The 216,999-nt window shown below is 35.9% G+C and overlaps 4 protein-coding genes and 1 long non-coding RNA gene across 9 annotated transcripts; 1 reads left to right on the top strand and 4 right to left on the bottom strand.

Annotated features, from left to right (window-relative positions):
• Positions 1–15,840: 15,840 nt before the first annotated feature.
• LOC145673200 (E3 ubiquitin-protein ligase TRAIP-like) lies at positions 15,841–55,367 on the bottom strand. Of its 2 annotated transcripts, XM_081742671.1 has the most exons (6): positions 55,235–55,367; positions 40,342–40,461; positions 37,140–37,349; positions 33,376–33,741; positions 23,696–23,792; positions 15,841–18,061 (listed from the first exon to the last, which is right to left on the bottom strand). In XM_081742671.1, exons 2-6 carry the CDS (start codon positions 40,452–40,454, stop codon positions 17,990–17,992), a joined length of 858 nt encoding a protein of 285 aa, XP_081598797.1. In that variant the 5' UTR covers positions 40,455–40,461; positions 55,235–55,367; the 3' UTR covers positions 15,841–17,989. The 2 variants fall into 2 exon arrangements, with proteins under 2 accessions (XP_081598797.1, XP_081598798.1); XM_081742672.1 differs by lacking the exon at positions 23,696–23,792.
• Positions 55,368–70,971: 15,604 nt separating this feature from the next.
• On the bottom strand, positions 70,972–72,285 carry LOC145672522 (uncharacterized protein F54H12.2-like). Its single transcript, XM_081741684.1, has one exon. The coding sequence runs from the start codon at positions 72,283–72,285 to the stop codon at positions 70,972–70,974; it is 1,314 nt and encodes a 437-aa protein (XP_081597810.1).
• Positions 72,286–83,228: 10,943 nt separating this feature from the next.
• Positions 83,229–84,354, bottom strand: LOC145672776 (uncharacterized). Its single transcript, XR_014128649.1, has 3 exons — positions 84,205–84,354; positions 83,676–83,831; positions 83,229–83,303 (listed from the first exon to the last, which is right to left on the bottom strand). It is a non-coding gene; the product is annotated as an uncharacterized LOC145672776 (long non-coding RNA).
• Positions 84,355–90,758: 6,404 nt separating this feature from the next.
• LOC145673201 (kinetochore protein NDC80 homolog) lies at positions 90,759–129,953 on the top strand. The gene is made up of 2 exons (XM_081742673.1): positions 90,759–90,909; positions 125,932–129,953. Exon 2 carries the CDS (start codon positions 125,950–125,952, stop codon positions 127,840–127,842), a length of 1,893 nt encoding a protein of 630 aa, XP_081598799.1. The 5' UTR covers positions 90,759–90,909; positions 125,932–125,949; the 3' UTR covers positions 127,843–129,953.
• Positions 129,954–137,546: 7,593 nt separating this feature from the next.
• On the bottom strand, positions 137,547–216,309 carry LOC145673202 (E3 ubiquitin-protein ligase TRAIP-like). Of its 4 annotated transcripts, none has more exons than XM_081742677.1 (7): positions 216,174–216,309; positions 201,125–201,261; positions 182,775–182,990; positions 165,472–165,630; positions 161,419–161,532; positions 151,306–151,651; positions 137,547–142,666 (listed from the first exon to the last, which is right to left on the bottom strand). In XM_081742677.1, exons 2-7 carry the CDS (start codon positions 201,235–201,237, stop codon positions 142,310–142,312), a joined length of 1,305 nt encoding a protein of 434 aa, XP_081598803.1. In that variant the 5' UTR covers positions 201,238–201,261; positions 216,174–216,309; the 3' UTR covers positions 137,547–142,309. The 4 variants fall into 4 exon arrangements, with proteins under 4 accessions (XP_081598803.1, XP_081598802.1, XP_081598801.1 ...); XM_081742676.1 differs by lacking the exon at positions 216,174–216,309 and adding an exon at positions 210,698–210,855; XM_081742675.1 differs by lacking the exon at positions 216,174–216,309 and adding an exon at positions 210,567–210,853.
• Positions 216,310–216,999: the final 690 nt, after the last annotated feature.

A 216,999-nucleotide genomic window follows, 5' to 3' on the forward strand; every position in this document is an offset into this window, starting at 1 on the left:
AGCAGATACAAGCCTTTCGGAGATTAACAAAAAGTGTTATCAGTCATGTTGGTATACACCAATAGCATGCCAATTGCATAATCATTTGTTACAATCTGTTGTTGTTCCGGAAGATAAAGCCAGGCTTCTTGCTGCCTCGTCTCCCGAAGCGGGTGCATGGTTGATGGCGATACCTTCTCCGCCTTTAGGCCTTCATTTGTCAAATGAAAGCTTTCGAATTGCTGCAGCCTTACGTTTAGGCTTAGCAGTTTGTGAGCCTCATCGCTGTCCAGCTTGTGGGGATGAGGTTAACCAACGTGGCCTGCATGGCCTTTCATGCATGAAGAGCGCTGGTAGATTCGCCCGACATTCCTCTGTAATCGATATAATACTACGAGCCCTCAACACAGCTGGATTTCCTTCAATACGGGAACCTTCTGGTTGCTGTCGTTCGGATGGAAAGCGGCCGGATGGGATGACACTGGTTCCATGGATGTGAGGTAAATGTTTATTGTGGGACTTCACATGCACTGATACATACGCTCATTCAAGTCTCCCTCTGTCAGTATTAAATGCTGGAGCTGTTGCTAATCGCAGAGAAGCTGAAAAGCGAAGAAAATACAACAACCTTCTCGAAAAGTTTGTTTTCACTCCAATCGCTATTGAAACAAGTGGTGCTTGGGGTGCAAGAAGTCTTGAATTCATTAGGGAGGTAGGAAGACGCATTTCTTATGTTTCCGGCGAAGTTCGCTCCACATCTTATCTGATACAGCGCATATCCGTTTCTATCCAACGTGGTAACGTCTCGTCGGCCCTGGGCACTTTACCACCTGGCAAGGAACTGGATGAAGTGTTTATACTCTGAGGGACTATAGTTTTTCTTTTGACGTTATAATTACATAATTATTTCTGATTTAATACATATTCATTATATTACATCTAAAAACGCATTTGAACTAAAATATTGTTGAAATTTGTATTTCACTGTCAAATAATACTAATTAAATAATAGATTATCTAAGTTATTAAACCAAGCAAATTATATATTAAGCTATAAACTGATATACCGATGGATCGATAGCAAGATTTTGACCAAAATTCATTTCTCTGATGCACTGTGATCAGTATTTCATAAATCAAGCAGTAAAGCGAATATAGCCTGTGTAAATATAATTATCTTCTAAATTAAATAAATACTAGTTACTTTTTTGTCAGTCCGGAACGTTTTCCATTTTTAATTTTATGTAGTTTGCCTGTATGTTCGTGAATTTAAAAAAAATAATATTTTCGGGCTTTGTGAAACAGCCTTTCAAATGAGCCATAGGACTTTACTGATCTCCTCCTATAACCGAGTAATCTGTCCCGGACTGACCAAGTATATGTTCCGGACTGACAGATGTTTCATTTTCCTGTCTGGACTTGTTTTTGCTCTCCAATCTCATCAGAAATTTTGCCGGGTAAGCATCTAGCTTGTACTTCAGAGGAGCTTATTTATATTTTGACAATTTACAATTACACAAGCATTTTAGACCTGCTGGATGAACTGACTTGTGATGTTTCTATTTTTTTAAGCCATACTTTCACAAAACGTCAACAAGCAACATATTTTGCTAACAGTAAAGCAGGCATTTCTCGTGGAACCATAGTTTTACAGATGGATTTTGCTGAAAATTTCACCTGTAAAGAGCAGAATGAAGTCCAGTCAGCTCTCTAGGTTAACAAACATGTGTCAGTCTTTACAGTTGTGTCGTGGTTCTTGGATAATGATGGTCAGCGACAGCAAATTAATTTTGCTTTTGTTTCGGATTCTTCCAAACACGAAAAATATGCAATGCATGCTTACCTAAAAACAATTGTGCTCTTGAGAATCAGTGTGTATTCCGTGAAGGAGTAGCATCAATTTGGAAATATTCTCTTACGGCGAATCTAGCCAGTTTAAGCACAAGTTCATGTTGGCAGATATAACAAGAATGGCTGAAACATTTGATGGTGTGGAATGGAAGTTTTTTCCAACCTCCAACGGAAAAGGAACTGTATATGATATATAAGGTAATGTAAAGGGGATTGCAAAACGGACCATTTTAAGTGGAAACTCTATTAGAAATTCTCATGATTTCGTCAAACAAGTTGAAAACAAAGTTAAGCATACCAATGTTTCTGAAGCGCCAGTGGATAAAATTGAAGCTGAGAAAAAAGATTCTGATGGATTTTGGAAAGATGTGGTGGTCATCCTAGGACTACGTGAGAATTCTTTAAGGTAATACCTACGTCAGTATCATGCATCAGAAAAGTGGATGAGGCACAAGTTTTTAAGCCACGTGCTGCCACGAGACACTTCAGCAAGATCTGGGGAAGTATTCCTTCAAGATCATCTTTATTACGCCGTGTTTTACGATCAGAAGTTCTACATCGACAGAGCTCTCCATTGCAGCATAGATGACTGTTGTTACAATTAAATTCTTGGAAAAGATAGGACAGAGTTTTTGTCGGCCAAAAAAGTTGAAAATGTAGCTCGGCAGTTTGTGTTTTATGGCCCATTACAATTAACTGATGTTGACCTATTTAAAGTGGAAGAATTACAATATTATATATTTGTAGTCAATATCGTCCCACAGTGAAAGTTTCTTTAAGTTTTTGTGGGCAATTTTGCAGGCTTAAGTGCTTATTAGCTTATACACATATGTTTTAAGTGCTGATATATATCACTTTGTGCACAATACTATAGCTCATTTCACTCGTATTCCAAATATCCCAGTTTTATTTCATAGGAGTAAGTTCGGAACATGGAAACGTCAGTCCGGAATGTGGCTTAAAATTTAATATCTGTTATTATAAATTACCTTCATACAAAAAAAAAGTGTAATACTGCACTTATTTACTGTAATTTGTGATATAGAACATGATTTGATTATGACTACTTTCAGAGAATTAAAATGATGAATTGTTTCAGATTGAAACTAACGTTGCAAAACTGTCAGTCCGGAACAGTCCGGAATTTCAATAATTAATTTCTATTTAAGTATTGTCATTGTAGAAATTGTATCCTAGTCAAATGAAAGTCTTGAAATGCCTGATAGCTAAACAAAATTACAGCATCCTGGAGCTTTTATTTCAGCGAAGATAGTTGGAATTGCAACATGTGTTCCGAACTGTCAGTCCGGAACACCTGGAAATGCCCTATGTATTTATGTTATTAATTATTTCACTTAATAGTATATTTTTATTTTCGCATTTTTATTATTTGTGTTATTATAGACTTAGCTTTACATTTCAAAAATCACAAGATCCTACCAAGTATTTTCGAAATTTATCCTGAATTTCGTTGTTAGATTATATTGGAAAATAAAGACAATGCTAGTATTGCTAATATTACAAACGCCTTATTACACAACATATCGAGCCTTATGCACAGTCGTTCTGTCAAGTGATTAGTGCCATACTAAAGAGTTCGACTAACGTATGTTTCCTGCAGTAATCAGACCTTTAGTATGTTGCTAATCATACGTCAAAACGACTCTGCATAAGGCGGATCGAGTTTTCTAGTAAATGAAGATTTTAAAGAGTTCCTGAGGCTACTGGAGATTCCAGGGGCGTATATTAAAGGGCCCGTTGACTAGCAATGAGGGGTTCACAGCAAAGAGGCGTTTAAATTTTTAAGACTAACTTTACGATCTTAAAATTAACTTTTCAGGTTTCATAATTTTTCATATTTCCCTTAATATTGTTATATAGCAGTAACGATGCAAGGTTTAATTTCTTGTGGGTAAAGCGAAGGATCAGAGACATCTTTGGGATAGTTTTTTTTTTTTTTTTTGCATGCCTAATATAAAAGTTTTATATTACTTTACCTGGATTATATCATGTCTGGGAGGCAATATCAAAGGAGGACGATGTCAACGAGCTCTCGCCTCTTTCTCCCCTCACGAGTCGTCCCTGTAGCTTTATAACATTTATATCTCCGCGAATATGGTGTAACTGCCAATTCATAAAACAAAATTATGGAAGAAACGGATTAAGGCTTTACGTTATGTATTTTCAGATGGTAATATGCCCATTCATGAGGAAAGGATCACGGTTATAAAGTATTTGCCACGACCTGAAAATCGAAGAACACTTGATAAATTATTAGGTTTCCTCGGGTATTAGATTTGTTGAAGACTATGGAGAATTATTGGGCCTTTGTATCAGTTGAAAAGTACTAAAACTCCATTTGTTTGGGGAAAAGAAGAGGATAAAATTCTTGAACAAACCAAATAAACTATTGTAAGCCTCGTCTTAAAGATACCGGATTTTCCAGTCCTTTTGTATTACATGTTCATTCCAGTTCGCATTGCTATAGTGCGATTCTTCCTTAGTATGATTTCTTTTGGCTTCTTGAGACCAGTTAAATTAATCCTGGCCTCTAATTTAACGAAGAATTTACTTTGGAGATGACTAACTTGGCTCTTGCGTTTGAAAATTCGACAAGTAATTACAAAATAAATTCACCGTATATTGTAACAATGCGAGCTTAACATGGGTTCTTAGAAATCATAAAATACAGAAAAGCATGGCACCTTAATTGAGATCAGCAGGTGAAATTTTAATATAATTTTCTTATGGTCGAAGGAGCACCTTGCAGATTATCTTAGCCTTATGTATAGTTATGTAGATTTTAGTCCTGATGAGATTCATGAAGTCGAGAAAATTGAAGATCAAAATGTACATGTTACATTTGTTAATTTTTGGAATCTTAATCGATCTCTAGGTGATCTGCAGAGGTAGAATCTTCAACTGAGAGAGATCATTAATTCTTTAGAGCAGAAGCTTGTAGAACAGTACCTTACGAAAGATAATTCAATGTTGAAGCATACTTACGTAAAAGTATATGGTGGACGCCGTCCAGTTTTCCCTGAAGAATTAAAATATTCTGTTATAAAATATTTTCATGACGAACTTGCCGGGGGTGGACATGGTGGGCGATCGAAGACGAACGCTAAATTATCTTCACGCTTCACATGGGACAATATGTTCCACATGAAATGAAATCTTTGAGTTTTACGTTCCATGATTATGCCGACTAGGCTAAAGGAGACGGTGATGATTAGAAATGAACGAAATGGTGGAATGTAGAGTAGGGGAAACAAGAGGAAACCCACGCATACGGTGTTTATCCAAATTTTACTTGGCGTGAGCTGGGTTTGAACCAGAGACCGTATGGACCAGAGGTGAACGCTCTACCACTGACTCACCACTGCCCTTTAGTATGTTCCAAGAAATAACTGATTATATACGCCACTGTCATCTTTAAATAAGACAGAAACCACCCTTTATATGGCACATATTATTCGGAAAGGAATCTTATCCTAACAATTGCTTACACATTGATACAACTGGGACTTCGTTATCCAGTAAAAGGTTTAAATATTTACTCATAGTAACGGACGTCTATAGTTCGCCTATAGAACCATTAAGAAGTGTCATTCTAAAATAATTTGTAACAAGCTCGATAATATTTTTGTATGTATAGCTGTTTCCATAAAATACTACAAGATAATTCGAAGTACAAAGGGTCTTCAAAAAGTTTTGCACAGTGGTCTCTAATTTTTTATTTGTTGCAGGAAGAGAATGAATTTTTGTGAACATACTTGGAACATTTAGCTATAAGTTGGTATATAAAAGTATTTTCTTTTATTTACATAATGAACCGTGAAGTAGATGTCAGGTTGCGACAACGGTCGGTGAGAGAGTTCCTCTTCAAGACCGGCGATGACTCTGCCACATCGATTCACAGGAAGTTGCTCCCTGTTTATGGGGAGGACACATTAGATCGCAGCAGTATTCAGCAGTGGTTGCAGAGGTTTAAAGAAGGTGATTTCTCCATACTGGACAATCCACGTTGCGGTAGACCATCGACGGTAGTGAGTGATGTGAATGGGATCAGTTTGGTGTCACTTTCATTGACTCTTTGGAACATGGCTCCACAATTAACAAGGACTTTACTGTTTGTCATTGGACAAGCTGCGACGTGCCATCAAGACCCACAGCTTCAGGGTAAGTTCATCAGACTACACCATTACAATGCCAAACCCCATACAGTCCTTGTGATGCAGGAGAAAATCATTAAAATGGGTTGGAAAATTGTTCATCCTCCCTACAGTCCGGACTTGGCTCCCTCTGATTTTTTCCTCTTTGGCCGTCTGAAGACCCACTTGCGCGATAAAACATTTGATAGTGAGAAAGATCTTATTTCGTGTGTCAAATGATGGTGTAAAAATCAATCCCCAGAATTTTACCGAAATGCATTTACATAATGGAAAGAACGTTGGACCAGATGCGTCACAGTTGATGGAGGCTAGAGATGCAAGGGCTCGGAAAAAAACCGGCTTTTTTGGAAAAAACTCGGTTTTTTCTGCTTTGCTTTTTTGCTTCGGAAATATTGGGCTTTTTTCAAAATACTGCTTTAAATTGATAAAACAGACTTTGTATCGCTTCTCTATAACACAAAAAATCATTTAATTAGTGGTTGATGCTGATAATAATATAAAACATCGAAAATAAACTATGAATTTCGAAAAAAATATTTCAAACATTTTTTCTTCAACATATTTACATTATGAATTCCAGAGGATTAACCAATGTATATAATAAGAATTTTTTAACCTCCTATATACAAATGTAAGCAGAGTTGGCAAGAACCGTGGTTGTTTTTGAAAATGTCAAAAACCCGTTTTTTGGGGGATGTTTAAACCAGGCTTTTTTGGTTTAAACCAGGCTTTTTTGACTTAGATTTTTTGCTTTATGTATTTATATTACATATTCACATAAATAGCCTAAGTTTGTTTCGCCTTGATGTTATTATGCAACAGCGGGGTTATGCCGGAAGAACTCCCATAAGCTTAAAGAAGTGCGGTCAGTAAATTTCTTAAGTTGAGAATCTCCCGCCCTAGCCATTGGGAAAATCCTGTCATTACTTGAAATGTAAGACAATAACGGGAAAATCCTGTTATTGCTTTGCATGTAAAATTTAAAGGTCAACGTACCATAATCAGTACGCTAAAACTGAGGTATTAAATTACAAATTTAGTACCGGTACGTAGATATCATTGAAAGTCCAATCCAAGCTAATGTTAGAAGCTACGTAGGCAATCGATAAATTTTGCCAATTTCTATCAATATATTTAAGCAATACTGGCTTCTTTATAAAACAACACGCATTTAGGCATGTAGAAATATACAATTTGGTTTGTTTCGTATATTTAGGCTTAACATCCTTACGAAATACCGAGGTTATCAAGGAGAAGACTTTCGCTTAAACTGACATCCGAACCGCTACTTGGGTTACGCATGAAAGAAGGATTGTGGTTTCTACCGAGAATTGAACATGGGACACCTTGATTAAAAGGTGAAAGGGAAATAAAACTATTGCAGGTAGTTTGATATCTGGAAACGTTACCATGAAGTTCACACGATTCGCATTTTTCATTCTTTTTATTTTTGTGGTTTAAACCAGTTATTAAAAAAAAAAGTTGGTGTAAATCAGCCAACCCTAAAAGTAAACACTTCTTTTTAAAGAATACACAAATAACTAGCAAAATAGTATGTAGTATTTTTACTTCAAAATATTCCATACCCTCTTTTTGAAACAAAATAAAATTAAAATAAAACATAAGAGAAATACTTAGATTTATATGATACACTTAAAGGCTGCACATCTAGAGCTTTTGGTTCTGTATATTCTTGAAATTCTACAGTTAAGTTTTATAGAACCACCATCACAGTTTACCCAATCCTCAAGTTTTCTGAATTTTTAACAAGAGGGATTCAACATTAATTGTTGAATTACTTTACATTAATGATCTCCCTAAAATTCTCACATATTGTAAATACCACATTTACGCTGATGATTTTCAGTTATATGCTTCTTTTCCCCAACAAGATATTAATAATGCGATTGAGAAAATAAATACCGAGTTAAACAAAATCAGTGACTGGTCTACGGCTCATGGGTTAAAATTAAATGCAACAAAATCGCAGTGCATCTTAATTGGCTCCCAAAGAATTCTTTCTTCTATTAATATCTATCAGCTCCCAAATATAAAATTGTCCAATACTGTTATTCCATTCTCTACAACTGTCAAAAATTTGGGAGTCATACTAAATCAACATCTCTCCTGGTCAGATCAAATAAATGGAGTTTGTAAGAGAGCATTTGGTGCCCTGCATACGTTAAATCGACTAAGAAATTTCTTACCAATATCTTTGAAGATCAAACTTGTCAAGGTACTGGTGTTCCCACATCTTGACTATTGCGACTCAGTCTATTCTGATCTAACAGAAAATCAATCAAAGCGCTTGCAAAGAGTCCAAAATGCCTGCATTAGATTTATTTTCAATATAACTTACAGGGAACATCTCACATCTTTTTATAAAAAACTGTCATGGCTGACGGTAGCTGGAAGAAGAAATTTACATAATCTTACCCTATTGTACAAAATACTGACTACGTCAGAACCATCGTATCTAGCCCGTAGATCTTTATATTTATCTGACTTTCATACTAGAAGCACAAGATCACAAGATAATTTCTTGCTCTCCATACCCAGTCACAATTCTGATTCATACTCAAAATCCTTCACAGTAAGTACTACACGCCTCTGGACAGTTTACCTCAATTAACACACAACGTTTCCACAGTTGCCAAATTTAAAAAATCTGTAAATTCCCTTCTCTTAAGTAAAGATAAGGATACTGGTAGCACATGAGGCATCTTCGTTTTACCAGACTATTAATAACCACATATGAACACACAGCCAATAGGTAACCTATGCTAATTTGTACAGCTTATATATTCATACTTCTTTTACCGCTATAGGCAATATGCAATTTAGGTTTTCTCCATGTTATTTTGTTTCCTCTATTGTATGTTATTTTCAATTTTTGTTTTTGAAGTGTTTAACCATTTTTTTATTTTAAGTAGTATATTCTCTTTTTATGTGGTTCAGTACTTTTCTTATTGTAATTGTTAATATTTTCTATATATTGGTGCTTTTTTAAAAAAAAAAATACATAATGTATGCACGTGGTTAAGTGCTCGGAGAAGGCTGCAGAGCCTTAACTTCGCCACGTAAAAGAAGTCATAAATAAATAAATAAATAAATAAATAAATAAACATATCATTACGGAACTCCCCCCCCCCCAAAAAAAAGACTACGGAATATATTTAAGTTAAGCTAAATACAACTGCACAACAAACATGACTGAGTGATTAGCTTTTGCGCTTCTATCGGGAAGTCCGGGATTCAACCAGCATTCGACCATTCTGACAAAGCTTTTCTTCATTCCATCTGTGAATGTAGAAATAGTGCGTGTACTGTGAGTTGGGCGACTTCCTTTTTTATTGTTTTTAAATCGTTATTATTACTAATTACCAGCAGTGACGGTTTTGCGAAGGTTAGGGGGGCGGTCTTTCGGACTGAAGCCCGTTCCCCAAAGTTACACGATGCGAAGTTTATGCCTTTACTCATAAACTTTAAGCTCCCGTCAAATAAAAATTACGAATGTTTAAAAAAACTAAACATTAGTAAGAAACCCTTCCCAAAATACTTTTCTAAATCCGCCACTGATTCTCAGTATAAAATGATTTTTAAAGTTGTATCCGGAAGATTATTGCTAAACATATAAACGAAACGAAATATTAGTTATGCCTGTACTCATAAACTTCAAGTACTTCCCAAATAAAATTAGGACTTTTTAGGAAAAGAAACAATCAGAAAAAACCCTCCTAAAGTATTTTTCTAAATCCGCTATTGATTATTTGTATAAATTGGTATTCAAGGTTGTGTCCGGAAAATTATTGCTAAATCACTTCACAGCTACAGTATAACAGAAATGTGGAAGTACGGTTTGACGGATATATTGAAAAACGTACGCTTTGACGGATAAATAGAAAAACGGGCAAGTTTAACTTTTGCGCTAGAAGCTAGAGTACTAAAAGCTCTTAGAAATGATGACAAACTAGAGAAGAAAAAAGATGTCGATAACTCAAAAGTTAAAATAAAGTTAAATAGCCTCTAAAATTACCCTCAAATACTACATTCTTCATGTTAGCTTTAATTCGTAAAACATGTGCTTCATCCATCTTGATGGTGAATTTCAGAGCGAAATATCACATTCAGGTCATGGAATTTTTATCTAACTATAGAATATACTATAAGAAAGCTATTTAGATAGAAAAATCATGAAGTTGAAAAAAGCCAAAATTTCCGAAATTCTCGTTTTTTTCCCAAAAAAGCCGGCTTTTTATGTGAAAAAAAAACCATCGATTCAAAAAAGCCGGCTTTTTTGCATCTCTAATGGAGGCCACATTGAGTAGGCTCAGTGTATACCTAAATGTTCCAAGTATGTTCACACACACACACACAAAATCATTCTCCTGCAACAAATAAAAAAATAGAGACCACTGTGCAAAACTTTTTGAACACACTTTGCACTTTGTAAGCGATTATTATAGGCATTACCCTTTTAGTTTGGGCATTTAGAATATTTGCACTATCCCGCACTCACCATCTTGTAAACGTACGGAGAGAGAAAATCGTAATATGAAATTACTTTTGAAAGTTTATGTGAGTAAAAACCAGACTAGATTAGCTGAACATATGTAGAAAGTACAATATACAATTCGAGCGAGAACGCTGAGAAGCAGAAGATTCACGACCGTATTAAGGGGGCTTATCCCCGGGCCTCCATTCTCATCAAAATCTCAACTGGTTGTTTAAAAAGAATCATGAAGATACAATCATGGGCGGAGGTAGGAATTGTCTGCTGGGGAGGCAGACCTTTTGATCGGTCTCGGAGGTCTTGGTATGTGGCCATCTTAAAGGTGGCATTTTTTTTCTCAAACCCCATAATTCCGCCTATGGATACAATCATCGCAAAATAAAATACGACCAAAGATATGAAACATATTCCCTTAACTTTCCTACTGTACTTTCACAAGGATGTATTAGGCGAAGTCAGTAGAGGCCACATATTTTTTTGTAGCAACGGTCTTCCAGATGCGTTAATCTAGCTCTGGGAAAACTTCAGCTGAAATTTACTTGGGTCAATTACTTAATTCTTTGAACGTCCACTCGATAATGGATCTTGGTGTTTTAGAGACGACACAAAAGCAATTTCCACGATTGTTAATAATATTGAAAAAGGCGCGGAAGCGCAAAGAAACAATGTATAACAAGAAATATGTTTCTATAGCCCTACTCATTGAAACAAATGTTAAAAGCCTCAATTGATAAGAAAATCATGCCTCGCATGTCTGAACAGTATATCGGTTCATTCCAAATACTTTATAGAACACCAAATACTATTTGTTTGAGGTCTTTAAACGATTATGAAAAAATTGAGACACATGTTCATTAAAAAATATTATCCAAGTAAACTCAAACATAAACACTTACATATATTCAAATTCTAAAATGTAAAATTTGAAATTGTGCTTCGCTAAAGTTTCTCATTATATTTCTTTGGATCAGAATTTATGCTCATGTAGCAATTCATGATTTCAGAGATCGATATTCAAGAGAATGGCATGTAAAACAATCATTTAACATTGAAATTCCATAAGGAAAAAAAAAAATCGCAGTTTGACCTTTGACCCTGTAACTCATAAGTCACTATCACACTTAAATCTATTTTAGTGTCAAACGAATCTTCTGACCTTTGACTAAAATTCTTAAGTTTCTTTATTCTAGCTTTTACCACTTCTGCGTACTTGGGAAATGAAATTTACACTCAAATTTTGAGGCAGTCTGTATACATATATACGAGGATAATTCAATAAGTATTCGCAATCTTATTTTTATTATTGATTACCAGAAGAGTACAATGTTTTTATTCTTATCACTTTTCATCATAGTCACCCCGCTTTTCAATGCACCTGATTCACTGTTGTATAAGCTTTCTGATGCCTTCAGCAAAAAAAGGTTTGTAGTTGTGCAGCACACAACGGGTCCACCGCTCCCCTTGGTTGATCGAAACTGAATCGACGTCCTCTGAGAGCAACTTTATGTGGACCAAACAGATCGTAATTTGACGGGGCGAGACGGGACTGTATGGTGCTCCAACACATCGAAACGCAGCGTCTGAAGTGTTCAAGCGGTACGTGGACGCGCATCGTCATGCAACAAAAGAACGCCTTCCAACAATCGATCTCTACGAACTGCAGGCTTCAACTTACCAGCATATCATTGTATCTTTTGCGGTTTATTGTTGACCTCTTTTCCAGGTAATGTTCCAGGCTTGGCCCTTGTCAGTCGCAAAACACTTCCTTGCAGAAGGGTGACTCTTGAATTCCTTTCTGATGGGAGATCCTGGATGCTTCCATTCCATGCTTTGACATTTGCTCTCTGGTTGAAAGCATGTATCCACGTTTTATTGCCAGTGATGATTCGTCTGAAAAACGCTTCGCCTTCGTTCTTATAACGGTCCAGTAGGTGCTGACAGATTCTCACACAGTTTCTTGTGCTTTTTTTTTTTTTTTTTTTTTTTCAACTTGTCTTGCAGACTGTGAAAGTTGAGCGTGTTATGCATGATGTGATATGCAGAACCATGACTAATTTGCATCAGGCCCGTAGCCAGCCCAAACATTTTGGGTGGCCGAGCCAACCACATTATAGTTCATCACCATATTATAGTTCACTTGTAAGCCTACCGTGAAAATATTGGGAAGGGCCAATAAAAATTTTGGGGGGCTTGGTCTCCCCTGGATACGGGCCTGATCTGCATATGTCTTGCCACTTCATCAAGTCTCACTCTCTCTCTCTCTCTTTCAGTAGTGTATATTTTGTCTCTTCAGCTTGAAAAAGTTTGTTGGCAACACATGATGCATTCAAGAACTGAATATTGCTGCCCTAAAGCCGTACAACTAAAACAATGAAGTTCAATTCAGCTTGTGATTTTTTTTTTTTTTTTCGGTTATCGAGATTTGGTTAAATGAGTCTGTAGTGTATTAGATCTGACAGAAGAGCAGATAAAACTTGTATGGAAAAATTAATTTGTATGGAAATTAACTTTAGAATGAGTTTTCTATTTGAAAGCTATAATTAAGTTATGGAGTGAGTTTTTCGAGAACCAACAGATGCATCAACCTGTTCAAATATAAAACAGTGTATCGCGTTACCAGTCAGTAATGTACATTTCGAGCAAGTGTTCAGCGTAATAAAAGTTTTCTGGTCAGATAGAAACAGAAACTTTTAATAGCTGAAATTTATGTTCAGATGAGAATGAACTGCCAACATTTCTACAAACGGCTCTGGAATTTTTTTCACTTAGCGAAGAGCTTCCACCCACCCACACACAAACTAGACAGGTGTCTATAATCGCAGCCGTCTTGTTGCATTACTTCATTTAGTTTGGTATAGAATACGTTTCGTTAGTAGTAATAGTGCTAGTAGATTATCCTAGGAATCAAGTCATTTTATTAAAAATAGTAAAAGATAATTCGAAGTGAAGGCTCCTCGAAGCTACAGTATTCTTTGTTAACTACTTTGGCTCAATGAAAACATACACCTGCCGCCAATAGTACAAAAATGTTGTTTGGTTAGCCAGTGTGGCCTGATACATACCTAATTTAATTCGGAGACATTGGAAATAAAATTACCTTTGATATTCTGGCTAGACAATAGTTTAGACTTAAATTTGTTGTGATCATCAAATGAAATGGTTCAAGGTAATTCCAAAGGGGGAAGGGGATCTGCTCGGACCCACTACTCCATATTTTGTTACTTATAAACTATTTTTTATATCACTATGACAAATTGTCTAAGTAACCGTGACTAACAAATACTAAGACGGCACAACTGGAGGGTAACATATTATTGGAATTTCTTAACAAAAAGTACCTTGTGGGTTTGATTCCCCTCTTGGGATTCCTAGGGTAAATAACAGTCTTAATAACCATTAGAAGTAACGGTGGTAATAACATGCACAACTCTTGTTTCAAATGTGTGTTCCAAATAACAGAAACGCTGCTTATGCCTGGGCTTACCTTCAGTTCAATCTGCCAACCGTAATCAAGACAGTCAAGAATTATGACGACGGGATTCGATGTGCCAGCCAATTATGGTAAATTTTAAAGTTGTGTCTTCTGCCATAACCCATTATAGGTTGTAACGCTAAGAGGTGCGATCATATATAGTTTCAGAAATGTATTTGTCATTATACAGTAAAATACCAGTATAATGAAATTCTGGGAACTCCGAAATTAATTTGTTATAGTGCAATTGTTAAGACTGAAATAAGTCATTCCTCAAGAATCCACCTATTGTTATGTCCACTACAGGATCTAAGTTACTTCAACATGAATTTAGACAAATATATATAACATATAATTAAACATTGAAAGCGTGTACCAGCATGGAATTTAGTCACGCAGCATCTATTCACCCATTCCTTATGCAACTGTTTTAAGTAAACGCAATGTTAGACAATTATTAAAGGAAATGTTACGTTAAATGACCATTTACATAATTAAAACAAATCCTTAACAATTGCAGTTATTTTCTAAAATTTTATAACGTAAAAGAACTATTTTGACTACGACTTAGTTCCATATTTCTTGTAATGGACGATGCACAAAGTTTATAGGGTATAATGTTAAAAACGCCCATTGGTTACTTTCAAATCGCTAATATCTCGACTAACCGCATATATGTATCAAAAATGGCTATTATATTACTTTAATAATAAAATAATATAATAAGAAAAATATTTATACGAGGTGTGTTTTTAAGTAAGTACCATTTTGAAATTCGGCCGCTGCAGTCGGCACCCCGCACATATGCGCTGTGTATCTGAGGCCTAGAGTCGCCATCTGTTGGCTAATCATAGAAGCCATTACGGAAACATTCGACCGTGTTTATGAGTAGTTAAAATGCCTCTGCCGACTGAGAATCACGTCGACTGTTATTCGTTTCCTCAGTGCTAAAGGTATGAAAGCGGCTGAAGTTCATCACTAGATTAGTGAAGTATATGGAAAAATCAATATGAGCGATGAAATGGTACTGAAATGAGTTAGAGCTTTTAAAGATGGCCGCACGAATGAACCGAGTGGGCGACTTTCTGTCATCACTGAAGACTTCGTGCAGAAAATTGACGAAGAGGTAAAAGAGAACAGATGTTTTTCGTCGTTATCTGATAAATTTCCTCAAGTTTCAAGAAGTGTTCTCTGCATTTAAGGAAGCATCTGGGTGGTCAGCGCCACGACAAAGATGATGTCAAAACGACCCTGCTGCAGTAGTTGTCAAATCAGATGTCAGACTTCTATGAGGATGGTATTCAAAAGTCCATTGTACGATACGGTATATACCGAAGAGGCTTAAAAGTAATTTTGCAATTCTGAACATCTCGTTATACTTGTGTTCGTTAGTGGCATTATATTGTAGTTTACATTGTCAAGTATAAATGTTTGTATTTTTTTTTCATCGGATGGTATAAATTTATTTCTGAATTTAATAATTTTATAGCTGGACTTTATTTAATTGAATGTATTCCATTATATGTTTAAATTTCACCTGTTTGTTGTAAGAAGAGTCCACAATTTTAGAAAAGTCCACAATTGAATATACTGCAAAAACTCGTTATTTCGAAAAACTTACAATAAAAAAATTTCATATCAACAATAATAAACAAATTATTTATTTATTTATTACTGAAATTGTAATAAATATAAAAATATACATACTAACGAAAACTTTTTTATATAAACACAATAGAATATTTAGGAAGGAGAAAAGAAACACAATGCATCATTTATAAAGATTTTTGTTCATAGAAAAGAATATTTACGAAGGAACAAAATTGTACAAAATATAAAAAGTATCTAGGTATATTTGTCCATGACTTTTTATTTAAAATAATAATAATAAAAAAAACTAAGGTAATAGCCGGAAGCCATCCATTAAAAAGAAAAGTACTTGCGAGTTAATATTATTTAGAGGAACTTAAATTTTCATTTCAGTCATAAAATGGACTTCCAGTTTCCGACTGGAGTATATAAGTACATATGATTTTTCCTTCTCCTTTCTGTATTAGGATAAGAAACTACTTTATTTCCAAATTGTACAAAAAGCAGGTAGACATTCTAATTAATTCGTTTTTTTCTTTTTTTTAGAAACTGCTAAGTGTGTGTGAAACAATGTTGGAAAAAAATACAAAAGATGCTTCGACGTCTAGCAGAAATCCGGATCTTCGCTACTTACTGAAATACCAGAGAATCTTCACTCTCGTAAGATGTAATGTACACAGAAATTATGGCCTCTCTGACACCTCAGAATTAGTGTATCCGCCTACCAGATAAACAGAAAAATCGCATTCGAATCCCCGGAAGTTCAGCGGTCAGTTTTTTTTCTGTTTTTATAATTATGATACTGTTGTCTGTTTTTATAATTATAATTATGATCCTGAATCTTTAATCAAGCCTTGTGGCACTCTGCAATTTCAATTAATTGGAAACCAGCAAATTTAGTATGCTTTTAATACATCATGATAATACTGCTGTTACATATCAACAAATTCAAGACTCTCGTACCACGTAAAACAGCACCAACAATCGTCACATATCACAAACAAAATCTTACAACTCGCTACACAAACACGCCAGAAATATATACATTAATATATACAGATGGTGATCAGAAAAATGGAAACACATGTAGTTGGCAACACGTCAGATGTATGGGTTGGTAGTGGTGTCGTGGCGCCCGCAGCGCCGGACCGCTGGTGGTGGTGTGTTAGGTCGGTCTCCATACTACGTCAGGCGCAGTGGAACAGCAGTGTCCAGTGGCTGCAGCAGACGGAGGTAGTGTGAAATGGGAGACCTCTCAGATTTTCAAAGAGGGCAAATTGTTAGTGCGCGGTTATGTGGAGTGAGTGTAACGACAGTGGTTACTGTGTTAGGTGTGTCGCGTGGGACAGTGTCGAAGGTGATGACGGCCTACACAACACACGGGAAAACCACATCGGGGAAGCGGAACAGTGGGCGGAAGAAAATCATGAGTGACAGATCACGCCGGGTATTAAAGCGCATTGTCACGCAGAACCGTCGTGCCACTGCGGAATAAATGACGGAGGAACTCAATCAGCACCTCCCCCACCCTGTTTCGACAATCACAGTCCGCCGCGAATTACATGACATGAACTTACGGGGTGGTGTTGCACGGGCCAAACCGTTCAGCAGGTACCATAACGCTTTCGCACGCCGCAAATGGTGCCGCGACCATGCAACTTGGACCGTTGAGGACTGGAAACGTGTGATATGGTCGGATGAGTCATCCTTCACCCTATTCCCAACCACGGGCCGTGTTTATGTGTGGAGAACGCCCAAAGAAGCTTATGATCTGCAGTGTCTCCGCCCAACTGTGAAACATGCCGGCGGCTCGGTGATGCTGTGGGCCGCCATATCATGGTTTTCATTGGGTCCTATGGTCACAGTTAGCAGACGAATCACTGCCAACGATTATGTCGCAATTTTAGGAGACCACTTGCATCCTATGGTCCGGATGTTGTTCCCGGACAATGACACCATCTTCCAGGATGATAATGCACCCATTCACACAGCTAGTGTTGTTGCAGCGTGGTTTGAGGAACATCGGGATGAAGTTCAACACCTCCCCTGGCCCGCCCAATCCCCAGATCTCAACATAATTGAACATCTGTGGTCCGTCTTGGAAACACGACTCCGACGACGATTTCCACCTCCATCCTCTCTCACAGAACTGGCCGATGTCCTACACGAGGAATGGTGTAAAATTCCACTTGCTACCATTCACGACCTCTATTCCTCCATCCCACGTGGCATCAAGGCTGTTCTGAAGGCGAAAGGTGGCCCGACACCATATTAATCTGGTAAGTTGCAATTTCGTTCAGGTGTTTCCATTTTTCTGATCACCATCTGTGTATATATATACTTTACGGAATGTGGAACATTTTTGGTTTTCTCTCTTTCCACTAACGACATAATTACAATGATATTTGTTTACTGTGCTCTCTTCGTAGAACATGCCGTTGATCTGCCGGTCACTGCCCAACTTGTACTTGCGCTAGGACTCTGCAACGAAAAGAAAATTTTGTGCTAACATCTGATTATTATTCAACATGAAAAATCAAGCTGTATTACAAACATGCAGATTTTAAATTTTTATAGCTTCTAGGAGGGACAGTTCTTCATGGTATACATATTTTACAAGATACAAAACCTTCAATTAGTTAAACTAAATTCTAAACAGAAACGCATCTTTCTCAACGGACTTTTATCTCTTAGTTAACCAAGCGAAATTCTCATTCTTTTTTAACTGTTACGAGGGTCACTACGAAAGTTTTGAGATGTGAAATAATTTAAATACTTAAAATCAATTTAACACTTACATTTTCTCAAAGTATTCACAATTACACTGTATACACTTTTGCATCCTCGAAAACCACTTTTGGAAGCAGTGTTGCCAGTCTTTTTCTTCAAGTGTTGAAAGTTCATTCTCGTTAGCAACTACAGCTTCTTCAGGGCTGCAAAATCTCTTTCCACGCATGCTATTTTGATCCTGCGGAACAGAAAAAAAATCACACGGGGCCAGGTCAGGGCTATACGGCGGATGGGTCATAAGTTCGACCTCCGTAGATTCTAAAAACTGAATTGTGATGTTGGCCGTGTGTGCGGACGCGTTGTCATGATGAAGCGGGATCCCACGCAATCCAGTTCTTGAACGCCGTTCCCGAAGCTTCTGGAACACTTTTGTTAGGCAAACAGTAGTGTACCACTGAGCAGTAACAATCCTTTGTTCTTCAAGTGGAACAGTTGCAACATGGCCAGATTTGGAGAAGAAAGTTGCGACCATCTTCTTCCCCACATTTCGCGGTCGCTTCACTTTCGTGGGTGGATTTTCGTCTGGAAAGATCAAACTGTAGACTGGCGTTTATTTTCAGGGTCAAATTGATAGATCCAATTAACATCATCAGTAATAATGTCAGAGACGCGTCGAGAATTGCCTCCATCAAATTTTGCAAGCATTTCTTCACACCGTTCCACACGCATGCGCTTCTGCTATTCAGTCAAAGTGTGAGGAACCCAACGAGATGAAACCTTCCTGAGAAGATGATGATCATGAAGAATTTTTGTTACTGCTGGCGATCCAGTGTTCACTGTAGATTCAATGTCCTTGAAAGCTGTTCGAGGATTTTCTCGAATCACTTGTTCCACAGCGGCAATGTTTTCGTCTGACATAGTTGTTACCGGACGCCCAGCTCTCTCTTCATCTTTAAGCAATGTCCGGCCTCTTCTGAATTCACCAAACCACCGGAAAATTGTAGCACGGGAAGGAGCAAGGTCCCCAAAATGCCCCCTGCAAACGGTCAAGGCTTTGTGTCTCATTCAAACCACTTTTGAAATCGTAAAGAATCATTGCCCGAAAATGTTCTCTTTCGAACTCCATTCTAGACAGCCGAATACTGTTCACATCAAAAATCAAACGAAGGCGATACGGCCACGCCGATAATCGAGGCGAGTTGAAACTTGCTTCGTTTCTTCGCTCTGGATACCACTACCGAACGCAATTGTTGGAATTCTAATATTGTGCCAAAACAATGGTTATCCCAAAACTTTCGTAGTGACCCTCGTATTTTGCCAAGTTTATATATACCGGTTATATACAGTGTGACCCATTTTAATCTTTCCACGGAAATATCTCGAAAACGGTTTGACATAAATAAACCGAACACACATCGAATAGTGTTGTCACGGTCGCCCTTCATGGGGCTCAGAGCCCAACTTTAGAATTTTAAATGGAAACATGAGTCGAGTGATACCTCGTTCAATAGATCTTTAAAAACTAAAAAGTGTTATGGTAAAAGATTTTTTCATATCGGTCACCGTATTCAGAATGGCTGCTAAGATAATAATGCAATTCTGATATCAGATAAAACGCTCAGTACCACTAATATGAAAACGGTTGGAGATAAATGAACAGAACGAAAAGTGAAACGGCATGGGGCACGTCGAATGATGATTTTGCGGTGCCCCTCGAGCCGTCCTTCATGGTGGCCTAGGGCCCAACTTAGAAATTTTAAATGGAAACATTAGTCGAGTGATACCTCGTTCGATACATCTTGAAACACTAAACAGGGTTGCGGCAAAATATTTTTTTATATGGTCACCGTGTTCAAAAGGCAGCCAAGATATGGTGCCTGTATCAGATGAAACGTCCAGTACCACTAGTATGAAAACGGTTGGAGATAAATGAACAGAATAAAACTCGTATAGGAAATCACAGAAGGTATTTATCATTTCACGGCTCGAGCATGATGCAACAGAGAAAAAGATGATTAAAGTAACGCTAATATAGAGCAAGTGGCATAATGCTTAATTCTTATTTAATTCTTAGAAAATTATGTTTCTAACCTCTCTCCGTCAGTGTGTGAAGCGGGAATGAATGGTAAAATCTCAAATGAGAAACCCACTTTTACTTGCAATAGGTATGGTTTGTCTGAAACATCTGTGTGTACAAGTGGCGTGTAGTGTAGTGAATAAAAATAAGGAGAATTCGGTTTGAAGCGTAAAATGAACTAGTATTGCAAAATGTGATTTGATGATGATGATGATGAAAAAAAAAAAAAAAAAAAAAAAAAAAAAAAAAAAACAGCAACTGAAATGCGAAGCAAATGTTCTAACCTTTAAACACCCATTGACGCGTTTAAACGCCCTTTAAAGCGCAAATGCTGTGTCAAGGCTTTAAAATTCAATAGTCTGGATTTAAACCCTTAAGCTACGAAGATAATTTTGGTATCAATGTGTTTTTGAAGGAGTTGAGTTGAGTTGATTTTGAGTTTAACGTCCCGTTAACTTAGGCGCGTTAACGTTAATTTAGGCGCGCAAAAAGATTTAACTAATTTTCAGCATCCCGCTGAGTTACTCTTCGCCTCTTCATGACTACGCTACAAAATTAGCCGTGCTGGAACTTAAATGCGCTGCACGATTTAGTAATCTTTTTAATCAGCAGTCTTCTTTAGTGTATTTTCGAAACTATTCAGTGTCAATACTATCAACATACAGTACAAATGAAAAAGCTTGGATTTCAATAAAAAAGTGTATATATATATATATATATATATATATATATATATATCAAAGTACCTCTTTAATACACACTATCCCTTCTGAGAAAATGCTTTTAAAGAAGATATCGTAAATCTGTTTTAATTAGTATTAACAACAACATAGTTTAATTACAAAGAAAAGTTTTAATAACAGGCAGGTAGTATAGTTACGAGATCATCTTTATTATACTATTACAGTTTGGACACAAGGAAGGGTGGAATTAACTGAATTGTATGATCATCTAAACAGAACAATGGGTTGAAAATGAAGAAAAGATACCATTTCTGGATATATTAACTTTGAGGGAAAACTTGGGGTGATTAGGTCAAAGTGTATATAGAAAATAAACTCATACAGATCTTTACTAAAAAGCTGATTCTTTTATTACAGCCGTCCCGTAAGAATGCTATACTACAGAAATTATTTCACAGTGTAATAATCATATTGTACATTATTTGAACATTACTTTTATTCCTGGTGAATTGGAATTTCTTTTCTTTTATATATTACAATAGCGCATTGTTCTTGATTATCTCAAAATCATACGAGAGGTTTGATAGCAACTATCCCAGGAAGTAGACCGAAAGTGCTAAGACTGTAATAGCTAATGAGAGCTCTTTTCCAGACAACTCGAAATGTATAAATCTGATAACCTACAACATTTGAGGGTGTTGAAGAGTATGGTTTCCACTGTAAAATGCCCTGGGTTCGAGACTGAGCGCCACACGGTGGCAGGCGCGAAAGAACTGAAAGTCACTGTGCAGCCAGAGCCCAGAGAAAACACATCACATACTGGAAGCTTCCCTTTTGCTTCCACAGCGACCGTTTGTATAATTTATTTGTGCCATGTAATTTCTTATTTAGTGCTTCTGTGTTTAATTTACACGATTCCTACCCAGTTGTAAGTATCTAGAAATCTAGGTTAGTCAAATTAAGTAGATTTGTGTTAAATGTAAATTGTCGAATTTTGACTAACACCGACATTTTCTACTGTCAATGATAAATGTGAACAAGAAATTTCCACGTTCTTCTTCTTTCTAATTGGTGCACGAAACTGATGTTTGTCCATGGAAAACCTGTTCATATCAGAATCACTATAACATGGCAAAAGATGAAGTCAGAAAATAATCACCAAGAAGGAGAAATAAGTTTATTAACTAACACTCATTTATAATGTACCGTGAGAAATATAAGTAAGTGTTAGTTAATCTTAACAAAACGTGCCAAATTGTATTTGTGTGAAAATTTCTAAATCCTATTCATCTACAAAATGGTTACAATAAAAGAAATCAATAAGGCAATAACGGAAAGGCAAAAATGTAACAAGGAGCAGAATTCTGGAAGAAGTTCGAAGGAGAAATATAGATTAGCATTCATACTATACCTAATAAAATAAGTTGTTTATTCAATACATATTGAATAAGGACAATCCACGTACAACTTTTAAAGATCAGACAAATGCTATGCTCTGTAAAAGATGAAACACAGTTAGACAATACAGATATTTATTCTATCCCATGTGAATGTGGCCTAACACACATTGGACAAACCGAGCGTGCAATTACTTACGACCAGATATGAAGAACATGTAAGATATGTGCTAGTACGATTGTCAATCAAAAAATCACCATCGGCAACACATGCACTACAAGAAAATCATACAATTTTGACAGGAAACACGTCAGTTATTAGCAAAACCATGGAAGGATACAAAAGGTTAGTAAGAAAATACATATAAATACAATTAACAGATAACATCTTGAATAACGAAGATTTGAAAATAAGTGAGGTTTGGAACATTTTATAATAATAATAATAATAATAATAATAATAATAATAATAATAATAATAATAATAATAATAACGTGAAGACAGAAAAGTTTAAGCTGGAAGTTAATGATATTTGATGTTACATACTGAAAAATAAAATCATAACAATGTGACAAAATTGCACCAGAAACTATTACGCAACAGTTCTCTAAATTCGTCCACTCTGATGTGACTTTCAAACGTAAGTTCTAATAAAACAAAACACGGACGCAATACCAAAATTATTCTTTATTAAATTCCAAACATCTCCGTGAAAATTATGCGGATGCACCACAGAAACAAAAGCTATTACATGAAAAGATGCGAGCTGCACATACGTATAGCAAGATGCCGATACAATACAATACATTCAGTTCCACTGAATGAACAGAACTAAATGCTTACCTGAATCATTGCGATCATCATTATCACAAGTAAAATAACCAGAAAATTAGGTTAAAAGAGGTTAAAATTAGGGTTACATGAAGAAGCAGTAACGAAGGTACAATCAATAACACTGAATTTCAACACAGCACTACCAAAACACTAGTACATGCTTTATGGTGGAAGTAATGTTATATACATTTGTAGTACTACGGATTTTTTTTCTTGGAAAAGGGGTGGGGAAAGGAGGGAGTGATCGATAGATATTTTTATTGAACATATCGCATTCATAATACATTCTTTGTCTATAATGTGTCTACAATTTCATTCTGGGATGCTAGTTTGGCACGATTTCGTTTATAGAGAATTTTCGACTTGCGTCTACATTTAAGCATTCCTACTTACCGAAACATCCTTAACAGTGGTACGACGACGTTTATTTGAAAGGTTCTCTTGTTTTTGATCACCGGCTGCCCTCCTCGCTGCAGTGGATCGGAGATCCCTGCAAAGTATACGCGATTCAAAAATCATAAAATAAAAATGGAACCAGAACATATTTATCTCCAAGATTAGGAACAAAACAAAATTTTATTTGAATGAGCTAACAATTTATTCATTTCAAATGTGTTTCCTAAATTGTTCACACTAATATCACGGTTAATATTAATCCTCACTTTCACTATAATCATCCGTATGTACATATACAAAGAACAGAAGACAACAACTCAAGTAGGACAGAGAATAGAAGCAATAATTTCGGAAAGAGTCACGCAAGGATATTCACTGTCACCAACTTTATTTAATCTCTACATTGATAAAGTAGTTAAAAGAACCAGGAAATTTACAACTTAGGAACATCCGTGCTTAAATCAGCGGATGAAATCAGACAGTGAGAAAAATTTAGAAATAGATCTACACGAAATGCAAGAAGTACTTTGCAGTAAATTCAACATGAAGATCAACAAGAGGAAAACAAAAGGTATAAGATCAAATTTTTACATTTACGTCCCACATTTATGACCTTGGCTAAAGGAGATGGATGATTAATTAAAAGTGAAGGATTATAAAACAAATTATGGAATGAGAGAAAACAAACAAAACTCACGAGATTGACCATCACAAGGTTGCGTCAACGGCGATTCACCGAGAGCCGCTGACACCAGGGACCCACTGAGCCACCATATCCCCTAAGAAAAAGCTATCGAGAAGCGCAAGAAAAGAAACAAGAAAAATGATTAAATATATATATATATGTAAAATCTAGGATAGCTCAGGCAAACAAAATTTTCTGACCAGAAATATCGGCAAAGAACTGAAGAGAAGATTGGTGAAAGCATATGAAAAAAACAAATGAATCTTCTTAGTTTAACGTCCCACGATTATGCCTTTTAGCTAAAGAAGATCGAGTATATGTATGGACTTTGGTGTCACATGAATATGAGGTACGAACCTCACATTTTATAAGAAAAATATAGAACGAAAGCCTTCAAAATGTGGTGCTGAAAGGTGATGCTGAAAATTAGATGGGGAATTTCATCTCTCTTTCCTTGGATAAGGTATCAAATAAGACAGCGATGGAAATGGAAAAGAGTATACTGAAGAATAGTTTGAAAAGAAGACAGGTGATTGGACGCATAGAAGAATCAAGCTATTGGCTATGAGGTAATGGCAGAAGAAATAGTATTCACAGGAAGGCAACGAATAAGATACGAGGTATAATCAAAAAATACGGTGAATAATTTTATTAGAAACAAGCTTACACGAAATTTGATTCAATCTCCTTCAAAACGCTGTCCTTGGCTAGCAATGTACTTATTCCTAAGTTGAATCCATGACTGGAAGCATTTTTGGAAGGGCGTTCAGCTGCTTTGTCGTGGCCCTCTGAATGTCAGGAATAGTGTCGAAACGTTTTCCTTTAGAAAAACGGTTTTAACGTTGGGAAAGAGTCAGAAGTTGCATGATGCTATATCCGAAGAATACCGTGGATGTGCCCACTTCTCATTTGCAAATCGGTGGTTAAAATGTTTTGTACGGATTCTTACAAAATGCTAAATTCTTCGGTAAGCTCTCCAATAGTTATTAGCCTGTTTAAACGAACAATTTTTGTCACTTTTTGCACGTTTCCTTCTGTTTTTGAGGTTAATGGATATTTCGAACGTCGCGCGTCTTCTAAAGATTAATTTCCGCTTTTAAATCGCCCATACGTTGTAAAGAGTCTTCAGAGTCAGAGCATTATCAACACAGAGTCACAGTCAACAGACAGGAAAGTTCACGTCTTAAATACATTAGCATTTTACTTGTCAATATGAAGCTGTTCATTCCAAATTAACTCCTGCTTAACTTAATACGTCTCTTAATTTCTTCTTTAATGTTGGCATCTCTATCCTAGCTAGACGTAAGTATTCAGTTCTTGATGTGAATACTCAATCTCACCTAGCTAGATGTGAATATTCAACTTCAGAACATTCCTTGTATCAAACATCTTAGGAAAATATACTGCAACTAACACTGTTTCTGGAGATTATTATATTCTGAATTTGGAGAACCAAAATTTTAGTTCAATGGTTCTGAATCGATGTATCGCCACACACTACAGAGTGGTCCGGAATGGGCCTACCCCCCTCCCCTTTAGTTTCAACAGTACAGTGTGGTCCGGAAGTCCCGATCTGAGACACCAGACAATACTCTCTGGTGTTTCATAAAGGAAAAAAGTAAGAAACACTTGATATCATACAACGCACGAATTACGAGCAACTATGGAATACGCCTTCACCTTCGTGACTCCGGAATATCTCCGCAAAACATCTGCGAGAACTTGGCGCAGAATTCAGCTGTGTTACGCCATGGATGGTAATCATACCGATGTTTATGATTCTTAAGATTTCAAGGTAACTCTGTACAGATATCCTACCATAACTAACACTATACTGTTGAAACTAAAGGGGCGTGCCCCCAGTTCCAGACCACCCTGTCGCGCAGTTCTGTAAAATCTGTTCGAAAATTGCAGAACTCAAAGATCAAGAAGCATTTAATAAATAATTAAAATCAATTTTGACACAGAGTGTACCAGTCAACGTCTTCAGCGCTAGCAACAATGTTCGGTACTACAGAGTCATTACCTTATAGAAACTTACACTATTGTACCCACGTACGTAGTCAGTAATATTTAATAACATATTTTATTGTTATTAATAAAATATGTAGCATGTGTCGCGATAACGTGGGTGTTTTGAAAAGTGTGTCGTTAATCAAAAAACGTTGGGAACCAATGCTTTAGTAAATAAATCATTTATTACAATACAATAGGTTAACATCGAAGTTTCTAATCAGAATCACTCCAAATTCTGCCGTTCATGTTAAGTTGATAATGCCATCAGTATTATGCTTATAATTTGAGAGTTTTACAGAAGGTTGCCTACGATAAAAACAGCCGACTTTGAACCACTTCTCTAGTTCTCCTTCTCAACTAGCGGTTACGTTTCACGTGACGGCCACGGGCCTGAACGGTCAACCGACAGCGTAGTTTCCACTGTAGCAAACTCGTGCATAGGATGGGAAACGGAATGTCTCGACATGCCGCTTTGCAAGGTTGGCTGGTTTAAATCAGGTGCTAAAAAAATTGATTTTAACCAAAAAGATGTTTAAAAGTAAAAATGTTACAAATCGTGAGAACTTTATGGTGAAATTTCCCCATATCTCAAACCATCTAGAAGATCTTTTCTCACATTAAAAACCCAGGAAGCACGAAGTAAGTGATTTATTGAAATCAAACGTATTTTCTCCATTATATATATATTAATGGTTCACAGTCAGAGTAAACTCAAATGATTCGTATCTTCTTTTGTTTTGCTCAGCAAATTAATTTGCTGTATTTCTGACTCAGTGAACTAACTTGTACTAAATTAGATCCCCTGTAATCATTTGAAACTATTTTAACAATGTGTATAAGCATAATTCTAAGCAGTGACTTCATTTGTGCAGTTGTGTATTTTGACGTGACTCTCAAAATATTAATAAGTAAGTAAGATCAATACAATATAATTTCTATCTATTAGGTGTCCACCATGAGTAAGTCGGTAGACTCGTCTTGTAATCAAGAAGTCTTGAGTTCGAGTTCAGATGAAAAATTATTTCTCTCAGATGCAAACCGAGTAGTAATTCGAATCCTACTTTAAGCTTACGGTGTTGCCAGATTTTTACAGAGAAAAAGGAAGTTCTTACTATTTTTAGAGAAAAAAACTAGGAAGATTTGTGATACTGAGAATTTACGTTAACAAAGCTATATGGTTTCACATAGTAACGCAAAATAATTAAGGTTTAAAACGGGGCAGTTTCATTAAAAATAATCGCAACACACAGAACACAAAAAAGTATATTAAGATTCTCGATGGGAGATCACGTGGCTCGCATTCCACGTTAAGCCGCATTTTCTCGTCTCATTAACCCCGCCAAGTGGACTTGGTGGTGGACAAACACCGTGTGCGTGGGTTTTCTCGGCGTTCTCCAGTTTCCTCCCACTTTCTTCATTCCACCATTTCATTCATTACTCATAATCACCTAGCCTGCATAAGCGTGGGACGTAAAACTCAAAGATTTCATTTCATTTTTTCTCGTCTCATTAACCCTCGGGGCTGAAAAAGATCCTATACTCGATTTCATATAACTAATACATTACACAAATCTTTGATGCATTTTAACTGTCTTTTCATGAAGACTACACTTCTTAACAGTCTCATTTTTTTAAATACGTTCAAAAATACTTTCATAACATATCGAAATTCACAAGTATTTGCAGTTCTCAGGGCCGGCTCGTCTATATAGACAACCTAGGCGGCTGCCTAGGGCGGAAACAGGGGCGGAATGGCAGGCTTTTTTTTTACGTGAGGTTTATCAACATTTGCCAAAATGTACGTGCGCCAGCGGGATCACCCAAGATTACCTATACGGAGCAGTGGAACATTTATCTGGCCATAGTACGTCACCGTGTTCCCACTGTTCATTCTATACATTATCTGAATATCCAGTTTTCGAATGCTCGCAGAAATGTCACTGAAATAAAGTTTCTACATAAGTTAGTCAATAGAAACTTAAGATCCCAACATCACGAACTTTATTTTATTTCTTACACTGGTGCAAACGAACTGATTTTTCTGTGATATTTGTTGAATGTAGATAAAGTTACTACAAAAATTATATGTAAGTACAAACTTTCTATTACTAGTTTAGACTAATTATTAAAGTATAAAGTGTTCAAAAAGCACAAAGCTGTTTATAGCATACCTCTTAACTTTTGATTTCCTTAAACAGGCAAAAATTAAATTTTTGGACACATTGCAGTCACTAATCACGTTTTCTATGGAATCTTTTTAGAAAGAATTACAACCATCTTCTGTTTTATATTTACGATGGACATCGATATGGCTTACATTACAATAAAATTTTAATTTCCTGTTGCCCTGTGGTTATATTAGTAAAATTTCATTCTAAATGCCACAGCAATAAAAATGTTCTTAAATAACTGGCTTATAGATTACTTACTAATACCAAAGATAGAGGCATTGGAAGTAAGTTTTATTTTATTTAATGCTCATAGAAATGGTAACAATGTGATGATGTGGTGAAAATGTCAGGGGTGACAATACTTCACTTTAGTTTTGGTTTAAGGAGGCGCAGACATGTTTTTCGCCTAAGGTATAAAATATTCTAGAGCCACCCCTGGCAGTTCTTTCTTTACTAGTTCATAGTAGCTTCTGTTTCTGACACCAATATATTACGATCGATCGCAACTGCGATATGATTGAAACAAAGTTGGTAGATGAAGGCTAAGACGCTAAAATCAAATTATCCTTAAACATAAGGTTGGGATGCCGGATAGATAGGGATAAAAACGCAACTACTTTATTTTCTCTGAGTACTAGGTCACATCTTTGGGTTGCGTTGTTAACAATGTGTGTGAGACATCAGTTCCTTCAATTTAAAAAAAAAAAAATGCACTATCAAAATTGTATAAAAACATTTTGAGCAACGTAAAACTTGTGGGAAAAATGTGATATTTGGTAACCCCATTTACATTTTAGGTCCTGTCCTTCATAATCCTGTTGTTGCACAAGGACGTTAAGGTCAAATTTATTTTTATCCATATTTAATCTAAACAAATAACGCAAATCAATTTAATATAAAAAATGGTGTAAACTAAGAAAGACCTTTTAAAAAAATTGTTTTCTTTTTGCCAAATCTGCAAACCTGCCACTTTGGCAACTTTCTGAAGACCCTGCAAGCTATGGGGATGACGCTCAACAAGCACCTGTTTAAGGAGTCCAAATCTATAGCGGTCCATTGGCGAGGCGTTCGGGGTTTCATATGGATGGATGAAAATGAGATCATTCGATTTTTCTTTTTCTCGAAGAACGTCTGTGATAATCGTGCGGTATGACTGGAGGTCTTGTTCACGTGAATACATAAATTTGTGGTCTCGTCACCGTACATCGACAGGGATGTGTGTGTCAGACAGAGTGTCCATGTCGTTTTTCTGCAAATAAGCTGCGCTGACTTTGGTTTTAGAAGGTACTTCGGCGAGTGGCAGCGTTCCCCGACTGCAATATCCCTCAACTATCAGACATATCTTGAAAAACTTTTCCTTTCACTAAAGCATAAATTCAGAAGCTCTTGTGGTCAAGTTTGATGGTAGAAAATGGATGGAATTCCGTTGTTCCATATAGGCAGAGTCACTCCCCGTTCACCCATTTCTACCCGTCCCCTGCGAGGTATGCTGCATACACTTCTCTAGCGACTGTCAACCTCTTCTGGTTGTACCGTTATGAGGCGGTGTCTATGTGCTTTGTCAAGTTTCCAATATAAGGTTCTTTCGGATGACGTTGAAAATCGTGCCTTTTGGGGAATTGTCTTATGTTATTGTTCTCCTAATGGTGTGCACTGTATTGGGAGTTCAGAGGGATGGATTGTTTCCTCCATTCCCGACCGACCAAGTATCGCAGAGCACATCGTCGGATGATGAGGCCCACACCAGCTTTGCTTACGATCAAATCTTTTCCTTCTCAATGTTTCACTATTGCTGAATGGCTATAATTGGGCGATGGAACGGTCACAAATGAACCTTTTTAAGAAAGCTGTCACTTTTCCCTTCATCGTTCCACGAACCGTGTTGAACTAACACTGGTATCAAGCAGAGGCCCCAGTGTAGCTAGCAATATATCGGGTCATAACAGCGGTTAAATATGTCGTTCGGAAGGGACAATGAGTTTCATTATTTTAATTTTGGGCAATCTTCTGTATATGGTATGCATATGTATGTGTCCATTTCAATCACCATTCCCGTATAAAAATGTACATAATGTACACCTATTTCTTGCATTTGGCAAGAAGTGGGATTTACGATCTATAAAGTTATCGAGGCTAAATTCCTATCCTGGTCAAAATAAAAGATTATTATCATCATCATCACCATGAAAATAAACTTCTACGCAATAATATACGTATAGTATATAGAGGATATTCGGAAACAACACCAAAATTCTGAGGGAAATGTAATATCACACGAGAACGAGGGAAGCATTGGTTCTCTGCACCCATCCCATTATTGCAATTAACGGGACAATGGGCAGATCCTACCAAAATTGAAACACCAGTCCAGTGAATGGCGCCACCCGGCGTCCTCACGATAGAAAACGGTCAAACAAGAGCAAGCAAACGTTAAGATCATGATGATAAGTCCTATGACCACAAAGGCATTATCCTCTCATATCATGTGCAACCAAAGGTTGTAAATAGTGCATACTATACCGCGTACCTGAGTTACCATTTGTGGTCAACTTTGCAACGCAAACGACCACATCTCCTGCGGTGGATAAATTCTGCTTCACGACAACGCTACAATGGGACGTTAAACTAAAAACCTCAATGATCATTTTATTGGCTTAACTGAATTTCCTCAAGGAAACATGTACTGATGATTATTAGAATTTTTTTTATATACATTTAACAATTTCACTCGAGAAGACCCACGCACACGATGTTTGTCCACCATAAAGTTCAATTGGTTTGAGCGGGGATCAAACTAGGGACCCCACGCACCAGAGGTGAACGTTCTACCACTGAGCCACTGCGGCACTGGTTCCGTTTCGACAATGAATATTAAATTACCAATAACTTCTACTAATGACACAAAGTATGTTGACTGGTCTAGATGATGTATTCTATTGTTACTTTGAATGAGAATAAGGGACTCTGGACTGTCGGCATCAATGGCCATTTAGCCCGTCACGTATATGAGGGATGATGTTCCTCGGCGAGCACACTATCCGATGAAAGGAAAGGAAGAATGGATTGAGGAAGTAAGGAAGCGGCTTGGGACCTGTATGTTAGGTCCATCCCGGCATTTGCCTGGTGTGAAGGAGGGAAACCTTACTCAAGATGGCTGGCCCAAAAAAGCTCTTACACGTTCTCTACCGAGTGTCCCCACCAGAAATCGAACCCGGGACAGCTCGCACCAAAGACAAGAGTGTTAGCAACTACGCCATGCGAGGCCACTACTTTGAATGAAGAATTCCAATAAAAGGAACAACTTTTGTTTATAATTATACAAATTTTGAAAAAATATAGTTTAACGTCAAACAAAAAAAAAAAAAAAAAAGTTAGATTAGCATTTTAAAAGCACATAAGGCTCTATTACTAATATATACCGTACTTACCCGTCATTCGAAAAATAAGGGGTTGTGTTACAGTCGCACATTAAGCTTTCAGAGTTGACGTCGATGTTTTTACGTTGTGTAATACCTTATACTGAATATCACAATATATCCGTATCGTTGTTTTGATTTTAAATACGGTAAAAAAGAAAAGGCTGTGAAGGTAAAAATGTGTGTACTGCAAACTACCGTATTTGTTATTTATGGTATTGTATTTTATCAGTATTTGTTCCGTTCGTTCGATTCCCGGCGAGAGCTCATGTGGCTGGGATTCCACGTTAATCAGTAGGTCCACATCTCATATAGCCTCGCTGTTGAACGGTATGTTAAACTCAAAATCAAATCAAATCAAATGTTTCTTTATTGCATTTAGGCAACCAATAATTGACGTAAATTTACAATAGATAATGTTAGCTTTTTTGGTATATCTTAAGATTTTTGTTAATTTTGTAATTTTGATTATTCAGAATTTGTTAAAAATAAGAAAATTCTCACGAAGGCTCTTAATAAAATCGATGTCTTAAAGTCGGCTAAGTACGGTAGCTACCAGTATCGGAGAGACAAAGTCTTTTAACAACTGTGACATAGTTATAACTATATTGTCCATACATTATATCCGTAGGCGCAACTAATGGGGGGATCAACCAGCATAACACACCGTTGGCCCCCTAGAATAAAGCTGGAGAACATATAAGGTGTTTCAACTGTCAGCAGTAAGGAAACATGCCTCCTCCGAAAGCGAAATATTCTAGTTACGCCAATGATTATTCTATATTGTTATTACATGACGGATAAAAAGTCACAGCTCTCTCAACTGTTGAAGATTGAAAGTAATATACATCAGTCTACAGCAGGGATTCTCAATCTTTTTAAAGTGATAACACATTTAATATCCTATTAAATGGGAGAGGTCGGGTTTTAATGCCTGTTTTAATAATGACGTAAAATTGTCTTCAATCGCACATTGGTAACAGACAACCGATTCATACACAAATCGCAAGAAATACCAGAAAGATAAACAAGGGACAAACTATGCTGCATCTATAACACCCCACTTCTATTACATTTCTTAAAAGCAATTTTTGAGTCACAAAAAAAACTTACAATATTCAATATTTTTGCTGGTGTTATCTTAATTTTTCTTCAATAATTCACTTGGTACAAACGACGTCATTTTATGAGCTCTGACAAGATAAATGGTTAACTATTTCAAAAGATTAAATTTTATACAACACCAACAAAACATCACAAGTCATGAATTTCAGTGGTTGTTTACTTATACTTTTAACTCCACTATCAAATTTACCACGCCTTTACATTAATTCAGCATTAAAAAAAAAAAAAAAAAAAAAAAAAAGAGAGAGAGTAAAGAAAACTTACCATTTAACCTTATGAATTTGTTTTAATTTTTGAGCTTCACTAAGATAATGACGCGCCTCCTTCCTTGCAACTTCAACTTCTTCCCAAGCTTGCTGAGCATGTGAGCGAGCTGCATCTGCCTCCAGTCGTGCTTTCTCGGCTTCCAGACGAGCCTTCTTCGCTTCCACTTGAGCCTGCTCTAATTCAACCTGAACAAGGGCATCCTTCATTTGGTTCATTTCGGCTTCAGTCAAAACAAGTACGGCTTTGGCTCTGGCTATTTCAGCCTGAAGCCTGCCCATTTCAGATCTCTGGTTTTCGAATTTCAGAACATTTATTTTGTCTTCATACTCAGTAATAGTGCTCTTTAGTGTTGTAATTTCGCCCCTGAAAATGAAATTGAAGAACACTTAAATCTAATATCAAGATTCTGAATACTTGAAAATTTTAATGTTTACCTAACCAAATATAAAATTAAAACAAAGGACCCACTTGGACATGTTATGAAAAGCGGAAGACAAGGCAAACTGGCATTCTAAAGCTAGCAAAGCAAGTTTATGAACAAATGTTAGTATTGTGAATAGGCAGGAGAGAGAACATGAGAAATATATATATATATATATATATATAAAAAGAGAGAGAGAGAGAGAAAAGAACATTTATACACATTTCTCGGCATTATCAGCATCTATGGCCTTAAGTCCCTCAAGTGTTGTCCCTTAGCGAACACATTATCTGGGAAAAGGAAGGAAGAGGCCTGGGATCTTTATCTTAGGTACTATCCCGGTATTACCTGTTGTGAATGAAAAAACTCAGGTGTTACACCTTTTCGATCGAGTGACCCAACAGGGAATCAAACCCGGGACCACTCGCACCAAGGGTAAGAAAGTTAGCGACTACACTATGCGCTGCCGAACGAGAAAGAAGAGAAAGAAGGGACTGAATGATATAGAAAGAAAAAGAAGAAAGTAAAAAATAAAAACACGTCTTAAAAACCACACTCAAAATATAATTTACCAGTTTATTAAAAAAGCGAACACTAACACACTAGTTAAAGCTAAAAGAGTCACTTGCACATAAATCTGGTGGCCATTAAATGTTCAATGTTAGACCTGCATTCCTCTTAACCTGTTTCGCAATAATTCTCCAGTATTATTTGTGTTTAACGGAGAAATAAAATTGTTCAGTAACCGATAACATGTTTGATAGTCAAATACAATCATTGCTACAGCTTCCCCTCATTGCACTGACACATTTGAATCATCTGAATTCACGCCGAATGCAGTACTATTTTTCATGTCACCTTCCACGAATCGAGAAAACGTTTAAGAACAAAAGATTGGTACTATTTATCTAGATTTATTCTGAAATGACACATGGGAGCTCCAAGTTGAAGGAATCTTATTGTAGTGATCCGCTACAGCTGACACTACAATTAAAATTGCCTACACTACACTTTTTATTATTAGTTATGTTAACACGTCCATTTTATTTCAATCTGTGTCTGTTATTATTTTGATAGTTGTTTGTTCATTATTATTTTTTTTTTTTAAAAAAAAATATCTGTTGTGTTTAAAATTGCTCTTTTTACGAATGGAAAATCAAATGGCGCTAATGGAATAAATTTGCATCTGAAAAAGAAGAGGAAGTTGTAATATAAAATAAACAAACGAATGTATAGATGTACCAAAACTAACGTATGGAAAAAGAATCTGCATATTTTAATTAGTGTGAAATCTGTAAAAAATCGTCGATTGCAAACACAATTCTTTAATATTAGGAAAAGAATCAACTTAAGGTATTATTACTTTCCTATATATATATATATATTTCAATTTAGATTTTGAAAAGAAGATTGGTTAAAATGCAAAATCACTAGAAGAGCAGGTTCGGAGGGTGGAAACCTTTTCCCCTCATAATACATTAGCCACTCAAAATGAAAGATCTATAATTAAGCAGTTACCTATCAACAAAATTCTCAGTATAAGTTCAATTTGGCATTTTCTGTTACAATCAACGTTTTGGTAATTGATTCATATACAAAGAAATTAGTATCATAACGAACTGAAGTAGTTTATGGCATACTTTATTGAAGTACGTATTATAATCTATGTGGCATCATGTGTGTATATAATGGGTAAAATAGCAGCAATTATAGTATGCAATATTTGTGGTTTCATCTGTAGACGCACTACATGTGATTTCCTCTGTTTTGTCATCTTAGGGTCCCTGGCTAATTCTATCTGGTAATTTGCAAAATATATATTCAGTATATAATCAGTAATCTCGTGCTGCAACGATGTAAGCATGCGTAAGCGTTATGTAAAACAGAGAAAAAAAATATATAAATATGTCGAAAGTTATAAAGTATAAAAATAAGTAGTAATGATGAATATGGTAAATGAATTATTAATTGAAAGAATAAGGAAAAGAAACTACGTAAATAATAATAATAATGATAATATTAATATGTAATAGTAATGCATATGTATAAATAATCGCACGATTGATCGAATCTATCGCCAGGAACTAAATGAAGAAACGAGTGAATAAAATGCGTTCGTAGAGTAAATAAGAATTACAAATAGCAATATGTACTATGAATTCTCAATATTGTTATTATAACCCATAAACATCTCCATTTTCTTATCAGGCTATTAATGTGATTGTTCACTATTATGTATGCCACTGTGACGTTATCATCTAATGTTGCAAGTACTACAAACATTGATGAATGTTGTGATGCTATTGTCAAATGCTATTTACTTACCAAAATTTATTAAAAGACGTTATGTCTTAACCTATTGATTTCCTTTGTTCCATGTTAGATGTACAATTTTGTGATATGATTTCATATGGCGACCTAACAACTGGGCTACTTATTTCAGTTTCTCCCCGGAAATCCAGACAATGGAAGGACAGGACTGACTGAACAGAATACAACAAATTCAATGTTGCGCGAACAACACAAAATAGTTTTAGTACATTATTGAAAGTTGCTTTTACTGATTACAACGCATCTATCACGAATCGATATATATATATATGTTTTGAATAGAATTGATTTACTTTTCCCCCGTAGAATTCTAATTTTAAAAAATGGGGGTCCCGATTTAATTTCAGAGTTTTCCAAGTCTCAACTTACCCCACACCCCAGGGAGGCGAGGCGAGGGCTAATATTATCACAGGTGAATTCCCCCCTTCAAAATAATAACCTTTTATTTCAAACATTTGTTTTTGTCCGATGATTATTTCTCCAAATATTTTGCAGTCACAAGTTATAAAGCTCACACTCTGTACACATTCCAGTGAATATTTTACTTTATGTGACATAAGAACGTTATGCGACTTTCGGAAAAACTATTTATCAATAATTTCTATATCACTATAAAATATTTCTTATCTAAAAAATGAAATGAAATCTTCAAGTTTTACGTCCCACGCGTATGCCGGTTAGGCTAAAGGAGCCGATGATGAGAAATGAAAGAAATGGTGGAATGAAGAAAGTGGGAGGAAACGAAAGAACTCCGAGAAAACCCACGAGCACGGCGTTTGTCCACCAAAAAGTCCACACGGCGCGAGAAAGTTTCTTCTGTTCTTTCTTCTTATTTTACTTCGAAATGATTACAAAACGAAACATATCTATTGTATGTTAATATACCATCTAGTTTTCTAATTTCAAATTAAACCTACAATTTATAGCGTATGTTAATGAATGTCCTTAAAGTTAAACAAAAGAAACAGAATTCTGCTTTTCTTTTTTAAAACAAAAAGTTAATACGAACCTCAATTCTTCATTAAGTGACGTTAACTTTCCATTGACAGATTCTACTCGCTTTATATCAGTCTCCAGTATCTGAACCTGAATCTTCAAATTTTCCAGCACGTCCTCCAGACAGCTTTCTTTTTCACTTGCAGTTCCAAGGCATTGCAAGTAGATTCTGTGAATTGTGTCCATGGTAACTGAGCACCTACATTGCGGACATGATTTTGACCTGTAAGAACATCATACATACGTAAAAATTTTTCAATTTCGTTTGGTTTAAACTAGCAAATGTCTCCACTTGTTATCGAGAATAATTCCTGCATCCGTCTCCTCTGCAACCTTGATATTAAATTCGTGCAAATGAATCATATTCACGTTCTCTGAATCAAAATTGTCCAATATACAAGTGCTTTTTTTTTTTTTTTTTTTTTTTTTTTTTTTTTTTTTTTTAAAGCAAAACCAGTTCGTGAATATCGTTTCAAATTTGGCGTATCCTTGAAAATGAGTGCGCGCGCAGGCTCCCGACATCTCTCACATCATACAATCGGACACAATTTGTATTCACGGCATGTCTGTACGCTGCTTGTTTAGTACAGCTTTCACTCGGTTGTATCTACGTCCACACCAGTAGTGAGGATATATAGGACAAGTAATAGTTACGAAAACTGCCCTCCCCGCTAAGCTAGAGCGTGAACCTTAGGCGCACATCATCCAGGTTTGAATTCCACCTGAAAACCTAGATTCACGTCTCATATAGCCTTGGTGCTGGAAAGAGAGACGCTAAACTTCAACAAAGGAACAAATTAATGAAAATTAAACACACACTCAAGCATCAGAGCTCCAATTTGCAACGCAGCCTTCCAAATCCTTGCAAGATCGCTCTAGTGTGCAACTAGAGCCACTCTATCCCACCTGTGCCCTCGGAAAATATATGAACTAAACTTCGGTCCCACCTCCGCCAGGCTCTGGCGGACGAAACCCTCTCTTTGCTTAGAGAAAAGAAGTGAATGACCTCAGCTGTGTTGTCAGTTTGTCATTCAGTCGTTTGGTCTAGACGAGTGAAGATCGTAGGCTACTTAAAGTGACTAACATGACGAAGCACAGCGAAGTCCATGAAATAATTCGTTGTGGCAACGCTTCCGCATCCAACAATTGAAAAATCTCAACCGCAGCAATCTGTCCCTCCTCGTTCGAGGGAGGTACGGGAAATCACATATCGATAGCAGCGCCAGCAAGGGCACAGTTGAACTAGACAGACTGTAATTGGTGAACTTACATCTGAACTCACTGTTTAGAAATTGGGCGTTTAGGTATCAGCTAATTTTTATTAGTATTGTTTGATATGCATACTGTTGTTTCATTAAATAGGATAAGACCTACAGTTCATTTCATTCGACGCTCTCTCACCGTGAATTGAAACCGAAACCTCGTGCTTTAAATCTTCAGTACTAGCCATAGACCAACAAGGAAGACAACATCCACTAGAACTGAGTGAACTGAACTTTAACATCACCTCTTGCTATACGAAATGTGGGCCTATAACTCAACATAACATAAGAGCCACATAAGCTCCAACTGGGAATCGAACTCGGCTCTCCCGCGCCCAAGGTTTATAAGGTAACCACATAGCCATGAGGGAGTTGAGCAGGAGATAATGAGTTCGAGTTCCAACCAGTTCAGAGCTCAGATTGTTCTGCCTTGTACAAATATCCCTCCATATCTCTATATTAAGGGGAACTAAATTATTACAAATGATTAGTGGAAACACTAATTCTATTGATTGCTCTAAAACTTTTATTGGACAGTTTCGGCCATTTAAGCTGTGACCTTACTCACCAGGAAAGTTATTCACATTTAAGATTGAATCACTTCATAAGTACATTTTGCACTTCTAGGACAAGGGTTTTTAATTGAAAAAGAGATGTTTTGTTAAAATGGTTGTTTTATGTATAAATTGTTGTTACGGGGATTTCTTTGTGAAAGGAGTGACAATCTAACACTAACATCGTAAAAGACTTGTAGACACTAACAAAACGTAAGAATATTTCTTTCCTTCGTATGACTAATTCATTTCATATTCACTTTAAATAATTTCATTAAAAATCCGTCAGTTTCAGTCCTAATAAATAGAATTAATATATTTATAGAAGTTCCAAGTTCCTTAACTGGTCAATATATTTTGGTATGAGCTTCTTTAGTTACCCTGCAGATATCAAGACAATGTTCAAGGTCTTGGCAAAGACTACGAAAAATAATTATGTAAGATACTCAGTGTCAGTGGTCTACTGGCTTAATAAAGAGACAAAGAACTGTGAACATCTCGTAAATTCATATTCATATGGTGGGTTTTTTTCCTACTTGCTTATGAAGCGTGAATCAGGTATTTTATATGACATTTCCTTTTATACATAAAACGTAATCACAAAACACATAACTTAGTGCTTTGTAATTACGGAAATAGTTTTGATTGATTTCAAATATGGATGTACAGATATATCGGTATCGGTGATATCAGCCACTTTTGGGAGTATCGGTATCGGTAAATGAGACTTGCCCTTCTCCTTCGGGCGCCCATGGTCAGGATGGCAGATCCGTAATTTGAATCCCAAACGAGACAGAGGTTTCGACTCAGAAGAAAATGCTATGGAAGAGAGCCACAAGACGCTCACTTTGTCATTATTTTCTCCTACTTACTGGTTAAAAACAATTAGTTCTACAGTTAAATAGTTTTATCGTTTTCGATTTCGCTTAATAACCCTCTTACTTTTTTTTATGGTATGCACAGCAACACTTGGTTCAGCACGCATAATTTTGTACATAAGAATTGGTAACGTAGTATTCGTTTGCATTATATGTATGTAATAGAGACTACTAAATACAATGTAACTATCAAAGTACTAACTTTCAATCACTGACTTTTAGAATTAAGTTTACACTATATAAGTATTTGCTGCTTTTTAGTTCATTTGATGTGAGCTGGATTAAATTTAGAGGTTTTTTTTTAAACTAATATGAAATTTTGCCTTTTGTCTTTGTATGTCGAATTTTGGCCTTATATCTAATATAAGGTTGATCATTTCATTATTCTGAAAATTCCTGACAATATATAAGAAATGTATCCAAAAGTATCGGGTATCGGTACATCCCTAATTTCAAAATTGTCGTGGCATTTAGAAGCATAATTACAATTACTGTGACTAAATTACTAATTTATACTTCACCTTTCAATCCACTCCCTTATGCATGAATAGTGAAAGACATGTCCGCAAGTTGTTGCAGACATATTCTCAGAATCCACGAAGAGGTCGCTACAAATAACACAACGCACTCGCATTTTGGCACTGCAAAGAAAAATGTAATGTTCACCATGTGTATATACAATCTTAACAAGTAGTAATCAAACGCTACATACAATTTATTTGCATGTACATGAAACGAAGTTTTTCCGAACCGCAATCTATATTTCCATATTCAAAAGATAATATCCTAGTTTTGGCACGTACGCCTGACGTAGATGAAAAATTTTGATATACACTCTTAAATGCTCTGCAGAAATAAAATTTTCGTTGCGAATATACGTATATATATTATATCGCAAATATGCATAAAGTCAACCCTGGGTCATTCCACGTCACGAGAATTAGTGGTCCCAACTCGATAATGGTCACAAAGAACAAGTGTGATGTGATATCAAACCCACTCAGCCCGATCTCATGAATTAATATTTTATAGATTAGAAGCGGAAAGAAGTAATTTGGATTGAGTAAATATATAACTCTTTTTAACCAGTTCATGTGAGTAATTGTGTACGAATTTTCTACGTTAAGGCGTAGGTTTCTCAAGGTAAGGAAGGTATATACCATACAAATACATTCAGTAATAAATACCATGGCGCTGAGTAACAATTAATATACTGACCTGCTTTCCACACACAAAAATATTTTTCCTATAGCTTTTAACACATGCGCACAACTTTTTCTGTTCTTCAGTCAAACATGTCTGCCTTGTCTTCTTGTGCGTGTTGCCAATGTGGACGACCATGCTATCTGTTGAGAGCAACGACAATTTTTTCTCATGCCATGGAGTTGAGACAAAATAGAGGTGACAGAAACGAAGCATAGTCAAGCTTTCGAAAATAATCGTTATAAAGGTTTACTTTCCATAAAATCGAAACATTGAAGTGTTCTCTTCCATTTAATTACCATTAAATGATGTTTGATTTGCGACTTCAGTTGTAATTTATTGATTAAAATCAGTCAACTGTACTCTGTGACAGCCCACGGTGTTGAGAAATCTGGGTAATAATTATTTTATATATATATATTATAAATAAATATATATTATAAATAAATATATATAAATAAATATTTATAATATATATATTTATTTATTTATTTATTTAACTTCCAAGTCTCAATATGTTCATAATATAACGGAACACAGTGGGAGTATATTCGACGGTACTTTGCAACTACCTCGTACCTTAAAAACAAAACACAACTTTAACAGAAGAACAAAAAGTTTGGAAAAGTTGCAGATTAGTTGAAAGTCAGCGACTTTTAACTAATTTCCAACTTTTTCAAACTGTTTCTTCTCCTAGCGTAAAGTTGTGTTTTTTAGGAGATACGAGGTAGCTGCATAGTACCGTCAATATCTCAAATTTTGGGTGTTTGAGGAATGTTGGTGAAATTCAGATTAGTGTGGCGTTAAAGTCAAAGCTTAAGTAAAGCAGAATTCAAGCACTAGAGTAGTAAAAAACATAATTCAAGCAATACCGGATTTAGTGAAAAGTACTAAATTTAAGTCACACATTAAAAAGAAAAATGATAAACATGAAACTGAAAAGCAACGTTCTTCTTCTTATTATTATTATCATTATTATTATTGGAGACCACGAATTCTGATGCTCAGTTAAGTGAAAATGAAGACAGAAGACAAATCAGGTTCTTTCTCAAGTAATAATGGACAGAATTGCTCTAATGTTATAAGGTGAAAAACAAACTATGTTATGTGTTAATTCTATTAATTAAGTTGAATGAACTATTACCAACTAACAATAAGACGAAAACATTTGCTGAAGTGATAAACAGCTCAACACCTCCTGTTCAGAACAATGTACAGGGCGATTCTAATGTGCCCCTTAGTACATTAAAGCAAGAGACAAGTGGCAGTGAGTGGAAGTTAGTAACCAACGCCCAAGGGAGTACAGACAGGAGTGAAAAAAATGAATGAATCAGGCTGTTTTTAGAAACCGTAATACATTTATGCAAGAGAAGAACGGGACGGACAAATTAAAAGTAAACAAAAACATCCCTTTACTGTTTTGTACTTAGCGGACTGGGAGGATTAACTCAGATTTGATCCGGGGTCAATGCCTGCCAACTTCTGTAGAAACTTGGTGATAAGAAACAATCTCTGAGAAGGGAAAGAGAAGGAAGTAGAAAAAGAAAGTAAGAGAAAGTATCACAATAAAACTTCCCAAGTATGCATTGTGAACTTATTTCCACAAGCAAAAGAAGACTAATAAACTTTAGGGCATAGTAGCTGATTATTGATTTAATCCGTTTCATCGAAACTCCAGGAGCTAGTGTGAAACCATGACAAGTGATAATGAACTCGTACCACTCCGAAAACAGACGTGTTTTCTACCCTGACTTATGTATATACTCATCGTCGCTGACGCACGGGTAAATTCATATTAACTGGTCCAGGAAAGGATTTTTTTTTTTTTTTTTTTTTTTTTTAATCTGATATTTGATGTGCAGTTTAGCTTAAAATGTTGTTAGTTCAAAATAGTCATTATTTTAAGTTTAGTGAATTTTGGTTTCGAGTGGCAGCCATACTTGTTTTCGAAGATGCTCCATTCTGGTGGTGTTGTAAGGGATTACCGAATCTGAAGTATCTTAGACCCTAGTTGTTCTATCGGTGCGAAACAAAAACCAAAATGGTCAACAAATTGTAAGCTACAAGACTGTGTATTAGCCATTATTGTCCATGAAGTCATGGTGAAAAGAAGGTTTGGAAAACAGCTAGGTCAATGGCACTAAAAGTTCCGAGTTGAACAGATGAATTTTGTAAGCAGGCAAATGATCAAGAAGGTGAGCTTTTCTGGATAAGGAGGTCCTATCATAAATATGTATATCTCAGTGACGCAAAAGTTAGATGCTTTTGCACTTCAATTTCTACTGACTTTTAGGAAGTAGCTGTGAGAAAAACATCCCTGCAATGTCTCCAAACAGATGACACAGTTGCATGTATTTACAACGAAAACTTGTATATTGGAATTGAAGATATCACCATCGAACATGACGACGTAAAAGTTCATTTCTGAGAATCACCAGGACCATGAACTTCATTCAGACTTTCAAGAAATGACAAGACATGGGTGTGCCTTTCAAGAACATCTTAAGGAAGCTTACACCTAATGAGCTTACAACAGCGACTGTTCGGTGTCATACTGTAACTCCTCACCACTCTGTGAGTTATTCATCCTCTGGCTACTGATTTATGTCTATAAGTAAACTCCCGGTTATCTGTATTTTTGCTTATGCTAATATGTAGGTATAACCTTGTGTTAACAATAAAGGTACTTTTGATATCTGAAACCCCTAGTTTTTGGTTGGATAATATCATACAGACCTGTTATGGGGAGGAATTGTATATTTTTATCAGGTCCCTCACTAGAGATACATCAGACCTCATCTATTCTAAAATTTACCTTTAGATCGGAACAAAGCGGAAGTGAGGGGAAGCGAAGTGCAGCGTTGCCGCTGCTTAACGCGAGCGAATGGTGTCATCTGCTTCAGACCAAGGAGTTCCAATGTCGCGCACTGAACAGGCAGCAAAGAAAGAAGGAAAAGAAGAAAATAGTTTCATTGTTTTGTTTTCAGATACTAAATTTTTTTTAAAAAAAATATAAGGTCAAATAATATTAATTATGTTCACACTGTAACATTAGTTTCGTAGTAAGTTATCTAACGTGAACTATGAATTTCATAATTTAATTGCATATTGTGAGAAAGTAAAGCAAATTCATGGAAATGAAATGAGAGAAATAAATTCGTCGAAAAACTTACCATGTAAGGTCAATCTTGTAGAATACAAACTCCGAGGTCCTCTTCGTCTTCCATCCCTTCGTCAACTGCATTATCAATTGCTCCCTCCCAAATATCACAATCCTCCTCCTCTTCAGAACTAGTTGACGTGTCTCTCTCAAGATTTATTAATATCTTGTGTATTATGTCTGCTTCCCACATTTTTTAGTGTTTTACGTAATTTCTGCAGTCTTCAGCTGTAATCCTTTCCATGCTCTCCCTAAGTAATGTCTCTATAACACTTAGTATGATTTTGATTTTCCCCTGCTACGTATCCTTTAATTTTGCTCCAAACCATCTCTATGGCGGAAAGTTCGCAATGATAAGGGGGCAGCCGTAGCACTTCGTGACCAGTTTCCTTTGCTAAAATGTCAATTTTATACGGTACCTCTATGTTTTGCAATGTCTTACACATTTTTTTAATTACTTCAAATTTGTTCCAGATCAGATCACACGCAATTCCTCTACTTTCTAACCACTGGACGATTACTTTTTTTGAACATGATTTTGTAGGAACTTTTTTTCAACTTTTACGGAATGCGTTGGTGCATTATAAATTACAATAACAGAATTGGGGGGCAAATTAGGCAATAAGGTTTCTTTGAAGTACTTTTCGTACGCAGCAGCATCCAATTCGCCGTGGTAGTGACATGATTTTTTGCCGTGGAAATATTTGGCAGCGCCAGAAATTAGGCCATTTTTGGACATTGCATGCATTATGATGACCCTTCCTTCCTTCCCCGACGTCGGTTTGAGACCTGGAGTTAGCTCCTCCTTCCACGCTTGTTCTGCCGTTTTAATTGATGTGTCTTTCCAAGCTTTTGATTTGGTTATTCCGGCATTTGCCCACGATTCATCTGTATAAACAATGGTTCTGCCGTCAGCTCTATAATTTCTTATTTGTCTCAGATACCTATGCCTCCATGCTATTATGTCTTCTCTTATCAATCAACAACGATTTGCGGCCACGTTTTATAAATTTGAACCCCATATCAATGATGAATTTTCGAAGAGTAGAAATAGAAAACTTCGATAGGTCGCTATCTGCATTTATAACGCGCTGAATTTTCGCTAAAGTAGGGAGTTCGTTTTTTCTATACATGTTATGAATTTTGCGCCGTATTGCTGCTTGTGTAAAGCTATCATATTTTTGTAGCCGAGTCACTTTCCTACAGGGTGGATTGATTTAAATCACTTGATTTTTAAATAAAAATCGTTGATTTAAATAGAATTCCGAAATAAATTAATTTAAAGTGAAAATAAGTAAAATCCAGTTTCTGTTCAGTTATTTCGATTATGGAAGTTAATAATCATAATACAACGAGACTCAAATGTACAGTAATGTATGAAAACAAGTGTCATGCAGAGGATGATTAGGGAAAATCCCGTTTTGAACAGGTAACGGAGCAATTCTGCTTTCTTCTTTTCGTAACATTGGGTTTGGGTTTTAAAATCGTTAACTATTCCGTCGACATTTAAGACGAAAATTCTTTTTGTGCGTGTCTGTTTGTTTGTTTCCAGATAATAGGGTGTATTTAGAGGGGTCCTATCCCCTCTCCATTTTTTTTTTTTTTTTTTAATTTTATAACTTTAGGCGAAATTTATGTATTTCATGCCGCAAGCTAGTTCTGAGTTTTTAAAAATAGGCCCCTGCCAAATATCAGTAACTTTTGTGAAAAAAAGTGTTATTTTGATAAACATTGCTGTACTTTTTCCTTAATGCTTGACCTTTTAAATTATATCACATATTTTTAGGTAATAGGGTAGTATCTTCATTATTCGATTAAAAAAGTACCAATAAGGCTTTTTACATCATTTTCTTCAAGACAGGAGGCATTTTAAAACACGTTACATATGCTTTCACGCCTTTCTGCGTTGAGGCATAGTGTGTGATGAAGTCATAAATTTAACAAGGTATTTTTTTGTTATCGGGTTACATTTTGCATTCAGAAGACAAATTTTGCACACTCGTTCAGTGCACCCCTTAATAATTTTCAGATGTTTTCATATCTCGGCGTGGGAACAGCGGGGTCCAGAGGGGCAAAAATGTTTTAAAAAAGGATATTTTTAACAGAAATAGCTTTTTTCGTGATTTTCCCGCCTCGGTACCGTTTGAAAGGTTGTTCTATTCTGAAGAAAATGATGTACGTACTATGCTCCTAGGATAAATAGAGATGTCTCAGGAAACTGTTACCTGAGATCCTGTTTTATACGGAAATCTAGGGTATTTGGGGAATATTATTTTTTGCGGACTTACTTTTGCACCTACAGGATTGAAATTTTGCACATTTACTCAGTGTACTCCTCAATATTTTTCAGATCTCTGCCTTAAAAGAGGGGGGGGGGGGTCACTGAGTAAAAATTTAAAAAAAGATATTTTTTAACAAAAAATTCCTTTTTTCGTGATTAACCCGCCCCAGATACATGCCGGAGACATTTGAAGGGTACCGTTTGAAAATTTGTTTTATTGTGAAGAGAATAATGTACAAATCATGATCCTAGGCAAGGTTGGCTGGTTTAAACCAAGGTAGTTTAGATCCTGGTTTAAACCAAAAAACGAAAAATATTCGTAAAAGCTTGATGAACATACATTTGTGTTTTATCACGTTTCACTCCCGTTTATTATTCGTATTATACTCAGACCTAAATTCCCCATTCATTACTGAGAAATTATACTACAAAAGCAACTTTTTTTTTTAATATAGAAGTTTATGAATGTTTTTTTTTTGTAATTTTTTATAGTTTATTATTATTGTTATGAAATTGCACTCAAAAAAATTCTAAGTATTGTTTCGTTTTAATAATGTTTACTATTGATAAAATACATTGAAATGCCGTACTTGGGGGGGGTATAGAAACCCCACAAGAGGCATTTATTGAAATCAGAAGCAACTTTTGTAACTATTTATGTATAAATGGGTCAGAGCCAAAGTGGACTCAAATAATTCGTGTCTTTATTCACTAATTAAGTCGTTGTATTTCATTAATTTGGACTAATAAAAGTCGTAGTGAACTAACTTGGACTAAATTAGTTCTTCTGTACTCTGCAGTACTTTGAAATTGTCCATATGTAATTCTGTATAATAGTTTCACTTGTGCAACTGAGTATCTTTTTTCCTTCTGAAATGACTCTTGACAATTATATTAACAAGTATGTAAAGATTAGTACAACAACGTATTTTTTATCAGGAGTCCTTCGCGAGTGAGTCGGCAGACGTATCGCATTTCAGGCCAATTAGTCCCGGTTCCGAGTTCAAACGGAGGATAATTTCTCTTGGATGTAAGCCGAGAAGCAGTTTGGATTCCACTTTGGGCTTATGTGACCCCTTCTAGCATAACCCGGTTGTTGCATAATAATGAAAAGGCGAAAAAAAAAACTTGTTTCTGGCCATATGTGGTATAAGTACGTAGAGCAAATTATTTAAACCAAAAAAACTGGGTTTAAACAAAAAAAAAAAAACGTTTTTTTTTTTTTTTGAAAAAAAAAATCATGGTTTCTGCCAACCCTAATCCTAGGATAAATAGGGATGTCTGAGGAAATTGTTATATTACATCCGGATCATCTGAGGCATTGTGGGAATGTTCTTAGCTCATTGTTAAATAGTTCCCTCACCCTTACTACTCAAGATAGAAGCTTCAAATTTTGACACACATTTAGTACACCCCTTAGTATTTCCCAGTTGATTTTGAGATCTGTGCGTTAACACAGAAGAATCCAAAATTTAAAAACAAAAAAAAGTTTTAAAAAATGCCTATTACTCTCAAAATTTCCCGCTTCAGGGATATGATAGGGAAATGTGAATGTTACCGTTTCAAAAGCTGTTCTACTCTAGTGATGTATGTATCATGATCCTAGGATAAATAGGGATGATGTTGTAGCTGCTTGACTGAAAGTCTATAATTTACCTTTAAAGAGAGCCATAATTTAAAAGGGTTAAGAAACATTTTTTGGGATTGATATAGGTTAACTATTCGGGATAATTCAAAATTCAACCCCAATACTTTAACTTAAATTGCATAATTAGCATTTAATACTAATTCCTAATGCTTTTTCTTCAGTTCGCGACTCGTATTATACGAGCAGAAAAGTTTGATTTAAATAAAAAAAATCGATTTAAATCAAAAAAATCAACAAAAATGATTTTTTTTTTAAAAAATCATGATTTTTTTCCACCCTGCTTTCCTATCATTCGGTCTTTTCTTCCTAGGAGTAGACACTTGACTATTATTACTCAAAAATTCCCGCTTCACGTTCATAATAGTGGAGGGAGAAATGAGAGTTGCTTCAGATGTTTTTCTCAAAGTCTCTCTAACAGTTTCCATGCCCCCCTTTTCCCCCTGATTACGAATGTATACACATTTAACAACATTCTTTTCTATCCTGTAGTGAGAGGTTTACCTTGTTTCCGCTTCTGTTTGTAGCACAGGAGAATTTGAAGCCATTGCGATTTATTCGCAAATTGAAAATCAAGAATAACAACTAAACACAACACAACAAAACTACAAAACAAAATGTTAAACACCACCGCAAACTAATGTAAAAACAATGTAGATAAAAACACTTGGCACACCACCGCTCGATAACTACAAAGACACCAAAATGTCAAAGTGAATGCATTAAGGTTAATGTTCAAAAGCCTACCGGGCCTACCCCACGGTCAATGAACGGTTGTCAGTACATGACCATCCTTCCTAGAATTTGGCAAAAGGGTGCTCTAGAATTCATCAGAGATTGCCTTAGTAGGACAGTGGGGTAATTACGGTTTTGTTTCAGGGAGCTTTGCTAACTTTATTCCTTGAAATGTGAAAATTGTAAACCTCATATTCATGCACTAATATTTTTCGAGAACTTGTACTTAGCGTAGTACTGGGGGAGGAGGGTGCTTTCTCTTTCGTTTGTGAAATATATACCAGAAAAAAGACATATGCATTTGTATGTTATTTAAGAGCTAAAACACTAAACATTTCTTTTTTATTCCACATATTTCTCAAAATGAAATGCAAATTCAAGACAGCCCTGCTCCTCTGATCCTCCGCAACATTGTTTTTCAACTTTATAAATATCTTAACCACCACTTTTTTTAAAATTTGATTATGCGAACGCCCTTGCCCGTCCCACCAATGTTGAAAAACATATCTGCGTCATAGTACCATATAAAGTCCATTACAGCGGAAACGTTCCCATATTATTTACTATATATTTGCCAGAAGTATTTGTGCCGCACGATCTTAACTGCCCAGCAACCAATGCTACAGAAGCTCTATAATAATAATAATAATAATAATAATAATAATAATAATAATAATAATAATAATAATAATAATATCCATAAGGTTGAAACTCTCACGTTTTTTTTTTTTTTTTTTTTTTTTGTGTGTGTGTGTGTGTGTTGCAGTTGCAGTTCACACTTCAGGTTGATATATTTGGGAAGAAGGAAACTTTTCTTTATCTGCCATCTCAGGGCTCAGGAATTCGGTTGTAATTCAAACCGATTCCATTTAAATGAAATTAAATCTTTGTTCCACGGTTATGTCGGTTAGGCTAAAGGAGACGGTGATTATGAGAAATGAGTGAAATGAAGAAAGTGGGAGGAAACGGGAGAACCCCGAGGAAATCCACGAGCACGCTGTTTGCCCACCACAAGGTTCACACGGCGCGAGCTGGGATCGAACCAGGAACCGGAAGTGAACGCTCTACCACTGAGCCCCCCTTCCCCGATTCCATTTAATCTGGGACAAAATGAAAGGTCGAGTGCAAATCACATCACCAGTCCTTCTGTGTGATAGTTATTTTTCAGTTACATCTTGAAGAATCCCTTTCAACGTAATAATTCGTATATTGTCTAAGAATTGCATGTCAAAGTGGTGCAGAGATTATCTCTGTTTCTATAGTAGATGTATGTGAATCAAGTTCCACCGGAGTCACACAGCATTTTGGCAAATGTCATGACATAGAGTTGAGAAAACTGCAGATCCGCTTCTACGTAAATTAAATATAAGGAATAATCTTAAATAAGTTGTAGATATGTCAACAAAGCATAATCCCAGATATAAAATAATGTTTATTTCTTATAATCACTGATATCGTTCAAAGCATAAAGTGACACTGCTTCGTTAATACTTGGTACAAAGAAAACTACCGTTGCAGTTGTTTTGTTTATTCTTCTTTCAAATATTTACGCATAATTTGACACATCTAAAGATCATTATGACGAAATTGAAAAAGAAAAACTAAGTGGATGTTCTGTGGAACTAATGTAAAATCATGCTAGTGTGCAGAATATATATATATATATATATATATGGGTGATTCCACGAAAAAGGGAAATTTTCTGTCACGGGCATTTCTTCAAACTACTACTAGAAAGAATCACCTCATTTTTATTTTGTTCTGTAGTAACCGTCACAAAGTAGGTATGCCATGTATAACAGTTTGCAAATATAACACGGAACATACGTAAAAAATTAATTATTACCCAATTTCTCAACACCGTGGGCTGTCACAGAGTACAGTTGACTGATTTTAATCAATAAATTACAACTGAAGTCGCAAATCAAACATCATTTAATGGTAATTAAATGGAAGAGAACACTTCAATGTTTCGGTTTTGTGGAAAGTAAACCTTTATAACGATTATTTTCGAAAGCTTGACTATGCTTCGTTTCTGTCACCTATATTTCGTCTCAACTCCATGGCAATAGAAAAAATTATCATTGCTCTCAACAGATAGCATGGTCGTCCACATTGGCAACACCCACAAGAAGACAAGGCAGACATGTTTGATTGAAGAACAGAAAAAGTTGTGTGCATGTGTTAAAAGCTATAGGAAAAATATTTTTGTGTGTGGAAAGCAGGTGCGTATATTAATTGATACTCAACACCATGGTATTTATTACTGAATGTATTTGTATGGTATATACCCTCTTTCCCTTGAGGAACCTACGCCTTAACGTAGAAAATTCGTACACAATTACTCACATGTACTGGTTAAAAAGTGGGCCGGTAAAGATAAATTATGTTCGATTTTCTCAACTCCATGGTTCTCAACTCCGTGTCCATCTGAAAACTAAGGAATCCACGGTGTTGAGACAAGTTCACGGAGTTGATAATCCTATAGTGTTTGTTATGCTCATGCTCTTCCAAATATTTGTTCTTTCAATATATTGATAGAAATAAAGCTCGTTTATGGTCTAGTGACTAGTATGCTCGCCTTTCGTGCGTAGTTTTGGATTTGTTTCCCGGTGGAAGCTCAAAAATTAATGGTGTTTACTTCGCACAGTGAGGCTATTGAAAAACTCATTTGAGTAGAGATGTACTGAAACCTGATCGCGCAGACCATCGCAACGGTCGTAGAAGCCGACACGCTGACCACGTGTCATTCACACTCAAATGCCGGCTGGAGTGTTTCGCGGAAGTTCAGATTTGGGGCTGTAAGGTAGCCGGAGGTAAAACTTCAGTCAAGTCAAGATGGATGGTATCTGTTTTTAACTAATTGACGTCTCAGTCTTGTGATCAGCTAATTGTTTTCTTTTCAGGGATTGTCGAAGAGTTTGAGGGCAAAGTACGGACAGTCAATTTTATGACGCGGATCGGGAGGAATTTCTCCTGGCCTACTAAACCTGACGTTTAAAAAGCGTTGGCAGTTGTCATTCTGTGTAGACTAGAACAGCCCTTCCCTGTTTCCTCAAGACATTTCCTTCATTGGAGTGGAAAATGAGGGCTATTTAACAAAGAACATCGAATTATCTAAAGAAAACAGAAATGATGAGTGCCTTACAATGACATTTAGTGTGCATTATACAGGGCGTTTCAAAACAATACCGACAACTTTTGGGAGGTGATTTCTAACACCATTGGTATTGCACTTTCGACGTGTTGACTTGATCACACAGAGAAGACAGACGGTTTACATGAGCTCAGAAAACAAATGAAGTAGACAATAGACAGGTTTAGTGACTACTTCATCTGTTTCGTAAGGTTATGTGAAAAGTTTGTCCTCTCCATATGATAGTCAACATATTGAAAGCGCAATAATTTTTCAATATTCGATAAGTGTATGTGTATTTCTTTTTTTCTTATTTACGTCACACACACACACACACACACACACACATATATATATATATATATATATATATATATATATATATATATATATATATATATATATATACTCAATTTTGGAAAATTCATTAGATATATTTTCATATGTTTGCAGTATTTTCTGGAGTATTTTTGTATAACAAATTACGTGTCATCTAGTTTGTTAGAATTTTATTCAACATAAGGAGAATAATTCTAACTTACAAAAACTATTGGAAAATTATTTCAATTTTTATGTAAATTATAAGCTTAATCATTTATAAACCAAAACTTATCATCCAGATGTATCACGTTTCTCAACTCCACAGCAATTTTCAACTCCGTGTTAACTAATCTCAACTCCGTGGGTGCTGAAAAGTTTATTATTTTTTATTTACTACACCAATAACGATTCAGCTCTGCTGAACACCTAATTAACATGTACTTAGTAGTAGTAAGTGCATGTGATATTTTTATGGAAATAGGCGACCATCAACGGAACAAAAATTTTCCAAGTTAAAATTTCCCTTTTTCGTGGAATCACCCATATATATATATATATATATATATATATATATATATATATATATATATATATATATATATATATATATATTATATATATATATATATGAAATATTTGCCATTCGTCACATTTCATTTCTGCATACGCCTAGCTTGTTCTTCCTGCTCTAAAGGTTTGAACACGTTCCCACACACTAGAATAAACATTTTCTACCTGACGTACTGGCAAACCTGCTAACAATCGTCACTTCTGTTCTGATCATAACCTGAATTTTTGTATAGAAAAGCTCACCTTCCTGATCATTTGCCTTCTTGCAAAACTCGTCTCCTCAACTCGGAACTTTTAACGTCAATGGCCTATTTCTTCAAACCTACTTTTCATCCTGCTATATTTCATTGACGATAATGGCTAATACATATGCTTGTAGCTTACAATCTGCTGACCATTTCGGTTTTCGTTCCACATCGATAGAACAACTAGGGGCTAAGATACTACAGATTAGGTAACACCTGACAACAGCATCAAATGGAGAATCTTCGAAAACAAATACGGCTGTCATTCGAAATCTAAAGTCACTAAAATTATAAATAATGGTTGTTTCGAACTAACGACATTGTAAGGTAATTGACATCAAAAATCAGAGTTAAAAAAAAAAAAAAAAAAAAAAAACTGTCGAGCAACATGCATTCGATTTACCCGTGCCTGCTCCCTTCGGATGCACCTACGTGCGGGCTCAACAACTTGGTCCTGCCCTAACTTGTTTAGATAACATCCATGCTTTTAGTGGCCACCCAGCACGTAAGAGAATTGAAAATTTTGAACAATTACTTCTCATGTCCCCTTAAATTTTATCTATGCAAAGTAGGTAAAGCCATGTTCTCAGCGCAAACTTTTTGAAGGACAAGATGGAAATTGGTGAAAGAATTATAATTTTTCAACAATATTTTGAGTGGTATGTCTAAACTATGAGTGTGGCCATGTTGGAGTGTGAACACAACATGATCTGGGTTTGTTTGTCTTCTATTACCACTTGTAAATGATACAGAATCATTTCTGTAGGTAGTACAAGAGTAAGAAGTATCCACGTGCACGGGAGATGAGAAGTAGCTGTTGTAAACAATTACCCCCATTCTAACCTAACCTAGGCGAAACTGTCATTTTTTAGAAAATTATGTTAGACCCTCACATAACATAATGTAACGTAAACTAATCAAACCTAAACTAACCTAATGTAAACAGAAATTACCTAAACTGTAACTTTTAGAAACAATTCCTGGACCCCTTCTGCTAAACATTCGCCCTTACTTCACAAAATATAGCTGAGCGGGAAAGGAGATTCGAAGTCCCACAGGACTTGTCTTTTTCTACCTTAGACACAGTTTAGACAAAAACAAGGTACACGGTTCTGGAGTCATTAAACAAGTTGGGGGGAGATTCTAAATGCCATCCAAAAATATTTTTCGTGCAGTTTTACTGCACGGACCCATGGTAGTAGAAGTAGTAGTAAGAACGGTTTATAAGCCCCGCACAGGTTTGTTAGCTTCTATTTTCGGCATAAAATTGTCACATTGAAGTCTTCTTTTTAATTTTTTCGTACATTTTACAAGCTGTTCGTTTCAGTCTTAATTGCAATGCATATTTTGTTAGAACGGAGAACAATTGGATTTATCTCAAATTGTGACATTATTTCGTTGTCTTGTTCTAATGGCACAATTTAGAATTATATATGGATAATATGCAGAATATAGATACAGTGTTCGGATTGAGTATAGCCCGCTCCCCCCAGTGATTTTTAACGAATCATAGTGATTCTAACGATTCATACTAGTTCATAATGAATCGGAATCGCATGTTATAAAGATTTAAGATGTAAATCTTGTGGTAAGGAAGTTTTAGTATAAGTAGTAGTAGTAGTAGTAGTAGTAGTAGTAGTAGTAGTAGTAGTAGTAGTAGTAGTAGTAGTAGTAGTAGTAGTAGTAGTAGTAGTAGTAGCGGTAGTAGTAGTAGCAGTATCAGTAGTAGTAGTAGTTAGTAGCAATAGTAGTAGTAGTAGTGGTAGTTAGTAGCAATATAAGTAGTAGTAGTAGGAACGGGTTAGAAGCCCCGCAGGGGTTGGTTGGGTTCTGTTCTCGATATAAGTAGTAGTAGTGACTCTTCCAGTTCCGGTGACAAAGAACTGGGGGGAGCGGGCTATACACAAGCCCAGTGTTCACCCAACTTCAACTAAGATATTCATTATCTTACTAAAACGCCAAAATCCCTTAACATTCTCTTAATAAATTTGACAGTTCAGTGCTTCATCCGGTGTAGACAAACATTATATGCAGCAACTGTGCAGTTACATAAACGAGTAGAAAGTAATATATTGTACGTATCAAGGAAAAACATAAAATACATTGGGAGAAAATTACCTGGAATTATTTTTTACTTGCACAACCGTTTTACCACATAAATTAATAACATTAGAACTATCTACGACAGAATCATAATGAACTTGTCGTAGACAATTACCGGTCAAGTGGGTAGGTGCACCAGCTCGCTAGTCATGTGTGCTACGAATGCAAAATTTCCTGTTTGCAAATTGAAATGAAACAAACCTTGAGTTACATTACAAATTTTTCATCCGATTGATGTAAATCGCTACTAAAAGCAAATTTGTATCTCCGTGCAAAATTACGAAACACAATCAAGTAAAAAATTAATTCTTGTGTTCTAAATCTTTCTTTAAGACAATTTGCATCCTTATTTCTTTAGTGCTTCTCCAATATTATTCCGTACAGTTTGATAATAGGCGTGCAAATTAATGCGAACCCTTGTTATAATCACCTGTCCAAATACCATAAAAATTTTCTGCAAGAAAAATAACCTGTCCAGGAAATATTAATCAAGAATTGCTAGGTTGTCACTAAACGATCGAAGGCTATTTATCTGAGTCAGGATTGATAGTATTGCAATGGACAGGGAGTGTAGGACAAAATCCAAACTAAATTCTGGCAAGGCGGACAAAATCCAAGCAGGTAAAATAAAGGAACAGTGTCATGTGCGTAGCTGTGGTACGTGCCTGTGAACACCCTAATTAAATTGCATGTTTGTTTCTTTCTTCAATTGTCATGCTTTCAATTGGCAGCCAAGTCTTAAAAAGAGTACACTTAATTCTATTGCATTCATGGGCGGCGATTAGGGGGGGCAAAGGGGGGCAGTTGCCCCCCCACTTTTCTGAAATGGCCTATTAATGTATATAGTTTCAACCAGGGAAATTCGTATATTAACATTGATATACAAATATTCAGATCATGTCTTGCCCCCCCACTTTTAACGTCCAATCGCCGCCACTGATTGCATTCATAGAGAATTAAAGTAAAAATAAGATTAAAAAGATAATTTAGATAAAAGTAAATTTACTTCTCTACACTCAAAGTATTTACGCTAGTTATACTTGTCAAAATAATCAATAACATACACATTTTCATTTAGTTTGTCTAGACACATTTTTACATTTCGATTTTCTAGATAACACTTTTACATTATTTCACACACATTATTAAAAACACACTTCAATACCATTTAAACATAATAAATGGTGGATGGCAACGGTTAAAAAAACAATCAGCATTCAACCTTTACCATATTCACATTTTGATCTTGATAGGTACATCTATATTTTACTTATTTAGAATATATATACGCGAAGCACGAGAACTACAAAAAAACTCAGCATTCTACAACTACCGTACATATTTCATATTTTGATCATTTCTTACGAAAATTTGATCAGTATATCAGAATTATTTTTTAAAAAAATATTAATGAAACACTACCAACAAATAAATCGACTTCTGTTTGCCATCTCATAAGAATGAAATTAAGATACTACAATGAATGATTTTACAATATGCTGATTGTCTTAAATGTACTATATATAATAAAATTGAGATGAAAATACGTACTTCTGTAAATATTACATATAAATAATGTATTTGTACATACATACATATCTTTACACACTTTCATATGGGGGTGATAAGTAATTAAAGCTCATCTCCACACTCACTGTGTTCATCTTACATGCTTTATTGGATTGTCAGTTCTTTTAAAGTAACTGAAATGTTATTACAATAAATTGAAGAATTACAGATAAAACTTTGGAATACATAACAATTGAAGGTAGAAACAAGCATACAATTTAATTAGGGTGTTCACACGCACATGATACTGTTCCTTGGATTTTATCCGCTTGGATTTTGTCCGCCTTGCCAGAATTTAGCTTGGAGTTTGTCAGCGCCCCATGAACAGGCGCCTATAGTGACCACGACTACTAGTCCTACTTTCTCTCACGTGTCATAAATCGGAAGAACTCGATAGATTATTGGAGCTGTCTTTCGGACACACACTTGAGAAAAAGTTTAAAAGAATAAGTGCACCAACAACATTGCCAAACTTAGGGGATATGGTAAACGAGCGAAAAGGAGATCAGCACTTAAGGAACTTTAACACGAACATTAACAATTATTCGCATTAAACGGCAACAATAATAATAGCAAAAATATAAAATAACGACAAGAATAACAACAAAACGAAACTTACTGGCAATCCGTCAACACTGCACCCTTAGGAGATCTACGTATTCCACGATAGGCGACACTGGCAAAATGTCATGGGCGCAGTTGACGAGCGGGACACATGCTCTCTTTCTACTGGATGGTGAAATTGGTAAATCTAGGTCAAGCTTCATGACTCGTAGCGACCACTATAGCACGTGGATGTTGCTGTAGAAAGGCAACATGTGAACTATGAAGGGTGTACGCACAGAGGATATGGAAACAATTTACTTCGCATAAAAAGAGTGCACTTGTATTGAATAGAGTTATTATTATGGTTTCACATTAGTAACTCCATATTCATAAACATAACATTCATATTCCCTACTTTGTGCACAAACACTTCACCGGTAGAAGTTAATGTTACGCATCTATCTTTCAATGGTACTCATTCATTTTAACCGTAGTATAATAAATGTAAGGGTTTGAGACGTCCACACGTAGAGTTGTAAACGTGAAATACGTACTTGTTTATTATATTGTGTACAAGTAGAAATTAAATTCTCTGGCAATCCTATTCTATTTGCACTCATAAATTTAACCGTAAAAATTTTGTGATGGTGCATCACAAATCTATACGGTCTATACCGTATAGTCCATCTAGTTATCGACCAATTTCTCTGGTACCAGTCTTTTCAAAAATTCTTGAAACTATGATATATATGCAGTTATGTGATTATCTTTATAAGCATACCGTAATTAGTGATTCATAGTTTGGTTTTGTAAAGGGTAGATCTCCTGTTGGAGCGATCGTTTCGTTAGTAAAGAAGGTTAATAGAGGCTTTGAAAACAATGATTTTTTTCAAGCAACATTTTGTGATTTAAGCAAAGCCTTTGATTGTGTTGAATACACAATTCTCCTTTAAAAATTAGCGTACTACGGTATCAAGGGTTTAAGTTTTAGATTATTCAAGTCTTACTTAGAAAACCGTAAACAAATTGTTTTTGTAAATAACAATAAATCCGGTATTGCATCAGTTAAGCACGGAGTACCCCAAGGTTCAGTACTCGAGCCACTTTTAGTTTTACTAATGATAAATGATCTACCTTACTTTTTATATGCTGATGATACGACCCCCCTAAATATTAGTCCTGATCTTAGTACACTTAATGCTATAACTAAAAATACATGGGATCAGATTGTGATTTGGTTTAATAGCTAATGGTTTCTCACTTAACAAGGACAAAACTCAACATATGACTTTTAATCTAAAACAAGTGCCTCTTGAGAATAACTCAACATGTGTTAAGTTTCTAGGTATTTATATTGACATGTTATCGTGGGAACAGCATATTAATTGTATTTCTGGGAGACTCTCAAAAGTAATATATCTGCTAAAACAACTAAAAAATCATGTTCCTGATAACTATGACAGATCAGCTTACTTTGCTTTTTTTTTCAGAGTATAATCCTGGGGGGTAACAATTATCATGTAAATAGCATTCCTTTAATACAGAAACATGCCATCAGAGTTGTTTCAAACGCAGATAAATTAGCTCATCGCAGGCCTTTGATTATCAATCTTAAAATTATGACAATAATCAATCTATACATTTACACAGTACTCCTCTATATAAAAGTAATCAACAAAATTTACAACTCAGGCAAGACATCCATTCGTATAATACTGGAAGCAGTAAATTCATAAATGTCCCATATCAACGGCTGTCCAAATCGTTAAACAGTTGAGACACTTGGAATAAAACTTTATAACAAGTTGCCTGCAAAAGTAAAAGATGAACATATAGATAGATTTAAAAGCAAGTTATACAATTGGTTAGTTGCAACGCCCTTTTATTCTTTACAGGAGTATATTAATTGTTTAATAGAAGTGTAATGTACTTTTTAATCTCGTCTTGAGATAGTATTTAAAATACATATTTTTAATGTCATTTATTTTGTAATGTCATTTCATCATTAATTTTAGTTATAGATCATTATTTACTTATACTTACGTATCAATATTGTATCAGATTTTGACGTTGTCTATTGCTATGTATAGCTTAACGACAATAAAATTCTTTATTATTATTATTATTGTCATTATTATTATTATTATTATTATTATTATTATTATTATTATTATTATTATTATTATTATTATTATTATTATTACCTAGCTCTACTGAATGGAAGATTACGGTGGTGGCGCTATGAGGTAACTATGATTATTGTAGAACGCCACGTACGCGAGATTTCTCGCTCTTTCGCCCTGTCATTTGGGTATTTAGTTATCTTTTAATATCTGCACTTCTCTTCCAATTTTGACGTTTTCTTATCCTGATTGTGACCTTTTCAGTTTTATTTCAAAAATTCTTTTTATGAGGTATACTAAAGACAATAAAGATAATTGTGATCAATTATACGGAATGAGTCAATTCGGTTCGTCCGTGCTATTTTCTCTTACTTTCGTAGTTTAACTGCACATTTTTAATTAATTACTTTTTTCACAATCAATTATTACATAAAACAATTTCAGTGAAGTTTTCTACATAGCTCCAAAGCTGCCATTTTAGTTAGTATTATATCATTTCCAATGGATTAAGAAAGAAGAAAGAACTTTTACTCCTATATGTTTAAAAAATGTCCAACTCTGTTTCGTTCAACCCCTTTTTTTAAAAAAAAAAAAAAAAAATATGGGAACTATAGTTCCCATGGAGCAGTGTCTTCTTTTTGAACTTAAAAATGAGCCAATAAAGCTTTCTACTTCGGGTTTTTTGTGTTTTCTCAAGCATATAAGCATTGTAGAACATGCTTTGTGAGGGTTTTTGCATCTCGGGGTAATGACGTCATAACTGAGATGCATAAGGGGAAATATATATATATATATATATATATATATATATATATATATATATATATATATATATATATATTGTTACACCTAAGTTCACTATTTTTTGGCGGGCTTACTTTTGCAGCTAGAAGATTGAAATTTTGTACAGCATTCAGTGTACATCCTAGTATTTACCATATTTTTTCAGCTCTGTACCTTAACATGGGCGGAGTCCAGGGGGGCGACAATGGGCGGGAATGCGATTTTTCAGGGAAATTTCCATATTCTCTCAAATACCCCGCCTCTGATACATGATGGGGAAATTTTTAAAAAAATATGATGTGAAAGAGTGTTCCATTCTGAAGAGAACGAGCTATGAACCATGGTCCTAGGTTAATTAGGGACGTCTCAGGAAATTTCTATCTAAGACCTTGCATAAGCAGACGTGCAATATTCTGGGAATATGCGTAGGACATTGGTAAATATTTTCCCCCGCCATTATTTCTCAAGATAGGAGCCTGGAATTTTGTACACGCAGTCAGCATACCAGTTGCTATTTTCTGATTTTTTATGATGTGTGTGTTAACACAGAGGCGGCTCCAGATGGAGAAAACGGGAGGGGAAAGGGATTTTTCCTGTTAAAAATTTCGTTTTTCCCGATTTACTCGCTTTATATACAAGATGGAGAGATGCGAGTAGTACCGTCTTAAAGGTTGTTATATTCTGAAAAGAAGGAGCTATGAATCATGATCCTAGGTTAATTAGGAACGTCTCCTCTTAATCTTCCTTCATACGTGCCAACGGAGGATTCTTTTCAGTGTTGCCAATTTGGGGAAATGTTTCCGATTAGCGACAGCTTTGGTGATTTTTCAATGACAATTTGGCGACTTACTCACAAATCTAGCGACTTTTGTGCTGTGAATAACTTGTTCTATAATCAAGTACTATTAGCTCGAATCAGTTCAGATACACGTTTGCTTTCCTCTCGGCTATTTGAATCAGCGCAAGTGTTGACAAGCTAAGAAAGTACATAGCATTTATCTTCATATTCTCGCTTTGATTGCTGATATATTCTGTTCAGGGGCCAACTCCAACCTTTAATGTCCTTTAGTGTGCAGAGCTTCCGCTTAGAGGCATAAATAATATATTAGCAATAGTAAGCCGATTATCTGTAGAAGTGTAAGTAGAAGTGAAGTAAGCTTTTTGTAGACTTTTACTTTTATTCATTCTTCTAAACTCATTTTTAGTTTCATTGAAGTGAAATTGATCATGAAGTTGAAATATATATATATATATATATATATATATATATATATATATATATATATATATATATATATATATATATATGTACACTCATGTCCAAAATGATTGTCGCATATCTATAACTGTCTTCTTCTAAGAATATACTTTGATAATGATTTTGCAGGGTACTTTTAATACTGGTACTATGTGTATAATAGGGAAATATATATTTGTAGTAAATTTCATAGGAGAAGAATTATAAATACGAAAATTAGAATGAGTTAAACAAAATGTTGCCATGTTTTACCATCCTCCGTTATCGGCGAAATGAATGCGCCATTAGTACTTAAAAGAGTATTCCTATACCTCAACTTCTTTTTTACAGTTCGTTTCGCCGATAACATGAATATTTAGATAGAGCGCATACTAGTTCCTTTGAAATTCCTTAAACCGCTTGTGATAGATCCTATAGTTTCTAGGGCAGGGCGTTTCGAAACATAATTTTTCGAATTTTCGGCGGTTCATAACTCTGAAAGGAGACGTTTTTCGACCTATGTTTATCCGAACTTTTTTCTTTCATTTCATATAAGGAATCACCTCCCAAAGTTTGTCGCTGGAGTTACCTACCACCCTATATATATATATATATATATATATATATATATATATATATATATATATATATACAAAAATCGTGTCTATTCCGTCCGTAGTTCCCGGGCCGAATCAAGAGCAACGAGCCCTGATGAACTGATTACTAAGTCAAGAACCAGAGATTGAATATAATTTTACTCTGTGAAATAGGAAAATCCCTATTTTAGTCTCTAACCTGAATTATTGGGTTTGATGGAAAAGTCGGGGAAACTCCTATTTCTTTCACTGTAAGCTGAATTATTATTTTGCCAAAAAATCCGAAGGTTCCCGATCCGAACGGTCATCTTTTGAATTAGTAAGCTTTTGAATTGGGATCCGGATATTCTAGAATTCTGATGCAAGTCGGGCGGTAGGTAGATGGAAGGGGTGAAATCATTTCTTTCCTTTCTTAACTCTTATCCTGTGAACAGTTCTCATGTTGTCCGCAATAAAATGTTTAATCACGTGAATGAAGGCTTCTCGATAGATCTCTAATGCACAAACGAAGAAAAAGAATCAGTGTTGCCAACAAGTTGATAGAAAAATTTGCTAAAGAGCACATGAAATGACTCCAATTTTGGGTGAAAAGTCGCTAAAAAAATCATTCATGGAATTTCGTCTCTCTCTCTCTCCCTCTCTCTCACACACACATGTATATAGTTTGGCCCTCCACTGTACAACACGTGTTGCGGTTGCCGATCATTTATTGTTTTCAATGTGTCATGTGGACCTTCCTCTTCCGTCAGCAGTAACCAGTTCACCTGTGAGTGTCGTGGTGTGAAAGTGGTACGGTAAAATGAGCGACCTGACACAATTCCAGAGAAGCATGATCGTTGTTGCCCGTCTGGTTGGAGCTTCAGTGGCAACAGTGGCGAACATTGTATGGGTATCGAAAGGCATTGTGTCCAATGTCACGAGGGCATACACAATTCATAGGCAAACGAAATCTGCAAAGCACAACAGTGGTCGAAAGACAATTCTGTCAGATAGGGACCGGAGGGCATTAAAACGGATTGCAGCAGCTAAAAAGAAAACCACTGCAATGAAAATTACGTCTCAACGCAATTCCGGCCTACAAAACTCGGTTTCATCGAAAACAGTGCGACAGGAACATCATAAAATGAAAATTCATGGCAGGGAGGCAATCGGCAAACCCCTGGTCACAGCAGTAAATGCGAAGAGGCGTATCCAGCGGTGCAAGGACCACAAGGTGTGGACTCATGAGCAGTGGAAACACGTAATGTGTTCCGATGAATCGACCCTCACCTTGTTTCCAAGAACCGGTCGTGTTTTCGTATGGACAACTGCTGTCTGCTCCCAACTGTAAAGCATGCAGGTGGTTCGGTTACAGTATGGGCAGTGATATCGTGGTTTTCTGGAGGTCCCATCATAGCCCTGCATAGAATAATGAATGCTAAGGCGTATGAGGCCATTTTGGGGGACCAGGTTCTATCCATGGCCCAAATATTGTTCCCTGATAGTGATGACATCTACCAAGATGATTTGGTACCCTGTCATGCATAAAAAACAGTGAATTCATGGTTTGAGAAGCATGACCAGGAGCTATCAAACCTCCCCTGGGTCCCACAATCACCAGATCTGAACATGATTGAGCCATTGTGGTCTGAGTTAGAAAGGCCGAAAATTCGAAAAGTCATGTTTCGAAACGCCCTGCCTTAGAAACTATAGGACCTATCCCAAGCGGTTTAAGGAATTACACAGGAACTAGTATACGATCTATCTAAATATCCACGTTTTACCATCCTCCGTTATCGGCGAAATGAACGCGCCATTAGTACTTAAAGGAGTATACCTATACCTCAACTTCATTTTTAGTTCGTTTCACCGATAACGGACTACGGTAGAACATAGATATTTAGATAGAGCGCATACTACTTCCTTTGTAATTCCTTAAACCGCTTGGGACCGGTCCTGTAGTTTCTAAGGCAGGGCGTTTCGAAACGTGAATTTTCGGCAGCTCATAACTCTAAAAGGAGACGTTTTTCCTCCCATGTTTATTAGAACTTTTTTCTTTCATTTCATATAAGGAATCACCTCCCAAAGTTGATCGGTGGAGTTACCTACCACCCTATATATATATATATATATATATATATATATATATATATATATATATATATATATATATATATATATATATATAATGTGTGTGTGTGAGAGAGAAAAATAGAAATCACTATTTTTTCCATTGGAATTCAAGGATGTTCTGTCTTTCTACGCGTAAATTTAGACATTAATGTGCAGTGTTATGTTGTTTATGTTGTTAGTTTTTATGTTGTGTTGCTTAATATGAGTGGTGGTTCATCAAGAAAGAAAGGGAATTATTTCCAATATTACGTATCGGAATGGGAAAGAGATGAACAATTCAGGTGGCTAAGTAAGAGCAGTAAGGGGGATACGTATGCCTATCGGAATGTGTGATTTTCATATAGAATCAACTGGCACTGGCGCAAATCCCGGGGGGACGAGGGGGACATGTCCCCCAATAATCTGACTTGAAAAGTGCTTTATGGGATAAGTGTGATGATTTGTGTCCCACTGCCACAAAGGAATATGAGATGAAATTGATTTCCCTTGGCTTTTCCATTTCTTTAAAAAGAACCGTATTCTGTAGTATTTCAAACTGAACTTCGTGCTGTAGTGCGTTTAGTAGTCTCATCAATATGTATTAATTCCACTTCCGCTACTTAGGCACAAATTGCAATAAATGCCAGAGGAGGATATACCCCTCTTCTCATGCTGGAAAGTTGTCTCAGCTGTAGATACGTGCACAAATTCGGGGAAAAGGGGAGACATGTCCCCCCCAACATTGGAACTGGAGGCTCTCCCAATAATCCGATTTGAAAAGTGCTTTTTGCAGATAAGTGTGATGATTTGTGCCCGACTGCCACAAAGGAAAGTGAGATGAAATTGGTTTCTCTTGGTTTTTACATTTTTAATGAAAATGAAGGTGTGCGACTGTGTGTGACGTAACCTGATGTGAAATCTTATCTCTCCTCTCCCCTAGGCCCTAGAACACAAAGAGTATATAGACTACCCGATGTCAGTAGAACCCATCTTTTCAGTAAATGCACATTTCATCTGTTTATATTATCAGCCTAGGCATCTACTCATGCTTCGTAAGCTAACTAACTCTGTGGAACCAGGAGGTTCAATGCCGCGTTCACAAAAGCTCTCCACTGACTTCTATCCTTAGCGAAGTGGATCCAGTTTCTACTTTGTATTCCAATCTCTGCGAGAGATCCATCTTAATATTGCCCTCCCATCTGCGCTTACGTTTTCCTAATGGTTGTTTTCCGATTGCTCTTACCGCTAACAGTTTGAAAGCGTTTCTACTTTCTTCCATCCTGGCTATATGTCCTGCCCACCTAGACTCCTAGACTTGATGACCCTAACAATGTTTGTTAAGCCGTATAATTTATGTAGTTCCTCGTTATGGAGTTTTAGTCAATCCCGTTCCTCTTGGATCCGAATATTCGTCTGAGGATTTTGATCTTAAATACTTTCAGTCTTTCTTCCCTCAGAGTAAGCTACCATGTTTCGAAACCATACAGAACAACAGGCATGCTTATCGTTTTATATATTTTAAGCTTCAAATTCCTCGACAGAATTCGCGACAACAAGAGATTTTGAACTGAATAACACAATTCCCTGTTTCTAGTCGATATTTAATTTCTTCGTAAATATGATTTTCGTCTGTTAATATTGAACCTAGATTTTTGAAAGTATCCACTTTATCAAAATTATTATTATTTAATATTTTAACGCATTCATAATTTGCCGTGTTAGGGTCCCGACGCACTTCCATGTATTTAGTTTTCTCTGCTTTCTTTCTATTGTTCTCATATCATCCCCTATTAAATTTACATCATCAGCGTACGCATAACCTGGTGAACACCATTCAACTCTAGGCCCTGGATGCTATCTTTGATTTTCCTTATAGCGTATTCCAGGGCAAAGTTGAATAATAATGTCAACAACGCATCTTCTTGTTTCAGGCCATTTTCGACGTGAAAGCCCGTGGCCAAAAATTTTCCTACCCAGACTTAACTTTGGGATTCATTTAAACATGCCTTAATTAATCTAATTAGCTTTTTCGGTATTCCAAATTCTGTAAGAACGCTGTACAATGTCTATCTCCTAACTGAGCCGTAAGCCTTTCTAAAATCAATAAATAGTTGATGTACCGGGCTACTGTATTCCTACCTCTTTTCGAGTATTTGGCGAATGGTAAATATTTGGTCAATAGTTGATCGATTTCGTCTAAATCCGCACTGATAATCTCCAATAATTTTATCTGCGTATGGGGCCAATCTTGTTAATAGATTGTTTGAAAGGATTTTATAGGATGTTGACAGAAGAGAAATGCCTCGATAATTATTACAGTCAATTTTGTCGCATTTCTTGTGAATTGGAACAATGATTGATTCTTTCCACTCTTGTGGCTATTCTTCCTTGTTGTAGATAAGGACAATGAGTTTGTGTATCTTGTTCCAGAATTTTACGCCTCCAGGTAAAACTAATTCAGCCAGATTTGTGTTTCTTTAATTTCTTTATAGCGATTTCTACTTCTATTCGGTTGGGTTCTGGAATATACGGTTCTGCGATGTGTATCTCCCTTTCTCCACGCACATTCGTTTTTGGCTGCGTGTTAAGCAAATCGTCAAAGAAATCTTTCCGTCTATTTAAAATGCTATCTGTATCAGTGAGAACTGTTCCATCAGCTTTCTTTAATATAAACACGAGGTTGATAGCCTTTCTTAAATTCGTTGATCCCTTTATACATGTCCCGAATGTTTCTATTTTTACTATTATCTTCAAGTTCCTTAATTTTAGCTTTCAAAAAATCGCATTTCTTTGCTCTAGAAGTTTTGGAAGTTTCCCGCCTGATGCGTATGAAATTTTGTGTAGTTATTTCATTCGGATTTTGTAGCAAACGTAGTTTTGCCTGTTTTCTCTTCTCTGCTAGTTCGAACCATGGTTTGTTCCTACGTATTTCCGCGTGTTCCAATTTTTCTTTTGAGAGAAGATGCTTCGTAAGTAAAGAAAAGAATTCAATTGCTGGAGTATTTTTCTTCGTAATCTTAAGGTTACATCTGTTAACTAAACAATATATGACATGCGTCAGATTTCTATGAACGATTCCTGTAACGCTATTGAGATTATCATCATTTTGCTCAAATACGAGTATTGTTTCGTCATACATAATTGATATTCTACCTTCATAGTTTTGAGGAAGTCATTATTTATATTATTATAAAACAATTTTAACGTGAATCTTTGTGGATGCCTAATTAGAAACATACCATTGTTGAAGACAACCAATGGCGTATTTAGGATTTTGTTTCGAGGGGCTATGTCCAACACAAGGAAAGAAGTGGGCAATTGCCCACCTGAGTTTGAGAATTAAATATATTTTAATTTATGTATAAATTGAAGTTATCATGGCAAAAATTGCAGACCGATAAATCCTATATGATATGATACAAAATTTAGAAGTGAATCTAAACCTTTATTCTATTCATACAAGAAAAAGGAAGCATCCTCTTGGCCTACCTAATTTCCCAGGCTAATTATTCCCCCGTTTTGATTTTCTTTAATTCAAAAATTTCCTTCTTTTAAAAATAACTAACCAATATAATTTTTCCTTTCTTATAACACCCAAAGTCCTGTCATGTTGATATCCGCGCAAGTTGGTGTGGAACACCATTTTCGCTTGTCAACTCTGCTTAGTTTTGGTGTTAGGCCAGTTTTAGACGAAAGCATTTCTCGTAGCAGATGTGCTGCCAAAAATCTCGTATAATATTCTATGGCATGAAAAGTATATTGTGCTTTTACATGGTAGCATTTTGTCGTGACGTAGCAAACAAATCACTGGAGAAGAGCGCAATTATGGCTCCAAAACTAAAAACAGATATTTCAGTCACTATTTCTTCTAAAGCCCGTTTTCGCATATGGTTATTATGATACAAAGGACTTTTAACGGTGCAGTTATACTATACAGATCCATAGATTTTAAAATTTACAGAAGACATTTCTAATGTTTTAATAGAGTAGTGTATAAGTAATGAAAATATGGTGTGCACTTACATCTGAGATGCGTATTTATGTGGAAATATAGAAATTAAAGTCGAGTAGATAGTATGCAGCAGTGCCAGTCCAAAGGTCATGTTGTGGGGGAGGGGGTCAAAGGTCACTTTCATAGTAGATGATGGTAGATGTATGCATGACGTCACGTGAGGTCAAAGGTCATGTTCATAGTACAGTTGACGTCAGGATGTTAGATGATAATGTATTATATATATAGTTAGTTGAAGTTGTAGTCGTCCATTGAGCGTTAGAGTACATCACTGGTCATTAGGAGTAAACGTTAAAGAGAGAGGCAGAAAGTCAACGCATAAGAGTACACACAGTCATAGTTAGTGTACAATCATTGTAAGAAGATGAAGCCAATCAAACGTAAGAGTGAGCAGCATCAGCAGCAGAATGGAAAACTCTTGAAGAAAAAGTTCAAGATGGATATGCAGGAGAAGGTGAGAAAGCAGACTGAGGAGAAGAAGAAGGAGGAGGAGGAGGCGTCCAAGGAGGAGGAGCTGATAAATGAACCGGACTCGCAAGAGAATAGTGTTGAGAAAAAGCATCAGCATATTCGTGAGACTACGTATATGTTATGTAAATCAGCTTTTAAGCATATGGTTGTAGGACTTGATCCAGAGCGAAACTTTGAAGCCATAGTAAGACTTATGAAGGTTAGTGAAAATGGTGTTTTTGGTGTTAGTTTGTCAAAAGATGATTGGGAAGTGTTTATGGCCCATGAAGATCGTATTACTGCTTATTTGACATGTGTGGAAAAAGATGATGTTTACGAGGAGGAGCCAACAGCAATAAGACTAAGTGAGTATGCTGTTCAGTTTGGAAAGTCATTTGGGAAAAGGTCAATTTACTTTAGTCCAAGAGACAGTTTTGATAAGTTTTTGTTGGTGTTAACTGATTGGACATGGGGATCAATTCTAAGAATGAGAAAGTGTGTGGATACAGTGCTGAATTACGCTGAGCGATATAGTGTAATTGCTAGAGAACATTTTGAGAAAGTTGTTGAGAAAAGTGTTGTAAAGGCAAAAAAGGACGAAAAAATCGGACTAATGAAAAAAGATGAAAAAAGACTGAAATCTGTGCTAAGAAAGGTTGTATCTAGTGTAGGCAATGAAGAAACAAAAGACGATGATGACGATGATTGTGATCCTTATACGAATATGATTAAGTGGGAGATCAATTGTATTTGTGTGGAAAGCATTATTGAAAGAATAATGTCAGAATTGTAAATGAAAATCCTAACATTTGTAGATGTATTTACGAGTATAATATGCAAGTATAATGGCATTTGTAAAAGTATGTATTGAATTTATTTCACGAATAAAAAATAAAAAAAAATATTTCGTTGATATTTTATTTCTTAATAAAAGAAATATATATACACCCTCATTACCTAAAAATAAAATGATCTCTTAAAAAAGATTTTTTTTTATTATTATTTAAGAGAGAGATCATTTTATTTGTTAATATATATATGTGGTAGAAATGAGAAATAATAAGAAAGAGTTTGTTACAATTTACAGAAAAAATACATTTATTGGTAAAAAAAAATATATATGAATTTACAGAAATCAGTACATATATATAATATGATATTTACATCTTTGAAGTTAATGACAAATTTTGAAAGTGGTATAATTTTGGTAAAGGTAACAAATTTAAAAATGTTATTATACGTAACAAAGTTTGATCATTCTTTTCCAAGTGTACATTTGAAAACAGGTTTAGAAATAAAGAAAATGAAAAACGTCTTGACATATAAAAAAGAAATAAAATACAAAATAAACCACATAATGCAGATCTTGAGTGTTGAATGGCACAAAAGTTTCTAGTCCATGATATACAGTTTTTATTCATAAAATATTTTACATTTTCACTGGGTTGATTTCCAAGAGAATCAAAATAGATACCAAAACCACATTCATTAATGTGTATAGCAGTCCAATGATAACCAGGTCCATCACTATTGTCTTTGTTAACTATTATACCAGCAGGAAAATGAACAAACGTAGGAAGTTTATCATTGGGGAAACTTCCAACATATTCCGAAGCCATTAACTTATCTCGTAGAATACAATGCAGTAACTCAAAATTATCCATTGCTTGTCTGTGAATAGTATTTATTTACAAAACATTTAGTAAAATACTGAGGCACATCACTAGTATCACTATCAGCAGCAGCAGCAGTAGCGGCAGTAGAAGCACGATCACATTCATCAGTAGATTCCGTGGGTGAACAGATAGAAAATGGTAGAGATATATAGTCGAGATGCTTTATAAATCTTGAAAATGCATGTACATTACGAACAGCACAACTTATTTTTGCCAAGTTATGATAACTATGCATGCAAGATGTAATAGGAAGATGAGCAAGTACAGATGGTTTAGGGCACCCGTAATCTTGCAAATTAATAACTTCCCGACTTAATAAGGAAGAAAGAAATTTTGACTTTTCGGGGCCATAGGAAAACACAATGGATGCAATATTTGTATACTTTTTTACAATAGAAGTGAGTAATTTATAGTCCACATCCCCTTCATCCCATGAGAGACCGTGGATATTACGTGTGTACCACATATTTTCATCTTGAACATAGGGATCTAGTTCACTCCAAGCATATGGTGCATTAAATATCCAAGATTGAACACAAGTACAATCAGGGTTTAGAACAGCTAGTTCTTTGGGCATAAGAATCCCATCACTATCACGAAAAGGAAGAAAATCAATAATTAGACGTATCATATTGCTTGTGAAGCCGTTGACAGTAACTGAAATACTGATTAATGTGTGTAATCAGTAAATACATCTCTATTACCGTTAATTTGTATTAGCGAATCAAATTCCGCGTAGATAATGCACGTGATAGATGACGTTAAAGCAGAAGAAAATCCAATTTTAAGAGTAAGTGATGACTCATGAACCAAGTCCCAACTTCCATTATTTTGGTTAATGTTAGGGGAAAGGTTAAATGCATATAAGGTATAACCATTTTTATAGTCTTCTCGTGATATATTATTTCCTGTATTTTGATAGAATGTTCCTGTTCCAGAAAATAGTGAATAATAGCATTTAATGTACAAATTATTTTGAAAATCGGGGGTTAATGGTGTTATTGGAATACTTTTTGATCCTGCAAGTAGCTGAAGTTTATTAACATTAAACGTTTGAAAATAAAATGGATTAAGTTCAAGTTTTCCATTATAAGCATCATTGGAGACAAATGCAAAGACCACTCTTTTGGGAAGTTTACCTATAAAAATATTGTCAAGATTATACGAAGTCACATTTTGAGGTATAGTATGAGTTTTCGTTTCAACTCGAGTGATGGGATACTTTAATGTAGATGATTGTAGCACTCGGTTATGATAAAGACCAACTGACGCAGTAATAGTAACATGTCGGACAAATAATGTCACATCAAGTAAATGTACTTTGCACGACATTGTAGCAGGTGCCATTAAGCAAAATGAATCCTTACTTCTATGTAATTTGACTCTGATTCCAACCTTGTTTATCAAAAGCCTTGATTGGGACATAATATCTGAGTGGAGCTTTCCATACATGTCAAATGTAGCACTTCCTGCAGCGAAAGAAAGTCGTTTCGTAAACCCTTTGTTTTCATCATCACAATTATTAAATTTACCAGGAGTATCTTCATACCATAAAGCACTACTTAGGTGTGTTGACTTAGCTTCTTTAGTATAATTTAAGAGAGTTTCTATATATGCACGATAAGGATAAAATCCTCCTGCAGCAGCAGTCACAAGAGTATTATTTAAGGATACATCGACTTGTTGAAACATGGAATGTAGAAAATTATTTAATGGAGCCACAGTGTCAGTTGTTTGGGTAAGTTTAGTATTATCCGGTTTTGTAATTTCACACAAAACATATAAGTAAATGTGAGCAGGATCGATGTAATTTCCACCATCACCAGGGATAAAAAATTCAATGGGGCCATCATCTCTAAGTGTTGACACAGGTCGGTACTCAACGATTGTAGAATCTTCTATACTTGTTTCAGTAGGAGGTACACTTTCAAGATCTAATGCAGAATCACAACAAGCATGACTATTAGGATGTAGAAAAGCCATATTTTTTACACTTGAAAAATATCACTGATCTTCCTCTTTTTTTTCTTGTTCGTAGTCTTTTTTTTCTTGTTCGTCGTCTTCTTGGTAAGCTTCCGCTTCTTCAACTGAGGAGGAGTTAGTGGAGGTCCGAAATTTATAGATATTTTACGCTTTCTAGTTTTCTTTTGTTGATTACGTGAACGAACTCTTTTCCCGCGCCCACTAATAAGTTGTTGAATTTTATTTTCTGCTTTAGTTTGCAAATTTTCTCCTGCTTCACGTAATCGAGAACGAAGAGATTCTTGTAAAGGTGTTTGATTCATGACATCTCCAACTACTTGCATGCCAGTTTGTAAAGCTTGTTTACCAAGAGTTTTTGCACCTTGTTTAAGTAAAGGAACGACTGAACGAAAAAGCCCACTAAAAAAGCTGCCGAGACCATGTCCGCGTTGGTAAATAGGTCCCCGAAAGTAGGGTAGTTCTCCCATACCATAAAATTGAAGACGTTGCTTTCTTGCCATTATTATTATTATTATTATTATACTTTCAGGAAATGTAGTTTCACCGTCACTGTCCCGTACTGAAATGGTAATTTTTGACCTGCGTGATCCCTTAAAATGATTTCAATTGTATTAAAATTGAATTTTGCTAATTGAAGATAATGCAGCGGATTAAATGTAATAGTTTGATTTCGACCATACTGTAAATTAGTAATACCGGCAATTCGTAATAATGGAGCTTTCGTATCACCAACGATTTGATGTTCTATAATATTAGTATAAATAGAAATTTGTTGTGGGTAACCAATGTCAAGATGTGGATACTTTGTACCATATGTTTGTTTGACTGCATTTTTATTAGGTTCCAGTCCTAATTGTAAACTTAAAATGGGTGAAAATTTTATTTCCTTTAATGAAGAATTATAAGTGATATGAATGGAATTTTTTGTAGCATCCAATTGAATATTAAATAAATTGGTGAGACTGTTAATTTTTTCTATTAAACTTTGTATCGTAGGATAGTAGCCCGGTGCAATTCTAATTTTCTTACTCGTAATTTTACTCTCAGGTTCTGATACTGATATTTGAATTATATTTTGTCCCTTCAGTACGTTATAACACGTGTTTGGAAAATGAATTTCGGCTAAAGCAACAACCCAGCGTTCATTTGAAACGGTAGATTTTGATAAATTAAGTTCAGTTTCTAATTTGTTTATAAAATGAGAAGGAGAATTATCTGGGAAAACATTTAAAGAAGCATTTGATGACAGTGTAACGTAAAAGCTATTATCATTTCCTTCAATAATCATTGTGATAAAAATTTTCGAAAATGAAGTGTAAGACTTGAAACTCCAAATTCAAATGGTAAAATTTTGCCCTGTTCATCCTTTAAATCTACGTGTATAGTATCAAAATACCGTTTCTCAACTTTGATATATTGTCGTGGGTAAAATATAAATGATTTCATACGGCCATATTCATAATCAACAACACTTACTTTTCTTAATAACCCACCGAATGGGGACTGGTGTTTTACAATATCTATGCATACATTAATTTCACGAGGAATATGAAAGTCTAAATTACACGGATATGGTGCTTGTAATTTAGTAATTCTGTGGTGTGTCGAAGAAGACGAGTCATTATTGTTCCCCGGATTTAGGTGTATGGATGTATAACTTTCTGGAATGTCTTTAGTATAGCCAAATACAGGAGCTAAATTAGGTGCTAATGATATTTTTATATTTTGATCAGGACCGATCATTCCTTGAACGTAAAGGGAATTATTAGATCTGTTAACTTGAAATAAATTTGGTAGAGATTCTATATTAGCAAGTACATGAAAAATACTAGAATAATATCCGAACGGAACCGTATATTCGCGCTTGTTGCTTTCACTTGTACGTTTATTGTAAATATTTGTTATAATCCTATTATCACCGGGAATGATGTTATAAAAGCTCCAAACAATATGTAATTCTGTTAAACATACTTCCCATGCACCTTCTAATTGAAGAGCTTCGTTTAATTTCGTTGTGTAACTGGCAACGGTATTATTCTGAAATATATTCATGCTTGAATTAGAAGGAAGTGTGATATAAAACTCTGGATGAGTATCCATATTGTAAGACGGCTAAACTTATACTATGCTTTGAATTGAATATCTGATTCTTTTATCCAGGAATTAAAAGAGGAGGGATAACCTAACCATTTCACATATAACATTGAACCCCTTTTATTAAGAATTTTTTCAATGAGAAAGGTTCGATTGGATGACGAAACTACTTTTTGAAGCTCTTCTTTATAGAAAATACCCTCGATATCTTCCCCGTTTAAATCACGAAGACGAAATGTAACAGGATTAGACGGAATTCGTTTCGTAATTACAAATATTTCATACGACCATTTAGGAAGATATCCTTTTTCAAGTTTGTGTTTATATTTACTAATACGGACCCAGTCGCCTACTTGTAAAGATGTTTTTACTTTATCTTTTTTATTTGCATTATGTTCATACAATGTCCTCCAAACTTGAAGGAGTGTGTCTTCATTTACATCTACAGGTCGTAAACGAATACTGCGGTGATACGTATGATTATATGCATGGACAATGTCTGGTAAAACGTTAATGTATTTATAAGTTTGATTCGCGGTAAAGTGTTTATAAATTTTTTCTTTCAACGTCCTCAAGAATCGTTCGCATATAGCAGCTTTCAATTCGGAATGTACACTATAGTGTTTTACCTGAAAACGTTTGAATATATCACGTACGTGAGAGTTATAAAATTCTTTTCCTTTATCAGTTTGGCAATAAACAGGTGGGTATTTGTATACAGACGATTTAAATATTTGTGTTATTGCTTTACTCACGGTTTCACCTGATTTATTTTTTATGGGAATACAATGAGCATATCGACTGAAAATATCAATAGCACAAAGAATGTATCTGAAACTGTTATTAAATTTTGCCACTGCTTGCATGTCTGCAAGATCCATTTGCCAAGTTTCATTGTAAGTAGTAGCAAAGTACTGTTTTCGGGGATACGTTTTACGTGCAGGCCGATGCAAAGTATACACATCTTGACTTTGTAACCATTTCTTAACATCATATCGTGAATACTTTTTATTACTAGCTTTATAGAGCTTTTCTATGCCCGATAGTCCTGCTGGATGTTTTGGGGAATAATAAATTTCACGTAATTTCTTTTTTCCTACACGTTTTCCCATTTTGTAATAAAACTAGATATTGGTGATTTCTGTCTTTTCTGTTTCCTCGACTTTGAGTGTGGTACAAATGAATGACCGAGATATTCCTGAGGAATGTTGATTTCATGAAGAATATTCATAAACTGAGACATACCAACCGGATTGCGCTTTCTTTTACGCGGACGAACTACATCATTAATCAAGTCAACAATATTTGATTTTTCAATGGGTTTACCATCAATACTAACAATTCCGTGTTTATTCCAAGAAATTTTAGAAAATTCCAAAAGTTTTCGTAACAGAAGTTCAGCGCGCTTTTGAAAAGTTTTTGGCACGGATTCGATTATTTCATCGATGCTACTATTTGCAAGTGTTTGATTTTCTTCTTCTTCTTTTTCTTTCGTTTCTTTATCATTATTGTTGGATATAATCGGAAGATAAACGGGATCGCTAGTATGAGAAATAAATTGGAGATATGCATGTAAAGCCTGTTGATATAACTTCCATTTTTCTTTATCATCTATATCGGAACGCTGAAGGATGTGTCTCATTTCTTCGTCCAGTTTTGATTGTTGTTTTTCAGATTTTTCAACTGATGCATGCATTTGAGAAGCTAATCCTTCAGGGACAAGAATCATTTTTTGCAGCTTACTCATCGTGAGAAAATAGTTCCCGCTAGACCACTAATAATCGGAGCAAGAAGTAACGGCAGTAGTCCCTTTCCTGTTTGTACCAAAAGTTTTCGTTTTCTCCGAAGTGATACGCGCTTGGCGGCTAATTTACGCAAAATACTTTTATGCCTTTTGAGTCTGGCTTTTTGTAATGGTGAAATAGGAACATTACCTCGTAATGTGTTCGCGGCACATTGTGCAATAGCTCGTATAGCGCCAAGTGGAGCAGAATTTAAAATATCTTTGCATCGTTTCCCACGTGACTTACTAAGAGCACGTAACGTTGTTACATGTTTCTTCAAGCAATTCATTTTGTGAACTAACGCAACTCGAACGATTTCATGCATTCTTTACTGGGAGCATAAACGATCATATTTTCCCCTGGAAAGATGTTTGTGCGCAGACGCAAAGCATCTGGTGTAGATTGTGTCATATCAAAAAGTAAATACGAATGAGGGTCTCTTGTTGCGTCTTCAAAAGACTTTACAACATCACTTGCACATTTGGGCATAATTTGACGAGCGAAATATTGAATTTGAAGTTTATCGCGTGGGTTTTTGAAACAAATAATATAATGGCTATTTAATGATATATCCCTCATATATCGACCTTTATGAAAAAGATTTTGTACAATGTAAATAACAGTAAGATTTTTATGATGCGAATATTTTGTAAATAAATCTACAACAACTTGTCCGTTTTCAGTCATTAAATCATCTACAATTATGAGGCCTGGTGAAGGTGGATGAAAAACTTGCATGTCTGGTAATCCTTCCATAAACTGAATAATTGATGTGTTCGATTTTAACTGTGGTAATACAGATCCATAACACCAAGTAATACTTCGAAAGTTTGTGGAAAATAAGTCATTTTTATGTTTTAAAAGTCGATCCACAAATACTGTCTTTCCAGCTCGTGTTGGTCCAGAGACCAAAATTGTTGCTGGATGAATAAATCTCAAACTCATACTAATATTTTTTAGAAATATTATTCACCTTTAAATGCTTGTGTGATACTAAAAATTTATAAGCGTGATATACGTTTATGTATTAGTTGGTGAAGACATATCCGAAGGGGAGAGAATTAAATTGATTATCATCATCATCATCATCAATTCGTCTTCGCTTATTAAACACCAATTGATGACGTGTATCCTGAGGAGCAGACACTATCTTATAACCCCGTTTTCTCATGATTTTCCTTGGGTTGTGTAATACTCGTTTATCTATCTGCCCTAAGACCATGGTTTTAAAGTGTTCATAATTTATAATTTGTTTATTACGAAAATTCAACGTAATTCCCCTAATTTTAGCAATAACTTTAGTTTCCCCACTTGAAACATTTCTCTGTCGATAGCAATAATTCTTAGAGCCAAGACAAATAAACGAGTCGATTACCCAACCTTCAGGAATTTCATTAGTCAAGTCCCCGAGGTACGCACCTGTAGATAAACAGGGAGTTTCACCATTTTTACACACAAAATGAACACTATCTGTATCACAATAAAGTAAACGGCCTTCTCCAACTTGTTCCATGGCCTTGTACAAGTCAATTCTCGCATGTGCCGTAATGAACGCTGCCAGGACAACATTTGACGTGCGATTTGGTTTATCGTAATTTTCCAAATTACGATAAGTTATGCACATAATGTCTCCTAGAGGAAGAAGAGAATGAATTTCATACTGCGGCCCGAACATGTATTTATTATACTCTTCAACCTTTTGCACAAAGACAGTTTCTAGCATATCTGTTCTTTGAGCAAACTTGCCATACAGACTGTTAAGGAGCAGTTTACATATAAACCTTAAACCCGGATTATATTCTATCTTGTTCGCATCTAATTCGATATTTTCATGCTCCTTATAAGCAGCTCTATATCTTTCTTTATCAATGTCAGTGACACAGTCTGAGGGGTACCCGCTGCTTTCTTGTTTTATTTTTAAGAAGCTGTTCACATAGTTTTCAAATACACCATGTGACTCATTAGGCACATACTTGGCCATTTGAAAATCCCACACTTCATATATTTTTTCTATAAGATACCCCTTTTCCAACGCTAACTTAAGCTCTTCACTCACCCATGTTCCATGCAGGAGTCTTTCGTCTTTTGTGTGGGAACACTCTTCTTGACTTTGTTCCTCCATGCATGTACGACACAAACCAAACATGAGTTTTTCGTTAGCGCTACAAGGCAAGACCGGCAGGTATAATCGACGCGGCGGCAGCACGGAACATTTGATAAGACCGTTTATTTTATCAATGGGTGGAAAATCTCTTAGGTATATCTTTGGATGTCCGATAGGTAGCGGTTTGCTTTTCATCTGGTGGGGATACAATGATGTAAAATCGTAATAACGTACGTGTGTATCCTCGTTTCCATTAGTATTCACATCGTAGAATAGACGAAATCCTTCTACACGTCCACCTCGATATGCATCCCTAGGAATAAGAGGATCCACTAAACTCGAACATTCATTGCGAATGAACGCAGCCAATGACGAGTTTCTTCGTACATCATTACGAAATTCACATTCCCATTTCTCCACAACAGTATAACCTAAACTTTGTAAACGTCTTGTTACTCCTATCGTGCGCTCATATCTTTGCGCTAATGTTTCCCCTGTGTCTTTATTTAAAACTGCATTTTTTTCTTTATTAACACAACTGACGTGACCATGCCAGTAACAGCCATGAAAGGAAAACACTGTTTTTGTGGAAGGCTGAAAACCATCCACTTTAATACCAGCAATTTTTCTTTCATTTCCGTTACCAGCATGTTGTATTTGCTTTCCAGTGGTTTTTTCTAACCAAAGCAACCACTGAAGAGCAACTACACTTTGTTTATCTTGATGACGAAAACCATAGGGTGGAATAATTCCCAACTGGTTTTCATGCAAATATTCGCTTCGAAATATTTTACTCGCTAACGATGCAAGCGTAGGACATGAGAGAAATGGCTGCACATTGCTTACGTTTTCAATTAGTTCCGAAAATTTTTCAATGGCCGAAATAAGAATTAAGACATCATTTTTACAATATTCTAAAAGTTCTTTTTGAAAATCAAAAATTACTTCATCTTGTACGCACTGTGCATGCCATTTCAACAATTCTTCCCGATCCTTCTCCATTCTACTATCAGGGTCATAGAAATGTAAAGGAGGCATTTCCCCAACGTAATTTTGATGCTCACTGGTATTCATTAAATATGGGAAATCACCCTTCCGTAATAATTCTGTATTCAAGCCCAAAGATTTCGGCAAATCTGCCAATTTGAGGGGCATGTAATTAAACGTGTCCCTGAAAATTTTCCTACCCCCGATGTTCATTTCAATGAGCTTATTACCTTGGAGAATTACCTTTGGTGTTATCTTACATTCTATGAGAAGATGACGTAAAACGAAGAGGTTATCATATCGTGCTCCGTTATGACTTAAAAAGATCTCCTTTGCGAACGCAGGGCGCGGCTTTAGCGCATATCTCACAAACTCTGTAATAGAGGGAAAAATGTGAGTTCGAACGCCACAGGTTTTACAATGCTCCAAATCCGCATTGCCTATGCATGCATGACACCGCTGCATGGCTATACAAAGGTTTACTTCATGTTCTTTAATGTTAGGGTCGTCTGTATCTTTTAACATGGTTTCAACATCATAGGCAATGTACAGATATTTCTTTACTTTAGCTGCTTTTTCTTTTTGAATGTAGCATTGGTGATTTTCCTCTACAAACTTATTACAGAGTGTGCAAAACTTTTCGGAGCACGTGTGAACAGATTTTCGACGTCTATAGTCAATTATTTTCAAGCAATGTTTACACTGCTTAACCTGTTCACAAATGGATTTGGAGCGAGAAGAACTTTGTTTGTGTCTATCAAAACAACCTTGACCCTGAAAATGCCTGTGACATTCATTACAAAATTTAAGCGCTACATCCTCATCCTTGTCTACAAGATGTGATTTCTCACAAGAAGAACACTGGACTTTACATGTGTGATTTTTAAAATAATTATATCCCATAACGCAATACCCACAAAAATAACTTTTTTGAAGAAACCCCTTAATATTACGAATCACGTCGTAGTGATGATCGTTGTAAAAGAGAAACAGTTTCTGAGGAGAATACTGATTTCCTTTATAAGCAACGTTCATCACTCCGTTCTTTTCTTCATCTTCTTCGTACACGACTATCTGATATGATGTGCCAAAATGCTCTTGAAATTTTTCAGCATCATCCAGTGTTCCTCCGTTCACTGACAAATCAACATCAGCGTCCTCACACAATTTTTCAGCTGCAGCTCGCTGATATTCTTCGTTTCGTATCATCTTTCTCTTCTCTTCACATGTACTTGCACTTACAATAGTTTGGGCCACAACTATTGCACGTGCAAGACACAGAGTATCCTTATTTCTAATCTTACAAACTAGTTTATTATTCTTACGATTAATGTCCCTTTCGTTCCCTTCTGCCAGTCGGTCAGTACGTGCGACACGTCTTCCAGTTCCCCTACGTGGACTAACTACATAAATTTTGAATGTAATGTTAGGGCCGAAAAAAAACTGCTCATTACTGTTCAACACATTTTGAATATGTTGAAAAACAACATCTGAATTAACATTTCGCTTCTGGCGAAAGGGAACGTAGATTGGGGTAGAATCAGGAAGATTGTTATAAACCATTATGCCTACCCTTGCATCAAGATCTACATTATTTAAAACATTATTCAATACATAATCTACAAGGTTTCGTACCATTCGTTCGGGGTCATCAACCTGAAATTCGGGGTTCAGTCTCAAGGTAGTGATATGCCCAGCAGTACGATATCGATGAAATCTTCTCTCCTCTTCGAATATTACTTCAAACGGATCTGCATTTCCTTGACCCTGCCCACCCTGACGATTGTGATGTCGTACGGGTTGCTCATGAAACGGAAGTGTTTCGTCAAGAAATGCAGCTAGCCTCCGTTGAAAATTTCTATCATTCCTAACTGCATCATCTTGACGAAACACTTCAGTAAACTTTTCATATGCTGCAAGTCGTGCATTGTCACTGTCGAAAAGCCCCAACTCAAAGTGCACTAAAAGATCCCCCACTCTTGTACAGCGATCTAAGATTTGTCTCCAATGATGTTTAACTTCATTTATAAATGCACCATATGGAAGCGTTGGTCGAACTCCCCCAAGAAATAGCTCCACAAATCTCTCATAAATTGTAATGAGTAACATGGGAATGTGATAAACACCCAACATAAAACCCTGTAATATTGCATCCAATGTGTTACCTGCCTCATGTTCACGCCTTTCGTCCTCGTTTTCTGCCTGACGTCCTTCTAAGTTATCCTCCACTTCTCTCGAAAAAAATACTTCCTCATCTCCATGTAACAAATTCCTACAAGAAAATTCATTATTTAGTAATAAGATAAACAACAACAATAAATATTATTATTAATAATAATAAAATACAAAAAGTATGACGTAAGAAGCAACTGTAAAACGCAAAAAATCAGACAAAGTATAAAAATGAAAATAAAAGTAACGCTAATGATAACTAATATGCTCAGCTATGGTCATCCTTCTAAGACCTATACTCATATACTTGTATACCCATCCTTCTAAGTACCTATACAGAAAAAGAGATACAATGCTTAACATGTAGTAAGGAATAAACTAAAATCCTTAATACTTTTTCAAAAACCTGAGATTAATTGTTTTGTATTACTTTAAAAGTAGATGCTTTTCAATTTTTCTTAGTTATTTTTCAAAAAATGATTACATTATGAGAAAAAAAACGTAAAGTTTATTTCCCCTTCCTCTGCATTAAAAGTCTTAAAGAAATAATACTTTACAATTCCTATAAAAATTTTATGCTTCAATATACTCATTTTACTTTCTAACAATATAGCTTATTACCCCCCCCCTCAATTTCTATGACGTTTACTTACAAGCTTTCTGCTTCCAAGAAATTTCCTCTTTCTTCATCATCATCATCAGTTTGAGTTTGTGATTCGTTCTCCTTCCCAAATGCCTGTGTTAACGAAAACTCCCATGAAGCAGACGTTGAAGCTTGTGGACCTTTCTTCAATGCTTCCTCAAAGGACCTATCAATAAATAAAAGAGATACAATGCTTAACATATAATAAGGGAAAATTTCTAGTTCTATTTCAGCATAATGTGACTATACTTTCTTAAATAAACTGAGTTTAAGTTTCATTATTACTGTTAAAAGTAAATGATTTTCAATTTTTCTTAGTTACTTTTCAAAATAAAGTGATGACATTACAACAGAAAACGTAAATTTATCTTCACCCCCCCCCCTTAAAATCTTAAAGAAAGATACAAAATTCCTGTAGGATTTTTTTTCTTCTTCAATGAACTCAGTTTTTACAAATATTTTAATATTTTTAGTTCCTTCTCAAAGAATATACTATTATCTTGAAAAACTAAAGTTTTACAATTTCTATGACGTTTACTTACAAGCTTTCTGCTTCCACGAAATTTCCTCTTTCTTCATCATCATCATCAGTTTGAGTTTGTGATTCGTTCTCCTTCCCAAATGCCTGTGTTAACGAAAACTCCCATGAAGCAGACGTTGAAGCTTGTGGACCTTTCTTCAATGCTTCCTCAAAGGACCTATCAATAGATAAAAGAGATACAATGCTTAACATATAATAAGGGAAAATTTCTAGTTCTATTTCACCATAATGTGACTATACTTTCTTAAATAAACTGAGTTTAAGTTTCATTATTACTGTTAAAAGTAAATGATTTTCAATTTTTCTTACAGTTACTTTTCAAAATAAAGTGATGACATTACAACAGAAAACGTAAATTTATCTTCACTTCCCCCCATAAAACTCTTAAAGAAAGAAAGATACAAAATTCCTGTAGAATTTTTTTTCAATGAACTCAGTTTTTACAAATATTTTAATATTTTTAGTTCCTTCTCAAAGAATACACTATATTCTGAAAAAACTAAAGTTTTACAATTTTCTGTGACGTTTACTTACAAGCTTTCTGCTTCCACGAAATTTCCTCTTTCTTCATCATCATCATCATCAGTTTGAGTTTGTGATTCGTTCTCCTTCCCAAATGCCTGTGTTAACGAAAACTCCCATGAAGCAGACGTTGAAGCTTGTGGACCTTTCTTCAATGCTTCCTCAAAGGACCTATCAATAGATAAAGGAGATACAATGCTTAACATATAATAAGGGAAAATTTCTAGTTCTATTTCAGCATAATGTGACTATACTTTCTTAAATAAACTGAGTTTAAGTTTCATTATTACTGTTAAAAGTAAATGATTTTCAATTTTTCTTAGTTACTTTTCAAAATAAAGTGATGACATTACAACAGAAAACGTAAATTTATCTTCACCCCCCCTTAAAATCTTAAAGAAAGATACAAAATTCCTGTAGGATTTTTTTCTTCTTCAATGAACTCAGTTTTTACAAATATTTTAATATTTTTAGTTCCTTCTCAAAGAATATACTATTATCTTGAAAAACTAAAGTTTTACAATTTCTATGACGTTTACTTACAAGCTTTCTGCTTCCACGAAATTTCCTCTTTCTTCATCATCATCATCAGTTTGAGTTTGTGATTCGTTCTCCTTCCCAAATGCCTGTGTTAACGAAAACTCCCATGAAGCAGACGTTGAAGCTTGTGGACCTTTCTTCAATGCTTCCTCAAAGGACCTATCAATAGATAAAAGAGATACAATGCTTAACATATAATAAGGGAAAATTTATAGTTCTATTTCACCATAATGTGACTATACTTTCTTAAATAAACTGAGTTTAAGTTTCATTATTACTGTTAAAAGTAAATGATTTTCAATTTTTCTTACAGTTACTTTTCAAAATAAAGTGATGACATTACAACAGAAAACGTAAATTTATCTTCACTCCCCCTCCCCCTTTAAAGAAAAATACAAAATTCCTGTAGGATTTTTTCTTCTTCAATGAACTCAGTTTTTACAAATATTTTAATATTTTTAATTCCTTCTCAAAGAATACACTATATTCTGAAAAAACTAAAGTTTTACAATTTTCTGTGACGTTTACTTACAAGCTTTCTGCTTCCACGAAATTTCCTCTTTCTTCATCATCATCATCAGTTTGAGTTTGTGATTCGTTCTCCTTCCCAAATGCCTGTGTTAACGAAAACTCCCATGAAGCAGACGTTGAAGCTTGTGGACCTTTCTTCAATGCTTCCTCAAAGGACCTATCAATAGATAAAAGAGATACAATGCTTAACATATAATAAGGGAAAATTTCTAGTTCTATTTCAGCATAATGTGACTATACTTTCTTAAATAAACTGAGTTTAAGTTTCATTATTACTGTTAAAAGTAAATGATTTTCAATTTTTCTTACAGTTACTTTTCAAAATAAAGTGATGACATTACAACAGAAAACGTAAATTTATCTTCACTTCCCCCCATAAAACTCTTAAAGAAAGAAAGATACAAAATTCCTGTAGAATTTTTTTTCAATGAACTCAGTTTTTACAAATATTTTAATATTTTTAGTTCCTTCTCAAAGAATATACTATTATCTTGAAAAACTAAAGTTTTACAATTTCTGTGACGTTTACTTACAAGCTTTCTGCTTCCAAGAAATTTGCTCTTTCTTCATCATCACCATCATCAGTTTGAGTTTGTGATTCGTTCTCCTTCCCAAATGCCTGTGTTAACGAAAACTCCCATGAAGCAGACGTTGAAGCTTGTGGACCTTTCTTCAATGCTTCCTCAAAGGACCTATCAATAGATAAAAGAGAGACAATGCTTAACATGTAGTAAGGGATAAGAGTCCTTTACATACTATTAACATGAAAATCAATTTCAACCTCTTTTTTTTCTTTCTTTCAAAATTAAAAATTTCCTTTCATAAATTTAATTCTCAACATATATATATATATATATATATATATATATATATATATATATATATATATATATATACATTTACTTTAAACACTTACATCTGAGTTCCATTCTCTTCATAATACTCGTTTTCTCGGCGTCCTTGTTCATTCTCATCCTCCTCCTCCTGAACGTCATCTAAAAGCTGATCTAGTTCGCTGTAATGAAATAAGTTTTGTTACGAATATCTATTCTTTAAAAAATTAAAACATAACCATGACAATAGTTAGTTCTATTTCTTAGTTAATGAGAATTGTTTTTTACATATGAAGAATTTAATAAGATTATTAAAAGAGTATTTAATTATTTTACAAACTATTTTACGTTGTATTTAAGTAAATAGGGTTCAATTATATACTTTCTTAATTCTTTTTTATGACAGTTTAATAAATTCTAGTAACTATATTAAAGCTTTCAAACTATATAAAAATATTCAAATTGGTTTACTAGTTATTATAACTTATATTCAAAAAGTAAAAGTTTACATATGGAAATTCATTATACTTACTTCAACTCATTTAATATCTTATTCCAGCCATCCATTCTACTGACGAATGCACACACAATTCTCTCTCTCTTGCTCCTCTCTTCTGGTGCTCGTGATTGCATTCAATAAAATGTAGAAAATCCTCTTCTGCCATCTTTTTATATCTACGTAGTACTTAGCAATAAACAAATACCATATTCTGTGTTCATTCATGAGGTCAACGTACATGTTTACCACCCCGTGATTAAGACTCACTGCAAAACACCCTACTCTGTACTTGTTTATGAGGTCAATGTACATGTTTGCCACCCCGTGATTAAGACTCACTACAAAATACCCTATTCTGTACTTGTTTATGTGGTCAACGTACATGTTTATCACCGCGTGATTAAGACTCACTATCGATAACACGTCATTATACAACAGTTGCAATATCAACTTATTCACCAAATTCAGACTTAAAGTATTTATTTAAACCTTTTGCCTTCTCATACAGTAGTCCATAAAATATATATATATCACGTAATAAATTATAAAATTACTTTCATTAAATACGAACAATATACTCAGTTAATATGTTTAGTTCACTATCTTACTAAATACACATTCTCACAGAAGTACCTAGTTTTTTTTTTTTTCAGGAAATACAACCCACATAATTATTTTAGTAATTTCTAGTTACTGCATCTATTGCCATTACCATTCTTTCAAATTTCTTCATTTATTCTTTCGTCTCTTAATTCTTCGTTCATTTCGCGATGTCTAACAACGCTGAACATTTTACATAAATAATCCAGTATATATTGGTTTATTTTCATGTAAGAGAACTAAGTTTGTGTATCCTCTGCGAGTACATAATCAAATTTTTCATCTTGCGTTTTTATTACAATCACGAAAAATCAAATCCGACACCACTTATATGTACATCTACACACCTTACACACTCCAACAACATAAAAGAAAACTTAAGAGTACACACGATTTTTGTTCTTTCTTTCCTTCACCATGCGAAACACTGCTTCAAACTTAAGGCATATTCCTCCAACTCAAGATTCAAATATCTACCAAGAATTCAACGTTCAAACACATAAACACACACATAAAGTACACGAGGTAAGGGTATTATTATGAAACCTATAATACATTTCGCAAAACCCATTATTTAACCCCCCCCCCAAAAAAAAAAAAAAAAAAACGGAAATCGAAGCCGAAAACACTCACACATGTTATTTTCTAATTTAACTTTTTTTAAGCACCAAGTCTTTCTGAGATCTGAATTGACAACTAAAATAAAATTTAAATTAAGTTTACATATTGCCCCCCCATTCAAAGTATACGCTAACATACGGATATACTTTTTTTATACCATATTTAAAATATCCTTTCTTTTCTGTTTGCAATTATGACAGTTCCACTAGACACACGCACTTCTACAAAAAAGCACTAAAATATATCTAATATTCTACCGTAATTTACTACTTTCGTTGCATTTTCAAGGGCACAATAATAATGTCTTTCATTTTTATTTCTATGAAAACAACAGGTAATGCCATACAAACAATTAATCTTCTTGAAGCTGGGAAAATTCATGTCTTCTAAGTCTATTACATTTCGTCCAAGTACCTTCTCTAAATATTTTGACTTTTCTTTTCCTTTCGTATACATGTTCCTACATGATTTACTGTATTCTATCAGTACATTTTTAACTTCATAAAAACTTATGTCCCCATCATTCCAACCAATTCCATGATAATTCCCTCTTAACCAAAAAACACAACGTTGCTCTTTCTTTCTCAGTTTACTTATACAATAAGGGGATCGTATTATCCATTGCCGAATAAAATACATATTTACTCCAACAACGCAAAGTTCTTTTATAATAAATTCATTTTTATTATTTTTATATCCCTGAAATTCAATGACTGCATCCATTTTATGCTCAAATAAAAAACCAATACTTAAAAAAATGTCTTATTGCAATCTCATACAAATATAGTTCAGTTTATCCACAGTAACTCGTACAATCAACTATTCAAATTTGATAACGTGTCATCTATTAACCTGTGATTCAAATTTATTTACATGTAAACATCATAAACAGTGCAATCACTTATATTTGTTCTCTTATAGCATGAAGTCATCCCTTCAAGATCAACTCATACAAACAATTAGTCAAATTTCATAACGTGACTTGTATCATCATATGATTCAAACTTATTTATGTCCAAGTATCGAAAACAATGACACACGCGTACAATCACTAAAGTTTGCTTGTTCTCTTGTATCGTAAAGTCATCCCCTAACAAATACATTTACTCTGGTCATTCATATCAACAAAGTTACATATGATAAGACGCTACATCCACCATGACGCATCGGATCTCATACAAACATATCAGCAACGTCACCTCAACAATACGTAGACAATGCACTCATCCAAGAACATGATCTTTCATCACAACAACTGGCAGTGCTGCATACATGATCTAACCCATGATCTCCTATGATATTGACCTTTGACCCCAATTGCACAAAGTGCATACGTCAACTAACTGCAACCTCAGACTATACCCATGATCTGCTATCATGTTGACCTTTGACCCCCTCCCCCACAACATGACCTTTGGACTGGCACTGCTGCATACTATCTACTAAGTCGAACTTGAAATGCACGTAATTTTCAATAAGCTGCCATAAAATTTTGGCGGGTCTGTAACTTCCCCATTTTGTATCGAAAACAGAACCCAACCATCCCCATCGGGCTTCTAACCCATTCCCACTACTTACTTCTCCTCCTCCTACTAGTACTACTATTACTATTATTCTCACTACTACTACTACTGCTTACTACTACTACTTACTCCTCCTCCTCCTCCTCTTACTACTACTACTACTACTTATACTATGGATCCGTATAGTAAAACTACATGTTACCATTTGTTAAAGTGAACCTGCACCGGAGAATGCAAGAGCACACCAATAAATGAAACGAGAAAGTTTTTTTAAATGAATTTCTGTATGTATCCGTATAGTGAAACTGCACGCTTTAACTTTGTACGAACAAGAATGTTCCTCATATTTTTTTAATCAACATAATAATAGTATCCCTACTCTTTTTTTCTATACTACAATTCAATTTCCCACACATCGCTTCCTTTTAACACACCACGGCGCTGCAATCGGAGCAGAAATGCTGGGGAAAATGCTACGAAATAGAGCAGGTTCTATCGACAAGAAATGCCATAGGATATGCCATGGCATGGGAAATGCTATAGCATTTGCTACTTTACACGGTAGGATATCGATGATACGATTTTTGCTACGAGAAATGCTACGATAAATGCTTCCGTCTAAAACTAGCCTTAGACGGAAGCATTTATCGTAGCATTTCTCGTAGCAAAAATCGTATCATCAATATCCTACCGTGTAAAGTAGCAAATGCTATAGCATTTCCCATGCCATGGCATATCGTATGGCATTTCTTGTCGATAGAACCTGCTCTATTTCGTAGCATTTTCCCCAGCATTTCTGCTCCGATTGCAGCGCCGTGGTGTGTTAAAAGGAAGCGATGTGTGGGAAATTGAATTGTAGTAAAGAAAAAAGTTAGAGTAGGGATACTATTATTATGTTGATTAAAAAAATATGAGGAACATTCTTGTTCGTACAAAGTTAAAGCGTGCAGTTTCACTATACGGATACATACAGAAATTCATTTAAAAAAACTTTCTCGTTTCATTTATTGGTGTGCTCTTGCATTCTCCGGTGCAGGTTCACTTTAACAAATGGTAACATGTAGTTTTACTATACGGATCCATAGTATAAGTAGTAGTAGTAGTAGTAAGAGGAGGAGGAGGAGGAGTAAGTAGTAGTAGTAAGCAGTAGTAGTAGTAGTGAGAATAATAGTAATAGTAGTACTAGTAGTAGGAGGAGAAGTAAGTAGTGGGAATGGGTTAGAAGCCCGATGGGGATGGTTGGGTTCTGTTTTCGATACAAAATGGGGAAGTTACAGACCCGCCAAAATTTTATGGCAGCTTATTGAAAATTACGTGCATTTCAAGTTCGACTTTAATTTCTATATTTCCACATAAATACGCATCTCAGATGTAAGTGCACACCATATTTTCATTACTTATACACTACTCTATTAAAACATTAGAAATGTCTTCTGTAAATTTTAAAATCTATGGATCTGTATAGTATAACTGCACCGTTAAAAGTCCTTTGTATCATAATAACCATATGCGAAAACGGGCTTTAGAAGAAATAGTGACTGAAATATCTGTTTTTAGTTTTGGAGCCATAATTGCGCTCTTCTCCAGTGATTTGTTTGCTACGTCACGACAAAATGCTTATCAAAATGCTACCATGTAAAAGCACAGTATACTTTTCATGCCATAGAATATTATACGAGATTTTTGGCAGCACATCTGCTACGAGAAATGTTTTCGTCTAAAACTGGCCTTACTGATGACGGCCGACTTGAATCACAACTGGCAACGGTCGATAAAATATGATACGCGAAATGAAAGAAAGTAACATCAAGAAAAAGAAACAGAAAAGTAGAAAGGATGAAAGAAATAACGGAAGGACGCAGTTGTTACATGGAATGAAATTTGACAAATACAGTAGGCATATTATTTCAAGAACAAAGAGCATAAGAAAATGGGAAGTCAATAACATTCTTAGAAATGGTAAGAAGGATTATTGTTGCGCATGGAATGCGAAAAGGTAACAAATTTATTTCGGGGGGAGCTTGAGCCCAGGCCGATAGAACCATAAATGCGCCACTGAAGACAATTCTGCTTCCCTGATCCTTCACAGCATTGTTTTTCAACTTCATAAATATTTTGAACATCGCTTATATATATATATATATATAATTATGGGAACGGCATTACCCGTCCCCCCCAATGTTGAAGACAAATTTGCGCCGACTTGCCGGACAAAAAAAAAAAAAAAAAAAAAAAAAAAAGACTGGAGCTCTAAAGATAAATACGTTGGTGCGAGAAGGGGAAATTTGACTTTCGGGTTTTGTAGCAGCACACAATTTGTCTTTTAATGTAATAGAACATTTGCCAGCGCTTATAAAATCCGTTTGTAGGGACTCAGAAATTTGCAATGAAAATAACTCAGCTGTTCTGTTTTTAGAACATAATTTCTCATTTTTTTTTTTTTTTTGTAAATTCAACCTGGCAACACTGGTCAAATGGACAATCTGAAATTACGAAAATTTGGCGGCATAATCGAAGAATAGGTCAGGTTATAAAAAGATGATCACTGCAGTGTTTGTCAGCTTATCTGAACGAATTCAGTTTTATTAAGATCTTTTCTTTTTGCAGATCCTCAGAACATTAGTATTTACGTAAGTGATATTACTTATGATCTTATTCATTGTTCTTTAGAGTTAGAAAATATACGTACTTTAGTTCACTACGGGCGGTTGTCACAAAATCGTACTTTTCAGAACGAAAAGAACGGAATCAAAGTGTGAACTCTATTAATTTTCCACTTCTATCAGATATACAAGGTTTTACACATGTTATATGAATGTACCTATTTGAGATATTGCAAGTAAATTTCGTTGATTTGCACGTGCAGGTTTACTTTTGGCGCACCACTCAAAATGTTGAAATTCTAATTCTTTCACTAATTTCCTTGTCTTCTAAAATTCGGTAATAGTATACAACAGTTCCTCATCGTGTTCCGTACTCGAGGATAGTTCTTACTCTTGCACCACATACAGAAATGGTGGTACCGTATGTAATGTACAAATGGTAATAGAACACATAAGAAACACAGATCATGTACTCACACTGGAATATGCAGTATGAGTACACCGTGATCTGCGTTTCTTATGTGTGCTATTACAACTTCTACATGAAATACCATCACGTTTCTACGTAATGGAATAGTAAGAACTATCCACGAGCACAAGACATGCAATATGCGTTCAAGTCCCCCTCCCCCCCACACACACAGTGAGATATAAAGTACAAGGGCACTACAGAGACGCACATAAAGTTCACCGTACTTAAGGATAGTAATAACTCTTGCACCACGTACAGAAATGGTGGTATGTCATGTACAAGTTTCAGTCGATAAGTAAATGAAAGTCACTTTGTTACCCCATTTTCAAGTTGCTAGATCCTCAATGAATAATCCGTAAAAGACTGAACTTCGTGAGTCCTCGGGAAATGATGAGGAACTATTGTATACTATATCCTATAATTCTTTTCCAATTTGCTTATAAATACGGCTTCCGAATGTGACATAACTACAGTGCAAAAACACAAACCAACCTGAGCAAGGGGGGCCCTAAAAAGCACTGATGCTATCTTACCGAGTAAGACACAGGGCGAAGCTGGTGGGCTCACACGGGGCCGCCCGCAGGGAGCAGGCCCATCAGCGATAGTGGGTATACGCGAAGCGAGGATACTGAAAAGAAATGGGTTTTGGCAAAGGTGCGAGTTTCAGTTGCACTTGTCACAGGGTTTGCCCGAGTGGACCCAGCCCGAAAAAACCCGGTGGGTTTTTTCGGGTTGGATCCGCCAGAAAAAGCCCACCTTGTTTTTGACCTATTTGTTAGTATATTATTGGTACAACTAGGGTGATCACATTGTAAGTGATTTTTATCAATTTTAGACTTTCCTTGGGCGAATTAGAGGCTTTCACGTTAAGGTATTCAACATGAGACCTTTATAAAGTTCTGAATGCACTAAATGAATTTAAAAAATAAAAGAAAGAAAAACTTACCTTAGCTTCAGATAGTTATAGAACAAATTAATGTATGGATTATGCTTATAGCCTATTTGAAGTAAAATAAGCAATTTTGTACTTTAGAAAATATTTTCCGGGAGTAGTGCCCTTGTCGACTTGGCGACACCGAGGGACATTATCACTCATACGTTTGACGGGTTTAAGGTCATAGGTGCCGGTACTAATAGTACATATGTAAATACATTAGTAAAACTATTAGTATTATTTCTTACCTTTGATGTAAAACAAGTTTCTTCAACTAAAGTTTGGTTTTCCAGCAATAACAGTTTAGTTCAGTCATTTGTTGCTATTCTTCAAATAAGCATTCTGTAGAATCAACACCAGCAATAGCGTAAAAATTCTTATCAAATTTAAGAAGCTTAATGCTCGGAGTTTCGAAGACTATGTAACGCTTACTATTTCAAGTGCTGAGTTCAAATTTCCGGAAGTTTTGATGTACACGCTGTGAAAGAAATGCTCGGGGAATTCCCGAATTAAACGCAGAAGGATCGGAAATGAATACTTCAACAATAAAACTATTTCTTTTACGCTTAAACCTGCCATACGTCCCGTAATAAACGGGACAGTCCCGTTTTTGGGCCCGAGTGTCCCGCGTCCCTGTAAATTCAGTCGGAACAGGGAAATGTCCCGTATTTTAACTCAGTTTCATTTCTGCTATCAATATCAGCTTATTCGAAAAGTAAAAAAAAAATCTCACATTGGCTGGGTATCCTGTAATTAGTGAATGAACAGTACGCTGTTGCATGTAACCGTTTCGAGGATGTTATTACACCACCCTGTTCGTCTTGATAGCGAGCGAAATTTGCAATGCTACTTTTTCGATTGCACTTGATGGAAACTCGGATATTCTCCGGGCACGAGTTATGCTAAATTTGCTGTATAGATTTTCTCGACGATCGAATGTAAAATTTCAAAATGACGGCCATTTTTTTCAAAACAGCCGTGAGTAGAAAATTGTTGCAAGTTGTGACAATGACAATCTTGAAATATAAATCACATTTTAACACTTTTACCCCAAAGACATTGAAATATTTCGAAAAAAACCCAATTAAATTCGAAAATACCCGAAAAACCCATATGGGCCCAGGTGGGTTGGGCTTTTTCAAAAAAGCCCGGGTTTTTTCAAACCCTGACTTGTCATGATTTCATACTAGTAACTCTCCATTTGTGAACATAAAATACAGCTTCTGTATACCGTGCAAAAATCCACCACCGGTGCAAAATAACATCGAATAGTCATCTTCCATATACACTTAGTTATGGGACATTCCATGTCAAATCAACAAGTCATCAAACTTGACGATCTCAGATTTTTGTGAAAATTGGTGCACAGCTTTATTACAGTGCGAGATGAAAAGATCCCAAATATTACTCCTCTCGTCTCCTGAAAGTGTCCCCATACAGAGTGTTCAAAAATTTCAAAAAGTCATTTTTTCCGTTACAGTGATTATCAAAAATTATCATAAAATGCTTAATATGTTCACTAAAGACATGGAGCAAACGGAACTGAAAAGCTTATAAATTGCTCTGCAGCTTGTACTATATTGAAAAATCATGTACATTAACAATACTTCAAAAAGTGCAAGTAAAATTTGAATTTTGCACGGAAATGTCCCTGTGAATTTGTTCAAAATTGTCCAGATTGTTGTCTTAAATGTGTACTAAAACGCCACAAAGTTGCATTTTGGGCACTTAATAGGATCCTGTTTAAAATTAAACATAAACCGAACATTGCAAGATATTGACTATGTGAATATCTGGGTTCAGATCAATAACCATTTGCCTGTAGCTATTTACCTCTAGCATCAAAGGAATTTAAGTTCAACTTCACTTGTTTCTTGAAATATTCAATTGAATTTAGACAATTATGCATCTTTAGAGTTATTTAGACAGGTATTACGTTTCCGAACAGTACTCAACACAGATCATTATTATTGTTAGTTAGTATGGATCAGGGTTTGAAAAAACCCAACCACATGGACCCATGGGTTTTATTGGGCTTTTTCGGGTTTAATTTTTTTTTCGAAATATTTCAATGTCTTTAGGGTAAAAGTGTTAACATGTGATTTATATTTCAAGATTATCATTGTCGCAACTTTCAACAATTTTCTGTTCACTACTGTTTTGAAAAAAATGACCGCCATTTTGAAATTTTATATTGAATCGCCGAGAAAATCTATACAGCTAATTTAGAATGTATCTTGCTTCTACCGTCAAAATTGCAGCTTAAAGTCCGAAAATTGCACCCTGTAGCGTGGATACACGCAAGTTGATAAAAGGCCGCCATTTTGAAATTTTACGTTGGTACGCTGCCAAAATACATATACAGCTAATTTGAGAGTATATCGTGCTTCTACCATAGGTGTTCAAACCAGAGATGTTCACCCTCGCGAGGGTGGCCCTCTCGAGGGCATCCTCACCCTCAAGTTCCCTCGCCCACAGTGACGCGAGGGCGAGAACAAGCTTCGATGGCGAGGGTGAGGGTGCGCGAGGGCGAGGAAAAGCTTCGACGAAGAGGGTGAGGGTGCGCGAGGGCGAGGACAAGTTTCAGCAGCGAGGGCAAGCTTCGATGGCGAGGGTGAGGGTGCGCGAGGACGAGGAAAAGCTTCGACGAAGAGGGTGAGGGTGCGCGAGGGCGAGGACAAGTTTCAGCAGCGAGGGCAAGCTTCGATGGCGAGGATGAGGGTGCGCAAGGGCGAGGAAAAGCTTCGACGAAGAGGGCGAGGGTGCGCGAGGGCGAGGACAAGTTTCGGCAGCGAGGGTGAGGATGCGCGAGGGCGAGGACAAGCTTTGATGGCGGGGGTGAGGGTGCGCGAGGGCGAGGAAAAGCTTCGACGAAGAGGGCGAGGGTGAACGAGGGTGAGGGCCAAGTGTTACTGCGGGAGCGAGGGTGCACGATGGCTAGAGACAACTTCCTTCAGGAGAACGATGGCACGCGAGTGAGGAGGACAAGCTTCCTTAAAAGCAACTGTTTTGGAGCTTGCTGTTTGACCTCTTTTGGAGAGAGGCAAAATTTAAAATATCATCTGCCATGTCCCCTAGATGAAAAGTTAGTGTCATACCAAGGTTATACATTAATCGTATTTTTCCTTTCCATTAATTGCAGTAGACAATTTCTCGTGTGTACGTACATAATTATTAAAAATATTAATGCAAATAAGAATAATATTTGATTTTTCCCATGAAAGTTTCCGGGTAGAAATAGCGCTACATTAAGAAGTAAGTGTGCCTCATTGTTGCCCTCCCTGTGCTGGAGACGTTTTAGATAAGAAGTGTCTACTACAATGTCATGTATAAAGAGTGTTGGTAGACAGACACACAGTCACTCACGTCATTTAGCAGTAAATGATAAGAGCGCTGATATCTGAACAAACACAATCAATGAGAGAACCATCAGAATGCAGTAGATCAGATGGAAAAAGACTTGATGGAATGACTTTGGTTCATAGATGGCCATTTTGCTCTGGACTCTCTCGGACTCGGGCTCATTTTTTTCAACTGGGCTCTCGTTCATTTATTCCTTTGGGAATCTTGCTCGGGCTCACTTCCCTCAGTTGGACTCGCGCTGACTTATTTCATTGGCGCTCGGGGTAGCGCTTAATTATTGAACCCGAGAACGGTCGAGCGCGAATGCCGAGCTAGCGAGCGTTGGGCTCGTGAGTTTGGATGCCCATGAAATGGGCTGATTAATAGCATACATCCTCCTCCAATGTCCACCACTGATGAAGTTGTTACAATTAATCGGAATTTTTAACTTTTCATAGTTTTGTGACAGCCCAAACTATTATCTGAATCGATATTTGTTAAAATAATGTCAGTCACTATTGTATCGATTTTCATTGTTTCTGCTTTTATAATCTACGTGGAAATGATATGTTTTTTCTTGTCCTTAAATAGAAATATCTGACACGTTAATACTGAAATTTTGTTAAAAGAGCTGCTTTAACAAAATAAAATTAATAAGTTCCACAAGACATAAGTTGTTTATGCAGCCGAAATTTGCAACTGTTGACTGATTGCCGTTTAGCGTCCTCTTTCGTCGGCGAGGCTATATGAGAAGTGGACCTATAGGTTTAACGCGGAATTCGATCCACTGTCGTTCAATGTTCTCCCAGTCGGAATTGTCCCCAGGACCCCATGCACCAAAGGTTCGCGTGCAAGCCAGTGAGATAGGGTTTGTATGTTGTGTTGTTCAATGATTTTTATTAGGAATAAAATACGTTACAGGATGATATACTGATTGTAAATATTATAGTGCAAGTATTGAACGATTGTGTGGTAAAAGGAGAAATATAAATTTGGACAAATTAAAAAAAAAAGGCCTGAAAAAAATGTAGGATATATGAAACATATAAAACTTAGGAAAAGCCACTTCAGCAAAACGGGCAGGATTTTGTTGTGGGTAAACAGTTTAATCATATTATTATTAATTTCGCACAAATGTGCCACACATCATAGCATGGGCGGCGATTAGGGGGGCAGTTGCACCCCACTCTTTTGAAATGACCCATTAATGTCGCTATATAGTTTCATTTGGAAATATAAAGTTTTGTATGTATTAAGGTTCATAGAATGAAAATGGTGCCATAAAATATTTGCCGTTCCGTGAGTACGTATTAGTTGTCTTCCCGTGCAGTTAAGAAAGCTACAGGAGTTGCGTTTTAATTGCCACGAAAAATGGCTCAAAAATTAACCTATCCGAGTGTACTTTCATATTCATTTCTTCTTACAAGGGCTCGATATGTTAGTCAGCCGCTTTGGAACTAATTGAGATAACATTTCGCAGAAAAAGAAGTCCTTCATAAGCAGTGTTTCTTTCAGAAACAATGTTCTGGGGGGGGGGGGGGGGGGGCACACTTAGTATCCCGGAGCGGCACTGCAGGTACTATTCTATTCATTATTATATTATAGACGTACTATTTTGGTCTCCTTCGGGGGAGGCTCTCAGAGCTTCGGGGGGCAGTACCCCCAAAAAAACGTGTCTGGAAGAAACACTCTTCACAACTTATTCTGTAATTGCACAAAAATCGACAGTTCCTGAAATGTCTTTTCTTCTTTCTAATAGTAAGGCATATTTGATTTGATTTTTTTAAATATCCCTTCAGCAGTGAGACTATATGAGACGTGAACCTACCGATTAACGTAGAATACGAACCACATGAGCTCCCGCCAGGAATCGAACCTGGGTCTCCCACGTCAAAGTTGCGGCATTGTTTTGCAGTGTAATATACGAGTTCAGGGGTGTACATATACAATTTTTTATATACAATTAAATTTAGTGAATTCAACATAATTCTAGGTTTTAGGATTATTTGGGATAACTGGAGTGTGGAGTGATTCTAAGTATTGTTGAAATGAAATGAAATGAAATCTTTAAGTTTAACGCCCCATGGTTATGCCGGTTAGGCTAAAGGAGACGGTGATAATAAGAAATTAGTGAAATGGTGGAATGAATAAAGTGGGAGGAAACGGGAGAACCTCGAGAAAACCCACGAGCACGGCGTTTGTCCACCACAAAGTCCACACGGCGCGAGTTGGGATCGAACCAGGGACCCCAAGCACCGGAGGTGAATTACTGAGCCACCGCGCCCCCTTAAATATTGTTGAGTTTTGATATATTCCAAGAAAGTGAAAACTGCACCTAATGGCAATAAACATGTTTCGGGAAGCTGCAAAAGTATTTCTTTAAATGTCGCAGTATATGCTTGTAGTATTTACTGTCTTTCTAAGAGTAATAACATATAATAGCATGCGTGGAACTAAAAAATATAAATTGTTCATTAATTCCCAGTTTCAATATAACTTTTGCAAAACAAGCCTCATTTTTCAATACTATTCGATTAATATTATTCTTTCTGTTTATTTCTTTTGCAAATTTGTTATTAAATAGGCCCCTAATCTGATCATACAAATTTCCAGACAGAATTATAAGATATTCATGAGCAAGGAATCAAACCTCTTGTTACACCTTCGTTGTTTAAGAGTACAAAGCGCTAGTATCTACTTTGCGTTGCTCTTGTAAATTTACTTAATAAAATATGAAACACGATATATGGTATTTTAACTGGAAAAGACAGTATCCTAATAGTTATACAACATTTCGTCAAGAAAAATGTTAGAAGCAACCAGGAAAACTAACATTGATTTACAAATAACATTATTACATAAAAACTAACATTGAGATCATGTCTTGCCCCCCTACTTTAACGTCCAACCGCCGGCACTGCATCATAGCCCAAATACTGACCATATTTACCTCTTCTGGGATGCTTGTCTATCAGCAGACAATTATCCTGGACATAACAGACGTCAAACATTACGCATAAATATCTCTTGTTTTTAACTTTATATATATATATATATATATATATATATATATATATATAGAAGACAGCTTTATATCATGAGATCGAACCTTTGGAGTTATAATTAGAAATTTAAGACTTTACAGGTATTCAACATTCATGAAATTACAGAACTTATTATCACAACTGCTAAACGTTTTTCCAAGGTGTTAAACGTTTGGTAAAGGAAGTAACAGGATCTGATATCAGTGATTACACGTGTTGGTTAAAACCATTTTATAAGAAAACAGCTATTTCTGCGGAAACTAAAAGCAAACCAAGAGGTAAAAAGGAACTTTCTCTAACCCCTTCGTATCGGTTTGAATGTAACAAAGAAATAATGTTACTTCAGAGGGTACTGCAATATCAATGCTCTCTTTCAAAATATACGTATTTCAGTTTATATAATCAACTTTGGTCTCCATCCGGCCCATCTAAAGGGAGAGTGCTAACCAAGGCACTCATAAGAGTGAACGCTTTTTGAGAAATTTTGACAGCACCTCCCGAGCACTTACCTTTTTACACGAAGAAATACTACAGTGGTCTGTTACTGCAGAAGAATGTGATTAAGAGAAGGAAACGTAGATTTTTTTTTACATTGTATTTTTAATTGGAGTCGGCTTGTGAAAGAAGTAGCACGTAAAAATTAAAAGATTTTTTGTTGCTTCAAACTATTGGAAAACTTTCCAAAGGTCGTAATATGACCCCGTACGATAATTGTAAACAATGATCAGGTCCGGAATTGGACCGGTTTCTCCCAATCTAGCCCCGCGATAGAGTGTTATCCAATCCATTCGACAGTGTCGTCTTAGCAGCCTAATGGACCCTGTAGAAACCAGTGTGGCCCCTACGACTAAATTTTGCAAATAATACATTATAATATGTTCTATAAGTAATATATTCTGCTTGCGGGGCCCTTGGCCAAGTGACCATCAGACTGTTAAGTGGCTCTGTTACTTTTGGGTTGTCAAGTACACACATCATGTTGCAATACAAGCACATCCATGGACGTAAATAAGGGAGCGTATGGTCTCTACCTAGAATTCAAATGAATGAATGAATGAATAGTTTGTATTGTTTCTGGAAACAAGCAATATGTTCTAAAGGTGATTTGAGCTGGAAAGTTTATTTCTTTACGTTTCCAGCTTCTGATGTAAAAGTATATATTATAAGTGATATGTGATATGATACCTCCATTAACATCCGGTTGGTATAACCTCAGTGCGATTTCTTTGTATGTTTTTTTCTCTTCTCCCACCCAAAACCAAGACTTATATGCTCTCTCTCTCTCTCTCTCTCTCTCTCTCTCTCTCTCTCTCTATATATATATATATATATATATATATATATATATATATATATATACAGGGTGAGTCAAAATAAGTGTTACAAGCCAATATCTCGCGAACTATACATCATATAAGAAAAATATTAAGAGACAATGTACAATACAGAGGGGCCTAAGAAATGAGTCAAACATTAGATTTCCCCCGCCCCCCATTTTGGGGGGAGGGGGGTGAACGTAAAATTTTCAAATGGGAACATAGGTCGAGTGATACCTCGTTCGAAAGAGCTTGAAAAATTGAACAATTTTTGTCGGAAACAATTTTTGATATGGGGCACCGTTTTGAAGATGGGCCCCAAAAATGGTCCTGTATCCGATAAAATTTCCAGTACTTATAAATAAGTGTTACAAGCCAATATCTCGCGAACTATACATCATATACGAAAAATATTAAGAGACAATGTACAATACAGAGGGGCCTAAGAAATGAGTCAAACACTGGGTTTCCCCCGCCCCCCAATTTGGGAGGAGGGGGCTGAACGTGAAATTTTCAAATGGGAACATAGGTCGAGTGATACCTCGTTCGAAAGAGCTTGAAAAATTGAACAATTTTTGTAGGAAACAATTTTTGAAAATGGGCACCGTTTTCAAGATAGACCCCAAAATTGGTCCTGTAAGAGATAAAATTTCCAGTACTTATAAATCGGAAACGGCTAAGTAGAAAAACATGAAACAAAAAATGAAAAAGGTAAACGCCATAGGCAACGTGGAATGGTGTTGTCGTGGTGCCCCAGGACCCCATCATGGGGCCCCGGGAACAATTTTAAAATTTCAAATCTGAATATAGGTCGAGTGATACCTTGTTTGATAGATTATGGAAAACCAAACAGCTTAGAAAAAAAATGTTTTGATTTCGGGCAAGCCTGTTACAAAATGGCCACCGGAAATGGTTCCACATTCAGATAGAAAGTGCAGTGTTCAAACTGAGTGTTACAAGCCAATATCACGCGAATTATTGCATCAAATAAAAAGTGTTAAGAGTCCATGTAGAATACAAACAGGCCTAAAAATATGTCGAACACGAGGTTCCATCATCATACTGTAAGTGAATAACAAGTAAAATTTTCGGAGGCAAAATCGACCTATACCGTAATAATAATAATAATAATAATAAGAAGAAGAAGAAGAAGAAGAAGAAGAATACGCAAAATAATAATAAAACTAGTAATAATAATAATAATATGAATGAAAATAATAAGACAATGAATAATACTAATACGTATGCGCAAAAAGACGTCGTTCCTCAATCACTACAATCCTATGAGAAAGGGATAGGAAGGTACCTATTAGGCCCTACTTGTAGGCAACATCTCAGCATGTGCCCAGTTAGAGTAAAGAAAGCCCGTCAATGTCATTGCCTGGGGAATGGAACCGATGGCCTTCGGAACATAGTACAACGATAACGTTGTATATTGCATTAACAATCTGTACCATCTTATAAAAAAAAAGGATCAGAGGCGAATTATTTGAGCCGTTTTATACAAAGAAAAGAAAGTTGCAAAGAAATATCTTTAGATTATTTTTGATCGTCAACTATTAATGTAATCGCTATGGAAACGTAATAAATGTAAGTGTAAGTGTGCAGACGTAGAAAGAACGGGATATAAACTTTGGTGATAAGTTTTCCGTATAAGTAAACGAACACTATCGTATTGATATTATTAGTTTGGGTAGCGTTTGAATAGAGCAATGGCGGTGTTTGATCATTGTGTAGATATGTTGCTGGTGTTGGGGGAATGTAGAAGAAACTATCGTAGCGCGGCACGAATGTATGCAATGCGCTATCCCCAACGCCAACAAACATCTCACATGGCATTTCTGCGATTGGAGAGACGTTTGCGGCAACATGGTAGTCTTGTCCGGGGACGAGGTAGGGGTCGTTACCGCTCTGCAACCAATGAAGAACGTGCAACAGGAATATTGGCAGCAGTGCACGTAGACCCACATGTTACCACGAGATATCTCGCTCAGGCCAGTGGAGTTAGCCAAAGATCTGTAGTGCGTATTTTGCACGAGTACATGTTTCATCCGTATCATATCATCTTACATCAGGAACTATCTGGCAATGATTTTCATGCCAGATTGCAATTTTGTCTATGGTTGGAAGGTATGGAAAACAGACAGCGCAACTTCATATCCACCATCTTGTTTAGCGATGAAGCTACATTTACAAACACAGGACACGTAAATCGACATAATATGCATTATTGGGCTAGGGAAAATCCACTGTGGCAGAGAGAAGTTGCTCATCAGCATCGGTGGTCTCTTAATGTATGGTGTGGCATCCTTGGTAACCATATCATTGGGCCATATTTTTTTGATGGACGTCTTACTGGTGATACCTATGCCGCATTTATCAGTGATGTACTATACCCGGAGTTGTTAGAGAATATTCCTTTCGCTGAACGTATAAGAATGTGGTATCAACATGATGGTGCTCCAGCACAGAACGCACGTCAGGTCAGAGCCTTATTGGACCACCGTATGGCGAATAAATGGATTGGGCGTCGAGGTCCTATTCACTGGCCTCCACGATCTCCTGACCTAACCCCACTTGATTTTTTCCTCTGGGGTTATGTTAAGGATCGGGAATGTCCAACGTACCAACAACTACTGATGATATGAAGGCCCGTATCCAAGGTGTGTGTGCATCTATCACTCCAGAGATGCTACATGATGTACGAACATCCCTATGCCGCCGCTTACGGAGGTGTGTGGAGCAGGATGGAGGACATATCGAGCATCATTTGTAACATGGTAAGTGTTGAAATTATTTGCTTTACAGTGATTGAAATTACAATTTTTAACATCGCACATACCCGTAGAATTACTAAACGTTATCCTACTACTTTACAGGATATTAGGTTGTGGTAATGCTGTTGTGACAGGCTTGTCTGAAATCAAAACAACTTTTGTAGTAAGCTGTTTGGTATTTCACGATCTATCAAAGAGGTATCACTCGCCCTATGTTGCGATTTGAAAATTCCATGTACACCCCTCCATACAAAAGCGGGACGAGGGAACTTCTTTAACACAAATTTCAGGCTTTCTGTATTGTACATTGACTCTTAACACTTTTCTTATTTGATGCGTAGTTCGTTGCGTTGATATTGGCGTATAATACTCAAATTGAACACTGCACTTTCTATCTGAATGTGAAACCATTTTTGGCGTCCATTTTGAAACAGGCTTGCCCAAAATGAAAACAAATTTCGTACGAAGCTGTTTGGCTTTCCACGATCTATCAAACAAGGTATCACTCAACCTACAGGTATATTCCCATTAATAATTTTGAAATTGGTCCCGGAGCCCCATTATTAGGGCCCTGCGGACACCACGACAACATCATTCCACATTGCCTATGATGTTTCCGTTTTCTATTTTTTGTTTAATCGTTTCCTACTCATACGTTTCCGATTTATAAGTACTGGAAATTTTATCGGATACAGGACCATTTTTGGGGCCCATCTTGAAAACGGTGCCCCATATCAAAAATTGTTTCCTACAAAAAATGTTCAATTTTTCAAGCTCTTTCGAACGAGGTATCACTCGACCTATGTTCTCATTTGAAAATTTCACGTTTACCTCCCTCCCCCCAAAATGGGGGGCGGGGGAAACCTAATGTTTGACTCATTTCTTAGGCCCCTCTGTATTGTACATTGTCTCTTAATATTTTTCTTATATGATGTATAGTTCGCGAGATATTGGCTTGTAACACTTATTTATAAGTACTGGAAATTTTATCGGATACAGGACCATTTTTTGGGCCCATCTTGAAAACGGTGCCCCATATCAAAAATTGTTTCCGACAAAAATTGTTCAATTTTTCAAGCTCTTTCGAACGAGGTATCACTCGACCTATGTTCTCATTTGAAAATTTCACGTTTACCTCCCTCCCCCCAAAATGGGGGGCGGGGGAAACCTAGTGTTTGACTCATTTCTTAGGCCCCTCTATATTGTACATTGTCTCTTAGTATTTTTCTTATATGATGTATAGTTCGCGAAATATTGGCTTGTAACACTTATTTATAAGTACTGGAAATTTTATCGGATACAGGACCATTTTTGGGGCCCATCTTGAAAACGGTGCCCCATATCAAAAATTGTTTCCTACAAAAATTGTTCAATTTTTCAAGCTCTTTCGAACGAGGTATCACTCGACCTATGTTCTCATTTGAAAATTTCACGTTCACCCCCCTCCCCCCAAAATGGGGGGCGGGGGAACCCTAGTGTTTGACTCATTTCTTAGGCCCCTCTATGTTGTACATTGTCTCTTAATATTTTTCTTATATGATGTATAGTTCGTGAGATATTGGCTTGTAACACTTATTTTGACTCACCCTGTATATATAATGTGTGTGTGTATATATGGCTTGGGGCAATGCTACTTAGAGCTACTTTTAAGAGCTCCAAACTCTGGGATGCGTTTTATTTGTATATATAAAATAAAGAAGTTTCCTCTTCTGGGGGGGAGCGATCGCCCCCCCCCCCCTGGATCCGCCACTGACGATAAGGAAATAATTCAACAAATAGGTTGAATAATTGATGCTCTGATCCTCACGAAGGAGGCCTTCTCGAGGCCTCCTCGCCCTCATATCATTGAGGGCGAGGAAAAGTTTTGAGCACGAAGGCGAGGGTGAGCGAGGATAATGGACAACTCCTATCGCGAGGGCGAGGAAAAGCTTCGACGAAAAGGGCGAGGGCGAGGAGAAGCTTCGACAGCGAGGATGAGGGTGCGCGAGGGCGAGGACAAGCTTCGATGGCGAGGGTGAGGGTGCGCGAGGGCGAGGACAAGCTTCGATGGCGAGGGTGAGGGCGCGCGAGGGCGATGAACAATTCCATTCGCGAGGACGAGGGTGAACGAGGGCGAGGGCCAACTGCTACTGCGAGGGTGAGGGTGAGTGAGGTCGAAGTAAAATGAACATCTATGGTTCAAACTCGCAAGCCCGATGCTCGTGAGCTTGGCACTCGCGCTCAACCGGGCTCGGGCTCAATAATTGAGCGCGAGCCCGAGTCCCAATGAAATAAGTGAGCGCGAGCCCACTTGAGATTAGTGAGCGCGAGCCCAGTTAAGAGAAATGAGCGCGAGTCCAGTTCAGAGAAGTGATCGCGAGCTCAAGTGAGCACGAGCCCAGTTGAGGGAAGTGATCGCGAGCCCGAGTGAGTGCAAGCTCAGTTGAGAGAAGTGAGCGTGAGCCCGAGCGAGCGCGAGTTAAATTGAATGCGAGCCCGCGCTCACTTAACACTCACGTGGACTCATTTGCTTTAGAGTGAAAAAAAAAAAAAAAAAAAAAGTAAAAAAGTAGGAGACTGATTCCATGTGCAGAATTGTAAAGGAAGAATGAAAAAAAAACTTTACAAAAAAAAGCACACTCTTGAGGTCTGAGCTGTCATTTTATTGTCCAGAGGACTTCAAACACCTTTCGATAGAGAACCGACTTTTTTATGGTTATGAGAGGATGGTATTTGTTTGAGGCAGGTATTTGTTTTTGTTGTTTTAATAATAACTTCCATCATGACCCAAGCTTTTTTTTTTTTTTTTTTTTTTTTTTTTTTTTTTTTGGTGAGATCATTGAGTAAGGAAATTACTTGACCTTGCGAAGTAAGAAATTTATTTACTAGCAAACTAATGAAGCTGTGCATTCATAGAAAAGTCGAGCGAAATAATTATGTATTATTTAATTGTAGCTTCTTTAAATCCCAATAAACAAGAGTAGCTCTTAAAAATGTTGATAACTTGCACAATAATGGTTATTCAGCCCTTTAATTTATGTGAGGAAACATTGTTTTAATTTTTTGAAATAAAAGAATTTTAGCCTGTTAATTTTACTGACTACTTCTTCTTGAGATCTTTAAATGTGTTCTAAGCGAAATTTAACTACGGTATTATGCAATTTTAATATATATAAATAAAAACTAAAACAATATTACATTGAATATTTTTAAAGCAAGGAACTCTTAAATAGGCCAGAAGAAGAAATTAGTAAAATTAAATGACTAAAATCTCGTCTATTTAAAAGAAAAATACTTCCTCATATAAGTCAATGGGCTATTAAAAAAAGAAAGGAATTCGACATCAAAAAAAAAAAAAAAAAAAAAAAAATAAGAGACACACACACACCTCCTTTCATTAAGGTCTTTTTTCGAAAGCTACCCTGAAACAATGGCGAGTCGTTTGTTACAACCAGTGTTCAAAGTGAGGGAAAACACGAGGGGCGTCATCCCCCACTTCCTAAAAAAATATAGTGGGCAAAGATAGGCACAGGGGACCAGGGGCGGACTGGCCCACCCTGCTACCCTGCAAATGCAGGGTGGGCCCCCCAAACAGGTGGGCCCCCTCTACCAATTTTTAAAAAATGTGCTCAATTAAACCTACCAGAATAAAAAAATATGACAAGGTAACTCCCGCAAACTTGTGTTTTGTATAAGAAAGACGTAAAATTAAACTTTCATGAGCAGACCTCATTCTCCTTCATGTTTATCGACTTGAAAAGGTTCCGTCTACGAGACAATCAGGCCCTAAAACATTGCGGGGTTTGTGATACATCAGCTGTTAAAAACGAGCACGTTAAACTACTACTTTTTTAAATATAAGAAACACAGTGGCGGCATTTGCTCACATATGCCTTTGTGGTTATATGCCGCTTCCGTTCCTATCTCCATTATGTGTCAGTGCACAGTTATAAAATATAGCATTTTGAATAGACCTTATTCAACTTGTTACAAGAGACAAAGAACATCCACTCTATCACTCATAGTGGCGGAGTTATGGGGGTCAAAAGTTCTTTTTCCCACGGCTTCGGTGCCTTATATCTCCGAAACTAGTGGGATTTGACCAAAGTTGAAGAGGACTTTTTTCTTGTTTTGATGTCCCTTAGACGGTGGTATCCTTTTTGTCCGCCATTTTTCGGACACCCTATATATATATATATATATATATATATATATATATATATATATATATATACTAAACACCTTTTACATGTGGAGATTCTATATGTAATATGTAATGTAACTTGTCGATATATAAAGCGCCATATATTAACAGCAGATGAAGCTGTCACTTCCTAATTAAATTCACGTCCATCACTGGTGTAATATTTTGCGAATGTGAATTTATATCTATGTACTGTGACAATGATTACATCTATTTACCTTAACATCTTCACTAGTGCATTCAATTGGGATCAGTAGGCCTATGGATACATTGGAATCAGCTGAAGTCGGAAATTGTGAAAAAGTGAACCAAGAATTACGTCCAAACGATTCAATACCTGATCAGTTTCAGTCAAAATTAGCAGAAGATCAGTTTGGAGATGAACTATTGGATAGTGATACTGAAGACGTGTTTCGTCAAGGAAAGTCGAATGAAACTGATAGCATGGGAGTTACATATTTGTCCAAGTTTGTACCACCTTCCAGACATTCTTCGGTTTTAGAGAAATTCAATTCCCTTAAGCAACATCCAATTCAACCCAAACCTGATGTGATTCTTCCATTCAAGCCTATGAAAACATATTATCGTACTACTTCAGATAACACTACTGAGAAGAGAATGTGGTTTTCCTATTGTATGGAAAGAAACTTGTGTTTCTGTTCTATTTGCATGGTTTTTGCAATTGACAGCGAAAACCATGTAACAGGCCAAAAAATCATTAAGAAACATTTCTATAAAAACCTTACAGTTCATGAAAATTCAAAAGTACATATCAATGCTTCCGCAGCTTATGTAATGGCCACTAGAAGTGCAGATATAAATACACTTGTAGATAAAGGTCTCATGGACAGAAGAAAAGCTCAAGTTGAACTGTGGAGAAACATTTTGAAACGTATATTGGACATAGTTGTTTTTCTTGGACGACAAGGACTAGTTTTTCAAAGGAAGCGCGAAGAAGCAGCCGCTCATTTCAACAACAAAAAGTTAATCATGGAAATTTCTTAGAATTGGTTTTATTGGTGTGCAAGTATGATGATATTTTAAAGAACCATGTTTCAGAGGCGATTATGAAGATTGCGCCAAGACAAGTGTGGTGAAGGAATTTCACAAGGAAGAGGCTCATTAGTAACTTTTTTGTCGAAGACATTTGTCAAGAAGTTAGTAACCTATCTTGTTCTTCAAACTAATAGTGTTAACGAAATAAAGCAGGCTGGTGCATTTAGTGTTGAAGTTGACTGTATCCAGGACATTACTGTTATTGAGCAGTTAGCATTGTGTGAAGTAAGAGTGAAACTTTTGAAACTAATTCCTGTCGAGAAAGCTACTGGACTGGGTCTTTACAAACAGATTGAGGATGAACTTAGTAAGCTGAAACTGTCAACGTCGCACATTGTAGGCTGTTCTTTTGATGGTGCAGCTTAATCCGAATGTTCAGTATGTGCATTGTCTCGCGCATGTTCTAAATTTGGTAATGATAAATGCAACAGAATGTTGCAAAGTCGCAAAAGACTTTCTCGGGTTACTTCAAATGACAGTTAGTTTCATCTGCGATTCATATAAAAGAATGCAAATGTTGATTAAGTACAATGATGAAAACTCAAGTGGTAGACAGCTACTTCGCCGATTACAAAAAATAAATCTGACAAGGTGGTGGAGTAAAGATCGAGCTCTAAAGAGTATCTTTGATGATTTTTCGACACCTTTGCAAGATGTGAAGAGGTTCATGACGCTGCTTCAATGTCTACTTACTATTGCAAGTATGAGTGATTTTCAAGCAGAAGTCACATTTAAAGCCAAGTGTTTGGTTCAGAACTGGTGTATATTTGAAAACATTCTTGCGGCTTTTGACTTCAGCCAACTTTTTCACCTATATACACCTACTTCGCAGTATTTGCAAAAATCTGGTTTGGATTATCTAACGGCTACAAAAATGATTTGTACGTTACAATCTGACTTAAAGCAAAAACGGAACGAGTTTTGTTCTATTGAAACTAAAGGTATGGGAGTTTGCAAAGGACTTGAAAAGACAATTGAAGGATACATGATACGATGTTGCAGTTGAAACTTCTCTCCTTGCAAGGATAATACCAGTAGCAACTCTTCAAGCAGACGAGCTTTCCCATGATGAGGCAAGAATTTTAGATTCTACATCAAAAGTGTTTCAGATAAAAGTTTTCAATGTTATTTTCAATACTGCAATTGAGCAATTACATTCTCGGTTTATCTGCAATGACAGTCTCATGAAGGACATTGCATGGCTGGATCCTACCCGTTTCCATGAGATAAGTACTTTAGAAGAACTACCTGATTCAGCTCTCAATACTCTACCACATTATTGCAAAGTGGAAAGAGAACAAATTCAAGAGGAACTGCTCCAATTTTCTCGCCTCCTATAATCCACCAATATGTAAAAAGCAGGATATTTTAAGAAATGAGCATGGCAGCGAGCAATATAGCATGGCAGCGAGTAGTGAAAAGGAGGAAAATGAAGTTAGATAACGAAACAGAGTGAGGAGGAAGATGAATGGAAATGCAAACCTGCAAGACAATGTAAAGTGTGTCTAGTTTGTGCACTGCACCTGCTTCACGAATTAAATCTTTATGTTCCATTATATCCATCGTTGTATAAAGCGTATAAGTATGTTCTAACTCTATCGTGTACCCAAGTATCATGTGAAAGAATTTTCTCGATTATGAAAGTGATCAAAAATCGGTTGCGTTAACCGCTTGGACAAGATTTGTTGGAAGATTTTATTCTTTTATACATAGAAAGATCTTATACGTTTGATTACGACAAAGTGATTGATGATCTTGTATCTAGCTCCAAAGAATTACGTAGATATTTGAAATTGTGAGTGTAACTGGTGCATAATGAAGATATTAATATTTGGATACATTTCTGGCATTCATATTAATATTATATTATATTAGGTTACAGTATGCAATTCAGTAGAAAATTTCAACCAATTTGATATTAGAACTGATTTGTGAGGAAAGAAACTTACATTATTTCTGTCAGTGCTTTAATTATTTAATGTTTCAAAGTTGACTTGAGATTAGTTTTTACTTATTGCACATGTATATATTTTGGGTTTTCTAGAAACATGACACTCATATGTTTAAATAAATGGTTTAAATTCATTACATAAAAAACAATAGCACTATATAAATAACTGAAAGCACCAATTCCGGTATTGTGTGTGTTTACAATAAAAAATGATAACGCCAATTGCACACTGTATGAGTTACAATTAAAATGTTCCTACTTCAGATTTTCTGTAATTAATGTTTTGCTTTTGTATGAATATATGGGATACTATTTATGGGTTCGAAGATGGACTTTTATATGTAATACATATGAAGAATGCCAAGTACATTTTTTACATTTTTATACAGTGGGCCCTCATTTCAGTTTAGCAGGGTGGGCCCTATGGTTGCCAGTCCGCCCCTGCAGGGGACAGCATAACGTCATGCGTTCCCCAACCTTTTCAGATCCATTTTAACCCTTGGTTACAATTCGATTTTGATGTTGATGACAATATTTTCATTGCGGATTTATCAAATCTTATTACCGTGAAGATTAGCACATACCTGACGAAATAGCTATGGGTTGCCAGGCACTTATTCATATTGATTCACTGTGAATAAGTGGTAAGTATTCTCATCTTCCAGACGAGCGAGATCTCATATAACCTCACTGATGAAAAAGAATATTAAGCCCCAAACAAACAAACACAAAACATTCAAATTTCACGATAGCTTCGTAAATTGACATAATTACATTTCATCTTTTAACGCAGTCCTTAATATTACCTCATTTTATATAGGTACTATTTTTTCGTTATGTTACGCCATTAAAGAACCGGCTTTTAATATACATAAGGAAATGTAAAGATTAGTTGAAAACTAGAATCACAATATGCTTACCATTTTCGAAACTATTACACATAACTTCTCGACTCAAACTGATGTTATGACGTAAATTTCATTCATAAACAGCTTTATTGAGCTTTCATTAACTTCTAATTTTCTTTGGTGTGTTTTAACAAAATACATGCTATAAACAACACATATTTTCAAATTTTCAGTTTTAATACTGTTAAACTTAGCTTAAATTAAGAAATATTCATATTTAATGTATTTTAGCAGGACAATATGCTTTCAAATACATAATTAAAAGTAGAGGTTGCTCCTGAGGGAAGTCACAAAGTTAAAAAATTAAGGTTTTCTTGCTTCAAAGTAAGGGCAAAAAGTAATCTAATGGACTTAGAGGATGCAGGCCCGAATGGGAACACTATTGTGGGGCTCCAGGTTTCAGAAAAAACATGTAAAGACATCGCATTAAGACTATATCATCCCGGTATTCATGGAGGTGTCATATCACTTAATAGGCCTATTTTTTCATCAGAAGTTGGAAACGTAAAAAAAATAAAGAATCTACTGCAGAATTAACTTTAGGAAATATTGCTTGTTTGTTAATACAAACTATTCACTCCTTCAAATTCTAGATAGAGGCCAACAGGCTATACGTTCCCTTGTTTGTGAATTTGTATATGAGATCCTGACCGCCCATATTGTTTTATACGGAAAGTACGTACACATGGAATACTTACAGAAAGTATTATAAAACATGCGTTTTCAGCTATACGTTTGCAGTCCAAAAACTACAGGATTTACAAATGTAACACGATTTTACATACGCCACGTACCCTTTTTTCTCAGTGTATGGTATTGAAGCATGGTCTCAGATACATAGCTATTATCTACAGAGCACGACAATGAATGAGCCTCGAGGCTTGGCAATACAATAAAACTTGAAGGTGAACGTCTGCTTTTAGCATATCTCGGATTTACTAATTTTGTTGTACTTACTAATTCATGCAGTTCCTGAGCACAAAATTATCATCGGCCAAGATCGATTTCCGCTTCAGTGACTCGGGGTTGGATAGTTGGTTTCTTAACAATGGGAATGGGACGGGGGGAGGGTTAACATTCTTCAGAGCACTAACACTTTCACTTTGAATGCCTTGGTGACAGGGGTTCAGAAGGTGTATACTGGATTGTGGACTACACAATGGTTCAATATTTGCATTATCACATTCGCAATCAGTTTGGACATCTTCGTTACTCTGACTAAACTATAAAAAAATCACCTATAATTTAATCCTAATAAAAGTCATTGGACAACAGTATTACAAGCCCTTCCACTGGTCTAGTGGCTAGCACGCGCGACTTTCGTGATTGATTCCCTGTGGGAAAGTATTAAACGACAGTTGTTCAGATTCCACGTTAAAACTATAAGTCCATGTCTCATATAGCCTCGCTGATGAAAGGGGATGGTGAAAGATAATCAGTCAACAGTATTTCAAATTTCAGCTTCATAAACAACCTAAGACTTGTAGGACTAGTTCATTTTGTTAAAGCACCTGTTTTAACGAAGTTTAGTATTAACGTGTCAGGTATTTCTATGAGATAAGAAAAAACATTATTTTGTAACTAAATGATAGCCCTATCCACATAGATTCTGCAAACTGAAACAATGAAAATCGATATAAAAGTGACTCATATTATTTTAACAAAAATCGATTTGGATAATAGTTTGGGCTGCCGCAAAAATAGGAAAAGTTAGAAAACACCGATTAATTGTAACAACTCCATCAGGGGTTGAAATTGGAGGGGGCATACGCCATTAATCAGCCTATTAAGGTGTACAAGCTCGCGAGCATGGCTCTTGCGCTCAACTGGACTCGGGCTCAATAATTGAGCCCGAGCCTCAATGAAACAAGTCAGTGCGAGCCCAACTCAGAGAAGTGAGCCCGAGTGCAATTGAGCTCGAGCCCCAATGAAATACGTGAGCGCGAGCCCAATTAAGGGAACTGAGCCCGAGCACGAACGAGCGTGAGCCCAACTAAGAGAAATGATCGTGAGCGCAGTCGAGAGAAGGGAGCGTGAGCCCAAGTGAGCGCGAGACCGGGTGAGTGCAAGCCCAGTGGACAGAAGTGAGCGCGAGCCCAGTTGGGAGAAGTGATCGCGAGTCCAGTTGAGACAAGTGAGCACGAGCCCGAGTGAGTGCGAGCCTAGATACGATTAGTGAGTGCGAGCGCGAGCCCAGTTGAGAGAGATGAGCGCGAGCCCAGTTGAGAGAGATGAGCGCGAGCCCGAGTGAGTGCGAGCGCGAGCCCAGTTGGGAGAAGTGATCGCGAGCTCGAGTGAGTACGAGCCCAGTCCAGAGAGATGAGCGCGAGCCCGAGTGAGTGCGAGCTCAGTTGAGAGAAGTGAGCGCGAGCCCAGTTGAGACAGGTGGGCGCGAGCCCAGTGGAAAATGGCCATCTATGGCTTCTACTCTGAAAATGTGTTTTTAAAAGACCAAAAGTTGCGCTTTGTAGCGTGGATACCCACTATTTAAAAAAAAAAAAAAAAAAAATGCCACTGTTTTGAATTTTACCGTTGGTATGCCGCCAAAATCTATGCAAGAAGTTTAGTGTGTCTCGTGCTTGTACCCTGAAAATTTAGACTTAAAAGACCGAAAGTTGTACCCTGTAATAGGAGTGTGGTACAGGCAGACAAACGAACAAATGTAGATCGGATCATTCCAGGAGCCTCAGTAACGTTCGCCAAATACAGTATGAATACCAAATATGTTAATTTAAAACAGGGTTTGACTAAACCAGAGTATTTTTGAAAGAAAAAAAAAACACCTGAGCCCTTATGGGTTTTCAGGGTTTTTTCGAAATATTTCAATGTGTTTGGGGTAAAAGTGTTAAAATGTGATTTATATTTCAAGATTTTCATTGTTGCAACTTGCAATGATTTTCTATTCACTACTGTTTCGAAAAAAATGTGGCCGCCATTTTGAAATTTTATATTGAATCGCCGAGAAAATCTATACAGCTAATTTAGAACGTCTCTTGCTTCTACCGTCAAAATTTCAACTTAAAAGTCCCAAAATTGCACCCTGTAGCATGGATACACGCTAGTTAAAAAATGGTCGCCATTTTGAAATTTTACGTTGGTACGCTGCCAAAATACATATACAGCTAATTTAGAGTATCTCGTGCTTCTACTCTGAACATGTGTTTTTAAAAGACCGAAAATTGCGCTCTGTAGCGTTCATACCCGCTATTTTGAAAAAAAAAAAAAAAAAATCCTCCATTTTGAAATTTTACGTGCCATTTTTTTTAAATGCACCCTGAAAATTTAAACTTACAAGACCGAAAGTTGTACCCTGTAATATGTATGTGGTACAGGTAGACAAACGAACAAATGTAGATCGAATCATTTCAGGAGCCTCAGTAACGTTCGCCAAATACAGTATGAATATCAAATATATTAATTTAAAACAAAGATATAATTCACGTATTATAAAATAAACGTTTCAAAATATATAGCAAATATTTTCCAGCATAAAATAAATAGTTTTGTTGTTGAAGTTCACTTCCGATACTTTGCGCGTTCAATTACGGAAATTTCCCTAGCACAAGCAAGACGGTTCTTTCTCGAAAATGAGTTTAAAACAATTCCTATATTATAAGAGATAATCCTATATTATAAGTTAAATGTCTTAAATGAAGTTAAATATCTTCCAGTTTAAAATAAATAGTTTTATTGTTGAAGTATTCACTTCCAATGCATTGTGTGTTCAATTGCGGGAATTTGCCGAGCACTTTTTTCATGACGGGATTTCACCGAAAATGCAACTTTCTTCACTGTACATCGACACTTCCACTAGTATGGAAGTTTAAATTCAGCATTTGAACTAGTAGGGTTACATAGTTTTCGGAACTCCGAGCGTTAAGCAGCTTAAATTTGACAAGAATTTTTACGCTATTGCTAGTGTTGATTCTCCAGAATGCGTATTTGAAGAGTAGCAACTAATGACTAAACTAAAGTGTTGTTGTTGGAAAACCAAATTTTACTGAAGAATACTTGTGTTACCATCTAATGTATGAAATAATACTATTAGCTTTACTAATGTATTTACATATTTACTGGTGATACAGGAACCTATGGCCTTAAACTCGTCAAATCTATGAGGGATCACGTCCCACGGCGTTGCCGAGCACACTATTCACGGAAAGTATTTTCTAAAATATAAAATTGCATATTTTACTTCAAATAGACTATAAACACAATTCATACATTAATTTATTCTATAATTATCTCAAGCTAAGGTAAGCTTTTTTTATTCATGCAGTGCATTCAAAACTTTATATAGGTCTAACATTGAATGTTGTATACTCTAACATGAAAGAATTTAATTCGCTCAAGGGGAAGTCCAAAATCTAATAAAAGTCACTTTCAATGTGATCACCTTAGTTGTACCGATACTAAAAAAAGCTCAAAAATCCAGCTGGGTTTTAAAGTGGGTTTTTTCGGGCTGGGCCCACTTTATGGATGTTTCTAAATTTATATTGGCAACATTGATACATGTTATTCTCATTCCTTTGTTTCAGGATTGCTATTATTGACATGTGGAAGTGCATCATTGAAATAGAGAAAGAATTTATTGACTAATTGTTTGTGCTGAAAGTGTGTGAAATGATTGTGAACAGTGCCACAGTGTTTCATAACACATTTGATACAAATATTGTGAAACGGAGGAAAACATATCCCTCCCTTTCATAATAAATTCTTTTTCCTGTTTTAATTATGCATTTCCCTATGTCTGACATGGTGTGACTTCCTTTTCTCATATGATATGACCAGTTGAGTGTAATTATAACACGCAGTAGGTAACTTCTTTCTCTCAATGACTGCATGTACAGAATCAGTTCCATGTGGATGTGCTCACGCAACAAATATTTATAGATTTTCGAAGTTTGGTGAATATGTAACAGCCTGAAGTATGATAAAATAAGCATAATGTTTCTGTTTTGTGATGTGCTGTTATCACACCAGACTGTAATGAATTTCAGTCCATGTGGCGAGCAGTGGACCTATTTGATAATGCATGGTGTTATTTCATTCTCTCCCTGACTCATCCCAAATTATGGAAATTATTTTCCTGGGCTGATGCATATACAATAGTAACAATTAGTGCCACGCTCAGGTAAAATTATTGTGAATTACTCAGGTTCGGGGTTGGCAAACATTTCTGTAGATCGACCATAACCACAATTTCATGTGACTCAGGAAGTCTGCCTCTTATTTTATCTTTCTCTTTTTGTGCATACCTATTTTCTGCTTCTTCTAAGTGTTCGTCCCACTGAGTCTTAAGCGACGTTTTTATTACTGTTCTTGACTAGTCAATTGAGTATTTTGTCACGGAAGGTGATAATTCTAGTGCCTTTGACCTGGAAATGAAAGTTGTTGTTATCGTAGCCAGTCGTACCTTTTTCATTGTAAGATGTTGCGCTAAAGTCTTTATTGATATTTTCTTCCCATGCTACACATGCAGAACACTTAACGGGACTGACTGGGGTGGTTTTAGTTAGTGTAAGGTCGACGTCGTACACTGAACTTACTGTTTTCGCTACAACTTTTTCAAGTTCTTGAGACTGCTAACGACTTTTTTTGCCCCATACGACATTCGTTGGTGACTTTTGAGACTTGTCGCTGGCACAAGGGGACTAGTGTCTATTTCCATTAATTGTGCGGCCAAATTTAAAGAATGTGTGAGAGCTGCAGGATCTTCATATCTCTGCTCATCAGTATCAGGTGATATTGCCGTGGGAGTACTAGGCTGAATATTTGGTGTGGATGGTTCAGGAAGGTCTTCTCTTGCACTTATATAATACTCAACACACCGCGAACACAAAGTATCAGCATCTGAAATAAGAAGTTGAGGATGACAGCGTTGAATTATACTAACCAGTCCTAACTCGTCAACAGAACGAAATTTTCTTGACTTTGGTTAATAAATCACTTTTTTGCATAGTCCGCACACTTTACACGGTATTCTATAAACGTACTCATTAAGAAGAATTACGATGAAAAATAGGACCGGTTAACAGCTTAAAAACGATTGTCTAAATACATATATTTGTTAAAATATACAAGCTATTTAGTCACTTCCACACAATGCACCCAATATTTTCTCTGAAACGATCACTTTTCTTTACTTTTTTCAAGCAATGACGTAGTTTCAGAAGCCAAGAACGCCCAAGTATTTTTCCTTTCAAGATTTATCTGTAAAGTCTTCCTCGATAACTATTAACCACGAAGACCTGAAAATTACACAATCATATGCACGAGAGAGACTGGAATTATAATTCTATAAAGCATTATGTCAACAACTTTGTGTACATGCTGTGTCCTAGCCACACTGTACATGTTTACATCATGTTCTCACGCTTACGTAAATTAATGAAAATTCCAGTCTTAGTTTAAGTTTTAAGAGCCCGTATAGTCGAAAACACAAGTTCTTCAAAACGCGAACCTTAAGAACGTATTCAGTTAACATTCGAAGGCACTACAAAAATTACAATGAGAAGTGAATGAGCAGCAAAACTAACCACCAACAGCACACTCCACGATATTCACACTCGAAATGGTCTGCTTGAGAATGCGTTTGCAAGACGAAGTGCTTTCTTTAGGACTTTGGGAATTTCCCAATCTTTACAGTCAAAACCAATGACTAACATTAGAAAAAATCCCGATTTTGCAATCGTTCGGTAATGGCCTCTATTTAGGGATGTCCCGTTTTTTGTTAATAAAGAGCCACAGAATATTGTATAATTTATTTTTCCATTGAAACATGTTGCATAGAAGTGGTGGCCTCCGCTTGTTTGTGGAAAACTAGAATCAGTTGAAATATAGCCACCTCGGCTCCCACAGTTGTATGACCTGGCTTTCCAAACGAGTCCGCTACCTTTCTATTCACATAACTCCCCAGTTGTCCTTACGATGCAGGGTCAACACCGAAATGTTTGAGCACCCGGGAATCGATCCCCGCACTGAAAGCGAGCGCGTTACCGACTTGGCCACGCAGTATAATAATAATCATAATCGTCATTATTATTTTATTTATGAGCTCTCAGCATAGGATGGAGTTACGAAAAATGTTGGAAAGAAGTACATCAGGACAGTTTCAAGGTACCATCCCGGCATTTCGACTGGTGTAGATAACGATGATTGGAAAATATGTAGAGTTGGGAACTTCTGGTTCCGAATACATGACCTCCTGGATAAGAACTCCTCCTCCTACTACTACTACTACTGAAAATAGCAATTTATTACTGTATTATTATTATTATTATTATTAGGAGGAGGAGGAGAATGATTTATTGATTGATTTTAAGTTTAGTGCCCGTTTAGCACCGAGGCTATATGAAACGTGGGCCCACTGATTAACGTGGAATCTGAACTATATCCGAGCTCCCGTCGGGAATCGAACCTGGGTCTCCCCCATAGGCGCGTACGCTAACCGCTTAGCCACGAAGGAGCTCGGGGAGGAGGAGGAGGAAGAAGGGACGAAATTAAACATGGTAACTAATGTATCAGAACATGTTCTGTGAACTTCGCAAAGGTTGAGAAATGAATTATCGGAGGAAACTTTTAGCCATAAAATCTAAACCAGTGCTTGGTCGAAAACATAAGATTTGGTGAGCCTTTATAACACATACATAGCTCATTTATACTCAAAAGTTATATTTTTTGAAAATACATTTTCTAAGAAAATGGCGTCCAAATATGACGGACTTTGCGAAAACGGCCAACTTTTCGTTGTTGTTACTGCTAAAATAAGAGTCACAACCTCTTTAAAGTACTTTTGCGTTAAAAAGCCTAGCCATGCCTACTCAAAGTTGTAAACAACAAATATATATATATATTGTTACAGAAAAGAGGAAAAAATTCCGAAATCGTGTAATTTTCGATTTTTTTTCTAAAGTTGCCACAATTTTTTGACACCCTGTGTACAAGACATGGGAGTAATCTTCTGACATCGCAAACTACGCACAATTATCTATTAAACAAATAAAGAATTACTTCTTTATGTTAATTTGTTGTTGTAATGTTATTGTTGCTGAGATATGCTTTGTCAAAAGTAGTACAGAATAGTACTTTTTGGTCTTCAGCGATTACCGACAATGAACTTAAGGAAGCAATATCTCAGTAGAAAAAAAAAAATTCGAAAAAATAAAAAAAATACGGGTTTCCTAATTTTCCATAAGGAATTCATAAAAAAAATAATTACCAAAATCCATGACTTGACCGGTACATGCCCTGCCTGAATTGAGATGGAACGCGTCAGCGATCAAAAGGGACGAATTGAAACACGATCAATAAATGAAAATCATGTCTTGTAGTAGAACAGATGTATAGCATATAAAAAATCTGTAGCGTAGTTAGTTAGCGTAAGAACGTAAAATCAGTCAGTAAATATGGGTGAAGGTGGTTCGAGTCTCATACACGTTTTTTTTTACTATTATATATATATATATATATATATATATATATATATATATATATATATATATATATATATATATATATAGTTTTTTCTGTGAGAAAAAATTAAAATACTACATATGTTTAAAACTCATCACAATATCAAAGTGAAAAATAATGCCATGCTTTCATCTCTCTACTGTTCTTTATTTCTGTTTGTAAAAGTTTCGTAATTATTTTCCGTATGCTGTTTTATGCATAAAGAATGCTTTCCAATAAATTCTGTTTCTTAAAAGTAATAATGTAGGGAATTTTATAATCAATTTTCACATTACATGTCGTCTGGAAATTAATTGATTGATTCGTCTCGTGGCATCACTACTTACTTAATGCATTATAGAGCTTTCCGCTCTATCTACTTGTTTCATAATAGACTCCCCTATTAAGTGTTTACTTTTCTCTCTAAACATTTATTGAGGTGAAAGTACTATGATGCATTTAGTTAAGTAGTGATACTTCGAGACGATTCTTCTAGTAGTGGTTCTCGTCTTGTGCAACGGTAGTGATGGCACGAGACAAGCTATATCTCGCTTATCGTCTCAGTAACGAGAGGAGACTTCCATAAGAGACAGACATATAAGTTTCGAGATGAGGCGACGTTTGTTACTTATCATATAAACTATATACTAAATGGCTACTGGCGTTCATGGAATTAAAAGAAACAAATAGTGCTGTTTTCACCTTAGTGGCAACGTTTCTGTGATTGTTAGTGAATACCTACATTCCAAAGTGTTCGAAATGCGTTATATGTAAGGAATTCACTACTTGTTCATTTATTTAAACGTTTTCGACGGTTACTGATATTTAGTTTTCCTAAGACAAGGTTACCTAATTTAATAGTGTTGCCACGAGACGAGGTGAGATTGTAGGCTATCTCGCGTGATCTCGTGCAAACGCCGTCTCATTTCGAAACTTATATGTTTGTCTCATTTGGAAGTCTCCTCTCGCTATTGAGACGATACACGAGGTATATCTTGTCTTGTGGTATCACTACCGTTGCAGGAGACGAGACGAAACAGCTTAAAATCTCGACTCTTCTTGTCTCGTTACGAAAATTATGACAGTCTCGTCTCGAAGTATCTTTACTTAATTAAATGCACCATAGAACTAATAAATGTTTAGAGAGAAAGTTAAACACTTAGTAGGGAAATCTGTTGTAAAACAAGTAGATAGAGAGGAAAGTTCTATAATGCATTAAGTAGTGATGCCACGGGACGAAAAACTGAATTTTCGAGACTATATGTAATGTGAAAATTGATTATAAAATTCCCTACATTACTGCTTTTATGAAACAGAATTTACTGGAAAGCATTCTTTATGCGTAAACGAACATACAGAAAATAATTACGAAATCTTTGCAAACAAAAATAAAGAACAGTAATACAGATGAAAGCATGGCATTTTTTCTCACATACAAAAGAATAAATAAATAAATGAAAATTATAATAGTAAAAAAATTTCGTGTATGAGACTCGAACCACCTTCACCCAATTTACTGATTTATTTTACGTTCTCACGCTAACCAACTACACTACAGATTTCTTATATGCTATACATCTGTTCTACTACAAGACATAATTTTCATTTATGATCGTGTTTCAGTTCGTCCATTTTGATCACTAATTTTCACTTTTTGCTTTATTTATATGGAGTTTGCAGATATAAGAAATCATAGAAATATTTGATTAAATGTAATGTTTGTGGCTATGACTGCATATTGTTCTATCACTGACATCGAGGTCTCAGTTCTACGTTGAAATACAGAATTTCCTCACAACATAGAAAAATGCCCTTTCCAACAGTGTTGGTAATTTTCGTAATTTCGGCCAAGTTAAGTTTTTTGCTTCTAATTGCTTTATTTTAAAATAATGTTGAACACAAACATTACAAATGTGTTTTCACTAACCTTTCGTGCTGTGGAAACCTTCCAAAGATTTCGAACATATAAAGAAAACTGCGAAATTTTCAACAAACATCAGAATAAAGTGACGTGTCAATTATTTTGCTCGTACCTCTACAATAGAACATGGGTGCTTAAATGTCACTTTAACTAGAAAGATGCCTTTAAATATACGTTCAAAATTTAATAAAAACTTTTTTTTTATAACTGGGTTTTCACAACGCTAGTTGAAGATGACAATGCTTTTCTTATGGCCTGCTAGACCTCATGACCTAGCAGTTTGTATTTTTTTTTTTTTTTTTCTTTTGGAGCCATATGAGAGACCTAGTGTATGCGCCTCCTCTGTCAACAACTTTGTGTGTATTTATGGCCATTAGTAGGGATAAGCTAGAGCGTGTGTGGAGCGAATTAGACTACCGCATAGATGTCTAGAAAACAGTGGCATAAAAATTCCGAACAACAAAACTAAGTTGAGATATAAATGGGTTTCGCTATCCCTTTGGCCGGGAATTTCTGAAAGAATGTAAAAAATAGTGAATAATTTTGCAATCAAATTTTCAGTGAAATCAAAGGACAAGTTTGGAAAATGCAGTGCAAGCGTATAAAAATCACTACAAAGAAAAGTTGTGTTCAGCAGGGATTTAAGCAGCTCATTGCATTTGTAACAAAACATAAAAATGACGAAAGGTAACATTAAGAGGAGGATCAGGAAACATATAAAAGATGACAAGAGATGATGAACCTCTCAACATCTGGCTTGTTTAGGAATTTATAAGAAACATACCATGAAGTTGATAAGTCTTACATCCATGTTTTAACAACCTGAAAGAAATATATTCGAATCGTTGATCAGAACAGTAAAACCGGAACTAAATTTAGACCGAGGAAATCTAGATCATCGATGGGACGACGTTATACTATTAAATTTAAAAAATGAATGAAATTTAAGTATTTTTATTTCTGAACATGTATTAAGGTTGGAATCTAGTGATACCGTTTTCAGGATTGATCCACATAGACGTTTTCAAATACTTAGTTGTTAAGATGTGCTTTAGAATCTGTATATTAAAATGCTAGGTTTGTGTGTGGTCAAGAAAAGTTTGTTTGTGGACGTTTGTATGTTTGTGGCCAATTCTTTTGACAATGATATCTCTTAAACCACAAGCTCTAGAAAGATCCCGTTGTCACTGATCGATTGCAAGTTTTGTGTAGATTGTTCAGTTCTAATTGAATGTTTTTTAATGGCCGTTATTTCTTCATTACATTTTTAAGGGTACACTGGAAGTATTGAACTTCATAAATAAAATTACTTACTTTATTAATTGTGTGTAATGTATTTGGTCTAGGAATTAATTCGTGCGGGTAGACAAGAGATGGCGCAACGAACGGAGCGTCCCACAGTTCCGTGTATCCACACATGTGTTGCAAATCCCTGTCATCGCGTATCGTTCGTAGTATAGGGCAGTGGATTAAAGCGTCAACAACACCAGTTTGTAGTTAAGTGAACATGGCGCAATTTGTGCCTGATAAAGTGTTTTTGCGGGGTGTCCTGCTGCATTACTTTAATATGCAGAAAAGTGCAACTGAAAGTCATCGTATTTTGGTGGAAGTGTATGGTGATCATGCTCTAGCTGAGCGAACGTGTCAGAAGTGGTTTGCACGGTTTAGAAGTGGTGATTTCGGCTTGGCAGACCAAGAGCGAGCTGGACAGCCAAAAAAAAATTTCAAGACGAAGAATTGACAGCATTGCTCGAGCAGGATTCGTGTCAAACGCAGGAACAACTTGCAGCAGCATTAGGCGTTGATCAAACAACAGTCTCCAAACGCTTGAAAGCCATGGGAATGATTCAAAAGATGTCACATTGGGTTCCACATGAATTGAAAGACAGAGACGTTGAAAGACGAAAAACCATTTGCGAATTGCTGCTTCAACGACAGAGCAGAAAGGGGTTTCTGCATCGAATTATTACGGGTGATGAGAAGTGGATCCATTACGAGAACCCTAAACGAAAAAAGGCCTGGGTGAAACCAGGTGAACCAGGTCCATCACAACCAAAACGAGATATTCACTGTGCAAAGGTTATGCTGTGCATATGGTGGGATATGAAAGGTGTGGTGTACTATGAGCTGCTGCAACCGGGTGAAACTATGAATGGAGAACGTTATCGACGACAATTAATGCGTTTGAAGCAAGCTCTGGCCAGAACACGACCAGAATGGGAGAACAGACATGATAAACTTATTGTTCAACATGATAACGCTCGCCCACATGTCGCAAAACCGGTCAAAACCTATTTAGAAAATGTCGGATGGGAAGTTTTACCCCACCCGCCGTATTCACCAGACGTTGCTCCTTCGGACTACTACTTGTTCGATTGCATGAACAACGATTTGATTGGACAGCGGTTTACTTCTTCAGAAGATATCGAAACATGGGTCTCTGACTGGATCGCTTCCAAGGATGAGGACTTCTTTCGCCACGGAATCCGTACATTGCCTGACAGATGGGCGAAAGTGGTGGCTAGCGATGGACAATATTTTTCTTAAGGTATTTATGTATTTTGTGTTTGTACTACAGCTTCAATGTGTGCGTACCAACCGCACGAATTAATTCCTAGACCAAATATTTGCTTATTACATACTGCATGCAAGAAGAAAGAAAACACTAATCATACGTGAATTAGAAACTCCAGCTGGAAGTATGCTCAAATCTTGCTAAGGTGTGAGATATTGAAAAAAATGATCGAAAAAAAATCTATATGAATAATGTGCTGTGTAGAGAGGGCAAGTTCAGCTAGTGATAAGTAGAACAAGTCAATTAATGTCAGTGACACTCAACAGCACTGAATTGAAGTTAATGATAGTGATAGTGATTAGTAAAACAATTCTGTATAGTAGTAGAATATGCGCATATTTACATAAGCTTGAAGAAGAGTTGTTAATACGCAAGGAAGTAACCGCCATAAGAACTACATAATTGTTCTAAGTCAATTTTAGTGTAAGTAGTATTGAAATTTTTTCGATAAGTTCTCACGGAAAGTAGTTTTAGTTCAAGGGAGGTATTGGGTTTATACACACGGAATTAAAGTGATTCGCACACCTCGGGATCATGGTCACAGAGATAGCCGAAATATCGTGAAAATGAAGTTGAAAGCAGTTATGTTTGTTTCTAACCTTCGATTCTTTGGAAAGCAAAACTGTTTTTTAACAATTATTCATTATTATTGTGAATTTAATTTTGTAGTACTCTCCTTGATTCTGATATTTAATATTCTGCATTCCCTCTGTAGTTCTGAGATTGAAAATGTCCGAAGAATTTGAGAAACTGCTTATTTTGAAAGCCATTTGCAGATCACGATGGTAATTGAATATTTTGGAAATACCTTCGTCAACACAGACTTGAAACAACTACAAAAGATTATGAATTCTATACAGCAGAGAAACCCTTTAGATCAACAACATATATATTTTCTACAAAATATTAAATTCTTCAGTGTTGGGAATTTGAACCTAGGAAGTATGTGTCATGCATTCACTTAGAAAGAAATTGTAAATCGTGTAAAAGATTCGGTTTACAATTTGAATTTCTTTGAAAGTTAGCGCAAGCACATCAGTATTAAGTTTACTTTCTCCTATAACATTTATCGGGGCTTTGGATGGTGCGGATTAGTTGCAACAACATATTTTTTTGCTTAACTCACGATGTGCTTGCGCTAACTTTCAAAGAAATTCAAATTGTAAACCGAATCTTTTACACGATTTACAATTTCTTTCTAAGTGAATGCATGACACATACTTCCTAGGTTCAAATTCCCAACACTGAAGAATTTAATATTTTGTAGAAAATATATATGTTGTTGATCTAAAGGGTTTCTCTGCTGTATAGAATTCATAATCTTTTGTAGTTGTTTCAAGTCTGTGTTGACGAAGGTATTTCCAAAATATTCAATTACCATCGTGATCTGCAAATGGCTTTCAAAATAAACAGTTTCTCAAATTCTCCGGACATTTTCAATCTCAGAACTGCAGAGGGAATGCAGAATATTAAATATCAGAATCAAGGGGGAGTATCACAAAATTAAATTCACAATAATAATGAATAATTGTTAAAAAACAGTTTTGCTTTCCAAAGAATCGAAGGTTAAAACAAACATAACTGCTTTCAACTTCATTTTCACGATATTTCGGCTATCTCTGTGACCACGATCCCGAGCATGTGCGAGGTGAAAGGTAACTATCACTTTAATTCCGTGTGTGTAAACCCAATACCTCTCTTGAACTAAAACTACTTTCCGTGAGAAGTTATCGATAAAGTTTCAATACCACTTATACTAAAATATATATATATAAAGAAATGTGTAACCTGAATTGTATAAAAATAATGAAGAGTAAAGTGCTCGACTGTTAGCAAAATGTATTATTGAGTGGAAACATTTGCACCTTGTGTAACAATGTAACATGATCAATTAGTACTATTTCTTCACACCTCATGAACTTCTAGTAAAACTTGAATAGTGAAAAAGATTACACATTTAGTCACTCAACCTATTCATTTCCCGCTGCTGCACCGAACAGAGAAAATAATGGAAAGCATTGCTTTCAGGTCACACCTTGTAATTTCTTTTCTTAATATTGTATGTTCATAATTGGATTCTCTAGAAGAAGCTTATTTATTGTAACTGTCTTTTCAGGGACTGTATTTGGGGAAAATGAAGTCATCGTTGTTTGGAAGACGGTCCTCCTCAGAGCCCGTTCGTTATAGTCAACTGGAAGGAGCACGAGGTAGTTTGAGGCAATCATCTGAGATGTCAACACGCAAGAAGTCTCATATACCGCGACCAAAAGGTGTGGCCCCGGCTTCTGTGGAAAAGCCCAGGCGATCTTTTTCTAGTGATTCCGGTAGAACACTGTTACATCAGCGTAAGCCAACTATGTCCTCTAGAAAAATTAGTACTTCAACTGATTTGCTTTATACACCACAAAATACTCGTAAGTACCCTCAGGTGCCAGATAGTGTCAGATCGTGTGCTTCTGATTTTTCTGTCCAGTCACGAGGCATGCGTTCAGCGATGAAAGAAACACGCGGTTTATCAGACAAAGCACAGGTGAAAGTTTGGGAATCGCGAGTTGCCTCTTTTCTAATTGAGAATGCATTTACAGATACTAGTCCGTTTCAGAACATTCGTTCCTTCACCACATCGACATATATGGACATTTTTAATTTTCTTTACTCCCGCATTAATCCAAGTGACGGTAAAATTAGCGTAAGTGATGTCGCTGATACGGTTAAAAAACTCGGCTGCAAAGATTTCCAAGGAATAAAATCAGCTTTAAAGACTGTTGGTTCTCTACATTCATGGCCGCGTCTCATTAGTCTTTTATACTGGCTCGTACATTTTATTGAGTTATCTTCTGATCCATACATCTTGTTCAATGGGCTGGATGAAGACGTACGAGCAGAGGAAATTTTGACAAGTGAATTTTTCGTCCGAAGTTACCATGCGTGGAATGAACGTGGGGAGGAAGCAATTGAAGAAGAACTTCAAACCCTGAAGGATGAACTTGTCAAGATGAAACGCGTCGAGGAGAGCGAATTGGTGGAACTGGAAGAAGAAAAGAAAATACTCGATATAAGGCACCAAGATTTGCCATATTACAAAAGTTGTGAAGATGTACAAGAACTAGAATCTAAAAAGAAGGATTGGCGAAACGATAAAGAGCGTATACTGCAGTTTATTAATGATTATGAATATTATCAAGAAAGTTTAACAAACCAAATAAGCGACATAGGAAGGCTAAGTAACGAAATTAAAGCTGACATTAGTAAAAAAGAAGAGTATTTGCATCACCTGGAATCATTGTGTGCTAACCAAGAAATGTCCGTATCTGAAAGACGCGCTATCCTGTCCCAATGTGATGATATAAAAAGAAAAATAGGTAGAATTGAGATAGAAATTCAAGGCATGGATAATTTGTTGCGAGAGCTTGAAACAAAATGGGGTCGCAGAAAAAATGAATTCGATGATTTGTGTGCTAATTTTAACACCATGCTTATTAATCTAGAAACTTATAGAGATAAAGACGACTTAAGGATTCAGGCTTTAGATATTGAAGATGCTTCTATGCAGGAGCTGAAGAATAAACTGAGAAACGTTCAAAAATCAGTTAAACAAACTCTGAAAAAAGCAAATCAAGAGCTTGAGGAAGAGCAGAAGATTCTTGCTAAAGAACAACAGAGATTGGATAAATTGGTTGAAGAAAAGAAAGATTTGGAACTGAGAATAGATGTGGCAGAAGCAGAAATTGAAATTCACAATCAAGAATTCGAAGAGAGAGAAGCAGAATTGAAGAAAGAAATAGAAGCAACAAATAAGTCCATATATAAATTGGAACAATCATTCCCCGACTTCGAAGGCGTAGAAGCAAAGATTCGACAGTTAGAAAAAGAAATAGAAGAAAAAGATAGGGAAATGTTGGAGATGGCGAATAAAGGTAAAGAGTTTTTTGAGCGTTTGATTCCTCTTGCGGGTAACCTTATGAGTGCTTTGGCGCAAGAGGTAAGAGAGTTAAGCTTAAATATTCAAAGGAAAGTTAACACTTAAATTTAACACCATTCATACAAAATTCAAAAACTACACTTTATTGGAGGAAACATACGAAAATCATTAAAAGTATCATTGATTTTATCACTTTCATCGAGTTAAAACTTGTTTCTTGCACTTACTACATTCGTGCCTATTTTCTACAGTAATATTCGATAAATGTATGTTACTGAACTCATAGTACTGTACTGTTCTTAATTCTTTTTTCACAGAAAACATTAAAAACAACTCATGTAATAACTCACAACGTAGCGGTACGAATATAAAAGGACTTTACGATGTTACTGCTTACACACATTTCATACAATTTAAAATGTTTCACTTTAAAGATATTTTGAAGCCGAATCTCTTCATTAGTATCCGGCAACCGAAGGCAACAGGATTGGTTGCCGAAATCGTACTAGGAGTGTAACAATCAGATTAGGATTCTCAGGACATAATAGGTAAGTATTAGTTATTTTAACAAAATATGGCACATTGTATCTGTGATACGTGGTGATGTATTTATTTTTTGTAACTCTTTGATGTTGTTTACAGCAACTTTTCCAGGGATAAGTATATATAGAAAAGAAAAAAAGTTACATATTGAAGTCGCTTCCATGCAGGAGCTGAAAAACTTTCAGAAATCATTAAAACAAACTCTGAAGAAAGTAGATCAGGAGCTTATCTGAGGGGGGAAAAAACCCTGGGTAAATCAAGGATTACTCAAAAATTTATGTAAAAGACAGTATAGTTCATATATTTTACTACAAACAATTTTTCGTAGGAATAAAGGAATCCTACCAGTCATATATATATATATTAAGGAAAGCAAAGGTTACAAACTAGGATAATAATTCTATGATGGAGAAAAGGTACCAGTGAAGTAGAAGAGTTTTACAGGTAATAAAAGGTACAAAGCAAGGAATATAAATAATGCTCTTCGGTGGAGAAAAAGGTCATCAGTAATACATTTAAGAGGATTCGCACTGAAGAAAGCAAAAGATACCGATAAAAAAGTCTATCTGAAGTAGTATACATTTTTTGGATACTTCGAAGAGTACTAAATTTTATTTTGTGTGATATATATCTAATCAGTTCAGTAACTAATTTTTACTTTTACCTAACAATAATGCAGAAGATTGGCATGAATGTAATGAATGCATGAAACAAGTTTTGGTGGAAGTGATAAGATCAGTTTAATGACTTTCGTACGCCTCTTCCAATAAAGTGTAGTTTTTGATTTTAGCTATTTAATAAAACTAAAATATCACAATGCAATTATTAAATTGTACAAAAGTGCTATTAATTTCAACATATTCCTGTAATAACATATACTGTAGTTGATAAAGTTATATATAGATAGATAGATACATAGATAGATAGAGAAAGGGACCAACGTTTATACATACACAAATCCGTGACTCTGCGGTAATTCATTTAAGTACCTGATCCAAATGAGTCAGAACTGTCTTATCAATTCATGATTTAAGTTATTAAGACATTTAAAATTAAAGTATGAATCTTAATGAAGCAGTATGAAAACTTTGTTGTTTGTGTATTAAACACGTGTAAGAGACTTGTGGTTTTAATGTATTTTAAGGAATATAATAGGTAGATTTCAATATATTTATATTGTTGGTTATTAGTTGAGTAACAATGTAAATTTTTATATTTTTCTACTAAATTATGATTTGTATATATTTGTATTTCTAGAGTAAAGCATTTGATGCTGAATGAAAGGTTAATTATTCTAATATAATAATTTACAGTATATAATTTCAATATTGATCGAAAATACAGTATGGAACAAACTACTCTTTTTCAGACCTGTATTTCTTGAAGTCTCATGTATATGTTATAAAAGTATGAGGTCTTTTAATAGTAATTATTCTGAGAATTTCTATTAAATGTTTCATATATTCTCACATGTACGTATGTACTCGTATATTTTTATTATAATCTGTTGCCAACAAAATCACAAGGATTGTACTAATTATCTTCGAAGAGTTGTATGAATCTTTAATTGTATAAAATAATAAATAAATCCGGTTATTGAAAAGCTGGTTTTTGATATTTTCCGATCTGATGACCAAATGTAAAACCAATTATTTACAAGTAATATTTTATGTTTTGTATGCAAAAAAAAAAAAAAATAAGCACTCAAAAGATGTAGTTCTTTTTCTTCTCTGTTCTGCTTTCCACATCTTGAGTTCTTAACTTTGGCCACTCATGCAGATGGTAATCAATAAACTGAAATGTAAAATATATATCTCAAGTTTAAAGAAACTATATAAACTCAGAGACGTAATGACTACTTATGACTTAATATAACGTCTTTTTTCAACACTAAGACTGTACTTACTGTTCAAAGCAGGATACAAACCACTATTTGCATTTGTATCCAAATTAATTACCTCACCGGAAATGACTCGGGACCATGCTCATTGCCCATGAAAATTATTATTAGTAAAGACCAAATATGACTTCATTCGGAATTGACAAAAATGATTGTAGTGCCAAATGATTCACTTAAGTGTTGAGAGTAATATTTCTAAAAACAACTACCTAAATGTTTGAGGAAAAGCCACCAACTTGATTTTTTTGGCGAGAACCTGTCGCAAAAATGTAGTTTACAGTTTCTAATCATCGTACCATAACGTGTTATAACTCGTTTGAAACCTTATGACAAGCATATTTAGAATGGCATGTAAAAGGTTTTTAAAAAAAATGTTAAATGTAGAATAAAACTACGAAGACTGTGTTTATTTTACACTAGCTCTGGTAACACTGTTATGGATAAAACAACTTCAAATCAGTGAAGGTTATTCTCTTAAATATGCAAAAATGGCTGATGTATGATAAATAGTGGGATGTGGAAATTTCTGTTATATTTTTTTTTCTTGTTCGATTTGAATGTGGCCAGCATCTGATTCCGTTTATAATAGACTAATTGGAGTACAAATTATTTTAGTACCAAACTGTGTATAGAATAATATAGACTAGTTTCTTGTTGCTAAGCGGTTAGCTTATGCATCTTTTGCTGGGGGGCCCCGGGTTCAATTCCCGGTAGAAGCTCATGTGGTTCGGATTCCACGTTAATTAGTAGGTCCCGTCTCATATAGCCCCGCTGCTGAAAGGGTCGTTAAAATCAACTCAACTCAAGGATAATAGACAGAGTAAATTATCAAATTCCTCTTCTTGAAGCTCCTAATTGTATCATAAGACGCTATACCTCGTTCGAAAGCTTATATACCATAAATTCAGGATGTATACATAATACGTACATCTTACTTCCCAAATGGATAAGGAAAGTACGAAACAAGTTCAATATTTCAAAAATCTGAAACAAATATTCGACTCTGAAAACTTTTTTTTTTTTTTTTTTTTGGTCCAGTTTTTAGGAAGACTGACTGAGAGTTTGTTAATAACTGGAACAGAAAAACTAGCAGTTTGAGACGGTTGTTTTACGATAAGTGTATCTACGTCACCCTCAGAAATTGAAATCCAGCCGCAGTAACTTCCAATTCTAAACCTTCAAAGAAACTTTCGCTGCTTCACATTTTTCAAAAACACGTAGTGATTGCCTCGTATGAATACGAGTAATGGTTCAGATCCCGCCTAAAATGGTAGTCCTGTCTCATATAGGTGTTCAACAACATTGCATTTCAATTAATACTATAAGTTGTCTATCAGTGGTAGAGCGTTTACCTCTGGTGCACGGGGTCATTGGTTTGATCCCAGTTCACGCCAAAAGAGCTTTGTGGTGGACAAACACTGTGTGCATGGGTTTTCTCGTTTCCTCCCATTTATTTCTCATCATCACTGTCTCCTTGAGCCTAGCCGGCATAAGCATCGGACGTAAAAAACAGAATTTCATTTTTTTTTTTTTTTTAAGTGGTCCAGTTTAAGCAGTTGGATTATTATATAATAGAATGGAAAGATATGTGGTTAGGATTTTGTAACTATGATATTGAAGTTCGTTAATACCCTGCTGAAATATAATAATGCTTGTCTTGAGGACAAGGAATGTCACTAATGTTGCCCACATGGCGTAGCTTTCTAAGTTCAAGATGAGATGAGAAACATGGCAATTATAATGTTCTCTTTGGGATAAGACATTCGCAAGTATCATGGGCAACACTAGTTCGGTCAAATCTTATATCAAATATTGCTTTAGTTTTTACAGAATTCACAGTATAAAAGGTATAAATTGATCAAGTAATTTTGTCAAAACCATAAAGAATTTTTACCAATATTTAAAGACACGAAAATTATTACACAATATACTCTCAATTGTAAATATGGTTTATATGTTACATCACATCCTTCGTGAGATTCTGCTAACTTCTATATGAAATAATAAAAAAAGATAATATAAATTTACAAAACAAGTAGAGAAAGACTCGAGAAAATTTACAAGAAGAAAACACGTATAATCTCGTAGACGATAATAGAAGGAACACTTCCCTTTTTGCTTCATGTAGCTTATTGAATAATGAAAATGGATCTGCCAGAAACTAATATTTCTAACACAAGTTGATTTAATTTAGTACTTAACACGTTATCGGCTGACTTGATTACTAAGATTGTATTCAGAGTCGGAAAACCTAATTTTGAAAGTAATCTTCAAGTAATTATTAGTTAAAATAAACTTACAGTATTCTTTGAAAACAACTAAATACAGTGAAACCTCTATAAAGCGGACACCTCCCATAACGGACATATTTTGTAATCCCCAAACACTGTAATAGGAAAAAACATACTGATAAACCTCTCTAAAGCGGACACTCTCTAGTACGGACACGGACAGTCTTTCCTGTCTTTTATAGGTATTATTTACCTCCGTATTACGGACACTTTCTCTAGAAACAAGTTGTAAAGTGCAGTACTAAAAATACATTTTTAGTAATTCATATATTTGTCATGAAGGAAGCATTGTGACATTTTGCCTTCTCAACTGGCTGCTCAGCAACCCAGACGAAGTCTCTGTTTAACAACACTCTCATGTCCTTTGCTTGCATCCACTCCCACCAAACTGTTTTAGACAGAAAAGTGTTTGACAGTTACCCACAATTTGGGATGACACGTTATGGTACTGTAAGCAAGCAGAAGACAAGTTTGGTATTTTTGGCCCACGGTATACATATTGCCTGAAAAAAGACACTACTGGAGTGCAATTAACTCACAAATTAAAAGAACATACCGAAAATGTAGTAAGTAGTAGCAAGTGTAAAGAGCAGAGAACTTGTATCATCTTATTTCCATGTTGTGCCTCGAACATAGAGTATTGGGTGGCGGAGGATAATTCAAGCATTTTTGTAATACTCGTAAATACATGATTCATGCAAAAATATTTGTTTTCTAATTGCCTATTACCTTGTTTACTAATTTACGTCATAAAATATTGAAACCTCTCTAAGGCGGACATTTTTTTTTATTCCCCATGGCTGTCCGCTTTAGAGAGGTTTCACTGTACTATGAATCTTCAGAAGAAGGGGCTCTGAAAGTTGTAATTAAAATTAGTTTCCACAATCAACCGTCTTCAAAGTCAATCGACTCGGAAACATGACGTAGTTGGTGCTCCACTCTGATATGACAGTTGCTAACATCTACATGCATAAGGGAAGTTGAACAAGCCTGCTGCCTCGTCAGATCGAAGCTTATTTACCTTTGGTGTTTGAAGTTCTGATAATCAGTAATTATGAAATACTGACGTTAAGAACAGTGTACGCTACTGAAAACCAAAGTATTTGGAAGTTAAAAAAGTAACACTAATATTTTGGATGTGAGTGAAATTAACTACTGTGCATCGAAACTACAACCAGTTTGACATTTTTAAGTGGTATTACCTCAGTTTATTGCATGTTGCAAATCTACATATTCGTTTAAAATTTAACAGTAGTACTCTTATTACGCAGTGTTACAAACTAAGGACGCTACATTATCACTAACATGGAAAAACAGCCAAACTTCGATCTGTTCTACAGCAATGACAAGTGAGACGGACGAAACCATGCACATCCAAAGTATCTTAGTGTGGAATAGTACAGTCAGCATAAGACGTATTTCGAGCCGTAGAAACAAAGCAACAAGCAATTGAAAACGACTCTTAAAAAAAGAACTTTATTTCGAAAAAGTGTTTAGACACTATCATATCCAATTAGATACCTGGCTTTGAATAGACAAAGATAATAATGTCGTTTACAATAATTTGATATCTCAAACAGTTCTGGAGATATGAAAAAAAGGAAAAAAATACTATATTGCTTAAAATGTGCTTTTGGGAATTTTGAAACGATTATTGCTTTTCTTTGATTCTGTATCATCCCAACAATAGTTTCTCGCAGGTGTGATTACAAGTTCTCGGAATGGCATAATTTTAAGCAGTGTTGCAAACTTTACCGGTTTGAGATATCAAATGGCTGTAAACGGCATTATGATCATTACATCTATTGAAAACCATCCCTGCAGTCGGATTAGGCACTTATCTAAGTAGTTTTTCGAAAGCAACAGGGTGTCTATCAGTCACGAAATTTAGCGTTTGGAAAATTTTGTTCTATAAAACGTCAAAATTCACCACCAAAAATGTCTATGGTACGCTTTAGACGCTACCGATTTGCAAGCAAAGTAAGTTTCTATCGCATGGATGAAAATTCGGTCTAATTCGTACCCGAATTCGCTATTGAAAATGTTAGTAAATTTTATGATTTGGTAAAGAAAAGGTCATGAAAAAGTTACGAAATTTCATTTTGGAATTTTGAAGACACCCTGAGTAAGTTTCGGAAAGTGTCAAATTTTCAATCCCTTGTAGCTTTGTTTCAATTCATTCGAAATCTATCATATCATGTTCATAATATTAGAGACACTGAAGTACTTTGGATATGCAGTCTGTCTGACTTCCGTTATTACTGCTAAAGAGCTCACCAAAATTTGGATGTTTGTGATATTGTAGTGTCCTTAGTTTGCAACACTGAAGAAAAATATAAGTATTCGCTTGACATGTAGAATTCACATGTGTAATGACCTGACATAGTGCCATTTGCACAAATATAGTTTTTTGTTGGCAACACTATTAACCTGGTGGTATTGTAGAGTACGTCAAATAAAGTAGCCCTGCAGATATTTACATGGTAGGAAGTTTAGCTTTTTTAAAAAAAAAAAAAAAACTCAAAAGATCCAATATATTTCATTCAAAAATTTTCTTATAGGTCTTCTTTGCATAGTGTGTAGCCAAACCTAAACTATGAGTTAACTCAGTATAATGTGCTTATTTCGTAGAAAATACGAAAACTCGGTTTAGGGGCCGTTCAAAAATTTTGTGGTCCCTGATCCAAAAACTAATAATTGGTCAAGATCGCAATCTTTTGATTCATTTTTAGTTTTCCCAAAATTCTTGTTTGTTTATTAGTTTAATATCCCTCATACTTGAAAAAATATCCGTAACGTCAGTGCGAAAAACAAGCAAGGTCTTTGTATTTAAAACTTGTGATGTGGTTGGAAATATTTTCCACCAATACACAATAAACTGGACAGAGATATTTCTGCACGGAAAGCAGAGAAAGAGGCTGAGACGGCGATTTCTTTTCAAATTGATTGATCCTACGGACGGTCAACCAATTTGATTCTGTCATACTGTATAGTATTCCTTCAAATCCTGATACAAACATTTCTAAGGAAGGAAGTTTTAAATAACTTGTTGCCAATACGAGAAAATATATGACCAAAAATATGAATTTATATAGGAAGTTTTAAATAACTTGTTGCCAATACGAGAAAATATATGACCAAAAATATGAATATATGCTGAGCAATAAAGAAAATATGACCAAATATATGAATTTATGTGATCAATAAAAATACATTTTCTTGTCTACAAGAGACAGAAATGTGTATTTAATTAGATGTAAAAAGATGGCAGGATAAAATAAATATGACGTCATAGAAATCCGAGCCTGTGATGAGTATATGAAATACTTGAAATGTGTTCAATAGTTAGTGTTATTTTCTTTAATAATTTCGGCAATTCTTCAATAGCAACTGGGTTAACAGATTTATTATGTAATATGCCAAAGGAACAAACTGGAAACGGCGGAAAATTAGTTTTCATGAGTTTGAAAAAAAATCAGGGTTCACTTACGTTTTTCATTAATATTTTGTTTTCTATTTTTTCAGAATTAAATGTTTTATATTTTTGTATTGACCAACTCTTGATTTGTTGATTTCTAACATTCAACTTGCACTGAGAAATAAATTTCCGAACTACTTTTACTTGGATAATTTTATGGAAGTACACAAGAAGTAGTAATTTATTATTTAAACTTTATTCTTTAAAATTTATGGTGCGTGCCCAGCTATCTAAATTTTAATATTACTATTTTACTATAAATTACATTTAAAAAAACTTCCATTGCTCCTTGATTTCATTGAGTGTGTTTAGTTTAATATGTGGTTCGTAAATCCTACATTGTCGTTTATTTGAAATGCTCCACTAATGGATTTTGTTTTAATTTTTACTTATTTGTTACTTAAGTGTAGGTAAAATGTTTTCATTATATTTCTCATTGATTCTGGTTTGTTATGTACACAGTTGTGCCATAAGTTCTGTCCCTTGTTCCAATGGGCTAAATAAAAACAAAACGTTTAAGAAAATGCTTTCTTGTCACCTTTTGACCAGTAACGAACGAAAACAAATATATATATATATTACACAAAAGGTCTTTCACACACTTCTTTAAACGTTCAGGCCACATGTCAATTGTAAATGGGCAACATCTTAGGGAATGGAAGATGCTGCTTTCGATAAATCGGCCTTGAGCGACTCAATATTGTGATGAGCTTTACTACAGGCCCTCTTCTCTAAGCTGTTTCACAAGCGATAGTCCAGCGGATGAAGTCCGGACTTCCAGAGGACGATGAAGCCAGGGACACTGTTTGCTAACCAGTGCTGAGTCGTTTTAGCCTTGTGGGCCGGCATCGAGTCTTGCTGAAATACCCAGTGTTCTCCCAAAAAACAGTGTCATTCAAAGGCTTCACTACCTTTTCGAAAAACGTCGGTCTGGTAATTTTTTACCTTGTATTTGAACCCCCGTTCGAGAAAATTTAGCTGGCAGACACATTCGTAAGCAATGCCCCACCAAACCATAATTGAAAATGGATGTGACCCATTTGTACCTTTCATCCGTTAAGAGGATTTGCTTGTGTCCTCTGTTCGCATACCATTGGAGTAACGCCTTCAATCTTGTAGTTCGTATCATCTTCGAAACTGGTGTCAATTTCTGTCCAGTGGTTCTTCTATAAGCCCTACGCTTTAGGTCCTCTTTATGGATGCGGGACATGGTTCTTGTAGGTATTTTCATCTCCCGTGCCATAATTTTCTGTTTCCGCAAATGATTTCAAAGAAATGTCTTGGCCACGGCTTTCACAGTTGCTGAAGTCTTCGAGGTGTGCGGGCGGCCGCTTCTAGCACTATTGTCGACAAAATATATCTGATTGAATCGCTTAATGCACCGTTAAACAAACTTTCGAGAAATGTTCAATGGCTTTAGCAGATTGAAAATCTCCACTGGTGATTTGGTGCACTTGCGCAACGTGATCATAGCGGTATGATTCACCTTGAGGACCTCCACTTCATGTTAACTGCACACTGAATGACTCGAACTGAGGAGTTTTGGGCACTACAGCGCCACTCAATGTAATGTAAATAGAATCGTTTTTTGGCAGTAGTCTAATTGCTCTCACGAATTCACTGAAATTAGGGACAGAGCTTATGACACGATTGTGTATGAAGGACATGAAAATAGTGGTAATAGAAAAGAAACGTCGCAATGTATTTTTTAATTTTTACTTTAAGTTCTTTAAAAACAGTGGTATGCACATGCGCTTTCAAATTTACAATAGGATAATCACACTGCGATATATCTAGGGAAATAAATAAACATGTATTAGACAAATGAACGATGTTCGAAGAATCTGCATGATTATTACACATTTTTGTGTGTATAATATATACAATTCATTAAATTGCCCATAGAGAACGTTAACAATTTATTAAGTATTTCTAGATTCAGTACACGAAATAAGTTACTTTGACAACAATGCCAATTCTAAACTATTCGAACTGAGTAGAACTATTATATTCGAACTGAATTGCATATAAAAAAATCTTGCCAGAGGGTGTTGCTGTGCTACTTGCTCAGTGTCCAAACACACACAAAAGGAGTTTTGTCGATCTTTGATACACTGTATATATTACTAAACGCATAATTGTATAAGTCAATGGTCAAGAAACCTATATACTGTACAGTGCTTGCGAACCAGGTAAAATATTCTTCAATGCTTCATTATAACATACATTTTTCTCTTAACACACTTGTTTATATGCATATGCACATATGAAATTGTTTCTTTTTACTGAATTGATGCAATAAATAGTTAGAGTACTAATGTTTCTGGTCTAATACATAACAAAATAATGCTGTTGATACACAGAAATATTTCTAATAGAACAATACACGTGACTCATGAAGTATTTTAAACAAGGAAAATCTAGGTCTTACCATAGTTACCCAATGCCTTTGTTGATTTCTTTACTTTCAGGAATTCACTTTATTTATTTACATTTTACCGAAAAAAAATTTCACACAATATACAAAACTATAGTAACGGAAGTTTCTGGCACATTTTTCTTAAGTGTAACACAATAACTAGCCTGTAATGTTCCGAAATATTTTACAAGGTGAGACGATTTCCGGAGCGGCTCCTGTTAACTTCAGTCACCAACGGAAAACAAATACATCTTTTGAAGAATTCACTATCTTACTTTAACACTGTACTTTTCGAGCGATGAAACGAGATAAGGAAATATGGTGATGGTGGGAATAAAAAATCGAATTCATGATTTCAGTGGATTTACACGTTTCAATGTCCATAGATACCGAAAAATTGATTTTTCGACGTCTACCTGTCTGTTCGTTCTTATGAATACTCGCCTAGAGTCCATACCATTCAACGTATCGAGACCAATTTTAAACTTAGGCTAGTTTTAGACGAAAATATTTATCGTAGCAAAAATCGTATCATCGATATCCTACCGTGTAAAGTAGCAAATGCTATAGCATTTCCCATGCCATGGCATGTCCTATGGCATTTCTTGTCGATAGAACCTGCTCTATTTCGTAGTATTTTCCCCAGCATTTCTGGTCCGATTGCAGCGCCGTGGATTTTGTGCCAAACATCCATACTCTTTGTTTTGTGTGGAAAATTGAATTGGAGTAGGGATGCTATTATTATGCTGATTGAAAAATATAAGAAGTATCCTTATATGTACAAAGTTAAAAATCCTTTTATCATAATAAGCATATGCGACAAAGGGCTTTAGAAGAAATAGCGACTGAAATCTCTGGTTTTAGTTTCGGAGCCATAATTGCGCTCTTCTTCAATGATTTGTTTGCTACGCCATGACAAGACGCTGATCAAAATGCTACCGTATAAAAGCATCATATACTTTTGATGCTATAGAATGTTATATGAGATTTTTGGCAGCACATCTGCTACGATAAATGCTTCCGTCTAAAACAAGCCTTACGGGTTTTATGTAATTTTCCAGGAAAATAGGGTGTAGAATTTTCTTGCTACCCCTAAAAATATGGATAGTTTGCTAAAGAGTAAAAATCAAGATTTACGATTTTATCAGAAACGGCTCTAACGTTTTTATTTATATTCCATTAATCAGTTCTCAATAACAATCCCACACTGTGGTATAAGTAGTTTCTCTGGGAAAAATCGAGGAGGAGGAATTTGCTTTTGGAGTTTTTTTTTTTTTTTTTTTTTTTTTTTTCAAAAACGACTTATACAATTTTGTTCATATTTCACAAATAAATATTCCATTTCTAATCTGACAATATGACATAACCCAATTAACCTGAAAAAAAAAAAAATCTACCAGGGGTAGTATAATCTTGGAAATGTTTTCTTTCGAATGCTTTTCTCAAAAGCGACAGACTATTTTGATTATATTTCATAAATAAATATTCCATTAATATTTCTATAATGTTGAATAAATCACTTTCATCAAGATATTTATCAGGATTTCTTTACTATTGTAAAAAAATGAAATCATTTAAGTTTTACGTCCCACGGTTATGCCAATTAGGCTAAAGGAGACGGTGATGATGAGAAATGAATGAAGAAAGTGGGAGGAAACGGGAGAACCCCGAGAAAACCCACGCACACGTTTGTTCACTTGGTGAGCTGGAATCGAACCGAGGACCCCATGCACCAGAGGTGAACACTCTACCACTGAGCCACCGCGACCGCCCACGTATCTTTGCCAGTCTATGAAAACCCTTCAACGAAGAATGGCATGGACTCCCTACGCTTGTGCTCCAACATAATAGTACAGAAGGTATAGTGTCGTTGGCTTCCCGCGCTTGGACCTGATCGTCACTGGAGGCGTGGTAAGAGGGTATCTAATCACCCTCAACCGTCCCCAAGCCACGAGTAACCAAGCTGGCTACTCCCCATATATATGTCACTACAACTTTTCGCGGGAAGCCAACGACATTTACCTTCCGTACTATAACAATAACGAGTTAATTGTCTCAAAACCTTTGAGTCTTACATTGTATTTATACGAGGCCTGTCTAAAAAGTATCCGACCTTAATTTTTTCCACGCAAAGTAGTGATTCTCAGGCGACGCCACCATGCACGGTGGAAGGAGGAACCTTAATGCGCATGCTTGAATTTTTTCACCGCGTTCGCGTGTGCCAGTCGTGAGCTGGTGGTCGCGAAGTGAGGTGCTGTTGGTAGTGTTCGTCGGATTTAGTGTTTCTCGCAAGATGACTGAACGAATTGAGCAAAGATACTGCATCAAATTCTGTCAAAGGCTGGGTGATTCTCAAAGCCAAACAATTCGTAAGATTCAGCAGGTGTTTGGAGAAGATGCGATGGGTGTAACACAAATTAAACAATGGTTCAACCGATTCAAAGATGGCCGCACATCAGTCGAGAGTGAGCAGCGTAGCGGCAGGCCCCAAATTGCTCGGAATGCAGCTGTTGTTGAGCGGGTGCGAAATTTGGTGATGGCAGATCGCCGTTTGACAGTGCGGGAAATTGCAGAAGATGTTGGAGTAAGTAAAGATTCTGCACATGCAATTTTGCGTGACGATTTGAACATGAAACGAGTGGCTGCTAAATTTGTACCCAAGTTGCTGTCTCAGGAACAAAAAGACACCCGTTTTGACGTTGCACAGGACCTTCTGGACACCACCAACACTGATCCTGGGTATCTGAATTCCGTGATAACTGGAGATGAGTCATGGGTGTACGGGTACGACCCAGAAACAAAACAACAATCGTCTCAATGGAAGCATCCCGATTCTCCAAGGCCGAAGAAAGCGCGGCAGGTGCGAAGCAAAATCAAGGTGTTGCTGACTGTTTTCTTCGATGCCCGTGGAATTGTGCATCACATTTACGCACCGGAAGGACAAACAGTGACAAAGGAGTACTACCAAGATGTTCTCAGGCGACTCCGTGACGCAGTCCGGCGCAAAAGACCAGACATGTGGACAGCGAAGAACTGGCACGTCCATCATGACAACGCCCCAGCACATTCATCCCAATTGATCCAAACGTTCTTAGCCAAACATGGAATTACAACCGTTCGTCAACCTCCCTACTCTCCAGACCTGGCTCCTTGTGACTTCTGGTTGTTTCCAAAATTGAAGACGCCTCTGAAGGGATCCCGTTTTGAGAGTAGAGAAGACATAATGCGGAACACGACGACGGAGCTGAACAACATTCCAAAAGAAGACTTCCAGCGGTGTTTCTAGCAGTGGAAGGATCGGTGGGCTAAGTGTGTGGAAGCACAAGGGGCCTACTTTGAAGGGGATTAGGGCCCCAAATCTGTCAGGTATTCGCAACTATTTTTCTGGCCAAAGGTCGGATACTTTTTAGACAGCCCTCGTATTGTATGTGATTGTAATGGTAGAAAATTCAAACTGGTAAATATGGATTTAAGTACATACATTGTGATTCTATACAAATACACTTGTGTTTCATAATATGTTAACAAAGAAATTTATCTACTAAAATACTATATAGATCCGTATAATAAGAATAATAATTGTATTAAGCAAAAATTGTGATTAAATGCACGGCATTCCCAAAATAACGAATCTGGCGAAATTTCACAATATACGTACGTACACAGAAAACAGTAATGTTTCCAAATCACTCAATTGTGAAGAAACTGAATTCGTACAGTTAAAAGTTGTATTTACATCATTACATAAGTTACACACACACCCATATATACACATGACACACTTTTTCACTGTAATTCACTGGTTATACAAAACAAGTAACCACATTCTGAAATAGTAAAGCCGAAGCAGCTGCCTGATTGTACATAAAAAGGCTTAATAATCACCGTTTGAAGGTTTGCAACTTCAGTTTGCTGTCCAATTATCAATCTCCTCACTTTCATCAAGATCTATCAAAGAACTGATTTATTTTAATATCTGAAGGTTTAGATAAACTTTTAGTAAGAAGTACCGCAGACCGATTTTTGCGGAATGATCTTTGTCCTGGTTTTGGCACAGGAAAGTCGTCAACTCTAGAATGGCCTCCCAAACCATCATATGCAATTTGAGACAATGAACTCACACCTGGAGGATTTATGCTTCGCTTTTTAGTGAAAATGCTGAATCTTCCCTGTTGAGAGAGTTCCGAATTGGTTTTAGTACTTGGTCGCAAGGGTGTTAATCCGATACTACTGGATTTCACTGACAAGTATGGACTTGCTTCAGCACCATTTGTAACTTTGGACGAAGTAGGTGTACTCTGGAAAATAATAAAATAAACAGAAATTTTAATTTGCAGTTTTGTTAATTTAGAATATTTGTTTAAGACAGTTTCATCCCCGTGCAGCTGTATGTTCCGAATTGTGATAAACAGACCTGATCATATAATGACAAATAAAACTGGGCAATTAATAACTGGAACAAATCTTGCATTATTCTTCTGGGTTGGCGTGCTCAAAATTTTTAGACAATAGTGTTAAATAAGAAACAGAGATGAATGACTTTCTGGCCTCGTAATCAGGAGGTCCTGGGTTTAAATCTCATGTTAACAATTCTGACAAAAGTTTTCTCATTAGTTCCTCTGTTCAGCCGGTTAATGCAAGAACTACACAAGTATTTTCAATTAAGAAAATGAATTAGTTTACAGCAGACCCACGATTTAAGTACTTAACCCTTAACGAGTTAATCCGTCCCGTAACTCTGTTCGTAAACTGAAATTATTTTTACCATTAAAATTAATGTACATACGGTAAACCCGTTTTAGCTACAGAAAGCATGTACTGTATGTATCTTTTACATTTTTAAGTGTTCTATGATGTAAATAATAATATTCGTTCTTATGACAAATAAACAATACTAAATTAAAAGAAAATGTAAGGGCTAAAAAAATCATTTTGGAACACAATTCTGATAAGTAATGTTTACAGAAAGTTTGTAAAAGCACTATTAGGTGCGTGGAATTGTCAGTACAGGATGTATATGCATTCGTAAACAAGGATTCATTCTATTATTTTTAAGAAAAATAAATTAACCACAAGAACTTTTAACTTTCGATGTCAAAAATCATTTGAAACGTGTTCTTTATAAACTGAATTTATATTTTTCTGCCAAAATCAATTTTGTTTAGATATTTTCATTCTTACTTCTTGCATGTGGTAAATTCACGATAACTGCATGAAAAATCTTTTAAGGAAGATTTTCTTTAAAAATTAATATAGTATACAAATAATTGCTACAATATTGTACCTTCTCTAGGAACAATAGGTTGTCTAAAAAAGTACTGAGATTTTGGGAGTCAAAATTGAGAATACATTTGTTTTGATTTGAAAATAACATTATGAAACCACATATGCACCATTTTACTTGATGACCTACTGCCACTTATCTGGCAACATCATAATTCTGTCGTTATAGATCTTCTATAGTTTCGGTGAAAAAATTGACACGTGGTTTTCACAGGGCTCTTTGGGAACTTAAGAATCCTTGAACACTATTTAGGGAGCTCTGCAGAGAACGAAACAAATGATAGTTTGACGGAACCAGGACCGGGTTACATATAGTTGGGAGGTTTTAATGCATCTAAGTTCTCTCAATTGCTGATGGATCGTTAAAGACGTTTGCGATCTGGCGTTGTCAGTATGGTATACGTTATGTTAATCAGTTCCGACCGTTTCTTTTTACTTGCTTGGTGCACTTGCGCTAACTGTCGACAGTATAGGTCCGAGTCTATCGTTCTGCCTGGTGACAGCAGCTCGTGATACCACTATGCCCTTCCAATCCCATCGAATGCACAGTATAACTTTCTTGGGTGTCAGTGTGGGTTTTAGTAAATAAAAAATATATTTAACGACTTTCTATAAAATGGAGATCTTATTGTGATTCACTTATAATAATCCACGACCTCACTTTTTACACTTTTCCACACTACTGCAGCTCCTATGTAATTATCTTCTTGTGACGATGCAAAGATTATCGATAGTTAGTGTTTTAGATAATAATTCTCCAACAATGCACAATATTCCTTTCAAATTCACAATATATCGGTTGAATTACCATTATACTATAATTCAATCCTAAGATGGTTTTCGGCGCGCACTTATTTGTTTAAATACTCAAGAGTTAGCAAATGAAATTGCGTATGCAAAACGTATGTCAACCATGCTCGAAGTAAAATATTCAGTCCTAGCTTTTTTTTTTTTTTTTTTTTTTTTTTAAATCGGAGAACTGCGTTTCGTGAGATGATTGTTGGTCATAGTTTCTCAAGTATGTTAAAATATTAAGTCACTACACAAAAATATCCATAAAATCTCTGCATGTTTATACGAGGGCCACTCTTTATATTTTGAGCCTTGATAACGCTGATTGTAGTTAGGCGCTATTTTTGTTTGCATTGAAACTTTCGACATTGTTGACCATAATGTACTTCAAATGTTTTGTTAATAGCTTTATTTGTGATGTTTACGTTGACTTGAAGATTGCGTGACAACAGAAAAATGGAATTAACTCGTGAAAATTTTCGTGCGATGATTTATTACGATTTTTGACGTGGATTATCAAGACAAGAGTGCGTCGATCAAGTTACTTCCACATTTGGCGATGAAGCCCCATCCTTTGCCACTGTGAAATGCTGGTATAACGATTTTACTCGTGGCTGCCATTCGCTCACTGACGAAATTCGCGATGCTCGTTCAAAATCAGTTGTTATTCAAGAAAACATTGATGCTTTGCAAAACCTAATACTGCAAGATCGTCATGTGACATACTGTGAGGTTGAGGCAGCCCTAGGCATTAATCCCACCAGCATATATGAAATATTACATGATCATTTAGCTGTGAGAAAGGTTTATTCTCGTTGGATCCCACATAATTTGACAAAAACTCAAAAAGAAGCTCGCGTCGGTTGGTGCACGCAAATGCTCAATAAAACAATGGTGGTGATTCAAAAGACGTATATAGGATTATAACAAATGACGAATCATGGATATATGCATATGAGCCGGAACGTAAATAGCAGTCGACTGTATGGGTGTTTCAAGATGAACCAAATCCAACAAAAGTTGTTCGCGCTCGAAGCACATCGAAACAAATGGTCGCTGTATTTTCGGGAAAACTAGTCATGTGGCAACTGTGCCTTTAGAGGAACATAGAACAGTCAACTCTGAATAGTACACTACATTTTGTTCGCTGGACGTCTTCGGTCAAATACGGAAAACAAACAAGCGCCGTCGGATCATTGTTCATCAAGACACTACGAGCTCTATACATCTCATCTAACAACCGACTATTTGAACACTCAAAAAATTGAATTGATGGGTCATCCGCCGTACAGTCCTGATTTCGCACTTAATGACTTCTTGTCCCCGAATGTCAAGAATAAATTGCGTGGACAACGATTTTCGTTGACGCAAGAAGCCGTTAATGCGTTCAAAAACCATATTATGGAGGTGTTTCAAGAAGATTGGAAAAAATGGTTCGAACGAATGCAAAAGTGTATTGTTCATAAAGGAGAATATTTCGAAAAACAATATATCAACTTTCAATGATAAATTACTATTTTTCATTGTTAGGCTCAAAATATAAATAGTGGTCCTCGTAAATAACTTAATATAAGTATGTTTTAGTTCAAATAAATTTCGATTAGCAATGTTGTTGACTGGTACCTGTCCGTCTTTGCTACACGTGATGTGATAAAACTAGAATTGCAATGAAAAGATGCTTTGTACTGTGGCTATGACAAACAAAAGGAATTTGGTTTCTTATCAATGTTCACCAACACAGATTTTTCTTTGCTTCTAAGCATTAAAAAAAAAAAAAAAAAAAAAAAGTATTAAAATAAATTTTTCCCTCGGGACAAAAGTATATACGAAATAGGGAAACGGTCACAAGCATTCTGGACTCCGAAATTTCCAGAACTAAAGCAACTTAACTATTTTTGGCTATTGCTTTTTATAGTATATATTAGCCATAAACACCAGAAATTTCTTCAGTGGTCTGCACAGCATTTGCGGTTTTATCGAAATAAATTTGTAAAATGTAGCACAGTTTTGCAGAAAGTTCGTTCATCCTCAAGAACAAGACCTTACGTATGATTATACGAATTCCGACACTGTTTGCACATCTACCAGCTTCAACTGATAGATGTAAAATGACGTTAGACCTGATGCGTTGCGACTCATATACGCTGTGGGACACTAACGCTATCTCGTGCACAAAAGGCTCAATACTTTTTAGACTACCTGATACGTTTTAAGGAAGCTTCCAACTTAAGGTTCACGCCATTTGTTGTATTGTTATTTGTGAAACTGAAAAGTGTCGAGGACACAATCCTTTGAGTTGAGTTGATTTTGAGTTTAATGTCCCTTTCAGCAGCGAGGCTATATGAGACGGGCCTACTGATTAACGTGGAATCTGAACCACATGAGCTCCCACCAGGAATCAAACCCGGGTCTCCCATGCCCAAGGCGCGTATGCGAACCGCTTGGCTACGAAGGACCTCTCTCAATTCTTTCGTATCTCAAGTTGAAATCTACAGCTTTATTCTTAATAAATAGAAGTAATAATCAAATCACAAAAAGCATCATATTACTATGCAAATTAATTAAGGATATGAATAATGACTGAAGCATGTCACTGCAGTCGTAAGTAAATAAATTACAGGAAAATTACCGTACTAATATTAAACGCAAGTTCATCAGTCTGTCTACGACTGCCAAATATATATATATATTAAAAGAAAATAACGGCTCCTTGAAATAGATACTACAATACTGGTGTGATTATAGTACTATCTGGAATATAATAGAACTACAAGTTATTTAAATGGTTTTAATGGAAAAATAAAAATACTTAACATAAAATAATACAATTTGAAAATATTATATAGTGGAAAATTTACCAATATAAGTTCTTCTTAAACTTCTTCCGGTGGTTATCGCTCCGTATTCAGTACTCTGATGGTACATTTCAAGTTCGAAAATGAAATTAAATATTTCAGTTTAACGTCCCATGATTATGCTCTTTAGGCTAAGGGAGATGATGACTAAGGAAAGTGAATGATGATGGAAGAATGGATGGAATGAGAATGTGGGAGGAAATGGAGTACCCCGAGGAAACCCACGGACACGATGTTGTCCACCACAAACTTACGTGGCCGGGATCGAACAAGGCTCCCAACGCACCAAAGGTAAGCACTCTACCACTGAGCCACCGTGCCCCATATTTTAGATTTAAATATCCCGTGGAAGCGTAGTGAAAATACATTAATAGGAAATTTTAGATGTTAATCAAAATAACCATAACAAGATGCATTGCCATCGGGCTAATACGACAGTTGCTAACACACTTCTTTTAACGCAGAAACAAAATTACTAGGACAGACCGAATCGAACTTGTATCTTCGTTCTGAACCCATACGTCATCTTTCATATGCGACGGTGGAATGCATACTACCTCTTTTGCAATGTACTCTCATGTCCAAAATTATTGTCGCATGTCTATAAATGTATTGTTGTAGGAATATAATTTGATAACGAATTCGTCCGGTATTTGTTATAACGTTAGTATGTGTATAATCGGCAAAGACATGTATGTGGCAAATTTCAGGTCGAAAGAGCAGTAAATAAGAACAATAAAACTAAAATAAAACTTTCTTGTTCATTTAGCAACATTTTGTTTTACTCATTCTAATTTTCGTATTTATAATTCTTTTCCTATGAAATTTACCACAAATATACATTTCCTGATTATACACATAGTACCAGTATTAAAAGTACCCTGCAAAATCATTATCAACCTATATTTTTACAAGAAGACAGTTATAGATATGCGACAATCATTTTGGACATGAGTGTACGTCAAAAGATGCTAGTTTGTTTTTCATATCTCGGAATAGTGAGCTTCACCTGGAATTGTATCTTAATACTTTATATTTAACCATACGTTTTTGACGGTATTATTCCTTTACTTAATTCTCCTGCACTAAGCTCCGTTAATGAGTTCTGTTAGATCTTCTATTGCTCTTACAAAAATAAAATTATCTTTAGAATTCAGATATCAAACTCAAATCAAAATTCCAAAAACTCAAAACAAATACCATCAGTTCATAAAATCATTGCAACCCAGTTTTGGGACCAAAAGAGTGTGATTCTTATGTAATTTTTGGAACTAGGACAAACAATTACAGCAGATGTGTATTATCAAACACTGAATAATCTACAACGTGGCATCCAAAATCGGCAGAGAGGAATGCTTCTGATCCATGACAACATCTCGTGCTGTTGAGACGATTCAAAAATATCGATGGGGACTATTCAATCATTCCCCTTACAACTCCCGACCTTGTCCCCAAGGATTTCTTTTTCTTTACATGAAAAAACGGCTTACATCGAAGCGTTTCAACAACAGTAAAGTACTCAAGACATCAGTTCTGGATTGGCTGCATTCTCAGACGGCTGCATTCTGCATTGGACAGATTTCTACAGAGGGTAAACAGAAGCTTGTGCCACACTACCAGAAATGTCTGTAGGTACATGGTAACTACGTCGAGAAATAGCCAAGGTATGTACTTGTATATCAATCACAATATTTTTTTTTTCTCCTATCATTTTCTTGTTTTTAAAAACATTAGTCCTTTTTTGTGACATGCGTCTCGTATATATATATATATATATATATCATTTGAGAAATAGACAGTCAAAAATCCGTTTCCTATTTCCAACATATTGACAGAATGTAACAAATATATATATATATATATATATATATATATATATATATATATATATATATATATATAATAATGTTTTACTACAGTTAAAGTAACAACATAATCCAAAAATGCCGTTACTAGGTTTAATTTTGAAAACTGAACTTACAGGTTCTCTAAATAGAATATCTGAAGCTCACAATAGTGCTTTTCAACAGAGAACGATATGTAAGCAAAATTTACAAAAAGGGTTTTGTATCTATTTCTTGGTTTATGATACTTTTTCCCTTGCCTGCCAGTTTGAATTTAGCCAACCAGTAAAACCCATATGGCAAGATGTATAACTTTCAGGCACTTGATGTGTCATAAAAACGCAAAAAGACTAAAATTTCAATTTTAAAATATCCGACTTTTTACAGGAAAAAAACTCCTTCCCTTACATATGTATATATATTAAATATCTACCTAACATACTGTCAATCTTCCATACACTCGTTCAAATCAACCACGCACCCGCACCCAGAAGTTGGCCTCAAAGACAATTACAGAAGTGCACTTCACTTCATAGCAAACTTCAGCCAACTTCTTGTCTCACCGAGATTCAATTGGTCCAATGTTTGCAAAAATTGGTACAAAAAGTCTTCCAAGCTCTATATTTAAAAGTATAATTCTCTTGATAGAAGTGAAAGAAAGTAAAATTACAACCTAGAAGACCGGCTGCAGGAATCTTGCAGCTGCAAATGAAAACGCTAACCACTCTCCTGTATCTGCTTGGTCTTAGATAAATGGATAGTAAATCACGCGGATTACCGTTAAGTTTTCACAAAATCGCACATTTACTTTCTCCTGTATTTAGAATCCCTTCTACCCTGGAAATCAGTGATTTTAATATCCTCTATTGATTGGTCTTTGTCCGATCCCACGACGTATTGGCATTTGTGTCATGTCCTCTAGTTAATATCCCCATGCACAAGAACAACTGTTACAGCATTTAAATAAAGATTAAACGTTGTGAAGAAGTGGTCTCTACCCACTTGATATGTCCTTGCCTCCACAAGTATGATCCAAAGATGTTCAAAGGTGAAACTAAATTTTCGTAACTCAGGCATTGTGTTATGTACTCCTCTGACTTTGAACTCTCCACACCAACGAGATGTACCAGTATTGTGTTCGCAATCTCTTAACCCTTGTGTTTGAACGGAGAATCATCTAATTTCGATCAACATTGTGTGTTGCAAGAAATGAAATGCAGAGCTTCTAAAGAGAAAGTCTTTGGATTCGTTAATACATAGGCATATATGCTCTTGCTGACTATTTCCCAAAACTTTTTTTTTTTTCTCCGTTTGACCTGTTCATTTTTCCGATATTAAATATATACAGAATAAGTCAAGATCATTTTGTTCTTTAATATTAATTGATGATTGTTGCTAGACATAGAAATTGGGCGGAAAATATTTCAAAGGTTAAGCCAAACCATGAGTTATATTTTACAAGAGAAAATTATAAATTTTATGGGTTATATAGCATGTTCAATGGACGCGGTTCTTTAAATATAATACGGGTCAATATCACTATAGATTAGAGTAAGTTTTAAGTCTACTCATGTAACAATTATTTGTGGAGGAGCGTTCAATGTTAATGATTCAGCGTATGCAAAAGAACTGGTACGATAAAGTGAAAGTTAAGATGATTACGAAGGTGAGATGCTGATTTACAGTAATAGAGTGTCATGGAAGGTTCTCACTTATTTGGCAAGCACGAATTTCCCGATTTTTCCAGGTCAGAATTTACAAAGTTCCAGGTCTATATGTAATGTGAGAAAGCAATTATATTCTTCCCGACCAGGGGGTTCGTCATCTACTATGCATGTACATGAATATAGTGTGTGTGTGGGAGGGTGGATAGAGAAATTTTACAACAACAATAACAAAAAAAAGTTTTGATAAGTAAAAATTCGTACTTAAAATTCTCTGACGTTTTAGTGTTTTGATTTAGCTTTTCATGAAATTCCCTGACTTTTCCAGGTTGGTGGGAAGCCTAAAACTGGCTTGTCTTGAATGCATTTCTGAGTGAGACTCTTTCATCGACCTAAATATTGTTTTAAACAAGGATTGTGTGAAGGATTCAAAATTACAAACTTCACGCACTAATAATGATGAGACAAAATGGACAATTAATGAATCAAATGAACTTACCTCTGCAACAAGAAATGATTCATCACTTTGAGACGAAGTTAGTTTCGGTCTTTTAACGGCCTCTGGAACAGGACTTTCTGCAACTAATCTTCGAAGTGCACTATTTTTTGGATCAGCACTAGGAGAAATTATAGCCTTTTCTAAATCTCGCAGCTTTTTCTCTAGGCTTTTCTTTTCCTCTTCCGTGTGTTCTAGATCTTCTTGAAGATGTCTAGTAACTTTTAACTGGGCTTTCAACTTATCTTCTGCTGCACACAATTTTCCTTTTAATTCTGATATGTTACTATGACAAGTCCTAACTTGATCTGCTAACGTCTTCTTCTTTTCAGCTGCACTCTGTAACTCCCTAACAAAAAATATAGAAAGAGAAATTAAAGTATTAACGGCTAGTGTGTGTGAGTGATAATAATGTGTATGGCAAGAAGCGAAAATTTAAATGTCTTATGGTGATATCTTTCAAGACATAGTTAGCTAAGGAAAGAAGCCACTTTTGTAAATGAGGGATTGATTTGATTTGAGTTTAATGTTGAATATCGAGGCTATATGAGACGTAGACCTTCTGCTTAACGTGGGATCCGAATCACAATGATATGCTCCCACCGGAAATCGAACCCGGTTCTCTCGCACCAAAGGCACGTACACTATCTATTTATTCACAAGGGAGCTCGAATGCAGCATTGATCCTTCAGGTTCCATAGGTCATAGAGTTAGTTAGTTAATGATGATAAAAGAATAAAGTGGGAGAATCCTCAAAAAACTCAAAAGTTACGATGTTGTCCATCACACTATCCAAATTTAATGTTAGTAATTTAAAACATGATTTTCATGACCGGGAAAACAGGAAAAACTAACCTGAGGGAAGTCAATAAAATAATTATTTAAAAAAAATGAAAATGAAATGAAATCTTTTAGTTTAACGTATGCCAGTTATGCTAAGGGAGACGATGATTAAGGCAAGTAAATGATGGTGGAAGAACAGGGGGAATTAGATGTGGGAGGAAACGGAAGCACCCTGAGAAAATATATGGACACGATGATGTCCACCACAAACTTAGTTGGCCGGGAATCGAACCAGGAACCCCACGCACCAGAGGTAAGCACTCTGCCATTGAGCCACCGTGCCCCACCCCCTTTGAAACACAAATATTCTACTGTATTGCACGTCTCCAACTGACAAGGGAGGGTCACGAAGTGGCTCCGCTGAGATCCGAACGAGACAATTGTGTTTGCATTTGATATGTTATAACTAGACGAATCCCAAAGTTATACGTGCCACTGGACGGGATATCTTGAGTTACAACATATTTTGTAATGTAAAAGCTAAAAAAATTACCTGGCAGAATAGTTTGAACCGAGTCATTTGTTCTGAAACAGTTGGGTAAATGGAAAACTCGGCGAGCACGTATCCTATCATTTTCATCTGCCACTTTTGGAGGTAAAAAAAATTGCCCCAAGGTGCCCCACAGGTTCTCAGACGGGGTCCAACTCAAAAGTTTCAAATAGCAAGAGGGATTAAGTAGCTCATCGTTTTCAAGTCGTTCTTAAATGAAAAGAAGATGGAGCAAGTTTCGATTCTCTACAACCCTGTGCAAAATGGCGGCTGGTCAAAATGTAAATAAAAGCTTAATTGAAAAATCTATTGTCACCTTGAATTCAAGATGGCCGCTTAAAACTTATGTCGAAAGGATTGGCATACCAAACTGATGAAGCTAGGAAAGCCAATTTGGTATGGATGTTGATCAGTAGGTTACGAAAAGATACGAAATGGTCAAAAACGTGACGTCTTGAGTTCAAAATGCCGCACTATCTATCGAACGCATGTCCAGTTCAAACCACTGAAGTTGGAGAAGCGAAATGAGGTATTCACGTTTATGGTCAATAGTAGATATCCAGAAAATATCAAAGGCGTATCATCTGTAATCCAATATGGCTGCCAGCATGAAAAATGAGTTTGTATATAAATATGTTATTTCTTGGAATATTGTGACCAAACCAACAAATTTTGACGCAGCTCGATGTACCGAAATTATTTACACGTGGTTTTGTACTGCTCGCCTATCTTATAAATGAACGTTTTTGTATTTTTGTATATTCAAATCAGCGAATGACATACAAATGTAACCATCATGAATACGTTACGATAGAGTCCCCAACCTGACTGGTACAGCAAGTCCTTTATGTATGAACTACGTATGATAAAATTAGAAAATTCCCGACGGTATTCAACTTTTGGTTAGCAGTGTGTTCATCGCATATTCGTTATATTCACGTAAATGATATCGAGATAACTGTGACGAACATGCATTAGGAACAACGGAATGAAATAATAGTTGAAGTGAATTGAACTTCAATTGTTCTTTAGTCTTCCTATTGTTTCTACATACATAATAGAGAAAAAATAGAGATTTAGATTTGTACTGTTATGAATGATATAGGTTGTAAGCGTCCATCTTGGATTCAAGTTGGCCACAGACTTTTCAATTAAGTTTGTGTTTACACTTTGACCTACTTCCATTTTGCACGGGATTATCGTAAAGAGTCGAGATTTGTTCCATCTTCTTTCATCTAACAACAGCTTTCAAACGATGCGTTACTTAACTCATCTTACCATTTGAAACTTTTGAGTTGGACTTCACCTGGAACCCTGTGGAGGCCCTGGGACAAGACTTTTAAGACTTTTAACTTAAATCATTATACCTTGAAAATATTGCCACAGGTCCTTTCCTGTTTTCATATTTGTCCCACCGTTTCCGATTTATAGAGGTGGCCATGGATTTTTCAATTATTTTTTTTACATTTTGACCCGCCGCCATTATGCACAGGGTTGCCATAGAGAGTAAAGACTTACTCCATTTTCTTTCATTCACAACAGCTTTCAAACGATGTGCTACTTCACCCCTCTTGCCATTTGAAACTTTTGAGTTGGACTGCGTCTAGGAAACTGGGGCAAACATATTTACCCCAAAAAATGTGCCCTTCAAAACGATGGAGTACTTGTTCGCCAGCTTTCCATTTACCCAACCATTTCCGAAAAAATGGCCCGGTTCAAACTATTCTGCAGGCTTTGTAGCTTTTACATTACAAAATATGTTGTGACTCAAGATATCCCGCCCGGTGGCACGTATAACTTTTTAGGATTCGTCTAGTTATAACATATCAAATGCAAACACAATTGTCTCGTTTGAATCTCTGAGGAGCCACTTAGCGACTCTCTCTTGTAAGAATCTAACCTCGTGTGCTAATCCAATGGTGCGTGTGCTAATCATATACCATCAGGAGCTCCTTCCTATTAATTGAAGTTTTATTCAGGGAGACGCAAACCGGAAAATAATTTCTTGCACCGTTGTTGAGAAACACTGGTAAATGTATTGCCTTTATTACTTCTGTAACATAACAAAAATAATGTTAAAAATTGCATTTGATAAGACGTGTGCTGGAAAGAGAATGTTATGCGAGTTTACAGCAAAGAAGAGAAAGAAAATATGTAAAAAAAATATATATACAAATTTTATAAAATTCTGATATCTGCTGCTTATGTTTTATTTATTTATTTATTTATTTTCATTTTAGAGTAAAGACGGAAACAAAAAATAATGACAAATAACGGATTTTTTTTAGAGGCGGAGAACTTTAAACTGGCAACACTGTTTTCTGTTACACCTAATATTACAGTTCTCGGTTGTTTTGAGGTTAGTTTGGTTTTAGCAATTCATCATGAATAGACTCACGCCGAAGCAACGTTTGCAAATGTGCTAATTTATTTTGAAAACCATGGTTCAATTCGACAAACTCATCGAGCAATACGTGCATTTTACGGTGCTCACAATCGTCCACCAGAGTAATTAATTCAAGAAACTATGGATCGTTTTCGCAATACGTTTACTCTAAACGTTAATATGCATCCCGAAGACGCCGTACAGCGCGGACACAACAATCGATTTATGGTGTGCAGCGTAGTGTTGATGATGATTCAAATGTAAATGAAATGAAATGAAATCTTCGAGTTTTACGTCCCACGGTTATGCCGGTTAGGCTAAAGGAGACGGTGATTATGAGAGATGAGTGAAATGGTGGAATGAAGAAAGTGGGAGGAAACGGGAGAACCCCGAGAAAACCCACGAGCACGGTGTTTGTCCACCACAAAGTTCACTTGGCGGAGGCTGGGATCGAACCCGGGACCCCAAGCACCAGAGGTGAACGCTCTACCACTGAGCCACCGCGCCCCCCGATGATCCAAATGTGTCAGTTCATCAACGGTGAGCGGTACAGAGACATGATTATTAACTTTTTCGTGCTTCAATTGGACGGCATTAATGTTAGACATGTGGTTTCAGCAGGACGGCACTACATGCCACACAGCGCACCCCACAATTAATTTACTGAAAGAAACGTTTGACGAACGATTAATTTCACGAAATGGACTCTTAAGTGGCCACCTCGTTCGTGCGATTTGACGCCATTAGATTATTTTCTATGGGGATATGTAAAGTCGCATGTTTACGCCGAGAAACCAGAAACAATTGAATACTTGGAAGCCGACATTCGATGCATTATTGCCGAGATACTGGCTGATTTACTGCGAAGAGTGTATGAAAATCGAACCTCCAGATTACGCCATGTACGTGGCAGCCGCGGTGCCCACATGCCGGAAATCAATATTGAAACATTAATGCCATAAAATGATCTGTCGAATAAAGCCAAATTCATGGATATTAAAAACATTTTTCTATGTTTTATTTCAACATAAAGTTCTCCGCCTCTAAAAAACATCCATTATTATTAGTGACGACAGAAAAGTAAAATTTTTACAACTTTGTAGTGAAAAATAATGTGTTTAAAAGAGGATTTTCAGTAGTCAAAAATGATAACTTCTCAGATAAAAATATTTGCATTTTGATGATGAAAAGTGATAGATAAATCATTAAAAATAAATATCATTATATTCTACTTCTGTCTTGTCTATAAGACTTTTAAGAAAATTATGCAAGTGGCGAATATCAAAGTTAAGTGAAGTTTAAAATAAAATGTTTACATATTTTCTGATACCTTCTTCTTACTTAAAATTATCTTTCCAGCACATCTAAAATTTAAAATTCAAATCTAACATTTGTATACTAATGTTGAGTAACGTTACACTGTGTACCCATTTCACTTAACGTAGTTGATTTGGGAAAGAAAGGACAAGCTGACTATTTCTCTCTCTCTCTCTCTCTCTCTCTCTCTCTCTATCTATCTATCTATCTATCTATCTATCTATCTATATATATATATATATATATATATATATATATCGAAAAAAAATATAGGCACAGAATAAGAAAATAGAATATATGAAGTTAAACAATTGCCCGAGTCGACTGAACAATTCCTGTTACGCAAACCAAATTTTAGGTAATGTTTTCTTCCTAATGTTTAACAAATTCAAAGTTACTTGTAACTTCCCGTCATGTCAAGCATTTTTTTTCCCGCAGACAAACAGACATATTTTCAAATGACTATAAGAATCACCTCTATAAGTTCCACGCACAAAATGACTACGTTGGATTTTTAGGAAAACATGTTGTGTACTTCTGTATGGAATAAAGGAATATTTAGTGATGCAAAGACGATTTTAGTATTATTGGCACTATCTGCAGACAGAGTGCCAATAAGCAGGTGAAAATAAGAAGAAACTCGATAATGGAACTGTTATCTGATTGGAGTTTTGTGCAATTGTAGGTCAAATATTGTGTGGGTACACACTGGAATGAACTCTGATATGTGCATGGAGATGGAAGTAACAAAACAGATTAGAATGTACGAAGAATTTACTGAAGAAAGAAAAAAAAACTAGTTTTTTGACTTGATAATGGGTCTGTTAATGTCTGTGCGCTAAACAAAAAGTAGTTTTTCGTGAGAAAGATATCGAAGTTCTGACTTGGCCAGCTCACCTTCGAGATTGAAACCTTACAGAAAGCCTTTTAGGAATACTTGCAAGGCATGTTTATTGCAATGGCCGACAATTTGCGACTATAGAAGAGCTACAAAGAACGATACAGAAAGAATGAACACGGATTTGAACATAACAGCTGCAAACCCATGTCGTGACAATGCTTAAGAGAAGTTCCGAATAATTAAGGACAATAGGGGTTCGATCAAGTCAGTGTCAGCTCCCGAGTTCTACAAGAGGGAAGTCACATCGGCAATGGCGGGGAAACCGGCTTTGGGGTCTCCAGTGGTTTGTCTCTTTCAAGGCATTTTTTAAAATTATGATGTGAACAGTGGGCGTATGTAAGGGGCTTCGGCATTTAACCTCCCGCCGCTTGAGTACGATACGGAAAATTAGCACATATATTATATACACAGGGTGGGGCCCGAACGAGTGGATACGATTGGACGTGAATGTATGCATGGAACCACCCCACATATACACACACCACAGGTTCAGATCTTAGTGCGGGTTGTTTCAGTGTGAGTTGAGCACTGCACAGGTGAAGATGGTACTCACAGTGCAGCAGAGGATGTTCGCTGTGGAAAGTTACGTAAAAAGAAATTCGTGGAAAGAGTATAGTCAGTTATTTCCTCATGAATTTTATGGTGTGAAAGTGCCAGCAAAGAGTGCAATGCAACGATTAGTCAGAATACGGCGTCGGACAGAATCTGCTTTGAACAAGGCAAAAAAAGAAAATCGAAACGTGTCCAAACACATGAAATTGTGGATACAGTTAACCAGAAAATGCTCCAGAGTTAAAAGACTTAGGGTTACTTCCAACAGGATGGAGCAACTGCCCATACAGCCCTCCGAACCATGGATCACATTTACACAATCTTCACTCCTGACAGAGTTGTCAGCAGAGGTCAGTCTGGTGTCGGCCCTAGCTGGCAGCCCTGGTCACCTGATCTGCCCGTGGGCGATTACTTTTTGTGGGGAAACCTCAAGTCTAAGGTGTATCCAACAACCTATATAGTCTTCAAGAACTGCAGCAGAACATTTCTGATGAGATTCAGCAATTCCAGCACCCCAGCTTTGATCTGCCTCCTGCAACTTGCTGACCAGGGCTCAAAAGTGCCGAGATGAATGGTGGTCATCTTTAACATGTGCTATAAACAGGTTACCGAACTATTTCCTTTCTTTGCTATGTTTCTCTGCGTCCCGGAACTCTGTTATCTGGCCCACTTTTATTTGTACCACCCTGTATATATATATATACAGGGACGCAGACCGTAGTTTATATATAAGCGAGACCGTAGTTTATATATATATATATATATATATATATATATATATATATATATATATATATATAAACTACGGTCTCGCTTACGTCATGTTTTGTAACTTCTTGTTCCCTGTGCATGTGTGGGAGACCTCTAGAAACATGTTGCCGGGTTTTCATTCATTTCTAACGACAATGCAGTATTTTATATTGCTTTATCTCGTCTTTAAATTTTACATACTAATGTACAATTTTATAAAATATAAAATTTAACTATGATACTGGGTTGATTCATTAATTCGTGCCGTTCATTTTCAGGAATTTTTTCGCTAAACGTTAGTGTGGTAGAATACAACAAATTGTAACTATGTTATTAGTAGTGTGTAGCACGATTTATGATTTTGCTGAGGCAATGAATTTTCTGCTGAAGTATGAAGTATTAAGCTGAAAAGAAGGGTCATATCCGATACATTCTCCTGTATGTGTTCAAGTGCCGCAGAAACATCCAGACAAATTTGGGCAGGGTATAGAGAGAACGCCATTGTTGAAAGGACCATCTGGAAATTATTTCACAGGTTTGAAGTGGAAAATTTGGCCTGAACGATGTCAATCCCACTTTGATGAGGACTATTTGAATGACTTGATCCACATCAAAGCACCCAGAATTGGTCACGGAGATGGGCAGTAAGCAGGCAACTATTGTGAGACTCAATCAACGTATGGAAACGGTTCAAAAACTGGATTCGGGAGTGCCATATTCACTCAGTGTAGACAACAAAAATTAGTGTGTTGAAAAATATGGTTCTTTGCTTATTCACTATCGTGAATCCTGTCGCCAACATCAGTCATTTCTCTCCCGTATTGTTACCTGGGATTACAAATTATGTCTGTACGTGAATTTTAAGCAGAGGAAGCAATGGGTCAGTCCAAAGAGAAAAGTCCCAAACAGAATTTGCATTCCAAGAAGATAATGTTGTGTATCTGGTAGGAAATGTAAGGGATTATCTACAGTGAGCTCCTCTAATATAATCGTACCATCACTACTGCTCTATATGGTGATCAACTCCAATGTGTTTATGTAGCACCTGAAGAAAACAGGCCGAATAAACAAAATGGCATCATCATCGCTAAGACAACGCTAGATCACGTGACACACATGACAACCGCTGCCATTTAGCAACTTTAATGGGAGCTTCTTCCTCATTCGGTGTATTTGTCAGATGTGACTCCTACAGATTACCATCTTTTCCGGTCCCTGTCAAATACACCACGTGGCACATTCTCCGAAAACGATGATTATCTGCAAAATTTCTATTGATAACTTCTATGCATCTATTCCAACGAATTTTTTTACCCAACAACTCCATAAACGTTAGGAAGATATTGTGAACAATGCGGGGTAACGCATGAATGATCCAATGTCTGATTAGTCAACTCTCAAACAAGAAATGTATCCATTGGTTCCAAACGACAGGAATTAATGATTCAACCCCCTTCCCCCCCATTAAGATAGCAATTCGTTGAACTGAATTTCCAATGTTAATATATATATATATATATATATATATATATATATATATATATATATATATATATATCCCAAAATATTTGATCCCCGAAAGTAATGATGTAGCAAATCCGTGCCCTCAGCCACGATAAACCGTATTGGTTCGAATATAATACGATGTTTTTAATACAGAAACAGTTTTGTAAGAAACATACTCGTATTATAATCTGAGCGTATCCCTTTACAGTTGAAAAACGTAGGACGTTATTCTCCCGCGACCGTGTTGTACCGTTGTGTGACTGGTCAAGGTCACACGTAAAATATGTAGGAAGTAGGTAATAATATGAGTAATAATGGATCATGTTAAGGTTGAACTTGATTGACATCTAAAATTTATTAATGTATTTTCACTACACTTACAAACAAATCAACTTGAGTATGCCAACAGAGTACTGAATACCGAGTAATTACTAGAAGGTGCAATAAAGACTGCGATTTCAAAGAGCTTTACACTAGTAAATTTTTCATTATATAATATTTTCGATGTATGTATATATAATATAGTATTTTCAAGGTATAAATAATATTTTCAAATTTTTATGCTGGGTATTTTGACATTTTCATTAAAATAATATCAAAACTTGGAATCACATTATATTCGAAGTCCTAATATATATTCAGACTATTAAGATGTCCCACAATCTATCGGTTGGTTGATTTGAAGTTTAGCGTCCATTTAGCACTTAGGCTATATGAGACCTGGACCTACAGCATAAACGTGCAATCCGAACCACACGGGGAACCGACCCTAATTCTCCTGTGCCGAAAGTGATTACAGTACTCATATAGCACGAGGAAGCTTCCTCACAATGAAATGAATATACCTTTATTTACACTGGTATTATATTTGAAAGAAAAATTTCTTTCTTACTTTTTAAAGTACTAGCAAACATCACATCATCAATATTTTCACCTCCTCAAACTTGTACGTCAGCTTTATTGAGTTTATCCAAGTGTTTGACAGAATCGTATTTGCTGCAGCAGAAAAAAATAAAATGTATCAAATGCCACGCTTGTAAGTCCAGCAGTGAAAAATAACTACTGAAAATGGTCATACTTTCTTCCCTTTGCCTACCTCAAAGGGCTCAAGTTTGAAAAAGTCGAAATTATAATACTTTGCGCCAACTTGATCTGGTACAATTCGATCTGCGATTCTAGCGATCTGCGAAGTAGTTTTTGCAATTTACCGGACAAATTTCCAAATATTATATAAAAGACTGTCCTTTTCTTTCATCAAAATACACCCATAACTTCATAGTTTCTTTACATCTTTTTCCCAAACTTTCCAGTTGGTAGAAACATTGTTCGTATGGACATTTCAGCGTGCAAATATAACTAACATATACATACCTTTTCAGAATAGAACAGTAAGTTGCAAACGATTTGGCAGCCTCGGAGCCATCACTAACGGACGCTAGCATATCTTCTGTATCCGCTACCGAAGCAGAAATAATTGCTTTCACACTAGAACAAAAATAAATCGTTTTACACATATAGGCTAAAATGCAAAAATGGAGGTTTTCAGAAAACTACATTTATTGCCTATATAGTAATGGCGCAATCTTGCATAATAATAATAATAATAATAATAATAATAATAATAATAATAATAATAATAATAATAATAATAATAATAATAATAATTATTATTATTATTATTATTATTATTATTATTATTATTATTATTATTATTATTATTATTATTATTATTATTATTATTATTATTATTATTATTATTGTTACGCTCATGACTTCGGCCCTCTGTACACTATAGGTGTTTAATTAAAAGCTTTATATGTCTACATTTATGTATGGCACAATCCATATCTAGACAGGCAGAGGGATGGAAATCATTCTCTGATTTTCTCGAAATTTGAACACGTCAAATTAATGAGAGAATCTGAGAAAAAAACATATTTTGTTTTAGTTTATAAAAAATGTGTACCGAGGATATAGCACGTCAAAGCTGACCATGCGGACGCCACTGACGAACATCATATATTTTTTTTAAAAGGCAAATCACTAAACCTTTAAACAAATAGATGATGAATCTTATTTTTTTAAGCACAGTTATTGCTACGTAGTATAAATAAGTAAATCTAGACCTTTGTACAATAATTACAAAGCATTTTGTTGTTTTTTTCTTTTTCTTTCCTTTTTTTCTTTAAAAAAAAAAAAAAGACATCAGTCTCAAAAATTTTGAAAATATACAGCGTTCTTGATCCAAGAATACTACATATTCTGGAAGTAAGAACGTACGCCACTATACCTCTGGCTGGATTTCGTAACCAAGTTTTGAAAATGTGCAATCACGTCTCCCATACTAAATATGAAACAAAAACATCTGCCAACACTCAGTCAATCATTGTGATTTTGTAGAAGATTGGTCTGTTATTCTACCAGAAGAATTACCTTTGGCAGACTAACGAAATATCAATTTTTACAGCAACGACATATTGCAACAATGAGACAAAAGTTTTGCAATTGTAAGTGATGACACCGTACAGGATTCTTGTCACTGTTTGCTAGCACCTTAGAAGACCAACGAAAACCTTAGTATTAACCAACCAGAACTAGCGTAGTCTCAGATGGAGCTGCTAGCCATTTTAAAAACCGCTTTCAACTCTACGGATTTTCAAGTTAGCAGTCCCCTCAGAATAGAATTTTAGTACAATTGGACATACAAAAGTGGGTCGACAGTCACTTTTGGTCGGGTCTCATGTGATGAGGTCGGGAGTCTAGTGAAACATTATGTCACTAAACGTAGCCTATCGAAGCTTGAGATGCATGCTATTCAGAGTGCAACTGTCTCAAACAGGTACATAATACACTTCTACAATTGGGTGTATATTTTCATTCACAAAAGGAGTAGATTATTTTCAGTTTTTTAAGCTAATTGAAAATTTCACTTGCTTGTTTTTCATTTTTGTATATCGCTATCACTGCTATCCAGTTTTCGTAACCACTCAATTACATTTTGCCTATAGAGTTAAGTGTATCCCTTTCTACAGTAGCACTCTCAATGAATCATCGCATAATCCACCGTCAGATTATTTCATTCTCTTCACAACGGTCAGTATTGCAGTCTCTCGAATTTCATAATAGCATTATAGTCAGATTAACATTTTAATGATTTCAATTTGGTTTTCATAATTTTCTTTCCACAGCATTGAATGCATTGGTCTGAAAATGTACTTTTTTTTTAAACTTTCTTACACAATTCAGAGGCAAAGTGACTTGTTCTTCTTTCCAGGATATGTAGCACTCTTTGATATACGACTTATGTAATAGTTTCAGAATTCTCGAGTGGTATTTTTGAGGGGAAAAAATGATTTGCAATTGTTGTACAAAGGTTGGTTTTGAACAGAGGTCTAGATTTATTTGTTTATACTACGTACCAATGAATATACTTTAAAACAATAAAAGATTCATCATCTATTTGTTTAAAAGGTTTTTGATTTACCATTTAAAAAAATGACGTTCGACAGTGGTTTTCGCATGGTCAACTTTGATTCCTGTATCTTCTATATTTTTTTTTCTTTTTTTAAAATTAAAAACCAAATACAGAAGGTTGAACTGTCTACATGTGTCCGATTTTAAACCTTCACCGCTGCTCACAGAATCGACCGATCCGAATGATTCAAACAGCAGAAGAACGCAAAGGTCTCTAGTATCGTGTCGCGTGTGTATGATGTGTGCATCGTGTCTCCCAAGGTAAACCGGTTTTGGGAACGCTACGTCGCAGCACTTTTCCACGCCACCTAGTAAGGGGAGTAAAAAGCTATTGTCTACTGTGGTGACTCCACCTGTAGCTTGGAAGTTTCGCCGAATGGCCCTGCAGGGAAACCCTCCTATGCAAGTGTGATGGCAAGACAATCGCACGTGGCACAGTCAACTGTGAACTGCAACCTACGTGAAAAATTAAAGTTCCGAATGGTGTTTAAAAGTTGTAGCCACGTCCTTACTGAGGTCTATCAGAGGAAAATAAAGACCCACTCCAGGCACCTCTACAAACGGCATCTACCCGGAGAAAAGCGAAAGTTCGTTGCCACACTCGATGAAGCATGGATTTATCCATCAGACTGTGGCAAACTTCGAGCCGAAATATGCACCTCACGAAATGCAAAAAACTATCCTGACTTCATCCATCAGTGCAAAGCAAGTCTCTCGAGGGGATTTCTGGTTGTCGCGGAATACTTCTATGAAAGGAAGTTAATGATTCGGCAGGTGCCCAAAAACTGGAAAATCAACTCCTTATTTTATCAGCAATATATCTTTACACCAATTTATACAGAAGATCTGCCCCATTTGTACGGAAGTGCAATAAATCAAGTACATTTGTATATGGAAAAAATTTCATTACATACATTTCGTTCTACACACAGATTTCTAAGGCAGATGGCGGCAGACACCGGCATCCAGGTTTTTCTCTTCCAGGACATACCAGTCAAGTCACCTGATGTCAGTTCGATGGATTTTTACGGATTTGGCCTGTTAAAAAGAGCACTTGCATCTGGTCGTGTCACTACTATCCGTGGTCTCTGGGAAGTCTGCCAGGAGGAGTGGCTCAATATTCTCGTTTCTGTGCTTCAACGGAGCCTCCTACAATGGAAGTTACGGTGCAGGGCTATTGCCAAGACACATAGTCCTTACATCAAGGGCAACCGATGGTGGTTTTGCAGTTTCATCTGAATAGGTGATGTGGCTATTGTGCAGCATTAATTTTTTAGGTTTACAAAAATATTAGTTTTTCTTGAAAACTTCGCATGAGAATTTCACACTCAGTCATATCATTCTGTTCAGTTCAATGAGTTCTAACAATTGGTATATGACTCATCTTTCCTTGAAAATGGAATGAAATATTTCAGTTTAACGTCTCGCGATTATGCCCTTTGGGCTAAGGGAGACGATGATTAAACCAAGTGAAAGATGATAGAATTGGTGGAATGAGAAAGTGGGAGGAAACGGGAGTACCCTGAGAAAACCCACGGGCACGATGTTGTCCACCACAAACTTACTTGGACAGGGATCGAACCAGGGACCCCACGTACTAGAGGTTAGCGCTTTACCACTGAGTCACCGTGCCCCCTTATCTCATCTTTCTACAAAGTTCTTTCGTTAAACGCTAACAACATCGTAGAAATTGAACGTCTCCTGAAGAAAGAAAGAAAAAAAAAAAACACTAATAATCCTTTCACATGTTTTGAAGAAGACGTTAAAGTGCTGAAATTATAAGCGCCAATTATTGGAAATCGAACATCTGCTAATTTGTGTTTACACGACATTTGCTGGACGACCAAGCAATTGCAACCATAAAACAAATGACCGTATAACATAAAACAAACTAATTAAATATGAAAGTCGATGACGCTTCTAAAGTAAAAATTATGAAAGTGATCTTACTTTTTCAACTCGTCTAACTGTTTCCTTAATTTTTCTGCTTCAATTCTAGCTGCTTCAGCTTCTCGTATTTCGCGCTGCAAGTAACTAAGTTGACTCTTCAAAGCAGAAACTGTGCACTCTTTGTTTCGAACTTCTTTCTCCTTTGCCAATACTTCATCCCTGTGAAACGGAAATAAACCCAACAATCAAAATTAAAGCAAAAATATAAGAATAATAATTTCAAATCTTCAATAAGAGAAAAAAATGTGAAGAAATTTACAAATGGAACAATGATAATAGAGGTGTTGGTACATTTTACTGGGATATAATGATGCTACAGGAGGAAACACAGTGCACATTACTATACATAGGATTTCCAAATTTCATGCAAATAAAAAAGGGACACCTACCAAAATTCATGCAATTAGAAAGAGGAAACCTACCGAAATTTATGCATCTAAAACGACAACACTTCATTTGAAGTATTAGTATTTAAAACAAAATGCTGAAAGGAAAGCAAGCTTATTTGAGAGATTACTTGTAGCAAATAACCTTGTTCTGATTATTTAAAAAAGACAGACATATCACTATATTTTAAAAAGTCGTTCGGATGCATCTTCCAGGTAGAAACAAGGGAGTCCGGAGGTAAAAAGAGCTCAGAAAGTCCCGGTGTCCAAATGTGGTTCCTGACCGAACTCGGCCACCAAATATAGCGATCCTTATTCCTTAGATGATAGGCTAATTGACCGCCAAATTTGGTTCAGATACGGACAGTAGTTGCCAAGAAATAAAATACTACATAACAAGCCGAGCCAAGCCTGGTCACCAAATATAGCGATGTTTACTCCCTAGGTCATCAATGTTTGTTCAGATCTGGCTAGTAAGTACCACATACAAATCGAGCATAGACCTGTCCCTGACAGTGCTCGGCCATCAAATAAATTACACTATACTATACTAAATTCTATCACAATATTGACCAGGAAGTATTTCAGTGAAGATCAAGGATTATTCAAAAGACCATCTCTATTTCTATTTACCGATTGTCACCTCCAACTCTTCTGGATGATTTAAGCCAACTTGTGTTACAGCTGCCTAGCGCTATAAATCAATTATAAGTTTATGGATCCCAGTTAGCAACAGAAAACTCTCTATACAGTGTATTTTGTATATACCCATTCATCTCCAATTATTTTTTAAATGACTAAATAGTGCACTATTTTACATCAATAATTAATTACTATGTTCTATTTATAGATAAATAATACCAAAATTTAAGGACAATTTATTAAAAATTCTTTCTTCTTCGACTACACACCTTATACAGAAAATTGTTAGCAGCCAATATCTAATATATCGTCTCGGAGAGTCACTGCTGCCAATACATATTTGTATCCAAATTGGTGTATTCTGTGCTAATTTGTATCAACCATTTTTATACAAAATCTAATGATTAGAGCAACCGACACTACGCTTTATTTTTTGTTTAATTATGCTTTATTTTTTTCCAAATTATGCTTTATTGTTAATTTCAATCATTGTTTTACCTAGTTATATCATAAATACTGTCAAGTTTGAATGTGAATAACACAGAGAGTATTAACACCAAGGTAATTTATTTTGGTCATGTTTTGCATTGATATGCTGTACACCTGACGCACGTATCATTTTTCGAAATGTTCCCCCTTGACCTTGATGCAGGCACGAAGTCTTTCCGGCCACTAGTCAATGGCATTACGCACCACGTCCATGGGAACTGTTCACTGCTCGGGTCAAGGATTGTTTCAGACTGTCGACAGATGGATGCCGTTTATGGCAAACCTTTGCCTGAAGGACTGCCCAAAGTTTGTAGTCCAACGGGTTAAGGTCCGGGCTGCTAGAAGGCCAATCAGCGATAGAAATGAAGTCGGGGATGTTCCATGCCAGCCAGTCGTGGGTTGTTTTCGCTTTGTGGCCTGGAGCGGAATCCTGCTGGAAGGTCCACCTTTCTCCAGGGAACATGGTAGCAGACAGTGATTTCACTATAGGTGTTAGCACTGTGTCCTGGCACATCTTGGCAGATGTTTTAACACCTTGTTCGCAAAATTGCAGCTTGGTTGTGCCTGAGTAGCTCACTCCCCACCAAACCATTACTGACACAGGATGATGTGCGCTTTGAACCCTTGAAGCTCCCTCAGCAGCTGCAGTAGATGATGTGGCATACACATGGTCATTTTGGGCATTGTAGGCCTGCTCAATTGTGAACACCTCTTCGTCAGTGAACAGAATCTTTCTGTGCAGATTGTTAGCGTAACGCCGCAACAGTCTCTTTGATTTAAGGACCCTCTGCAACATTAATAATGTTTGGTGTCAGAAAGTGACCAGTCCGCCTCTTATACGCCCGTAGATGTAGGTCACTCCTGAGCACACGAGACATGGAATTTCTGCTGATGTTCATCTCAGCAGCCATCACACTTTCTGTTCAAACAGGATTTCTTCGAATTCTTGCTGCGACTGCTTTATGGACCTCTGGGGTTCGTACCGTTCGTGGTCTGCCACTCCTTGCGCGGTCAGCTGCCGTTCCAGTCTCGGTGTATCGCTGTATGGCGCGATACACGAATCTCTTGCTGATTTGTAGGGGTTTCAGGAGGTTGAAAATCTCACCTGCTGTCTTCCCGACCTTGTGTACTGCAATTACTGCCACACGATTTTCGTAATCGTCCCAATCCATCAGAACTCAGTACAATATCAACGTATGTCATGAACAGTCAAACACACACTACATGCATCTTCCGCTTTATACACAGATGGCAGCACTGTGCCACTCCGGATGCCTACAGCGCCACTCCAAACATTGTGACAGTATTTATAACTAGGTATAATCGTGTACAATGCATAATATTTACTTTACAGTAAATATTTTAAATATCTTGATCTATTTATTAATATTTTATGCAACCAGTTTCTTTCATATTTAATGAAGCTTCTACTTAATGCGCTGTAAAGAGATGTCCTTTACTCCAGTCAGTTTTTTATCACTTGTGTGCACCTTAGAGGTGCATATTGGAGTGAGGTCTCCACTTCAAAGGATTACACCGAAAAGTTTACAGAAACAAAAATAAAGTTTTTCATTGTTTTATTGTTATGTTTTCCAAGATTTTGCATTGCAAATATTGGTTTTAAAAACAACTGGTATTAATACAGGATTTTAAACTTGTAATTAAACAGAATATTCTAAGAATTGTGCTATATATTTTAAATTATGCTTTATTATGCTTTTAAAATTAGTTTCTTCTGGACACTTAGACAACCACAATCATGTTCAAGGTACCAACCATATGTGTAAATTGCTGTTATGCTTTTTATGGTTTTAATGTTTTTGGGTTGTCCTGCTAATGATGTTTCTTCGTAAAATAAAAGTCTATTTTTAAATGTATTTAGTAGCTAAATTTTTGTTAATAAAATTTTTATCCCAGTTCTTGTCAAGATTTCCTTTTCTCGTGTTAAAAGACTGAGGTTCTTGCTATAATGTTATAATTGGAGAAGTAGCACGGTGCAAAATAGGAATGCCATGAAGAGTATGTTTTGATTTTTTGTAGATGTTTAGAAAGCCCTGAAATAGCTTCTTTATCTTCCCTGGATTTCCTAATGTGTTCAATTACTCTGTTGTTAATACTTCTTTTTGTCATGTTAATGTACGATTCCTTATAAACACAAAAATATTTGGTAAATTAATTTTTGTCAATAACGTAACTGTTATCTTTACTCATGATTCTTTCTAAATTCAAAGATGGCTTTCAACATATTTTAAAATTATGTTTTCTGGTAATGTTTAGTAATCTAGATATCAAACAAGCGAATAACGGAAACGATATCCGTTTGGGAGCTTCTCCACTCTTATTTCCGGGCTTTACTAATTCTTAGTTTTTATACCCTTAAAAATAAACTCTGACATCCTGTCAAAGTTAACTTATCGTAACCATTAACTATACCAATACTAGCAATGTTACTTAACTCTTCTAGCAAGTTTTTAGGTGGGATCATTATTATAAGCTCTCATATATATATAGAGATGCAAAAAAGCCGGCTTTTTTGAATCGATGGTTTTTTTTCACATAAAAAGCCGGCTTTTTGGGGGGGGGGGGGAAACGAGAATTTTGGAAATTTTGGCTTTTTTCATTTTCACGATTTTTCTATCTAAATAGCTTTCTTATAGTATATTCTATAGTTAGATAAGAATTCCATGACCTAAATGCCATATTTCGCTCTGAAATTCACCAGCAAGATGGATGGAGCACATGTTTTACGAATTAAAGCTAACATGAAGAATGTAGTATTTGAGGGCAATTTTAGAGGCTATTTAACTTTATTTTAACTTTTGAGTTATCGACATCTTTTTTCTTCTCTAGATCATTTTAGTTTGTCATCTGTGTTTCATTTCTAAGAGCTTAGTACTCTAGCTTCTAGCACCAAAGTTGAACTTGGCCGTTTTTCTATTTATGCGTCAAAGCGTACGTTTTTCAATATATCCATCAAACCGTACTTCCACATTTCATTTATACTGTAGTTGTGAAGTGATTTAGCAATAATTTTCTGGACACAGCCTTGAATACCAATTTATACAAATAATCAGAAGCGGATTTAGAAAAGTACTTTAGGAGGGTTTTTTTCTGATTGTTTCGTTTTCTAAAAAACTCCTAATTTTATTTGGGAGGTGCTTGAAGTTTATGAGTACAGACATAACTAATATTTCGTTTCATTTATATGTTTAGCAATAATCTTCCGGATACAACCTTAAAGATCATTTTATACTGAGAATCAGTGGTGGATTTAGAAAAGTATTTTGGGAAGGGTTTTTCTTACTAATGTTTAGTTTTTCTAAACATTTGTAATTTTTATTTGACGGTAGCTTAAAGTTTATGAGTAAAGGCATAACTAATAGATATTTCGTTTGTTGCAGACATTCCGTAACTTTGGGGTACAGGCTTCAGTCCGAAAGACCGCTCCCCTAACCTTCGCAAAACTGTCACTGCTGGTAATTAGTAATAATAACGATTTAAAAACAATAAGAAAGGAAGTCGGCCAACTCACAGTACACGCACTATTTCTACTTCACAGATGGAATGAAGAAAAGCTTTGTCAGAATGGTCGAATGCTGAATTGAATCCCGGACTTCCCGATAGAAGCGCAAAAGCTAATCACTCACTCATGTTTGTTGTGCAGTTGTATTTAGCTTAACTTAAATATATTCCGTAGACCTTTTTATTGGGGGGGAGGGGAGTTCCGTAATGATATGTTGAATCCCTCTTGTTAAAAATTCAGAAAACTTGAGGATTGGGTAAACCATGATGGTGGTTATGTAAAACTTAACTGTAGAATTTCAAGAATATACAGAACCAAAAGCTCTAGATGTGCAGCTTTTAAGTGTATCATATAAATCTAAGTATTTCTCTTATGTTTTATTTTAATTTTATTTTGTTTCAAAAAGAGGGTATTTTGAAGTAAAAATACTACATACAATTTTGCTAGTTATTTGTGTATTTTTTAAAAAGATGTGTTTACTTTTAGGGTTGGCTGGTTTACCCCAACTTTTTTTTTTTAATAACTAGTTTAAACCAAAAAAATAAAAAGAACGAAAAATGCGAATCGTGTGAACTTCATGGTGACGTTTCCAGATATCAAACCACCTGCAATAGTTTTATTTCCCTTTCACCTTTTAATCAAGGTGTCCCATGTTCAATTCTCGGTCGAACCATAACCCTTCTTTCATGCGTAAACCAAGTAGCGGTTCAGATGTCAGTTTAAGCGAGTCTTCTCCTTGATAACCTCGGTATTTCGTAAGTATGTTAATCCTAAACATACGAAACGAAACCAAATTGTATATTCCTGCATGCCTAAATGCCTGTTGTTTTATAAAGAAGCCAAGATTGCTTAAATATATTGACAGAAATTGGCAAAATTTATAGATTGCCTACGTAGCTTCCAACATCAGCTTGGATTGGACTTTCAATGATATCTACGTACTAAATTTGTAATTTAATACCTCAGTTTTAGCGTACTGATTATGATACGTTGACCTTTAAATTTTATATGCAAAGCAATAACAGGATTTTTCCGTTATTGTCTTACATTTCAAGTAATGACGGGATTTTCCCGATGGTTAGAGCGGGAGATTCTCAATTTAAGAAATTTACTGACCGGACTTCTTTAAGCTTATGGAAGTTCTTCCGGCATAACCCCGCTGTTGCATAATAACACCAAGGCGAAACAAACTTATTTCTGTGAATATGTAATACAAATACATAAAGCAAAGAATCTAAATAAAAAAACCTGGTTTAAACCAAAAAAGCCTCGTTTAAACATCCCCCCCCCCCCAAAACGGGTTTTTGGCATTTTCAAAACAAACCATGGTTCTTGCCAACTCTGCTTACTTTTGTATATAGGAGGTTAAAAAATTCTTATTATATACATTGGTTAATCCTTTCGAATTCATAATGTAAATATATTGAAGAAAAATCGTTTGAAATATCTTTTCGAAATTCATAGTTTATTTTCGAGATTTTATATTATTATCAGCATCAACCACTAATTAAATGACTTTTTGTGTTATAGAGAAGCGAAACAAAGTCTGCTTTATCAATTTAGAGCAGAAATTTGAAAAAAGCCCAAAATTTCCCAAGCAAAAAAGCGAAGCAGAAAAAACCGAGTTTTTTTCCAAAAAAGCCGGGTTTTTTCCGAGCCCTTGCATCTCTCTCTCTATATATATATATTAATCCAAATATTAACTTTTATCTGCCAAGGACAAACCGATTTCTTATGTATGTAGATGTTACTCGAAGTAGATTTTTTAAATATAAATTTTTGATTGGAATCTATTCCGTCTATGAAACGTTAAGGACTAAAAAATTAATAGTCTTTTTTTTTTTAACGTAAATTTAATTTTGGGACTGTTTGTTCCAAATGCTTCACGAAAACTTTTGCTCTTCACGGGAATATCTCCAAATCACTATTGTGATAATAACTAATATGTATTCCTTACGTTCAATTAGTGATTATACTATACTAACTAAAAATAACAAACACTAACCTTGTATCCAACAATAATTATTTCTTCTTATATCATGTCAGCCTTCTATCTTATAGCGTCCAATAACAAGTACATTATTCTAACTAACACTTTATGACTATACTATACCATATACTACATAAACTTACAATCATATTACAAAATATAATAGAGTGTAAACGAATACAGTTAAAAATAAACTGCATAAAGTAATCAAGCAGTAAATGTAGGCAACAAGGATAAAGTTAATGTCTAACAATGTCACCTCTTAAACGGATGGAAATAAACAGAGCAATAAATCATTTGGACCAAAATAATCAAACTAAGAGTGTAGCGAACCAATCGTTGAAAACGTACATACCATTTAGGAACTTGATATATTTTATGATGAAAAATGCTTATAATTTTAGCACTAGACTCATTTTGATATATTAATTGTTTATCTCCTACTACATTACTTTTAATGGGTTGTACGAGTGTTTATGTATCACCCGTAATTATATTGAATTTTTAATAGAAATTTGACCTATTTCTTTCATGCTTTGTTATGAAACTATGAGCATGGCGGCGACTTTTTCACATGACTCTCCTATGCATCCTTGAATTTTGATACCAATTATAGCTCAATTCTCTCTATTTTCTATGTTCAAGTATGGCTAATATTATTATTCTTTGTCAATAGCGAAAAAAAGATCTACAATTTTGTGATAACTTGATGCTTGACCTCTTTGTCCCGTCCTGAATATTGAGTCGCGAAACGCTTTCAATTGACAGGGTATCAACCCAAGCAAGCATAATCAAATTCTCCGACTTTCCCTGACATTTTCCCTGACAAAATTATAATTTTCCCTGACTCTGTCATTCTTTTTTCTTAGTATAACTCATGAAAAATAACTTATATTTAAAGTAAACTGTAAGTTTTAATCATTGTTTATATGTTTATACAATATTCTGCAAACGTACAAGCGAACCAATTCATTTACAGTAGAGCGTCGATTATCCGAAGTAATTGGGGGACATGGGTGTTCGGAAAACTGGTTTGTTCGGATAATCGAACTGTACATATTTATTTGCCAAAAAGAAGTACTGTACAGTAAATTTATTCATAAAAAGAAGTGTGCTGATTGTTGAAACACAGCGACTGGCGGCTTGGCCGGTCAGCAGCGCCTTATGAAGGCCCCATTAGAAGCAATGTTCCGCCAACGGTGGCTCAGTGCGGCGACTACTGTGGGAAACTTGGTTTGGGAGTGAGGGGGATGATGGACGGTAGGATGGGAGAGTAACAGGTGCGAGCGAGTACACAGTTCGGTTAAGCGGTCGTTCGGTTGACCGACGTTCGGATAATCGACGCTCTACTGTACCTGTAATTTATAACTATTTTAGTGACATTCCTTCACCCCTCACAGCCTGGGAAAGATTTTTTTCCCTGACACACAATAAAATTCCCTGACATTTTCCCTGATCCTGCAAATTCCCTGACTTTCCCTGACTGGTAGACACCCTGATTGAGAACTCGTGCATAAACTTTGTTAATGCACTTTGATGTAATTCTCGTGGCTTCAGAATTGAAAGTTTCAAGGTAGGTTATTTATCACATGGCAACACACTAAAATGGAAAGTTGGCTCAGGTAGACCAAAAATGATAACAGATACAACTGACAGATTTAACCAGTCAACTTCCAGTGTCACCTACAGGTGACACTACTTGAAAGGAGTCTGCTTCCTCGTATGATACGTAGACTTCGAAACTTTTTTGTGTGGTGATGCAACGTACATAGATAAGTTGCTGGTGCTACTGTGGTTCACTATTACCTTCTGGTGAACGATCAGTGAACAATAATTTCCCTCTATATGTCATTGTGATGCAAAAGTTCGCTATAATGTTGTCTAAAAGGTACGTACACAACTTAAATCTCGAATATCTAATACAGAAACGTACATAATGTATTACAATGCCTATTTGTATTTATCAGTTACGATTTAGGGTCCCAAAATTACGTTTGTAATTTGGGTGTCACCTAGGTGACACTGGGCATTGTACGTTTACAAATACGTAGAGTTTCAATACTACCCTGGTCACGGTTGATTTTGAGCAGGAAATGATACTGCATTTAGCCGGAGCCAGAGCATACGAAGAAACAGATTCCTGGAAATATAGAAGTACTTGCACGTCTGTGACAATATGAACTTGCCACCGGATGAGTGGCTGAACTAAGGATTTTACGCTACTAAACCGAACCTTTTTGTGAAATTTTGAAAACGTATCATCTGGTCAGTCTCTATGGATGAGACAATTATGCCGTATTATGAATATCACGGAGCTAAACAGCATATCCATGGAAAACTGTTGCGATTTGATTATAAGATGTGGTCAATGGCTACTCATATTGGATAAGAGTTGTACGCAGCGGCGATGTGCTAATTGTCACAAGCGTATATGATTGACGTGTAAGAAATGAAATGTTGGTTTGCACGTTCACTGCTGGTATGAGTATCACGTCAAAACGTGTGTCTATAGAAGAATTGCAGAAAATTCATTTTGTAATGCGTATTGTGAGGTATTATCAATGATCTACCTCATTGGCCTATATGGAAACACAACTGTTAATTTGTTAAATGTACCGATGTCAAAATATATGTCTTGAGAAAGATATCCTCTGAAATTGTTCTTATAATGTCCAGTGTCACCTAGAGGTGGCACTCCCATATTATTAGTAGTATTATGTTTTTGAACTAAATAAGACATAGTTTATAATCAGTAAGCCCAAACCGCTTAAAACATGTAGTAGTGCAAGAAAAATTCACTTCCATTAACTTATGGGCGTTGACGGATTAAAATATTAAGTAGTATCTGATTCGTCAATAACAGCCACAGGTCTAACAGCCAACATTTCACCGTTACAAAATATCGTTCATTTTTTCGTTATTATTTTGTTTCAATTCTATTTATGCTGTTATTTGTTTCAATTTAATTTTATTCTATTTTACTAATCCATTAATTTTAAGATTTGAATCTAATATGGTCGAATTATAATTTTCCATTCATTGTAAATTTGCTTTGTGTACTATCATTGCAAACTATCTATGGCATTGTAATGGCATTGCAATGGCATTGTAAACTATCTATGGATTTGAACATCCTGTTTTCTACTAGTCATTGAACTAGTAAAATTATAGAATTATAGAATCGAAAATTATAGAACTGTAAAATTATAGAATCGAAAAGTTTGAAACTTAACTGAAAACAATATTGAAAATATTAATATAATTGATTTATTCACTATAATTGTGATTGTACACCTTTAAACCAATTTTTTTTACAGCCAATTTCGTTAACTTATGTTTCAAATATCAAATGTGTAGCGAAACGACGATCATGCACCTGTAAAACTTTAATCGCCTTAGTTCTTTGATTCGATGATTCTGCTGAAATTAAAGAAAGCGAACTTTTTAAGTTACTTATTCTCTATTTGATGTTCAATAGTAATATAATGTTTCTAAAACTGACAGCTATTTACTTAGAACTCTGTTCTGCATGCGTACATCTAATTACATTACTCTAGCTCAGATCTCCGGGTTTCGCTCGATGTATTCGGATTTGTATTACATTAGGCGGGCCTCCGAACCAATGATCTTAATCTACGAGCTTAAATAATAAATTATATCGGTTGGTTGGAGTTTAGAGTCCCTTTTCAGCACTGACGGTATATAAGATGTGGATCTACAGTTTAAAGTGGAATCCGTTTCACCAAGGGTTTCAAATTTCAAGGCTCTCCCACTGGGAATCGGACCCGGGATCCCGTACATCAAAGACACATTAGACCAGCGGTGAGGGCTATAATTAATTATGTATGCCATTTATATTGCACTTAGTTATTTCCATTTTATTACTTCCTCTTCTGAAAAGAATAGCTTTTATTCTGGCACAGCCCATAATCTGCCGTCATTTGCACTAAATTTGTGTTCGTTCATTTTTATCTTATTATTATTATTATTATTATTATTATTATTATTATTATTATTATTATTATTATTATTATTATTATTATTACACCCTCTACTAAGCTATTGTTTATTTTTTGTATATCCCTTCTCTGTTTTCAATCTTTTTTATTATTTTTGTGTTTGTCTCTTTTTCTTCTTTTTCACCAGGGACTTCCTTTTGTAAATTTATTTGATTTTACAGTTGCTTCATTATACCACCAAAGCGGACTGTCTCTAAAAATGTATTTTGTAAAGCATCGCCGGGGCAAACGTGTATGAAATCTCAGCATTAGGAGTTGTAATATATAGTTTCTTTTCCATTTGGCCCATGGTTTGCAAACTGCAGTATTAGAAATGTTCCAGTAAAATTTTCCTGGGCCCAATCTATTTTGATTTTTCCTCACTAGTATAATTTCCTATTATGTTATTTGCAAGTACAATATTTTTATTGTACAACAGGCTAGGTTTCAATCTTTTCATTGTTGCGCCTGTATTATCACCCAGCACCAATACTATTTTCATTTATTTGTTTGAAACTTAAAAAATAATTAGTTTCGATGGAAATGACTTGAATAGTGAGTTTTCTGTTTAGAAATCTATAATATCAACACTTGACAGGAATGATATATTGTGTATTGTATATTGTATATTATGGATTGCGTTTTTTGAGACAACAGATATAATTAACATGTTCAAAATAATGGACTATATTCTCGCTATATTAGTCAGTGATGCACATATCGAACGAGTGTTTGCTGTAATGAAAACTTTATGGTCAAAAAATACAAACAGAATGTCAAAGGAAGTTTGATGGCTGAAGTTTGTGTCTAGATGAACTTGAAAATGACATGTCAAGATTTTCACAAAATGGTTAAGGAAGATATGCCACTCTTCTTGAAGCCATGAGAAACTCAAAAGAATATGAACAGTAAGGTAGGCGTAGTGTAGCATATTAGTAATAGTACTGTTACTAGTTAGTAATAGCTGTTAAAAAAGTGCAATGGCAATAATATGCAGAAATCTGTTTCAAATTTGAGTCCCTAATTTCACAGTTTGCTTGTCTTCAGGGTTGCCTTCAGCTTAATCAAGCAACACTGTTCGAATCCTAGACTTAAGTACTATGTCCTCGAACTCGCTATAGTCTCGATGCTAAAATCTAAATTCATATTTACTCTGTATTAGCGGATTACAAGGAAATAAATAATTTATAGAACAAATAAAAAAATATATTTAGAAATGTCAGCTTCATTCTAAATGAAATTCTCATTTAACCGTATTATCAATAGCAGAAAATATTTTCTTTCCGTTTAATTTGGATTTTTAGCTTCTCTGGTGTTCCTTTGTAGCAGAATATCTAGTGCATTTGCATTTAATGGTTTAGAGTCGATATCCTGTAGAAACATAGAATTTCTGATATTGACTCAGTATCGCTCGTCAATTTCAAAAGGCAAAAGCTATGTCCTAGAAAGTTAGAAATAGCAGCGCAGGAAATTGAAGTGTTGATTGCACGTAGCCCAACTAAGCCTGAAATAAGCCAATAGCTTTTTCTTCATTTTAAAGTAATCCAAACATATTTCGCTACTTCTGGATCGAATGTCCAGTGTTTTAATATTAACCTTAGGTCGATATCTTTAATTGGTTCTTTTTCATGATATTATGACTGCTTACATAAAGTCATGATGGAATCATGATACCGCAGCTCCCCCGTTACATGCTGATAGATAATTATATTACATTAGGTGAAGCGAGAGATCAATTGAAACAAATGTTGATACATTACAATAAAATTACAGAATGTCGTTAGAATAATTATACTCCTGGTATTCCGGATTGAAGTATCAATGAGATCTACCCTATTGAATACAAAACACAATGCATCAAGATTGGTGATCAACATATAAGTGTGCAATAGCATGCAAGAGAAAATAACACAGTATAGGATAGAAATCGAGGAAAGAATAACAGCATGTTGATAAACAATTAAGAACAACATGAAGTATTTGAATTCACTGAAAATTTATATACAGCAAAGAGGCACAGAATTTATCTTTTTATACATTCATTAATATTATATTTTACTCATTTCAATATTAATACCTATTTATATCACTAAATACACTTATTATCCATTACCTGTTCATCACTTACTTCTCATTTGTGCAGATTCATATGAATTGGTCTCATATACACTATTTACTATCAGTCTAATCTGATACTCAAGTGCATTAAACTTTTCCTCTGCTAACGTTCAATATCTCTATACAATAAAACTAGAAATACATAGGTTTTAAATAACAAAACGTACCATTAAGAATATTTGCATGCAAAGACAATAATCACCATTGTCACTGATCAGGATTAAAGCAGCAGCGAGGTCTTACTATTTCAAATCAATATTCTAAACGGGGTAGACCTACAAGAAGAAAAGTTTCGAGAGACGAGGCTTAATCTAGTCTTCATTCCATACTATTCATACAACTAAAAACAAATTGTTGCTTCCTTCAAAGTATCAGTGAATTAAGCAGGGTTGTTCTGTTTAAAACAAACGATTAAAACTTGTTTTAAACAATTGATTTTGTTTAAAACAAATTTTGTATACGTTTTAAACATTTTGTTTTAAACGTGTATTTTTAAGACTTGTTTTAAAAAAATCTGGCAGAGAAAGAAAATTGTCAAAAAGTGCTCCCCATTCAGAAGACTATTTTCTTCCAATGTGAATGTTTTGATTTCTTCTGGCTACAGCAGGTCAATGTGGTGATCTGCAATTTATGTTGTTTCTTTCTTCCTCTTATTTTTAACATATATTGTATTGTTTAAATGCTTCTCAGTTGAGTTGCGAGAAAGTATCGTAGTCGAAGGTTGGACTATTTCTAGAGTCGAAGGTTGGACTACTTGTAGAACTGATATTAAAAAACAAATAATAATTATCATAGAAACAAATTTTTGTGTTGTATTCAGAAAAAAAATAAAAGATTATTTGCTAAATTGCGGTTCTGAAATTACAATATCGCAGGCATTCGTTGATACAGTACATGTTGGTTCTCAATCTCCGTACAACTTTGAATCGTTTAACATGAGTTTTACGGAAGAAAAAAGGGCATCATTTGGAGTAAATTTATTAAAGTAAATCAAAATCTATCAGATAAGAAAACGACCATACGAGCTCGTTACAAAACTTGTAGAAAAGAAATGGTTCGTTTAGTTCAAAGAATGAAGAATCATGAAAAATGCAATGCTGTGAAAAACCTGGAAACGGAAACAAATGGTAAAAGTGTTGATTCGAAAATTGCTTCTGGTGGTTCTAACGTCAGTGATGTGGTTGAAATGCAACTGGAAACTTCAGGTAAGAATTAATTTTGTATTAACAACATCTTTTTCATTATATTATGAAAATTTTATTTCGTCCCTCCTCCCAACCTCAGTTCTAAATTTTCTTTAAAACTTTACAACTTAGCATAGCTTGCATGAAGGGACCAGGCGAGAAAGTGCAAGGTATGGCAGTCGCCCGCGTAAGTAACCATTAAAGCGTGATACTTATTGTAACATCAGTGTCAAACGACAGTGTCTGGGACAATCTGATCTCAATTTGTTCGTCTGTCTGTATGTATACAACACGCTTCAGGGCGCACTTTTCGGTCTTTTAACATTAAAATTTAAGTGTAGAGGCACGAGACGTCGGAATTTGCTGTATAGATTTTGACTGCGATACGATGTAAAATTTCAAATCAGTGGTTCGGATCCCACTTTAAACAAAAAAGCCCTGTCTCAAATAATCTTGCTACTGATGCAAGACTGTAGTCAATCAAAGTAAACAAACTAATTTTACGCGTTTCAAACAAACTTGGGTTACAGGATAAATCTGGCTCCAACTCAGTTTTTATAAAATGGTTAAGATATGGGGCGTTTAGAGGACAAGGGATCCAAGTCCATTTTCAGAAAGGTTCACTTTTGCTCAGCAAGCGTAGTATCTTCGTAGCCAAGAGGGTACGAAATAAATGAAACAAAAACCATGTGAAAGGGTACGGACCAGAGTTTCATAGGACAACCGCCAGACAAGGCCGTTGATGCAATGGGGGAGGAGGGCTAATTTCCCCCTCCTTGCTCATAAATCTAAAATATTAATATTATATTGTGTACGCTGCAGCGTGGGAATGATTAACAAGTCAAGCTCCGGATGCCATAGTCAATGATGCATAATTACGTTAAATAAATGCAGGGTGTGTCCAAAAGAATACACCGACGGAAAACGTCATATTTTCACAACCACGAATCCAAGATGAAAGAAAGAAAACTACATGATAAGATGCGATCTAGAATTTTATATAATTGCCGCTAGAGAGGAGCGTAAGTTTTGAAGTCATCCGCTCCCTACCCTGAATTTCAGATTTTGGGGGCATAATGCAGATTTAGAAACCTTTTGCTGAGCAAAGTTCAACATAAAATTGAAGTCCTTACACCGAACAAATACGGATTTTGGTAAGTTATAATCTATTTCCATTGGCTGTATGGAGCTATAGGTCTATATTGCTCTCTTGTATATTTTTTGGCCCATAAATTCCAAAGGTAGCTCCACTTTCGAGTTTCGGGTCTGCTTAAAATTCTGGAAATTGGGCATAAGCAACTTTCCAGTGTTTACTTGCTGTTACCGCATATCTGCTTTAGTGCTCCGTCATCTATTGTATCGTTTCTTTCGTCGTGAGTATTTTCTGTACTGTATTCTGCAGTTTTCAGTGCTTACTGTTCTTTTGTTGTTACTGTAGAGAACAATACAGTCATTTTTGAGTTCAGAGATTGTCAATTTCTCTGTAAATCCGTATTATTCTGTATTTTATGATAATTCGACCTTTTTCACGTTCCGACCCTACCCCCAGTCCCAAAGGTGAAGGATTAGAGGGGTTCTACTATAATCAAATTTTACAACAAAATCTCACCCGCCTCCACGAAACGCGAGCTTAGCCCCTAACGGCATAACTAGAAACTTTCAGAAACGGTAACTCCGAAATGACTTGTATTCGGGCTAAAATAACCGCACAACCGTATTTCTCGTAAAATTCTAGCCTTAAAACATGTAACATGACTCCCTTTGCAATTGAAATTTCGAATACCAATCAAAGATGTCCGCCATGATGCTTGATAGCACCATCTTGTGTGTCAGACCACTTTCAAGTTTCATCATTCTCCCTCAACCCGGACTCAACACACAAGGATGGTGAGGACTTTTGTTGGTATGTATATTGATAGGTTGTGCGAAACCTCTATAGTAGGTAGATTTTAAAATCTACCAAAAAACCTTATTACAAATAATAAAGTACGAGAGTCACTGGCAAGAGGGTGTAATAAAAGGGGGTGGTGATATGAAATAAGTTGAGAATTACTGATCTATACTGAAATATTCTGCATCCAACACAGTGTAGTCTTAACGAGAATAAAATAAATGTAGAGATCGGTTGTAAGAGCAAAAAAGTCTTAATAAATACGTTATTACATGATTTTGAAATATGTTTAAAATCATGTTTTAAACTGTCAAAATGTTTAAAACATTTCGAACACCTTTTTCATGTTTTAAACACTTTTATTTTTTTAACTATTTTTTCCAACTCTGGAATTAAGACGTAAGTTATACCTTCCTTTCTGAATTATCTGAACCATAGGAGAGAGTGCTCCGATGAAATATCCTGGTGGAGTCTTGGTAGAGTGAATGCCCCTAGTGAAAGAGCAAAAACATGTAGCAGACAAAGAAGGGGCCACATAAATACGTCTGTATTATGACTCTCGTAAGCATAAACATAACATGGGCATGCTGCATATTAATAGTCAACTAGTCCTCGGACACAGGGAAGTTGTAGGAGTACTCAGACCTACAACGCTCAATGACCGTACAATTTCCGAGAAGTCTCTAAAGATTATAGACCAACGGTGGTTTATTTGCTTTGCATAAAAGTTAACAACGGGACTACGTAGGAGTTTGTTTTAACAATATGGCACATACTGTCATTCTTAAAATTATGACCAGTCTATCGACACTCCACTTCTAAAACTGCACCAAGTCGTTTAGATTCTACATGGGAATAAAAATATTTACAAAGTTATATAAATAGACGTAAAGAATCATTACCTTCTCTTTAGCTTCGCCATGCAGTAGACAGCCAATATAAAGGGTCATCTACGAATTGTTTTCTAATTTGACAGAGTTCACGTCAAATAATTGACCTAAATCACTAAGTTCGTGTATCTTGAAGATATTATAGGCATATCCTTTACACTTTATTGCCTTAATACTATCTTTTATACCAACCTTAATCCTTTATTTTGCTTTTTCATCTCTTCCTTTTCGGACTGTAATTTCTTGATGTCTAAATCTTTTAAGTTCATTTGGAACTTCATATTGTCCAACTTATGCTCAAGAGAACTTGGATCTTCTTCACTATTGTCTTGACTGGATACATTAAAATATATCCTATGAATCTCCTTTTCAGTTGTTTTACTTCTACATTGTGGGCAGGATTTAGACCTTAAAAAAGAAAAAGAAAAAAAAAAAGAATTGATACTTTTACAAAATAAAGTTTGGGTTTAAATGGTTAACAATTTCTATGAAGAATCTAAAAAAAAAAAAAAAAATCTACTGGTAATAACTGTATGTGGGAAATCGATGTAGAATTGTAGCACATCTGCTGCGATTTCCTTTCGACTAAAATATATTTATATACCATATCTGCTGCGTATAATATGCAATTTTTCTCTTGAAATAGGCCCAAAAATGAGTTGTGTCTTATATGCCAATACAGAGATTTTAATTATTTCAATTTCAGAAGTTTCTCTAATTCCATGTTGTTTATTGTCTTCCTTGTTTCCCTACGGTGTGCAACGGCCTCCCAATAACGTACAGTTCAGTGAGTCAGTAAATGCTGTTTGGATACAATAGTTCTATTTATTATTTCAATGTGTTTGCTTTTCTCTAAACGCACATTGTTATATAATTCCCAGCCACCTGTAATTCTACATTTAGTTACGCATTGGTAACTCCATATGAAGGGTAAGGGGGAAAAAGAAGGAATGTCACAAAACTGCATTTTCGAGAAAACGGCGTTTTAATATTGAAAACCGCGTAAAAAGAATAGGGTAGTTAAATCTTTTTCGTTTTTTCCATGGGCATTTCTACATCTACGCATGCATGGCATATAGTCAAATAGTACCACGATTCACCAATAGATAGGACAGAGCACCCGATAAAGCACATACATGGACATTCCTTGTTCTTTCCCCTTACCTTTCATATACTGTATATTATTTGCTAAAGCATCACTATATATTTTTGAAAAAAAAAATAATATTCAGTGATTTTTTTCTTTCTTTCTCAAAATTGAATACAAAAAGCGGAGTGCGTCTTGTACACCAGCAGACACGGTACATACTTATTGAATGGAGGAAAAAAAACTCATAGCGTCCACTATGAACAGTGAACAAAGCACAGCTACAGCCGCATTTCCTTTCATAACACAAATCACATATAAATGCACAAATTTTCCATTGTAACAAAAAGAAACAAAATGACTGATTTTTCATTAGAAACGAGTGAAAAACACAGTAGTCATATTTATATTTCTAATTACTTAACTTTCACAAACTTGAATACAGGAAACTTTCTTGTAGATTAAAAAGGGAGAAGATTGCTCCAATTGATGAAAAATATTGAAGAGAGTAACTAACTGTTAAATGTCAAAACGAAGAGATCACAGAAGTCTGAAGTGCATGGAAGCTTCGCAATTTACAGTGAATAACTTCCAGTGATTGCAGAATACTTACGACGATAACAATATGAACCCTTTATTGAATGCAAGAATACAATTAACGCTAAGCGGAGTGCCTTGAAACGATTTTCAATTATGTAAACTTATCATTTCTCATAAAGTGTTCTTAAAAATAAAATAAAGTAACAATCCTGGCCACTCATTTGCTTTCAATGATCCTATTTCTTACCCATAACCGCAAATAAATCGAACAACAATGAACTTTCTTTGGATTTTTTAAATCCAAACTGCAAAAATGGTCGTGCCTACAGTTGTAATAGTACGGCCTATCAGATAGCATTATATATATACGATGGAGTATTTATATTGATACGCCCTTGTAACTTTTAAAATAGATACAAACGTCCAAATTTCACCAAAGTACAACAGTGTCGAATACAGCAATCAGAAACAAAGTTAAAGGAATTGAAATTTTAGCTTTTTTCAAAGAACCTTATTTCGAAAAAGTGCTTAGTTAAGTATAACACCAAATTACGTACATGGTATTTAATAAAGATCACAATGTCGTTTACAATAAATACATATATGGATTGATCACTAAACTTATTAAATTTAGATAAACAATAGGACTTTATAACAAACAATTCAGTTCATAAACAATTATAGATTTTTCGTAGATACAATATTGCACTTAAAATACCATAGAAATAACATTCAGTAAAAATCAAAAGTGCGTACAGTATCTTCCAAAATGATAGTATAGCAACATTAAGACTAGCTTCAAAACGATGGAAACACATACTGACGATGTTTATATGTGTACTGCGTATATTGTTCACACATTTTTGTACATTTTCCAATTTTATAAGTTCTCTTTTGGTACACAATGTAATTAAAGGTATTCATATCATACTACATTGTTGAAGCAAAAATGCCATACTGCAGGATGTAAGGAAATTTCGGATTCAATGAACATTTGACCTGTCGATGGTTGCAGATTTGTCAATTGACTTTAAAATCAAGAATAAATAAAATATAAGAAATAAGGTAAGAAACTGTAGTCCTTATTATTGAAATAACATATGTGCACGTTTATAATAACCTGTAGCACATTCAAGCATATATAAGTGTAGTTTACTCTATTTATCGTGTGATATGGCCTATAGTGTGATCTGCACTACTTTGTATATAATGCTTATAGCACTGGTTTATTCTTTGTTGAATTTCTTATATTCATAATACTAGCAGGATGCTCATTCCTAGCACGGGATGAATAAGATTTATGGAAAATATGTGAAAGATAAATACAAAACATTTCTAGTTTCTAAGCACCTGTTGATTCAACTTAAATTTCACTAGGGTTCGTAAACTCTAACACACTCGTTTCTAAATAACTTGTCCGTTAATGTCTTTTCGCAGTGTTAAAATTTAGCCAAGTCGGACTTCTCGCATGAGATATTCATATCTGTATTATGCATGCTTGAAAAGAAATATACTGTATATATAAAAAATTACATGAACTGACAAAATAAGCGGGTACTTCCGGTTGACGTGGAAAGTTGAAACTTGGCATGATTGTAGGCTTTCGAAACTAATCCACAGGAAAATTGCCAAAAGTGAATATTTTTAATTTTTAGGGGGGTTTAAAGGGAGGATGAAGAATTTCCCCATGTTATTTAAATGGGCCTTTTTCTGGACCTACAATATCACGGTTTAGGTACTTGCAATTCGGTATGCTTGTATGTTTTCGTTACCCTTACCTAATTAAGTTACTAAAAACAAAATTTTTAAATTTTAAGTGGTTTTATGGGAAACTGAAGAATCTTCCCCATGTTATTTATATGGGACACCTTTTAACCCCGAAATTATTGGGCACTTCCCGTAGGGCTACAATGATTAAATTTGATATGATTGTAGCTTTCCACGACTAACCGACAGCAAAATTGCCAAAAATCAATACTTTTAATTTTTAGAGGGTCTAAAGGGGCGATGAAGAAATTGCGCATGTTATTTAAATGCTTTTTTTTTCTGACTTATAATCCCATATTTTAAATATTTGGAATTGAAATAAAAGCTGAAATTCGGTATGCTTGTAAGTTTTCGTTAGCGTCACGTAAGTAAATCACCAAAAATAAAAAATCCAACTATAGAGTCGTTTTGTGGAGAACTGAAAAATCTTCCTCATGTTATTTATATGGCATGGTTGTAGCCTTCCGGAACTAATCCACAGGGAAATTGCCAAAAGTGAATAGTTTTAGTTTTTAAGGGGTCTAAAGGGGAATGAAGAAATTCCCATATTATTTAAATAGGCGTTTTCTTGGTATACAATATCTTATCTTTTAGATAGTTGAAATAAAAGAAACCTGAGATTTGGTAGAATTGTGGGTTTAACATGTGCGAGGCCGTAGGCCGAGCAAACGTGGGTGTCTAGCTAGCCAAAGGTTTCCTATTCCTACAGTAATCAATTAGACATAACTTTTCTCTAAATATTTTATAATGTTTACTCTGCAAAAAAATCGGAAAATTTAACGCAACAAATAACACTGTGTTACAGTGGTTTTCTTTTCTGAAAGTTATTCACTGATTGTTGATTGATTGAGTGATTGATTTTGAGTTTTACGTCCCGTTCAGCAGCGAGGCTATATGAGACGTGGACCTACTGATTAACGTGGAATCCGAACCACATGAGCTCCCGCCGGGAATCGAACCCGGGTCTCCCGTGCCAAAGGCGCGTACGCTAACCGCTTAGCCACGGAGGAGCTCTTATTCACTGATTGTAGTTGTACTCCAAGCCCTGATCTTAAAGCCATAAGTCGCCCGTTTGTATCAGCCTCCAATTTCCCAAAATTGGTGGAAAAGGGATTTTTAATAATAAATTTTCCCTTCTCAAGTTAGCAAGACTTCTTGCTATGTAGTTGCAACACTGTGTAAAAATCTATATTTGTGGAATTGTGGCTCATTGTTTAGACTTCCTTATTTGTGATTTTGCTGCAGGTGTAAGGACTAGACTGGAAGGATTGGGAGGTTGTGCACTGGAAATATACAGCTCTTATTGTTGACAGCTTAGTCTGAGGGACAAAGATAAAAGTGTGTTGCTGGATATCACTCTTAAGATTTTTTCTAAAAGGTATTTGGGTAAGTTGTGTGCAGTGAGTCCTGTCAAGAAATTGCTTGAATAACTCTAACAGATTCTGTTACATATGTGGGAGAGTGACTATTAAATCCAATGTTACACAGGTAACACCGCTTGTGAATAAAATTTATGAATTGTACTTCGAGTGCAAAGTCGGGGATCAGGTTAATAAAAAAAAAGGGGGGAGGGCTCCACATGTGCTTGTTCAGTGTGCCAATGGTGTGGCATGAGCCGAAAGACCACACGTCAGACTGTTATTTTTGTTTAACAAGCATAAGTGAAATAACCTCAAAAACCCCTAAGTCAATCATATACATTTACAGTCCGCTGTTCGACCTCTTCCACAGCAAAGAGTTAACTGTGCCTGTTCCGTCGAGGAAATGGTCATTGGGAGATTCTGATGAATGTGCTACTTCCGTAGATCGTGATCCGAAATTGAAGAAGAGGAAGATCCTGTCTGTACTGAAAAATCGTCGGAGCCATAATTAACATCTCAAATTAAGTTAAATGATCTTGTTAGGGATTTGCAATTGTCCAAGTCTCAGACTGAACTATTAGCTTCGAGACTACAAGAATCGAACTTTATAGAGTAGAACACAAAAATAATTACGTATCGCTTTCGCGGATGTGATCTAGTTAAGTTTTTCCACTCTCCCTAAGGATTGTATGCTTGCGGACTCTTGTCTGTATTGAGCGTTGATTACGATGTGAATGATTGGCGGTTATTCATTGATTCTTCCAAATTCAGTCTAAAAGCCGTGTTATTACACAATCGAAATAGCCCCCTGCCATTCCGGTTGCTTATGATGTAGGTGTGAAAGAAACATGCGAAAATATGAAGCTTTTACTTGAAAACCTTGAGTACGCGCAACATCCATGACACATTTGTAGTGATTTTAAAGTTCTTGCCCTGCTTTTGGTGATGTAATCGAGGTACAAAAAATATTATTGTTTTATGTGCGAATGGGAGAGTAGGGAAAAGATCAACCCTACAACGCAAAACAATGACCTCCAAGGAAGTTTTTGACTTCCAGACAGAAAAGTGTTAGTTACGAACCTCTTGTCGAACCGCAGAATGTGTACTTACCGCCATTATACATAAAGTCAGGATTAATGAAGGTTTTCGTCAAGGCTTTAGATAAAGACGGTGGTTGCTTTCGTTACTTGAAGGCACTATTTCACCGTATCATAGATGCAAAACTCAAGGAAGGGACATTCGTTGAACCAGAAATGAAAAAAGTGATGAAAGATCCAAAATTTGACGAAATCCTGGCCGGAAACGAGAGAAGAGCTTACGTCGCGCTGAAGAATGTGGTAAATTCTTTTCTGGAAAACAGAAAATCTGCACAATATGCCCAAATTGTTGAAGAACTGATACTGAGTTTTCAAGAAATGAGTTTTAACAAGTCTTTGAAACTTCGTTTCCTTCACAGTCACTTGGACATCTTTCCCGAGAACTTAGGTGCAGTATCAGATAAACACGCTGAAAGATTTCATCAAACAATTCATGTACTGGAAAAAGATACTCGGCTAAATGTGAGGGAGTCTCTATGCTAACTGACTATTGTTAGACCGTGCAAAGAGAACATAAGGATGCGTACAAAAGGAAACTCCGATAAGAAAGTTTATAAGTTTGTGAAGCAAGATAGTTTTCTTATTTTGCTTTAGTAATAGGGAACATGGAATTGCATACAAAAGGTAACGCCGATAAGAACATTTTGTGGAGCAGTACAATATTCTTATTTTATTTCACTTCTGTATGTTGTTTCACTAATTTTGTTTCAATACAAATTTACTTGTATTTTAAGTTAATGTTTATATTTGCATTTAGGTCTTTGACTCATTATAATGTAACTATGAGGTGCGTGGATGAACCTACTTCCCCAATTGTCCATCAAACAAACAAAAAGCATTCTCACGCACATAGACGCCCATAAGATCCCCCCCCCCCCCCAAAAAAAAATAATCTGAAAAGTAAGCAATTTTGTCACAAAATCGTTCAAACTGTAGAAACAAATGCATAAAACCAGTTTTTCTAAATGACATCCAGGGGTCAAATGTTCCCTTGCATTCATGGTGAGGCATTAGTTAGACTTTGTATCTGCAAGGTGTCCTCTAAATTTTATACAGATCGTTCAAAATTTTGACGGTTTTTTTTACGAGCTCTGTAATGTTTAACCTAGCATAATAATCGCATTATATATGAAAACTTCAATCGGGTATTTCTCAGAATTGGAGGCTGATACAGAAATTCCAGTTACATCACTGTAATCAGTGTAAAAAGTTCTATAGGAATCAGTCATTGCTCTTCAGGAAAGAGAAAAAAGTTGAACATTTGTTGCACAGTGTAATTCAAATCAAAGTGAAAACATCACGCAAGCACAAATTTATGACCAATCAAACCATACACCAAGTTCTTTACTTCCAGCTAAAGAATGAATCCTGCCATATACTAAGTTTCTTAATTTCAGACTAAGTTAATCCTATTATATGCTAATTTTCTGATTTCTGGAATAAGGAGTTTATACAAGAAATCTTATGCATCTCATGAACTTCAACTAGATCATTTGAGATGAAAACAATAACATCCGTTTCCAACATAAAGATAAACGATATTTTTAAAAAGTAGAAGACTTACGTCATATTTAGGTTTGTACAGTAACTTAGGATGTTAATCTATTGCCAGAGTAAATTATTTTGTTTCAAAACTCATTGAAACCTTTCAATTTTACGTCGTACGGTTATGCTATGTAGGTTCAAGGAGACGATAATGATGAGAATGAATGAAGTGGTGGGATAAAGAAAGTGACAGGAAACAGAAGAACCCCGACAAAACCCGCGCACCGTTTTCTGCCAGTCCACTGAGTGCGAACTGGGATCGAACTAGATACCCCATATACCAGAGGTGATCACTCGACCACTGAGCTACCGACATCCTATTTTATTTTGATTCATCATAAGTCTCTGCATTAAATTGCAAGACAAATTTGAAGCTTTTCAGGATTTTACCTTCAGACAAGATTAATATACAAAAGTTTCATCATACTTAAAATCTAAATGAGAAATGAGAATTTTACTCGTAAACATGATCATTAAATAAATAAATAAATAAATATTTATTATATTCGTACAGGGTGATTCAATAAGAACGTACCAGGCCTATATCGCAGCTAATACTGCACGTAGAGCCTTCAAACAAAAAAATTGCATTACCGAATCGTATGTGTAGAATGCAATAAAAATAATAGCGACACCAGTGGCGTATCGTGAATTTGACATGGAAACAGGGCTTGGTTGTACCTCCATTGAAACAAGCGCACAATCGGAGAAACGTCGAAAGGAAACACGTTGTCATATTTCTTCCTCTGTGGCAGCAACACGATCGCATTACGAGGTCAAAGTCAGATAATGCGAGGGTTTCAGCATGCGGAACCAAAGAGAAGAGTAAATACTGGTCTGAAACGAACGGGACGTACAACTGTACATACGCAGAATCACACCGTGTAAGTGGGGACAACAATGGCGTCAGCAAAAGACCACGACAGGAGAGGGTACATACTGTAACAGTAAGCAGAGGTACATTTGCTGCTGTTGAATGAAGCTCTAAATAGGGAACCAATGACATACGCAATATTTGAAGAGAGTGGTTTCCGTATGGCTGCGACAGAAGCGCAGTGGATGGGGAAAACTATGATGAGGGACAATGTACGATGCTATAACAAAACGGAAGAAGAAACTGTTGGTTGCAACCAAGAAAGACGTACCGAATGTGCTGTTGCCAAAGCATGGAACAAAACGTGGGGACAGAAAGCTGAGGCGTTGCAATCAAGCCATTGGAGAAAGATGAGTAAAGAGCTAAAGAATCAGCTTACCTTCTGCGGAATGTAGTCGACGCCCCCTAGCTTTCACAAATGTTCAAAGTGATGTCCCCGAACAGCAATACAGCGATGTATTCGCTGTACGTAATTGTGAGCAACAGCTTCCAACTCGGCCACGTTGATGGTCCGGAATGCGATTGTAATGCGGTCTTGCATGTTGCGAATTGTAGTTGGTCGGTTGACATACACAAGATCCTTAATTCGACCCCAGAAAAAATAGTCCATACAAGTAAGGTCGGGCGACCGCGGAGGAAACTGTGGATTGAAACCTCTTCCAATCCAGCGTTGCGGAAATAGAAAATTTAGCTCTTCCCTACAGCATTATGGGCTAGACAGCCATTTAATTGAAACCACAGCGTCTGACGTATATGAAGCGGTACGTTTTCCAATAGCGGCTGTAGATGGTGTCGCAAAAAATCACGAAACATTGCACCTGTTAAATGACCAGCAAAAAACCATGGCCCAATGACCTGAGTCCCTACAATGCCACCCCACACATTAATGCGCCATTGGTGTTGCCGATTGACTTCTCTCATCCAGTGAGGGTTCTCCGCTGCCCAGTAATGTGCATTGTGGAGATTCACGTTGCCATTACTGCAGAATGTCGCTTCATCAGTCCATAAACTGAAGTGAATGAAATTCGGATGTTCTCTCACGCGATTGACCACTCAGTTGCAAAACAGAAGCCGTAAATTACAGTCCGCATCACTTAAGTTCTTGATGCAGAGAGAGGTGGTACAGGTGAAAATGTGATTTCCACAGAATACGCAGGACACTACCTTGACTCATGCGATCTGCCGCGAAGATACATGAGGATTTACTGCAATAGTGGCAAGTACTTCAATGGCAACGTCTTCATTTTGTACGACTTCTCCGGACATCATAGCGTCCATGCATGTTGCCTGTCTGCCGCAATCGTGCTGCTAATCTCCGCAGCAGATTGTGGGAAATAGCTTGTCGCTGGATAGCGTTCAGCGTATAATCGAGCTGCAGCCCTATAATTTTCCCGGCATTCCCCATAAATCATGAGCATTTGGAACGCCTCCAAATTCGTATACCGCATGAATGTTATTTACTACCGACACTTCCTACTACAATCACTCAAACATCAACACAATCAAAGAGGTTTCACTGCTTGTGAAAGTTTCGTATTCGTCCCTCACGAGCTTGTAATGCGCAGGGGTAGTAGAACACAATGCACGACATCTTGTCCAGTACACGGACCACTTTAACTCACTGCAGAGGTTAATTACTTTCAGACTCTACACGCTTGTGTTACCTGTTTTGACTACAGCATCGCTCCTTCTGCCCTCTGTCTAACATAGCACCAATCGCCTGTTAGAGGCCGCATAGACTATGTCTTGAGCAAGGTCATGTACGTGTTAGCTACTGGGTCTACAAGAGTACCACCACACAATCACTGGCAACGATAAATGAGTGTACTGTTCGAAACAACGAAAAACAAGCCCACAACACATGCTCCCGGATTTAGGAGATATTTCATATTGTACGTACGCACACAACATACATCGCGCGTGTACGTCATTGTGGGTCTGAGCTACCCTTGGCTTAGGCCCCGAGTTAATCCTCCAAAGGCGTCGGAGGTAGTTTACCAGGGCATAGTTTGCACGTACCCTCCTGGCATTCCCCTGGTGTGACTGGGGACACCCTCGCACCATCTGACTTTCACCTAGTAATGAGACCGTGTTGCTGCCAACGAGGAAGAAATATGACAACGTGTTTCCTCTTCGACGTTTCTCCCATTGTGCGCTTGTTTCAATGGAGACACAACCAACCCCTGTTTCCATGTCAAATTTTGCAGATGACCCCCGTTGGAGATATTCACGATACGCCACTGGTGTCGCTACTATTTTTATTGCATTCTACACATACGATTTGGTGGTTCAATTGTTTGTTTGACGGCTCCATGTGCATTATTAGCTGAGATAAAGGCCTGCTACGGGTAGTCAGATATAAGTCTGCAACAACGCCTCTAGCGGCTAAATGGGAAAGGATATGACAAAGTTTGTCCTCTAAAAGTTGCATGACATTTAATGTCCTTTCGAACGATTCCAACAGTTATACCACTTTCCATTTCAAATTTTGAAGTTGCCCCCCGTTGGAGGTATTCAGAGACGCCGCTGGTCTCGCTACTATTTTTATTGCATTCTATACATACGATTTGGTAATGCAATTTTTTTGTTTGAAGGTTCTACGTGCAGTATTAGCTGCGATATACGCCTGGTACGTTCTTATTGAATCACCCTCTATATATTCTTTAATGTAGTCAAACTTCTTATGATAAGAAAACAAATATCCTTCATTTGAAGTGCCTCGTAACAGAATTTCTGGACAATAATAATAATAATAATAATAATAATAATAATAATAATAATAATAATAATAATAATAATAATAATAATGTGAAAAAGAGCGCAGATTAATCTAAATATCGAGTTAGTAATTAAAAATAAAATGAAATGAAATTTTTGAGTTTTACGTCCCACGGTTATGCCGGTTAGGCTAAAGGAGACGGTGATGATCAGAAATGAATGAAATGGTGGAATGAAGAAAGTGGGAGGAAACGGGAGAACCCCGAGAAAATCCACGCACACGGTGTTTGTCCACCACAAAGTTCACTTGGCGGGAGCAGGGTTTGAACCCGGGACCCCAAACACCAGATGTGAACGCTCTACCACTGAGAGTTAGTAATTATTCATGACCACAAAATTCATATAGAACACCAACAACAATATTATATCTATTCATTATGTATTTGCAAATGCAATTACTGTCAAGAATTTTCTTTTGTAAATGTCATTATTGTAAACGATTTTTTTTTTATCAAATTGTTACTATGGAAATATGTCTCAGTAACATAAATGTGATCATCATTTCGTTGACGAAATTTCACGATAAAACAAATGTAAGTACTCAGTTCTATATTTTTTGTATAGTGGGGTAGCAAATTTACTACTAGAACTGTGAAAAATAAGTGACTACATGTAATACCCTAAGAAAATAGAACTTTATCCGATGATACCTTCGTCATTTCCATTTGTGTTGCTATATATAATAACAATAACAATAATATTGTAAGTAATTAGTTAGACAACTTAAGACTATAATAAATAAATAAATAATAAAATTTTTTAAAAAACATACAACATGCGTACAAAGATTTGATGACAGATATCTTTTAGAGTTTAATTACAATGGGCCCACGGTCCATGAACCCCTCGGATCCCGAAAAAATCGGTTAACGAACAAGTTTTGTGAACTTTTTCCGCGTAGGATTACGAATAATATTTCGCACACACACGCCTGTACTCACAATTCCACGCACCACGTAGTGCTTTTCCGTATTTGTCATAAATATTATATTGTCTTTATTATTATTTGTCTTCAAAAAGGATACTGTTATTTTCATTCTGTGTTGTTCATCATAGAAAAACACTCTAAAATATGCTTAAAAGTACATATAGTACCATGCTTTTGTGGCTAGGACGGATTAATTCTATTTACATTAATTTAAATGGGGAAAATAATTTCGATTCACGAACACATAAGCTCTTTGCAGAGTTGCCTAATTGAATCCATTTCTCCTGCAACATGACTTCAATTGAGGCCTTAAAATTTCCCGCGTACTTCTACGAGACATAACGACCCTTTACTAGTCTATTATAAAAGTGGATGTAAGTTTATGTTTGATCCCATTATACTGTAACTACGGAACCAATTAAAATGATACTTGGTATGATCATCAATGTCCCAAGGATAATGTGATATTAAATTACTAAGAATCCATATCCTAAGTTGAGGGGATCATGATTATGCGAAAAATTTAGTATCTCATGAGCTCGTCAAGTTAGGAAGATGAAACAAGAACTCCGCACTAGAAACAGACTCATATACCAATGTTTTTGAAAATTTCCGATCTAACAAGGAACCCTAGATATCTATCAGAGCCCGATTTTTATGAAACTTTGTATATAGATAGAGTATTTCGGGAAACACGCACAGCCAAAATTGTAGCTGCAGAGTCCAAGACGTTGGGACACTAGGCCTCGAGAAAGATCAAAAGTGGAACGTCAATATATTAACGACATGGTGAGAAAATGCAAGTTTTTCTTTAAAACTCGTCATTGTAAGCACACGAAATGAGCATACATGGATACGAGATGGTAGATATGATCTGTTAAAAGTGATGAAAAGAATATCCGCCATCTTGAAAGAGGCCATGTTGAAACTGGTGCGATTGATGTAAATGAGAAGAGGGTCATGCGATGCATCAATTTGAACATAAATATACACAAAAACCTGTTGGTGATGTCTGTTGTGGGATTACGTTATTCCTGTGCTTCTGGTAGAGTCGTCTATGTACAAAATGAGCAAAGGTGTCTCATGACATTCGAGCATATGAAGAGTATGGAGCTCTATGAGTGAACTGATAGGCGTTCTGATTTCTGTTCGAATTAATGGAAATATAATAAATAGTTACAAATTAATGTTAACCTTGGCATTATTATGAAGAACCCTTTGTATTAGCACATCCACACCAATTATATATTGACTCTGCTCTGCTAAAATTATATTTCGCGCTGTTTTTCTTTAGTTGCACTGATCCCACTCATAGCGCACCATAACCTGCATCTGCTCGAGTGTCATGAGATACACTTTGCTCATCTTGTACCTAAACCACTCTGCCAGAAGCACACAAATAATGTAATCCCACAACAGACTTCATCAACTGGTTTTTGTGTATATTTATGTTCAAATTGATGCATCGCATGACCCTCTTCTCATTTACACCAATCCCACCAGTTTCAATATGGCCTCTTTCAAGATGGCGGATATTCTTTTCATCACTTTTAACAGATCATATCTACCATCTCGTATCCATGTATGCTCATTTCGTGTGGTTACAATGACGTGTTTTAAAGAAAAACTTGCATTTTCTCACCATGTCCTTAATGTACCGACGTTCCATATTTGATCTTTCTCGAGCACTAGTGTCCCAACGTCTTGGACTCTGCAGTTACAATTTTGGCTGTGCGTGTTTCCCGAGGTACTCTATCTATATACAAAGTTTCATGAAAATCGGGCTCTGATAGATACCTAGGGTTCCTTGTAAGAGAAGAAGAGAGCATCAATATATATATGCATATACAGAGCTTTTCAAAACAACACCGGCAACGTTTGAGAGGTGATTCCTGACACCAAGGTAAGACGAAAAGTATAGACTAACTTGCGTGCACAAATGCTTCCTTTCGGAGTTATAGGCTGCCGAAATCAGGAAAAAATTAACTTTACAGATCCATAGCTTCAAAACTATGGGACCTACCATAATCGGGTCAAGACTTCACGTAACTAATATGTGCACTATCCAAAAATAAATGTTTCAGAATCCTAAGGTACTCACGCAACAATTTTTATAGAGGAAGTTTGGCTACGGGCATATAATTTCAAGTACTCTCCAACTGCATCTATAAAAATTGTTGCGGAAGTCCCGCAGGATTCTGAAACTTGGATATTTAGATAGGGCACATACTAGTTCCTAAATGAAATCTTGACCCAACTACAGTAGGTCCCATTCTATTGGAGCTATGGACCTTTAAAGTTAATTTTTCATGTTTTCGGCGGCCTATAACTTTGAAAGGAAGCATTTGTGCACTCAGGTTGGTCTATACTTTTTGTTTTATCTTGGTGACAGGAATCACCTCCCAAACGTTGCCGGTGTTGTTTTGAAACACATGAATAAACGAACGTATGTATATCACAGCGTAACTCTGGAACACCGAGCAATTTCAACTGAACTTTATGACGGAGACACGTGTAAAAAGAATCGATTACGACTGATATTAGTGTCAAATCCACAATTTTCAGAGTCGTTGAAAAGATATGTGAGATTCCCAATGACCTTTAAGTCCGAAAGAAGGGAGATGTCAGGTGGCCCGAAAACTGACAGCTCATTATTATTTATTTCAATCAAATCTTTATTTTCGATAGGGGTGGTAACGCCGAAGGAGTTTCACAGGAATTAAAAAGGGCAACTCCCTAGCGTTCCTCTTTATTTATTTCAAACATTTCTTTATTTTCAACGAAGGCGTTATTTATTTCATTCCAGGATTTCTACTGATCTATACGGATCTATTAACCTGACTTCTCCTGGCCAATGGGAGGAAATTCCCTGCCTTTCATGACAGGTGCTGGATGATGATGTCATATAAATAGGGAATGAATAACGGTGAATATTTATATATAACAACATTTATTCTATAGAGACAAATAGTAATCAATTGTTCATACGTACAGCAATAAAAACTAAACAGGTATTATAATGGTTAGCTAAGCTGATATTGGTGTACAATTAATGTTAGAAAAAATATATTTTATAAAATTTCTCTGATTTCCAGTCTTTTTCCCTGGGTTTCCCTCACCACCATTTTCCCTGAGTTTTCCCTGACTTCCCTTATTTCCCTGACCAGTAGGAACCCTGGATTCACTCCTTTACTTTCAAGGAAGACGTAGGGACAAAAATGTTGAAGGCGTTGCTATTAAGCTTATTCTCCTCGTGTATGTCAGATGGCCTCGGAATCAGCAGGAGCGCCAAAGTCGTTGCTCTTCATTATTTGCTTTACACATTCTTTTACTTTAAGCGAAATTGTGGTTCACTCATTCCTTTACACTGAAAAATTGTATAAGCCTTATTCTTCCCGTCCATGTCAACTGGGCTGCGCATCAACAGCGGCAGCAATGCCGAAACAGTGGAGGGGAAGAGGATGACATGACGAACTTTTATTTAAATAAGATCCAAAGGGAGGAAGGGTTCACAGAACTACTTTCAATAAACCTTGTGAAGAAGGGGGATTCCAGCTAGTTGATAATAATAACGAAAAGAATTTTAATCAATCTGCGTATACCTTACAGTGGAAATAATATTAACTACGTGTTACACACTGCTTAGGAGTGGGACTACGGTCGTTCACCTCTGGTGCATGGGTCCTGGTTCGATTCCAACTCCCATCAAGTGGGTTTTGTGGTGGTAAAATACCGTGTACATGGATTTTTGGGGGGTTCTTCTGGTTCCTCCTACTTTCGTCATGCTACCAATGTCATTCATCTTATTACCACTCTCACTTGGCCATTGTGGGACGATAATAAATCAACTTCCTAGAGAGAAAACAAGTTTAACCTCCCTTTCATGCTCTTAGATCTTGAGCTGCAGAAAATTCCGTCTTGAAATGAAATGAAATCTTTGCGTTTTACGTCCCACGGTTATGCAGGTTAGGCTAAAGGAGACGGTGATGATCAGTAATGAATGAAATGGTGAAATGAAGAAAGTGAGAGGAAACTGGGGAACCCGAGGAAACCCACGCACACGGTGTTTGTCCACCACAAAGTCCACTTGGCGGGGGCTGGGATCGAACCCGGGACAAAATTCCGTCTTATCCATGGTCAAGGAAAATAACATTAGCTGAAAATTTCATTTATCTATGCCAAATTGTTTCGAACATCTGGTGAACGGCGAAACAAGTTCCAAGTCCGTTTTTCCCTTAGGAATCGTATTTCATTAGGCTCGTCATTCCTCGTCCTAAGGTTCAATGAGAAAATTTGTACAAACTTTCAAGTTTCTACTCACAACTTTTTCGGACATCTGCTAAATGAAAAAAATTCTTCAAGACCCTGTCACCTCTGAAGGCCAATTTTCTAAAAACTGTAATCCTAAACCTATAATTCGAAGATATTTGTACAAACTTTTAAGTTTTATAAAAAAAAAGGTAGGAAGTATAAAAAACAGCATTTTTTTTTTCAGATATTAGTAAGCCTCTGCTTAGTAGACTTATGGAGGATCTGCTCAACCGACTTCTTAAATAGGTTGATTGACTGAGACTGTCTTGTGTTGGATGAAAGGTCATTCCACGCACGGATAGTGGATGCAAAGAACGCATTCGAGTAGAATTTTGACGAATGTGGGGGAAGAGAAAGTAGTTTATTTACATCTGATCTTGTATTGTGGTTGTGGTGAGCATTTAGTGGTTGCAATCGTTGAAATAAGTAGGAAGGTTGTTAAAAGCGCAAAGTCTTAAAAAGAAGTATGAGTCGATGCAAATCACGTCTATCAACAAGTTTCAAAAGGCCCAGCTTTCTGTAATATGGAGTTAAATGATTTGATTGTTTGAGATTACAGGCAAACCGTATACAGGCATTTTGGATACGTTGCAAACGGTACGCTAATTCTTCATTTAAGTCTGATATAGCTACATCACAATATTCAAGGTAAGGGAATATTCGAGATTTTACAAGTAGTAGCTTTGTTTCAGTGGGTAGAATTTTCTTTAGTCTAGTGAGTGAATAAAAAGACCAGAACGCTTTCTTCCATACAGCGTTAATGTGAGGTAAGTTTCTACACCCAAAAGCTCACAAGTTCTCGTAAATGTCGATTTTTTTTTTTCGCTGTTGTTGTTGCAGTAGGAGACATTGACAACGTAAAGCTTAGACTTATTATTAGCCTAGAGTTGACACTGACAATGTTTGTATGTACGAAATTGCAAGCTTCTATGCCTTAGTTTCTGAGATATGGTTAATGAAAAAAAAAAAAAATCAACTTTCCTCTCCCATAAGGGTCGTATTTTACAAAATCACATCTTATCAACACTGTAGTATGCTAGGAGAACATTTATACAAAATTTAAAGTTTCTGCTCCTAACAGTTTCGGAGATTTAGCAAATACAAATACCGTATTTACATGAATCTAAGACGCTCTCAAATGTAAGAACGCACCCTTGGTGAAAATGAATTAAAAAAAAAAATCTGCATTGATTTTAAAAAATGAAAAAAAAACAGATTAATAAACATGGGAAAACAAATAATGTTATAGGAAAATAAAGAAACATTGAACTTACTGCTGGAATTTACGGCACATTCATGTGCATCTGCTGGTACTTTTTTTTCCCTAATGTAATTACGGTACAACACTTACTTGTGTCAGTTTTGTAGCAATCTATTATCGATATCTTTTATATCAGTATGTACACACACACACACACACAAACAAATAATTATTCAGCAAATATTTAAACTTGTTTCTTTTCTCCTGTTTTGCACCCACACTCGCAAAAACAACAATGACACGTCATTGCTCATCAACTGTTTCTTCATCGGCATCACTATCTTTTCTAATTTTTCCACTTTTGATGGCCAAATACACATTCTTTACTGAATCCTGATTAACAGGATTAGCAAATTTTGGCAAAACTCCATCTAATCTGATCTAAATTTACATAACTCAAATCTAAGATGCACCTTGATTTTGAAGGGGGGGGGGGGGATCGACAAAAAGGGCGTCTTAGAGTCGCATAAATACGATAAACAAAAAAAGCCCCTCTTCCTCACTAAGAATCGCATTTCACAAATCCCGTTCTATATAAGTTGATGATTATTCCAGTACCAAGTAACAAGCAAGATTTCACTTCGACTTGTGTTAATTTAAAATTATGCACTGTAACTGTGGGATTCTACTACTTATTTTAGGAGGGTGCCAATCAAAAGAGTACATATCACAAAAATTCTAAATGGATATTTCAATTGGATATTATTATTCGTCTGCATCTCTCTCGAATACAATGCACAGTTCCAACTAGAAAATACTTCTTTCTACATTCTACCATCTTAAAAATTTAAGTTTTCATGTAATTATATGATGGCCATCATGGGCTTTTTCCATATTGCCAAAAACTGTCAAATAGGTGTGTATCTTTTTGAAACGCAGCTCATTTAGCTATAATTCCCCTCCACTTAATTTAATACTAAAATTTAAATATAAACATTAAAAATATTACCTTACCATTTATGGAAACAGATAAGTTTATAAAACACAACTTACCTTTCAAGCCATTGTATAAGGCATACATGATGGAATACATGTCCACATTTCGTAACGTGGACTTCATCTGACGGCACAAATAAATCACTACAAATGACACAATATATGCGCATTCTCCTCTCTTAAGTTCTTACTATCTGTAAAGAAATAAAATAGTTATCAAAATACTTCAAGATTAAATACTACGTAATATTAGTTTCGAGCTATTTCATATAAGAATAAAAAGAAAAGCATAATACGGAGAGAATATTAGTGTGGACAATTAATGATAACTTTTGAAGAGGCATTCTTAGGTTCTTCGCTTTTACCAAACTACGCCATGGATCAGGAACCTACAAGCAAACACTATTCTGTTATAAGTTGCTATTAGCAACTAATGTAGCTGTAACATGAAACTATCTATGGACACGAAGATACGCAAAATTTTTCTTACACAGTCGATATAAAATTACAAATCAAGGTTAGCCAATGAATGAAATATTCTAGTTTATCTTAATCCGAAGCAAATACGTAGCAATCTTTCGTCCTCACAACTGCTGTGACATCATCAGACCAGTTCCTCATTGGTGTCTTCTACAAATAAAAATATATCATGATGCAAGAAAAGAAGATAGGTAGAATAATGTAAATACGTGTAATTCAGTGGAAATTCTAAATATACCGAGTGAATGAATTCTCACCTTGGTTTGAAATGATTAAAGAACAAATTAATTAATCGATTGTGTTTATATTTGAAATGGCAAACCTAATTTCATTTTTTTTTTTTTTTTTTAATTTGAAAAACAAAATGCAATAAGATTTTGAACATAGCTTCCTTGATTATAAGAATTATCGACTTGAACTATTATTGAAACAAGTCTACCCCTGGGAATATTTCTTTGTCTGGCGCAAAGAACAAAGGGGGATACACGATAGAGGGGATCCGAAATCGAACTTAGGAACGTGCATTTTTGTCATAAGTTTAATCCTTTAAGCTGGAAATTTAGCTATATTAAATTTCGCATTTAAAACTTCAATGATGTTAACAATATAGTAAATTAGTGTGTTTGTGTGCTTACCTACTGACTAGACTCTAGAGCAAGACCAAACAATGCACGTAAGTAGACAAAACACACTAAATACAGATTGCACTACTGTTGCTGAGTATGTCTTTTAATTCGCTGTACCATGTGTTTGAGTTTACTAGAGGAGTTAGACATCTTAAAATTGCTAAGTACATTAAATATGTCTAGTTACTCGGGAATCTATCTTTCGCACCTGTTTACGCTTCACTTATTTAATACGTAACCATGTGTGTACAGTTATTAACAGTTATTCTGGTCATTCCAGCCCTTTTAATGGTTTCAAACTTTGTAACTTGACACTAACACGGAGTATTGACATATTTTGTCGGAGCCTTCCCCTCCCTACTTACGATAAAAGTAGCGTAAGAGGGAAAGCACACCACGTAGGAAGTCGTCTCAGGTTCTTTTCCCGCTGTAACCCGCTCCCAAACACAAAAAAGCATCTCATGTAGTATTTACGATCTTCTGCTTTAGCAAAGAGATTAGAATGGAGGTGGAGTATATTCTCGGGACGCTTAATTGATTGCAAGAAATCGATTCTCGCTATCTATTACCGTTTTTACAGTATAGCGATCAACGTTAACTCTGAAAGTGGTTGATTTCTCCGACTTCCGGTTTGAATAGAAGGTAATGAAAGAAGATGGTATATATTTTTAGAACCCTAAATCAATTTTTAAAAAAGTACGCTTCTCACTATCCGTTATCGTTTTGCTCAATGTAGATCAATATTGAAGCCGAAATTCGTAGTGGATATCTACCACTTCAAGTTTTAGTAAAGATATAAGGATGGAGATGAAATATATTGTTTAGATTCTTGATCAATTGCAGAAAACTGATTCTCGTTATCCATAACCCGATTTTGCTCTATACATCTCCGTGTTTAAAAACGGTAATAGTTTATATCTATAACTTTTAGTTTGAATATCACGTCAATGACCGAACTTGATTCCTAAATTTTGACTCTTTACATCCTGGCCAAACTTAATGGTGGTCCATCAGGTAATTCTTGAGATTTATTTGCTTCCTGGAAACATACACGGACAGAGAGGGTAAATACATGAAGGATGTTTTTCAGTAAACCAAACTCCTTAAAATAGAAAATCTTGAAGGAATCTTGACCAATCAGTAAACACAAAATTCTTGCAAATTACGACATGATGTCATCTTCAATTACAAATCAAATTTTAACATTCTGGCTCCAAAGGAACTTAAGAATTCAATAATAATAATAATAATAATAATAATAATAATAATAATAATAATAATAATAATAATAATAATAATAAATAAATAAATAAATAAATAAAAATAAACCCGAAAACTAAAACCTACACAGATCCAGGAGTGTTAGAATTTTTCAAACCCTGCTTGCAGGAAAATACGATTTCGTCGAAACATCAAACCAATGCGAACGGTCGATAAGTATGACGTAGGAGGTGAAGAAGGATGCAATGCATCAAGTGAAACCATGACGCGGGTGTCGTAGCTGTGAGGAACTGAAAACTACCTGAAGTAGAGTAAATGGGCACTCAGAGTAAGACGGAAGTCAGTTGACTATTGTTCTGTGTTATGAATGCCGTTAAATGTCGACTAAAAGCAGGAAATTCGTGTTATTATTCAGTACAAAATCTCTTGTCGTCAAGAATTCTGTCGAGGAGATGTATTCCCCTCCTTCCGAAATACGAAAAGGTATTCAAAATCAGGGTTGGCAAAAACCATGGTTTATATTAAAAAAAAAAAAAAAAAAAAAGGTTTTTTTTTTGTTTTGTTTTGTTTAAACCCGGCTTTTTTGGTTTAAATAATTTGCTCTATGTATTTATATTACATATGGACAGAAATAAGTTTGTTTCGCCTGGTGTTCTCCAACAACAGGGTTAGGCAGAAAGGGGTTACATAAGCTTAAGGCGGAATCCAAACCGCTTCTCGGCTTACATCCAAGAGAAATTGTCAATTTGGACACGAAACTGGGACTAATTGATCACAAATGCAATGAGTCGGCCGACTCACTCATGAACGGCTTCTCATAAAAATACGTTGTACTGATCTTTACATAGGAATACTTGTTAATATAACTGTCACGTAATTTTAGAAGGACAAAATCATAAACAGTTACACAAGTAAAAACATTATACAGAATTATATATAAATCGGGATTAGCCATTGGGAAAATCCTGTTATTACTTTAAATGTATTTGCATGTAAAATTTTATGGTCAACGTATCATAGTCGGTACGCTAAAACTGAGATATTAAATAACAAATTTAGTGTGTTGATATCATTCAATAAAATTAAAAGAAAGTCCAATCCAAGCCGATGTTGGAAGTTACATAGGCAGTTAATAAATTTTGCCAATTTATATCAATATATTTAAGCAACCTTGGCTTCTTTATAAAACAACTGGCATTCAGGCAAACAGTAATATATAATTTGGTTTCGTTTCGTATATTTAGACTCAACATTCTTATGAAATACCAAGGTTATCAAAAAGAAGACTTTTGCTTAAAAGGACACGCAAACAGCTAATTGGTCTACACTTGAAAGAAGGGTTTTCGTTCGACCGAGAATTGAACACGGGACTCCTTGATTAAAAGATGAAAAGTAGATAAAACTAATGTAGATGGTTTGATATGTCAAAACATCACAATGAAGTTCACACGATTTAAAGCTTTTTTTTTTTTTTTTTTTTAAACCAGCTGACTTAAACCAACCAACCCTGTTCAAAATATTGAATTATAATGTAAGAAAAACTCTAAGGAAACTATATGTTTAGATAAAACCACCCCTTTCCCCGAAATAAATTTCCAGGTTTTACGTACAATTTTACACATTTGGCTGTCTCATCTGAAAAGAAAACTTTATTTCATGTCAACATAGGGGGCGCGGTGGCTCAGTGCTAGAGCATTCACCTCCGGTGCTTGGGGTTTCTGGTTCGATCCCAGCTCGCGCCGTATGGACTTTGTGGTGGACAAACACCGTGCTAGTGGGTTTTCTCGGGGTTCTCCCGTTCCCTACCACTTTCATCATTCGACCGTTTCACTCATCTCTCATCATCACCGTCTCCTTTAGCCTAACCGGCATAATCGTGGGACGTAAAACTTAAAGATTTCATTTCATTTTTTTCATTTATGATAACAGCTAGTGTCCTCCATAAACAGGAGCGGGTCACCCATCTGTTTCAGACGCTAACGTGGAAAAAGTATAGCAGGCATTTGCAAGGAGTCCGACTAAATCAGTATGTACGGCTAGAGATGCAAAAAAAAGCTGGGTTTTTTGAATCGATGTTTTTTTTTTTTCATATAAAAAGCCTGCTTTTTTGGAAAAAAAAACAGAATTTTGGAAATTTTGGCTTTTTTCATTTTCATGATTTTTCTATCTAAATAGCTTTCTTCTAATATATTCTATAGTTAGATAAGAATTCCATGACCTAAATGCGATATTTCGCTCTGAAATTCACCATCAAGATGGGTGGAGCACATGTTTTACGAATTAAAGCTAACATGAAGAATGTAGTATTTGAGGGCAATTTTAGAGGCTATATAACTTTTGAGTTATCGACATTTTTTTTCTCTAGATCATTTTAGTTTGTCATCCGTGTTTCATTTCTAAAAGCTTTTAGTACTCTAGCTTCTGGCGCAAAAGTTAAACTTGTCCTTTTTCTATTTATCCGTCAAAGCGTACGTTTTTCAATATATCCGTCAAATCGTGCTTTCACATTTCTGTTATACTGTAGCTGTGAAGTGATTTATCAATAATTTTCCGGACACAACCTTGAATGCCAATTTATACAAATAATCAGTAGCGGATTTAGAAAAGTAAACTTTAGAAGGGGTTATTCTGATTGTTTCGTTTCCTAAAAAATCCTAATTTTATTTGGGAGGTGCTTGAAGTTTATGAGTACAGGCATAACTAATATTTCGTTTCGTTTATATGTTTAGCAATAATCTTCGGGATACAACCTTAAAAATCATTTTATACTGAGAATCAGTGGCGGATTTAGAAAAGTATTTTGGGAAGGGTTTTTCTTACTAATGTTTAGTTTTTCTAAACATTCGTAATTTTTATTTGACGGGATCTTAAAGTTTATGAGTAAAGGCATAACTAATAGATATTTCGTTTGTTGCAGACATTCCGTAACTTTGGGGAACGGGCTTCAGTCCGAAAGACCGCCCCCCTAACCTTCGCAAAACCGTCACTGCTGGTAATTAGTAATAATAACGATTTGAAAACAATAAGAAAGGAAGTCGGTCAACTCACAGTACACGCACTATTTCTACATTCACAGATGGAATGAAGAAAAGCTTTGTCAGAATGGTTGAATCCCGGACTTCCCGATAGAAGCGCAAAAGCTAATCACTCACGCATTTTTGTTGTGTGGTTGTATTTAGCTTAACTTAAATATATTCCGTAGTCCTTTTTTTTGGGGGGGGAGGGGGGGAGTTCCGTAATGATATGTTGAATCCCTCTTGTTAAAAATTCAGAAAACTTGAGGATTGGGTAAACCGTGATGGTGGTTATATAAAACTTAAGTGTAGAATTTCAAGAATATACAGAACCAAGAGCTCTAGATGTTTAGCCTTAAGTGTATCATATAAATCTAAGTATTTCTCTTATGCTTTATTTTAATTTTATTTTGTTTCAAAAAGAGGGTATGGAATATTTTAAAGTAAAAATACTACATACTATTTTGCTAGTTATTTGTGTATTTTTTTAAAAAGAAGTGTTTACTTTTAGGGTTGTTTGTTTTACACCAACCTTTTTTTTAATAACTGGTTTAAAGCAAAAAAATAAAAAGAATGAAAAATCCGAATCGTGTGAACTTTATGGTGACGTTTCCAGATATCAAATCACCTGCAATAGTTTTATTTCCCTTTCACCATTTAATCAAGGTGTCCCATGTTCAGTTCTCGGTCGAACCACAACCCTTCTTTCATGCGTAAACCAAGTAGCGGTTCGGATGTCAGTTTAAGCGAAAGTCTTCTCCTTGATAACCTCGGTATTTCGCAAGGATGTTAAGCCTAAACATGCGAAACGAAACCAAATTGTATATTTCTGCATGCCTAAATGAATGTTGTTTTATAAAGAAGCCAACATTGCTTAAATATACTGATAGAAATTGGCAAAATTTATCGATTGCCTACGTAGCTTCCAACATTAACTTGGATTGGACTTTCAATATCTACGTACTAAATTTGTAATTTAATACCTCAGTTTTAGCGCACTGATTATGATACGTTGACCTTTAAATTTTACATGGAAAGCAATAACAGGATTTTCCCGTTGTCTTACATTTCAAGTAATGACGGGATTTTCCCGATGGCTAGGGCGGGAGATTCTAAATTTAAGAAATTTACAGACCGGACTTCTTTAAGCTTTTGGGAGTTCTTCCGGCATAACCTCGCTCTTGCATAATAACACCAAGGCGAAACAAACTTATTTCTGTGAATATGTAATATAAATACATAAAGCAAAAAAAAAAAAAAAAATCTAAATCAAAAAGCCTGGTTTAAACACCCCCCCAAAAACGGGTTTTTGGCATTTTCAAAAACAACCACGGTTCTTGCCAACTCTGTCTACTTCTGTATATAGGAGGTAAAACAAATTCTTATTATATACATTGCTTAATCCTGTGGAATTCATAATGTAAATATGTTGAAGAAAAATTGTTTGAAACATCTTTTCGAAATTCATAGTTTATTTACGAGGTTTTATATTATTATCAGCATCAACCACTAATTGAATGATTTTTTGTGTTATAGAGAAGCGAAACAAAGTCTGCTTTTTCAATTTAAAGCAAAATTTTGAAAAAGCCCAAAATTTCCCAAGCAAAAAAGCGAAGCAGAAAAAACCCGAGTTTTTTTCCGAGCCCTTGTATCTCTACGTACGGCGGCCAGAGATTTGGAAATTCCAGATCAACAGTGCACAAAGTCTTGCATAAGAGGTTATGTCTTTATGCCATGGCATAGCTGCTTCAAGCACTAAAACCTACGGACAAATCTCTGCGCAGTTTGCAGTGGATATGGTAGCCAAGACTGGCATAAACAATAACTTTCTGGAAAATATTTGTTTCTCTGTTGAGTCAATTTTTCATGTATCCGATAAATTGAATCCTTAAAATGTTCGTATTTGGGGACCAGAGCGTCCTCATTATTATACATAAAATGGAAGGACAGTTTCAAGGTCGATGTATGAGGCGGATTTATACGCAATTGTATCATTGGTCCATTCTTTATTAGAGAGTCTACCGTCAACAGTGATTTTTACCTATACATATCACAAGAGTTTCCTGTGTCATAACTGGAACATCTGCAGCCTCATGTTATATTCCAGCAGGATGGTGCACCACCTCACTGGTCCCTATATGTCCATCAATTTTTGGATGAAAAGCTTCTGGATAGGCGGATTGCACAAGACGGTCCGATTCAGTGGCCACCACGATCACCTGACTTCACACCACTAACTTCTTATGGGGTTTTATAAAAGGCAAAAGTGCACTTTGAGCAGAACATAGAAACCGTATCTAAACGAGCCCTGTGGGGCTTCTAACCCCCTTCGCTCGCTCTGCTAAGTAACACTGGAGACCTTATATTTGGAAGATTGGAGAGAAACTAAAAGGTACCCAAAATCACTTGTTCTGCTCAAAGTGCACTCATACCTTGGAAAGAATCAGATGTGCCGAACCAAAGTTACAGAGCTACAGGGCACTAAGACACGCATTCGCAATGCATTTGAACATGTCACCGTGGAGTTCCTACATCGTACATAGAGGGAAATTGAATACCGACTGAACATTGCCCGTGCCACAAGGAGCGCACTTTATGAGTTTATGAAATTTGTAAAACTTCAACATGTAAAATTTGATATTATCTAGTACACTTGTTATTATCTAGTAGAGCTCTAAAGTTCTTGAAGTCTAAAGTTGTAAAGATAATTTATGGACACATGGTGTAACTTCAGTGCACAAATTAAAGATTTCAATCACCATTCTCTATACCTAACAAATAGAAAATTAGTAATAAGATAAAAGTCTGTGTTATTAGATGATATTGTAAAAATTGGCAAGATTCTAGATTACTGGTCCTCGTTCCCATTGAGCAGTAATAAAGACAGAAAATAATGCGCCCTACGGGGCTCTAACCCGCCTTCACTCGCTAACGCTCGCTCGGCAATACTGTGTCAATTAAATGTATATACTTTAGTACAGAAAGAGGCTTAAGTTTAGAGTTGCCCCTCCAGTCTGAAGTTGCCTTTGGACTTTGTAACATACAAAAAACAGTGCTTAAAGTATTAAAAATTGTTACATTTCACTTAACTTCAGTACTCCGTGTGTTTCACAAAAAATTAAAAGGTTTTCTTCATTATTTTTGCGCATCCGTTACACCTGTTCGCCATATTCGCCATATTTTACAACTACCATGCTGCTGAAACCTTCCGCAATGCTTCCGCATCCGGCAAATAGTACTAACTTCCACATATCTTTTCTCGTATTAAACATAACTCTCCTGCCCAACTTACATTCCTAAACATCAAATAAAAACTTCAAATTATCATTTCTTACCTCATTTCTCCTGTAAATTTTCCTGATTTTTATAAAAAGCGGAGGGGTAGCTCTAAACTTAACCCCAGAAAGAGGCATTTATTCCGAAGTTGGGCGTCCGCTTTCGTCAAGTTTTTTCGCTGTTATCTCCTTTCCACACTTTCTGCAATTTATTATTAGATTTATTAATCGTGCTCTTCACAAACTTTTAAAAGATTTTGCTCCTTATCAACGTATTGCTTCACAAATGTAAAACTGCTAGTTCATTTCCTTGTACATTCGCCATGTTGATAACATAAATGGTTGTTTCTCTCCCACAATGCAACTGTTCGGTTACCTTGCGCCAAGTAGTTCCCTCCGCTCGCCGTATAGTCCCATGTTTATAACCGCTTATATATAACAAATAAACAGATTTTTCGAGACTCTTATATATTATCAAACACACAAACGATCAAATTATCCATATCCTTCCTGTAAATTTTAAAAATTTCACTGGAGACGGACGCCCAACTTTGGAATTTAACCCCAGAAAGAAACCAACCCAGCTACTAACCTACATGGGGGACCAGTAATCTAGAACCTTCCCATTTAGTATCACCCTAATTTTGCACATATAAGATTTACAGTGTGTTACTTACTTTACAAAATATAGCTGAGCTAGGGACAGCCAGCGATGGGAGTTAGAAGCCCCCAGGGCCCTTGTACTTCAACTTTTATCACAATTTAGACAAAAACAAGGTACTTGGTTCTCGAACCATGAAACGAGTTTGGGTCATTACTTAATGCCATCCGTAAAATTACTATACTTCTATCTAATGTTTGCGGTAGCTACCTTCAACATTACCTGTAGGAGTAAATATATCAGTTCACTTCAAGGATCTATTTATAACATCCTTGGTTCACTTCATCTTAAATGACAGTTTGTGCAAATCTTATGTAAACAGAAGGAACGTCAGTTATTACTAGAATAACTACCTTTCATCAAAGGGAGAAAATCTATCGACTGTCTATACCATTGAGAAGAAATAAGCAGGAATATATATCCTTCTTCAAAAAATATTATCACAGAAAATAACTTAGTTCTATGTAATCTAATTCGGCGCTCATCTATTTTGATGTAGCTAAGGGTCAGTGGTGCCAGTTCACTTCACTTCACTGTATGTGGAGGATAAAATCCCCCCTTTATATGTTCCTGGCAGTAACGCCTAAGAACAAGGTTTGTAATAAATATAATCAGATAAGGGAGATAAATTAGTAAAAGGTAAAAGGTAGAAAGAAGAAAAGTAATAGTTAATGATAAAGTAAGAAAGTGATTATAGTAAAACGGTAATAAGTAAGTGTCATAATCGGGAGGAGAAAGTCAAAATCGGGAAAAGTAAAAGGTCAAAGTCGGGAAAAGAGTTCAGACAGTGAAAGAGGGCTAACTACCAAGTTGGAGGGGGTAAAAATTTAGAGAAAATTGGGAAGTTTTGGATGAAAAAGGAAAAGAGTAAGAGAAGGAAGGGATGTATGTACGTGTGATTGTAAAAGGAAAGTGTGAGTGTGGTGTACGTGTATAACAAGTCCCACTCAACTCTCTTCCTCACAGAGTACCGCAGCAAACGAGCCACTCGCCGTACAATAAAATTCAGAAATCTCATTTAGCGCGAAAAACCTTCTCGCTCACAGGAAACCATGCCGTGTTGCACAAGTACTACAACGACCAGAGCATTTAACTTCTGAGGTAGGGGAAAGGATTCTTAACTTTCTCTCCAATTGCCGCATAATGCTGTAATCTGGTCGTTGTATGCTGGCTGCAACGCAATTTAAATCAGAGGCCACTGTCAAACTCCCTGCCAGTTCATATTCCTTCTTTCTTTTAATACCATTAATGGTCCGAGTACCTTACTCCAGTGTTCGTACGTTTCTCTAGACTGAAACCAATTTTCCTTTTTCTTATCAAATTTTCCCTAGTGTCCTAAGTCCCAATTCCTATGACAGAAGTTATGTAATAAGATTAATTTAACCAGTGGGTGCTAATGTTAGTGTTGCAGCATTGCGCAACGAACAAAGTACGCATTTCAAGAAAAAATATTATTAGCAGTAGTAGTAAAAAATACTTTCTAATACTCTCATATATACTTTAAATAACATATTTTTTATTTCTGTAACTGTCCGTTCCGTTAACCCATTTTAAAAAGCGAAAAGCAATACGTCATAGAGTCTCTGATTTAAATTGCGTTGCAGCCAGCATACAAAGACCAGATTACAGCATTATGCGGCAATTGGAGAGAAAGTTAAGAATCCTTTCCCCTACCTCAGAAGTTAAATACTCTGGTCGTTGTAGTACTTGTGCAACACGGCACGGTTTCCTGTGAGCGAGAAGGTTTTTCGCGCTAAATGAGATTTCTGAATTTTATTTTACTACCAATTAACAAATGGAATTTATTTTTATACATTCATATTTTTAAAATACAGGACTATACTGAAGCAAACCAATATGACAAAAAAAGAGACTGCAGAATTACAAAATAAGAAAGAGGACAGCAGAAAACAAATGAAAGTAGACCCGTATTTATAAATTAATTCTTAGCTTATACAAATAAAGAAGGTTTCTTCTACAGTACTTGTGAACCAAATATTAATAAGTCAATATATAGAATTCCCTCTCTGTGGATAGTATTTTAATATATACATATTTCTTTTATAAAATAAATGTATTTTATACTGTTGATAACTTTCCATATAAAACCATATGATCGAAAAGATCATTAAATTTGGGACTAGTTAGCAGTGTTCAGGAGCGCAGCTACGAAGGGGGTACACCGGGTTCGGGCCTCTCAAAAATTTCGAAACTCGCCTAACATTTTTAGACTTTCTTAACGAATTACACTTGTTTAACAGAGAAATGATTGATGTAGGCTAAATATTTTATTTAACGCCTCAGCATGTACTCTTTCTTTTCTTATAAAAATAATCGTTCTATCATTTAAAAAAAATATAGGTGACAGTTATTAAGAATTACTTATTGTCTTTTCTAATGCAGAATAAGACAGGTTCGATATTACGTAGACGTATTGGACCCTTCCCAGCAAACATTTCTGGGTGTAGAACTGGCAATGCTGTTTATTTTGACGTTCTTTGATTTTTGGTTTCTGTTAACCCTTTGATTGGCAAACATAGTTAGCATTACCGTTTAAATATTTAGTTTGCTTTTATGGTTGAACCATGTCTTCCTGAACATAATTTCGTAATTTTTAAAGTATTTTTGTATTTTGCTTGCAAACTACAGGATGTTTATTTCAAAACAACATTGCCATAAAATAGGTATTATGTGTAGCTACTGAGTAGCTTTGCCCTATTATGATAAAATATCATAAAAAATACTTTCAGTAATTGCCAACAGTTTCGTTAAAATATTTTCCTACAGAGCTGTAATAGTGAATATGTGAAGAATGTGAAAGAGTGTAATAGCCAATAATCTGTGAAGAATGTGGAAGAGTCTAATAGTGAATATTCTGTGGAGAATGTGGAAGAGTGTAATAAAGGATGTTGGAGAATGTGATATGGCAAATAGTCTGTGAAGAGTGTGAGAGTACTGTCAATAGTCTGTGATGGGGCATGAGGATGGCCGGCTTTGGGATGAGTGAAGAGTTCGTGTGAGCATGAATGAAGTTGCAGTATGCAAGTGAGCCTGTCATAAGTACTGTGAAGAATATTATTTAGTAGCATGGGGATAAAAATTAGTAAAGTACATTTGAAGTTTTTGTGCATGTACCCGTATCCGTAAATAAAGAGTAGCCTAGTTTGGAAGTAGTTATTTTTAATAGTAAAAGTTATATCTGTATAGCAGTGGGGACAAGGATGGCATTATAAGTTTTTCGATAGAATATAATAAAAAAAAAAGGATATAGTATACGTAAGACCGTCTGAGTTCCAGAAGAAGCTGGACGCTCATACTTTTAGGGATTATTCATTGAGTATCTACGAACTTAGAAAGGGGGTAACAAACCCACTTTCATTTACTTATCCACTGATACGAAAATAAAAAAGAACGTACCTATTTGCCCTTGTACTTTATATGCTATAGCGCATTACATTATATGCAGAAAGGATTTTGGTCTGCATCATGATATAAATTTAAAAATATTTAACATTTTTCGAATCGAAATCAACAAAATTTATTCTAGAAAGTAAAAATAGAATGTTAAGCACATATAATGAAGACAACGCAGTGATTTAATTTGGTAACGTATAAATATATAATATGAAGTATCCTCGCGCACGGAAGACAGGGGGTTCTCATGTATACTATTACCTAAAAAAAAATTAAAAAAAAGAACTTTCGCGGAACGTAGAAGGTAAAGCTCTGCAATACTAAATTTGACGAAGAAGAGAAGTATCTAAAGAAGTGACCCACAAATGATGTATATGGATATTGTATGAAAGCTATTTTACAAAAAAAAAAGTCATATAAAATAAATAAATAAAATAAAATGTAAATAAATAAAATAAAATAATGATGATGATACTGATATTGTGTTTCTGTATGACGTTCACTTTCCTTAAGACTATGATTGCGTGAATGTGTCACTGATTGCTGAACGCGAACCCACCGGGCCCAGACGGGCAAGCTGTCAACACTCACTGACCCATCCACTACACCAATCATCTCCGGAAAGTAGAACTCAAATCGTCCCAAAATGTGAAGATTTCTAAGCCTCCCTCATTCTCACTCGCAGTCCAGCATCCCGATCCGCAGGTCATAGCCTGCATCCCATCAAGAGATAAGGTTACAAACCACAACCCGACAGAACAAGACACTGACCCAAGAGTGAAACTGACGGTGAATGCTTCGAAAATCTAAATGTTTGTGTTTACTAACCCAGATAAAAAAAATTCTCGAATCAAATCTAAATCGCGCAACGGGATGGAATTTCGGAAAAAAAAAAACTGAATGCCAAAGTGAATTTAGTTGATCCTATTAACGAAGTGAAATTTCCTGGCAGGTCTGTGATTCCAACCCCGGTCACACTAAGTGAAATCGATTCTGTGAGTTTTCAAGACGCTTTATTTACTTTCGTTACGTACTGCTTTAAACACTTTACTTTCTGAGTACCAACAATACTATTGAAGTTACTTTACTACATAGTTTTAAATTAATTAGCTTTGCACCGGACAATGAAAGATTTTGTTTCGACTCGCACACTTTATTACACTAACTTTCTGTATGATAAGAAATAACAGGAGAATACATTTAAAAAAAAAATCGCAAAGGTTGGAAATTGAGGAAAATTCTTGACATAGCTGAATGGGTAAGTCCATCATTGCATTACATACTCTCTTCACATATCATGAACAATTCTACATACGTTTGGTTTAGTCAAAAAAAAAACATTTTGAAAATAAGGACATTTACTACCATCACCACATGAGCCTTGTACTACACAGGTATCACTTATTACGGCTGTGTGCTACATGCTTTACTTTCTTTTCTTAGTATTCTCTCTTCAGATACCGTTGTGGAGGTGGGGTCAGCGCGGAGGATTTATACCGACAAGGTGACCTCCCTTGTATGAGCTCAGACCTAATCCACTTTGATTCCCACAACAAAACATTTTCCTTTGAGATAATACATACACTAGATACATCTACATGAAACGAAAGTACACTTAACCTAGTCCCTAGCCTAACTATCTAACTAACTTAAACTAAAACATATAAAATCACTTTATTCAACCGATTAATAATATAGCACACACCCTGCTTCTTACCGAGGACGTATGGGACGTCGACCATTCAGCTCTGCTTTTGTATATTGTTAAAACAAAAAAAAAGTCTTAAACTATGTGCTTAAAATTTCGAATTTCTGTTTTCTGGTGAAAGGAATTCAAAATACATAACGAACGTGTTGTTGTTGACGAGCATCTCCCATTACCAATAGCTACGCAAGCACCCTTATTATCAATGTGAGCCGAAACTTTGTATACATTTTGTCTCATCGTATTCAAACTACAGTGAAGGTGAGCACAAACCAGAGAATGGATTTAATTATGTAATACAGCAGTACGGAAAAATAATAAATTAAAAAAAAAGAATATATGAGATTACATATTCAAAATATAATTTTGGGGGTGAAATGTATGTTCTCGAGAGTACACACATTTCTTGGACTGTTGGTAACAAACATCCACACTGAAACTCCAAAAGAACAATTTTTACCCCCCCTTCATTGAACGAGTGTTTTACGTCACGTCGCAGATTTTGTACATTGTATAACTTAGGGAAAACTACGCAGCGTTTAGCACATTTTATAAAACATCACAACACTAAAAGAATAAGCCATGACGAAATCCGATAATATAGAAATTTTGCAGGTTAGTACGTCCGAAAACAACTACTTGGATTTTCTGCTTACACACTTATTCGTTTATTCCCTCCATGGAAAATAGAATACTAGTTCCTCTCCTACCTGATTAGTCCGGGTTTGGTATTTTTGAAGAAATAACTTACACCACCGCTATAACTGAGCGGTTTCTCGGTGTCCAAAAAAAAGTATGGGAATCCTCCTTCGAATCCGGGCGACTGATCTGCACCACCAAGATGGCTTACGTCAACCACTCACACCCTGACGTATGAATTTTGCTCTCACAACTGTAGCTTCATCGTCCATTGAGCACAGCAAAACACTCTCTGTATACACAGACTGCCCAAAGACATCAAAGGTATCAATTATTTTGTGTCGTAACCTTTAAATACTTCTGTTTTCACGTTTTTTTATGGACGGAGATTATCGTACGTCCATCACTAAACACCGCTTCCGGTAAAGACCATGACAATGGGAAGAAGATCCCTAATTGGAGGTTCATTGTGACGTAACTCTACGATGATAGGTGTATCTATCAAGATCAAAGAAGCCGAAAAATCTCAACCACACCTGTGATTGCGGAAGATCCAATCACAGATAATTTAGATTAAACAAAGGGATGCTTCAAGAAGCTACTATGGCTGACTTTACAAATGAAAAATTTTAAAGAAGATTTTTGAAATAAAAATTTTGAATTCTTTTGAAGATCCCCTAAGCCAAAAATATGAATGAAAATTGATTGGAAAGGATTAAATACGACCAGATATTACCTTATTTCCTAAAATAATATTATATTTTAGCTAAATATACAAATAATTGTTCAATGTAAAGATATTACTATATATTTCCCTCTAAATATACTAAAATCATTAGTTCAAGGAACTTAACGCAAATTTTGCGGTCTACTTCAAATCAAGTCATTGATTAATTA

This window comes from Thermobia domestica, chromosome 16 (assembly GCF_964235325.1).
Source record: "Thermobia domestica chromosome 16, izTheDome1.hap1.1, whole genome shotgun sequence".
Taxonomy (NCBI): domain Eukaryota; kingdom Metazoa; phylum Arthropoda; class Insecta; order Zygentoma; family Lepismatidae; genus Thermobia; species Thermobia domestica.

Bases quoted from the DNA above. Each gene is read 5' to 3' on its own strand.
- LOC145673200 (XM_081742671.1), bottom strand. From the start codon at position 40,454: ATGCGAGTGCGTTGTGTTATTTGTAGCGACCTCTTCGTGGATTCTGAG. The intron at 37,350-40,341 runs GTGAAGTATAAA...ATGTTCTTACAG, and splicing joins ATAAGGGAGTGGATTGAAAG to GTCAAAATCATGTCCGCAAT. The intron at 33,742-37,139 runs GTTCGTATTAAC...TTTCATTTTCAG, and splicing joins TCACTTAATGAAGAATTGAG to GGGCGAAATTACAACACTAA.
- LOC145672522 (XM_081741684.1), bottom strand. From the start codon at position 72,285: ATGGCTTTTCTACATCCTAATAGTCATGCTTGTTGTGATTCTGCATTA.
- LOC145673201 (XM_081742673.1), top strand. From the start codon at position 125,950: ATGAAGTCATCGTTGTTTGGAAGACGGTCCTCCTCAGAGCCCGTTCGT.
- LOC145673202 (XM_081742677.1), bottom strand. From the start codon at position 201,237: ATGCGCATATATTGTGTCATTTGTAGTGATTTATTTGTGCCGTCAGAT. The intron at 182,991-201,124 runs GTAAGTTGTGTT...TTCTTTTTTAAG, and splicing joins CTTATACAATGGCTTGAAAG to GTCTAAATCCTGCCCACAAT. The intron at 151,652-161,418 runs GTATGTATATGT...ATTTTTTGTTAG, and splicing joins TACTGTTCTATTCTGAAAAG to GGAGTTACAGAGTGCAGCTG.